This window comes from Mytilus trossulus, chromosome 5 (assembly GCF_036588685.1).
Source record: "Mytilus trossulus isolate FHL-02 chromosome 5, PNRI_Mtr1.1.1.hap1, whole genome shotgun sequence".
Classification (NCBI taxonomy): domain Eukaryota; kingdom Metazoa; phylum Mollusca; class Bivalvia; order Mytilida; family Mytilidae; genus Mytilus; species Mytilus trossulus.
Genome location: NC_086377.1, coordinates 47,753,993 through 48,042,350, shown reverse-complemented (window position 1 = coordinate 48,042,350; position 288,358 = coordinate 47,753,993).

The window sequence follows — 288,358 nt, the reverse complement described above, 5'->3', positions numbered from 1 at the left end:
TATAGCCTCCTCGAAACTGGTGAGGGGGAATGGAGCTGATTCGAAGCACTAAATAAAAACAATACCTTTTCATAAGATGTAATGTAAATAATTTTTATTTTATGCAAGTATTTATTTTAACATATATGTGCAGGAAAGCATTGTTATTATCTTTTATGTTATTTTCCCAAATTGTATGAATACACATATGCCAGTTATTTTAAAATTATTTCAATGCAGGAAAAGGATTTCCTCCTTTAATGTTTAATTTTATTTCTTGATGAAAGTAAACGCCTGTTATTTTAACCTGAAAAAATTCTACTGTTTTGGACTAGCTCAATTGTTCGTTTCAGAAAAAAAATCATGAACACTTAGATTTATTTTTATATTATGTAAAATAAGTTTTATTTTAAGATATATGTTCTTTTTTTTAATTGTATATACACACATTTGACACTAATGTAAGTTATTTTAATCCAGTAAAAGGATTTTTATGCTTTATTTCATTTTATTTCTTCATGAAGGTAAAGAAATGTCATTATTTAAATATTTAATTCATATACTAACCAGGGCATGATAAGGTAACGACATCTTCTCGTCATAGACCCTGTACTTCTTCAGTAACTTGAATTCCCCCAAGTTTATGGTGAACTTATTATCGTACTGCAGCTCTGTTATTCTTCCCCCTTCAGTAATTATATAGTTGACTTTGTATGAGCTCCTTGGCTCCTCTTCCAGGAGTGCATGTATTTTCATAACATCAAGGTCCTGAAACATTGAAAGACATAAATGTAATTGTTCATTAATTTTTAAAGTGCCAGCTGAAGTTTGGAAAAAAAAAATTTTAACTTTTAAGGTGCAAACAGAAGTTTGCCTATATATTTTTATTTTTATACGTGCGCAAAAGCAAAAATTGAAATGGTTTTGGTCGTATATTGGTATCACGATGTCGTTGTTGCGTTCGTTTTCAGATTTGGTTTTTGCACTCCAACTTTAGTAAAAGTCGATAGAAATTTATGAAATTTAAACAAAGTTTATGACCAGAAAAGGAAGGTTGGGGTTGATTTTGGGTGTTTTGGTATATATCTGTGCCCAACGGAGCATTGCTTTTTTTACTTTTATATATTTTTTTGATTTTAACAGAATTGAGGTATTTTATTTTTACTCTTGTTTGAAATTGTGTTTTTAAGCAACTCTTTTCAATTGTCATTTAGAATACTGTTTTGCTTTTACATTTGTAAATAACATTCACAAAAACATGCAATGAATGATGTATTTGATTTTGTATTTATTTATTTGGTGTTAAATTAGTTAAAATTGGCTCAGTGCTTGGAGCACTAAAATCAGACTTGAAAGTTTTTATTGACTTCAAGGTCTGGTTGCATTCTTGATATCGAGTTTGAATCAGCAATGGTATGAAAATTTCACAATGGTTATCATTTAACTATTCTCAAGTTGTGCCCTTTTATCAGAATTTGAAGTATACATTCTTGAACTTAAGTTTACCCCAATCGAACATTATGAAAGCTATACACAATACACAAAACTCAGATCAATTACAAATTTGGATAGGGTCATTTTTTATTATATGACCGCAAAAATTGAAAGTTTTGGGTCGTATATTGGTATTACGTTGGTGGCGTCATCGTCCGAAGCCATTTGGTTTTTGCACTCTGAACTTTACTAAAAATTAAAAAATAGAAATCTATGAAATTTTAACACGAGGTTTATGGCCATAAAAGGAAGGTTAGGATTGATTTTGGGTGTTTTGTCCCCAACAGTTTAGGAATAAGGAGCCCAAATAAGCATTTTTCTTGGTTTTTGAACTAAAACTGGGAGTTTTGGTCCCAACGCATTAGGGGCCGAAATTAAACTTGTTTAATTTCATCTAAAAATGGAATTATTGGGACTTTTTGATATTTCAAAAATTCAGAAACAAGAGGAGGGAACATCTATTTAGAAGATTAAGAAATAGAGACCATGAAATGACATTGAACACAAACAACATTAACACTATGTAGATTTAACTAATGGGATATCAAAACGTTTCTTGGATTTATGAATAATAAGGCAGGTTAAGAAGATTCTACATTCCAAAATGTGTTAGCCTTATTTGACACTTTCAAAAGAACTAAATTCTTAGATATAAGAAGATGTGGTCTGAGTGCCAATGAGACAACTCTCCATCCAAATAACAATTTATCAAATTAAACCTGTGAAATAGGTAACCCCTTCAGTATGGGCGAAAAATGATAGCCCATTGAGGCTTTTCTAGATTGGTTTATATCCTCTTTGAAATGTCAATTCAAATGAGAAGTAAACGTTTGCAATCTGGACAGTTTACAGAATGGTTGCTACTTGGAAAGTGGCGTAATTGGCACTCATGACACATCTCATTTATATACTATGAACTTAAGGTAGAACAAAGGATAAAACGAGGTCCGATATAATTCCGAATATAGTTTTTCACCGTTTTTCTTTTAAGTATGGCCAATATGCTTTTTAATTTTAGTTTCGGCAATTTCACCGTTATTTTTCTGTTTAAACCGGATTTTACGATTTTTCTGTCTATTAAAGAAAATCGAATTTTGGGACGGATAAACAGTTGAAAATTGTAGGATATAAGAAAATATGTTCACCACGGTTTAAAGTACCACAGAATATGGAAAACTGAAATCACTCTACATACAGCCGAAACTTGCAAAAATGTAAAGATAAATTTAAGTTCGAATATTTTTACAAAATGCAGTAGCGATATTTGAAGATTTGAAAGTTTAAAAGAAACATTTTAGAACAGTAATTACATTCTTTTGAATGAATTTTACACTAAATAAATTGTAAAAGACTTACTCGTTTTATTTTTTTTTCTGCTGGAGCGGCTTTAGCAAACGCGGCTATTCTTTTTGGAGGCATGGTCGCATGTGCTTTGAGGAGGGAAATTTTCTTTTTATAGTCCTACCGAAAATGGTTGAGAACAGGATTTCATGCTGATTTAGGGTTTTATTTCAGTAAAACATGGTCTCGAATGGGCGTAACAAAACTTATTGGGGTCTGTTGAGGTTTACTCTTTTATTTTTTTACCGTATCGGGTATTGCATTATGCAAACTTTGGTATTATAAAACGATGTAGATAAACAAATAGTTATATTGGAGATGTTCTTGTAATAAGTTGCACTTTTAAATGGTGAAAGAAAGGTTAAGGTCCCTGTATGTCGACATTTGGGTGTGCTCATTTTGTTTTTTTTCGGTGACGTGGCATTTCCGTTGGTAGTCTTGCAAAAAAGTTTGGCTCACCTGGCTCACCTGGAGAAAAATAATCCGATATCTTCCAACAGTATTTTGTTATCACTGCTGTAGCGGTGGTGCATCAAGTTTTACCCCTGGACGTCCGAAAATTATTTACCTACTAAAAAGATGTGGTATGATTGCCAACGAGACTACTCTCCACAAGATGCCCAATAACACAAAAAAAATAACAACCATTATTCACTGTACGCCCTTCAAGAATGAACAATTAGCCCATACTGCATAGTCTGTTTTAAAAGTGACCGAAATGATGAATGTAAAACAATTCAAACTCGAAAACTAACGCCTTATTTGCTATAAATATCAAGGATGAAGGAAGAACATCAAACAACCACTGAATTACAGTCGTCTGACTATGGGCAGGACCATACATACTATGTGTAGCAGGATTAAACATTTTATCGGAATCCCAACTGTAGGGGCAGGACCATACATAAAATATGTAGCAGGATTAAACATGTTATCGGGATCCTAACTGTCTCCTTAACCAGCGGCAATGGTAATACATTACAACATAAGAACTTTATTTGCCTCAACCAAATGATATGTAACTGATACAGTATGATAATTACAGCAAAACAGGTCATGAGTTGTGCCTCTTTTCAATTGGAAAAATGTTGAATGTGTTGTTTCTGTTTGACTTTAGCTTAAACCAAATGATAATTGGACTTGTACACAAAACTCAAATCGAGTGCAAATTTGGGAAGCGTCAGTTTGAGTCGTTCAACCATGTACCTTTATATATCAAATACAAGTTATTGATCTCACGTAATGCGGGTTTTTTTTATATGTAAAACTGACACTATTGTATTGGTTACGATCGACTTAAAATAAGACTTATGCCCCTTTCAAAATTAATGGGAAATTGACCCGTAAGCACTGTCAAGGGTACCGTGAGTTCTTGCAAGATTTTTAACAAAACTTATACTATAGGTTAATATCATTATCCCGGACAATTTTTAAAATAATGGACGATCGATTTTACGTTGGTTCATATCAATAAACAACTTTTGAAGGTTAGGTCCAATATAAGCAAATAATTTGTTTTTTTAAATGAACAATAAATAGGTGATTCATGATCTACTTAGGTGATGTTAGGTGAAATTTAATAAATGAAAAATTTAAAATTGATATTATAGGCTGGAATAGTATAAGTTAAATATGAGAATAACCTGAAGCCATATCAGGTCCTTTTCAAGATTTTTGATGTATAAAATATTGTGGGAAAAGGATGACCCAGACTTTTACCTTACGGGTATATTTGCAATAATAGTATTATTTGGGTCTCAAATCAAAATAAAGAAAAACAACAATCTGCTTAAGTTTGGTCAATTGAGCTTTTATGACCTATTAAGTCTTATATTAAAAGATAAATTTGTGTTTTAGAGCAAAATAGTTTACCTTATATCTTATGAAAAAAACAAAAAGTCAGAGCATCTGGCAAAAATTTGAAAACGTCCCCTAATTACATCGTTAACAATAAAACTCAGATTCAAGTTTCATGCTATAGAAGGATGAGTTACTACTGCAACATTGCATCTGATGTACTATTTGAATGAGAATGACAACACATGAGTGAACATTATTTTATCATTTAAGATGTTGTGTGGTATTTTGTTAAGTGATTAACTAAATCTTTTCCTTTACAACAGCATTTCATTTTGCAGTTACTACAGCATCTACACATCTCACATTTACATACATCACATTCATTCACATCACTTGCAGAAGATGTTGGGAGGTCTTCATCCATGCCATGCCATCCCGACTCGAGTCAGGAGGCTGCAATTCAGTGGTTGTCGTTTGTTGCTGTTACATATTTGTTTTATTGTACCTATATGAGGCCATTAGTTGACTTGTTTGTGTTATGTTACATTTGTCTTTTCCGGGTCTTAAATAGCAGTCTATGTGGTATGGACATTGCTCACTGTCAAAGGTCGTACAGTGACCATTAATGTTAATATATGTGTCATCTGGTCTCTTGTGGAGATTTGACTCATTGCCACTCGTATCTCATGTTCTTTTCATTACAAATATGTTCCGGAAGAAAAAAGTAGACACAGTAGGCTAATGTAAGTCTTGTATCAGAGGCCGTCCTGGATGAAGGAAGAAGAAATTTGAACTGCCAATCCAAGGGTCCCAGTAATTGGCAATACAATTGGATCTTACAAGGGACCCATCAAACAATAAAACAGGAAAAATCATTTGGCCAATGACGTTTATATACGTTTTAGCATATACGACTGAGATAAGCTCAGAAAACATTTTAAGAAGTCAAGAGAGGGCGGAAAATTTCGTACCACAGAGGTATTGCTCGAGAGTAAATGCTTTAACCTCCGAAACCAATCAAATACATCTGCAATAGACGTGGGTGAGTAGAGGAAAATTTCATGAATTTTAACTCGTGAAAATGCAAAGTAGTTGCTCAAGACCCTTATAATCAACATAAAAGAAATTTTAACTTAGGTAGCTTATGCCCCCGTATGAAAATGAACCAATGATACCATTAATGCTTCAAAAGGTAGACAATTTTACATCACAGTACTACCTTAATACACAAAGAAACCTTTCATTCTACACCTTCAACCTGAAGTTGCAATCAGAAAACCAGAAAAACATTAAGATAAAGACGGCTTAATGCAACTGTTGTTTGTTACTTTTTCAAGGAGCTGCAAACAGTCCCACTGTAACTTACCCCTTCACCAATCTGGAATATGGATGAAACACGAATCAATCTAGAACATCAGCCTGTTGGGGTATTAGCTCGAAGGGTTGGTATATAAGCTTTGGATTTCAAAAAATTTGGCCACGAGCATCGCTGAAGAGACATGTATTGTCGAAATGCGCATCTGGTGCAAGAAAATTGGTACCGTTAATTTTATTATACAATTCCTGGTCGTGTAGGGAATACACGCGGAAACATAACCCTCCTTCCATGAGTCAATGCAGGGTGGAAATGCCAACATTCATTGTGGCAAAATTAAAAAAAACTAATGTAATGTTACGTCCTGTTAACTAACTTATTCATGTTTTTGATTTATGCACCATTTTTATATAAATGTTGTTTTACTATTGTGTATGTATGTAAATAATAATTATCGTTAACTTGTTTACCTATAGGAAACGTAGGAAACAGGTTTACATTTGTTTCACATGATTGACTTTATGTTGCTGATTTATCTTGTATGAGTGTATTATGATATAACGGGACTGGTCAGTTCTATTGGTGTACCAGTTCAACCCTTGGTGAAGGCAGCCATGACAATTATAATTAAGTTATAATTAACTAGTAGACATTTGTTACAACCCATAATTTTGGTTAAAGATACCCAATTATTGTGGTTTATGATAACCAGGAACTGTGGTATACCTAACCAATAACTGTGCCGGTTAAAGTATCCCACTAAATATGGTTAAAGTATACCAACAGCTGAGGTTAAACTTTAACAAGAATTGTGGTTAAAACTATACCAAGAATCGTGTAAGAACTGACCAGTTTTTTTGCAATTGTATATTAACCGTAAGCGGTTTAGCTAAGGAAGTACTTCTTTAGCTCAGTCGGCTAGCGCGCTGCCTTTTACACAGAGGTCCCGGTAGAGACAAGAAATTCGTGCTCTCCGGTTGCAATTTAAAGTATTGAACAAAAGTCTGTGGTACTAACACTGGACTATTTTGTAGAACGTCTTTACTCCATACTCAAAGATATTAGTAAAGTCTGATATTTCTTCCCCGTAGCTAAGCTTTGTAACCACGGATGGCAAACTTCCTCTAACATTTCTGCCATTATGGAAAGATTCTTCAATAATCGTCTTTCTTTCGAAAGATTAATGGTAAATGGTTTAAATTGGATTACAGTGACCATATGGGATGTTATTATTGAGGATATTTGCCACATGCAATATACAGTTATAGATAACAGCCGTATCAAAACTTGTTTTGTTTTATTTAAAATATCAAGTAGTCCATTTTCAACAGAGTCTATAGAGAAATTTGTAATTTAAGAGTATTATGTGCGTAGCCCAGTATTTTCTTTATAAAATGGGCTACATTTGTTACTTATTTCACAATTAACATTAAAAAAATGCAAATTTTAATAATAAAACTTGATTCAAAATTGATATAAATGAATGTATTAATTCACAAAAGCGAATTTCTTAAATAATATCTCCTGTCCTTTTAAAACTAATTTTTTTCTTAATTATTTTTGCAGTACTTTAATTAGGATTTAAAAAATTTGAAAAGTATAGCACTTTGGCATTGGTTTACAAACTTGTAGATTAATGTTAAATTCACAAACAAAATAATCATCCTTATCCATCAATATCAACATATTTCAGTTTTTATACATCTTGGGCTTTCAAATATTCAGCTTTGAGCATTTCTTATGAAGTTAACTTTAGAAAAGCGCTTGCATTTATAACATGTTGTTTTGATCCATCCTGAAAATGTATGAAATATTTGCCACTGGAAGTTAAACTACCAACAATCAATCAATTCTCTTTTTATTCATTTATCAAATTATTATAAAATACGTAAAAAGGTAGTGCTAAGAAATTAAGTAAAGATTATTCAACTTTCTTTGGTGTCGAAACTTTTGGTTTCATTTTCATTTTGGTTGTTCCATCAAGAACACTATCTGGAAGAATTTCAGGAGACCGTTCATAAACATTGAAAACAGTTAGATTCTTTTCTGTTGAAATTCCATCACGCCTTAAAATAAGATATGTCATCCGTAAAATATACCTTATATCAGTTTCAGACATACAATGCCAAGCAGCTCTTTTTGCGAGTCAAATCATAGACCTCATCTAAAGTGTCTATCAAGGACCAGTGGTGTAACTGTTGCACCGAGCGATGCCCAGTCATTTACGGCACTAGCTCTGACAACCCATAAACAGCTGAGAAGTTAGACACGGTTGATAACATCCTTGTGAAGGAAAGAAACTGTATGCAGTTGCTCCGTCATCGCCTCTATCACCACCAGTCGCCAGCTAAATCAGCTTCATCATCTGACTCGCAACCAGATACACAGTTAACAATACGCAAAAGAAAAAAGGTGATTCGTGGTGCACCTTTAGTCAAAAGAATCAAACAACTAGCTGTTATTTTCAGCACGGGAGAGGGTCCAGCGACCCGTATCAGTACAGGTCGCCGTCAGCTTCGCCTGAACTTCCATCTCATTTTTCTGCTCCAACACCAGTGTGTAAAGCAGCTACGACGCAAACAACACCAACAAACAAGGACCCACCGTTTTTTTCACTACAACAGTGTCTTCAAGCTATTGAAAAACAGCTGCAACTCAGCAACACTAGAATAGCCGAAATGAAACGCCGTGTACTGATAAACTCATACAATTGATGAACAAGGCAATGTTATTAAAGAGCAAGCTTCAAAACAGAAAACTACCCATCTTACGCCGTTCAGTCCAACCAGACTACCCAATACACTAGCTACACCCACAACTCCGAATTCCTCAACCTCTACCAGATTTACCACCTGTATCATCGTCACCAGACTCGCCTCAACCTCATCCACTATGCATCTGTTCAACGACCTTCCCCAGCACATGCGTCTTAAAGCAGATGAATTGAGTAAGTATTCCAACAGCGGAACAAACCCGGGATCATTTGAGGTTTAATTGCTGAAGCACTTTTCGCCAGAATTATTCACATCAGATCACCTCCGTATCCATTTTTCGTATAGGGGCGGTGACATGCTCAGCAAGAGGACAATATAAAGAATGTGATTGAGAGGTAAGTCACTGCACTCAACTAGTCATAATTAGGTCTTAATTCGTAACACATTTTCAATAAAAAATCAAACTTGCTGTTGACAGTAACATTGACACTTATAGCGTGTTTGTCCTTAAGATTGTCTTTTTGAAATAAAAGTTTGACGGGCACAGAAATACATTGTCTTGCACCTTGTTCCTCCTTTAGGTTATGTTGATATTGTTCTCATATGTTGAACCTCTTCTTTGAAAGATGGAGGTGTTATGTTCATCCTCAGCACTATTATGATCTGACTTACCTTGGTCATCCTGATCACTGTCACTCCCTGAGTCATTAACACTTAATACAAATGTTAATATGGTAATATCTTTTTTTTTGCACAAAAATGCTTCCTCCTACTAGACATGAACATTTCAGAGTTTGATCAAGATGCGAACTGGCATACCTGGAAGATCTAAGGCATTGCTATGATCAGGTCATAAATTCTGCACATTTTTTTGAGAAGTGCAAATTTAACAAGGACTTATAAGGAAAATCAATAGCGGTATTACGCAGATATGTTCATCCTCGGATGGTTCCGTATCATACAAGTTTCTTAGGTGTCTTGGCAAGTTTATTATTCTTTGTGAAGTTGTCTAAGGGCACGTATAATAATAGTCCAGGGGTTAAAAATTCCACTAGCCCGACGCCCGGGACTGCAACATTTAGGCCTCGGGCAACCAAATTTGTAACCCAATATTCTCGACGGACTAGTGACAAAAAATTCTTGGCGTTTCTCAAATAGAACGGGGAAAATCCCCTCATCACTTTTCTATCTAAGCCAACCAGATTCAACTACGTCATCAGAATGTTAACTTATTTTGTACAAGTTTTACAATAGAACTCTGAATGGATCACAAAGAAACACATGAATAATAGATAACAAAAAGCATCAGGTTAAACTTGGTGCAATAATTTTTCATCAATCATGGTAATCTTCATTGATATTCAAATGAATTCGATTTTTAAAAGTCCTCAAGGGTGACTGAGGTATAGAAATATGGTCACTTAGTCTTCTCCCGACCGGCAGTAAAACGCTTGCCGAAGTGGGGCGTTCGTTTGGCTGTGCGGGATGTATCAAGTTCGCAGCCACGTCCGGGCAGAAGGGGGACGTTAAATCCGATGTCTCGTGTTTGGAGAGTGCCACGCTCTTTGCACATTAAGAACCTTTGAAACAACTCTTTGAGGGGTCCGTAGGTGGCTTGTTGCAAGGCAAAATTTCTGTTCCTATCCAATATACCCTCATTTTCCAGTAGCAGTCCAAGTGTTCCCGACCATTATCCCAGTTAGCCTTTATTATCTCAACCTACCTATTGTAATTATTGTGAACTTGTTCTCGTCCTGATTATTCATGAAATATTTGCCACTGGACGTTAAGCAACCAACAATCAATCAATCGATTTTTAAAGATATATATATCTGCTAATGCCAGTAATTGGATAGTTTTGAGTATCCAATTTGCACAAATCTACTGTAAAATGGATAAAAATTGTCAACTTTTTATAATTCTTTGTTTTTGCAGCAAACTCTGAATTTGTGAGGCATACTAGGGCTAGCGGGTCAGTTTTGCTGGACTAGTAGTTCTTCCAACAGGGCTAGTAAAATCATGCTACCAATTAGCCGTGGGCTAGTGAGCTAATAAAAAATTTCTTAACCCCTGAATACATTTCCTTTTTTTTTTCGTTATGCATCTTGTGTACGAAAAATTTGGTAAAATTCAGACGCTTTTCATTGCTAGTAGCATCCCTCTAAAATGCAATCATATGACATTGGTCATTTATTTAGGTTTAAACATAATTAACGACAATCATATAAAATCACAAACAAAGACATAAAAGATCACAATTACGACTTGGAAACCGTAGTTCGCTTTAAAAAAGCCAAAACAAAAGAAAAATGGGAGCGACATTTACCAAGATAGATTATTGTAGAATAATACATAATAAAAAGAGAGGTGTCGTTTCAAATTCGCTCGAGATCATCAACAGAATCGCACTTGTTCATCACCTGTTAAACTGAAAGAGATGGGATTATTTCAGAACGTCCTGGTGGTGTAAGATTTATCGTCAAGATAAAAAATGACATGAATGTAAAGCCTAGGAGACTGCCTGCTATTGTAATTACAAATGACTTCCAAAAGAAGAAGCCTCTCTGACAAGTCGCGTACGTCAATTCGCTCGAGATCATCAACAGAATCGAAACTCATCCATCACATGTTACACTACACAAGTTACAAAGAGATGGGATTATTTCAGAACGTCCTGGTGGTGTAAGATTTATCGTCGAGATAGAAAATGATATGAATGTTAAACCAAGGAGACTGCCTGCTATTGCAATTACAAATGACGTACAAAAGAAGAAGCCTCTCTGACAAGTCAAAGTCCAGTACGGCAAAAGGTATATTTTCAGATTATTCTTTTTGATGAGAGTGGGACGGCAAGATCATAAGTGAATTTGGGATTTAATCGTAACATTGGAATTTGGGAATTAACTGGAAATTGAAATTTGGAAATTAACTGGAGAGAGGAATATGGGAATTAACTGCAGAGTGGATTATACGAATTAACCAGTGGGAAAGCCAGTGACATTGAAGAGCTACTTCCGGTAGTCCCGCGGGAAAGGGGACATAATCTAAAAATTTTGAGGTGGCGCTGTAACCACCGTGTAAACAAAAACGTAGCCTGTGCTTCAGACAATAAATCTATTAAAACAACTTATCATCCATCAGTATTTGAGTTTAATTTTTCATTAGAATATATTTTGTCAGACGACTGCCAAATTCGGTATTCAAATAAGTGCTCCGTTACTGAAATATGATAAATCAAAAGACTACCTCCGTTGATTTCCAACAAACCGCGGGTAATCCCCACGACTACAAACAACTGACACAAATGCATCCTAAAGCATTTCATTGGTCGAGATATAAATAAATGTGACCTAGAAACATATGGGCACATGACTATGTACAGGATTCCCCGTCACTCTGAGTCTTGTTTACATAATAAATACTTCAACCGGAGGTCAAAATTCAACATTTTTCAGACGTTTTGGGAGTTATTTCGGTGCAAAATCAAGCAAATTATGTCAAATTTTACAGATTTTAAGCACAAAATTGATTGAGACAACGAAGGGTGATGATGTTCTCAGGATTTTAAATATATTTTACTTAAAATGTTGAGTGGTTGAAGGCTTTATACAACGTCATTTGTTGTTTACAAGTTGCTCAAACTCCTCGTATCACATTTTCTGTAGTTATTTAATTATGCTGCTGATGTATAACAGATTTATGGGCGAGATTTATGTAGTACATTGAAACTGGTTTAATCTATGAACGAATTTGTCCATATAAATAACTTCCACTGTCTGGAAGTAGACCTACCCCCCTTTTTTTCAACAAAAAAAAATCAGTTAGTCAAAAGTTGTTGTCTGAATAAGCATGCAAAAATGCAAAGTGTAAGCACTCAGCTAGTCTTTGTTTTTAGCCAGTAATGGTTACAGTCATTCTTTGATTCTGTAAATTATTATAAATCTGAAATGTTTCAACTTGTCAATTTTAAAAAGTACATGTACCAATCAACAAATATTGCCTGCCTAAACACTCACTCATGTTAATAAATGTCTGTCCTTATCATGCTTATCAAGCAACCTGATGTACACTGTGACCAACTATTCATGTTTGAGTGTTTCTGGGCCCTGGGGCATATTTAACTCTTGAGAACTTGGAGATTAAAATTCAATATGAATGCCCAATGCCTAGTACATCAAATTCTTAATACATGTTAGAGCTATATGACCATTTAAAGCATTAACAAAATGCTATGTCACTTCCAAGGTCTACTTTAAAAATGGTATATGAATGTCTCACTCTGATTTTGGTGATCCTGTTTTGTTGCATTGATATAACTGCTTGACCCACATTTTTATTTAACACCAGTTTACAAAAAAACAAATCTTGGACACAGGATCTATAGTTTATTAAGAATCATACTATTCCTATATCTGTGTGCTGATTTTTCTGCAATAGAATACCTTTTCACACACTTTACTCCATTCTAAAAGCACACAATTGCAATAATTTGCAAAATCATGTGTTAACATATCCAGGAAAAAGGTACATAGACATCTCATTCATAATACTACACAAGGAGCAGGATCTGCTTACTCTTCCAGAGCACCTGAGCTCAATTATATGTTGTGGGTTCAAGTTGATCAGTTTTCTTTTTTCTAATTTGTATATTAGTTTAAACTTTTCATCAAAAAGTCTGAAAAAAAATGTATGTATCTACTGAAAATGATTTATTTAGGTGTAGGGGTTACCACACTTTGAAATCTACATGCCATTGGAAGCAAAACAGTGAAAAGTCATGTCATGATAGGCTACTTGAGAGACCTCACTATGTCTAGGAGAAGTGAACAATTCTAGAAACTTTCCATTTAAGTCATTCAAACCTTATAAAGAATAAAAGACCATCATTTTGACTTTTAGATCTTTTATTTTTCTTATGTCTCAAATACTACAGTACATACATGTATATGTCTGACACCAGTGACCGATCAAGAACTTTTCTATTTGAGGGGGGGGGGGGTTTGCTGCTGCTGACTAATTTGGGAGGGGCCTGCTCCAGTGATTCCCTTTTCAATCAACCAATTTTTTTCCTATGAAAGGGGGCCCTATGAATATGCTAGCTTTGCATCAATGAATCTCAGGTTTTTCAATGACATTAAGTAATATTGTATTGCAACAGTTTAGTGTCTCATGTACATTTACCCCACGTTATCAATATAAAATGGTGGAGTGTTTCACATTGTATGTATATTTGAAAATATAAAAATGTTTAGAAATAAAAGTTTATTAAGTGATGAATAAATACAAAGTCATAAAAATAATGTTAAAATGAAAAATATGTAAAAAGTATTTTAAACAATTAAGGAGAACTATTGTTAAAATTAAAAAGTTTTTTAAAGTAAAATCAAGCCAAATAGTCCTCTGTCCCATACATGTAAATCCTCAATATAGAAATCCTGCTCTTCGTATTCCTATTGTTATCTGAAAATATATAATTTATGCAGATGATATTATCAAATAAATATAATTTCAAACTTTTCTAGAGTTGCTATATGATCGGTAAATTATAATATATTTTAATTGTCTACTGACAAAAACATGCTCTTCTGAGGTCCCATCACCATAATAACATATCAACCTCTTTAATAGATATAAGAGGCCCCTCATGGGGGGGGGGGGGGGGGGGTCCTAGTAATCACATAATCACCATTTTTTTTGCCAATATAATCACATAATCATTAAATATTTGCTTATCTTTAGTAATCAAATAATCATAAACTAAAAATACAGTCCTAGGTAATCAAATAATCATGAAATATTTGGCTTAAAAATCAAATAATCATTAACAAAAACGGCCAAGTAATCACATAATCACCATTTTTTTTGCCAATATAATCACATAATCATTAAATATTTGCTTATCTTTAGTAATCAAATAATCATAAACTAAAAATACAGTCCTAGGTAATCAAATAATCATGAAATATTTGGCTTAATAATCAAATAATCATTAAAAAAACGGCCAAGTAATCACATAATCAAAAACCCCATGAGGGCCCTCATATAAATAATGTTTAAATAAAGTATAACATAATATGCAACATTAAATTATCTTACAGGTATCTGTTATTTAAAAGATAACTTTTCATTCAATCATTCATATCTTTAATTCTTTATACCAGTAATTGATAATAAATGTATCCAATGCCAATAAAACCTGGCCACAACACCTAGCCAATACTGAAGGTGGCAATAAAATTCAACAATAAATCACATATTTTTTTTAGCATGGAAATAGGGACAGAATTTATACTTTCCTACTGGTGAATATTTCATATACCTGAAATCTTTAAAAGATACTAGAAAACACCCGTGATATCGCGGGACTGTGAATGAATTAAAGTATATAACTATGCGCGAGCCTTATTTTAGTATTAGTATTCAAGTTGTCATCTGAATGAAGTTGAATTCTTTGATTCGCTGTTTTATGTCATGCATGCCCACAAACAAATTGAAAACTGTACCTATACACCTTATTTTTAGTCCAGATTTGTTATCTTTGAAAGTCTTACTGATTAAAATACTACAATAGGTAACAATTTGAAAATTTAGTAGTGTCAACCCTGTGATTATGACCGTGTATATAGCATATTAATCCTGATTACACCGTTTGGTGGTGAGCCTGTCAGATGCGGAACATACAGATAAGGTAATAGGTAACAGGTGAATATACTATTGGTATCTGTATCGGACTCGAACCGGAACTTCTTAATTATTGGCAATATTAATTACGTCAAAAACAAAAGGGCCTGGAGTGGTGTAATTTTTAATCTACACTTTTGTACTATATTAGTTAAATATAAAGTTGAATTATTTGATTCGTCGTTTTTACGTGATGACGGCTGACAAATTGGACCTCGTAATTTTAGTATTATAGATTTTACATGCCCATATGCAATATTGAGCAAAAATAATAGTACTGTTGTTCACATAGACAAGGGTCTGGATGGGGTCTTCTGCATTTCTTTATCATTTAATCTTTTAGTTCATTGGTCTCTATTTTTTTTTATACTTCTTGTCCATAATTTTTCTTTCCTCAATATATAAATTAGCACATCAAAAGTTCAAAATGATTATGACCAGACCTCTGGCTTGCTGCTAGGAATATTTTGGTTTTTTTCTGGGATGCATAGAGAGGTGTCCCAGAAAAAAAGTAGTCTATGGTCCGCAAATAGTCAAAAAATAACATAAGGACCTAAGAGCTAGCATGTCATTTGCTCTTTTTTTTTACTTATTTTATGGTAAATTTTCTCTACTCTTGTTCCTTTAGTAACAATTCTCTAATTCTTTATACGTTTTAATAGTCAAAGTTCAAAGTGGCAGATCCAGGGATAGGGTTCCAGGGATTGGAATCTCCCTTTTTTGGGGACGATCAATGCATTTGAATGGGGACATATAGTTGGAAACCCCCTTTATCCTGGGGATAGTTATTTTTTTCCTATATTTCTATTTTGTTTGTTTTTTGTGTTTTTTGTCACACTTTTTGGGTTCAAAAATAAAAATATTAACCTTTTTACTATTCGAGACAACCAAACAAATCAGCACATATGCATTACACAACTGTAAAACTTTAATTAAAATTTAAATGCTAACATTGACCTGCCAAAATTGAAGTTTTATTCAAATTGAAGTCTCACTGTGGAAAAGGGGCGTTTATTTACATGTGGTCTACGGAAATTTACTGGATTTAAGAATCGAAAAGAGGCAAACATGTAGCCATAACCCGATCAGATCAATAAATCATGTTATGGATAGTATTAATATCTTTCTACTAACCATTAAAAGTAATAATACTAGGATTTCGTGAGCTCAGAAACCTTAATCTGTTGAAAAATGGCGTCGATTTGTGTGCTTCCTTTTCGCAGCCTCAGTTACAATTTGACACGGAGTGATGGGTATTTATGCAAATATTTACGGACTCCTATCATCATAGATACTATTTTTGGTCATTTTATATTAAAATAGCCAATAGGATGCAAATGTGTCAGTTATTTTCAGAAGGGGAAAACACCCGCCATATTTTTATCCCCAAATTAACAACGTCACTTGCCATTTTCAGATGTTCGTTTCTTGTAAAATAAAATCTTCTAAGAAGAAAAAATAGCATGGTCACCTGTAAAACTTACCTATATAACTAATTGATGATGAAATGACACAAGTTTAATTGTCTTTAATGATAAATTTCTCGAAAAATCACACGTACACGATGTAAACAAATTGCCGCGATAGTGCCGCCCTCTATGAAAAATCGCGATTGTCGCCCTTGATTTTCTGGCCGTTACGTCATATGGAAGGAGGCGCAGAATCGATCCGTGGCTTTCCCACTGAACTGGATATTCAATTTGGAAATTGACTATAAAAGTTACCTTCAAATTGATATATTGTACTAATCTAGAAAACGAATTTTAAATTAAAAAAAAATCTCTTCTAGATATGATAATGAAGATAAAGGCCTTGTGGTCGATATTCGACGCATGGTTGCATTTGCTGATGAAGGTAATTCTAAAATATTCGCAAAAGGATTGTAATGTATTTATCGTAGTTAATACAGCGACTTGGACGATTGACATCATGTTTATTAACGTTAGTTGTATTGTAGCGAAGTTTCGAAAGCCACTTTTTTAAAATGGCTCAATATCAACCATTCCGATTACACCTTGAACATTAGATGACAGAGAAAGGTCAAGAACTTTTTGATTCACATAAGATAAAATACCGTAAGCAAATGGATGGTTCGAGGGAAACAATAGAAAAGGAGTTGGTCCGGTAACGGCCAATTTTTCCCTCAAATTTCAGGTGCATCTGAAGAATAATTTCTTCATATCTCGACTTGCATCTAGAAATTGACAATGAGGGTCGGTTGAAGACAAAACTTTACGACAAATGAGATGATTTCAGCTTTCCAATTGTGAACTTTCCATTTCTAAGTAGCAACATTCCAGCAGCACCTGCATACGGGGTATATATCTCCCAATTGATACGATATTCCCGTGCTTGCGTTTCCTATCATGATTTTCTTGATAGAGGGTTACTGCTCACAAGGAAGCTATTAAACCAAGAGTTCCAAATGGTGAAGTTGAAATCATCCCTTCGTAAATTTTACGGACGCCATCACGAGTTGGTTGACCGTTATGGAATAACCCTTTCACAAATGATATCGGATATGTTCCTTACGTCGTAACTACAATCCCCTTCCCTTTCATGAATTTGACCTACCGAATTAGACTATTTACCGGATTTGTAATCTCATAAGCAACATGACGGGTGCCGCATGTGGAGCAGGACATGCTTACCCTTCCGGAGCACCTGAGATCACCCCTAGTTTTTGGTGGGGTTCGTGTTGTTTATTCTTTAGTTTTCTATATTGTGTCATGTGTACTATTGTTTTTCTGTTTGTCTTTTTCATTTTTAGCCATGGCGTTGTCAGTTTGTTTTAGATTTTCGAGTTTGACTGTCCCTTTGGCATCTTTCGTCCCTCTTTTGGTACACTTTTTAAACACTTAGTGTCTACTTCAGTGGATTCAATTACTTTGTGAAAAATATTTGAACTGGTTTAGTCATTTCAGATGCTCATATTCAAGCTTGAATATGAAAAATCTATCATTTATGGCTTAAAATGCCACTTTTCAGATAGTTTTTGTTAAAAATAAAAGTGGCCGCATCTGTGTTCACCGTCAACCTTAATATATGTTAAGTATCACGAATGCGGCCAATTCCATTTACGACGAAAGCCGTCTAAAAAATTTCTCGAATACTTAAATTGTGAAGATTTCCGTAATTTAGTAAGACTTAATGATGCTAGTACCCGATAAATGTGCATTGTATTGTCAAAAACAGCCCATATTTATTTAGCAGAAGTATTCTTCTTTCTAATAAAGAGCTAAAAATTACATTATAACAATTTTGTAAAACTGATATGATTTGGGGCCAAAAAGGGGTCTTACTGAACCTACTCCTTGAAAAAGTGAAGAATTTTTCAGATTGCTCGAAGAACCTAAAACCTTTATGCAAACTAGAGAAAATCATTTGAAGTCTCGAGAAAAAAACTGAAAACTCAAATTATTATATTGATTTCTTGATCAAGCACAGTAAAGACAGTAATGAAAAAGTATCTACTTTTGAAACAGATTTTAAAAGTGCACTGACATAATTGACAATGCAGTACAACACATTGAGACATTGAAATTAACAGCTGCCGAAACAATGTCAGTATCTCCTGTTCAGTCAGTCCGTAAGAACAAAAGTGGTAAAAGTGGCTCAATTTCCAGTTCAGGCTCGGTAGCGTGTTAATGCTGAAGTTGAACGAAAAAGGTAACGAATAATAAACAAAAATTGATTAAACAAAAAGAAAGATTCAGTGAATTAGAAACACAGTCTCAGAACGATAGAGGATAAATAAAGGCAACAGTAGTACACCGCTGTTCAAAACTCATAAATCCATGGACAAACAAAATAGGGGTAACAAACTAAATCCGAGGGAAACGCATTAAATACAAGAGGAGAACAACGACACAACACACACAGTAACGGACCTAGCATCAGACAAAACCCCAAGAGAATAACAAATTTAACATCAAAACCAAATAATTGTCGTTACAAGAAGACAACAGGCCTTTAGAAAAGTGAAAATGACACAAACAGAAAGGTATGATTGATTGATTGTTGTTTGATTAACGTCCAGTGGCAAATATTTCATGCATATTCAGGTCGAGAACAAGTTCACAATAAATACAATAGGTAGGTTGATGCAATAGAGGCCATCTGGGTCGGAGAAATTTGGACTACCACCGGAAAAGGAGGGTATATTGGATAGGGACAGAAATTTTGCCTTGCAACAGGCCACCTACGGACCCCTCAAAGAGTTGTTGCAAGGGTTCTTAACGTGCAAAGAGCGTGACACTCTCTTTCTGATCGGACGTGACTGCGAACTTGATACATCCCGCACAGCCAAACGGACGCCCCACTTCGGCAAGTGTTTTACTGCCGGTCGGGAGAAGACCAAGTGACCATATTTCTATACCCCAGTCACCCTTGGGGATTCTCGTTATAAGAGTTCAACTTCCAGGATCCTTCAGCACAATTTAACCAGACAGGGCCATGCCACCACAAATATTTATATTATAATTTCTTTAATTTTAACTTTAAAATGCAACATAATTGCTCTAGAACCTTGTAAAAGAGAGACGAAAGATACTAGAGGGACAGTCACACTCGTAAATCGAAAATAAACCGACTATGCCATGGCTAAAAATGAAAAGGACAGAAACAATACTAAACATGACACAACATAGAAAACTGAAGAATAAACAACACGAACCCCACAAAAAACTAAGGGTAATATTCATTTAGACCAGCGACCATTTTTGTATTTCACTATATAACAATTAAACCAATGAGAAAGCTACACATTTGAAAACTGTAAATCCTCAAATTGTTTTACTGAGAAGTGTGTTTAATGTATTGAAATCGTATTTCGGGTGATGACGTGTGATCTTTTTTTCAATATTAAAGTGGTCATTTGGTACATAATAGGTACGAGCTCGAGTGAAATAAAATAAAAATTGATTGATTGTTGGTTGCTTAACGTCAAGTGGCAACTATTTCATGCATATTCAGGACGAGAACAAGTTCACAAAAATACAATAGGTAGGTTGATATAATAGAGGCCATCTGGGATGATGGTCGGGGAAATTTGGACTGCCACTGAAAAATAAGGGTATATTGGATAGGGACAGAATTTTGCCTTGCAACAGGCCACTTACGGACCCCTCAAAGAGTTGTTGCAAGGGTTCTTAACGTGCATAGACCAAGGTGAGTGACATAGGCAAGAGCCTCTAGTTCTTTTCCTGTTTACAAGATTAAGTTGCTGTGTGACCACAAGTTAACAAAATATTATATGGAAACAAAGGAAAAAAGTGGTGCTCTGTCAATCAATGGCAAACTGTTCAATGTTACTGTGAGGATGATGACCGCTCAACCATCTATATATAATATAATGGAACCCCACCATGTACACCGTCAAATGATTCAACGTGCATATATTGCCCTAAAATGAAAAGAAATGTATATACTGGCTAACGTGTGAGGGTACTCTTTAAACATTTTTGACTGAACTTTAAGTAAACGATCAATCAATTCAACAATATGATAATGCATGCAACTTAATACTTTTTCCATATTGTGTAGTCTTCCAACTTAATGATACGTATCAAGATCATCAGTCCTATAGAAAAGAGGAAAGATCAGTTTCTGACCAATGTAATAAAAAATGTAAACAAAGAAATTAGACAAGAGTTCTTTCCAGACAAATCTCTTCAGAAACTGAAACAAAATTGCTTTTACGCAATAACAAATGCTAAACTCGGAAATGCGATAAACGTCAGCCAATACTCCAAGGTATATATATTAGTTACGCTTAAAACTTAAGAAGCCTCGATGGAATTAACCAACATTGTAAAGTTTAGCCTTGTGCCCAATAGTTAGTTGTTGATTACAACTATGCTGGAAAATTTCTGAGGTAAGGCTAAAAATTTTTAAAAAAAAGCAGCATACTTGAAAAAACATTTTAAGACACATCGTTTCAAATTTTTTTTAAGTTTTATTTGTGCTCTAATATTGTTTTCACGTCTTTTGTTGTCAGCCATAAAATGAAAAGATCCCTATCTACCCAACCCTAAAAGGCATGGGTAGGCAACATGAAACAAAAGAATTTGATGAGGGTGGCCTCAAATATCCTGGACTTGCAATATGAAAATCAATGGACCACCTAAAAATTAAAAGTAGAGTTCTTTAGAATTGTGCAGGTGAAATTTCTAAAAACAAAACATGTTAATATATTATACATGATATATAATTTGTACCATAACTTTTGATTTCGCAAATACATGTAACATGACGGCCTGTCTGTATTTTTACAATTTTCATTTCCCTTTGTTCTGCAGTAATAGCAATGCAATCAATGGTTAATGGAAAACATTTTAAATCAAATCTTTTGAAAAAAATTCCTACCCTGAACAAAATTTTACTATAGTGCTTTGGCATCTATAGCCTAAAATTAGGGCTTTAAGTGGCTAAAGGCACATACTGCTTTGAAGAAATTATGGACGCATTGTGAAAAATGTGTATTTAAAGGGGTACACATTTACTTTAGGCAATGGAAGGTCAAGGACCTTTGATGAAAAAGACTAAAAGGTCCTCCTTTATTCTTAGAAGGTCCAATTTAAATTGAACTTGAATTTTGAAATTTAATTTTGAAAAAACAGAAAATGCTTACCCTTCTAAAGCACTCATCAGGTCGTATTGTTTATAAGTATAATGTCTAGAAACCCAAAAAAGTTTCAGTTCTGTCCATTGAGGTTTGATTTGCTCCTTTTCATTATCAGAAAATATTTCACTAAACTCGTGCAAATTGATTTACCAGTTCTACTAACTGGTCAATTCCAAATTCAGCAAGTTCAAATCCCCTGCCAAGAGGCCACCGATGAAAATTAAATATCTGAACAAGTGAGAGGGGTTTTTCATTCAAAGACTTGAATCTTCAATGTACCCTGCCAAACTTGAGATGAATGATTGCTTGGTTCAGTCATATCATGTTCTCCCTGTTTATCAATTTTATCCATTATTTTTTTGTCTTGCAGGTTATGGGAAAAGACCTTTCTCCATCCACCAGTTGCATCAGTAGCAGAAGCTTAAGTCTCCCCTTCAATTGATTGATTGTTGGTTGCTTTACGCCGCATTAGCACAAAAAGGCTATATCGCGGCGAGAGCTAATTCGATTATTTTTACAATTTAAAGCATATTTTTAAAATAAGACCAAAAGTCCTTCAATATACTAAAATTCTTGACTAAAGCAAATTGAGTATATACAAATAAAAATCAACAGTAAAATAACGTGATAAAAATTAAAATCGATTTAAATATAATAACATTTTTATATTCTATAATAAATTCCAATTTCTTTTAAAAAAGCAACAATATTTGTAAATGGAACATTATTAAATAAATCATACATATTATTGACATTGAAATGCTTCTTACGAATATCAGCAAAATGAAAATCAGGTTTGTCAAGGCATAAGAGATTTGTTCACATGGAAAACCAACTAGGGTGTGGAGTATGCACAAAGACATACTAGTCTAAGAGATTCCCTGCGACGACGGTAAATCAGGTAATTATATGGTACAAACTCGTTAAGCAGTATCAAACATGAGTCGATTTTGTATAATTGTAATTTGTGTCATACAAATGTACCAGTGAAATGGAATTACATCATATAATAGTTCCATATACATGTACCAGTGAAATGGAATTACATCATATAATTGTTCCATACAAACATACCAGTGAAATGGAATTCCATCATATAATTGTTCCATAAAAATGCAGAATGAGATCGACAATGTTAATGAAAATATCGTTCTGAGTGCATCTGCGATATCTGCATCTATCTTTAACAACTGTTTATTCAAGTTCAATCTTTTATCAAATTTCAATAATGGTTTAAATTTTATTCAGTTCTTCGACTCTGGATTTTACCTTATTGTACAGAAACGAAAATACGCGATATACTATGTCATAAGTTAAAAAAGTAGGGATCTGTGGACAATTCCATTGTTTTTGTTATAGAACGACAGACAGATGACACACCAGGGAGTAGGAAAATTTCCATGTGATATCTGCAAAAAAGTGCACCACAGAAATGAAGACTTGCAAATACATCATTCCAGAAACTATCAGGTAATATTATGTACCTAACATCACTTGATGACATACAGTTCAATATAGTAGCAAACAAAAACCCGTTACTTTAGGTTTCACAGAATATGGCACTACTTTTACAGAAATGACTGAAAAAAGTCAGGAATATGACAGTTGTTATCCATTTGATTGATGTGTTTGAACTTTTGATTATTGCCATTTGATTTGGGACTTTCCTCTTTGAATTTTCCTTGGAGTACAGTAATTTTTTTGTAAGATTCTATTAGATAAATTGATTTACCAATACAAGACATTTTAATATAACAACTTATATTTCATTTGCATATGTATACAGGCTGGACCACCTTCACCAACCCAAGCACTCTCACCGGCACTGTCACCAACTCCAGGTTCACTTCAAGTTGTAGAATTTCAAGACATGCTAGTCATAGTAGTTATCAAAAGTACCAGGATTATAATTTCATACGCAAGACGCGCGTTTCGTCTACATAAGACTCATCAGTGACGCTCAGATCACAATAGTGAAAAAGCCAAAACATATACAAAGTTGAAAAGCATTGAGGACCAAAAATTCCAAAAAGTTGTGCCAAATACGGCTAAGGTAATCTACTCCTGGGGTAAGAAAATCCTTAGTTTTTCGAAAAGTTCAAAGTTTTGTAAACAGAAAATTTATAAAAATAACCATAGACAATTATCTAGATCTGATGCAAATTTAGTCAATTGTCTTTTTGTTATCATAACCTCCATGTTCATGCATGTACCAAAGTACCTTATAGAGTTTACCCACTACTCGTGTATATCATTTGTTGCTAGCTTGTGCCAAAAACATTCCAATTTTAACTTGATGTGAAGTTCAAGTAGAAATCTTTCAAGTTCCCCATACACCATTAAATTTGGCGTAGACGACCCCCCCCCCCCCCCCCCCCCAAAAAAAAATGCCCTTACAAAACTGTAGATATATTTTTTTCAGTATTATTTTTATTTTCCAACCCCCATATATCCGAGAAGTAGGTCAAAATAACCGCCAATGCATCAAATACAGTCTACCAACTTTTTTCGAGCTTAAGAGAAGTTTCCGATGTAATTACATAGCAGACCAAGATAAACATATGAATCTTTAATTTCAATAATGTCATTGATAAATTTAAATAATCTTTACTATTCAGTGATAACAAGCAGTTTTTTTTACATCTTAATATTTTATGATGTATTTAAATGAGTAGTAATTGTTGCAAACTCCATTAGAATATTTTAATTGAAATTAGTTTTGGAATAAGGGAAAGGGGGATGTGATTAAAAAATTGGGTTCAATTTTTCTCATTTGAAATTTCATAAATAAAAAGAAAATTTCTTCAAACATTTTTTTGAGAGGATTAATATTCAACAGCACAGTGAATTGCTCTAAGAGAAAACATTTTTTTTTAGTTCATTTGAATACATTCATTCTGTGTCAGAAACCTATGCTGTGTCAAATGTAGTTGAAGCATTTAATCAGGTAGTTAATAACTTTTTGAGAGACAGGAAAGTTTTTTCTTAAATCGTATAAACTGGATTTTAATGTGGTTGACGTCTTGAGAGTTTCTTTATTCTTGGATCAACTTTAGCCCTTAGTTTTGCAAAAGTGGCTGTGATTTTTGCCCCCTTTTCTATACTGTTTGACGGCCATTGAGGTGTTGCTCTTCTCTTCTCTAGCCTTCGTGGCCAGTTCTCTCTCTGCTCGCACACGTTTTAAAACTTCCTCATTTTCAGGCGAGGTAATATTGCTTCCACGGGATGTATAAAACCTGGATTAACCACATACATTCCGATGATACATGTTTCCATGCTGTCTTCAACTTTGTGCACTTTTTTAAGATGAGAACGACATACGGTTCTTCTTGGGAAAACCTTTCTACACTTTTTACACTTGTAGATTTGTCGCCTATGCTGATGTACATGTTATCCCCAAGGGTGACTGGGGTATAGATAGAACTCTGAATGGATCACAAAGAAACACATGAATAATAGATAACAAAAAGCATCAGGTTAAACTTGGTGCAATAATTTTTCATCAATCATGGTAATCTTCATTGATATTCAAATGAATTCGATTTTTAAAAGTCCTCAAGGGTGACTGAGGTATAGAAATATGGTCACTTGGTCTTCTCCCGACCGGCAGTAAAACGCTTGCCGAAGTGGGGCGTCCGTTTGGCTGTGCGGGATGTATCAAGTTCGCAGTCACGTCCGGTCAGATAGGGACGTTAAATCCGATGCCTCGTGTAAAGAGAGTGCCACGCTCTTTGCACGTTAAGAACCCTTGCAACAACTCTTTGAGGGGTCCGTAGGTGGCCTGTTGCAAGGCAAATCTTCTGTCTCTATCCAATATACCCTCATTTTCCAGTGGCAGTCCAAATTTCCCCGACCATCATCCTCGATTATAACAACCTACCTAGAGTATTTATTGTTAACTTGTTCTCGTCCTGAATATGCATGAAATATTTGCCACTGGACGTTAAGCAACCAACAATCCATCAATCAATGATGTACATGTTGCCAATGTGTCACTAGCTCCCTGAGATGGTAATAACGATACATAGACGAGCATCTTTTAACTGGACAAAATTGTCCGAGAGGATTAAAAACGGGTTGTATATGCCTGAAAATCTCATCATGGAACTGTTGCAGTTCGTATGAGTCAGGTTTAATGTCAAGGACGTCTACCATATCTGAAACTATACAAAAACAATGGTGAATATTCACAATCGCAACAATTGACTATATTAAACAATTCTTCTCAATTTTACTATGTTCACTGACATAATACTATTTTTTTTTTCTATAATACATTAACATATATGAAAACATTATGTTCAGATAATATTCTATAAGAGATTACTCTTTTTGTCAATTCAATAAACCATCATTAAAATTCCCCCATTGTTACCTATGTAAAGAGTCGTGTGCTAAGGTGTGTAAATATTACGAGGTTTTACTATTCTCCCTGTACGTGTCCTTACTGGTACCGGTGTACTAAATATAACTGGTGTAAAGTTTGTATCTTGTATTTGAGATGTGTTTTCATTGGTTTCATTTTGTGTTGATGTTTGTGTGTCAGTCAAATGAGATTGTTCTAATAACCAGTTATTAGGTGGGTTTTTACCTAAGTAAGGTTTTAAATGGTCTACATGTACCACTATTGGTTTTGCATGTTCTTCCTTTTGTATTTTGTAAGTAAGTTCAGATAGTTTTTCTAAAAGCAAATAAGGTCCAGTCCAGTCAAGACCTAGAGTTTGATTGATCTTTGGAGGGTACCACCTCCATACCCATGAATTTGTCTCATAAGATCTGGCTTTTAAACCTTTATCATGGTATCACTTTTGTCGTCTGGCTGCCTGTCCAGAATGTTCATAAACCAGATAAAAACCATCTCTAAGTGAATTCTTTACCCATTCGACATACCCGATGGGACAGAAATCATCACTTTTGGGTGGCATCCCAAACATGATGTCCACAGGACATCTGATTTCCCTTCCTAACATTAAAATATTAGGGGTACACTTAGTTGTAGAATGAACTGTGCTTCTATATGCCATCATGATATAGGGAATATGATTATCCCAATCATTCCTATGTGAATTTATAAATTTGACAACATCTGTTTTAGGGTCCTATTAAATATTTCAACCAAGCCTGAACTTTGGGGTTTGTAAGGAGTTGATCGAGTTTTTTGTACGCCTATTTTTTGACAAATATTCTGAAATAACCTTGATTCGAATTCCCTCCCTTGATCGCTATGTATTTGAAGGGGGCAACCAAATCTACATATAAATTCAGTGATTACTTTGTCTGCCACTGTCAAAGCGGTATGATCGGGTACTGGGTAGGCCTCTTTCCATTTGGAAAAATAATCTCCTAGGACAATGATGTACTCATTTCCATCTTGAGTAATTGGTAGAGGCCCAACAATATATATGCCAATTCTTTCCAAAGGGGCACAACTTCTGGATTGTCTTAAAGGGGATTTTCCTAAACCAGGCCCAGGCTTACATTGGGCACAGATATCACAGTCTAAACACCACTGTTTGATATCTTCAGTCATTCCTGGCCAATAAAACCTGTTCCTTATTGTGTTAAGAGTCCTATCTCTTCCAAAATGGCCAGCAATTTTATTGTGATGTAGTTGATGGAAAATTATCTCCCTTATCTGTTTAGGGGCAACTAATTGTAAAATTTCATTCCCATCATCCTTAGTAAAAACTTTGTACAAAATCTCCTTCTTCATTTGCAAAAATTCCCATAATCCCCAAAGGGCTTTGATTTCAGGATGTAAATTGGTTATATCCTGCTTAAGGGGTTTCATTTCACTACCTAACTTAAGTCTGATAATTTCCCCAATGATAGGGTCAGTCTGTTGTAAGACTTTTATTTCTTTTAGACTCCAAAAATCCAACCAATTAGGTTCTAAATTCTGTAAATGTAAATGGGAAGCTTCAGTGATTGTGCTAACAATGGTTTCTAAGAGTTCATTTTCCTCAGCCATAACTTCGGGACAGTGTCCTGAGCGAGCTTGATGCCAAACTCTGCATTCCACATTTTCCCCAGTCTGACTTCGGAAAGAGGGATGGAGTTTGGGGTAGCACTCTGAGCATTCTTCCCGTTTGCATTTACGAATAGGAATTCTGAATAATGCATCAGCATTAGTATGTAATGACCCTTTTCTATACTGAATCTCAAAATTGTAGTTGTCCAGGATACTAATCCATCTAGCAACCATGCCCTCAGGGTCTGAAATTCCTAAGCCAGGTTAAAGAAGCGTGATCAGTTCGTATAATGAACTTATGTCCCCACAAATAATGCCTAAATTGTCTCACGAATGTTACCACTGCCAGCAATTCTCTTTTTGTCGCACAATAATTTCTTTGACTTTTATTTAGGGTACGACTGGCGTAAGATATTACTTTTTCGCGACCGTCTTGTATTTGGGACAGAACTGCACCTATACCTGACAAATTTGCATCAGAGTCTAAAATAAAGGTGCCTTCATCATCGGGAAATGCCAAAAGGGGTGCTGAGGTTAACAAATCTTTAAATTGGTTAAAAGCTATACCACACTCTCCTGTCCAACTGAACTTTTGGTTTTTCCTAGTTAATTTTACTAAAGGGTTAGCAACTGTAGAAAATTGACCAACAATTTTCTAAAATACCCTGCAAATCCTAAAAAACTTTTTATTTCTGAAACATTGACAGGTTGAGGCCAGTTTTTAACACAATTGATTTTAGTAGGATCACACTGAATGCCATTTTCTGACACTAAATAGCCTAAGAATGACATTATATTAAGTAATATGTGCAAAATTTCCTATTTTAGCCATACAATAAAAGTATAGGCTTGAAAGTGTTTATAATTTAATTCTAAACAGATTTAAGGAAAAAAAAGAAAAAAAAACCAAAACAATTCGCTTAAACAATATTGAATGTAAATGTACAATTATAAGTTTCTTACAATTGTTAAAAATTGATAGTCTAAAAATCATGTAAAAAGTAAAATCACAAAATTACTGAACTCAGAGGAAAATCTATTAGGAAAGTCCATAATACATGACAAAATCAAATAACAAAACGCATCAAAAACGAATGGACAAGAACTGTCATATTCCTGACTTGGTACAGGCATTTTCAAATGTAGAAAATGGTGGATTAAACCTGGTTCTATAGCGCTAACCCTCTCAAATCACTGTCATCTTCATTGAAGTCTACAACATTTATATCATCTTCATCATAATCATCAACAAAATCAACATTTATAAGAACGTTTGCATCAAAGTCTGGTAAATCAAAATCATTTATCTCAACTACATCTTTATCCAATCCAACAATAGAAAAAAATATTGTTTGCACACTTTCTTCTACAATAATATGTTCATCAAACGATTTGATAAATTCCAACAATTTTGCTTCAATGAATAATTCTTCCTTCACTAGGCACGCTTTTCGTCCTTCTGTAGAATTATTCATTGAAGTAATGAGCAATGAATGTTGATGTCTGTACCATTTTATTTTGGAAACCATTTCTGCTTAAACGAGGCATTTCTCCTTTGCTCTGTCAATCATTGACTTCAACTGAATAGCCTGTCTTTTAACAGCTGATAAATTATCACCTACAAAAACACTACTACAGTAACTACAAAATATAAAATCTTACTTTTTTTATTGTCTGGTGTCAAAACACTAACTTCAGTTTAAGGTTTATCTTTTTTCTACAAAAATCTTGATTTATTTGCCACAAAGTCATCTTTTTCTTTCAAATGCAATGAAACAGTAAAAATAATGCTTTGCATCAAGTTTCCCCTTGTAATATGTACTAAATGGCCTATCTTTACTATTCATTATATCTGTAGTTTTAATACAAATGAGGTTTGAAAAATTAGTACAAAACTGGCTACAGAAGGGTACATAAACCTTAAGTGAATGGATCTCCATGACATTTTATAAAAAGGTTCAATATCTCAAAAGGAAGGTTGGGATTGATTTATGGGTTGATTAAAAAAAGAAAAAAATATGATAAAACTTTATAAAATGTCTTAATTTCACACTTTAACTGTACGCTTCAAATTCAGATAAAATTGCATTAAAACTGTGAATTCAAAGGTAGGTGATGTGTTATTTAAATTTATATAGTAGTAATCAAACATTTGTTCATTCAATCAATTCAAAATGGCTGTCCCCTCCTTAGTGGATTTGAAGGCAAATTTTAGCCAATGAAAAATATGGTTACATATACATCCAAATTGCTTTATGATTTATATTCTGATATTTTATGATGTATTAAAATGAGTGGTTATTGTAGAAAACTTTTAGAGGGGAATAATATTCAACAGCATAGTGTATTGCTCAAAAGTCAATTATTATTTTTTAGGTTCATTAGACCGTATTCATTCTGTTTCAACTATTTAATCACAATCCAAATTGAGAGTTGTATCAAGCCTGTATGTTGTGCCATACTTTCCAATACGGTTCATTGCGCAACCTCTGCGCTCGTATAAAGCTGTGCCTTGCAGAGCATCTGGTTTTAGGATAAATTTATACCTTTTTAATGGTTGAAAAATATTAGTACAATGACTTACAAATGACTAAAGGTAAACACTAAATAAAATCATGTCATGCATAACAATATTTGGTTCTGTTGTGGCTTTTATGATGAATAAAAGCAGGTGCTTGAGATATATGTATGGTCTACAACTTAGGTGTGAATGTTGGTGCCTCATATTGAAATGGCAAACACATGAAAAAACGCTAAATAATAAATGTGTGGTACATGCAATGTCAAACAAAATATATTACCTTAAATGTACAGGTTTCCATGGAAAAAGCTCCATCATTTTGTTGCCTCTTTAACGCTGCCACATCTGTCATCACACCTTCCAAGTTTTTTTCCAATTTCATTAATTTTTTTACTAAAAGATATTATTATTTAAAAATAAACTCAATACTGAAACAATGTGATTACAACACATGTTCATAACATGTTGTCCCTTGTAAACTTCCTATTTGTTTTATATATATTTCAGAAACAGTTATAAATGTATAAAATAAACCTAAAAGGTTCCAATTAATTAATATTCCCCCCTTTTAATTTATAAGGTAAGGGGGCATTAATGTAACCATTGACTGCCCTTCTGTTTATTATATATTTTAATACGCTAACTTAAGTTTGCCTCATACACACTTGCATCTTCACCTGAAAGGTAACACATAGTGTGTAAAATTTGTAAAATCTAGATGACAAGGAACACTTTTTCCTTCATTGGTAAAACAGTAATATTAAAAATCATCGAGTACAATTAATGTCAATAAGATGTAGTATATGCAGTGCCAATGAGACTAAAATCTCCATAACCCAAGTCACAATTAATGTATACAAAGTTAACAATTACAGGTCAAAGTACAGCCTTCAACATGAAGCTTTATATAGTGTGTTGAGCTCACACCAAAATCAAATTCTACTATTCTTAACCAGCTTGACTTAAAACTCTTAAACTGAAAAAAAATATTTTTAGATCTCAATATATTTATACATGCATAATAAGCAATATTAACTTAATTGAATTGCTTTACACTTTATTCATATATGTATGTTTCTTGTCACTATTTTTTGCATTTTAACCTGTTGTTTATGTTTTACGTTTGCAAAAAAGTAATTATTATATAATAAATACATTTGGTGTATTTTCTGTCTTTTGATTGGTTAAAAGTAATACTTAACTTTTATTAACAAGGTTGTCAATTTTTTTGGTGACACACCCACTCTGCCTTGTGTATTCATATGCCAACATTGTTATTGTTACAGTGGAATAAAAATAATATCAATAATACAAAAAAAAAATCGGAACCTTATGTTTTATAGAAATTTAATTAAAATGAGTGGCAATAATTTATGATTCATTAAATATCCTTATCACAAGTCAAACTTCATATTTCATTTCCAACATTTTGTGGAATTCCTTGTGCATTACTTCCAGGGTCTTGTGCAGATGACAAAGCCTCTGCAAATAAATCCCTTTGGCTCAAATCCCCCTCCTCCTGTGAATCCTGTGCAAAATAAATATATAAAATTATCTTCTTACCTCACCCATGTACAAATGTAGTCTTTCCCAAAAAGTTTTTCATAAAAATCATTCCCATGGTCCCATATTTTATTTAATTTGTTTTATTATCCCATACAAGAATATATAAGTTTTAGAGGTGGGGATCTGTACTGTTTACAAGAGGCCATATGTATTGACAATTGGTTTAGAAGTAAAATTGAACCAACCACAGCTTTATCTAAAAATTTCAACATCTTTTATTCAACTTAAACTATTTTTGAATATTCATTCGGAAGTTACCTTTATTGGTAATTTTTCCACATCTTACTGTCAATTTGACTTTTAGTTAACCTCTTTCTGATTTATTGTATAAATTGAGACCTTAAATCTAGGTGTGAGGGCCTCATAATACACCTCATCGACGTCGATTATTTCTTCAACTACTTCTTCATCATCGGCGGGGGTTACACTAGTAATGCGGCAATCGTCTTCTACTAATGCGTCTTCCGTAATACCTTGAATCGGACGAACATACTTATGCACGACCGCAGTTCCAGGTTCCTTGTACTGAGGGTTAATGACAGTCACGGCGACAACTGACTTTATCAGATTTTCTATGTTCCCACCCGTAATCCAATGCATAACTTTGATATGCCGCTTAAGGTCATTCCGTCTGGTGTCTGTTATCCCACACTTGGGCATGTATTTCCAATTCATGGTATCTCTTCCAGTGACGGACAAGCTGTCTGAAATTTAGTTTTCCTTTACTGCATGAAGCCACTGGACAAGGCATTCCACCAACTGGACAACCAGGTCTAAATGCTCTCGTGTTCATGTCTAAGCTATCCATTTCTCTCGAAGATACTGTGTAATCCATTGCTAAAATTGAACAACAATCATCAGTACTGACATATCGTTGTTGGGTTTTGGTGCTGGAATCTCTTTTATGTAAACATTAAATTCTTTAACAGGACTAATACCCGAGATAGAAAGAAACTTGTTCAACATGATGACAAAATGTATCGCCATTTCTGATAGGCAGTATTATTTGCTACATTTTGCAGATGATACATGATACATGCTGCAGATGATGTTGACTCAAGTAAAAGGGAATTTGACACAGAGGCTCTTGATGACTGTGACAACTGAGATACTGTTTCCTTGCTGACCTGAAATTCACTTTCAGTATCATCCAAAGCAGATGATGTAACCTACAAAATAATAATTTTAATAATTGTGGGCTTCTACATGAATTTCCTAATACTTTTAATATCTACTTTCACTAGTAGCACGATTTCAGTCTGAAACGGTCATTTTGGTCTGATCATATCTTAATTGACTGGATTTACCGCTAGAGGAAAACGTCACGACTTGTCAGATCGTTAAGTTACCCGTTCCGATCGATAGTCTCATTAGGTAAATCAGTCCGTTAAGGCATGTCAAGATAAATCAGACTGAATCTTCTAGCGAGCTGTTTAGATCCGTTACGACTGTGTCAGACCAAAACAGACCATGGATACAAAGTTACGTCAAGATGTTGTCAGACCGTGTCCAGTCGTGTTCAGATTTTAATAATTTGGACACAGAACGAGTTAAACTTTCCCGTTGGTTATCAGGGGTTGCTCCCCTTTTAAGAATAAAATTTTAAAAAAAATAGAAAGAAGACGGTTTATGTTAACTGAGAGTCTATCACGTCCCTTTAATCATGTTAATTAAATAAAAAAATACTCAATTTGAATTCTTACTTCTTCCTATTTAATAATTTAACAATTTTGTTTATATATTTTAAAAAGTAGCTCAGAGACATACTGCTGCACAAACCGCCGCGAATTGACTAAAAAAAATCAACAGATTGCCGAAATAACATTTATTTATTTAATAAAAGCACCTGAGCCTTTATATTTTATGGTTAACAAGTGATTGCAATACATGGTTATGCAATTACAGAGTGAGACTGAAGTGGTGAAAAATGTGTCATCTTGACGCAACAGATCATTTTTACACCTTTATTAAATAATTACGGATGTCGGCCGTGAACACTTGAAAACGTAATCTTAATATGTTTAATTAAATTTAAGATGTAACATTTTTTAATATTGTAAATGAATGCATTCTCATTTAACTTCTAATGTTAGCTATATAAATTGCATTTGAGTATAAAATTTGAGGCAGGGCCGGAAAACTATATCTTTTATCGTTTTCCGTTTATTGTCTGTTCATTTTTGCCAGACTCATGCGTTTGACTTTCCATCTTTACTTTTAATGTGTCTATAATTCGAGAGCCTCAATAAAAAAAATTATTACATTCCAGAAGACTGCGTTAAAAAATAAAGTTTGAATATTTATATAGCAGAAAAAGGCTTATGAAATCATTCAATTTACATATATTTGAAATAGGTTTGATAAATTATCAAAAAAATGTTTATACGTCAGTGTACCTGAAGTACATTTAAAGACCAGGTTATATATATTACATGAATACAGCATAATAAAGCTGGTTTAATTTGAATTACTATCCATTAGGGAAATTTTCCGACGATAATCAATCAAATCTGGCAAGTTTTATTAAAAACGGAAAATAATTCTACGCCCGTAAACGATTTAACGTTACCGTACCCTCTTTATTAAAATGCACTATTAAAATACCTCTCGCATGTCGGCAGTGTCTGTCAGCGCTTCAAATGGCAAACTTATTTTGCACAAAATCGTTGACATGGTAGATGGACACTGTATGCAGCACAATATTTATAGCTGATCTGGAAATTACAATTGGTGAGTAGAACATGCCTATCAGACATGAGAATAATCATTGATCCGGCCAAGAAATTGAACAGTTGAAGGGAAAATGTTTACATTTGTTACATTTGTGCATACAGGTATGAATCGACTTTCTAATACGCAACATTCTTGCACAGTAACTTGTTCAAAGGCAAAGTAAGAATTTGGGCTTGCTAAAGAATTCTTCCTGTGATTGGACCCCCTCCTTTTTTTGGATGATCAATGCATGATTTGAAAAGGGCTGGATCCACACCTGTTTATTGCCTAACATGTGGGGTATTCACAATGGTTTGGTTGTGCGGGATGGCCTATTACAAGACCTAACCCCCTGATCGAGTAACCCTACATATTTATAGAACAGAACAGAACAGAACATATTTTATTTCCAATTAAGGGCCCACAAGGCGCACACAGAGCATACATGAATACGGGGAAAAAAAGAATATTGATTTGCATAGATACAAACATTTTTTTGACATACAGATACAATACAATTACTAACTCCTATTCACTTTTATAAATTAACCAACAGCATTAAGGACCTGATTGTCTTCACAGTTTAATAAATAAATAAATTTATGCTGATTATCAAGTATAGAAAAATTTGGAATTCTTTGTATTGTGTCTCATAATGTATTGATAACTGTCACGTCCTAAAATTTGCATGAAATATTTGTCACTGGATTTTTTTATAACCCATAACCAACCAATCTTCACATGTTATGATGATGATGTACTTATTTATATAGCCACTGGTGGGTGATGTACACTAATTATAATTTATCACATATTTCATGTATTTGTAATGAATACCTTAAGTTTTGCATATGCAATAACCTCAAAATTGCATGGGGCAAAAAAAGAGTATATTAATATTGTGCCCTGATTCCAAATGATGTGACGTCATTGCCTCCTTAATGCCACATTTGTGATAAAATGTTTAAGTTTTACATTTTATGTTTCATTAAATTGTTAAAATTGACCTTTTTTTCTCTTTTCTGCAGAACTGAAATATGTGATAAACAGATTATAACATGTTTTTTCCATATTGGCCCGGGTATCATCCCTCGACCCATATCAGCCCTCGGCTAAAGCCTCGATGCCAATATGAGAGTCTTGGGATGATACCAGGGCCAATATGGAAAAGGGCATGTTATAATCTATACTAATTGCTTTGTCATGTTTGTAGTAATATTCAACAAATTCTATTTTAAAATAAAAAAGTATTATTAAAAGAATTTGTTGAATTATTATTTATACTACAATTGTGACAAATCAAATACATGTAGTTATATATGAAATAGTATTAATGCTATTGACTTATTTAATTTTAGATACATGTAATAAATACTTAATTCTTAATGTATATTTTTTTTGTAGATAAGATATCACATTGGTTTGAGCATGATTCCCAGCCAAATTATGAAGGGGCATATATCATGTATACATAGGAAATATATAGTGTCACTAAATTACTCAAATACGGTACCTCATTTGTACCTGTAGCTGTAAATTGTGAAATGGTGGATTCATTCATAATTTTGAGTTACTTATTGCGTTTAGAAATAAGGTTGATAAAGCTAACAGCATTATGCCATGATGTTGATGGGATGTTCTGATTGTACAAAAAGGAAATTGTGAATTGAACAAATAGCAAACTTACAATTCCTAGGAAAAAATGTAGGAAATTGGAATAATGGAAATTCATGGTTTCTGTGATTATCTTGCAATCATTGTCAATACTAAAAGTGCATCATCATGATCATACATGTAAATATCCGAATTCACCTTGGATAATTATTTATTTAAAATATTAAAGAATTTGGATATAATAAGAATTTCTATGCTGCCATTGCTACTGTTGGCTACATGTACCACCATGGTGTGTTAAACCTTCTTGACCTTCCATGAGGGTCTGTCACGGTCCGTCACTATTATTTAGTGTCGTATGCATGATGATGGAAGTTTCACCAACCTAGACAAGCTTTACAGCCCTGGTACAGTTGTTGGTTAGAGTCAAATGACAGCTTGCTGTATACATTTGTAGTTATAATAGTCTGAATGTACAATGATGTATCTTCATGTATTTTGATAATCTTCTAAATTACTGTTCATTCTAAAACTGGCATTTTATACTAGTACATGTACATGTAGTAGTCGAACATATTAAACAATACATGTACTTCAAAGTATCATTTTATTTTGTCTCGCCTTACACGAAAGTCATGAAAGTTGGTTGTATGCAAGAAATATGTATTACAGTCTTAGGGGGATGATGTAAGCTATTTTTATAGAGCTTTACATTTTAAAAGCTAAAAGAGCTGGATGTTTCTCGTCTTGTATTCAGATACATGTACTAGTAGCTAATATGTTATGATGTTTCAGTCTGTCATTATATCATCATGTCCATTGTACTTGACCACATTTTCATGATTCAGTGACTGCATGTAAAATATACTGTTATTTAATCAGTGAAGTGATCTCTTATACTTTACATTGTATTATATGTAATTGATACATTTTATTGTATATGAGTATCTTGCAAGGTCTACTTGTCTATCAGGTTAGGTTGACCTGACCTTGACTTTATTTCATGGATAATTTAAGTGATTAAGGTTATTTCAGTTTAATACAATGTTAACATGGTTAGTATATAAAAAAAGATGTGGTACTACAGTGGTACTATTGCCAATGAGACAACTATACACAAAAGACCAAACTGACACAAACATTTACAACTATAGATAACCGTACGGCCTTCAGCAATTAGCAAAGCCCATACCGCATAGTCGGCTATAAGAGGCCCCGATAAGACAATGTAAAACAATTCAAACCAGAAAACTAACGGCCTTATTTATGTAAAAAAAATGAACGAAAAAACAAATATGTAACACATAACAAACAACAACCACTGAATTACAGGCTCCTGGCTTGGGACAGGCACATACAAAAAAAATGTGGTGGGGTTAAACATGTTAGTGGATTAAAGGTTTGTTTCTCATATACTTTGTAATAAAATTAAGAGATTGGAAATGGAGAATGTGCCAACAAGACAACAACCCGACTACAGAGCAGACAACATCAGAAGGTCATGAATGTTTTGAATTGCTATTACATGTAACTACATTGTACATGTATAGGATCACTATTTTTGGCATATGGAACGAATGTAAGGTGAACATGTTTGACATTTTTTATTAGCTGATTTCATCTGACTATGACACCATTTTCATGTTTTTTATGTTTAGTCTGTTTCTCTGTTACCATGGTTTCTATAAACGGTTAACCATAAATTTGGGGTATGGAAGAACTGTAAAGTGTACATTATTTGTCATCTCTGTCTGGCATGGTTGTTTTGACTGGAATTTTTTTAATGGATTATTGATAATGCAAAGTATATGTGATATTTATAGACTAGTAAAATCTTCTTATTACAGAATTTCAATAAAAAAAAATATGAATAAGGCCACATTTTAAAGAATGTCTGTTTCCCATCCCCATGGTCTACCCTTGTAAACAGACCAGGAAGGTTTGAGGTTATTTTTTTTTAACTGGCTGTCATAGCATGGTTACATGAATGGATTGACTTGTCCAGTCAGCGCATCCTTTGAGTTGTTTGTACTGAATTTGAGTGTATTTTTTTAGATGATCAATCCTTTTGCCTTCAACACTTTTCAAAAATAGAAAAGATTATTTTCATGATTTTTGGGAACGAAAATAATTTCGATTGTTTATGGAACATAATTTTTTGACCTGGGTGGGGGGGAGGGGAAACAAACATAATTTTTATTTTGGCCTAAGGGAATATGGTATCAGGGGCTGATCCAGCCTTCTCAAAAAGGGGTTCCAAACCCAGGACAAAGTGGGGTCCAACTTAATGTGCCCATTCAAATGCATTGATCGTCCCAAAAAAGGGGGTGTTGCAACCCCCCGGAACCCTCCCCCTGGATCCGCCACTGGGTTTGAATTTTGATGAGACGACTATCATAACCATAACCCATAAACCATGTAGACCAAGTGATTTTCTTGTTAGCCACTATATAATAGGTCACTGCACACCCTTCAGCAATGACCAAAAACTTAAACTTCATAATGAGACCCTATAAAATGCTCGGCTTGGAAAGAGGCATCTAACAGAGTTAATGTAAAAATTCAGACGAGAAACCCAACATTGATGACAACTTGGTTTATATAATACTAGTATACAGGAGCTACAAACAATCAAATATATGACAAACCGCAATCAACAAAAACACTCAGACAAAATTAACGGGAGATTATTCAAACATGATTTATTTACTTATATTACTTTATATGTAAAGTAAATAAAATTAACTTGTACCCCTGACGTTCCGTGAATTTTTTTTTCAAAAACCTAATTTGTCCATAATTCTTTTATGTAATAAACTTTTTAAAATAAATTCAGACCTTCCCTTGTCTGATCACCAGCATGGCTAAAGGTATTACTCCCAAATGTATTGTGAGGTGACACGGCCAGGTATTCAAGCGATTTCCTGTCGGACTTCAAGTTCATGCATAGTTTCACATCTGAGCGTATCCATCAGTGTACACGACTGAAACTATCATTCAGGTGTATAATCATTTGATAAATATATACATCTCTGTCTTGCGTGGCTGATAGTGATATACTAGTCATTACTGTTTATAAATAACATTTCTGGTGTAAAGAATATTATTTATAAAAATCTAAATAATTCCAAAAAGAGATTTGATAAAATAAAAATCTGCTTACACATGCATTTTTTCCAATGGTAAATTTTGGGGACATGTAAGTACTCGTTGTCAAAAGTGAAGGACAGTTTGAAATTTACAAGAAATATTGATTTAACAAAAATATACGCACGTATCGACCATTCTTTTATACGCTTTGATAGAAAGTTACGGAACTATAGATAGTTGCAATTTAAAATTATATACATTATTACATTGAACATGCATAAGAAAGAAATGTATCTTGTAGGCCTTCTTCCACCTCCCGACTGTGAGCAGGGGACAACAGTTATATACATGTTATGATTGACAATTGGCTAATGGAAGAGGTCTATAATGTTAAATGAAAAATAACATGACTTGGATGGAGAGTTCTTCCATTGGCACTCATATTACATCTTCTTAATATATCTATTCACCTGTAATTTACCTATAAAAAAAATCGGCGCAAATGAAAGAAAATATCGGCGCAAATGAAGTGCAGATCGGCGCAAATGCAAAACGCCGGAATATTTTGCTGGAAAAGTATTGAGTATCAAAGTTTCAAATTAATTTCGGGAGTTATAGTTATATATAAAAAAAAGAAAATATGACATTAAATTGGTTCTGTCTTGTTTTTTTGTTTAATCGACAAGTTTGGTAAAGTTGGATTCTAATAAATGAATTGTTGAAATTGTATTAATATTTTTTTTCAGAATGAAGAAGTATTTTCTCAAGTGTAATTTTTTGGTAAATAATAAATTTCACACGGTCACTGGAGCAATATATCGAATGTTCATATTAATAAGTGACTAAAATATATATATATTTTTAAATATTTATTTCACATTTATATATATATTTTTTTAAGTACGTGTTGAAGTTTGGATTTGTTGCTTTTTTTTTTATTTATTAAACTCATCTTGAAATTGAGCTGTGAAAAGTCCGGTAGAACCGAAAATTGAATCTAATACTTCGTAACGTTTTTTGTCGTTGGAACCAATTTTATTTTTCAGGTGATCGGACAAATTATCTATAATGTGTATTGTACCCGTATCTCTATACTGTTTATTATTTCTTGCAAGCGTGCTTGAATGTGATGACAGGCGACGACGGACATGCGTTTGAAGAATAGACTGGTATGGAGCTGGAACACTTTAACCAGTTTGTTTCTTGTGGTGCACTTTTCATAATTTATTTTCATATATGAAGACATTAAAAATCGGGAAATTATTGTTATGCCCCACGTACGATAGTAGAGGGGAATTATGTTTTCCGGCCTGTGGGTCCGTTTGTTCGTCCGTCTGTTCGTTCGTTCGTCTGTCCATTCGTTCCGCTTCAGGTGAAAGTTTTTGGTCAAGGTAGTTTTTGATGAAGTCATAGCATAGCAATCTGACCACACTCTAACTTGTTAGTCATTTAGTTGGCGCAAATCAAAGTCGTGCACATGTGGCAAATAACTTTTTCGGGAAAGAAGTAAAACAAAAACAAAATGCCATGCTTTTGTATTTTAGAATTGAATTTAAAAATAAAAATTATAAATCTGTTTTAATCTCTATACATGGGGAAACATGAATCGTGCTTAAGATTCTTTCTAACTTTAATCCTATAACATCATGAAATTGACATCGTAATTATTATTATAAATATACTTTTCTTTTTCGGCGACGTAACCTTGATATGGGTGGATGTCGCCATTAGAAATATGTGCACTTACTCTGTTAAAAGTTGTTTTCATTCATTTGGTCAAATTTACTTCTCATGCTAATTATATAATACAATGTTGTTTCTCGTCTGCACAAAAATCTTTTATTTCAAATAATTTTTGGCAAACACCTTTGAGAGTCTTGTTAGATTTGTATTTTATGATCTCTTATATTTTTGATTGCTGGTGGGTTTTTTTTTTTGACGAATAGACTACGGAAAAATTCGAAAAACTTTTAATTTGTATTTGTTTTTAAATTTATATTTTTTCATCACTAGATAGCTGAAATTTATTGGGAAACTTGCATCTCGAATTAAGAGTTTATAAACTTTTTCAAATGTTGAATACGCAACCAAATCTCATATGTATTATTTATGTTTCTGGTAAAGGCGTTTGATTGGGTATTAGTTTGAGGTAGGCGTGTTTTCGGTAACATTCCTCCAATCAACTGACCTATTTGACATACATGTGTGCACTGATGCGTGTACACTGGCTATTGTAACGGCACGTGTGACTGTCTCACGTCGGAATCTGTCGTGCGTGACCAATGTTTATTGTAGAATTTCTTGTCATGTGGTCAAATTATCTGGCATACAAGTTTTAAAGGCTAAAACTTAAATTTGCATTTTGAAAGATTATTTCCAGAAATGGTCCCTATATACTATTCTAAAGTGTTAGAGAAAAACAAGACTTTTAAAGACCTTAAAAGAAAGATGCACATCAACAGAGAATATAATCTGAGAAAATTATACTAGTACTAGCATAGATATAAAACATGAATTATATGGCTCTGATATTAACTTTAACGTGTTTTGGAAGAAAAAAAATAAGGGTCCGATTATTTGAATTACCTGATAAGGGCATCTCGATCACTTTTAACAAAATATTATTGCATGAATTTTTAATCGATCGCTGATCTTTAATTTTAGAAGTGCCTTGTGACTGTTATAAACATGCAGAGACATTTCGACGCATTCTGGTTTAAGTTTAAGTATACAATGAACACACTGTAGTTATACACTTGCCTTTGAAATATCAAATTGACAATCACCTTTCGGACACACTTGCTTTTTTCTTTCTATTCGTAAAAATTATCATTCGTTCATTCAGAGACATAAATTACAAGTTATGTGTCTCTGGTTTATTATATTGGAACACTTCAAAAATGATTCAAAATACTGTAAGCCTGTATTGTTGTTACTAGTATTTATTTCAGGTTCAATGCCCCCTTAAAAACGTGAATTAATTGTATATTTAATTTGAAGAATTGTTTTAAACAAAATATCAATTAAGGTCAGTCAAACCCAATTTCAACAAAAATGAGTGTCATTCGCCGGTTTTATTTTCTTTTAGCGGATTTGATCTGAATTTTAATTGATTCAATAAACAATACTAAAATTTACTTTCAATATGCATATTTGAAATCTAAATAACACTTGGAAAATAATTTTGAACAACGAATTTGTCCCAATTATGCATTATAAAGAAATAAACTTGATCGTTTAAATCTAATCTGGATTAAACTACATGTAATTATTGAATTTGCATACTTATATGTCAGACGTTAAGCTACATATTTCGAATAGTCCGGAAATTGCTAGAAGACAGAAGAAAGTTCAGAAAGCTCAATGTGGTATATTCTTTACATAAAGAGACTGTCCTTAATTATTTCTGCGACTTAATGCTCCCTATTATTGGTGAAATTTAAATTATGATTTACGAATTATTAACAACTATGTAGCAGTTCCCCGCGTCATGATAGACATGATATAAATATAACCAAACACCTTTTCCCCCCATCTTCTTCTATTGAATGGGATTTAAACCCCGACATATGGAAATATAAAAGCAGCCACCCTTCTTCTGTGGTTGTAGTGTTAAAAAACTTTATATCATTCATTATTATTTCCGGGCCTTTTATAGCTTACTATGAGGTATTGCTCATTGTTGACGGCCGTACGGTGACCTATAGTTGGTAATTTCTGTGTCATTTTGGTCTTGTGGAGAGTTGTCTCTTTGGCAATTCTTCTTTTTTTATATCTATTGTACACATTTTGTTTTTGTCTCTGGTATAGTTACCTTAAAAGGGTTCCTTAAAATAATCTTAATTGTCAAAATGACTGGTTTTGTGCTTATTTTCATTTCAAATACCATAGATGAATGTAATAGGACAGACAAGGAACAACCAATGCAATGCATATGCAATGTATTTATTATTTAATAAATTTGACCAAGCAATTCTACAGGAAAGTTCAAAGTGATTGTACAGGAAGGCTCCGAATAATTGTACAGCTAACTTGCAAGCGATTGTACAGTCAATAAAAATATCCGACACGGAGAAAATGAATATATTTGGCACCTTTTTATTGTATATTGTAAAATAGTCATTTACTTTTTGCGTTATGGATCATTGATTTTGTTTCCTGTTGCCTCGGTTGATTACTAGCACGTGCCATTGAACTCAAGTATTTTAGCTAAAACAGAAATTTTTAATTTACGCCAAATATATAACAGGTGCGGATCCAGATTTTACTTTAGATTAATATAATACGAGTGATTTTTTTTCGGGGAGGGGAGCTCAGATCAACATTTCTATATATCTTTTATTTTTATACCATTTATCTTTATACTGAACATTTGCCTGCCTTAAATGCATCAAATATATATATACACTAATTATTTGAATGAAAATCTTTATACGATAGTACTCTATAGTTTAAACACTGTCTCGACGAAGACTGAATGCAGTATCATGATCAGCTTCATGGACGTTGGCGACCTTAGTGGTCTTTAGACGCACCGTTGTGTAAAATGAATAATTGTGTAATGATATGTTGTACAGTACAAAGCTATGATAATAGAAGCGATTCCGAGTTTAACAGAGTAATAAGGACGAACATAATAATATAAAAAACCCAGCTCCAACGGTAAAAGTAAAGTAGGACATATCAACAGAATACGAATTAAAACAAAAAATACGCATGTGTTAATTTTTATTGATTGTCTCGTTGGCAATTATACAACATCGCCTTTTTTTAGGTTATGTTTAAGATTTTTACGTTTCTGATTTTCAAATACAAATATGTTCTCAAAGGGTTCTCAACATTTTAAGGTTAAATGTATGGCAAACATGTTTATGTGTACCTATATAATTACCATGCGTCCTTGCAATTTATAGTTAATATAAATAAATAAACTAATATTTATTAAAAAATAAGCAACATATATAGACGAATTATTTATTAGTTCCTCCACAAGCTACAACAGTAATAAAGAATCAACAGAGAATTTAATCTTTAATTACTTTTTTTTCTATTTTATTCATACTTCAAATATATATATAATTAATCTAAAATGCACTTATCAAGCAGAAGGGGCGTAACTCGTGGTATCATACCGGGATACTGAACGGATCTAAACATGGTCTGACACTTTTGAACGTTAATTTTGAGATTTGATCTGTTTTGGTCTGATACGGTCTTAACGGATCTGAACAGCTCGCTAGAAGATTCAGTCTGATTTATCTTGACATGCCTTAACGGACTGATTTACCTAATGAGACTATCGATCGGAACGGGTAACTTAACGATCTGACAAGTCGTGACGTTTTCCTCTAGCGGTAAATCCAGTCAATTAAGATATGATCAGACCAAAATGACCGTTTCAGACTGAAATAGTGCTACTAGTGTTTATAACACAGGAATAGCTAGAAACATGTTATAATTATAATTTTCTTTATTTCCATAATAACATATATTTATCTGTGAATGGTTTTGATTTTTTTGCATGAAAACTCAATTTTAGCTTTAGTACACAGTAAAATGTTGCTCATTGTTGAAGGCCTTGTAGTGAACATTTGAAATACTTAATGGCTTTGCTACTTCAGAAATATATTAGTTAGCTGTATTTGGCAAAAATTCAAGGATTTTTTGGTCATTCACATGAATGTTTGTCTGATTATCTTATCAACTGTTTTTTTAGAGTTATAAAAATATGTACATTATAATCCATGTAACATTATAAACATAAATAATATACTTGATGTTTTCAATTGCTGCCTCTTTCTGAATTTTTTCCCACCTTTCATTTTGTCCAATCTTCTCCCCAGGTTAAGCTGATACTGGATATCTCCTAAAATGAATAAAAATAACAGTAGCAAATAATACTGCCTATCAGAAATGGCGATACATTTAGTCAAATAGGCCAACGCGAAAAAGCCTCAAAGTGAGAAAAAAAAAACGTTCACACCAGTGTCTTTGTCCTTGTTCAATTGAAGGAAATCAGTATAGAGTTTGAAAAGATAAGGTGGAATCTCTATAATATTAACGGTACCTTTTTTTTGGCACCTGATTTCCGCAATACATGTCGCTTCTAACTTGATAATTCTACCGTAAATAGTTATCAAAAGTACCAGGATTATAATTTTATACGCCAGACGCGCGTTCCGTCTACATTAGACTCATCAGTGACGCTCAGATCAAAATAGTTAAAAAGCCAAATAAATACAAAGTTGAAGAGCATTAAGGATCCAAAATTCCAAAAAGTTGTGCCAAATACGGTTAAGGTAATCTACTCCTGGGGTAAGAAAATCCTTAGTTTTTCGAAAAAAATCAAAGTTTTGTAAACAGAATATTTACAAAAATGACCATATAATTGATATTCATGTCAACACCGAAGTGCTGACTACTGGGCTGGTGATATCCACGGGGACGAAACGTCCACCAGCAGTGACATCGACCCAGTGGTGTTAATAGTTATCAAAAGTACCAGGATTATAATTTTATACGCCAGACGCGCGTTTCGTCTACACATATTACTTTCATTAAAATATAACAATCACTCAGGATTTCAAAGGTAGGCAAATGTTATTGGTATTCTTAAAATATAATAAAGTTGCTTTTAATTGAGAACGATATATTGAAGTTACTTTTGGTGTTTCGTACTACCTTTTTGTCAGCTGTGACCAGGCTGATGTTATAGGTCCAGCTTGTGTCTGTCCCCCTTTGACACTTATTCAACCAATCTAGTCATTTCTTTCCTGGAATTGTCACTCTTGAAGAGATGTAGGTAGTTCTGTTTGGTTGCACAAAAGGCTTTATCGCTAATTCGAATATTTATACAATTTAAAGCATATTTTTAAAATTAGACAAAAAGTCCTTCAATATACTTGATTCTTGACTAAAGAAAATGGATTATAAATAAATAAAAATCAACAGTATAATAGCGTGATATTAAAATAACTGGAGTGTTTTCAGGTTCAACTGCTCAGGCTGAACTGTTGTGCTTTCAAACTTAATTTACTGGTTCACAGGTAGAACTGATTGGCTCTCGCCAACAGCATGCACAGTATCAAATGCATCGACATTTCCAATATTTCTTATTATGTCCCCATTTATAACCTTTTTCAATTCTGGATCTGTAATTAATAATTCTGTACTCTTAATATATTAAAGCACAAGTTAAAAAGAATTTATACAATGTACATATAATAAAATAAAACAAAAATGCCTATATATCATGTATATGATTTTCAATAGTAATTAACCCCAATCAGTTTTTTGTGAAAACAGACAGATTGTTCTAGCAGATATGATCTACATGTTAATTCATATTTATATAGCTTTGATATAAAGCTGAGAAAGAAACTTACTTGTGAATTATATCAATTATTTTGTCTTTTAACATGTGCTTTCATGCGTTATTATGTGTGTTGATGCTGAAACTGGTCCACATTCCACAGATAAGATTATTAAAATAAAACAGAAGCAGTGAAATGAAATATAATCTCATGTCATAAAATATCACAGTCTGTTTATTTTAATTATCTGTCATATTTGTAGAACAAAATGGTACTATCTGCCAGATAGAACATTTTTGCACTTAAGTCAATGTTGATAAACCTTTTTGCCCAAATTAAATTTGACATTTGTAGATAAAATCTCTGAACATATTACTTTTTCGATCTTATTAGATACTATATGACTTCAATATTTTTACAGATAATAAATAGTATAATTTCACCTATATCTGCACTGAAAACTGAAAAATGATGGAAAATACAGATAGAACCTTTTTGCTCTGAACCCTTGATTTGTAAATGGAACTTTATTTAGGTTAATGAGCCCTTCTGAAGCCATTTTCGTACCAATTTTTCAAACTTCAATTGTATCAAAAACTTCAGATATAATGAATAATAGACCATTTTATCATTTAATACATGGACACTTGATGGATGACATATTATTAACTGTTTCATTGCGTTTACTAGAAAAAGAGTATTTTGTGACATTGATTGTTGGTTGCTTAACGTCCAGTGGCAAATATTTCATGCATATTCAGGACGAAAACAAGTTCACAATAAATACGATAGGTAGGTTAATAAAATAGAGGCCATCAGGGATGATGGTCGGAGAAATTTAGACTGCCACTGGAAAATAAAGGTATATTGGATAGGGACAGAAATTTTGCCTTGCAACAGGCCACCTACGGACCCCTCAAAGAGTTGTTACAAGGGTTCTTAACGTGCAAAGATCGTGGCATCGGATTTAACGTCCCCCTTCTGACCGGACGTGACTGCGAATTTGAAACATCCCGCACAGCCAAACGGACGCCCCACTTCGGCAAGCGTTTAACTGCCGGTCGGGAGAAGACCATATTTCTATTCCCCAGTCACCCTTGGGGAGTATTTTGTGACAAATAAACCAATATATTTTTTTAGAAAATTCAGCCTTTAATACAGAGATTTTCGTTATAAAGTTTTAAAAAATAGATTACACACTTAATTTTCCAAGATGTGCTTGTGTTCTTTTTCTACAATATGTTCTAACCTACCTGTAAATTTAACGGGAGGTCGGATAAACCCAGTTCGATCAATTGGCTGTTCATCTTCGAGTAGAAAAATAGGTTTTACTCCTGTCACTGTGTCATCAGAGATTTTTCGTTATAAAGTTTTAAAAAATAGATTACACACTTAATTTTCTAAGATGTGCTTGTGTTCTTTTTCTACAAAATGTTCTAACCTACCTGTAAATTTAACGGGAGGTCGGATAAACCCAGTTCGATCAATTGGCTGTTCATCTTCGAGTAGAAAAATAGGTTTTACTCCTGTCACTGTGTCATCACATGGTTGTGACATGTCACCTTTAGCTGCTTCGGCATATGAGGCAGCCATGTTTTGTTCTTTGTTTCCTTTTCTTGCTTTTATGTTCTTCGCTTTTCTCTTTGTTGAATGCAACAAAATCATCACTCGATATGAAGTACGGCATATCAGAGTGTCAGGGTCGATGATAATTCCTGACGTCTTCTGTATAGCAACTATTTTCTTATGCACTGGATACGTGTCAACGTGCTTTTCCAATATGATCACTGTGTGGCTAGCAAATGTTGTTTCCTTATGTGGTTGACCACATATTTGTAGGAGTTGATTACTGCTTTGCTGGTCTGGCACCTAATGCACCCCTTAGGCATTCCCCCTCTTTGAAACCGGTGCTTTAGCATTCAGGATATTTGAAGTCATCTGAAAAACATAAGAAGTTTAGATTAAGTAAAATTCACTTTTTCTAATACACTAAAAACTTTTAAAATATATACAAAATGTGCCATATTAGACCTTGGTATGATTTAAACCTTATACTTCTACATACAATCGGGAACCAGATCAACACTTTTGAAACTAGGACTGATCTCTGAATGACAAAAATTCCTCATTTTCATTTTAAAACACTGCTGAGTCAGCACATTTCAAATATCTGAAAAAAAAAACAGAATTTTCATTTTTATATTGCAGACAAGTTAGATATGATGTGGTTTGAATAATCATTAAAGAAATACTTTTATCTAATAATAATGACCAGACAAAATATCAATCCATGAAACAATTTTTTTCTTATGATATCATAACTGCTGACTTAGCTCTTTTTTGAAAATCAAATCATGATTTTGGGCAATTTTCAAAGGCCAACATTATTTTTTCCAACTCACAATTTTAAAATTCTTTAGGGTCTCCAGAATTATACCATTGAACTTCAAATAATAAAAAAATTGGAAGTGTGTAATTTTTTTACTTAAAAAAAATGAGTTCAAATATAGTGGTGATTGACAGGCGGGAAAAAGGATTATAACAAGATAATGAAATATTTACATCAGGTACATCAGAAAAATTATGTTTGAGGTATTTTTGGGCATAATTAATTAATATTGTTTCAACTAAATCGTGATGTTTTTCAAAAACTTTTATTTAAATTGTGAAAAAAATGCCGAGTCAGCTTATTTTAGCAACTATCTAAAAAAACATAAATTGTCATGTCCATCTTGCATATAAGCCAGATCATCTGGCTCCTATAGAAGCATATCATTTAAGTAATATTCTCCCATAGTTGAATATCTTGTAGACACAGAAGTTTCACTAGTCGCTTCGGTATTTTTCTCGACCACAGTTTTATTTGTTCGATCTGTAAAAAAATATCGATTAAAAACTGAAAGATCTACCTATTGAACAAATAAAAATATAGATTGCAGAAAACCAAAAATGAAACCTAGCTGTATAAATAATAGTAAAAACTGATCATGTCATAATGTTTATTTTTTCATCACATTTTATCAAGTTATATTGAACATTATTACCACACTTGACTTTTTATACTTATGTATGCAATTATGTTTGTGTTTTGTTTGATTTTTCATTATGAGGGCATCAGGGAAGATTAGTTATATAGCTTACTGTGTAACCCTCTTAAAATAAAGTATTGTTGCTGTTGTATCAATTTCAGCTTCCCTCGACTATTTGAATGCAGGGCTAGCCGTAGGTTGCCATTTAAAAAAAAATATTTACCTTAATAATTATTTTAAAATCATTTCGTAGTGCTCTTGTAATTGTTTTTTTGGAACAAGTGTCCACCCCTTAGAAAAAGTTATGTAATATTCTTTAATTGATTTACATAATATTCTTGCTGTAGTGGTCACGTCAAATATACGTTTACGATCGGAAGTTCTTTGTTTGAAGCGGCAGAATAAATCAATCAATGTAGTGTGTCTTTCGATGTTCATCATTTCTTTAAAAAGAACAATGTAAATGTCATGCCATAGTAAATTGTTATTTATCTGGGGAAGAATAAGTTGGAAAATACGTTAGTATGAAATGATTCAGTAATGTAGTTATGTTCGTTATTAATTTGAGCCTTATTTTGACTTTCTGAATGTAGTGTTAAGATAGCCGTTTTATATCAAATTAGCCGTTTTATATCAAATGAAATTTAATTAACATTTTATTTATATCTCGTAGTGCTCTGGATACTTTCGTTATTTTGAATTTGGCCGTTCCCGTAGAGGAAAGTATGTAATATACTCTCTGTACACGAGGCATCGGATTTTACGTCCCCCTTCTGACCGGACGTGACTGCGAACTTGATACATCCCGCACAGCCAAACGGACGCCCCACTTCGGCAAGCGTTTTACTGCCGGTCGGGAGAAGACCAAGTGACCATATTTCTATTCCCCAGTCACCCTTGGGGGTTCAATGTCAAAGAAAGCTTCAATGGTACCTGATGACATGTCAACCATGGACTTGTGGGGGTTCATTTCATCATCTGATACATCAAACTGAGGATCCTCACTTGTGAACAACTGCAAATTTTAAAAATAAAATATTTCTCTTATGTACACAAATCAAAATATTAGAACACAATATGCTCGCAAATTTAAAGCTCTAAAATTTGTAAAAGATAAAAAAAAAAGTATCTTCCTCACAAGTTGTCATTATATGGTATAGGAAATTGAAATCGTGATTTTGTCGTCCTATGTTTCACCAGATTATTGTATTTCATCAAAGAGATCAGACGTTAAATGCAAGAAATGTATGTGATATGTAACACAAATTTTACATAGTGACTAATTGCTACTATACAGATCACATCAAAAATATTTTATGATAAAAAGTTATTTGTTTGCGGGTTGAAATAAAAGCAGTCGAAATGTATGAAACATGGGATTCAAAATGTGCACGATCAAATTCAACTGCAGGCAGTAGCCAATTATTACAATGTAAAAGAAAGATTTAATCGGAAACGATTTTTAAATGAAAGCTATCAAATAAATAGTTATGTTCGTCACCGAATCTCCTTATATGGACATTCGCTTTGATAGTTGTATTTCTTTGTTTGATCTTCCTCGACTCTCTGAATGTAGTGTTCTGTTAACCTCTGAAGTGAATTTAATTTAATCGGCAGAAAAGATCATAACTCGGAAGCTTTCCAATCATTTAAATTGTTTTCAATTTTTCGAGGAAGTCTATGAATTAAATATAGGCACCTTAATGTTTTTAAGTATTTTGTCAATGTCTTTAAGGTTATGTCCAATAAGGTAAGGTTTCTGATAACTTGGCCCAGCAATCCATAAACTCTATAATTTTTTTTGTAATTCCAAGTAAAAAGCCATGCATGTAGTCAACTGTGCAGCTTTCATGAAAATCCACTGAATGGATATAAGGCTTTTTGTTATTCCAGAATGTTAAAATGTTTGTAATTTTCACATTAAAGTTTAAAATAATAATCGCATACGGAAATATTTATTTATTTGAAGTTTTTAAAAAAAGTATGAAAAGTTTACTATTTTATTATATAAATTTGATAAAAAAAAGACTTACCTCTAACTTTCAGCAATGGTACAACATGGTTCACTTGAACTGAAGTGGCTTTAAACTTTACCCATAAACATTTAAAGTTCCCCTTCTTGGCATGGACATGGGGGCAGGCAAATGTCATACTTATATCGCTTAATTTCAGAGTACTGCTGGATTGGCCTACCAAGTGCACCAGCCATAAACAGAATCTGTAGCAAACCTTCAGAAAAAAATAAGTATTCATTAAGGTACCATGGTCAAAATTACCAATAAATATTCGATTATATCAAAATATATGTCAATATTTAAGCTATACTATAAGATAAATACAGAATTTATATGCATCCTTGAATAGATCAGTGGAGAGGGATTTCAACTTTTATTTTCAACTTAATGGGATAACTCAATGGTGAGATTAAAATACTCAAAGATTTTGAATGACACTAAGATAATAACAGATTTTTTAAATATTCTATATTACAAACATAAATTACCAGTCTAGGTTTAATTTTGCGGTCTCCATAACCTCAGATTTAATGGTTTGCTCATCAATACTTCTTACTGTTGGCTAGTCTATTCTTAAATGTACTGCCTCATCCTGTTTTCAGTTCATTATTATGCTACCAAAAAGAGTGAATTAGATATTACATTGAGATTATTGGATTTACATTTTAAAATATTAGATAACTGTATGCATAACAGCTATATATATCTTACAAGTGAAAATACCATAAAAACAGATGAAATGCACTTTTAAAATATAATATAAAATTATTCCAATGAAAAAGAACAAAAATTGGTAAGAACAGAAATAAATGAATACACAGTATTACACTTACAGATTCAATCGTCTTCTTGCTAAAGTTTTCTGTTCCAAAAAACAGTTACCATCACCTATTGACTGGACCGGCCAGTATCCACTGGGAATTGATGAAGCCTTTACGTATCTGCGAAAAAGAAATCCAGACTTGCATAAAAAGATCTAAACTTTAAAAACAAAACCGTCTTTTCTGGCAAGACAATCTTCATTGCAATGTTGTGCTCCCTTGTTTCCTTGTCCTCTGTGGACATGTATGTAAGAGGGTGTTTTTTTATATACGCATTGTAATAAACCTTGTCGGGATCTGCTTCTTTTTGCAGCCATCGCTCAGCTGTCTTTTAACTTTGACTCGTTCCACTGTGTGATGTTATGTCAAATACTGTCTTTACTGAGTGGTTATTCATAATAAGTTCTTCCCGTGTTCATTAGCTACAATGAGCCTGTGTATTTTTTATTCAAAATATTAAGTCCAGTCTCGTGTATCTAAAAGAGCTTTGTAATCTTATTCCTTAATAATTTTCAACATCTTGTGGGTCGGTTTTTCTCGGACACTTGGAGTTGAAAAATGAGGAAGTTAAGATATCTTGCATTTGTAAAGATACAGTAAGAAAACATTCTTGAAGCAGCTGGAAATGTGTCCAATGCAATGGTTTATAGATAAAGTCTTGTATATTTTGGTAACATTGAAAACAATAATTGCAATCATCTGTTCTAATCTCTTGAAATGAATTGAAAAGCATTCACCAGGAATCAATTCTTTTGAAACAGATTCTTCTGAATTTGAGATTTTCCTAGTGAAATATTCATTACATAAATGAAAACGATGACAGGAGCTGTTATCAGTTTTTACAGGAGTATCTTTGGAGTGTTCCAGATGGCAAAATATTATCTTGGCAATATACAATGAATGTATGTAGTTTTTTGATTTTAGGATCGTTTTAGAGCTTTCAATTTTGTGTGAAGTTCAAACATCATGTCATTTTCATCAATTGGCTTTTTAACTGTTTTGATCTGAGCGTCACTGATGAGTCTTATGTAGACGAAACGCGCGTCTGGCGTATTAAATTATAATCCTGGTACCTTTGATAACTATTTACCTAATAATTCAAATGATTATTGGAAACGTATTCAAATTATTTTAACCTATTTCAAAACATTAACACGAGACACGTAAATCGAATGAAATGTGATAAACTCATCGATGGATTGTAGCCGTTGTAGTATACTATGGGAATACAATCAATATAATTACTTTATAAGACTCTGTTCCTTCGTTTGTTCGTTTTATTATCCGAAATCCGCGTGCAGGGCTAACAGTTATATCACATATTACTGAACTCTGAAGAAAATTCAGAAAGAAAAGTGCCTTATCAAAAGAAAAATATAAAACTCAAGCATATCAAACAAATGGAAAACAACTAACATATTCCTAAATTAGGCATTTCCTCACGTAGAAAATGGTGGATTGAAATTTTTTAAATACCTTTTTGGCAACAAGTTTCTTTTTATCATTCACGTGTCTGTCTGGCGCATGATGACAGTCCCACACTTCAGCCTCAAAAGGCAATATGGAATACCATCGAAGGGGATATGGATATTCCACCAAATTCTTTTCTTGTCCAAATTATCCGAGTCTACAAGAGAAACTGCACATGTTAGCACATGAAATATTGCCAGCACACGTTATATAATTTTAGACTTAATTACACCGTATGTAAGAATCCTTGGTTTTGATTGGTTGATAGTCAGTGTATTTGTCACCAATTTACTGTTATCAAATGACTATCGTTCATTTATTTAACGCCACCGAGGTATATGCAAAAAGGATAAGCCTTTTTTACCCTTTATGCCTCGCCTTGATAGAGTCAAAAAGCAAGATATAGGTATACTGTTTTCTGTGTCGGTGCCGTTTTCGTCAACGATGTGTTATTTTGTGATAAGGTCTATTGTCGTTGAAAATTTTACTTTAATAGTTTGTGATAAGGTCAGTTTATGTGGAAGCAATAGTGGTAGGTCAATGATGTATGGTATACAATTAGATAGGCATTGAGGTATCTCATTTCTATGGAGAATGTTTTGCTCAACTACCTTATTCATGTCTACTTAAGAACATTTTCCTTATTGCGTGTACCCTTGAGAGTTCACGCATATTTATTAGTTAGAAATATGGATATGGCGGAATATTCCGAAACTTTTTTATTGTTCTTTCGGAGAATTGTTCTTATGTATATTCGCTTCCTGCAATTAGAGCATCTCCATACGGAGTATTCGATATATTTAAAACCTGGCAATAAAGAACTTTACACTGATCGCTAAAACAATTATTTGCTATATGATAATAAATTAATTAGTTGAAAATCTATATAGAAAAAAATAGCTACCCATACGTATAATATTTAAACAGGAATGATAATGATTCAAAAGATGGACTTCCAAAAATTCATAAAATTAATTTAAATTAATTAATGCGGCATTGCGAACTAGTCAACACGTATGATTCAATGTACACAAACTAATGTTCCTTCCGACCGATCATCAATAGGTGTAGCTCTCCCACGAGATGGGTTGAGATAGAGAGATTAATTATCCTAACATAAAATAATTATTGTTACATATATAATGTATACTTGATAAATTTATTTATAAAAACAACTAAATAGTAAGTTAAAACACATTTTCGACAATGCACTAATTATAGTATATATAATAGCGCGTGATCCCTACCGAGACCACATCCAAAAGTATCGCGCACATGGTGGAAAATTCCCCTTTTTACCGTACATATATACACCTGGCTATTATCTCATTTAAGTTGCTTTTGTCATGTAAGATTACACATTCCGAAGCACTTATAACAAAAGTATGTTTTCATGTATATGATTTATATGGTAAACGGACAGGAAGTAACAGAACAGAAAGTCACTAATAAGTTGTTGACATATTTTTGAAGAAATGGACAGTTAAACTTTTCTGCTTTGGACAATTGGCGTTTGCTGGAATTATCCTTCCAACCACTGACCAACAGCAGACCTGAACTTTCCAAATAGGCTCAGTAAGTCCCTGTCTGACATGGAGCTCTAGCTGGGTATCTTCTGCAGTAAGATATCCAAAGTATAATATTATCTCTAAAGATTTGAATTGTTTGAATGTTGGTTACATAACGTCCAGTGGCAATTATTTCATGCATATTCAGGACGAGAACAAGTTAATAAAAAACAATAGGTAGGTTGTTGTAATAAAGGCCATCTAGGATTAAGGAGTCAATTGACCACTTTGACCAAGTGAACTTGTGTGTAACTCTTAATTTGCTGTACGTTATTGCTATTTACAGTTTATCTTTATTTATAATATTATTCAAGATTAAAACCAAAAGCATACAAGATGAGGTAATAAAAATATGTTAAAAAGTGTTCTGAGAGGCTACAAGTAAATGTTCAGTCACTACTGTTTAAAATTTCGTTTTACCGGAACACAATGCTATAACTTGTTACGATGTAAAAAAATATAACAAAATCTTCAAGCTTGATGAATAAGGTGTGAAAACTAATTATTTGAGTGAATTTTCAAGTCCAAGTACCATAACTCAAAATCATCACACTGGAACTAAAAACGATACTTGTGTACTGTGTAAGTACACCCCCCGCCCCTTTTTTGAAAGGTTGGAGGTTTATGCAACACCTACACACACACAATTCAACATTATTAAAAAAAAAACACCAACCACTTATTAAAACAGAATAAAACAAACAAAACAAACATATAAAACATTAAGCACCTGTGTAGTAAGGTTATCTCTTTAATAAGGTGTACTTTGCAGATGAGTGGCAAATTCTAATTTTTAAGTCTAGTATATCTTAGTTTAGGTGGAACCCAGTGCTTCTAACACTCGAAGTGAACATGTTAGCAAGATTTTGTGTACTTAATTATAGTAATAATGATGACAACTCTAATTTTATAAGTATGTGTTTTATATAAAATCTAGTGGATTATGCATTTCTCATTTACAAAAGTTTCACATGCTGTGCTCTACTGTTCTATTTGTATTTTTTTTTTATATTTATAGCTGGAGATGTTCAGTGAAATTTCGTCAACAAGTTCTATGATTACAAATATGATGACTGCTTCTGATGTGGATAAATCATCAACCTCTACAGCGGAAACCCTTACATCAGAGATGTCCACATCCTACTCGATTAATGGGAAGACTGAGAAGGTGGTTGTTCAGACGACTGTCCTCCCCAAATCCTCGGTTTGTTTTTCCTATTTGTTCTCATTTATCCTATAATTAAAAAAAAATAACTTTAAATTTTAAAATATTGTAACAACTTTAAGGTAAAACATAACATTAAATAACATTGAATAATTTTATTTAACTCCCAATCAAAAGCTGATAAAGAGTTTACAAATATTATACATTTAAGTATGATTGTATATTCTATTCAAATGTAATTTTAATAGTATTTACTGTTTTAATTTCAGGTGTCGTCTCAACCGTGGTCAGCATTGCAGGTACATCTAATTCATCAAATTCTAGGACAGTGATTTTGATAAGTGTTGCAACTGTTGCTAGCATTGTCTTTTTCACTTTATCATTTTGTTGGTTTTTTAGAAAAAAAAATAACTTTTTTAAAACTTTCAATAAAACTAAATACATACAAACCACCGAACCACAGGATCGAGAATTCGGACAGACACATAAAATTGTTTAATTATTTAATTTCTGAAATGACTCATTTGTAAAAATAAACTTTGAATTAAGAAAATACTTTGTTTTCATCGAAAGTAAGGTGAAACAAATCGTGAATTGCATTTCGAATTAATTGTTTTGTCTGTTTCTATCTAATGCATTTTATCTAATGCATAATTATATGAGGGAGGGTAGGGGGTCTGTTAACATGTTAACAACACCTCGATTTTGGCAAAAACAGTTAACAACAAATGTTAAATGCTGATAAGAGTAAACAGCAACTTTAATAACACATGGACAGACAATTGAACGGATGGAAAAACAGACGGAGTGATTGACTCCAAGAAAAAAGACTGTCTTGAATAATCGAAAATGCTTCAAACACCAAAAGGGAGGCTTCTTCTGGTTATGTATATTGTTGAGTAAATGTTTTGTGTCAATCAATCGTAGAAAACTTGGGTTATCGTCATGACGTAGGAAAGTGTAACAAACAGATAGAATGAGTGAAGACTATGGGCGCGAACATTTTTTTAATGGCGGGGGCTCTTATAAATTATAGTTACATCTCAGTCAGGGTATTCATACGACTCATTGCTTACATGATTTTATTAAAAGGAATTACGAAGGTTTACTGATTTTTATTCTAAATCCTCAAAACCAGTGTATAAATCAGAAAGTAACATGTAAGGTGTCACAAGTTGAAGCACTGTGTAATCTCCATCTGAGTTGATATAAAGAATCATTGGTCTATCTTTAGATTCATTCTGAATTTCTTAGACTAGCAAATTTGATTTCAATTTGAGAACCAATTCCTGTTGTTTTTCGGTCTCTTCTACCAGGCCACACTGTTCAGTTATTTTACGGATTGCAAATTGAAAAGGTACTTTATTTTTCACAATTCCGTCCAGGTACTCTGGGTCGATATCACTTATCACCATTCCATATACACGTGAATTATTTTCGTTATAGGACTGACCAGGGTTTTAGCTGGATAAGAAGTGGCCTTGCCTTTTAACGTTTTGGATACATTACAAATAGAAGCCATAAATAACTACATGGGTTAGACGTATAAAGAGGGGCATGAGATATCCCTAAACATGTTTAACACTGCCGCATTTGTTGCACCTGCATGATTCAACTTGAGTCTGTAACCTTTGCTATAAAGTCTTGTATTTATTTCATTTTTAAAATTTTGATTCATTTATATGTTTCAAGAATCAAACATTGAACTGCGACCCCCTTTTGTAGTTAATGTATTGCTCACTTAGGAGACAGCTTCAGGTATACCATACAAGTTTAGCTACGCATTATAGCCATGGTGAATTTTCTAAATATGAACGTTTTTGTACAATTGAATTGATTTTTAGATAGTTGAATAATAATATAGCCTTCCTAGTGGGTTTATATGAACATTTAGATTATTTTTAGCATGTTTTATAAGCCATTGTTCAGTTTGACCGTCCAAGCGTTCCTGACCGTACCGCCATTTATTTTGAAAATTTTGTATTGGTTTTTTTTTAACCAAGATTCGACGCTCGATCTTTTCAATTCAATTTCATGGGGAAAAACAGCAGAAATGCAAATGATTTGTTTACCTCTTGATAGATATATGCCTATGGTTTCAGGAAAGGTATCACTCTTATTGATTGAAATTTTCCTTTGGACCAAATTTTCAGATCTTTGTGACATGTTCAACCCCCTATTTTGCAATATTTGGTATCAAATAATTGCTCATTGTTGCCATAGTTACAACAACAAAAGAGATTATATTTCACCATAATAACTGTTGGAAATCGCATCTATGGACAATTCTCTTTCCATAAATATACACATGCATAACTCAAATATTAAGCCTTATTTTTTAGGAAGGAAGGGAAAGAGGAAAAAGGGTGTTTAAAAATTATGAGTGTCAATTCTTAGTTTTTTTCCTATCTGTGACTTGACACCCACCCTAGTGCATAATTTTCTCGCTACGTTGGGTTGTTTCTTCTATTTGGTCGGGCTTCTGTTTCTTTGACATTTTCTTCATTTCCATTCTCAATTTAATTAAGGATTTACTATACTAACTGAAGATTTTTTTAAAGACATATACAGTTACATATAATTATGCTGTTTATGTTACTACTTTGCGGAAGCAACGTTAAGTAAGAGATGGACAGCAAATTTTAATGTGATTCTTGTTAATAATAGTTAAGATCAGTTAACAGAGAAAATAATGTCAAAAACAGTGAACACTTTAAACATAAAGTAACAGATAACAAGAATCTCAATTTCAAATGAACAGTTAGCATCATTGCAAATTTTAACAAAACAAATTACAGACAGTGGGTCGAAAACAGTTAACAGTTTTTAAAATTTATCAGTCAAATAACAGTTTTAAACAAATTTAAACATTGAAAAGGACAAAACAGTTTAACATAAAAAGACCCCCCCCCCCCCCTTTAGATATTTGAACTTAATACTGTATTGTCTTTGAAAGGACGCGGTAAATAACTATTCTAAAATTAGCAAGTTGCCATACAGTTGAAACCAAGTTGCCATACAGTAAATTTATCAACACGAGCAAGTTGCCGTACCCTAGACTTTATTTTTTATGGTCTATATTCTTTAAAATGCATCTGTTTGACAACAAACTTCAGTAAATATGATGCCACACTATAATAATCTAAAATCGTGTCTGGAAAAATAATGAAAAACAGTTCAATATCTTGAGAATGGGACCACAGAGGACGATAGACCTCGAAATTTTCCGGTACTAAGTGGCAAGTTTTGGAGTATTACACAAAATCTTGTATTTATTTTGTACTTATCGGTCTAATAATTTAAAGAATTGTATATCAGAAAATCATTTCTTAAGCGACACCCTCATCAGATGAGTGGAAATGCTTTAAATTGAACGAATTCCTAACTTGTTTACTTTTTTTTCTGTTTCTCTCCGCTTCGTTAGTACCCAATTTCCGGTGGCGATGATACACAGTGGTTTCAAGAACTTTTTCATTTATAGCATTTTTAAGCCAAATATTTTAGACTGCTATACTTTGTATATTATGTATTATACAGTATAGCTTGAGGTATTATGTTATTCACTCAATTCTGTAATTATTTTATTTCTAATTTCAGACTTTCTCTAAACCAGAGTGTAGTATTTATGTGTTGCAGCCAACAGAGAAAAGTAACAAAAGGACCAAAAACTACCACTACAACTGAATTGTTTAAATCCGACATCCAAGTTTGCATTTGATGTACATGAATATTGCTTTATAGCTTTGTGTTACTAATTTGGTAATACAATTTCAGCGAAATGGGAAATAATTTTGATACATGTAATACAATTTTAGTGAATATAAAATGAATTTGGTATTAATACAATTTTAGTGAGCTTGTGATATAAAAATATGAATAAAAAATTGTATCTCAAAGGTTGAATATTTCACAATTGCTATAATATTATGTAATCAAATGACGGAGAAAAACAGTGTTTGTTTGTTTTCTTTAGAAAAATTAAGACCAAATTGAGGGACAGGTCCTGATATTGCAATCTCAGACTAAAGTTGTTTTGAAAAAAAAATAAGTTGTATGGCATTTATAAAAAAAATTGATGATATTGGTCGAGGGTGATACGGCATGTGATACGGATTTTGCCATGTATTATACGCTTTATCTTATATTTCAACAGAAGAGTATTATAGTATATCAACTGTTTTCTGATCCATAGCACTGGGTTACCTTCAGTTCTGCTTTTGTCTTGTTTCAAAGCCTTAAAATAACTGCTCAATTATTTATACGAAGCACCTGGGTTACCTTACAATCTGTTGTTTTGAAAATATTTTGTTTATTATTGTTTATATTTAAGTGTTTTGTATGTTTATAGTTGCATTTAGTGTGCCAAAAAATATGTTGTAAAAACGTAATGTTCGTGACGTCACATAAAATTTGAAAACTTAACGTTCGTGACGTTACATACCAAACAATGACGTCATTCAAAAAATTTACCTATTTTTTGGAAATTTTTTCTAAGCCAAAAAAAACAAAAAAACAGACTTGATGTATAAAAAAAAAAAAAAAAAAAAAAAAAAGGTATGCGAAGGTATACGGGTTTTACCATAAGATACGGGGTATGCGATACGGGTTTAGCCATGCGATACGGGGTATGCGATACAGGGTAGGTGATACAGACTGGAAAAAAGAACCTTTATTAGATATACAAAATAGCTGTATTTTGAACTAAATATATGATAAAAAAATTAAATGATATAAATGCCTATGAACATGATGAAACAACTTTTATGTCTGTTCTATGTTCGGTTCCGTGTCTCTTGGACACATTCACCATTTCCATTCTCAATTTTATCTTCATTTATATGACACAGAAATTAGCTACTTAAGGTATGGCCTTCAAAAATGAGAAAAAACAAAACCGCATAGTCTGCTATGCTTAAAAGCCCAGAAATGACAAATAATGCATGAAAAACAAATACGATGTACAGCAACAAAAGACAACTGCTAAAGTACAGGCTCCTGACTGAGAACAGTCACACAGAATTGTCAGGGTCAAACCTTCAACTCCCTTTATTTAAGGAATGACTGTTATATTTTTTTTTTTGTCTATGAAGAAATAACATTAAAAAATGTGGTGCACACCAAATAACACGTGTAATTTAAAGTGTGAAATGCCATTTAGAAAAGGCAGAAAATAATAATAGTCATTTCCTATAATTTAATTCGTCATTCAATTTTTAACCAGAGTAAATCATGAAAAGACGTTGATGACGATCAGTCACATGACATAACTATGTCTGCTAAATGGAAGTTTTTAATGACCTTGACTGGCTAAAAGGCCCTTGCATGGTCGGTAAATTATGTCTATGGGCTGATTAACAGAACGACATCAGCCAATTAGAAGACATGTTACATCCAAAATTAAATTATATAGAAATACAGTTGAAAATTTACGGCCACTTCTTTTTGGAGAAATCTTTTTTCAGAAGATACTATGTCATCCCGAGGGAAGAATACTAATTAATTGGTGTTTTTTATTTTTTAAATGCGAACAGAGTATTCTTCTAATTTATTATTTTTTCTGTGGGCGGTGGGGGTGTAAAATTAGTGTGGTCCCTGGTTGGGACATAGTTTTTTCTGAAGCACCCCTTAATAGGAATTAAAAATCAAATCGTGTTTGTATTCTGTGATTCTGGAACAGGCACAACCCTGTTTTCCAAACAAAAATTTCCCGTATTCTTATGCCTGAATATTTTATGATATATTCCACACTTTATACTGTAGAGTGGATTGTTAGTTGAAGATTTTTTTCATTTGAAATATGCAGAACATTACCTTTCCGTTGGTGATGCAGGTAAACTTGATGTTCAGGAATATATGAAGGTATGGCTGGAATAAGGTAGGTGTTTCTCCACAAATGATGGAAAACTAAGTCAAATATAAATATTTTTGTGAAATTAAGTCGATCAATTAAACTTTAAACACTGAAATTTAAACAAAATATGCTGGTGGAAAATTTCAAGGTGTCCTCTTCAAAAATCAATCTGGAAATAATATTCTACTCTACAAGGGGGCCGACGGTAGCAAGGGCCATATGTAGGAAAGTTTTAAAAGTGGGCAGTGAGAAATCAGGGACAATAGAATTTGTACATCTGAATATTCATTCTAAAATTTATCAACTTGATGCCTCTTATATCACAAAATCGGGTATATTTTACAAAGTATTAAAAGATAGCACCCCTAAAAGCGTACTTGGACTTGACAAAAAAAATATCTGATCACAAAAATATTTATTTTTTCAATTCTGGCAGTAGTAAAAGTTTAATACATCAAATAAATAACTAAAATAATATATAAACAATAAAAATAAATACAAATAACACATTGTATTAAAGGCGCAAAACTGTCCATCAATTCAAGTTTTCGCGGTATTTACACTTCTCTGGAAAATTGGATCTGTCCGCAAATGTTCAAGGTGTTCTCATACAACGTCATTCGAGCGATTGATAATGGCCCTGAAACGATACACAATAAAACTCGATTAATAATATTAAAAAGTCCAGCGTGTTCCCGGAGACAGAATGACTGGATTGTAACCATTCTGAAACGAGAAATGTCTCTTTTAACAGATAATTGCTATCCAAACACGTAAATATCTTGATATTAATGAAAACGAGTGGTGTAAACGGGACAAATCGTAAAAATATCCCTTTTTTCATCAGATTTACACCAGTTTTTACCTTTTGTCAGTATAGCTTAAACTTTGGATAGCATTTTTCAGAAAATATACATTCAGACGATTTCATTAATGCTTTATTTTATGTTGAAAGGTTCCAGCAACACGCTGGACTTTTGAGTTGAAAATGAAATAAACACCTTCAGTAGCTGCTCGGGTCACGGGACTACTTTCACTTTTGATATAAACAAACCGTGAAAAATTAAATTTAGATTCTAATGATTAACACTATTACTGCTGATAAGAAATTCTTTTCTGGCAATATTAAGTTAAAATTGTTTAAAATTAATATGTGTTTTAACGTATTTTTCTCGTAAAGTGCCTTAATGTCACTACATCTACCACTAAAACCCTCTGACACATAATTATTTAAGCCAGAAGGATTGATGCTCACTAAGTATTTTGCTTATTATGGTGTTGATAATCACCCGAAGTCTGAGCTGCAACCTCTAAGTTATTGGGTCTCTGCAAAAATACTTCAGTGAAGTCAATGATGTGACGGACATCAATATATTTTGTTTCTTTGAAACAGGGTGGTACATTTGTTTTTACAGCCTCTTTAGATGGGTTAAACACCAAAGCTCTGATAGTACTGGAAAAAAAGTAATCCATGTGGTGAAAATGTTTGAAGCATGGGTGGTAGAAATTCCGAATCGGTCAGCTAAATCTTCAAACAACAGGCCTAACCCTAATTACATATGGGTCATACAAACTCAAATTTTAGAGATAATTTTCTGTCTTTAAGTGGGTTGTATGTCCTTATGGACCTTTCCAATGTCTAATTTGCCTCACTTTTTGTTCCAATTCAACGAAAAAGTCTTTGAATGTATCAACCTTTGGAATGCCTGTATAGAATTTGCATTTTTTGTCATTTTGTAATATAACATTAATGTCAAATGTTGTTTTGCGTTTAGAATTGACCGATCTTGTAAAAGCAAATTTATACATGTTGAACTCTTTTTGCAGTTTCTGTACTTGTTCTCACAATAAAGTTACTTCACGGTTGTTATTACAGTCTGTGTCTTGCATGAACATGTAATCATGATAAGAAGTTATAAAACGAAATCAAAAGATCAATGAATGATTCATTTTCAATACTGACTATTTTCCTCACTAACGAAACAGTTAAATGCAGATATCCCTTGTGAGTAATGAGCCTTCTTGTACTCATTCTTTCTCCCACTTTCTTTTTTTTTCCTATTTCCAATCCAATCCTTTGACAAAAATCAAAGTGTTGGATAGCACATGTGGAAAGTTTGCAACGGTAGATTGTTATATTTCAAATAGATAGTGTGTAGATTGCAGGGTTAACTTTTTTTTCCAACTTAAAAAAGAAAAAAACTTTATCAAGAAATAATTGTAACAGGATGCTGCTACGAAGTCTCCTTACGATAACTATAAGATAACAAACAGTCACTGAGTTACTGTGAAAGGTACACTTATGACTGTTTGGAAGGCCAAAAACAAATAGATCACAGACAAATTTAATGCCTCTCAATTAATTTTCAAGTAGAAAAGACATATAAGTTTTAAATGTGTTTTAAATAACTTTATAGAAATTTACAGAAAAGCAATGAAAAGTTTTTATGTTACAGCAGAGTTCTCATTTTACACTCCTGCGGTTATGACTGTCTAAAATTGTCCTGCGTTTTGTGCAGCCCGTTTTGAGTCTCTAGTTTTCTATGTTCCATGTTTCTTTTGTTTTTTTGTGAACTTGCGTTTCCCTTGTCTTTCTGCAATGTCGTGGTCAGTTATTTGACTTGTTTTGAATGTCCCATTGTTATGTTTCAATCGTTTTATATAAAGATTAGTTTTTGTTCTTCTACAGGTGTAACTTTAAAAGACTTTACAAAATAAATTCTAGTTTATATTGTTGTTTTTCTTAGTTATAGCATTACATTTTCAAGTGGAAATCATACCACGTCTCCTTATTTTGTTTTCTTTCAGAAATGTTGATCGTCTTGTTGAAAATCATACCACATCTCCTTATTTTCATATTTTTTTTTTTCATTGACAATCATACCACATCTCCTTTTTTATACCTTCATTTTCAATATAGTGTGTATTTACAGTTTGTTCATACAAAATCATAATAAGCCCTCATTCATTTTTTTTTTACACAAGGGCTCAAACTCTAAATCCGAGTCATTGCCCTCTTCTGGAAGTTCTTTCAGAAAGTCTTGTATCTCAACAGATAAGGGCATCTGTTCGAAATCTTTGTTAATTTCTGATTTCTCTTCCCCTAACTGACATACTAGTAGTCTCTCCTGTAGGACTTTTCTTAAAGCTTCTGGTGCATTTTTAAGCTTCCCTCATCTCTTCCTTTACTTTCTTTTCTTTATCGAAATCACCTCCTTCTGCACATGTCTAAGCTTTCAAGTTTTATATGATTTGTCATCATTTCTTTCAGGTTCTTTCTTATGCAGTGATTTTCCTGGTGTTTAGGGGAAGGGTCATGTGGCCCATGCAATTGGGAAAAAAATTATGGTTTGGGAAAAATATGATTGGTCTGTACGACGTGTGCCCCTCGCTAGGGGGGTTTGGGGGCATGAAAAATTAGGTGCAAAATCCTGCATTCTGAGAACGATTAACTGCATGAATTGCCTACAAAATAAGCTATCTTTTTAAGGAAAAAGATTAAAAATAAAAGTTCAATGTGTCTGAGGACACATTTGCATGCACTCAAGCTTTGTAACTTTACTCTTGAAAGGTAATATTCAACCTATCCCTTCTGATTCTATTTATAATGATGAAAATCTATAGAAATTCTAAAAAGACACATTTGAAATCTGAATCATTTATTTTTTAGTTTTATTTAAAATTCAAGTTTTCGTTCATGTTTATTTTTAAACATGTCAACTAGTTGTTCCAGTTCTGTATCTGAGAGTCGGTCTTTTCCTTCTTTCGCTATCCTCATTATCAGTTACACTAGCTATAGGTTCATTGTCATCTTTACATGGTTGAAACTCAGAGACGGATTGATTGATTGATTGTTGGTTGCTTAACGTCCAGTGGCAAATATTTCATGCATATTCAGGACGAGCCAGGACTGCCACTGGAAAATGAGGGTATATTGGATAGGGACAGAAATTTAGCCTTGCAACAGGCTACCTACGGACCTCAGAGACGGATGGCGGAGATGGAACAGCTGAAATTTCACTTGTTTCAACAGAAGGAAGTAGAAACGACTTTTTGAATCCAAAAGCTTCCAGCTTCCGGCATTTACTACCGTCCGCCGCCTTTAGCTTCTTTGTGAAATATTTGGAATTATGAGACATGATCTACGTTCATTTTGTTTACATTATGTCTCATTTTTAGCTCACCTTGCCCGAAGGGCCAAGTGAGCTTTTCTCATCACTTGGCGTCCGTCGTCTGTCGTCGTCCGTCGTCGTCGTCCTACGTCCGGCGTTAACTTTTACAAAAATCTTCTCCTCTGAAACTACTGGGCCAAATTTAACCAAACTGGGCCACAATCATCATTGAGGTATCTAGTTTGAAAATTGTGTCCGGTGACCCTGCAAACCAACCAAGATGGCCGCCATGGCTAAAAATAGAACATAGGGGTAAAATGCAGTTTTTGGCTTATAACTCAAAAACCAAAGCATTTAGAGCAAATCTGACACGAGTAAAATTGTTTATCAGGATAAGATATATCTGCCTTGAAATTTTCAGATGAATCAGACATTCCGTTGTTCGGTTGCTGCCCCTGAATCGGTAATTTTAAGGAAATTTTGCTGTTTTTGGTTTTTATCTTGAATATTATTATAGATAGAGAAAAACTGTAAACAGCAATAATGTTCAGCAAAGTAAGATCTACAAATAAGTCAACATGACCAAAATGGTCAGTTGACCACTGTAGGAGTTATTGCCCTTTAAAGTCAATTTTTAACCATTTTTCGTAAATCTTAGTTATCTTTTAGAAAAATCTTCTCCTCTGAAACTACTGGGCCAAATTAATTGAAACTTGGCCACAATCATCTTTGGGGTATCTAGTATAAAATTGTGTCCGGTGACCCTGCAAACCAACCAAGATGGCCGCCATGGCTAAAAATAGAACATGGGGGTAAAATGCAGTTTTTGGCTTATAATCCAAAACACAAAGCATTAAGAGCAAATCTGACATAGGTAAAATTGTTGATCAGGTTAAGATTTATCTGCCTTGTTATTATCTTGAATATTATTATAGATAGAGATAAACTGCAAACAGCTGTAATGTACAATAAAGTAAGATCTAAAAATAAGTCAACATGACCAAAATAGTCAATTGACCCCCTGAGGAGTTATTGCCCTTCATAGTCATTTTTTAACAATTTTCACAAAATTTGTAGATTTTCACTAACATTTTCCACAGAAACTACTGTTATAGATAGAGATAATTGTAAGCAGCAAAAATGTTTAGTAAATTAAGATCTTCAAACACATCACCATCACCAAAACACAATTTTTTCATGAATTCATTTGTGTACAATGTTTAATATTAACATAGACCAAGGTGAGCGACACAGGCTCTTTAGAGCCTCTAGTTTTGCTTTGTCATTGAATTATTCATTCGGATGTTTCAAGCGGAAACGTGACCAAAATATCGTAGATTGCAATGCCATCCAAAAAAGATTGCAAACCAATCATCGTCGCAGCTACATTAAGGCCGTTTTCACACTACTTTCGACAAGGGCAGATAACACCGTTCAATTTCATTAAATATTCATGCGTCGTTGTACACGCCGCCATGATGGAGAAGAAAAATGTCCAGTTCACCATCTTTTCATGAAGCAGCGTTGCAGCAATCGTTGCCTTAGGATGCGGAATGGTCCAAGTCAGGGTAATTATAGAAAAATTGGAAAAAGTCATGGATAAATTATATGATTTAGGCGATTTTCTGTCGAGTATTAAGCCCCGCCCTCTACGAATATTTAGCCAATCAAAAAATACCTGCTCCATTTAGAAGCTTGCATCAATATTTTTCTCGAGCACCAGTAATGTGACGAAAAATAGGAAATATGGACAGAAATCTGGAATTTGTGTTAATCTAGATAGATATTTATTAAAAATTAACCCAACAACATCACAAAAAATGGAAACGGTACGTTTAAACGGAGTAGTCTGCAAATCTCAGGCCTCCGACTTGTGGTGTTGTGCCTCCGACAGTGTCGGGGGTATAACTAGCCTAATTTATGCATTCTCTCGGTTAAAAGAAGTTATTTGCACTGATCCATTCTATTGTTTTCACATTTTTGTTGATTTTAATGAATGTTTGATGCATTTCCTTTACAAATGAAGATATACACAAAAAGGGGGGCACATTTGTTACAAGATGGTGAAATTATACCCCCTTATCATGTTCATATAGTCTTCAAGCCAGGAAAGTGATATATTTATACCAGAGTTGTGCAGTTATGCAGACCATCTTGCTGAATGTGTGGTCAAGCCCTTTCAGTCATTCATTTTGTGATAGCTATGCAGCAATTAACTTAAAGCTGCTCTCAAAATTCTAAAAGTTATTGTTTAATAGGCCTAAACTATTGTTTGTACTTCTTATTGCCCTCATATCGTAGGAATAACGATACATAATGACAGATGTGGTTGCAAACGAACAATATAAATCATATTAGTGAATTGTGTGCACCGAAAAGTTTATAAATAACATTTGAAGCGAGGCGCCAGCATCCCGGCATTGTTTGGATTACACGTTTTGTTCAAGGACATACGATTCGCTATGTACCGGGAGTTATTTATGACTTGTTAACAATTTATATTCGAAAATCATTCTCATTTTTGAAGAAATCTTTTCATATATATATATTAATTATCAAAATGGCTGATAATGAAGCTGAAGTGGTCGCTGAGGCAATAATGTCTACGAAACGCATAATTAACATTAATCTGCCGTTTCCACAGAAATTGGATTTTCGAGGAAACATTGCTACAAATTGGAAACGCTTTAAACGAATGTGGACTAACTATAAAATTGCAACAGGATTAGAGAAGCAAGAGGGCAAAACAAGAACTGCTACGTCCTTAACGTGCATTGGCGCAGATGCACTAGAAATTTCTGACGGATTCGTGTTTGCTAACGAAGTTGAAACTAATGATATAGATGCCGTTATTGAGAAATTTGAGAACTTTTGCATTGGTAAAACAAACGAATTTTATGAGAGATATTGTTTCAACAAACGAGACCAAGAGCAAGGTGAAAACATTGATACATATGTTGCTGCATTACGCACATTAGTCAAAACATGTAATTATGGTACAATAGAGGAAAGCTTAATTCGAGACAGAATAGTAATTGGCCTACGTGAAAATTCAACAAGAAAGAAGTTGTTACAATATATACTAGTTCAGTGATAATGAACGCCATACTAATTTCCAAATTGTACACAAGAAACTAAAATTTAAATAATACAAGACTAACAAAGACCAGAGGCTTCTGACTTGGGACAGGCGCAAAAATGCGGCGGGGTTAAACATGTTTATGAGATCGAGGATAATACTTGTCCTGTGACTTTCTGTCCTACATTCTTACAAGACACCTTTCAAGAGCATGACATGATTTTAAAAACGTGTCACTAAACAATTCAAAATTTGGTGACTAGAAATAAAGGATACTACAGATGCAGTTAAGTCGGTTTCATATGTTGACTTACGTCTAGAAATTGACAATGAGGGTCGGTTGAAATAAAAATACATAACGGATGGTCTTGAAGTAAAGATTTTGCGTACTGACGTTGGTTATCATCTTAATAACGTGTTATAGTATTCTTTAATTTGTCTTTATTAATATTACTTGTACTGTTAAGTCAGTTTTTTTAGATATTCTTTTGAAGTGACTCTGTGATTATGTAAAAGATCATACTTTGAACGACAAAATTATTTCATGTACTAATATAACTTTTACGTATACGTATGGATCTTGACATACTATGAATGACAAAACTATTTTATACTACTTTTTCTGTTAATAGATATAGGAAGATGTGGTGTGAGTGCCAATGAGACAACTCTCCATCCAAATAACAATTTAAAAAGTAAACCATTATAGGTTAAAGTACGGCCTTCAACACGGAGACTTGGCTCACACCGAACAACAAGATATAAAGGGCCCCAAAATTACTATTATTAAACCATTCAAACGGGAAAACCAACGGTCTAATCTATATAAACAAAACGAGAAACGGAAACACGTATATATTACATAAACAAACGACAACTACTGTGCAGTAGATTCCTGACTTAGGACAGGTACAAACATTTGCAGCGGGATTAAACGTTTTAAACAGTCATCTCAGTACCAGAATCTATGACAAACGAGACGACTATAATTTTGAAATTATCAATTTCCCCCACCTTTAGTAGTAATATACCAACTTCACCTGCATATGGAATGGTAAACGGAAAAAAAGTCACAATATCCCTAGGAAAAAAAGTCACAGGAAAAAACGTCATAAGAAAAAAAGTCACAGGATAAAAAGTCACAATTTGTTAAAGTCTACTTATGTGTCCGAAATAATGTTGGAATGCATGTGAAAAGGTCACTATGTACATGGCAATAAATAATTTAACTGGAGTTTTTGAATCATTGAAAAATATAAAGGAATTATATATATATTAATAAAAGTGTATTGGAATAAATAATGCTCTTTTTTTTCAAAATTGACTTTTTAACAAACAGGGAAAACTGGTTGTATCTTTTTATTTGATATTGAGCATACGTTGTATTTCATTGATATGGCTTCCTACGAAGACAGGAAATGAAAGGTCTACAAAGGGGGGAGGTGCCATAAGAAGCCACACATCAATATCAACAGTCCCTAGATATATATGTATACAAATACTAAGCTATTATCAATGACAATGAGTTGTTTGTTTAACACTAAATTAAGGAATACTTATCTTTTAAAAGTAAAAAAAAACCATGTGGTCAAGTTATACACTGAACTTCTAACTTGTATTCAAATTGAATGAAATTGTTGCTGTTAAACTCACATCTCTTTAGAGATATAAAACAAAAATAATTTCAACAAATCCTTGAAAAACATGTATCAATCTAGTACACCAGCATGTACATGTTCCATTTAAATGATTTGCAATTTATATCTAAATTTCCAAAGCTAGTCGTATAAAATGAATTAAAAAATGTCTATTTCCAAACAAATATCTATTGGGAATGTTTCCCAATATATTTTCATATATATGTGCGGCCTTATGACCATTTCCATAAAAAAAATAGTTTAAACTACAAATTGGGAATGTTTCTCTTGTTAATACATGCATGTGCAGACCCTATGACTATTTCATGCAAAAAATATATATTGTGACTTTTTTTCCTGTGACCTTTTTTCCTGTGACTTTTTTTCCGTGACTTTTTTTCCTGTGACTTTTTTCCTACATTCATATGGAATATACATTTCCCAACTTATTAGGTATTCAAGAGCTTGCAGCTCATATTCAGATTTTGTAAAACGTCACTAGTGTCTGAGCAGAAAGTTGATGAACTAGGGGTATGTCAAAGAACGTCTCATCCTTTTTCTAAATAAGTTCATCGGAAGATACCCAGAACTCGTTGATAAATATTCCGTATCAACTTCACAAATAATACAAGATGGTCTTGAAATATAGATTTTGCGAATTGACGTTGGTAATCATCTTAATAACGTGTTATAGTATTATTTTATTAGTCCTTAATTATATTACTTGTACTGTTAAGTCAATTTTTGAGTTATTCTTTTGAATTGACTCTGTGGTTATATAAAAACATCAAACTTTGAATTTACTTAAATTACTCTTACTTATGGATCTGGACATACTATGAATGACAAAATTATGTTATTCAATAAAAATACTTTTTCTGTTAAGTCTGTTTTTTATGTTATACATTTGACGTGATACTGTACGTATGTATCCCGTCATACTTTGAACCACACATTATTGATTTATCATTATTAATTATTTTTATGTCTACCTGTGCGAATTTCAAACGCGCAATTTTACACCAGCAATGCAAACCTTCTATCCTTTACTTGTAGACTTTATATAGATAAATTAAGTGGTATTAGAACAGCAAAATGAGTATATGAAATTTGATGTATGCCTTTCTGTGCTTCTTCGTTACATTTGTTGTTTTATAGTGATGCAAGTATGTATGCCTTCATAATTTGAACGACAAAATTATTTTTATGTCTACCTGTACGAATTTCAAACGCCCATTTATACATCAGAAATGAACACCTTCTTTCCTTCACGGGTAGACTTTATGTACATAAATTCAGTGGTACAAGAAAAACAAAATGAGTATGTTAAATTTGATGTATGCCTTTTTGTGATTTTTCGTTACATATGTGGTTTTTATAGTGATATTAAGATGATAACACAATATTGACTGCTGTACCCCTAATTTTGACATTTGTACACTTTGAGTATGTTTGTTTTGTTCATACATCGTTGACAATGTAATGGAATTTGATGCGACTGTCATACAAGTGAGAGGTTTAGCTAGCTACAAAACCAGGTTCATTCCACCATTTTTCTACATTAGAAAATGCCTGTACAAAGTCAGGAATATGACAGTTGTTATCCATTCGTTTGATGAGCTTGGACTTGTGATTTTTGATTTTTCTTTTTGAATTTTCCTCGGAGTTCAGTATTTTTGTGTTTTTACTTTTTAATGGATCCAAACCTTCTCCCTTTTTCTGAAACAATAGCATAACATCACAACATAGAAAAACATACGATAAAATATCAATTGGCAGACTTAACACAATCAAATCAAAGCCTGAAAGGCTGTAAAAGCAATTGCTGCCATGTTTATGTTTTGGGGACTTTCTTTTCATCCACATATATTTAAGAATTAAACATGACAGGAGTGTTGTCTAGTGAGAATTAAGAAGGTTTTAACTTTATATCAATTAAAGACTTTAGCAGAAAGTCATTTTTAATATGTTTTATATTTCACAAGGAGACAACACGTTTGCCAGGCTAAAGTTGGGGTCAAATATACATGTGCTGAAACATATAACTCCAAGAGAAATTATTATGGATTATCCCCTAGTAGTGTTTGTAACTGGGCAATAATTTCCTTTATTGATTTAATTTTCATAATTAATTTAAATTTAACACTTCAGTTAAAACATTTCAACTTTCCAGACGCAAATGTTGAAAAACGGGAAAGAAACAAAATATTTTACAAGACATAAACATGTAAAAAATAAATATATATTTCAGCTGACTAAAAATATTTTCATAATGTTACTTTGTCATCATTTCTTAAAAACTAAGTCCCAAACAATATTGCTCAGTTGATATGTGTCATCCTCATGCGGTACGAGAGAACTATAATTCTCATGCAATCCCGAAAAGAGGGACCATCACAGACAAACATGACATTAAATCGTCATTATACGAACAAGAACAAACAGCTCTACATTGCTTTGATATTTATCCAATTTTCAGGAAACATTGTGAAAACGATCTTCAATATTTCGAAAACATGTGAAATAAAATTGCAAACACGGTGGACCGTCGAGGGTCAACAAACGTAGTAGACTCGTCCATTGGAAAGACGAGGATAATGGTTTCATCATTTGTCATGCATACCCAGTTTTGAATATGATATCCAAAAAGGATGTCCTTTTTTAGCTCACCTGACCTGAAAGGTCAAGTGAGCTTTTCTCATCACTTGGCGTCCGTCGTCCGTAAACTTTTACAAAAATCTTCTCCTCTGAAACTACTGGGCCAAATTTCACCAAACTTGGCGGCAATCATCCTAGGGGTATCTAGTTTAAAAATGTGTCCAATGACCTGGCCATCCAACCAAGATGGCCGCCATGGCTAAAAATAGAACACAGGGGTAAAATGTATATTTTGGCTTATATCTTTGAAACCAAAGCATTTAGAGCAAATCTGACATGAGGTAAAATTGTTGATCAGGTCAATCTCTATCTGCCCTGAAATTTTCAGACGAATCCAACAACCTTTTGTTGGGTTGCTGCCCCTGAATTGTTTTTTTTAATAAAATTTTGCAGTTTTTGGTTATTTTCTTGAAAACTATTATTGATAGAGATAAACTGTAAACAGCAATAATGCTCAGCAAAGTAAGACCTACAAATAAGTTAACATGATCAAAATTGTCAGTCAATCCCTTAAGGAGTTATTGCCCTTTATAGTGAATTTTTTACAACTTTTTGTCATTTTTTGTAACTTGTACAAATATCTTCTTCTCTGAAACTGCTTGGCCAAATTTAACCAAACTTAGCCACAATTATCATTGTGGTATACAGATTAAAAAATTTGTCCGATGACCCCGCCTACCAAACAAAATGGCCGACCTGGCTAAAATTAGAACATAGTGGTAAAATGCCGTTTTTGCTGGATATCTTTGAAACTAAGACATTTAGGGCAACTCTTTCAAGATTTAAATGTCCCTCAGAATAAGATCTATCCCCTCACATATTTTCAGATAAATCGGACAATCCGTTGTTGGATTGCTGCCCTAAAATTGGTAATTTTAAGGAAATTTTTCAGTTTCTGGTTATTATCTTGAATACTATTATAGATAGAGATAAACTGTAAACAGCAATTATGTTCAGCAAAGTAAGATCTACAAATAAGTCAACATGATGAAAGTTGTTAGAGGACCCCTTAAGGATTTATTGCCCTTTATAGTCAATATTGAACAACTTTTTGTCATTTTTGTAACTTTTACAAAAATCTTCTTTCTTAAACTTCTGGGCTAAATTTAACCAAACTCGTTCACAATCATTACTAGGGTATCTATTTACAAAGCTAATGACTCTGCCTACCAACTAAGATGGCCGACATCAGTAAATACAGTAACAGGTGAGCGACACAGGCTCTTGAGAGCCTCTAGTTTAATCTATGAAACTAAAACATTCCAAATTGTAAATATCTCTTCATCTGGACTTGGCATCTATCACGTTTGGACGGGTCCATTTCATTAGTAAGGTGATCGATAAATCTTACGGAGTTATGACAAAAAAGGAAAACAAACTTATTGTTATGTGGTTTTAACAAGGGTTTCGTTCCTCCAAATTATTTGCGCAAACAAATCAACAAAATAGGTCAGTAAACTTTGTCTATTTTTATATTACAGGTAATCATTTGACACTACGTATAACCTGATAACCTGTGTAGTGATTTTGATTTTACGATAAATTTATGAATGAACGACAATTTTATGAATGAACAAGAGCACCTGACCTCTTTCTTAAAAAAACACCAATTAAACATATAAAACCGTATATTATAAAAGATAATTCAGTCAAATTTTCAATACTAAATCAACAACTGAAATGATTCCATATTTTGTTGAAACATCGTACGAACGGAAAACGGAATCGCAGGTATAAAAATGCATTTTTTTCACTCGGACGTCTATGTTTTTTGATAGTCAAACGGTTGTCCCCCTAAATACAAAAATACATCTACAAGAACGTATGCTGAAACTTCTTAAATCCACTAACGTTTTTCAAAAGTTTCAAGCTATGTATTGCATTAGAAAACATACATAGGTGTTTAAGAATGACAGACCAGGAGCCTGTTTAACTAAATACTATGGCTTGATCTGGGCGGAGTCTCTGATCTGGGTCACAAAGATGGCCATACGCGACGGCATGAAAGCAATTGCTTTAAAAACGTATGATTACACAATGAAAAAAATTTGATGTTAAGTCTGTTTTTTATGATATACGTTTGACGTGAAACTGTACTTATGTATCCCTTCATACTTTGAACCACACTATTATTTTATTTATTATTATTACTTTTACTGTTATATCGGTTTTTGTTACATCTACTTTACGTGACTCTGCATGTATGCATGCCGTCATACTTTGAACGACAAAATTATTTTTATGTTTACCTGTGCGAATTTTAAACGCGCAATTTTACACCAGTACTTAAACCTTCTATCATTTGAAAATGCCTGTACCAAGTCAGGAATATGACAGTTCTTGTCCAATCGTTTTTGATGCGTTTTGTTTTTTGATTTTGCCATGTGATTATGGACTTTCCAAATTGATTTTCCTCTGAGTTCAGTATTTTTGTGATTTTACTTTTTCCTTACGGGTAGACTTTAAATACTTAAATTAAGTCGTATAAGAAAAACAAAATTAGTATGTTAAATTTGATGTATGCCTTTTTGTGCTTCTTCGTTACATTTGTTGTTGTTTTTACAGTGATATTAAGATCATAACACAATATTGACTGCTGTACCCTTATTTTTGACATTTTTACTCTTTGACTATGTTTGTTTTGTCCATTCATCGTTGACAATGTGATCGAATTTGATGCCACTGTCATAAAAGTGAGAGGTTTAGCTAGCTGCAAAACCAGGTTTAATCCACCAGTTTCTACATTATGTCAGGAATATGACAGTTGTTATCCATTTGTTTGATGTGTTTAGACTTTTGAATTTGATTTTCCTTTCTGAATTTTCCTCGGAGTTAAGTATTTTTGTGTTTTTACTTTTTTTGAAAACAAAACTTAACGACAAAAGAGATGATTTCAGCTTTCCAATTGTGAACTTTCCATTTCTAAGTAGCAACATTCCAGCAGCACCTTCATACGGGGTATACATCTCCCAATTGATATTATATTCCCGTGCTTGCTTTTCCTATCATGATTTTCTCGATAGAGGATTGCTGCTCACAAGGAAGCTATTGAAAACAAGAGTTCCAAATGGTGAAGTTGAAATCATCCCTTCGCAAATTTAACGGACGCCATCACGAGTTGGTTGACCGTTATGGAATAACCGTTTCACAAATGATATTGGATATGTTCCTTACGTCGTTACTTCAATCACCTTTCATGAATGTGACCTACCGAATTATTAACCCGATTTGTAATCACTTAAGCAACACGACGGTGCCACATGTGGAGCAGGATCTGCTTACAGTTCCGGAGCACCTGAGATTACCCCGAGTTATTGGTGGGGTTCGTGTTGTTTATTCTTTAGTTTTCTATGATGTGTCGTGTGTACTATTTTATTTTTTTTTTGTTTCATTTTTAGCCATGTCGTTGTCAGTTTGTTTTAGATTTATGAGTTTGAATGTCCCTTACGTATCTTTTGTCCCTCTTTTATGTAGTAGTAGCTACAAACATATCTTATTCAACATCAATAAATATGTTACACTTTTCCTCAAATCTTGTATAGATTAAGCTACAAAAATGTGTTTTGTCATACATCCGATTTCACCTCGTGAGATGCACACACCTGATGAAGATAATTTGTTTAGCGTATTTCTATTTAAAATCTAACAGAACTTTTAAATGTATTTATTAGCGTGTTTAAGTTATATTTTTAGACATTTATATAGACATTTATATAATTTTAATTCATTAACTGTATTGTCCTATGAAATTTTGTACCACAAGACAGTAATTCATAACTATGTATCATAAAATATTGTCCTCGTCTATGTAAAAATGTCGAGAGAAGGACAAATTTGCACAATGGAATTGTGTCTGTATATAGACAATATTTAACAGATAAATACTACGAAATTGTGTCTGTTAAAGGGATGTTATATTTTGGTTGTATTTTGTGAGTATTGAGACAATATTTCACAGGCGATTGTCACGGAATTTTGTCTCATGAAGGGGAGGTTATCAACATATATTCACAACTCACACAATCGTCCTTAATGTCAATCAAGGCATCTGTCGCATCATTCACAGCACGAGAAACTGTTCCTTTGTCATACCCAATGTATCTCCGATAACTTGCAAGAATGAGCCGGATGCATAGTAACGCAGTGCAATACATACTTGCTGTTCAACAGTCAGTGCTGTTGCTTTATTAGTTGGCCTTCTGAGTCTGTCTTGTAGAAGATTACAAAGGTAAGCAATTGAGTCCTTGCCAAAATCTATACCTCTTTCTTAGTTTATCGTCATTTAAAATTTGTTAAATGTGAAATAGTTCCTCTAAAAACTCTTTCTTTCTGGGTCTTAGTGGTGGCATTAACAAAGCAGCAATGTTCTAATTAATACTCTTTGCAGGTGACCAGTTGCAAGGCGAAATGTCTGTCCATATCCAATATACCCTCATTTTCCAGGGGCAGTCCAAATATTCCCGACCATTATCCAAATGACCTCTTTTACGACAATACCTACCAATTAATCAATCAATCTAATTATATCTTGGTTGAATGGTTTAACGCTGCTACCTGCCATCGTTAAATTTCACTCATATCTTTTTATTAATTGTACAAGTAGTACCACAGGCTGTGCATTTGAACAATTTGTATACCTGAACCTGGATTTCAGAAGTCCAAAGGCTCTCTAAATTACATTCCTGGTACTTTTATGACATCTGTTGTATTTTTCTTCTCCATTTGATGATGGATTTAAGAAGGATGTCAACAGCCATGGGTTAAGGGGATACCCTGAATCACCCAAAAGCCAGCCATCTACCTGCTTGTTCTCGAATTTTTCACTTAAAGAGCAATTCTGCATACTGAAGCTGTCATGTGTGTTTCCAGGCCATTTTGCAACTACATTGATAAATCTGAAATAAGAAGGCCATATGACATACTTATTCTTAAAACAAGCTAATCAAAGTATTAATATGCATTCATTAGAACATTAGCTGTTAATCAATAAAAATCAGCTGATTAAATAGCAATCATGTGTCATGTTTGCTTTTGATTATTAAAAGGCACTGGCTGCAGTTATTTGGAAATGTAACAATAATAAAATTATAAGTGCACAAATCCGATAATGACTCATGTTATGTTGCAGAATATCTGAAAAAATTAAAGTCATTTAATCACCAATATAATGGGCTATGTATTCAGCCCAATATTCAATGTAATTGTTTTCAAATTTTTGGAGCTGTCGAAAATCTATATCTTACTTTTATTTAATGTGAAAAATATTTTTGATGTTCATAACCAGTGTCCTTATTTGCTTCAAAATAACCATTCATGGGCGGATCTGGCCATTTAATAAAAAGGGGGGGGGGGGGGTCGATACAGGGGCGGATCCAGCCATTTTATAAGGGGTGGGTCCCAACCCAGGACAAAAAAGGGTGCGTGTTCCAATCATATGTCCCCATTCAAATGCAGTGATCGGCTAAAAAAAGGGGAGGTTCATATCGCGGACCCCCCTTTTGGATCCGCCAATGCCGATACCAGGTCAAATTGAGTAGAATAATTTTGGTGTGTATATTATTTACAAGAACAACCTTAACACACTTATGTGTTTGGACTGTTGATTTTGATTTTTGAATTTTCCTCGGAGTTCATTACTTTTGTGTTTTTACTTTTTATCCGCTTTGTAATTTTTTTGTCGAGCCGGCAACTTTTATAGCAGAAAGCTCGACATAGGGATAGTGAGTTTCTTTATTGTTATTAAATCAAATAAGTGTCTATTGTTATAGTTAATTATTTTTTGTTACCTGAATGACCTCCGAAGTATTAATTACTAATGCAGTTAATCCTTAGAATACCGGTAACAAAGATCGATATTTGTCACAGGTGTTAAAACTTCTTGTAAATGTTACGGTTGATAAATTATGAAATTGATCGGACCTTTGATGTACTAATTAGGTTATATAATTATCAATAGGAATTTACTTCTCTTATGTAATTTGACACTAATTAATTAGGGTGAAATACCGGACAAAGTACTTTACACACTTAAATTATTTGACACTATTTAATATAATAAGGGTATAGTTCAGAATTCTCAGCCGGTATTATTTTCTTAGGTTTAAAGAAATTTAAGATACTCATCTTCGGACTTACATAAACAACTGATATTTTTACATGTGTGAAAAAGAAACTCAGTTTAATTAGAACTCACGACGTCATTTTATGAAATACATGTATGTACAATGCCTTTTGGCATTTATAATGTTAAACTAAAATATTCCGTTATTGACCTTCCGACTGGAAAAAAAATAGTTCTCACTTTAGCTTTGAGAAAGTACCGAACGTATGCATAACAATTCGCGGAATTTATTTTCGCGATTTTCATTTATCCGCCAAAATAAGCGAAAATAAACACCCCGCGAAAATAACCCGCTATACGGTAACACCTAGTCTCTATTTCCTTTTTTTCTTTTGTTTTTGAGTTGTTTTTTCAAGCACTAACTTTTCAATCTAACTATTTAAATTAGTGAAGTAATGTCCAGAGACAGATGAAGTTGTCTCTTGCCGTGTTTGAGGTGAATTTGTTAAAATGCAAACTTACAACACAACATCTGTTATACCACGACCCACGATTATAAATCTTACCCCCATCGTACAAGAAATTACCTCGACGACGATCAATCTTGTCTCGTATAAAAAAGGTCATCAAATCAGTAAAGAAGATTAACACGATTCTTCTAATGCATCATTGTTAGTACCATCAATCCAAAAACAGCAAACATATGTTCGGTATCGTCATTATAATCAATAGCTTGTACTGACCTTTTGTCTTTGAAATTGACCTTGCAGCACCTCGAATGAAGTGGTCTCCATCAATATGATTGAGACAATTGGTATGCTCTTAACTTTTAAAAGCTTTTCTTTTGTCATTTCTAATGATCTTATTCTAAAAACATATCTGATTAAGTTCATTAGGGCAAAAGAATGTATGTTTACTGTCACATACTTCAAAAAAAGATCGATATGAAGATTTAAAAAAAAAAACATTAATTTAAATTGAAGTTAAAAACAACTCAACACAACCCAAATTTCTATTTTACAAAATTATTACTGCAGATAAAAACACAAAACATTACATGTTAACACTGTCAACAACATAAAATTGGTAGATTGGTAAAAGATCATTTATTAGAGTCCAAAATAAATATGTGCGAAAAAGGTTGTGTTTTGTTTAGGCCAAAGTGTCATTTATTAATAAATAGTTTCCTTATTGTATATAAAAAATTAGTGCTAACAATAAACAAAAAAAAGAAATTGTTTCTTAAATGCATTTTAATTGTAAAAGAGGGACGAAAGATACCAAAGGGACAGTCACTCATAAAATCTAAAACAAACTGACAACGCCACGGCTAAAAATGAAAAAAAAGACAAACAGAAAAACAATAGTACACATGACACAACATAGAAAAATAAAGAATAAATTACACGAACCCCAAGCTCGGGGTGATCTCGGGTGCTCCGGAAGGGTAAATAGATCCCGCTCCACATGTGGCACCCGTCGTGTTGCTTATGTGATTACAAATCCGGTAATTTAGACTAATTTAAAAATAAATTAACTTTATAACTCTCTTATAGCTAGCCTTAAACCTTCATGTCGATAAATAACTTTGCTTATTTATATTTTTAGAACGCATCAGGAAAACAAGAACTGGGGAAAAATCAGGAGATGTTAGAGACGTCACTCCAAAAATGTTTGCAACCTTACAGTGACTATTGTCTAGCTTAATTGTTTAAGATGTGTTTCAAAACGTCTAGAAGACCTCAGGAGTGACCCAGAGTCAAGATTTTATCTACGGCCCTTGCCCAAACCTGATAAAGATGGTGTTTGTTACTATCGTCACCCGTAAGGAAAGAACAAGCTAGGTATGATGATGAAAACAATGGCTGATACCGCTGAACTTTACGGTAGAACAATTAATCGTTCAACCCGGAAAACATTTGCCACTACCTTGCTTCAATCTGAGCGTCCAGTAACAGAGGTAGCACAATTAGGAGGCTGGAAAAGCAGACATACTTTCCAATGACTGATGTCTTTTATATTATATGAGCGACTCAGAATCTGTTATGCAAGGCTTCAAACTATAAACGGTACGGAATATTCTAAATCAGCATTGATCAGTTTAAGGGCTGCATTATCTCGACATCTCACCTGTCAAATAAACAAACTGGAAATTAACTTAATGAAGGATAGAGAGTTTATGACCTCAAATCACATCTATGAAAATAATAAAAAAAAGGAAAGGAAGGGATGTCACGATACACTCTGAAGATGGCATTGAGAAACTATACTCAAGCGAGGTCTTCAACTTAGACCTCCCCAAGGGTGACTGGGGCATAGAAATATGGTTACTTGGTCTTCTCCCGACCGGCAGTAAAACACTTGCTGAAGTGGGGCGTCCGTTTGGCTGTGCGGGATGTATCAAGTTCGCAGTCACGTCCGGTCAGAAGGGGGACGTTGAATCCGATGCCTCGTGTAAAGAGAGTGCCACGCTCTTTGCACGTTAGGAAAAGAGGGACGAAAGATACCAAAGGGACAGTCAAACTCATAAATCTAAAACAAACTGACAACGCCATGGCTAAAAATGAAAAAGACAAACAGAAAAACAATAGTACACATGACACAACATAGAAAACTAAAGAATAAACAACACGAACCCTTGTTAAGAACCCTTGCAACAACTCTTTGAGGGGTCCGTAGGTGGCCTGTTGCAAGGCTAAATTTCTGTCCCTATCCAATATACCCTCCTTTTCCGGTGGCAGTCCAAATTTCTCCGACCATCATCCCAGATGGCCTCTATTGTATCAACCTACCTATTGTATTTATTGTGAACTTGTTCTCGTCCTGAATATGCATGAAATATTTGCCACTGGACGTTAATCAACCAACAATCAATCAATCAACTTAGACAGTCCCGAAACACTTTAAAATAAGGTGTTTTTGGAATGTTATATATTCAATGGTCAAGAAGGTGTACATGCTCTAAAATAATATTCCTATGAAAAATTTACTGATGATGCATCATAAAATTGATAAAGAAAATGAGCAAGACCAACGAATGTATGGCAATAACAAGGACACATGAACTGTGATAAGTTTAGATATATACCTAACAAAGTTTAGCCAGAAGTGTGACGCTTTATTTCACCAACCGTTACAACATCCAAAACAAGCCGGATGGTATACCCAGTCTATGGAAGGTGCGATACGTTAAAAACTTTTCTTATATCAATGAGCGATATTGTCTTATATCAACGAGTTGCATTGTGGGAAATTTCAGACGAATTTTAGCATTTGTACGAAGAAAGGCAGATTTCTCGGTATAAACTAATGACTCTTTTCTTAAAACAGGGTATCTTTTAACACGACGTCTGGTGTATCATTTCATGAGTTATTTTATGTAATAACAAGCAAGGTGTATTTAAACGAGAAAATTGAATTATTGAATAAATGAAACATAAATGCACGATTTATCGTTTGTAAATGTCCACATTCTATAAATATCATGTCGCAAATTCAATGGAATGCAATTGAGATGAATTCAATTGTTTGCTACGCCAAAATCACCTATAAGTCATTGATACTGCTATATTTTAAAATATCAATGCGATATTTGTCTTTGTATCAAAGCGATGATATTGGCAGGAAATTAGTTTTTCTTATACGATTTTTTTTTCTTACACTTATTTAATTTCTCCAATAACAATGTGGGGACGTGGGGTATGTGAGCGTGCTCACTAAGGTTCTTTAATTTATGTATGTACCTGTCCGAAGTCAGGAGCCGGTTGTCGTTTGTTTATGTGTTACATATTTGTTTTTCGTTCATTTTTTTGTTGTTGTTTAAGTAAGGCCGTTAGTTTTTCTCGTTTGAATTGTTTTACATTGTCTTATCGGGCATTTTATAGCTGACTATGAGGTATGGGCTTTGCTTATTGTTGAAAGCCGTACGGTGACCTATAGTTGTTAATGTCTGTGTTATTTTGGTCACTTGTGTACAGTTGTCTTATTGGCAATCATATCGCATCTTATTTTTATAATTCTATTTGAAGTTATGATCCAATGGCGGAATTTAAATGCGGTTGCAAATACGTCTACATACTATTAGATTATAATATACTGGTCACACTGCTATAGCCTATCCACCTTGGTAATATCGAAACATGGAAAAAGATATTGAGAAGGAAAACAGTCCTTTTTTTTTCTCTCAAATATCTCAGAATGCCTCCTCAAATCAAATGGTTCGTACCTAAGACTTTAAATCTTTCTGGAGCTTATACTGACTGTGGATCATTATTCAACTTTGTTATTTATAAAATAGGCTGGGGCATTTGGGGTTAAACATGTTTTCGCAAGTAAATAATATTGTGGAACTTTTTTTTCATGAGAGTGTAATAGTCTATACTGTAGAGTTATTACTTTTACTTTCTGTTTGTTGGAATAGTGACATAGAAGTCAATACTTTCTTGCTCAATCCTGTGTCGCTTTGAATTTATCCTGATTATCATAAAATTATCAGCCTAGTAAGCAATGTGTATTACGGTAATTTGAATTTCAAAATGACCGAGTGCCTTTTTTTAAACGCACTGGTCAACTCCACCATAGCAAATCACATGTAATGATAATCAGTAAATTCCAGCGAAAAATATCTTTATAGGTTAACAATTATCGTATAAAGATTAAATAATCGGAAAATGGCAAAGTTCACGAAGCCAGTCTAGTCTGATTAATCATTTTTACCAACAAAAAAAAAGTCCGAGCAAATGGGGAAAGGGGGGGGGGGGGGGGGGGGGGCGTAGAGGGCGTACGCCCCCTCTGAATCCGCCACTGTTTAGATCGTTCAGTTGGAGGACTGGAAAGCAGTTATTTATAAAGGGAAATTTTAAAGATTTATAGATATAAGAAGATGGTGCATGAGTTCGATTGAGACAACTTTCCATCAAAGTAATTATTTGTTTAGGGTAAACCATTATAGATCAAAGTAGGTCCTTAAATACGGAGACTTGGCCCACAGCAAACACCACGCTATATAGGAACACAACATTACTAGTGTTAAACCAATCAAACAGGAAAACCAACGGTCTAATTTGTGAAAAAAAAGGAGATTCAAAAGTACAGGTCAGATTTTGTCGAATCAATCTGAACGAGGACAGTATGATTCATCTTTGTCACAAGTTAGATTCATTGTTATCCAATGAAAGTCTTCCATACGTGCGTTGCGAGCATATCGGATATATATTATTTCGGTGCGTTCATTATGAAATTTTCTAAATGTTATCTATGTGAACAATCACTTTGATAGTTAGCTATTTGATTACGGCATTGTTTATGAAACTCTTATTGATTAGTTTTGCTTCCAAAACTTATTGAGAAATTTGTAAGACGTTACCAAAAACAATTTGAATTTAAGCAATGCTCTTAAAACTGCTAATTTACATACAATACTACTAAGAAGTAAAATCACAAAAAATACTGAACTCCGATCCGAGGAAAATTCAAAGCAGAAAGTCCCTTATTAAATGGTAAAATATAATGATAAAACACACCAAACGAATAAATAAAAACTGTCATATTTCTGAATCATTACTGGCATTTTCAAGTTTTGAAAATGGTGGATTGAACCTGGTTTTATAGCGCTTAACCTCTCATGTGTATGACAGTCCAATCAAATTCTGTCATATTTACAACTATGCGTGAACAGAACAGGCATACTAGGTAAATTTGTCAAAATATGGGTACAACAGTCTAATATTTATACTAATCGGTACTAATATTGATATAACAAAAACACCGCTATGATATTTTAAAAGTATCGCATTGATATTTTAAAAGAATCGCATTGTTTATTTATGTATATAAGAAAAACACAGCACTTCAAATTTTACACGGACATAAACTTTAGCTTCTAACTAATTTCTGAATGTATATTTAGACTCAATTGTTATTTATATTTGAACAATAAGTTTTAAAGTTGGCCAACTTATCCTGGATGGTGACCAAAAATCCCTAAATCAGGGTTAATATTTGTTTTATAAATTCTCAGAATGTGCTGGACTTGGGTGTAATGTAGTCAAAACCGAAGCCATATGGATTGGGTTTAAAAAGAGTAGTATGGAAAAACTTTTGCCAGAAAAAAATATTGTTTGGAACCATTCCCCAATATTAGCTATATGTTTCGAGATTGCGATTATCATGTTACTATATTACTATTAAGGGTATAAAGATAATTTCCATTATTGCATTCTAGGATTCTGTTTCTGGAATAAACATACATGTAACGATGTTACATGTAACTATGTATAATCAAACACTATTAATCATTATTGTTATACTGTCAGTGATCAGAAGATTATCTGATTTGTGTTTGAAAATGATAGTGATTGAATGATATTAAGTTTGTGTTAGATTAGTGCATATATAAATATGTATGTAATAATACTGAATATTTATTTGTAGGGTATTGAAGAAATGTAATTCTTTTTCTAATATTTATTTGATACAGTTAAGGACAGACCAGCTGCATATGTTGACAACAATATTTTAATTCCCTCGGGAAATCGTTGTTCATTACTGTGCCCCTCTTCTTGCTGACTTGTTTCTTTATTATGAGGCTGACTTCATGCAGGAACTTCTTAGGAAGAAAGATAAGAAGTTAGCAATATCCTTTAACTCTACTTTCCGCTATATAGATGACGTTCTATCACTAAACAATTCAATATTTGGTGACTATGTGGATCGCATCTATCCCATCGAATTGGAGATGAAGGATACTACAGATACAGTTAAGTCGGCTTCATATCTTGACTTACATCTAGAAATTGACAATGAGGGTCGGTTGAAGACAAAACTTTACGACAAAAAAGATGATTTCAGCTTTCCAATTGTGAACTTCCAATTTCTACGTAGCAACATTCCAACAGCACCTGCATACGGGGTATATATCTCCCAATTGATACGATATTCCCGTGCTTGCGTTTCCTATCATGATTTTCATGATAGAGGGTAACTGCTCACAAGGGATAACATGAAAAAGGAAATTAATCCATGTGGTCACATAACGATGATAAAAAGGAGGGTCCAGTAAAATTCAGTTAATGCAAATGTATGATATCCATACTTTACATCACTGAATAAAATACAAGTTATATATTTTTTTTTATCTAGAATTATTGAAATTGACAAGGTAATCCAAAACATGGAATTAAAACATTTGATAAATATACTAGGTTTTAGAAAAACCATCAAAGAAGTGTTGGACACTATTAGTGAGTTAAAATGTGGAAAGATAGTGGGTTAACATGGCATCCCAAATGATGTATTGGAGAGCGGTGCTAGTATTTTGGTTCCATTATTTAAAACAAAAGCAAGTATTTCCTAAAGGAATATATAAAAAACAAAATGGTCACCAGCGTATAGTTTTTTCCAATTCTAAAAGCGGCCTCAAAACCTGAAAACTACAAAGGTATTGTAATGCATATGTGTAGAGGAAACTATTCAATTCAATTAATGCGAACATAAATTTTACATCTTACATTCTTTAAAATCGCGAGGACGGATTCAGCCAATTTTAGGAGGAAGTGAATAAGGTATACCTAGAAATACCAACAAACTGGTGGGATTGTTTCCAGGGTCATGGAATGCGAGTAAGTGGTAGAAAGTACATTAAAATATTGAAATTTGGTTGTTTGGTTCTCATTACGTTTTACACCCACCAGACGAGAACCGGCCCGTGGTGTAGTGCATCGTACTACTAACACAAAGGTTCGTGGTTCGATTCCCGTTTGGGATAAAAAATTCAGGAACTCAATTTTCGGCTCTCCCTTGACACCATCTGCGAGTATGGTCTTGAGGAAACTATGATAGTCCGTCGGAAAGGGACGAGCAATGGCTGACCCGTGTTAAAAGAGAGCCATATCTTTTGCACGTTTCAACAGTTTCCATTTGTTCCTGAATATACTTTTGTTTATCTGCACTATTTCCTTAGTTCTATTTCATTTGTTCACACATTTCCCCTACTGAATTTACTTTCTCTATCACATGATTAGTTTCTGTAGTAAGGTTGTAAATTTTTTCAGTGTTGTATGTTGGTTCCCTATTCTGTATTAGTGTTACTATTGTGGTCTTCATGTCCCTGACATTCTTCTCTAAACTTTCTGTCTTTTTATATCTTATTATTATTACCTTTAAAAAGAAATACATTTGTTATCTTCCATTTTGTCATATTTTCTAGGAGCTTATTGTTTTATTGTCTATTTATGTTTATACATGTTATTTCAGAATTTACAAAGGAACTCCCAGATTTCTGATTGGAGTGGTTGTAGTGAAGATGCTCTGTTATAAGTTAATGTGGTAATGGAGTCAATCAATGTGCACCCTTTACGTTCTACACTTTAAAAAGATGCTAAAGATGTTTAAGATTTATCAATCAGGTATTTCAAGCAAGAAGCAAATGAATCGATTCATTGTTGATTTTTATGGCTCCGAAGCAAGAAAAGTTATTTCAGATGAAGTTTTACCTAAAACACTGTTCCATGATCCAGTCATCTGCAAATCAATGGTGTTTTGAATTAAGTTAGCGATTATGAGAATTGTTAAATACATAAAAGACATGGTCTTTGGGTTCCTTGGATTGATTGATTGATTGATTGATTGTTGGTTGCTTTACGCCGCATTAGCACAAAAAGGCTATATCGCGGCGAGAGCTAAATCGAATATTTTTACAATTTAAAGCATATTTTTAAAACAAGACAAAAAGTCCTTCAATATACTAAAATTCTTGACTAAAGCAAATTGAGTATATACAAATAAAAATCAACAGTAAAATAAAGTGATAAAAATTAAAATCGATTTAAATATAATAACATTTTTATATTCTTTAATAAATTCCAATTTCTTTTTAAAAAGCAACAATATTTGTAAATGGAACATTATTAAATAAATCATACATATTGTTGACATTGAAATGCTTCTTACGAATATCAGCAAAGTCAATACAAGTAATTAAAACATGTTTAATAGTATACTTGCAGTTGCAAGGAACACATTGTTGTTCATCTTCATTTTTGAAAGATACTCGTGTGTTATTCTAGTATGACCAATACGACATCTAGTAATAACATACTAATCTTTGCTGCACATAATATTATTAAAAGGTTTGCCTAAATTAGGTTTAATTTCATGCAATTTATTATCATCTTTTTTAGTCTATTTATTTTTCAATATATTAAAAACATATTCTCCAATATTAGATTTGAATCCCTTGGAATACTGCCTACTGTTGATAATTCATTGTCCATTAGTAAGGGTTTAGAATTTGAAAGAAAGTCTGACAGGTTGACATTGGTAGATGTGTCTATACAAATACTAGTAGTTCGTTTAGTTTAATGGTTTTTTATGTGGCGTCACCGAATGAACCTCGATCGGTGACGCAGTCGATGTGTCAATGAAATTAACGGTACCAATTTTCTTGCACCAGATGCGCATTTCGATAATACATGTATCTTCAGTGATGCTCGTGGCCAAAATATTTGAAATCCAAAGCTTATATAAGAGATAAAGAGCTATAATCAAAAAGTATAGCCAAATGTGTGTTTAGCACTGATGTAGATAGGAGTAACGGAAACTCCTCGAAAGAGTCCAGTGAGGGCGAGATTGCTTCGGTTGGCACTAATATGACTTTGAACAAAGTTGCAAAATGATTTGCAGTAATATAATTTGATGGGCCATGAAGCGATGATCATGTCCACATTACAGTTCCAAAGTCATTTTCATCTTCGGAATTGCAGTGTCATCCATGTAAAAGTCAGCACAGGAAATTTAAAACAATAGGTTATAATAATTTAGGGATATGAAGCCATAAAGGTATGACACAATATAGATCTTCAATAAAGGAAGGGTAATAGAAAGTGACACATGCTTATAGTGTACAAATGAATTGTTCTAAATATAACATGGAATGATGACAAATTGTACAAAAAAAATATACAAATGCAGATTTATTTATTTAAAATAATTACTGCACACAACTCCTTCTGAGAAACACATTTAATATGTCAAAATAAATAATAAAAACAATAAACTTACTGGCCATTAGCAGGTACCACTTGAAATTTAACAAAATTTTGTCAATATTATTTAACAAAAATATTTGTTGATTGATTAAAAACAACTAGCTGATGCACAATTTCTGCTTAAATTGCGTGCAGTCTTAAATATAAACCATGTTTATTTTCTTTGGTTACATCTTCTGACTTCTCTTGAACTGAATTTTAATGTACGTATTGTTATGCGCTTACTTTTCTACATTGGTTAGAGATATAGGGGGAGGGTTGAGATCTCATACACATGTTTAATCCAGCCTCATTTTTGCGCCTGTCCCAAGTCAGGAGACTCTGGCCTTTGTTAGTCGTGTATTATTTTAATTTTAGTTTCTTGTGTACAATTTGGAAATAAATATGGCGTTCGTTATCACTGAACTAGTATACAATTGTTTAGGGGTCAGCTGAAGAACGCCTCCGGGTGCGGGAATTTCTCGCTACATTGAAGACCTGTTGGTGACCTTCTGCTTTTGGTTTTTGTCTCTTTGTAACATTCCCCATTTCCATTCTCAATTTTATTAAGTGAAATAATCTTATCACTGTGCTTTCAGAAAGACAGACTAAGGCCCTATGCAAACTAGACAAAGTCTTTGGAATGAAAATACATGTGTATATTATGAAAATTATTACAAGAAAGCTTATTGTTGAGGATTAACTGAAGGTCTCGACATGACCAGCCGATTGATCAAACTCGGTCCATCCGACCTCCCGTTTAGATGATATCGAAGCCAAAGCAGCTTATTGAACTATAATCTCGTCCGTCCGGGTATTTTCTGTCCATGAGGAGTCTGGCTATAGCCCTCATCCACAAGGATCTCGTCAACCACCGACACGGGTAGCAACCCACGACAAACGGGTTAGAGAGCATATTTTATTCAAAACATCGGGCATCTCACGATGTTCGGATCACTTTAGTCTGGTCTCTACCCTTCGACATGTCCAGCATGGGTAACCCTACCAGGAGACAAAGCTCCAGCTGGCATAGCTCTTGGGGTCACTGAGACACACAAGCCCTCCGACCAGGCAAGGATAGCGATCCACCGGAGTGATTTTGACCCCAAGAAAAACATACAAATGGAAATATATAAATTCCGTTGCTATAAACAATTAGATGGTCAATCATTAAACGAGTTTGTAACCGAATTACGGAAGTTATCCAAAAAAATTGCAAATTTGCCAACATAGACAGTGAAATTCTCACACAATAAAATTGAGAATGGAAATGGGGAATGTGTCAAAGAGACAACAACCCGACCAAAATAAAAAAAACACAACAGCAGAAGGTCACCAACAGGTCTTCAATGTAGCGAGAAATTCCCGCACCCGGAGGCGTCCTTCAGCTGGCCCCTAAACAAATATATACTAGTTCAGTGATAATGAACGCCATACTAATTTCCAAATTGTACACAAGAAACTAAAATTTAAATAATACAAGACTAACAAAGGCCAGAGGCTCCTGACTTGGGACAGGCGCAAAAATGCGGCGGGGTTAAACATGTTTGTGAGATCTCAACCCTCCCCCTATACCTCTAACCAGTGTAGAAAAGTAAAAGCATAACAATACGCACATTAAAATTCAGTTCAAGAGAAGTCCGAGTCTGATGTCAGAAGATGTAACCAAAGAAAATAAACAAAATGACAATAATACATAAATAACAACAGACTACTAGCAGTTAACTGACATGCCAACTCCAGACTTCAATTAAACTGACTGAAAGATTATGATTTCATCATATGAACATCAGACACAATCCTTCCCGTAAGGGGTTTAGTATCATAACATCATAACATATATGAGAAGAACATAACCCGTGTCATGCCAACAACTGTTTTTAGAATAAATGTGTTTAGTTCCGACGCAAAGACCTTATCAGTGACTCAATATTAACGCCAAAATATGCAATCTTTAATGACTTGACAACAGTATCGTAATTATATCCCTTCTTAATAAGTCTATTCAAAGGTTTTGTAAGTTTATGAGGTGAATACTGACACCTTTGTGCTTTATAAAGAATATTTCCATAAAAAAGTCTTTCAAAACTGCAAATCAAAGTCTCAGACGAAGATCACAGACAGAACATGATAAAGCGTTAGATGCTACATTCAAGAGGTTACTTGACAATGGACTAACTTTAAATCTTGAAAAGTGTGAGTTCAATAAAGATCAAGTAGTGTCTTTGGGGTTACATTTTTGAAAGAAGGCAATTTTATAAATGTAATATATATATATCGCTTAAATCTAGCTTGTTTGATTTTCAATATTTATAGGTTAATATATATTTGATACACTATGAGGTTTGAACTCCCATTGGATACCTTAAATTCAGCTTTCATACCTGAACAGGTATTACTTTCCCAATTAACTATAAATGTATAATCAAAAAGGGCTTTACAATGAAAGAAAGGGAAACTCTTTTTGCTATGTTTTTAATTATATACATGCAGTATCAAATGTTAAAAATTGTATTCTTCCTGTGTACGGAATATGAGGTTCGTCTTACCACACGTTAACCTTACAATCAGGAATAACATTTTGGAAATTGAAGGAATACCTCACACATATGATGCACCGGATGTCTTTTCTGTTCTGCACAATCAACCATTGCATCGTTGAATACTTTCTGAGGAAAGCCTACGCTAATTAAATGGAATCAGTTACCAGTCAGACATAGACATGTAATATTCTAGATTGGAACCAGAAAACAAAACTGAAATACCCCCTCTTAGATCTTCAAGAATAGAAGCCTCACCCAAGCATGATTATATTACAGAAATTTTCTTTGATATAGAAGCTACAGGGCTAAGTGTTTTATTATAAAACACATTTTTTCAATACATTTATTGTCCACGCCACAAGGTGATGGATGGACATTTAAAGTGATGCTCCATGTCTGTCGGTCATTCAAATCTTGCAAAGCTGTTTGCCACCATGTGCACTTGATCCTTTTGCAACTGCCATTTATAGTTATGATTTAACAAAATGAATTGGAGATATACGACCCTGATGTTTTGACAATTCTACACTATACTAAAACACTTTGTAAATGCAACTCCTCAATGAGTTATGGAACTTGGTTTTTTAGCTTTCAAGATCTACACTATATATGAACACATGTTCCTTGCAACACATGCAACGAATATGTTTGGCAAGTGGATTTCTTGTGTAAAACTTGTACATTATGTGAACTAAATGGTATCACTATTCATTGCTATAAGTTTTGTGGTGAAATGGGTAAACTTTTTTTAATTTTTAATTGTAATTTACTAAGAATGCTTGGCAAATGTTTGTTTTCAGAATTCTAGTGCTACATTGCAAAGTCTGCTGATCCAAGAAATTCTGATGATGACTTTGTGTTCGGCCATCGAGTATTGTGTGTATGGTAATGGTAAGTTTATTTGTAAGTTACATTATAATATTATTTCAAGAGAAATTATGTGTAAAAAAACAACAGAATTGAGGCAGTAAACATGTTTTAAGTATTACTTTTGTAACCTTTGAGATTTGAAACTAGTTAAATTTTCATCAGTAGATTCGCAGTCTTCAGTATCAGTGGGATAATTAACACAGTTTATTTCTTCACGTTAACGACTTTGAGGCGGACTCCTTTTTCTGGCACCTATGGATAAACGCCCGGAGGAGCGTGGTCTATGACCCCCGGGTTCGACTGGTTTCCCGGATTACTATGACGGTAACACTGAAAAGCACCATGACCGAATTTCTGACAAAGTTGACACTGCGTAGTTGGACCTATTTCACCGTGACCATTCCAGTTGCAATTTGCTCGATAATGACCAGGAGCCTGACAATTAAAGCATGTTTTTGGTCGGTTATTTCCTGCCTGACTTGAAAAGTTATTGTTGTAACGAGGGTTGTTGTAACGAGGTTTTTGATATTTTGGAGGCATTTCTGGTTTGATATCGGTACTTTGTGATTTTAATTCTGATAATGCTTTTGTGAGCTCTTTAACTTGGTATTGTAAATCTTAAAAGTGGGCAGAATGGATACAGTAGAATTTTTGCCCGGTGCCCACTCTTTTGGATATATTTTCTTGCCAGTTACTGCCAGTTAACTTTGCTCCCTGATGTAGTTGATTTAACTTCGTCTAGGAACGTATCCTGGTCAAAAGTGTAGGACGTAAAATTGCCATGGTGTTTTTTGGGTATATTTTTTCCTTCTTGTTCTTTTTGTACCCTATTCAACATAGAGGTTTCTGCCTCCTCGTGACTTATATGGTATGCAGAAAGTCTGTCCCTGTCATACTGATTGTATGATTTACCCGAGTGTAAAAAATTCTTGACATCAGCATCATTTGCAGCTATTTGGTTCATGATTTTAGTGTTGTTTTCTTTATTGCATGTGGTTTCTATTTTTCTTTTTACCAAATAACTCTTTTTTGGTGTTAATTTCATTATCTTTGATTATTGTATAAAAATAATATTTTTTACCCCAAAGTTCACTCTTAAACACACCAGTTTCTGGTTTTTCTTTGTAACATTGACAAACAGTCTCTTTACATTTCTGTCCATGTTACATGCATGTACAAAACTGATAACGATCAAACAAACTAATGCTCGCTTAGCTCCATAAAGAGATTATTAATAATTCAAAAATAAGATGTGGTATGATTGCCAATGAGAAAACTCTCCACCAGAGACCAAATGACAAAGATGTTAACCAGACATATGGTGATTTCCCTGTAAGCCAGTCAGCTGGTGATGTCCCTGTCAGTCAGGCAGATGATGTTCCCGTTAGCCAGACTGTTTGTGATGTTCATATCAATCAGTCGGATGGTGATGTCCCTGTAGGCCAGTCAAATGGTGATGTGCTTATCGGTCAATCGGATGGTGATGTCCCTGCTAGCCAGCCAGATCTTGATGTATCTTTTAGACAGTTGGATGAGGCCCCTATCAGTGAGTCGGGTGGTGATGGCTCTCTTTGCCAGTCAGATAGTTGTCTATGTCAGAAAGAAAACCAGATGATGATGATGATAACTGTGCAGTTAAAAAGCAATGTTCCAGTTGACCAGGAGATGTGTAAGCTTGTTATCCTATTTCTTATAATAATTGATAATTTAACATTACAAACAAATTTAACTTCTTTTTTCAAGTAGTCACAGAACCATGAAAATGAGGTCAAGGACATTGGACATGTGACTGACGGAAACTTTGTAACATGAGGCATCTATATACAAAGTATGAAGCATCCAGGTCTTCCACCCTCTAAAAATTAAGCTTTAAAGTAGTAAGCTAACGCCGCCGACGCATGATCACTATCCCTATGTCAAGTTTTCTGCGACTTTAGTCGCCAGTTCGACATAAATCATCATTGCAGCTAGCACTACAACCGTTTGTGTCATCGGTGCTTTAGAACGTGCAATTTGATAGTCTTTAGAGGAGAAGAACGAATGATACAATTTCAGAAATGTTTCAAATAGAATATATCAATGTAACAGAAAATTAGAATAAATCATTAAACGTATGCCACCAATGAAAAATCTAACGCCAAGCCTACTTTAAATCAAACTTCCAGCAATTTTCCTTTAATAAAGGCATCAGTACTATACTGCTGTTCAAAACTCATATATCCATGGACAAAAAACAAAATCGGAGTAACAAACTTAAACCAAGGGAAACGCATGAAATATTAGAGGAGAACAAAGACAACACCGAAACGGACCAAGCACCAGACAAAAATCCCACGAGAAAAACAAATATAACATCTAAACCAAATACATGAATTTGGGATAAACAAGTACTGTGCCACGTCTTATTCTAATATCTCAAAAATAAGAGAAAAACGAACGACACAACATTAAAATTCAATGAACCTGGTTTTGTGGCATCCCAAACCTCGCACTTTAATGGCAATGTTAAATATAACATTGAAATGACAACATAACATTACAGGACTACAATACAAAAAATAGGAGAACATTTAAGACAAAGAAACACATGAATAATAGATTACAAAAAGAATCAGGTTTAAAATTCAATACGTCAAAAGCGCGACTCGTCAACACAAGACTCACCAGTGACGCCCAGATATAAAAGATCGAAAGTGAAAAAGAGTACAAAGTTGTTCAGCACTGAAGATCAAAAGTTGAAAAAGGTTATGCCAAATACGGCGTAGTTTTTATGCTTGGGATAAGAACATCCTTATTATTTAGAACAATTGATGCTATGAGTGATGTTTTCGTATTGTACTTTGCACGACCTTTCGATTGATATAAGTCAAGCGTACCTTCTGAAACTTTTCGCTTTGTACACTTGATTACCCCATCCGCTCATATTTTCGCAATTGGAAATATGATATATGTAATGTAGACTTTAAGACCTTAATTTCATTTGATATGCGACAACACGATGTTCTGGAATGTTTGACTCATGTTTGGAGGAAAGGAGTTTGATATTTGAAATGTAAAGGATAAGACCTTTCATGTGATATACAACAACCTTATCTTAAATAAACATTGATGTTTTGCACTCAATGACCCCACCAAACCCATTTTTTAGGGACGTTATTTTGATATTTAAAATGTACGCTTTTATATCTGGGAGTCACTGGTGAGTCTTGTGTAGACGAGGCGCGTTTTTTAGCCTATCGAAATTTGAACCTGATGCTCTATGTTATGTATTAATTATGTTTTTCTTTGTTATTAATTGATTGTTGGTTGCTTAACGTCCAGTGGCAAATATTTCATGCATATTCAGGACGAGAACAAGTTCACAATAAATACAATAGGTAGGTTGATACAATAGAGGCCATCTGGGATGATGGTCGGGGAATTTGGACTGCCACTGGAAAATGAGGGTATATTGGATAGGGACAGAAGTTTTGCCTTGCAACAGGCCACCTACGGACCCCTCGAAGAGTTGTTGCAAGGGTTCTTAACGTAAAAAGAGCGTGGCAATCTCTTTACACGAGGCATCGGATTTAGCGTCCCCCTTCTGACCGGACGTGACTGCTAACTTGATACATCCCGCACAGCCAAACGGACGCCCCACTTCGGCAAGCGTCTTACTGCTGGTCGGGAGAAGACCAAGTGACCATATTTCTATACCCCAGTCACCCTTGGGGGTTCTTTGTTATTAAAGTGCGAGGTTTGGCATGCCACAAAACCAAGTTCAACCTAAAAAAAAATCCGTTAAAAATGTCTTGTACCAAGTCAGGAATATGGCCATTGTTATATTATTGTTCGTTTTTGTGTGTTACATTTTAACGTTGCGTCGTTTATTTTCTCTTATTTTTCAGTGTAAATTCACATTGGTCACGGTACTTGTCTATCCCAAATTCGTGTATTTGGTTTGAATGTTAGATTGTTATTCTCGTGGGATTTTGTTTGATGCTTGGTCCGTTTCTGTGTGTGTTACATTTTAGTGTTGTGTCGTTGTTCTCTTATGTTAAATGCTTTTCCCATGGATTTATAAGTTTTGAACAGCGGTAAACTACTGTTGCCTTTATTTCCCACTGGGAAGAACAAGGGGTTTTTACAATTTTCATTTTGAGTATGACTCAGTTCGACATCCAAGATATATAAAATAATCCCATTCGGCAAAGTGTCAAAATGATGCAATATCAATTATATAGAAAAAACTTATGAAACTTACAAAGTCAATGCAAATAGTTATCAAAAGTACCAGGATTATAATTTTATACGCCAGACGCGCGTTTCGTCTACATAAGACTCATCAGTGACGCTCAGATCAAAATAGTTAAAAAGCCAAATAAATACAAAGTTGAAGAGCATTGAGGATCCAAAATTCCAAAAAGTTGTGCCAAATACGGCTAAGGTAATCTACTCCTGGGATAAGAAAATCCTTAGTTTTTCGAAAAATTCAATGTTTTGTAAACAGAAAATTTATAAAAATGACCATATGATTGATATTCATGTCAACACCGAAGTGCTGACTACTGGGCTGGTGATACCCTCGGGGACGAAACGTCCACCAGCAGTGGCATCGACCCAGTGGTGTAAATAGTTATCAAAAGTACCAGGATTATAATTTTATACGCCAGACGCGCGTTTCGTCTACATAAGACTCATCAGTGACGCTCAGATCAAATTAGTTAAAAAGCCAAATAAAAACAAAGTTGAAGAGCATTGAGGATCCAAAATCCCAAAAAGTTGTGCCAAATACGGCTAAGGTAATCTACTCCTGGGGTAAGAAAATCCTTAGTTTTTCGAAAAATTCAATGTTTTGTAAACAGAAAATTTATAAAAATGACCATATGATAAACATGAAAATTTTGAATTAATTTTTTTAATATATTTTTCGTTAAATATTTTTGGTATTTGAATAACTATATAACCATGTTTAACTATTCCAACATAAGATTTTAGGTGGTAAGCTGTTGTTGATTCAGAAATACATGACTCCGCTCGCCAAATTTATAGAGGGAAACTTTTTTCTGTTGTAATATTGTTTACCATCCAGTTTTGATGGGGATATGTGATCCATCAATCGCAACTCAAACACCAGAAAAACCATGGTGTTGAAAAAACATGTCAACTGCCTCTTGCACTTTCATTCCAGAAGGCTATTTGAATAATGTAGGAAGCAAATCTGAACAAATATTTGAAGATGTTCGAAGTAAAATAGTATGAACGGATGCTTCACATACACCAAACCTGTTTTTCGAAAAATTCAAAGTTTTGTAAGCAGAAAATTATACAAATTACCACATTATTGATATTTATGTCGGCACCGATGTGTTCAATACTGGGCTAGTGATACCCATCAGTGGCATCTACCCAGTGGTGATCAAACATATAACCATGTTAAACTCTTCAAACATAAAATTTTAGCTGTTGTTGATTAAGAAATACATGCCTCCGCTCGCCAAATTTTTTGTTTATAGAAGGAAACTATTGTCTGTTATATTGTTTACGATCCATCAATCACACCTAATAATGACCACATAATTGATATTCATGTCAAAACCGAAGTGTTCACTACTGGGCTGGTGAAACCCTCGGGGAAGAAACGTCCACCAGCAGTGGCATCGACTCAAAGGTACCAGGATTATAAATAAGTACGCCAGATGCGAGTTTCGTCTACATGGGACTCATCAGTGACGATTATAATTATAATTAATTATGGTTTAAGTATACCAAGTATGGTTAAAGGTTTTCACTATTTCACTATTAAAAGTATACAAATAACTAAACCAATAATTATGGTTAAAGTTTTTCACTATTTATGGTTAAAGTATACCAATATCCGAGGTTAAAACTATACCAAGAATTGTGGTGAAAACTAACCAGATCTTATTCAGACAAGAACACGTTCATGCTCTCCTTCCAAAAAATCAAGTTCAGTTCACAGTACGTCTAAAACCTTTGTAAGACCACTGTCTCCAGACGGCACGCCCGTTTCTACAGACTAGTCTACTAGGGAACGTCGTTTTGGAGCCACCAAAACAGTCATTTGTGTCATATTCACTTGATTTTTCAGATAACACGGCCAACTATAGAAAGAACAGAACACCAATAGATAACATCAACAATGTAATGCTCGATTTAACAACATTCTTTGTCAGTTCTGCTACCGAATCCAACAACAAACTAGCACAGACAAGTGAAGATCTTAATTAATTTAGTGATTTACGAAAAAAAATCAATTTGATAGTAGATAACAGGATAACTTTTAAATGCAGGAGGACACGTTTCAAAACTTCTAAGGTAACTCTTCGACATTACTCTGCTTCCGTTCTAGCTATCATGTGTAATGCTAGATATGGTTATAATAGTGAGAAGGAAATTTTTAGAGACCCGAAACATTTTTATCCATTCTTTCATTACTCCGTCATGAAGGACGATATGACATCCAAACATTACCACAAAATAAAGAAGAACTTCTAGAACTTTCCCGTAGTGCAGTTGATTTTGAGATTATGATTAGAAAGAAGGTAGACAATTTGTAAACTATAATAATGTGTTAAATTTGATTGTTTCATAACTTATGTTTGTGTTTGCTTAATATAATGTACTGAATAAGTTTAATAAATTAAGGGTACCAATTTTTCTTGCACCAGATGCGCATTTCGACAATACATGTCTCTTCGGTGATGCTCGTGGCCAAAATATTTGAAATCCAAAGCTTATATAAAAGATGAAGAGCTATAATCCAAAAGGTCAAACAAAGTATAGCCAAATCCGTGAAAGGAATCAGAGCTTTGCATGAGGGAGATACATTCCTTAATTTATAATAATTTCTAATATTTTGTAACAGCAAATTTTAATAGCACAAAAAATCCGTATGTTCATACTATACATTAAACATGCAGTGAAATCCATCTCTCTTATTTCTTTATTCTGATCATATTCCTTCTGTTTGATTGATTAATTGTTGGTTGCTGTACGCCGCATTAACACAAAAAGGCTGTTTGAGGACAAACGCCAGCTAAGAGGGGGCAATGTTACTTCCTAATTATTCATTTATTCATGTTATTATTGTTTCTATTATTTCATCATGTTTATTGTGTTGTTCTACTATTGTGTATATTAATTTTTAAAAAAACTCTTTGAGGGGTCCGTGGGTGGCCTGTTGCTAGGCAAAATTTCTGTCCCAATCCATTATACCCTCATTTTTCAGTGGCAGTCCAAATTTCACTGACCATCCCAGATGGCCTCTATCGTACCAACCTACCTATTGTATTTATTGTGAATTTTTTCTCGTCCTGAATATGCATGAAATATTTGCCACTGAACGTGAAGCAACCAACAATCAATCAATCCAAATGTGGCACCCGTCATGTTGCTTATGTTATGTAAAGGTTTTATATCCGCTTTGTTTTAATTTATTTTAGTAAAAAAAAAATAGCGGAGATAAATGGTATATGTATAGCCACTTCTTTTGACTTCAGTATTACATATGTCTGAATAATTTTTGGGACAAACAGGAAAACCTATTAGAGATGACGTCCTGTATACCTTCGTAGTATTCTCAATTTCCTCGCAAAAGTTGAGGCACGCTTCATTGTTGAGTTCTTTGATATACGTCAGAAAGCTGGTTTATCAAATTGGGTATGTCGGTACCAGGCACCTAGTGGGCGTTGGGTAAATCATGTAAAATGAAGGAAGCTGTCAAACATACCTAAATAATGGCCAAATTAATATAAAGTCAACCTGGTCTGAAGGAGTTGAAACCTTTATAGTGATCAACATACCTAAAATAAGAGCCAAATTCATGTAAAGTCAACTTTGCCTGAAGGAGTTCAAACCTTTCTATGGATACATTATTTAGTCCCTCTATTAAAATAACACTATTCACGTATATTGTTTCTGATAAATGTCTAAATCATTACAGGAATCAACTGTTTCTGATTCTTAAAAAGTCCAAAATACCCCAATTTGTGAGTGCATCTACAGGATGGATTATTTATGATTAGGCAGACAGAAAGTTCAAGCAAGTAAGAAGTTACACAACACAACAACAGGATCTGCTTACCCTTCCGGAGCACCTGAGATCACCCCTAGTTTTTGGTGGGGTTCGTGTTGTTTATTCTTTAGTTTTCTATGTTGTGTCATGTGTACTATTGTTTTTCTGTTTGTCTTTTTCATTTTTAGCCATGGCGTTGTCAGTTTGTTTTAGATTTACGAGTTTGACTGTCCCTGTGGTGTCTTTCGTCCCTCTTTTGCCAAGCACTGATTTGACTATTCGATCAAGTTCAAATTATGAGGAAACTCTTAAAATGATGGAAAATCTTTACTTTCAAAAAGTTATCAGTGCAGTACAGGAAGATGTATGCATACATTTAAATAACAATGAAATATTGGTATTTACATAATATTGGTTGTTCAGAAATAGATCAAAAGAATCGAAGCTCTTTGTTCGAGAAGCGCAAATTTGCGATGGGTTTAAACATGTTTATGAAATATCAACCAACCCCTATACCTCTAACCAATGTATAAAAGAAAACATATTTATCTGTGACTGCCTTTTTATTCCATTCAAAACATTTCTTTGATATTTTCTAAAAGTCATATAAATCATATTATTAAAACATGTCACGTTACAGAGGAATTTGAAAAAAAAACTTACTTAGACCTCAATTTTTGCATCATGTTTGAAGATTTTGATATTATATCTAATTAGGAACATTACATAAGTCTTTCATAAATTTTGCCATACATGTATGTTAACAGTAAATCAAAGTTAAAAAGGTATTGATTTGACAGAATTTTAGACTACTATTGTATATTTACAATCTCTGAAAAAGATATTTATTTAGCTAATGAAGAGAATGATGGATGCCCAAACTGAGATTTTGATGAAGACCTTGACGGATCAAGGGAAAGAATTACATGAATTGTTACAGAGGGTGATTTAAATGCAAGAGCTCGGAAAAAAGGAAATACAAGAGCTGTCCATATTCCTGCTCATTTAATGAATGGCTATTATTTATTTTGAATTTATTGAACCATAAAACTAATTTTAGACTTTTCACATTGAATAATCCGCGAAGACATCTAAACAACCAGCTCGTATTTATAGATGGGCGATGCGTTTATAGCCTTATAAGTTTAAGGATAAGTACAGAACCAGGACCTCAAAATGCAGCAGACTGCCTTTCGAGATTGTCGCAAGTTCAAGATAAGACTACAGGTAGAAATATTGCAGAGGAGTATGCTTATTTCGTAGCACAAAATGAAGTACCGAGCGATGCGTTTACAATCATTAAAGTTTCAGCACATTTCGATCAAGACATTACACATATTTTAAATAGTAAACTTCAAAATCAAACAATCTCTTTCGTTTCGAGAAGAATTATCAGTTATTGATGGTGTACTATTAAAGGGATCACGAATCGTTATACCTGAAAGGTTAATTGTCAAACAGTTAGCACCCAAGGATCACCTTAACTTGATTGAACAGTGGAAGTTCAGTTTTTCAAAAGGAGAATACTATAAAATGATCGTTTACATAGTGAATGAACTAGCATTATACGGTGCTTTGTAGTTAGTCGATCATTTGAATGTACTAATGACAACAAAATTATTTCATTTACCTGTGTTTCTACACTATTCAATCGATTCCACAGTCTTAGGATTGTAAATGCTTTACGATCTCAGAAATTTTCAGTATTCAACTACTGTGGATTCATTTATTTTCGTGGGTACAAGTTTTCGTGGTTTGATAAAAATTTACATATTCGTGGATATTTAATTTCGTGGTTTTGGCAAAGTCTATACTCATTCCCTTAGAAAATTTGTTATTCGTTGAACATTTGAATTCGTGGTTCTCCTGTACCCACGAAATCCACGTGACCCGGATACATATCCGCAGGTTTAAACGGACATCTCCAAATGAAGATAGCCAAAGGACTTCATCCCAAAGCCGCACCATATTTTAATTCACGAATTCATGGCGATGCAAGCGGCAGTCGCACATGCGCGTATCTGCGCTGAGTGAAATTGGGTTGGACAGGACTGCTCATCCAATACATGTCTTATGTTCTAATATAATTAAATTCTACCATTAGAGCACTTACAATCAAACAATTGACGGAAACTTGATTTGAGTTCGTTTTAACGTCAATAAATGGCGGTGCAACAACCTATTAAGGCATTTTTTTTTAGGATATTTGTCTTTGAAGTCATAAAAATGACCAAATTAACATTAATGTAGAAAGTACACATACTAACATTTTTCCATTTTTTTTAGATTCTAAAATCTGTAATCCCAAATTTCATATTCCCGTTTGAAAGATTTGCCCTTGTTTTAATCCCAAATTTGATATTCCCGTTTGAAAGATTTGCCCTTGTTTGTTTATTTGACACATCAATGTAAATATAACGGAATTTGACAAGAATGTCATTTAAGTGAGAGGGTTAGCGCTGTAAAACCAGGTTGAGTTCACCATTTTTTACATTTAAAAATGCCTGTACCAAGTCAGGAATATCACAGTTCTTTTCCATTCGTTTATGATGCGTTTTGTTATTTGATTTTGCAATGTGATTATGGACTTACCGAAATGATTTTCCTCTAAGTTATTGCTGAGAAAATAGTCGTTCTAAAAGACTACGACTCAAACTATGAACCACAATCTGTCAGATCAATGCAAAGCAGCATTTCAAGATACCATTTTTTAACATAATAGTATATACAAGTCTAAATCAAATATTGTTTTACTCAAACAAATGTTTTAAATTCATTTGCAGGAAATCTCTTGTTAGAATGTTTCACACTGCCCGGAAGAGCATAAAACTTTAAGATGGGGAGACATTCAAATGAAGGCTACTACTAATGGTCTGTAGTATCTAGAACATACTGAAAAAATATCAAAAACAAGAATGATGCTAACTTGGATACACGTGCCTTTCAAGCCAAGATATTTGCTGACGCAGGTAATGTTTCACACCATCTGAAATTAAACAGGAGGCTGTCACAACGACAGCAAACCAGATTTATTAGCATTTATTTGTGTCCTTGCAATATCACAAGACTGATTGATTGATGGTTGCTTAACGTCCAGTGGCAAATATTTCATGTATATACAGGACGAGAACAATTTCACAATAAATACAATAGATAGGTTGCTACAATAGAGGCCATCTGGGATGATGGTCGGGGAAATTTGGACTGCCACTGGAAAATTAGGGTACTAGTATATTGGATAGGGACATACATTTGGCCTTGCAACAGGGCACCTACGGACCCCTCAAAGAGTTCTTAACGTGCAAAGAGCGTGGCACTCTCTTTAAACGAGGCATCGGATTTAAAGTCCCCTTCTGATCGGACGTGACTGTGAACTTGATACATCCCGCACAGACAAACGGACGTCCTACTTCGGCAAGCGTTTTACTGCCGGTCGGGAGAAGACCAAGTGACCATATTTCTATATCCCAGTCATCCTTGGGGTCAATATCACAAGAACCATTACTGATGATTGGTGAAAGTGAAAATCGTCAATATCAAATTTGACCTCTATTTTGTCATTAGTATCAAGATATTAAAATTTGAAAAGCTTAGATTGAACAGTTCATGCATAAATGCACGGACACGCCTGGAAACACCATTTTACGATCTTTCAAGAACCATAACTACTGAACGGTAAAAGTCAAAATCATCATTATTAAACTCGACCTCTATTTTGTCATCAGTAACAACATATTATAATTTGAAAAGCTTTGGTTGATTGGTTCATGAGAAAATGCACGGACACGACTGGAAACATCATTTTTCAATCTTTCAAGAACCATAAATCCTGAACGGTAAAAGTCAAAATCGTCATTATTGAACTTGACCTTCATTTAGTTGTCAGTAACAACATATTGAAATTTTAAAAGCTTTGGTAGAACAGTTCATGCGTAAATGCACGGACACGACTGGGAACGCCATTTTTCAATCTTTCAAGAACCACAACTCCTGAACGGTAAAAGTCAAAATCGCCATTATTGAACTTGACCTTCATTTAGTTGTCAGTAACAACATATTGAAATTTTAAAAGCTTTGGTTGAACGGTTCATGAGTTAATGCACGGACAACATTTAATTGCCTATTTTAACTTAATAAAAACCAATTCAGAGTGGAAAGATAATGTTATAAATGACATGCTTAAACTTTAAATAATACTAAACCCAACATCTCACAGTCAAATTAAAAATACAGTTGCCTTTATAAAGCAGTCATTAGAACTGAGGATGGGAGACCAAAAACAGTAATTTGATCTGATACATTTTGTATTCTAATATTGTATTGTTGTTGTGTTTGTCACAGATCATGTTTTTGATTTATATGGCAATGAAATTATTTGATTTGATTTAAACCGTTGGCAAATGTTGTGTTACAGTCTATACAGCTATCCTTGGAATGTGGTCAATTTAAGGAAACATCAGAATGTTTTATCATCAAAGGGGTAAAATTTACGGGAAAATATATTATTTTTAATAAAAATTAAGCTGTTCAAGTTTACAGCAGATACAATTGTCAATACTCATTATAAGATTATCCTGACCAAATGACCGATTTAAGGTAACAACTAATACAATTATCCAAAAAGTTGTCAAATTTACAGTAAAATGTAGAAAAATTATTACTAGTAGTAAAACCGTTGGCAAGTTTAGTGTTACAGTCTTATACAGCTATCCTTGGAATGTGGTCGATTTAAGGAAACATCAGAATGTATGATCATAAAGGGGGTAAAATTTACTGAAAAATATAATATTTTTAATAAAAATCGAAGCTGGGTCAAGTTTACAGCAGATGCAATTGTCAATTCACATTATAAAATTACCTTGACCAAATGACCGATTTAAGGTAACATATAATACAATTATCAAAAAGTTGTCAATTTTACAGTAAAATAATTAAAAATCATTTCTAGTAATAAAACCGTTGGCAGGTTTTGTGTAACATTCTATACAGCTATCCTTGGAATGTGGTCGATTTAAGGAAATTGAAAAGACCAGACCAGTTTGTGCACAGCTTTGTCAATTGTGAATCCTATTATCTTCTTTTTAACATCAAACAGTAAATTAGATTAATAGCGTTGTTTATTTTATCAATGATGTGTGTGGTGTTTTTTTTTTACTTAATTGTGTTTCTAACATTCTGCTATAGAATATTTTGTTCATGTCCATTTTGTTTCAGTTGAAGAGTGTGGAAGATTTCTATTCCAAAGACTTGTTTCTTTCCAAACATGGAGATTGGTTAGTTGACCAAGGAATATCGAATGATTGGAGCTTCAAACTAAACGATAAAGATGCATTATCAAACAGCTCATTTATTATTGGTATTACTATTACTACTAACTACTACCAATTAGATTAGATTGATTGATCATTAACCCCTAATTAGAATAGTGGTAAAATGTTACCAATATAATTCCAAAGATACGAAGTGGCAACAGGAATGTGAACTGTAATGAATTGAACATTAACAACTAGAATTTCAAATACAAAGCATAGTATTTTTCGTTAAGTCAGTCTTATAAGTTTTCTTCTTTCGTCGACGATCTTCAAATCGTAGTTTCCCTGGTGACAGTGTAATTTAACTAAAATGGACCTTTGTCAAAGTTAAAACACGGCACTGTGTCAATAATGAGTTCATGTTACACAATGAACTTATAGTAACATGAACCAAAAGAACCAAACATCAATGCAACGAAACACTTGGGTGCGTGTGTCAATAATGAGTTCATGTTGCACAATGAACTTAGAGTAACATGAACCAAAAGAACCAAACATCAACGCAACGAAACACTTGTAGTGCGGTCAATTCCCTCCAGTATGGTAAGCGTCTTCTATGAAAGTTTGCATATAAAATACATCTATTCGATTAAATTACTTCTTGTTATTGAAAAAAAACCTATTTACCGTAAATATTAAATTGCTCTAAATCAGAACAACAGTTGTAAATGTGAATGCAGAAATAAATAATCATTAATAGGATAAAAACAACAATATTTGCAACCTTTTTAAACGGTTGTTTGCTGGGTTTAGGTTTATTATTTTACCATTTGAAAAGGGACTTTCCGTTTTGAATTTTCTTCTGAGTTCAGTATTGTTGTAGTTTAACTTTGTTCAACAAAGTGACAAAACGTATCGAACAACAGACATTCTGTTAGCTGACATTGACCTTTGTCAAAAAGAAAAGTGTTCAATTAACAAATTGTGTATACATGCCATGTGTAAGGCCGTGTTCACATTGACCTAAACTCGGTATTGTGTTAGTGTAACTCACACATAAACTAAACACAATTACGTTCCCATTGATAAAACTTAAAGTTTACATGTAGTTTTGTCTACATGCAGTCGATAGTCGATGTAGGCCTTGAGCAGGTTCAGTGTACACAAAACATTCCGAACTGTAATTTTTTTCCATTTATATGTAAAATAGAAACGATTTTTATATAAAATTGATGCTTATAACACTTATTAATTAAGTTCTTTACAGAAATATTTGTCTATTCTTGATATAAAACACTCTACGTAGCCTTTTTAACCCCTTTTCAAAACTCATCCATCATCATTGCCGAAACATTATTCTTTAGAAAAGGTCTTCCCGAATCGACTGGACGTACACACTGACAGAAATATGTACTACTGTTCTTTACTAAAACAACAATTCACTCATAAATGCATTACTGAAAAAGGGGAGGTTAATTGTTAGTTTGTGTAGAATTTCAGATCCGTTAAAATACAATTAGAAATAAAACAAAATATCACCCTCTCCATTTGCCAAAAAAAAATATAAGCACGCTGATGCAGCTCACAATTATAATTCGTAGTCGAGACATCTTTTAACTACTGCAAATGATCCAAAATGACTTTCTTAAAGAAGCAAACACTCTACTTTGAAAAAAAGGGGTGTGTCTGAGTCCGAATTTTTTCTCGCGCGAAAGTTAATATTAATTTTTTTTCGATGGTATCAATTCAATTTTTTAACACTATAATATATGGGGAAACTTTGGATTCAGACTATTTTTCCATTCTAATCATCTGTATGACCCGATTTTTTTTCAATCAAATTTTCGAAAGATGTGGACAGATCTTATGTGAAACTAGTGTAGTTTACATTTAACCAAATGTAAACATGTTTACTGTACACTGCGTTTAGTGTGAACACGGCCTAAGTTATTAAAACTCAGATTTGACTAGTGATGTGAAAGGTTTGTGAAAGTAATAGTTATATTTCTATCTTTTGTCTAGGCAAAATTTCTGTCCCTATCCACATACCCTCATTTTCTAGTGGCAGTTCAAATTTCCTTGACCATCATCCCAGATGGCCTCTTTTGTATCTACCTACCTATTGTATTTATTGTGAACTTGTTCTCGTCCTGAATATGCATGAAATATTTGCCACTGGACGTTAAGCAACCAACAATCAATCAATCTATCTTTTGTCAATTGTCATCAGAAGCATAATTTGTATCAAATGAACCTGACATATCCAAAAGCATTTTAATTTGAATAATTATATTTATAATAAAATTGTCATAGATGGTTTTTTTTTTTATCAGTAGGTGCTTAGCAGAAGCAAGTTCGTTTTTAGAGAGCGTAAGGTCGGTTTATGGAGTTTTTAAATGTACAAGTAAACACCCTCTTGCTTTCAAGGCATTATTTTGTGAAGATTGCCAATAAACGACATTGCAGTCACTGTCAACAATATGTAGTGTGAACTGGAGTGGATGGCACCAACTTCAAATATTGTGAGGAAGTTACAATATATGCTTGGGAATTGTTTTTACAAGCAGTTCAAGGTAATATTTTGTTGTTGTTGTTGGGGAGGGGGCCTGGCAGATATATTTTAGATTGAAGTTCTTCATTTTACTGTAAATTTGACAACTATTTTGAAATCGACCATATTTTATAGATATTTGTCTAAAATGTTCTCCAAACCTGCCATCAGTTTATTGATAATTTTCCACGGTTTAATGACATTTTAACAATTTTTTGAATAATTTTGTTTTACCTTAAATCGGTCATTTAATCAAGATCATGTTCTGATGTGTACTTTCAGTTGGATCAGATATAAACAATAACAAACCACAGCTTTATTCAAATTTTACATTTCTCAGTTCATTTAACTTTTTTTTTTATAATTGTTTCAGGAAAAACGTTCAATCGATTATATTCTAAAATTAATTGAATAGACTAACGCCAAAACCTGCCGTCGTTTTAATACTATTTTTTGTTTACATTTGACTCAATTTTGACTATTTTGATATTTTTTAGAAAAAATAAGATTGCAGACAAAATTGCTAGTTCAATAGAATACCCAAAATGTTTTGAATACACCCCATCTGATCATTTAAACCGACAATGGACTCTGAAAACCATGCATGGAATGCAACAAGTCATTTATTTCTTAAATTGTTATTATTTAGAGGCAAATAACCTTAGGGATATTTTCAGGGTTTTTAAATTTTGAAGCATTCACAATACTTTATAATGATATTTAATATTTGTAATTCTTTTTTCTTCTTCAAAATCAACAAAATCATTCAAATTCAAATAAAATATTGGTCCAAGAATAAATTACATAATGTCATGCCAGAGTCACAGGTGAAGAGTTATCAATCTGAAAATTATATGGAGTTTATTCAAATATTGCAATTGAAGCTAGGACAAATCCTCGTATTTTTCAATACTTGGGAAGTAATTTCTTTTTTGTATCACTCAAACATGTTAAATTAATTGATTGTTGGTTGCTTAAGGTCCAGTGGCAAATATTTTATGCATATTCAGGACGAGAACAAGTTAACAATAAATACAATAGGTAGGTTGTTGTAATAGAGGCCATCTAGGATGATGGTCGGGGAAATTCCGACTGTTAAATTAAAATTAGTTTTGAAATTTCGTGTTCATATTAGAAGAGTGTAACTTATCTTTGTAATACATTTCCCCTTTTTGTTTTTGAGGCTTCTTAGAAATTTAAAGTCACACTGAGCTAGGATATATATGTATTTTGAGATTAAAGACTCTTTACATATCTAATTGGTTATAAATGAACATGTATTGAGGCCATGATAACCTTTGCAACCTCATGTTTGTTAGTTTAAGATTAAACAAAAATAGTGTTTTTATTTTCAATTCAATATTGATTCAAAGCTCCATAATTTTTTTATTTTTTTTTATTATATTATACAAGTAGATACTGTCTATTAATTTGGTTTAAGATATGTAATAAGTTTCTGTAAAGTAAAAAGTAAAAGATTAGACACGAGTTTTCCACGCTTACACTATCATCAGAACTTTGATCATGAACAATTTTAAAAACTTTAACAATGAGCCATAAAAATAACTTCGGAACCATAAAAATTACTTCGGGCAAATTAGAAAGGTTCTTACAAATAAATCAAACGAATCATGATAATGATCGAGTTTGTAGAGTAGAAGATTAATAAATGGAATTTGAATATCAATGCAATCTGAATTTTAAATTCTGTTTTAGTTTATGACCTACAATTTAGCTGCTTAGTGTTTGAGAGGACTACTTGGACATTAACAGGAACAAATCCTTTTCCAACTGATTACTGTGCTTAGTCGACTGGTTAAACCAACCTTCATGAAAGATGAAATACCATCATTGGTAGCAGACACTCATCTTGCTGTGACATTGCTTGAAATGACTCACTTTTCAGGTAAAATAGCGTTACAGATTTAAAATATTGACCAACCCTTGTAACATGGGTAAAAATAGTATAAAGGGTGAAAACAACGTGAAATGAAAGAGTAGTAATCAAGTTTTACGAAGGCCAAACTTAACGTTATCTCCACTCTTATCAGTCTTAATTATTGTGACAAATGAATTGCATCTTAATTTTAAATTGATAGTCTCAGAAACCACCATGTAAATATCAACCTTTGCCTAAATCATTCTTGGAGTATTTAGGTCAGGAAATGTGTATAATATATAAAAGAAGATGTTGTATGATTGCCAATCAGACAACTCTCAACAAGAGACCAAATGTCACAGAAATTTACAACGAAGGCCTTCAGCAATAAGCAAAGCCCATACTAAATAGTCAGCTATGAAAGGCCACTTAATGACAAATGTAAAACAATTCAATTTAGAAAACTAAGGGCATAATTTATGTACAAAATATGAATAGAATAAATAAGCTTTGAAAAATTATCAATAGACCAGCTAGTCCTCGACCACTAACTCCATGTAATTACACACCTATTTTACTATCCGATAGTAAAGGAAGTTATTTAAAAGAATACATTGGAAATACAGTCGTTGGCAGGAAAGTAATATTTTTGTGCAGAAATGGTTCAACTGTCGAAAAATCTTACAACTGGCTCAAGGCTAACATTGACAATCAAATATTACTACACAGTCGACTCGGGATATATGTTTGGTTGGGAACCTGATATATTGCAACACAAGAAGGGAATTTTATATCCTTAACCTCAGAAGATAATCAAGCTGTGCTAAATATTACACACTATTTTCAATACTTTTCAACACTTATCCAAAAGTATCCTGAATGTAAATTAACTTTCTTAGAAACACCAGTTTTCTCTATTGAAGCCTTCAACAAATCACGAAATCACGTAGATCCAAATATTTACAAAAGCCAGAACATTAATAGTTATCACAGGTACCTGAATTATAATTTAATACGCCAAGATCAAATATATAAGCTCAACTCCTTTATTCGCTATACAAACACAACCATAAATTCACGGTCTCCAAAATTTCCAAGTGATCAATACCGTCGATCAAATTACAGACAAGGACACAGCCACAACAATTTATAACTTCTCTCTTTACCAAGACGGTATACATTCAGAAAGAAGTTTTGCTCCGCAAAATACTGAAGCAAATGAAAACTGACTGCTGGAAATAAAGCACAGCGATACCAACTCGTATGTAATTCAAAATACATTGTAGTACAGCTAACCAACTCAAGTTCGGTTTTGGACCAAGTCAGTATGGGTTTTTCTACGCTTAACTTGGTTGGCAGTTGGACGTGATTATATTTTGATAATATTTTTCCCATAATGATATCATCAGAGCTCTGTTGAACCAAGTCAGTGTGGGTTTTTCTACGATATACTTGGTTGGCAGTAGCAACACTTTAGGGAAAATAACAACTCGACTATCCGCCTAAATAACCTGCCACAATTACAACTTCAAAGCATTAACCAAGGCTACGGTGTTTTTACTAAACAAGAGTTTAAGAAAGGGGAGTTGGAGTAAAAAGGAAGATTGCTGGAAGTAATTGACGATGAGTTGGACAATGGGTTCGCTTTTTTATTTTCTGCATAAAAACAAGACTTTCGATTTAAAAAAAACTACAGGCTCTGTGTCGCTCACCTTGGTATATGTGAAACAAAGGAAGCAGACAGTTCATGACAAAATTGTGTTTAGGTGATTGTGATGTGTTTGTACATCTTACTTTACTGACCATTCTTGCTGCTTACAATTATCTCTATCTATAATGAACTTGTCCGTGTAGTTTCAGTGGAAAATGTAAGTAAAAATTTACAAATTTTATGAAAATTGTTAAATAATAATAATTCTATACGCCAGACGCGCGTTTCGTCTTCATAAGACTCATGAGTGACGCTCAGATCAAAATAGTTAAAAAGCCAAACAAAGACAAAGTTGAAGAGCATTGAGGACCCAAAATTCCAAATAGTTGTGCCAAATACGGCTAAGGTAATCTACTCCTGGGGTAAGAAAATCCTTAGTTTTTCGAAAAATTCCAAGTTTTGTAAACAGAAAATTTATAAAAATGACCATATAATTGATATTCATGTCAACACCGAAGTGATGACTACTGGGTTGGTGATACCCTCGGGGACGAAACGTCCACCAGCAGGTTAAAAATTGATTATAAAGGACAATAACTTCTTAGGGGGTCAATTGACCATTTGACTTACTTTTTAGTCTTAAATTGCTGTACCTTATTGCTGTTTACAGTTTATCTCTATCTATAATAATATTCAAGATAATGACCCAAAACAGCAAAATTCCCTTAAAATTACCAATTTAGGGGCAGCTACCTAACAACGAGTTGTCCGATTCATCTCAAAACTTAATGGCAGATAGATCTTGACCAAATACACATTTTAACCCCTCGTCAGATTTGTTCTAAATGCTTTGGTTTTTGAGTTATAAGCCAAAAAAACGCATTTTACCCCTATTTTCTATTTTTAGCCGTAGCGGCCATCTTGGTTGGTTTGCCCGGTCACAAAACACAATTTTTAAACTAGATAGCCTAATAATGATTCTGGCTATGTTTGGTAAAATTTGGCCCAGTAGTTTCAGAGGGGATTTTTTTTTGTAAAAGTAAAACTAAGATTTACGAAAAATAGTTAAAAATTGACTATGTGAAAAAAAATCAAGTAATATTCACGCATTAGCTCCTTTAAGTTGTAATTTTTGTGAGTGAAATAATTATGGTGCAGTTCTTTTATAGGTCCACATCTCCACTGATGAAGTGATATAGTGATATAGGAATTATATTTTGTCATTGAGGCATGTTAGGTAGTATTTGCATTGCATAAAAAGAGAGGATTGTTTCAGCTTTATTGTTAACATTTGTTTGGGTCATTGACTAAAATTAATTTATACATGAGGGACACCTGCTACTATTTTATTGTTATCTTTTTTGCCCTGCTTTTTACAGGTTGAAAAGGCTGTTTCAGATATCCAGGAGTGGAAAATGCACTTAATCCGATCCCGAAACCAGAATAGAGCAAGAACCAATATTCTTTCGGACATGGATGATAATGAGTGCCTTATTATTGCTGATTGGGCTCTAAAATTTCTGCCACGGAGGTATAGAGAAGGACAAACTGATTGGTTTGCCAAGCGTGGCTTAAATTGGCATATAAGTGTTGCTCATATATGAAAGGTGAAGACAAGTACAACACATGTGCATATTTTTGATACACCTGCTTCACAGGATTCAGCTACAACATCAGCAGTGTTAGAAGATGTAGCCAAAGATTTGCTTGCTGAATTACATCCTAAAGCTATCAAGTTTCATTTCTGGTCTGATAATGCTGCCTGCTACAAGAGCAGCAATGCAATACACCTAATCGCTATTTATTCCATTCCGGATAAGTTCTAAAATTACCTGGGAAACTGTTTAAACAATTCACCATGCATGATACTTTTTAATGTGACCTGTTTAAACTACTGTAAATACTTGAGACAAAGTATTTTTTTCCTTCAATTTTAATTTCGAAACAAGTGAATCATACTATATCAAAGTTTTTTGATGATCACTTTCTAAAGTTTTTTCTCCCTCAGCTCCATTCTGATGACCTCCATTTTTCGGCCGGTGACCTAAACAGGAAGTTGTATAAATGACTGTTTTCCCTGGAATGGACTAAATAGCGATAAGGTGTATTATAACACTGCATCAACAGCTCGGAAATGGTTTAATTTCCTATGATTTTAGTGAATCCCAGGATGGAAAAAGGGCCATGAGACCGCAAATCATCACACATAAAATCATAAATAAAGCGGTATAAAAATGAAGGGAATGATGATCTTAGTGCCACCGATTTCCTATAGATTTTGAGGTAAAACCCCGAGAATCTCACCTCCTTGAAATTTAAAGAGCCAACATGTTCGAAAATATGTTATACATTTTCCTTTCAATCGTACACAAAACCTACAAATTATTTTTATTGACGTCACACAGGTAGCTGAAAAATACATTTATCATACGTAGTGTGAAATATTTCAATCTTGGTACTCGAATGGCTTATATAAAGGGAAGGGCATCAGGTGGTATAGCAGTATACTGCAAACCGCATATCAGAAAGGGAGTAAAAGAGATGAAAAGATCAAAATTTTCACTTTGGTTAAAGCTGGATAAGCAAATACTTGGAATACCTTATACAGTTTATTTGTGTTTTTGTTACATAAAACCATATCTGAATAAAGATGATTCAGAATTGATATTTACACAGCTTCAAAATGAAATCATGCAGTTTAAACATCAGGGAGAAATTCTAATCTGTGGTGATTTTAATGCCCGAACAGGAGGACTGCACACAGGCACTTGTTTCTATCCATTGGAAGAACCACTATCAACGTATATTTACGAGAAGGTACCCAACTACTTTTTTTCACATCTCCGCTTAAAACCCTTATTTCTCGGTAAATTCAGTCTCAAATTTTTTGTAACATACACCATTCGATTCATGAAAAGTTTATCTTTCAGATGATATGCATTGTATTTGCCCTTAGAGTACCCCTTACCCCCAGTACACAAGATTTGTCAATAAATTTTCATGTGATCGTTTTAAGTCCTACATAATACAACTATTTCCGTTTTAGATAATTTGCATAAAACAGTAAAGGATAAGTCTAAAGAGTCACAAATGATTAATGTAAAGTCTAGAGAGTGAATGACCCTATGAACTATGAACCGACCAATCACAAGCGGTTTTAAATCTTTCTGCTTTAAACCGGTTGTTGTTGTATTTTGTAGGAGGACTAAAATGAGAATATGAAAATTGACAAATCTTGTGTACTGGGGATAAGGGGTACTCTTAGGGTAAATACAATGCATATCATCTGAAAGATAAACTTTTCATGAATCGAATGGTGTATGTTACAAAACAATTAAGACTGGATTGACAGAGAAATAAGGGTTTTAAGCGGAGAGGTGAAAAAAGTAGTTGGGTACCTTCTCGTAAATATACATTGATAGTGGTTCTTTCAATGAATAGAAACAAGTGCCTGTGGGACTGCAGGACTACATTCAAAATGATGATAAAAATGAAAATTTCATTGATTGTCCTGTCCCTATTAATTACTCCCCTGATATTCCCTTAGTAAGACGTCAAATGGATAGAGAGAAAAATATACATGGCACTCTTCTTGTGTCCCTTTGTAAAGATTTACAGTTGAGACTTCTTAATGGGAGATTTCTAGGCGATTCCTTAGGATTTTTTTACTTTTTATAATTCTAATGGCCAAAGCACAGTTGATTATATGTTAACAACACCTAATTTATTCTATTGTGTACAGCATTTTATTGTTAGATCTCCAGTGGAATTGTCTGACCACTGTTTATTATCTGTATGCTTTAAATCATGTACTCAAAGAGAGACAACTCTTGAGTCTCATTCTGATGTTGGTAAATTTCAATGGGAACATTCCATGTCAGACAATTATCATGATGCTTTATTGCATAAAGAGTCTGTAAATGATATATTAGATCTAATGAACAATATTGATGATGAAAACTGTGATGATATTGATTTTCTTGTCTCATCAGTTAATAAAATTTATGTTAATGCAGCATCACAAACTTTAGTATTAAAAAAGAAAAGTTCTCGTCCATCTAATAAGAGAAAAAGAGCTAAACCCAAAAAAGCATGGATGTCCAATGATTGTCTTTTGTTGAGGAAAGAAGTAAGGTATATTGGTAAAAGACTCCAAAAGGATAAAAATAATGCTAACCTTCGCCAAACATATTCTAATTGTGTAAAACATTATAATAAACAAAAAAAGAGCTTAAAAGCGGAGTTTTATAGGACATTTATTAGTAAATTGAATAGCCTAGAACACAAAGACTCTAAGTCCTTTTGGAAATCTATTAACGATCTAAAAAATAACCACCAACAGGCACCCAGTCCATTATCAAAGCAGGAATGGGTAGAACATTACAAATCCTTATTAAACTCTGATTCAGAACTTAATTTTCCTGATGATCTTGAGACATCAAAGGACAATCATTGCTCTCTGGATTACCCATTTACTTGTAATGAAGTTAAAAAGGGTATCACTAGACTTAAATCTGGTAAGTCTGGTGGTCCTGATTTGATATTGAATGAGTTTATTAAATGTAGTGCCTCATCCATGGTACTAGTTTTGGTAAAACTTTTTAATAAAATACTTCAATGTGGAAAATTTCCAAAATCATGGAATCTGTCATATATTTCTTCAATTTTTAAATCAGGTGATCCTAGTGATTGCAATAACTATAGAGGTATATGTGTCTCTAGCTGTTTAGGTAAATTATTTACTTCATTACTGCAAAACAGATTAACCGTGTTCATAGAGTCTAAAGACTTGTTGAGTGCCAATCAGGGTGGCTTTCGTGAAGGATATAGAACAAGTGACCATATATTCATAATGAAAACTTTAATTAATAAATATCTAAATAAGTGTAAGAAAAATCTTAACATTTGTTTTGTGGACTTTAAACAGGCATTCGACAGTGTTGTAAGAAAGGCATTACTACATAAATTGCTCAAAAAGGGAATAGGTGGGAAATTTTATGACTTTTTTAAAACATATGTATAGTAATACATTATATTGTTGTAAAACAGATGGATTTATTAGTGAATCATTCCATGCTAATTTAGGGGTGAAACAGGGGGACAGTCTTAGCCCCACCCTTTTTAATATTTTTGTCGATGACATAGATTCCTATTTCAACCCTGTTTTGTCTGATCCAGTTAATTTAAATCAGAATAACTTTAGTCATCTTCTTTATGCAGATGATTGTATCTTAATTTCAGAAACACCTAATGGCTTGCAACACTGTGTGGATGCCTTACAATCCTTTTGTATTGATTGGGGCCTAAATGTGAACACCAAGAAAACACAAACTATGATTTAATCATTTAGTAAAAATAGATCTTTATTAGATAAACATTATTTTTATTTTGGTCCCCAACCATTAGAATCTGCTACGGAATATAAATACTTAGGTATAGTCTTCAACAATAGAGGTAAACTTAATATAGCAGCTGAAAATCTTGCTGATAAAGCACGTAAGGCATATTTCGCCTTGAAATCAAAATTACCATATTCTAATTGTATTGCAGTGGAAAAATGGGTAAGACTTTTCAACTCATTAATTTCACCAATTATGACTTATGGGTCTGAAATTTGGATCTCAGATTTTAATATAAATCTTGACACTGCTGATTAACTCACTATTTGAAAAGGTTCAGAATATGATTATGAAAAATGTTCTTGGTGTTCATGGTAAGGCTTCCAATTTAGCTTTACGTACAGAACTTGAGCTATATCCAGTGTGTTTTATATCATATAAACTAATGTTTAAATACTATGCTAGATTAACTGACATTGAAGTTGGAAACAACCCAAAATTTGAACTATTAAAATCTGCATTCATTGAAAATAAAAAATTGTATACACAAAAGAGCGCTTGCTGGGTACAGTCCTTACATAAACTAAAAAAGTTAATCAACTTTGATTCACTTCAAATATCACATAATATGTTTGAGGACTCACTGAAAAACTTTTATAAATGCAAGATTTTGGGTCAACTTGAGAATATTAAATCTAATAACACAGGTAAACTAAGATTTTATAGTAAAATGTGCTCATCATTTGACTTGAAAGCTTACTTAAGATTTGATATTAAAAAATATGATAGGTCACTGCTTACAAAAATTAGAATAAGTGCACATTCACTTGCAATTGAAACTGGGAGGTATAGCAAACCAAAAATTTTAGCAAGTGAAAGATACTGCAAACTTTGTAAAGATAAAGTGGAAGATGAAATTCATTTTCTTTTACATTGTCCTCTATATAAAGACCTTCGAGAGAAGTTTGATATTTTCAAAAACCTTAATAATAATGATGATGATATTAAATCAACGATCTATTTACTTAATCCAGTAAATCTAGTTAACACCAGACAAATATGTAGTTATTTAAGTCAAGCTTTTGAAGCTCGTAATAATAATCTAATGTCAGTTGGTCTACCATAAGTATAATACTATGTAATACTGTGATATTACATATATAATTGGTACTTCAAATGTTTTCTTTATGTTGTATTTGCATAAATTGTCATGTTTAATGTGTTTATATCTTGGAATACGCATTGTATCATATGTGCTTTGTCAAATAAAATATTTGAATTTGAATATAACCCCGCCACGCGGGTATGTTAATGCTGTATTTTCGAAAAAAATGAAAAAATGATACTTAAATTTCGACTTTTAATAAAAAGACTTTTTGACTCATTTATAGTGTAATTTGTTGTATTTTTTAGTTTTGCTAGTAAGTTGACAATATAAATTTTCGTTTTCAAAAATAACATTCTCAAATTATCACGTGGTTATCACGTGACACTCAAAATCTATTTATAAACGTGAAAACAGTAAACTCAAAAGTGCTAGCGTGTAGACAGTCTTGTTTTTCTAAATATTGTTATCTGTGGATAGCTTATATACCAAAGTATTAGAAAAGTGCTACTCGCCTCCTTTGAATAAAAAGATTAAATACATAAACGGAGATTTTCGACTGAAATGTGCCAAAAATACTTTGACCTTCAGATATTACAACGTCTAACACTTAAACGGTATTAACAACATGAACCGAGTAGCAGTTTTCGAAAAATATTAATATTCAGCTTTCTGTACGTTAACTTGGATTAAAAATTCATCATTTCTACACGCTAGCACTTTTGAGTCAAAGTTAACGTGTTTCACAATTTTTTGTGTCCGACATTGTTTACAAACGCACAAGTGACTTTCAAAGGGAAGTAATTCTGTAAACAGAAATAAAAATTTCAGTCATCGGGAAATTATTGCTGATCTTTATTTAAATGTACTTTTTGTTGCATCTTCTCCATAACCAAATATTTAATAAAAGAAACAAACTATTTAAATATATATATTTTACTCGGAGAATAGATCAGAATGATTATAATTACACATCGGCTTGGGGTATGAAGCCCCCTTTTCTTTCTGTTTGGTATTTTTTGGCCAAAAAGTTATGTATTGAATTTTTCTACGGACACTGTAGCTTTATCTACCAATAAATCATGACCTCCGTTTATTCGCACAACAGTGTGGGAAGTGTCGTTAAACACCATTCAATCAATCAGATAGCTCTTTGAATTCTATTTTGTCAGGTGAGGTGCCTCTCATGTTTGGGTTTTGCCACTTGTAACAGTGTAAACTTTTAGAAAATTTAGAGTGTACAATAAAATCATGAATCTTGCTCATTCTTCATAAATCATACAGACCCATACACTGTACATCATTCTGTCGTTGGTCACAGTGGCAATCACACCATATATAATGACAGCTTGAAATATATTTTCAATGTACTGCTTTTTCTCTCTCTCAATAAATTTAATTACCACATGCTGATAGAAAACATACTTTAAGAAAAATAGATGATGATTTCATAACAAAAAAACTTATGGTGCCATGGTCAGTAAGTATGGGACTATTAAATCAATTTATACCAAATATGATAGTGCAAGAGCTAATGGAAATTTAATTATATTTCAAATCCTGCAACATTTTTTTCACACATACCCTTTATACACCATGTACACATTCAATGAATATTCTGTGTCTCATTCAAGCATACTTAAAACTCCAAAATATGTATTTATTCTATGTATGTATATATGTACCATTATCTCTTTAAATTATAAATTTGCAGAATATTTTCTTTTACAGCTAATTTCCTAAAGCTTGTAGAGTAAAACTTTGGTTGACTTGCTTGTCTTGTTTGTATAAATATTTACCCAAGCTTAGAGCTTAAAGCACTTAAGATTGTCATCTTCAAACAATAAATATAGGCAAACTTAAACCTGTAAATATTATAGTGAAATTCAATTGGATGTTATCTAAATTATTATTGTACAATATACAAACAAAGCAAGCAAGGTAACCTAAGTCTTGCTCTACATGCTTTAGGAAATTAGCTGTAATCCCTTTTTAAGGTACAGGAAACAAAAATATAGGTATATATACTATAGGGTGTAAAGTTTATTTAAAGAATATATAATAATAATTTTGCAGGGTAAAGAAAAGATGCTATTTGAATAAAAATAATAGAGAAAATTTCATTCTCATAGCAACTAATTGACAACCCCCCTCACCCCCCAGTTCAGACCCCAATTAATGAATCTGTGGCCTTAATCTGTATAAATTAGAAAAATCATGAACTTGGACAACTGTTTTGATTATCTATATTTTATTAATATCAATATAATATATTATCTTTTATAATTGCAATGCTAACCATCAATGAGGTGTTTATTTTTAAGGATAAAGCAGCATAAAACTAGCAGACATCAGTTTAAATCATGTTGAACTGAATAAGAAAAGTTATTATAATATTTATCATCTTTTAAAGCTTCATGTAATTAGATAATTGAATTAATATTGATAATTGCTCCTCAATAAGCATTATTTGGTACTTTATGAAAAGGGGGTGTGAATGTTTTTGTAAGGGAATATATGATCAGTGTCTGACAGAAAACCTCAAAGTTTTTTTATTTAACCCAAGTAATTTAAAATATACATTCACTGATTGATTGATTTGAAATTGTGTATTAAATGCAGCTAACATGACTTATTTTACTTCATGTGGTATGTTTTTCAATGTGTCACAACTTACCATCATAACCAAATAACATAGATTTTTTTTTGTTTTTGTTATAAAACATGTTTCACAATCATTGAAATTAGGGAATGAGTGTTCCTATTAATGAATCTATATGCTAATTTGTATGTGAAAACATTTCATCACACTTTTGCTTTTGTTTCACATTATTATTAATAAACACTATTAATGATTTTGATTTTAATATTCCATGGAGCACAGCTAAGTATAATTTATCCACTGAATGAAATCACAATTTGTACACAGTGACACATTTATGAAGTAAAAGTTCTGTGAAACATCCTCTCCTCAGTGATCATAATTAGGACACAATATCACATATGTATTCCACTTTCTTATATTTTTTTCCTTTGTTTGATCATGAACTAACACATGTTCCAGAATCATTGCAGTTAGTTATTCATTCATTTCAACATATTTCCTTTTGCTGAACCTGCTTTTTCATACAGTAAATTTTTTTCTCACTTTTTTTTGATACAGTCAATTAACTTCTAATTTGTATTCCTTTTAGCACAGTTAAAACAGTCTTGATTCTATTAATTTTGTCACACATATGTATAAGTAAAGAGTTGTCTTTTCAGGAAAATGAATTTTCTCTTTATATCTCATGTACAGGAATCTGATATGAAAATAATATCCTTGTTTGGGTATCATTTGTTGATCTTCCTTAGAATGAAAAGTGCAGTCCTTGTGTCTTATTCATTTTATCAATTGTGCTATTGTATTGGAAGTAGCCATTGTTTCTCATTCATCTTAAAATCCTGCAAAAAAAAATGATATTATTTATATACACAATATAATTAATTTATAAGCCCCATTGCTATATATATGCATAATATTTATTACTTCAATCATTGTACTTGATTTATATAATAATATGCTCTTAATGTTCCCTGTTATGATTATTTTGAACATAACAATTATCTTATTTATATTCTTATTCTGATACAAAAAGAGAACTTCAATATAATCAAATTTTAGTAAGCTTAATAGCTATAGCCCTTAGTATCAGCAGTGGTTGGTAAAACTAATAGTAAACTTACATGTTTGTAATAAAAATAATTGCCATGCTTGTTTACTTTCTTAACACATAAATATAATAGACAGAGTAATCTAAACTAATAAGCAATTAATCTTTAAATAGCTTTCATATCACTTCATGTGACTAAAAAATATTAAAGTGTCAGTAACAATAATATAATATTTGAATGCTTACATCATAATGCAGACTTCCTACATGTCAACTCACTTGGAAGCAGTAAAAAAACCAGTGAATACAAATTCTGCAAAAGACAAATATAAAATTGCATAATCAAAACTTTAAAAGCAATAAACACACCAAAAGTTTTTTGTTAAACATGTAGGAAATAGGCAATAAAGGAGATACTTAAAAAAACTGTTAGGTATTTAATCTGTATGTCAGACAGATATTGAAATATTTACATCAATGTAGATTGACACCTTTTAAAGTCACTTATTTGGATTAGCAAATCCTACAAGTAATCAATAGTCTAGCTTTATGTCAATTGAATGAAAGTGGTGATCAATTAAAAATGTGCATGTCTATTACTAAAAATTAAATTGGATAATATATTAACTGAGATGAGCAAATTCTCTCATTTTGTAAAATCTCAGTAGCCTGATAACTGAAATATAACTTTAATAATAGTACATTTTATTTGTTTGAACATGCATTTATAAATTCTGGTATTTTTTTTATAAACTTAGAAATGACAATGGATATATAAATACTATTTGTGAAACAAATCCATGTTTTATTTTAATAAAATTTATGCTTAAATCACAATGAAAAAAAATTAATTCTGAATTGAAACAATGTCATTCTCTGTTTAAAATGTAAAAACACCAACACTGTTCATTTGCGTGGGTGGTGTATAAAAGTATAAACTAAGATTAAGGATAGATAGACTGGGTAAGATAATATAGGGGGTGCACCCCTTACTACCAAAGTAAAAATGAATAGTTTTAATTTATTGCATACACTAAACCAAGAGGGAATTAGGGGGGGGGTGTAATTATTATTTAACAGTTAGCTTGGGAAAAATCAAGTCTAATATAACTAATATTAAAACAATCTTTCTCCGAGCATTGTTTCCATTTAGCTAATTTTATTGATTCGTTGATTGATTCATTTGGTCGTCGGTTATCCTAATAAATGACGAATTATAAATGTTTTGATTCACTTCAACAAATTCAATAAGAAGAAATGGGTACCGGTGATAAAGAGTTACAATTTACAACGTATTTACCTCAAAATGTATGCAAAATCCACATTTCCATTGTGATTTCCATGTGCCGACTTCTGTGACAAGGTGCTCAACAGCTGATAATAATGACTGTGACGTGACAAGCTAAACATTGACGTTGATGAATCTTAGTTTTTGGCGATTTTCTTACTTAAAACTGTAAGTGTTCAAGGGAACAATGGTCATGTATGAAGATATTGTTAATGTCGCAATGCCGTTGTCAAAAAACAACAAGTTGATAAATCTTTGACCTCGGTGAAGCCAAAAAATCACCACTCTATAGCAAATTCTCCCAACGTCCGATTTAGCCAATCAAAATTCGTATAGTTTCGAAAATGACGTAATAGATGAGATTTCGATGCAATCACCAAAAATTGTAAAAAAATATTTGAAACCGCATTAACCTACCCGCGCACATTATTTATGTATGTGCCTGTCCCAAGTCAGGAGCCCGTAATTCATCTTCTCACCATAGTGCTCGTCCTGAATATGCATGAAATATTTGCCACTGGACGTTAAGCAATCAATCAATCAACTTATAAGTTTAGAAGCATCGTTATTCATTGAAACGGTTTTCAAAGTTTGCCTACGATCTAAAACAAACGACAACTAAACATTCATTTTTTAGTTAGTAGAACCTATGGCAGAAATCTTATTAACCACATATTGATTGTTATTATTAACACTTTATAATTTTGTCAGATCTAATATTCTTGCTACTGTCCCAGTCATTTGGGCGACTTATGTTTTTTGGGCGATAAAGCTGCACTTAGTGTGGCATAGGACTTATTCATGCTTTCTTTGATGGTCTTTCTTACTTCTGACACATCTACTGGTTTATATATCTTCGTAACCTTGTTGATGACTATTTGTCTGCAATTATCAGGAGTATTGATAGAGTATAATGTCAGATTGTCATTTGACATTTTTGTCATTATGGGATTATTGAGTTCTGCTGTATATTTAGAAATTATTCAGTGAATTTATAATTGCGTATTTGCCTTTTCAGACTACAACATGGAAGTATAACATGTATAAGCTATTGCGATTATTATCCTTCTGCATATTTTCAAATTATTGAAATTGTTATCAATTTGATATATACAGTATGCATAACTTAACTATTATAATACAAATATAGTTTTTTTTTTTTTTTTTTTTTTTTGGGGGGGGGGGGGGGGGGGGGGGAGAAAGTGAAAAGGTTAACTCACAGATTAACATGAAGATCTGTCTGAAGGGGGCGATTAGAATTGCTGTATGAAAGTTATGAGAACGGTAGTTATACATGACTATATTTAGGTGTGTATATACCCAAATATGTACATACAGCTTTGGAATGAAATCCTGGATATGGATGCTTTTAATTGTTAACTGCCAGCACAGTTAATGCATCTAAATCAAAGACCAGACAATTGATATTATTATTTGAAGGTTATTGCTTTTTTATTTTATAAAGATATATATATATATACATATTAAAAACCTCCCACATTGTAGACTAGCACGCCAACCTTAATTGGGACAAGTAATATTCCTACCATACCAAAAAATATTAACTCAAATCATTGATACAAGTCAATATATAATTATGATCGTCATACAACCGATAAAAATGAAAACATAACGTTAAAAGTAACGACCGAAGCGCTTTTCTTGTTCGACCTTCTTAGGGAACGCTCAAAGCTGAATATTTAGGGCCAACACCTTACAAAGAACAGATTTAAAAAAAAACGTTTAAGATGATCGTTCATAGTGTACATGAAATTATCTATTCTTTAGCCAACATGATTGCAGAAAGTAAAAAGTCGTAGAGCAAAAAAGAAAAATTTGAAATCAAAAGAGATAATACAGTCTGTATTGAGCCTTTTTATTGCTTAGAGTTCAGTAGAAAATATATATACATGCTCAACCTAACCATACTGTTTGACATAATGCCAGTTGTTCAGTTTTTACTGTTACTCTTGTTTCTCCTAAAATATGGGTGCTAGAAAAACCAATCTAATTAAAATATTGATCTCTGATTACGTTATACTTCATATGTAGTATAAATCCCCAAGGGTGACTGGGGTATAGAAATATGGTCACTTGGTCTTCTCCCGACCGGCAGTAAAACGCTTGCCGAAGTGGGGCGTCCGTTTGGCTGTGCGGGATGTATCAAGTTTGCAGTCACGTCCGGTCAGAAGGGGGACGTTAAATCCGATGCCTCGTGTAAAGAGAGTACCACGCTCTTTGCACGTTAAGAACCCTTGCAACAACTCTTTGAGGGGTCCGTAGGTGGCCTGTTGCAAGGCAAAATTTCTGTACCTATCCAATATACCCCCCTTTTCCGGTGGCAGTCCAAATTTCTCCGACCATCATCCCTGATGGCCTCTATTGTATCAACCTACCTATTGTATTTATTGTGAACTTGTTCTCGTCCTGAATATGCATGAAATATTTGCCACTGGACGTTAAGCAACCAACAATCAATCAATCATATGTAGTATAACGTAATCAGAGATCAATATTTTAATTAGATTGTAGAAAAACCAGCAAGTAAAATGGTCAATACCAGAGCCGTACGTCCGGTTCTTAAATGAATCCTCTTCTTTTGAGAAATATTTATTTTGTCTTCCAATTTTTTAACTCTTTTTTTTTAATTTTATATTATTATTCTATTCAAATAATGTTTGAACAAGATGAATAAAATTGTATTCAGCACAGATCCTAAATTTGCAAATAACAATTTCACATTGTAACTATAAATATGGGGGAAAGTGGTGTTTTATTGAGATTATTAAAGAGGCTTCATGATTGTTAGTTGGGAAACATTGTAATTGGTAAATGACTTCTAGTTTTCAAAATAAAGCAGCATCAAACAACAATGTGTCTAGAAAATTCACACAATAATTTGATTTTAATTCAATTTAATAATGACTTTTTGAAAAGTATGTTTAGTAAAATTTATTTAATCCTCTCAATGCTTTGAGCTGGGACTTTTTTATACTAGTATAATAGTCCCAGCTTTGATTGATGCCTTTTTGTATCAATTTATCCCAGAAGTAATTTCAAACTTCCATAATATAAACTATTACCTGTTCCAACTGGTATAACTGTCGCAAAGAATTCTTTTATACATTATAACTATCATCTGCTTCAAAGAGATCCACCTTTCCAGTTCTCAAGATGCCAAAAATTATGGCATTTAGATCTGTCTTTGCCTTTGGTGTCCTGTCCATGATATACCATGAACTGTTTTAAGGTGGGAGCAAACTGTATCATTTCCTGCTGAGTCATCAAAACTACTGACGGATGGCTTTAAATTCCTCATATTCCACATTTCCAGCAAATAATACAATAATGTCAGTCTTTTACATTTATAAATAATCCTCTGACATTCCCGTACAGAATTTGTAACTGCCTTTCTTAAACCAATGTGTCTAGGAATAGATCACCCGTACATGTATGCAACAATCTCTTGATGAGGGAAATAAGTTTCCCCAACACCACAAAGTTTATACTTTTGTTAAATCGTATCAAAATTGTCAAATATGTATAAAAATATGCAGCAGAAGTTCATTTTACCAAACAGCTGATTACAACCTTTATCGGTTTTTAAATTGAAGAGCATTACTTTTGGTTTGTTTAAACACCAAAAAGTCGAAAACAAACTGCTGTTTCCCGACAGTTTACTGCATTAGAACATTTACATATCAACAGATACCAGAGATGTTATTATCATTTCCTGTTGTATTTATGGTCATCTTTAAGAATATATATCAATTGTTATATTGTAGGCTGTTTTTGTTGAGAAATTGATACCCCTACTTCCCTATATAAGCAGTCAAATTTACTGTAAAATCAAATTCATTTTTTTTTATACATAATAACCCAATATGACTTTTAAAAATGTCATTTCCCAACAAAATAAGGTGCATACAATACAAAAACACATTTATCTCAAAATGGCTGTTGAACAAAATTTCTAAGTTCTGCCTGGTTTTCTCTGGCATTGCCTCTTAAAAGCATTTGATATTTTAAAAGTTGTCGGATGTACTGACTGGGGTGCTGACCGCAACATTTTACTTAATTTATATAGATCGATTTAAGGTAACATCTAATACAACTATCAATACATATTAGAAAATTATCTTGGTCAAATGACTGATTTTAGTTATTATCAAATACAGTTATCAATAAAATTGTCAAATTTACAGTAAAATGCATGAAAATGATCAATAAACCAGAAACAGGTTTGCTGTTATATTATATACAATCATTCTAAGAATATGGTCAATTTAAGGTAACATCTTAATGAATTATCAAAAAAGTGGTAAAATTTACTAAAACAGTATTATAATTCTATAATGAAGGTTTGGTTTTGTTCAAATTGACTTCAAATTTATTTGTCAAAACATATTAGATAGTATCTTGGTCAAATGACCGATTTAAGGTAACATCAATTACAGTAATAAAAAAAATTGTCAAATTTACAGTAAAATGTCGAAAAATGATAAATACACCTATAGCAGGTTTGCTGTTGTATTACATACAATTACAAGAATATGGTCAATTAAAGGTAACATCTGAATAAATTATCTAAAAAGTGGTAAAATTTATTGAAAATTTATACAATTTTATAGTAAAGGTTTGGTTGGTTCAATCTAACTTCCAATACAATTATCAATACATATTAGAAAGTTGTCTCGGTCAAATGACCGATTTAAGGTAACACCCAATACAATTATCGATACATATTAGAAAATTGTCTTGGTCAATTAACCAATTTAAGGTTACATCAAATACAATTATAAAAAAATGTCAAATTTAAAGTAAAATGTCGAGAAATAAACAATATACCAATAACAGGTTTGCTGTTATATTATATACAATTATTCTAAGAATAAAATCAATTTAAAGTAACATCTGAATAAATTATCCATAAAGTGGTTAAATTTACTGAAAAATATAACAATTATATAATAAAGGTTTGGTTGGTTTAAATTGACTTCAAATACATTTGTCAATATATATTAGAAAGTATCTCGGTCAAATAATCGATTTAGGGTAACATCAAATACTATTTTCAATACATATCAGAAAGTTGTCTTGGTCAAATGACCGATGTAAGGTGACAACAATTAAAATTTACCAAAAAAATGTAAAATTTACAGAAAAATGTCAAAAAATGACCAATATACCCATAACAGGTTTGCTGTTGTATCAATTACAATTATCCTAAGAATATGGTCAATTTAAGATAATATCTAAATAAATTATTCTAAAAGTGGTAAAATTTATTAAAATTTTTTACAATTTTATAGTAAAGGTTTGGTTGGTTCAAGTTGACTTCTAATACAATTATCAATACATATTAGAAAGTTGTCTTGGTCAAATAACCGATTTAAGGTAACATCAAATACAATTATCAATGCATATTAGAAAATTGTCTTGGTCAAATAACCGATTTAAGGTAAAATTAAATACAATTATAGAAAATGTAAAATTTACAGTAAAATGTCGAGAAATAAACAAATAAAAATATCAATAAAATTTGTTTGTGCTACCTTCGTGAATCCTTATCCCAGAGATAGTAGTGGTAGCTTCAACATACTAAGGCTAAATTAGCCTACTTGCAAAAACAAACATTTCCTCAGTTTTAAACTCTGTGTAGAAGCATGTTGTGTTGTTATGGAAACACTGATTAAGGGATGACGGAGTAACCTGACTCACCAATCAACACCAGGGATTTTACTTTGAGACATAAATAGCATTCACACATAGGAAGTGCATGTAGTAGATGGATAATCTCTGAGTACACATACTGGAATTTTAATTGATATTCGGCACTGTGAAAAGGATAATTACAATTCTTTAATAATTGTGTGTTTAATTACATGAAATAATGAAGTGATAGTTCTATTTGTTGATGGGTGATTTCAGGATAAAAATGCTTGTTAAGTTTTGTTATTTCCGCTTTTGATTAAACATGAAATTTCATTTAAATGTTCTGGCTTTCTATTCACTTTTGACTTTGTTGGCCACTGGAAATCTGGCGGAGATTCCAAATCCACCTGTTAATTTAAATGTTGTGGATGTTGGTCCTTGCTTTGTTAAACTATCATGGACACCAGTGCCGGGGGACAACATAGATTTCTACAAACTACAATATAGACAAAAGGAGGATATTAGCAGTATATTTTCGGAGAAGAGAATGCGTGAACCCTCTCACGAGGTCCGTAGATTGACACCTTTTACCAATTATGAATTTCAAGTGATTGCAGTTAATTCTGTAGGTGACAGTCGACCAACTGATATCGTAGAAAAAAGAACCAGTTCATTAGGTTTGTATATATGTGGTGCTTATAAGAGTCATTCTACTAAACATTGTGTAGCATATTCATTCTTTCTCGCCATTTTTTAAGGGGACAATATTCAAATAATATCTTTTGGCTTGTTTGTTTCAAGTTTTTTAAATAAATAATCTCAAACCTGCTTCAATATTAGATTCAAGTACGATAAATGTTAATGTTTTGTTTCTGAGAGTTTGATCCTTTGTCTGTATTTCTTATTTTCTTCTGACTTTTAATTTGTTTTCCAAGTATATTACTATTGGTTGGATTATTGTGTTGAAGTTCATGTTTACTTGAATAGTTGACCACATGTTGCCAAAACAAAACAGAAGAAATTCTTGAGTTTTGACGTCTGTTGTGCATAATTCATGAACGTTTTACACTAATCATACATGTAAGTAAAATAATTCATAAAAAAATTAATAAAATCTTCTTTGTAATAACAAATATTCCTGATATTTTAAGTTGAATTCATTTTCTATACCTTTATTATTGAAAAGGAGGAGGAAATTGTTAGAATACCTCTTAGGATTGGAAATACTCACTTCTCTTAAGCTTCAAATATTGTCTGATATTTATAACGCAATAATATCAGAACTAATAAACATTGCACTCTTAACCTGACAATATTTATTAGTCAATTTATTTCATAAAGTATATGTAAAACTCATTTCTTGTGTTTGGTGAGTGAATTGTTTTTATTCCACTAATATATATTTTTTTATTTATAAAAAGAAATAAATCAGTTACAAAAAGAATTTATAATCGCTGTGTATAATTGTAAGTTATTTGTATTAAAAGTAGCTGCAGTTAATTCAATTGCACTTCATATTTAGAAACGATGCATGCATTATTAATTAAACTTTGAATCTCTCGCAAACGTCTGAAATTGAAATTTGAAATTTCTCACATGAAAGTTGTTTTACTGCAATGAACATCCTGTTGAAAGATAGATATCAGAAATTAGAAAAAAAAATGTAAATATTGAATTAGTTTATATATGTTACAGTGAATTTGTATAATGATGCATTAATATTGGGTTGAGATCCCGCTAACATGTTTAACCGCGCCACATTATTTATGTATGTGTCTGTCCCAAGTCAGGAACCTGTAATTAAGTGGTTGTCGTTTGTTTATGTGTTACATATTTGTGTTTCGTTCATTTTTTTACATAGATAAGGCCGTTAGTTTTCTCGTATGAATTGTTTTACATTGTCTTATCGGGGCCTTTTATAGCTGACTTTTCGGTATGGACTTGAAGACCGTACGGTGAACGATAGTTGCTAATGTTTGTGTCATTTTTGTCTATTATGGAAAGTTGTCTCATTGGCAATCATACCACATCTTTTTTATTTTATGTAGAATCGCAATAATTTTTAGGGATTGTTTATAATCACTGATTAGTTTAGGGATTATATATTATCACTCTTTCACGGACTATGTATAATCACTAAGAGAAAAACGTCATTGATTTTACAGAATAACTGAAATGATATTAAAATATATAACATATTGCGATATACTAAAAGTTAACCGTAATATATCCAAATAATAACCTTTATATGCATAATATATTGATATGACAGACAGACAAATATTGAAATGTTAGACACAATATAATTAAATGATAAGCACAATATAATTAAATGATAAGCAAAATATGTTTTAAGAATAATTGATTTTGTTTATCAGTTATAATATCAAGCGAGCCCTTTTTGATACTGATTTGATCAGTATTAATAATATCAAGCAAGCCCACAAGGGTGGGTTGATGAAGTCAATATGAAAATATTATATGGCATAATGATTATTCTTTTGATCGGATTGTTTAGCAATTGTTTTTAGGATGATAATATGAAATAAAATGAAATTGTCATTTAACTATTTTTATGCGTACAATACTTTTGATAAATTATCGCCTATTGTATGAATGAAGTCAAATGCACAATATATTTTAAAAAAAAACTTTATTAACAAACTAAATTTGAATGGCATCGACTATTACACATTTGCCCTGTTTTTCCTCAGGCATATCTATCAAATTCACATCTGTTAATTTTTACCACAATATCAACATTTAAAAAAAAACACTTATTCTCCATATTGAATCAGATTGTATGGCACGTTTCAGAGAAATAGAGTTTTCAGCAGAAACATCTGAAGGTACCAATGAAAGGAAATCAGCAACCTCAAACTGTTTTTTTTTTTGTATAAAAGATCCGAGCAGGATTCCTTGCTATATGGCAAGACGATATCCTTCTTCAGTCTTTTCGTAAATAATGACCTTTATGTTTTTTTATATCTCCCTTTTCAAGAACCACTAATGGAATTGGTATGGGCATAGAAGTAATATTGAAAGGAATAACATCAATGCCAGTTCAAAGGTTCAATCTGCGTTACCGCCTGACTTTCGAATTCTCGTTAACCAATTTACGATATGGAATGGTAGTTGATTTTCCGCGTGTGATCGATCAAATCACGGGAAATTACGAACAGACAAGTTGTTGTCGTATATACGTGCGTAACCCGAATAATTCACTCGTCACTTTCCGCTGATGTACGCTGCCGTTACAGTATTCGTTCAATGTTCAATGTTGATTTAGTCTAATTTTCCTACTTCTGTTTATTTTTATCTTAATAGTTTATGCCGACAGCTAGCATATATGAAATTGGAGAAAATGGGTGGATCGTTTTCAATTTTAATAATTACAAACAGTTAATGTCGTATCTAACACTACAGGGAGATAACTCTGTAAAAGCAGCTAAGCGTTTAATCATGTTGTGTTGTTAAGGGAATATTAAGCTTCTAAATGATCAAAAATAGTGTTCGTCAAACTGCTATATAACCAGTGTAATTGTATCTGATAAATTGGTTGGTTCAATTTTAAAAAAAAATATATTTTTGTCAAAGGGTCAAAGTAAATACTTTGTCAAAGTTTCATGAAAATTAAACGAGCCAAATTAATTTTAGTGAAAGTGTTAGGTACCACTTTAAAACGCCATTTAAAAAAAAATTAAGAATATGATTGTACAACAAAAATGTTTGGACCCCCTTTCATTAAATATGAATAATCCAAATCGTATAAATGAATTTGCGTTTAAGCAGATAGGATCAAGCTCATTTTGTCTGTTTGTTTTTATTTTTGCTGTAGCGTGTTATATTAACTGTTTTAAAACATTTTTTTAAAACATATATTTACGAACTTATTATCCCGATTTTAGTTGTTCAGTTTCAATAATGTAACCAATGACATTTATTACATATACATCAATTTAAAATACTTGAAAGAAAATATCTTTTTTAAATCTCTACAAACTTTGCACATTTCAACAGTAAAAAAATATAAATCTTTATTTGTCTTCATTATTTTGTTAAACATCATGGGAAACCTGATCGCTTCGTCGGTATTATCTGTTTAATTCGGGATCCGCGTTCAATCGGAAAATACTTTTAGATCAGATTTAAACGAACGGTAAGAAGCAAAAAATACATGATATCATTTTCCATGATTAACTGATGTAGTGTAAACAATTCTTATCCGTTTTTCAAGTGTTTTTTTACATCATTCGATTTCTGTTTCAGGCGATATCCCTTTTCAGACGTTTGATGAACAATTACCGTTATGTTTTTTGGGGTTTCCATTTCCTTTTTTACACTGTGAAATTACTATGAGAATATTACACTAAATGCCAGCTTCATCTAAGATTTTGTTCTAATAGTCAATTCTTTGTTTTTCCATACATTTTGATGCGTTAGTTCTCTGTTTGAATTTCTTGTTCATTTGAACAAAAATTAAAAAAAAAAAAATTTAGATGTTCCATAATGATCTTCACCATTTGTTTTACATGTTCCATAAATAACATGTTTTGTAGATTTACAAATAGGACATGACTATACATTTGACGCTGGCTTTTTAAAATAAACAACAATATATGTTAAGTTATCGCTGTAATAAACTTGATATTATTAATTATTTTGAAGTTTTCAACTTTATCTGAAACCCCTGTGTTTATTTATTTATTTTTTATCCCATCAGCTTGGTTAAATACAACAAAAAAATAAAGATCTCATCAATAATTCTCTTGATTCAATCTTATTCATTTAACAGGCAAAAACACCAAGGAACTGTTTCAATATTAACACAGGATACATGGCAAAATATTTAACAGAATTTATTCTATATCACTAATTAAAAAAAAAAATTCTGAATTTTGATAAATGAAAGTAAGATTTGTCAGTATGTGATTCCAACAGCTATAGCTCAGGGAACATGTGCCCTTCACACTGAAAAAAAAATTACTCGTTTTTTTTTTTATATCTCTAAAGTTGGGTTTTTGTTGGACAAAGGGGAAATCATTGATTTACCTTTAAAAAATCCAGACTGGGAAATCAGATTGGGAACGATTGAAAGTACTTAAAATATCAAAGACTTTGAAATATAATTTTGATGGCCTTAAAGTACTTCTATCTTTACAAATCTATGATGACCTCCCCTGCATGTCAATAGGTGTTAATTAACATAATCTGCATATATCCAATGAATAATGGAATATTAAAACATTGTCAATTTTTCATTAAGATAAGTGTTAGGAGGAAACAGATTATAGCTATTATATGATGACATTCTCTCCATAGGCACAATAGGGTACTGTATTATTTCATAAATATCTTGATTAATTGAAGCAGACTTGACAGAGGTAATTGTTTACCTGTAGATAAGAGGAGGTCTAAATATCAGAGTGATAAACACTAATAATGAAGGGTCATAACTTTCTGTAAAGTGAGAGGAGGTCGTGATCAGGGTTGTCTAGATGTTGAAGTGATAGAATGATATTGGGAACTTCCGGTATCATGGCGACCCCCATGTCCCAAATGTGGCAGAAGACTAAAAAGGCTTAAAAACGAGAAATATGGCTGAAACACACACAAAAAGTAAATTTTATGAACTAACTCAAAACACGTGTTTTATATTTTATATATATATATTCAACCCTAGACGTCACAATGGCATCACATTCACCTGAAGCAAAGGTCCAGCAAAAGCCCCATACATCAAATTGTAAGGGGGAAATCACGCAACTTTGAAGCTTAACAAGGACACTTTACTACTCTGGCGACGAGCACTGCTTATCCGATACTTTAAAATATTGGGTGACAATCCAAATTACGATGTAAAATGGAAAGATTTTGACATTAAATCAAAATCAATTAACATTAACGATGAACAAAAGCCCTTCCAGTGGAAATCACCAACAGATTTGCTGTACAAATCAGCTGTTGAAATATCATTCAATAATAAAAAGTTGTTAGTAGTTACTCTCTTTTACACCACGACAAATGCAATGATTCAGGGTAAAACTATTGACAGATGGTTAGAAAATGAATACAAAGAGATATGGTTGGTAAATGACAATTTGGTTAGCCAACGGACAAAGAGAGATAATCCGAATGTGGATGAGCTATTTGCAAAGGTAACACTTTATGAACCTTTCAAGGACGAAGAACAAAATAATACCACAAACAAGGTGACAGTAAATGTTGATCTAGGCATGCAATCTGATGAACAACACGAAGAAACTAGTTATTCAAAAACAGTGTCTGAAAACCTAGAAAAAGACAAAAAAAACTTCAGAAACAATGTCTGATAAAGAACAAATAATCATAGTGTCTGAAAACCTAGAGATAGACAAAAAAAACTTCAGAAACAATGTCTGATAAAGAACAAATAAATGTCCAAGCTCGAGATGAATCTAAAGAAAAAGAGAAAAGTGATATAAAACAAGTTTTGCACTCGATCGAACGTAAATTAATAGAGAACGATTCTAAAACAAATGAGGTCCTTAAAGTATGTAATGAAATGAATGAAAAATTCTCAGAAATTACAAAACTTAAATCTGACGTAGAAAAATTAGAAAAAGTTGTACATAATTTAAATACCAACATAAATAGTGAAACTATGTCATCAGTAGCCAGGCAGTTAGCATGGTTAGGAGAAAATATTAAGATGGATTTAGACAGATGTGAAAATTCACAGAAAATATATCAAGATTCATTGGTTGTTCTCAACAGAATAGAAGTAACTCACAAACTACAGTTGGTTGCAGACCAAGCATTACATAAAGTAAACGCAAGTTAACGCCGCGTGCACATATTTCGTTAGTTAACTTCAAATTTCCCGTTTACTAGTAAACGCCCTTTTACTATTATTACGTTAACGCGGCCAAAATGGAAATTTCTAATGTCTACCCGAGTAAACGGGCGTTTACTTTTTGTCCGTTTAGTCAGTAGTAAACGGGCGTTTACTTCAGAATTCATTAAATTTATTTTTACGTGCACTTAAAAGTAAACGGGCGTTTACTACAGATTTTTAAAAGTGTATTATTACGTGCACTTGAAAGTAAACGCGCGTTTACTTTTCGCGTTAACTGATTGGCTAAATTTAAAAATAAACTTCAAGTTCATTTGTTCATTTATTTTATAAAAACGACCTTTAGTCGTTGTATTTTACGTATATGTGTTTTATACCAGAACAATTCAAAAACTCTTTTAATTCGAATATTAATTTTATTCAATCACACACAATCAGTTCCATTAAGTCCATTTTTTTTACTTAGCATATTTTCTATATTTTCTTTTCAAAAGTTACGTGTACAAATATCGATACGGAAAAAAAGGTTATCCGAGAAATCGGAAACATATTTTTATCGGAGTGGCTATTTGTCCGGCTAGCCGGACGAATAGTGTCAGGGCTATTTGTCCGGCCATTGTAATGCGCATGTCATATAATGTGTGTTCGGAAGTGCGTGTTATATTATCTTCAGTTGCACCAAAGGGGCGCGTGTAATCTGATCACTGATTTTCAATTTTAAGATCATGGCAGAAGACATCAATATTTGTGATAAAGTTTTCGGAATTTGACAATGGAACACGATATTATGAACTTCCAAGAATGATATAATCTTATAAAGGGGACTCTAAAAAATTAAAATCACAAGGAAAATGGGAAATAAAACATAATTGATCGGAGAACCATTGTTTTACAAAATTATTCGACTCGCTACAGCTGTGTAAATGGTGAAAAAGATGCTCAAAGCAAGAGTAGCTGGGAAAGGCCTTTACCATTGCATGTCTAACTGAATGAAATCTAGCTCAGTTATATTCCAAAAACGAATCTTGCAAGTATCCATCGACGTGGTATATAGGGGGGGGGGGGGGGGGGTGATTGAGGCTACAAACTTGAAGCGGAGATGTTAGAAATAGGATTATAAAAAGTGGGGTCTCTCACCTTTCACTAAAAATATGGATAACTTTATGTCAAGAGGTTGAGCAAGGCAAAATCCTTTACGTATACATGGTTAACATAAAATGCACGAGTCAATCACTACCCAAGTTTGTTTTACAAAATATTTCTTCTCTCTTCTCAGTATATAACATGAACAAAAAATATGGGATATATATGATTTTTTTTTTAATTATTCGTTATCCACATTGGACTATATATATACTTGTATGAAGAAAACAACAATTTCAATTACCAGTAACAAGATTAGGCCCTAACACTAAAGATTACAAACATGTGCTACCGCCTGGTACTGCTGAAGATACTATTACACGCACACACAAATATTATAATGAGATGCGCATTATATTGGCCGGACAAATAGTTCTGGTACTATTCGTCCGGCTAGCCGGACAAATAGCAACTGCCTATTTTTATATAATGGGATATAAACATCCTGGTTTACGTTGTTTCTTTCTCCATTGTTAATTGTCTCTTCGAATTCCTAACTATAACTCGGTGCATTTAATACATAATTTTTAATCGAAATTCCCCTCGTTTGTCTTGGATTAACATGATTTAAGCTTCTGTTTTGACAAATTATCAAACGTAAATTGTGCAGGGATAGTTATAAAGTGTAACATAAGTATGTACTTCATTTGTACCATTTCGTCAATTTAAAATTTCAAATATTGCGATCCTGTGCATGGATTTATAAGCTAAACATTTATAACTGATTTACTATTCAGCTATATAGAGTGCTAATATGGTCTATGTTGGCTGTTCCGGACAAATAATTTTATTATATGAGTCAGTCGTATGAAAACTACTGAAATTTGTTTCAATTCAATATTTTGAATAACAAAAGGACATGGTCATGATGGTGGAACTCTAAATTGACATGATTGATGCCAACCAATTTTCTTAGTCATACTAATAAAAAATTGGTACCTTTCAGTTTTATATAATACAATTAATCAATAAATTAAAATATAACTCATTTGCTATGCAGCTATATAGATTTACATAAAAAAAAAGTGCTAATATGGTCAGTTATGGTTGTTGGGGACAAATAATTTTATTATATGAATCAGTCTGAGGTATGAAAACTACTGAATTTTGTTTACGATTCAATATTTTGAATAAAAAAAGTACATTGTGGCACTCTAAATTGATGCGAACCAATTTTTTTACTCATACTGTTCCAATATTGCTACCGTTTAATTTATACAAATCATGCAACCTTTGCATGAAAATATAACTCTTTAACATCGCCACTATATAGATTTACATAATAAAATGCTTATATGGTCAGTTTTGGTTGTTGCGGACAAATAATTTTATAATACAAGTCAGTCTGAGGTATGAAAACTACTGAAATAGGTTTACGAATCAATAATTTGTAAAAAAAACAAAGTACATGCTGGCACTCTTAATTGATGCGAACCAATTTTTTTAGTCATCATATTCAAATATTGCAACCTTTAATATAATACAATCAATCCTTATATGAAAATATAACTCATTTGCTATGTGACTATATAGATTTACATAATCAAATGCTAATATGGTCAGTTTTTGTTGTTCCCAAACAAATAGATTGATAATACGAGTCAGTCTGAGGTATGAAAACTACTTAAATTGGTTAAGGATTCAATAATTTGTATAAAAAAGTACATGCTGGCACTCTAAATTGATGCGAACCAATTTTTTTTAGTCATTATATTCAAATATTGCTACCTTTTTTATAATACAATCAATCCTTACATGAAAATATAACTCATTTACTATGTGACTATATAGATTTACATAATAAAGTGCTTATATGGTCAGTTTTGGTTGTTGCGGACAAATAATTTTATAATACAAGTCAGTCTGAGGTATGAAAACTACTGAAATTGGTTTACGATTCAATAATTTGTATAAAAAAGTACATGCTGGCACTCTTAATTCATGTGAACCAATTTTTTTTAGTCATAATATTCAAATATTGCTACCTTTAATATAATACAATCAATCCTTACATGAAAATATAACTCTTTTACTCCGCCACTATATAGATTTACATAATAAAGTGCTATTATGGTCAGTTTTGGTTGTTGCGGAAAAATTATTTTATAATACGAGTCAGTCTGAGGTATGAAAACTACTTAAATTGGTTTACGAATCAATAATTTGTATAAAAAAAGTATATGCTGGCACTCTTAATTGATGGGAACCAATTTTTTTTAGTCATAATATTCAAATATTGCTACCTTTTGTATAATTCAATCAATTCTTACATAAAAATATAACTCATTTACCATATGGCTATATAGACTTATATAATAAAGTGCTTATATGGTAAATTTTGGTTGTTGCGGACAAATATTTTTTTGTATATGAATCTGTCTGTGGTACGAAAACTACTTAAATTGGTTAAGGATTCAATAATTTGTATAAAAAAGTACATGCTGGCACTCTAAATTGATGTGAACCAATTTTTGTTAGTCATAGTATTCAAATATTGCTACCTTTTATATAATACAATCAATCCTTACATGAAAATATAACTCATTTTCTATGTGACTATATAGATTTACATAATAAAATGCTATTATGGTCAGTTTTGGTTGTTGCGGACAAATAATTTTATAATACGAGTCAGTCTGAGGTATGAAAACTACTTAAATTGGTTTACGATTCAATAATTTGTATAAAAAAAGTACATGATGGCACTCTAAATTGATGCGAACCAATTTTTTTAAAATAAAGTGCTTATATGGTAAATTTTGGTTGTTGCGGACAAATGATTTTTTTATATCAGTCTGTCTGTGGTATAAAAACTACTCAAATTGGTAAACAAATCAAAGTTGTATAAAAAAGTACATGCTGGCACTCTTAATTGATGTGAACCAATTTTTTTTAGTCATAATATTTAAATATTGCTACCTTTAATATAATACAATCAATCGTTACATGAAAATATAACTCATTTACTATGCGGCTATATAGATTAAAATGCTTATATGGTCAGTTTTTGTTGTTGTGGACAAATAATTTTATTATATGAGTCAGTCTGAGATATGAAAACTATTGAACTTTGATAACGACTCAATATTTTGAATAAAAAAAGGACATGCTGGCACTATAAATTGATGCGTACAAAATTTTTTAGTCATAATATTCAAATATTGCTACCTATTTTATTATACAATCAATCCTTACATGAAAATATAACTCTTTTACTATGGGGCTATATAGATTTACATAATAAAATGCTTATATGGTCAGTTTTGGTTGTTGCGGACAATTTTTTTTATTATTTTGGTCAGTCTGAGGTATGAAAACTACTGAAATTTGTTAACGATTCAAAATATTGAATAAAAAAAAGGCATGCTAACACTCTAAATGGATGCGAGTAAAATTTTTTAGTCATAATATTCAAATATTGCTTCCTTATTTATTATACAATCAATCTTTATATCAAAATATAACTCATTTACTATGCGGGCAATATAGATTTACATGATAAATTGCTTATATGGTCAGTTTTGGTTGTTGCGAACAAATAATTATATATTACCAGTTAGTCTGATATATGAAAACTACTTAATTTTGTTTACTATTCAATATTTAAAAAAAATATGGTACAAAAATTGTTGTCTATTGTATTATATGGTCAATTATGGCATAAACATATAACTGAATTACTTCTATATAGAATAACACAAAATGTTATTAGGGTAAATATTGTCAGTTTTGGTTAATGATTTCAAATAATTTTGTTGTAGAGTCTGTCTGTCTAAGATGAGAAAACTGTTTGATTTTGGTTAGGATTAAATTACATGTATTTGAATAAACATACTTTAACTATTATAATTATTTGCGAGGAACAAGAAATTTACTATAATTATTGTTCAATTAAATACAAATGTGTGACATTTTCAAATAACTGTAATCGTCAATATGTCAAGCGGAAATGACCAGTTGGTCAATTAATTTATAAATTGATGTTCCTTATCATTTCATATTTTAGGTCAGTGTATCCAAGTTACGATGACAATGTGCGTTAACGGGCGTTTACTACAAACAGTAAACGCGCGTTTACTTATTACGAAAATAGAAGACGCGCATTTTCCCACGTTAACGCGGAGGTAAACGGGAAAGTAAACGCCCGTTTACTCTTTACAAAATTAGAAGACGCGCCGTTTTTGCGTTAACGCGGAGGTAAACGCGAAAGTAAACGCCCGTTTACTTTTAATGTCTACTGTAATTTCGGAGTTAACGCACAGTTAACGCGGCGTTTACATCAAGTGCACGCGAGTAAACGCCGCGTTAACTTTTTCGGCCCGTCTACATGTAATGCTTGGTCTGCACCCAACTGTATTAGCACAGACTGCAAATGCCGTGAACATGAACCGCGTTGTTGAAGAGTTAAGAGTAAATCAGGCAGAAACAAGAGAAACTAACAAAAAAATAGACAAAATTGATTCAGATTTAAGGAAAAACCAAATGTGTAAGTCACATGACACACCAGTATCTCACAATGATCAATCGCAAGATTTTAGAAATGATGAAAGTGAAATGGATCATGACAAGCTTGAAAATTCTGATGAAAAAGAAGAAAGTGTACAAAATTCAACAAATGAAAATACTCCCAAAGCTAATCTTTGGATAATAGGTTCATCTATAGTTAAAGACTTGAATGGCAGAAGGATATATAGAAACAAAAATACACGAATTAATACACTGAGAGACAAAACAGTATTTGGCGCTACACAATTTATCAAATTAGAAAAAGTGAGTACAGAAAATGTACTTTTTCAGATAGGATCAAATGATCTTGAAGGAAAACAAGCTGATTGTGTACTAAAAGAAGTAGAAGACCTAGTAGCAACAACACGAAGAATACTACCAGCAACTAAGATCATTCTCGCAGAAATTCTACCTCGTTATTTAAGAGACCGAGATCAGTCTAAAGAATTTGAAGAGAAACGACGTCAGTTTTATACTTTACTTAAAGATTACTGTTTTGACGAAAACATACAACTTGTAGAATATAGTAATATGAGAACAACAGACTATACAGATGGAATTCATCTTAATGAGGTAGTAGTAGGAATCATGGTGAAATGTATCAAGAAAATTACTAACCCATTACTTGGTATTGTAACAGATACAAAGCAGAGAAGTCCAGACAACCAATATAGAAACCAAAACTATCGAAACAGACCATATCAAAACACAGCAAATAATGTAGGGTACAAACATAGCTTTTACAATAGAAATACAAATGATTATAATACACAAAATAAAAATATGAGTTATAACAAGCAAACTTGGCAAAATAACAACAATAGGTAAAACCAAAATATAAATCAAAATTGGCAGAATCAGTACCAAAATGTAAACCGTCAACAATACAGCGACAGTACAGACAGCTTGCTTCCAATGATAGAATTAATGCTGCAAGAAATGAAAAATGTTAGGAAATAAGTGTATCTTATTCTTCATTTTATACAGTCTTTAGATAAATCTTGTGTTCAATGTTGATTTTAAAACGCAGCTGAGAAATAAGCATGGCTTAATGACTGATTAAGATGTAGTTTCGGGGTGTTTAAAAATTGGTTTTTTTTATAAATAATCTTTAGTTTAATAGAAGTATACCATAAAAAGAATGTGGTGATTGATAGATTATTATAAGCTAGAAATTAATTTTTGCAATACTGTAAAACAGAAAAATCTTGACATAGTCTGACATTATAACAAAATATAGTGATATGTTATCACAGTAAAACAAAGAACGAGAAATAATGCATTATTGTTTTTTATACTCATTTTATTTCTCAAAGATTCATGTTTCTCTATATAAATTTTACTTCAATTATAATAAAAATATACATGTACATGTATATTAAATACTATAGTAAAACTTTATTGTCAAGAAACTTTCTGTATATTTATCTTAAAGTTTTCTCCCATTTAACATGTAAATGGGTACTAAATTCGTATTATATTTAGTTATATTCTTCATCATTGTATATTATATTCATGCATCCATAAATCATTTTTCTAATATATAATAACAACCAGTAAAGATAATGTTTTATACACAATTAGAAATAAAGATTTTAAGTTTTTTTTTCTTTCTGAAATACAATAAAAAACCTGAAGGAAAAGAAATGAAAAGGGTTATTCTGTAACAGTATTATCTTTCTCAAAGATCTGGAATAAAAAAAAAATTTAGATAGAGTTATCCCTCTTTTTATGGTACTTAGCTTAAATAAGTTGAATGCCGTTTTATTTTTAATGCATACTTTCAAACAGATGTATGATACTACTATGTGTTTATAAATGTAGACTTACACATGATTATAATAATGTTATAGATATATCACTATGCTTTAAAGCTGGTTTTCAGCCATATATTTCAATTTTGGATTTATAATGAATCAGAACTCATTAATTAAGCAACTAACTATATCTTCATGGAATATACATGGTCTTGGTGACAAATCAAATGATGATTTTTTTCTTAACAGTATAAAAAATGACATAAATATCTTATTAGAAACCTGGAAAGGAGAATGTAAAGAATATAATATTCCTGGCTTTAACAGCTTTTCTAAAATAAGAAAAAAGAAGAAGAAAGCAAAAAGACATAGTGGTGGGATACTAGTATACTATAAAAAAAAATATACTCCAAAGGGATTTCCCATATTCAAGAAGGTACAAATTCACAAAACAGGCTATGGCTTTAATTAGACAAAAATTGCTTTGGCCTTACACATGACTTATACTTGTGTGCTGTTTATATCCCCCCTGTAAATTCCACTCATTATGAAAATGACTATACCCAGTTAGAAAAAGAAATAAGTACACATTCAAACAAAGGACAAATTGTCTTAATAGGAGATTTTAACTCCCGCACTAGCAGTCATCCAGATTTTATAGAAAATGATGACCCAGATCTATTTAATATACATTTTCAAAATATATTACCTCAAAATTATGATGTGGATCAATTTTTAAAAAGAAATAACCAAGATAAAATACTAAATGCACAGGGTAACAATCTTTTAGAATTATGCTTGTTATCAAGACTACGTATACTTAACGGCAGATACATTGGTGATTCTTTGGGATGTTTTACATGTTTCACGCCCAATGGCTTGAGTACAGTAGATTATGCTATTGTAAGTAAGAGTCTCCTGACCTCAGTAATATACTTTAAAACTAATGAAATCAACTACCTTTCAGATCATGCACAAATTGAAATATTTCTTAAATGTAATATAAGTGAAAAACAGTATCTGTTTCCAGAAGACAAATGGAAAACAATGAAATCTTATAAGTGGAACGATAACTCCAAAAATATATTAATTCAAACTATATCTTCTGAAAATTTTATAAATGAAATCATAAACTTTGAAACAAAGAAATATAGTGAAAATCAAAATGGGATAGATCAGGCAGCTAGTGAGCTTGATTTAATTTTATGCAACTTAACAGAAAAATCTTGTACATTAAGACATGTAAGAGGTATACCAAACTTTAAAAGAAACAAAAAAAGGAACAAAAATGGTCAGATAATGAATTATATGAATATAAAAAGTCAATAAATTCAGTCGGAAAAGAATTAAGTCAAAATCCCTTTAACTGTTCACTGAAACATAAATATTTTTGTTTACTCAAATCATTTAGAAAGTTAATAAAACAGAAAAAAATAGAATATAAAAAAAAAATCTTTGATAAACTTTCAGATTCGATGAATAAAAATCCTCAGGAATACTGGAAAATACTAAAATCACTAGAAAACAAAAATATAAATGGAGATGATTATTTAAAAGAAATGTTAAAGGACAGTGAGATCACAATTAAACATTTCCAAAATCAAGGAAAGTTTTCAAAAATAAATAATGATTTTCAAACCAAAATTGAGCAAAAGCTGAAAAATATTGAAGATACTATTTCTTATAACCCTGAAACAGACAGGCCTATTACTTGCTCTGAAATTAATTGTATTTTAAAAAACTTAAAAAATGGAAAAGCAAGTGGTCCAGATAGTGTGTTAAACGAGGTAATTAAATTTAGTAGTCCAGTAACTACCAAAGCATATGCTAAATTATTTAATCTTATGTTAAAAACAGGTCACTATCCAACTTCATGGAATTCTGCATACATAACTTTAGTACATAAATCTGGTGACAAATGTAACCCAAGCAACTACAGAGGAATTTCTTTAATCAACTGTATATCCAAATTATTTAGTAGTATTTAAATCAAAGAATGATTAAAACTATGGGAAAAAAATTAACTAATGCCCAATTTGGATTTAGAGTTAATCATAGAACTGCAGACAGTGTATTTATCCTTAAAACTTTGATTTATAAATATATTCATAAAAATAAAAGAAAACTTTTTGTCTGTTTTGTAGATCTTAAAAAGGCTTTTGGTTCCCTTTGGAGAATTGGAATGCTTTATAAATTAGCTAAAATGGGTGTAGGGAAACATAGGTTTGAAATAATAAAACAACAGTTTATTCATACTGAAGCATCTTTAAAATATAATGATAAACATTCTAGATTATTTCCCATTGACCGAGGAGGTAAAACAAGGGGACAGTATTAGTCCCACACTCTTCAATTTATTTATTAATGATATAGTTGAAAATTTTGACCATAAAGGTTCAACACCCTTGATAATATTAAATTATGATATAGGAAGTCTTTTGTTTGCCGATGACCTTATAATTTTATCGAAAAGTAAAGAAGGTCTTCAAAATAGCTTAAATAACTTATCAAATTACTGTGAAAAATGGCAATTATGTCTAAATACTAATAAAACAAAAACAATGATCATTGAACAAAGAACTACAAAACTGAAACCATACATTGTAAGGTTCAATAATGAAAAAAATGATAACGTTACTGAATATAAATTTCTGGGCACTCTGATAAAAAATAATGGAAATTTAAATGCAAGTTTAACAGATTTAGCCAAAAAAGCTAGGAAAGCTCTGTTTTCATTAAAAACATATGCAGCCTTTTTGGGAAATTTCCCTGTTAATGTATCCTGTAGTCTTTTTGATTCTCTTATAAAACCAATTTTAACATATTATGCTGAAATATCATACATGGATACATATCAATCTTATTATAGAGCAAAAGTCAGATTAAAATCTCAAAACAAAGATATAGATAATTTCCAATATTTGGATAAGACTCCCTTTGAAAAGGTTCATGTTAATTTCTGTAAATATATTCTAGGTACTAAAAAAACATCTGCTAATTTAGGTGTTAAAGCTGAACTTGGTAGACAACCAATAGAAAAATATATAAAAATACAAGCAATTCTTTATTGGGCTAGATTAAATACTGAAAACATAAACCCGTTACTAAAAGAAAGTTATACACTAAGTAAACACCTTGATTCACAAGGAGTTTATACTTGGTCCACTTTTATAAAAGATTCAACACAAGAAATGAATATTGATATACAAAAAGTAATGTCCTGTCAAAACATGGAACAAGTTAACAAATTAAAGTCTTGGATTAAGAATATTACAAGTAAGTTTTATTCAGAACTACTGGAAAATAAAATAAATAGTTTGAACGAAAATAACAAACTTTTTCTTTACAAAAATATTAAAGTCAAACAAGACCAATAATTTTATCTTAAATATCAAAATTTTGAAACTAGACGTTTATTTAAAAAATTAGAATTAGTGACCATAATTTGCTCATTGAGAAGGGCAGATATCTAAAAATACCTCGAGACAATAGAACATGTCCAACTTGTAAAACCTTAGAAGATGAAAATCACTTTCTCCTCCACTGTCAAATTAATAACGTTTTACGCATAAAACTTTTTAATGACATGGCAATAGATAATCCTATGTTTCCAAATCTATCTGATACACAAAAACTAGTAATCCTACTAAATCCTTCTAATATAAACCAAGTGAAAAAAACAGGTTCCTTTATAAAACAGTCTTTAGAGCTGAGGACAGGGGACTCTTAGTTAGTTTTACTTGTATATATATATAGATATGTGTGTGTTAACTCAGTTATTTTATTGTTGTTGTTACTTTTGTTTATGTCACAAGTATAATGTTACTTATATGACAAATAAAGATTATTATATTAATTTGACTCCCTGCTGAGGACTTTCTTTTAATCTGTAGTTTTGGATCCTGTTGTTATTTGCATGCATCATTGATCATGCTGGTTATTATGGGAAATTTCTTTTTCTTTTTGATATCACAACCACCTCCAAAGTTTTCATTTCATGTTGGTCATACAGAACTTGGAACCTTAGGCGTTACTGTTTGACGTGAACTTGACTGTTCGGGGACAGATGTTTGACTGATCGATGAGTGATTGGGGATCGGGGACTCATGGGATCCGTCGTATAAGTCAAATAACCTTTGAGAGAGTTAACCTGACAATAGTCACCGATCGATCAGTTAATTAACTTTATGTACGGATCGGACGGATACGTAAATATTTAAAATTTTTATGTAAACCGAACTCGACAGTGTTTACAATCGATGAACGCGGACCTCTACGAAGACATCTTAATTTACACGTTAATTTGTAATCTGTAATCTGTTAACGTAGTTCTGCCAATCAAGCACATCTCCATTCACATAGAGGAAAAATGTTAATACACAATATATCACAATACAACGCGCATCACTTTATATTATAAAATATAAAAAATTTCCGCCACCTCAAGAATTTTAGTTACATGCACAAATAAAGCATAAGAAAATTCTTTGATAGAAATAAAATTAAATGTTCTTTGATTACAATAACAATTCATTCTGGGACCATGTGTGCCCGTTATGTACTTGCAAGGCCAACCTTTCTATACTTCACTATTAAGCATTTAGAAGATACATTTTCTACTGCCTTGCCTATCTATATAAGCTAATAAATCAAATCAAATCAAATCAAATATTTTATTGTCATATAAACTTTACAGTTTGTGACCAACATATATTAACACAATAAACACAATAAACATATATACATACATATCAAACACACAAAATATGAACAGCATTAAAATTTATAACAACAAACAAGTTGTTAAGAGTCCCCTGCCCTCAGTTCTAATGACTTTTTCAAGAAGGATCCTAACTTATTTGTTTGTAAAGGCGATGATGGATTTAGTATATAATGATTTTTTTCTTCTTCATTTAAATTATTAAAGTTATTATTTTCTGCACATATGTGATGAAAAAAGTCATTTCTTAGAGTTTTATTATACTCACAATATAGTAAAAAATGTTTCTCATCCTCTAGTATTTTACATTTATTGCAAAGACGTTCCTCTCTTGGGATTTTAAAATATCTCCCCTTTTCAATCAAGTGATCACTTATTCTAGATAAAGCATAGCGTTTGTTTTGCAAATTATAAGACAAAGCTTTGTTTGTATTGAGTTTTGAGACAGCTCTTTTTATCTCTTCAGTAGAATTTCCTGCTGAATATATGTATCTTTACATTTGTTAATTATATGGGTTTCAATTGAATTTATATAAATAGTGTCAAAAGAGTTATTGTTGGATTTTTTGGCAAGGTTACCAAAATGTTTATGCCAGCCCTTCATAACATTTTTCGGAGATTGGAAAATTTCTTCATCAACAGTTAGTTCCTCAATAAAGCGTGAAAGTCTACCTCTTTGTTTATTTTATATGGCTATAAAAAGTTCCGGATCGTTATACCCTGCGTCAATGATTTTCTGTCGTTCTTGTATTCCCTGGCTGCCGTTTCATAAAACGATCGTTAGCGTACGTTTGAACGTTAACCAAACGTAACGCTAAAATTCCGTTCCATAAAACAATCGTACTTTGCGATGGTCGTACATTGCGTGTGAATCGGACGCTATTTACGTGAGGTTAAACCTGACGCAAAGCGATCGTTAAATAAAAGATGGCCGTCGCCCTACATACTTCGAGGTACAACCGACGCCGAATCTTTAGACGACAAAGGGTTTTCAGGGAAGGATTGAAATTATGGACAATTTAAATGACACAAATGCATATCTCGCTACCGTCTTGGTAGACAGAGCATATTTAAGTTTGCAGATACGCTTTTACCACGCCTTGAAAAGACGACTTTGATAAATTTCTCTACAAGCTTTGACCTCCTTTCACACTGACTTTCGAGTTGAGTAAAAGAGAATTTGCGTGCTATGTACTTACAATTCATATGTATAACAAGTTATTTCAACAGAACACTCAGAAATATTTGAATCCAAGCCATTTGTTTGTGATTTATAAACAAAAACATCGACAAATTACATTTGATACCAAATGTTTACTGATGACGCTACTTAAAGGTGTCTTCTGTCACGTCCGCATTTTGGCAGGCAGTGCTTGTTTGTCCAATCATAATAACTCCGGTTGAAATATTTAATAATATTTTTATTTCAATTTTGACTACGAGGGCATTTGAAACTATCGAAATCTATAGCTGTTAGTAGAAATAAAACAGAAAAAGATATGAAAATGGTATAATAATATAAAAAAATTGTTAGATATTTTTTATACTGGTATTTGACCTTCTTAATGATAGAAACAAATGGCTGGGATGTACTGTACGCGGTTACTTTTGTTTGTTACCTACACAACAGACGATAAATATACATAAATTGTCATTTTAACAATTAAATTTTGGGTATGCAACAGGAGAAAACGGTACTTACTCACTTTAAAAGGATTTCAATTATAATTAAAAAATAATAGAAAATAGCTTTTGCTAATTTTTTTTGATTTCTTTTTTCTTATTCAAAAGTTTTTATCCGGAAACAATTCGTCTTCGGGCGACGCTGACGACGACGGACGTGATACTAATATACGACAATTTTTAATTTTTGGGGTCGTATGAAAGTGATATGGTACGATGGCCAAACGAAAACGCACCGGAACATAATCCTTAGTGCATTAAACAAAGAGAAAAGAAGCATATACTACTTGAAAGAAAGCCATTATAGTATAATTTATTTTTAGTTTGAAGTTTTAAAGTACCGTAAAACATATCTTTTTACAAATTATGACTGGGATGGAGTTTTGTCTCATTGGCACTCATACCACATCTTGTTATATATATTTTGCTGAAATGTAATGTCACCATAAACAGCAAGTAAAGCTCAAATTATATTGCATATGTATTTCTATAATTGATAAAAAAATATAGTATTTCTCTCGCTTCATTATGAAAATGGCACTACAAATTGTGAAAATATAGTCAGGCGATAGCCATGTAAAAGGGGGTCGTAATGGGGTACCTTAATTCATGACGAATGAAGGTTTACGGAGTGGATCCAACAATTTTAAAAAGGGGGCGTCCAAACATAGGATAAAGGTGGTGTTGGTTCCAACTATATATATATATATAACCCCATTTAAACGCATTGATCAGCCACAAAAGGGGGGTTCCAACCACCGGAACCCCCCTGGATCCGTCACTGGGTTTTAAAAAATTTGCCAAATGACATGAATTTTAATGCTTGACGATAAAATGTACATTAATTTTCTTAATGACGACACAAAAAACGACTGCTTTTGACGAATAACATAATTTTTTTCTCTCCAATGAATAACGGTAACAATTGATAATCATTTGAGATCTCTGAATCTCGATAATACAGTGGCTGAATGCAGCTATGAAAGAAGGAGATAACGACATTTTGTATCTTGTAGAAACGACATACATTTATAGTATCCTGAGGTAAAGATATAATATCTTGATGGAACGACATAATGTCTTGAGGGAACGAACTATCATCTTGAGGGAACGAAATAGCATCCTGAGGGAACGAAATGAATATCTTTTGGAAATGACATAATATCCCGAGGGAACGATATACCTATCTTGTGTAAACGACATGTTATCGTTAGGGACCGAATTATCATCATTAGGGAACGAGATAACTATCTTGTGGAAACGACATATAATCTTGAGGGAACAACATAGCATCTTGAAAGAACGAAATAACCATCTTGTGAAAAATATATCACATCTTGAGGGAACGATAGGTTTTGCAGGAACGGTATTACATCTTGAGGGAATGACAAAGTATCTTGAGGGAACATGCCGGGTTTAAAAATATATAACCTATATAAAAAGACAAAGACCATTTTTTAATGATGATATTTCAAATTAGGTTTTATCTGTTCATTTCTTTTCATTTCAATTCATAAAACTTTGCTAAACAATTAATAAACAAAATGTATCATTGAACGTTCGATTTTCACGAGTCGCCATTTTGATTTAATTAAACGAAACTAAGATTCCGTAATTTGTATTAGTTTATCATGTGACGTATTAAAGTTCAATCCGTCATCAAGGTCGATCGGTACTATCAGTCCAATCAGTCAGTTACTTTTACTATAAGTCTGACGGATCGCTGACGTGAGTTTGACGCGAACTTGACTGATCGGTGACGGATCGATGACCGCTGATTGATCGCTGAAATAGTAATGCCTAAGGTTGCAAGTACTGTAGCACTGTGAAATCCAGGAAAGTTTTGGTCAGTAGGTCAGAAAATTTGTCAAAACACTTTTATAAAGAGTTTAAAAAAAAGATAAAAAAAGAAAACAAAAACATTTTAACATATGAAAGCCAAGATTTTGTCTGTGTAGAGAATGCTGTATCTGACAAATTTTGTAGTTTTGTCATTTTACATCACCTTACAGAATCAAGCTTCTTTGTTATTAAAAATAGTTATGAGAGAACAACTATGTTTTATAGTTTCAGTTTGAGTTGATCTGTGCTTTTAGTAAGAAAAAAAAACCTGCAACAACAACACCTATATTGTTTTGGATACAACATATGTCAGGCAAATGATTGAAGGAAATGGTGGTTTGATAGAACTAGATATTTGGTCATGCAGACTTCATGTCTTTTATTCTGATCTTTCTAATGGGTTTTTAGTCAGATTCTTTGATAAACTTATTTTGTTTTGAGAAAATTGTATCTGTTTTATTTGAATTTTATTGAATTATCTGATTGTGTTCTCTTAGAAATGATGTGTTTACCTCAAACTCGTAGGCTAAAATATGTCTTATATCTGTAATGTATATGCTTTCAATGGAAGACCTTTCTTCAAGTAATTAGTTATGTCGAAGAGGTGTCATTGGATAGTGTTTCTGCATGTTACACAGTGCAGGATTTGATCACCGGTATATGCACACTGGATTGAGCATTGGTTAGTCCTAACTGATGAAGGGTATCCGTGAAGCATGTCATGTTCTCTTCCAGATGGTTCCTTTGCACTATTGTTTTTAGGGGGAAAAAAGTTCTGTCCGGTTGTATTATAAACAGGAAATCAAAGTTCTATTTCTATTAATTGACATTGTAATCACAAATTACATTTGTTTCATTATTTTCATAATTTGCATGATAAAGTTTACAAACAATGTAGGTTGACACCAACACCCTTATATATTGCCTGTCTCCTCCAACTCATCATTGAATTCACAGTTCTTACGAACTTGAAAGAGTGGTGTTGTAAAATGTATACTTAGTTTCTACTTGATATACTATTTGTTAGAGTCTGCATATAATGTAGCTATGATTTATTAATCACACATTATAGATCATGGTCATTTTCCTTAAGTTATTAATTTTGAGTCATAAGGTTGCCAATTATGAGTCAGTTTTAATTATCAACCATCTAGGTAATAGTTATGATACACTTTTTATACGACCGATTTTTTTTTTGCGATCGTGTATTGGTATCACGTCGTCGTCCGAAGACATGATTTGGTGTTCGCACAATTACTTTAGTATAAGTAAATAGAAATCTATGAAATTTTTAAACACAAGGATTATGACCACAAAATGAAGGTTGGTGTTGATTTTGGGAGTTTTTGTCACAACAGTTTAGAAATAAAAGGCAAACAGGGTCCAACATTGAACTTTTTTTGTTTGATTTTATCAAAAATTGAATTATTCGGGTTCTTTGATATGCCGAATCTACTTTTTTTTTTATTATGGACCAAGTTTTCAAGTTGGTCCAAATTGGGGTCCAAAATTAAACTTTGTTTGATTTCAACAAAAAAATAATTCATGTGGTTCTTTGATATGCTGAATTTTACCATGTATTTAAATTTGGATATTGGACCATAATAGGTAAATGTCCAATTTAAAATTTTTAAGATCACATTTACTCTGTGTCAGAAACCTATGCTGTGTCAACTATTTAATCACAATCCGAATTCAGAGCTGTATCAAGCTTGAATGTTGTATCCATACTTACCCCAACTATTCAGGGTACGACCTCTGCGGTCGTATCAAGCTGTGCCATGCGGAACATTTTATTAATACTATGATGGGTGTCTGCTATGAAATGTGATCAGACAACAATTTGTTTATATTCAATGGATAGCAGGCAGATGGTAGAAAGTTATGTTTACAATGGTCTCAATTGCAGAAGTAACAAAGAAAAGATTTATAACCTTGTAACCATTACGCATATTTCACTAGAAAGAATATCTAGTACACTATTTTTGTTGATACAGATTTGGTTGGATTGGGGACATTTTTTATTGTTGATATATATATTAGTATGTGGTTTTTGCCTAAGTCTGTTTAGTCTAGTTTGAATAGCAAATTGATTAACATTTTCTTTTACAGTTTTCTTATAATATACAAATTCAGAATTATTGTACAATATGTTTTGGGGTATCTGTTCACCTCAGCCATACCTTTACCACAAACCTGAGTCAGTTTACATTAAGATTCATATCAATATATCTGATAGTTTCAAGCATCTATGAGACCTCCTGTTGTGATTCTGACATCATTTGTATGTTTTGATGTTCTATCTTTTGATGCCATAGATAAATCAGGGCCCATTAGTTTTGCCAAATTATCTGCTTTACATCTTAAATTATTAAGTACTACAGGGTTTGACTACTTGTTTCTCTGAGTAGTTAATTTGATGGCAATTTATTTTTCTAATTTGGTTTGAAGTAAATCTATGATTGATGTCTTCAAGTATAAACATAATATATCTGGTAATTTGTTTGTAAATGCACTTGCTAAATCATGCCTGTTAAATTGTTAAATGAACTTTTTAGATAAACAAAAATTTCATTTGTGATTATGCACAGCATTCTTTAAGGCAAACCAAAGATTTTTAACTCTTCAAAATATATGATGTCTTCAAATCAAAATGGCAGTTACAGACACAATATGATGTTTACATTTTTTTGGGGATCAAACATTAATCCTTAATATGATGGAAGCCCAGCAAGTAAGTTACTACTGAGTTGAATTGAACCTGCAAGAAATAAACCCTCTGGAAAATTATTATTTTTACAAAAAGTTCGTACTTTTTTGGCTTTATAAATATTTTGATATGAACGTCACTGAAGAGTCTAGTGTAGACGAAACGCGCGTCTGGCGTAATATAATCCTGGTACCTTTGATAACTAATTAAACATCATATGAATTCCAATTGTGTGATTTCAAGCCATTGACTTTGATAACTATTTACACCACTGGGTCGATGCCACTGCTGGTGGACGTTTCGTCCCCAAGGGTATCACCAGCCCAGTAGTCAGCACTTCGGTGTTGACATGAACATCAAGTATGTGGTCATTTTTATAAATTTGCTGTTTACAAACCTTGGAAATTATCGAAAAACTAAGGATTTTCTTATTCCAGGAAAAAGATTACCTTAGCCGTATTTGGCACAACTTTTTTTGGAATTTTGGCCCCTCAATGTTCTTCAACTTCGTACTGGTTTGGTTTTATAAATATTTTGATATGAGTCTCACTGAAGAGTCTTATGTAGACGAAATGGGCGTCTGGCGTACTATATTATAATCCTGGTAAATCTATGATTGATGTCTTCAAGTATAAAAATAATATATCTGGTAATTTTACCTTTGATAACTAATTAAAAATCATATGAATTCCAATTGTGTGATTTCAATCCATTGACTTTGCTAAGGTAGGAAGTTGTGTGGGATGTTAGATTTCAATGAAAATCAAGCTGACCACTAGATCAGTTAATGAGCCAGTATTAATAATTCAATTTGACTTACATTTAAAAAATTACAATGAGAGTCAGTTGACAACTAAACTTTATTTCATTTATATGCAGCAACTTTCAAGCAGCGCCTGCATATATGTTATATACCTCAGAACAGGTCGCATGACCCAGCAAGTCCTTAAATGGACAGTCAGACTGCAGATCAATCCATTACTAAAAGTCGTATTGTAATTTTGTGTTGCCTGGTTTAAACGTCTTGATAATTTATCATTTTAGCACGTGGAACACCTCCAAAGAATGTGCGAGCTGTAGCCCTCAGTCCTCTTACAGTACTGGTAAAGTGGGATGAACCAGCTAAACCAAATGGAATCATTCAGGTTTGACATAGACTTGATCAAAATGTATTGCAGATTATGCCATGGTACTTAATCTGTAGGAAACCTGAAAGGAAAATATTTAAGAAATAATTCATGGGGGCTTGATTATATCGTGATTTTACCACGGGTTGGCACTTTATGCCTACTATTTTACCCTGAGTGATAGCCCCATGAATTATTTCGATTCTAATAGGACAAATACGGCAATTCTTTTGGATTGAAGCGCTCTAGGCGAAGGCAAATATTTGCCTTCCCATGAACAAACACACTATTCAATTGACGTAAAAGCACGGAACAAACTGAATTGGTGACATGATCAAACTATTTACAATAATATATTATTACGTCGTCGTTCTGTGACGTCGGGTAGGTCATTCATAAAAAAAGGCATATGACGTGGAAGTACGATCGGAACAGCCCAAATCATACATTAATATTTTATCACGGGTGTGTACTCAAAGCGTTTGAAGGACGTTATGTTAGAAAGAAACTTAACCTACATACAACAATATATAAAACAAAAAGAACTCAAAATTATTACTGAAACTTGACATACAGATAACAATATAAAACATGAAGAACTCGAAAAAAATAATAAATAGTAAACACATAATTAATGTGAAAAAAGTACCATGAAGAAATGACATTAAAGACAATGTCGACATGTTTTTTTTTTTTGTCTTATTGTCTTACTTGATTTGAAATGGTAAACAAAGACTTATAAAGACAGAAAGATGTCAACTTGTATTAAAGATGAACCATCATAGAATTAAAAATGATATATTAGTAACAGTAGTCGGTGCTTTTCATTGAACATCAGACATATGGAAATCAAAAACCAAGGAAAAAAACGTCATCTTAAACACAACAAAGGTTGAATATAATTTTATATACATACATGTTTATCAAGAATAAAAAAGACAATGATACAGCAACCAAATGACACAAATAACTAAAACAAATTTACAAAATCTACAAACAGTCTTCAACATATAGACAGGTGTCTATAATACGTAAAGCTCTATTTCACCCCAAATATGACAAATATGTATTAAAGAGAAACAGTTTAAAAATATCTGCCACTGACACCGCTATAGTCTGTAGTTACATTTATATTAATAAAAATATTTCTATTGTAAGAAAATGAAGTTTGTTATTTATAGGGTTACAGGATAGTTTATACATTAGAACCACACCTACCTATAACACTTTGGACAACCCTTGATGTACCACTACCTTATGCCAACCACTGTCAGGCTACAATCACAGAACTAAAGCCTAACACGGTCTACAGCCTGTGTGTACTGGCCTACTCAACGTTAGGAGAAGGACCAATATCAAAAATGGAACACGTGATGACCAACACTGGAGGTATACATTGTTAGAATGGCCTCTGTTTCAGTTGTGAAATGTCAAATTAACTGAATTGTAGAAAGCATAATTAGCAAGTAGAACACAGAAATGAATGCTGGCATGAGCTTAACCATGTTTTATATTCAACATAATCTAATATTAACTTTGACTTACTAACTGTCTTCTCAGTCTTCAGTTTTTGTGGGAAAACTATTTTCACAAAAATTTTTTTTTTAAAAAGTAATAGAATTTTGCAAAAAAGTAAATAAAACTTGGTTTTTTATTGTAGCTCATGTAGTCCTAATACACCACAAACAATAATCGCAATAACATGCATGTTAAAATCATTTGTATCGTCCACCGTAGATTTTCATATCTACTTGTTATAAACTGAAATCTTTCCTAAGTGACAGAAAGCATGACAAAGAAAGAGTTATTCATGGGAAGGAATGTCATTCAGGTATCAAGAGAAATATGTAAAGGGGAGGACACATTCTATCGGAAGGAATTTTTCATAATTTAAGAACTAAATATATTAATGCATTCAAGATGTGCATGCGTTTGAATATTTTTGTGTAATATGTATAAAACTTCAATTTCAATGAATTAAATATTGAATGTGTAAACAAATATCCTGTGCGTTAATGTGACTGATTTGTAAGGCTCCAGACGTTTTCTCCACGGAACACAATGCTTCATCTTCGTTGTTCCCACGGCATCACCAAACTTGCATTGATATATGAACATAAATGAAAATATTTTTATATTTGACAGCGCCTAGTCTTTTAGAAAATTTTAACAAATGAAAAGAAACCTTTAACAATAAACGAGAAAAATGAAACTTCCTATTTTTCTTTTTCATATTTTTGTAAATTAATTTCTTGTTGATAAACGGTTGTATAGTAAAATTTAAGAATGAGAATCAATATTCCTCCTAAATAAACTTAATTCTGTATATACATACAACTGAATGACTTGTGGAGTCTTGAACAAATGTATTGTGGTAATGCTGTATGTGAAAATTGTGTAATTTACAGTATCTTATTCGGGTAAATAAGTACACAGGTATAGCTCACTAATTTACAGAAAAAGGTGAAAATATATATCTGCTAAGCTGGCAATTTTTTCTATGTGAAAGAAATTAACAGATTGTGCTACGTTAAAAATAATACGAAAAAAACAAAACATAAATATGCTAGATATGATAAAAGGTCACTTCTTATTCATAATGTATTGCTCTATTTATTTAAAGATTTGTTAGTTTAAATAAAAGCGTTATAATAAAATCTGCTGTTGTTTTTTCTATGGTCGGGTTGTTGTCTCTTTGACACATTCTCAATTTAATTTGAAACATTTTCCCAAAAAAGTGTCCCTGATGCGTAATCTGACAAATAAGGTTATGAAACTTGACAAAGTGTTGTCACTGAATTGATAATAGTAATATGATTTTATTTATGACAAAAAACACTGAAAGCATGCTACATGTCAGCATCTGACAGCCAAACAAAATGTACATTCTGATTTTATTTAAAACAGCCGTTTTTAGAGTGGAATGAACATTTTCTCTGATCACTTGCTTACTTAAACCTTTTTGGAAACAAAATGATAATTTTACTTATGAATATTGATGAAGGTTTACATCTCTCCAAACTGTCTACTAAAATGTATTTAATTAAAAAAAAAAAAAAATTCCTACTGCTTCGATGAGATGCTTTGTAAAATTGATAAGTAAAAGTATCTTTTTTTAAATTTCTCTGTCATTAATTCTCGTATATTGTCAGCTTAGGAGATTTTAAATAAGTGACAATTCGAAGTAAGTGTTCTAAAATATATTTTTTTTACCTTTTCTTTAAGTTAAAAACCTGAAAACTCTTAAAATAAATGTCCTTTGTGTTGAAATTATTATGTGTACTGATGCAACATTAAGCTAGTAGTCATCAATTATTTCCTAGTCATCAAGTTAATTAGATTTAAGATTTGGAATCACTGGAGAAGAAAAATGCTGAATTCTTTAGATATATCAAACTGGTTGCATGCTTTGTATGTTAATTTGAAAAATGGTAAGATATATTTCTACAGATATAAGAGTTATTTACCTCGATTGCCAAAAAAAGTGTCTGACAAAGTTATTTCAATGTTCAAGTCCATTGTGATGATACTCATCTAAGGAAGTTTAGCATTCATCAGACCCAGATTTGAAAAAAATTGTCACAAGACCAAAAAGCAGTTTTAGAAATAAAATGAAGTTTTTTGAATGACCTGTACATCTAAATTAAGATTACAAAAATGGAGAAAAATATATCACATTGTGCATGAAAGTTATATCAATTAAAGGAAAAAAGGATAAATCTGAAAAAAAACTCTTTGTTTCTCTCTTTTCCTGAAGGTAGGACGTATATAATTAAATACATATTTGTTTTGAAATTAACTAAATACATGCAGGTCTTTACTGTCAAAATTGAAATTTAATATTTATATTACATGTGAAAGTTTTGAAATTGTTTGCTATGTTTGTAAGAGTAAGATATAATGATGAGCCAGTACCAGTAACAATCCTTTGTTTACAAACTAATTCCTATAATTCAGATGGATGCCTATGATCAAAACCAATATTTGCATGAGTTTTCTTGTAACAGTTTTTTCTGATTTGATAGAAATTCCAAACATACCTTGGCGGTTTTTGAATAGATATTATCAAAATTGAAGACCTTGCCATTACTATAGATGTAGAGATAAATATTTACTGTAACATAGGACATATCTATGGCTTTTCTATCTTTTAAAAATTCTCAATTACAGTCAAACCTGCTATAAAGGTCACCATTATAAAGTGAAGCCTGTCTTTTCAGTTAACACATCTCTGGTTCTACTGTTGTTACATGTCACATCCCTAATAAGTTTGATTCTCTCTGGTCCCAAGGGTGACATTTATAGGCAGGTTTGACTGTATTTTTAATAATATATATTTTTTTTTAAATTTTCCCGTCTTCAAAGAAACTGCCATCTTACAGTTCAGAATTATAATTTTGATTGTTAAATGAATTTAGTGATCAAAATAGCAATCAGTGTGTTGCTGATTTTTTAACACACTGCAACAAAGGCATCTTTGGTGAAAGTTGTTTCAAAATTTGTTTTTAGGTATGTCATATTATCCGGATATTATCTTGATATTTAATATAATAAATTGTTGTTTGTGACCAAGATGAAAATTTATTGCGGCTGCTTGTATCATAGAGAAGGGCAAAAGTGATTTGTTGATCATGCCAAGCAGCGTCTTATGCAGCGGCAAGCAATCTGCGATGGTAAAGCCAGACACCAGTAAATTAAGAATTTCATTTTTTCCTAGGAATTTTTTCCTAGGAATTGAACAGGTTTTGTGAATCTTACCTTGATGAATTTGTTTTCTTACCTTAATGTATAGTGCTAATATTTTCATCAATTTCTTCTCTTATTAAATATTAAAGGATAATATCAATGACAAAGTTTGTATTGACTGTACTTTGTTTCTAATTAAGTGACACAATGTTTTTCAGTTCCTAGTCAACCAAGAAATGTACACGCTAATGAGAAGGGGCCTAATAGAATTGAAGTGATATGGTCCCCGCCAGACGACTATCATCATATACAGAGCTATGTTCTTTACTACAATTATTCCACAGCCAAACAGGCAGCTCATGTTGTCATTCAGCCACCAACTAACAACTATTTACTAGAAGAACTCATTCCAGATACTATTTATCACATGCAGGTGTCAGCTACTTCATTGACCGGTGAGGGACCAAAATCTACTATAATTCAGATGAAAACTCCTCAGTTTGGTATGTTTCAATTTGATGTTTGTAAAACGAGTAATCTTCAAAATTTTGCTTAAATTTTTCCGTAGTATTGTATCGTCAAGATGTTATATTATTATTTTGAATGGAAGTTTTTTCTTTAATCAAATTTTAAAGAGAAAATTGATTGATGCTTAGATTGGAAAAGCATCCATTAACAGCAGTCTTCATAATAAGCCTAAAGCCCAAAGGCCCAGACAGTAAAAATGTTGTCAGTTCAGAAAACAAATTCTCCAAAAAGAATTCTGACAAGCAATATAAATTTTAAAAAAATCTATGAAACATATGTCTAGCTTACACATAAAACAATTACTTTGAAAACAAGTAAACTTTAATTGAAAAAAATGGTTAATAAAATAAAGTTATGTAGAATTTTCAGTAACTCCCCTTGATACTTCCTGTTCAGTAAGATATTCCATTCTTTGTGACTTTCAATATGACCTTTGTATATAACTGCTTAAAGTGTAGTGACAGTTGTTGGCAAGTGTTTCTCTTTCACAAATCCTTAGTTAAATGTTGTCATTGATTTACAAAGTGAGGTACTATATTTATAAACACTGTCCTTTTAGGAATGTTCTTCAGTGTATGACCTTGAAAAATAAGCTTTACAGAATTTTTAAATTCATGTTTCTTATCACAGTATGACAGACGTCACAAAATGTTGCTCTATAAAGCTTCTTTCTCTTAGTATATATGTATTCTTTTTTATTCTTATTATTATGCTTGTAACATATTCTTATTAAAATTTTGGAATGTTTTGTTGATATATTTTGTAATTTTTCGTAAAATAAACATGTAAATAAAAAATGGATTAATGATCGAGCAGGAAGTAAGTAAATGTCGCATGTTTCTTATATTGAATGAAAAGTTTTGAATATCCACAAGTTAAATGTCGTGCACAAAAACACTCGATTTTTTTAGAAAATTAAAATTTAATCTTCAACACATTTATTTTTTTACAATTTTCTTTCAAACAATTTGTGTTTAAGATTGACATTTGAAAACTGAATGTAGATGAAATAGTTTTTGAAGAATTTATACAGGGACCTTTCATTCAAAAAAAATCTAGTTGGGGTTGGTTATTTTAATTATAATGTTTGTTAAGTTATATTTTGGTCTAAGTGTTTTATTTTCGTTTATTTCATGATCAAAATTACTGACTGATATAAAAGGTTTTATCCCAGAAATGACCTTACCGAATTCATATTTTTTGCAACTGTTCAATTAAATTATATCTACAGCTATTAAAATTCGATTGTTGTTCAAACTTTTCTGCTCCGTAGGAACTTTGGTAAAACTTAGAAGGCTAATTAACCTGATCAACAAGTAACAATTTTTTTGAATAGCTCTTGATAGAATTCAACTGGTTTGAGCAGTAGCAAGATGATATGGAAAAGTTTTACATGTTTGGCAAGAAATACATAATTTTCTTTTGCAATGCAATATTTTTTGTTACTGAACAGTTTATTTTAATTTGTGCAAGCTTTTTTATCATCTGCTTATTTATTATTATTTTTAACATTATATATAATTTAAAGTGTTTTAAGATTTAATTTATTCACTAAAGAAAAAAGATCATCTGATACATCAATTATTTTATTTTTTCATATCGTTTGTAATATATAGCTGCATTGTGAAAATCATAACATGCAAAAAATAAAAAATTACAAAGTAACATAGCTGTTTTACGTTGTAGAAGATAGCACTTTTAATTGTAATTGCAGCTTCCTTTGTAATGAGCCTTCAGATTAGATACGAGTAAATGTAAAAAATAAATTATAACTCTGTATCAAATGGAAATTTAACAAATGTGATTCTACTTTTGAAAATTTGAAACAGTAATTGTTTGTACATTTTATAATATTATTAAAAAATTGAATGCTTCTTTTTGTAAATATATTGGGGTGTAAAAGCGTTGACCGAAGTACATTTTGTAAGAAGCGCGGAAGCGCTTCGTTCTAAAAATGTACGCACGGTCAACGCTTTTACAACCCTATAAAGTTACAAAAAGAAGCATTCAATACTTATAATTACATTTTTTAGCTAGGATTTTAAAAACAAGATTTTCATGAAGTTAATTTTTAGCTCACCTGGCCCAAAGGGCCAAGTGAGCTTTTCTCATCACTTGGCGTCCTGCGTCCGTCGTCGTCGTCGTCCGTCGTCGTCGTCCTGCGTCCGGCGTTAACTTTTACAAAAATCTTCTTCTCTGAAACTACTGGTCCAAATTTAACCAAACTTGGCCACAATCATCATTGGGGTATCTAGTTCAAAAAACCTTCCACTGTTGTTTTATCTTTGGTCGGGTTGTTGTCTCTTTGATACATTCCCCATTTCCATTCTCAATTTTATTATATTATTTCATATTTTGTTTGTTATCGTCCATTAATGTTAGTTTGATAATTACTTAATATTTAAAAAAAGGCTTTTGAAATACACATTTAGTCAATAAACTGACATTATGCGGTATTCTCTGACCTATTCAAATAGAAAAAGATGTAAAAGCTATATTTGAAGCAAATTCTGTACCGAGACAATCTGAGAACTTTATACAAAACAATGTCAGAGACTGATACAAATACCGAAACTTATGTTGAATTGAATGGTCATGATTCAGCCGACAAGAATGAACAAACTATTGGGTTAGAAACAGGACCAATCATTATGGTACTTGAATTAATTCAAGTGATGTTAGCATGGCTAATAAAGCAAAGGGGGGCATGACCACTGTGTATCATCGCCACCGGGAATTAGGTACTAACGAAGCGGAGAGAAAGGACAAAATAAATAAATAAGTCTAGAATTCCTTTAATTAAATTCATTTCTAGCCGTTTGGTGACGGTATTGCGTCTAAAACGATTTACTGATAAATAAAGCTTTACTTTTTAAACCAACAAGTAGCAAATAAATACATTTTTTTGTGTTATTCTCCAAAATGGTGTACCAGAATATTTTGAGGACAATCGTCGTCCGTTCCACCATGCTACTGTTCACATATTCACAGCAGGGCAACTTGTTTTCCAGCTGTCAACTTGGTAGTTGTATTATATGAGTATGCCGTTCTATTTAAGACTTATAACATTAATATTTGAAAAGGACCACATATACTTGTAATAAAACTAACAAGTTAAATAATTTAATTATAAAACAAATATAAATATAACTCGCCTAACAGCATTGTAGATCATGGTACACGTATCATACACAATGTTTTGATGGTTTCAACCATATTCCCTTGTATTCTCCTACATGTTAGTATAGATAAGCCTAGTTGTTTTAGTCTCTCTGGATAACTCGTGTCTCTGAGACCTGGTAGTTGTTTTGTTACCCTTTCTTGGACTCATTTTATTTTATCAATATTGTTGTTCTTGTATGGGGAGTATACTGAACTAACATAGTCAAAAGGAGTTCTTACCATGGTTTTATACAATGGTCTAAAAGTCTCAGTACCCAAGTATTTAAAAGTACTTTTGCGAACTTCAAAAATTTAGTTCGCCTTATTCAATCGTTTTCTCTTTAACCTTTGCTATTGTATGATTAAGTAGACTGTGATTTGTTGAGTGGTAAGTGTTATTTAGTTTCTTACATATTTTCAAGTATTTACATTTTTCAGGGTAAAATTTTAGTGGCCATTTGTCAATTTTCTTCTTTTGCTTTTGATTATTGTTCTTTGTCATTAAATAAATTTCAATCTTCCATGTATATTCTGCTTTATCATAATTTTAAAATTTTGTACAAGTTAAAATAATTTTGAAGTTTTTTAATAATTTGTACATGTTGTAACATGTACCAGGTACTTTTGTTCATGTTATAACTTGTATTTTAGCATTGTACATGTTATAACCTGTACAAAATTGCAACTTGTACACGACATATATATTTCCTTTAGTTTATGCTGGCTTCATAATCTGGTGGGGAATCATACTCATTGACCAATGTTAATTTTACAAATTAAATATACATTATTTTATATAGATTAGACCGTTGGTTTTCCCGTTTGAATGGTTTTACACTAGTAATTTTGGGGCCCTTAATAGCTTGTTATTCGGTGTGAGCCAAGGCTCCGTGTTGAAGGCCGTACATTGACCTATAATGGTTTACTTATTTTAAAATTGTTATTTGGATGGAGAGTTGTCTCATTGGCACTCACACCACATCTTCCTTTATCTATTAAGAATACATTTACTAAATCTAAACTTATATCAAGAATATTCTACAAGACAACATATTTTATATTAATTTAATTTTAGTTATTTACCCATGTTTATGTCGATTACTCAATACTTAGATAAATTGTAAAATCAAGATTTTTAACAAATATTCAAAATACATGAACCAGAATAAAACTATCATGACTATGTCCTGTTGTTTCAATTTTCTTTAATTTTCAATCACAACTTTTAATTATGAAATCAACCATAATTTGAAGAGGATATTTAAAATTTGTGAACATCATTATAAAATCTTCAATACTCTTGACAGTTTAATATACATTCCTCAAGGCAATACACTGTTGCGTCTAAACCTGTTTATTAAAAATGCATAATATATGAAGTACTGATTATTACCTTTTCAGTGTTAACCATTATGATTATTACCTATTCTTAATCAATATCACATTAACACATGCAGTCATGGTCATAAATTCATGTTCAGGAAATATATTTTTATAATTGTTTATTTTGAAGCTGAATTTTAAGGTTGTTTTTTTTAACTTAAATTAATTCTGACACATACCATGTAATTAGCTTAGTCAATTTTGTGACATGCCTACAGATCTATTCCTTGTATTTGTTTGTATTGGTTAAACCCACATACTGAATGGTAAACATAAATTGTATATATAAATAAAATTATTATCATTTGGAAAGAAAAAAAAACTGCATTCAGATGTGAATGAGCATGATGAAAGGAGATGTGGGATATTTATCAATGATACAGCAACCCAACAATAAAATAACCAAAACACAATTTAGCACATGTAGAAAATATTCCTGATGAATAGAAAGTCCTTTAATGGTGGGATAAATTTAAAAAAAACCCACTTAAATGTTAAAACTAAACAATGCTAGATAACATATGTGTTGATGTGGATGGCCATTCATGCCAATTCCAAAACATGATTAAAAGGAGATGTGGGGTATATAATATGCCAAGAGACATCATCCCAAAAACCAAAACCAGTAAAAAGTCATAAATGAATTCGGACTAACCTTGCTAAAAGGGCACAATTTATAAAAATCATATAAGTTCACATGAAAATATATAGTTTTATGGGCCATTTCAATTTTATTAGTAGTTCTTTGGATTGATAATATATGACACATCTCAGTGTGTGCCATGTGCAGACTCCTCCCTCTACTATATGAGAATAACATGATGAAATGTTTATAGATCTATAATTTAGTCATGGTTATAATTCTTCTTAGAACAGATGCAACCTCCATAACACTTATTCAATATGAATTCCTTAGGGACATGAAACAATTGAATAATTTTGTTTAAACAACTGATCTTAAATGGCAACTGTTATTACTCTGTGCATTTGTTCAGGAACATTAGTTTAATAAAATTGTTAATCTTATAAAATATATTCATGTTTTGTTGTCCATAACTCATTAATTAATTGAAAAAAAGATTTTAAAAATGCATTCTTCATTAATAAGGCAATTTATCTTTTACAATATTTTTTTTTATGAGTATTAGTCCATATAATTATGACGTCTTGAAGGGCTATTTTGTATTTGGCACAACTTTTTGGAATTCTGGGTCCTCAATGCTCTTCAACTTTGTATTTGTTTGGCTTTTTAACTATTTTGATCTGAGCGTCACTGATGAGTCTTATGTAGACGAAACGCGCGTCTGGCGAATAAAATTATAATCCTGGTACTTTTGATAACTATTTTCCTTTGACGCCGTCGATGTAAGGCGTTAAAGAATAAAAGGATAATAGTCTTTCAAGACGTCATGTTTATTTGGACTATATAAATTTTTGCTTTGTAGTAAAATCATAACCCAAATAATTATGACACTTGCATGGCTATTTTAATTTTTTTTCTTGGACGCCTTCCTACGACAAAGAACAGAGAGAAAAAATTGACGTAGTAAGGCGTCCCAGAATTTTTATTCAAAATAGCCTTGCAAAGACGTCATAATTATTTGGACTAGTAAAGTGGAACCGCTGCCGACATGAATGCAACAAAAATAAGGAGGGTACGGTAAAATCGTTCAAGGGTGAAGAATAATTTTCCGTTTTTAATAAAACTTGACGGATTTGAATAATTATCATGGGAAAATGCTGAATAGATGTAATATATGTAACTTAGTAATATTCTTTAAATTTACTTCATGTACAACGACTTAACATTTTCATAATAATTTATCAAACCTATAAAATAAAAATGTAGTTGAATGAATCCACCATCACCAGCTATCTTCTTCAATACTATTTAAACTTTGGGAAACAAGTTATAGGCTCTTAAATAGACAGTGTCACACAATAAAAAAATAAGATGGAAAGTCAAACGCACAAGTCCGGCAAAAAAGAACGGACAATGCCATGACAATAACTGAACGGAAAACGACATGTTTACGATATACAACGATCGCAAAATAATTAAATTAAAAAACAACAGATGATAATTAATTTAATTATGGGTAATTTCACAACTGTATAATCAACACGTGACACTTTAATCAAATAAATTTATACATTCATCTTGTATAAAGTCTTAGTTAAGAAAGTGCACGCGACGCGAAACGTGTAATTTTTTTTTTAAATTCGCAACTGTTACGCTAATATTTTGTATAATAAACATTAACCGACTGTATCAACCTATAAAATGTTTGTTTAAAACATTTAACGACTGTGACAACCTTTTATAAGTTGTTATAAACATTAAATGACTGTGGCAACCTTTAGAAAGTTGTAACAAACATTTAACGACTGTCCCAACTCTAAAAACGTTGTGGGAAACAAATGCAACAACGTCTGAAAAGTTGACACAAACAAATTTTAACTGTCCCAACATTTAAAAGGTTTGGACAGACATTCTACAACTGTCACTACTATTGGAAAGACTGTAATGAATATATTTTGACTGTGACAACGCCGTAAACCACTCCGTCAGTTCTGAAATGACTGTTGGTGGCATTTTTTTACTTTCACAAACCGTAAAAAGTTGGGACAGACATAAACGAATTGTTGCAACGAAATATAACAGATTTGACAGTCATCACCAGTCTTTAACAGACTAAAACAGTCGTACAACGACTGTTACTGGTATGGACAGTTGTTTTTTTCGTCCAGTAGTGATACATGTTGGTAGTTAAAGAGGGACGAAAGATAACAAAGGGACAGTCAAACTCTAAAAACAACTGACAACGCCATGGCTAAAAATGAAAAAGACAAACAATATTACACATGACACAACATAGAAAACTAAAGAATAAACAACACGAACTCCACCAAAAACTAGGTGTGATCTCAGGTGCTCCGGAAGGGTAAGCAGATCCTGCTCCACATGTGGCACCGGTCGTGTTGCCTTTGTGATAACACATCCGGTAAATAGTCTAATTCGGTAGGTCACATTCATGAAAGGGAAGTTTTTTCCCAATGAGCATTTAGGATGTCTTTTAGTTTTTTATTTTGTTTTTTGAACCTCATACATGTTGGTAGTAAGATTCTTCCCAATGAGCATTTAGGATGTCTTTAAGATTTTTTTAATTGTGTTTGTTGAACCTCATCAATTTTGTAGTAAGAACCCTCAAAGTGCTGTGGCACGCAACATACAAATGAAAATACATAATTCTACAGTTAAGTCCATAAAGTTTGTTTTGTTTAATTTAATTCAAATGTCTGGCATAACTTTAATTGGAAGGTCATATAGGATGAAAGTAATTACTAGCTAACATAGAAGACACAAATAACTTATTTTATTTGACGATATCAATCACATAATACATGTATATAAAAAAAAAGGTCAAAGATAACTGACCAAGTTACTTGGCTTTCACATGACAACCCACTCCTTTTCCAGAAGGCTAGCCATTACAGAAGCTGCATATTTTTTTTTTCTATAGAAAATATATGGAAAAGTCGTTAAGAGCTGCTATGTCAAAATTTGGTATGACAGGAAAGCTAATATACTAGGATATATTACATAAGTTCAATTTGTTAACCAGTATTGAAGTCTACGTAACATAGATTAGGCAAATATTTTGGTTTGGCCAACTGGTAGAACTGACTAGAATGGAACCTACTTTTTAATTTGTTCCTTATGTTTTGTTATTATCTTTCCTTCTAACTCTGCCTCTTTAAGATTGCCATCTTCATATATGAATGTATCTTATGGAAAATAAATGGTAAAATATTGTAACAACTGCTAAATCAATTAAAACAAAATATCTCAGGAAGTAACCTGGGAAGATATTGACTCAGTGGTTTTACTTTGGGTCTGATTGATTAACCAATTTGACTCCCATCATGGGGAGCTTTGTTTTTCATTTCACCATATTGGAAAAATACTGCTTAACCATTGGAAACAAAATATTTTGTGATTTCCCATTGAAGTATTGAAGGTGTGTTTTTAAGTTAGTGCCAATTGGTATACCAATGCTGCCACTAACAGTTATTTTATTTTCATATTGTATTAAGGTAGCAAATATATACTTGTACTTCCAAGGAACTGTCAAAATGGCCACTTGTTCATGATTTTATCAATAATTTGATCCCAGTTTGAAAATTGTGAAACTGCAATGTAATCTTGGACATTTTGGTAATACCTTAAGAAGGGTTAATATATGTTCTATGAATAATATGCTTGTAAAGTTGTAGGGTTCAATACTCAAACACGACTCAATCTAACTATATTTAAATGGTAGCTAGTCTGTTGATATATAAATCTTATATGTTGTCTATTTATGAACTTCAGTCCCAGGGGAACCTAAAGGTGTTAAAGTCGATATTGTCAACTCAACCACCTTATTTGTGGAATGGAAATCTCCTGTATCACGGAGAAGGAATGGAATTATCCGAGGATATTATGTTTATTTCATACAATTGGACGATAATGATAATCCTAAAGGTCAGGAGAAATATTATGATACAAAAGATGGCAGCATTGTGGAGGCTGTGATCACTGAACTGGATCCTAATACATTCTACAGGATAACAGTCGCTGGTTATACACGAAAGGGAGATGGTGTAAGGAGTGAAGATAGGAAAATAAAAACATCTGGACCAGGTGTGTAGAACATTCGTCTTTCCCTACAAAAAACCCAAATGAGATGATGATAACTGGTTAATGAGTAAAAAATATACATATGTTAACAAAATAAGGATATATGTTAGTAAGACAGCAGCCCACCAACAGGAAAAAACATACCACATATTGATGTCACATACAGCCTTCATAATAGTCAAATATCGATTTATGTATAATATATAGGTCAAGTTCTAAGTTACTCAGTCTTTAAAAAATGCCAGAGGGCATTGGTTCACTTTCAGCTCTCTTGCTTCCTCTACCAATAAAAACTGATCGCTACGATATCGCCAAAAGTGCATGACATACCAACAATTGATAGTAGTTATCAAGGTACCAGATTACAATTTTGTACGCCAGACGGGCGTTTCGTCTACATAAGACTCAAAAGTACAAGCTCTTATCAAAATATTTATAAAGCCAAACAAATAGATTTAGCTGACTGTAAAATTTCGGCAACTATCACCGAATTCAATGAAATATTAAAACATACACAAAGACTTAAGAGGTGCATGACTTGGTCAAGTGGCTGAGGTAACTTTGTTATTTTAGCAACAACTCCACAATAAATGTTGTTAATGGCTAACTAAAAACCGAATATGATTAAAGAAATGATTACTGGTGTCCATTACAGTTCCATCAGAGCCAAGAAATTTTGATGTAGAATTAGTCAATGCAGAGAATCCTTCCGTAAACATGAGTTGGCAAAAACCACTACATGTGCCAGGTGCACTGAAGCACTTCAAAGTGTCGTGGGGACGTAAAGGAGAACTCATGTATGCTGAAGTATTAACCTATAGTAGATACAGTTTTGCTATAAACAAACTAGGTATGTAGGTTTAAGTAAAGGGTTGTCCTACAGACAAACTAGGTATATAGGTTTTAGTAAAAGGTTTGTCCTCCGGACAAACTCGGTATGTAGGTTTTAGTAAAGGGTTTGTCCTACGGACAAACTAGGTATGTAGGTTTTAGTAAAGAGTTGTCATACAGACAAACTAAGTATGTAGGTTTTAGTAAGGATTTGTCCTTCAACCAAACTAGGTATGTAGGTTTTAGTAAAGGGTTGTCCTACAGACAAACTAGGTATGTAGGTATGTAGGTATAAGTAAGGGATTTTTCCTACAGACAAATTAGGTATGTAGGTTTTAGTAAATGGGTTTGTACTACAGACAAACTAGGTATGTATGTTTTAGTAAAGGGTTTGTCCTACAGACAAACTACAGTACTTGCAACTTTAGGCGTTACTCTTTGACGTGAACTTGACTGATCGGTGAATGATCGGTGACGAATGTTTGACTGATCGATTGAGTGATCGGTGATCGGTGACCCATAGGAACTGTCAGATAAGTCAAATAACCTATGTGAGAGTTACCGTGAGAACGGTCATCGATCAATCAGTAAATCAAATTTATGCACGGATCTGACGGATACGTATATATTTCAAAATTTTATGTAAACCGAACTCTACAGTGTTTACAATCCATGAACGCGGACCTCGACGAAGACACCATAATTTACACGTTAATTTGTAATAAAATTGGTTGCACTAAAAAAGTAAAAATAGTATAACAGTAGAAGATGCTTAATTAAAGCGTTAATTGTTTGCGTTGATTAATAGTTGTGTATTAAATACTGTAAACATCAGAGACATATATGATACATAATTGTATTACATGTGTCAGTTAACTTGAACTTTTTTCCTACGAAAATGCCGGTAATTTTCCGTCATTGGAATTTTGTACTTTTTATAGTTTAGAAAAGGCCGTTTTTCATAAAATTAAAGGGAAACTTCGCAAAAAAAATCAAAAATTGATAGTATGTTCATTCTGTATAAAAATGCTCAAATTCATAGATATTAAAGTTTTATTCCGCTAGATAAGCGATCACCATCGATTTTAAATTTAGGGTATCAATTATCTGCGTTCGGCCATTTTGTCTTCTTTCCCGATTTATAACACCGATATGTCTATAAACCACAAAGGAACAAAACTATAGTAACCGATGTAGTGGTAATTGCGTGTCGATATCTTGTCAATCATACGGTAGTATTATCCGACTAACTAACTTGATACGGAACATATTCTTATTTTTTTTTAAATTACAGTGGTCTGTTGTTTTTAAACTGTGAACATTGGAATTAGGTAAAAAGTCAAAGTTGAAATCATAAATAAATGTTCCGTGAAAATTGTTTTCGAAAATCTAATTTGTTCATAATTCTTTGAAGTAATAAACTTTTTTCAAATAAATTCTGATCTTCCCTCATCTGATCACCAGCATGACTAAAGGTATTACTTTCAAAGGTATTGTGAGGGGTGTGAGGTGACACGTCCAGGTATTCAAGCAATTTCCTGCCGGGCTTGCAAGTTCATGCATCGATTCACTTCTGCAGGTATTGATCAGTGTACACGGCCGATAACTTATAACTTTCCATTTTGAATTATCAGATGTTTAATATACAACTGTCTTACTTGTCATTACTTAACTCATACGCTTGTTTATAAATAAAATATCTGGTGTAAAGAATATTATTCATAACAATAAAAAAATACCCAAAAAATAAGATTTGATGAAATTAAAATCTCTTTAAATATTTTTTCCAAGGGTGAATTTTGGAAAAATGTAAAATATACTCATTGTCAAATGTGAAGGACATATTGGAACATACAAGAAAAAATTATTTAGAAAAATGTACGCACTTTTCTACGACGATTCGTTTATACGACTGAGTAGAAAGTTACGGAAATATCGTCCATGTACATTTACGCCAAGCATTTATCATTTTAAAATGAAAAATAAAATTTCAAATTGCTCTGCAAATTTTAAAGGTAGTTGGTTTGAAAAATGTAACAAAAATTGATTGAAATCACTTTCGAAAAACCATTTTCTCAATTAGATTTGAAATTTGTTATTTTCATGAAATTGTATTTTTGATTTTACGAAGATATTGAAACAAATAACAATAAGTTTGTGTTAAAAATAATTTTATTTTGTCAAAAGTATAAATATGTTTAAACATTTGGATTTGCTTGCTTTAGAAAACAAAACATATTTCAATCTAATTCTTAAAAACAAATATTGAAAATACTGACCTTTATCATTTTTCAATTTAGTTTACAATATTGAAAAATGAAAAATGCTCTAACGTGGAGCATTACGTGACAATGTATAAGAATTATGGAACTTTAACCACGGTAGGGTAAAATCAACTGTTACATACTAAATACTTTCCCTGACTTATGAATAAAAAAAAAACTTTCCTTTCTGTTCTCATGATAGGAAAGAGAATTGGACAAAGAGACAACAACCCAACCAAAAAGCAAAAACAGCCTAAGGTCACTAGTGGGTTTTCAATACAGCGAAAGATTCCGAAACAGGGAGTCGTGCTCCAGATGAATCTTTTACACAAATGTGTACTAGTTCATCGAAAATGGACTTCACATGAAATTCCGAAACATATTTCTAAACGTAAATAAAAAAAAGTATATGAAAAAACGAACTAAGGCTACCAGCTTCTTCTTTTGTTTTCTTTTATAATACTTAACTTTTTATAAGTAGTTTGTGCAAGCGAATGTACTTCCAGTGTGACTTTCAAAAATAACTTATTAGTTGCTTAAGGTATAATATGTTTTATCATACTTTTCAAACGATTCGGAAGTTGACAAAATATATGAATAGAGACCCATGTCTCCTGTAGTACAATATAAGTGCTTTCAAAGATACTTTCGGTTACGTGTTTAGTTGGGTTGCTATTTCGCTGCCTTGTAAGCGACATCTTTTTCTGTTCATATCAGTATATATCAAATCGTCGTGTTTTGATGTTATAGAAAAAAGGTATGAAGAGAATAATAAAGTCATAGTTTCAATAGAAATCTGCTGAGAATTCTAACTTACAGAAAAAACATTGATAAAAAATTAACTGTCGATATATTTGATACATAATTGATTTATTATCCTAACAGGTGTCGATAATAAAATTATAGTATTCATTTTTGTCAAAATCCATTGCAATTCTACTGACTGGTTTTGTAGGCTCGGACACATGATGGTTTGTAGGTTGTTATTCGCTATGAACTAACTATCACAAACTTCCAGCACGCTTGTGTCTGTACTATGTCTTTAGTCTTTTTTATAATTTGTTTCGTGGTTTTTATACGCCCGTCTAAAATGGGACATATTATTGTAAACCGTTGTCCGTCTGACCGTCGTCCACACTTCAGACAATTAATGAAAAAAAACCCGCTTTGTTTATAACTATTGACGTAAGCTCCCTTTCGATTTCAAATTTTTTGTTTCAATGTTATGAAATTTATCCTTAAAAAGGGGTGATTTTCCAGTTTTTCGGGCAATAATTCAAAAATGCTTCCATTAACTTTAATCAAACGTTGAAGAATTGTTTATATCTATTGACGTACATATGTATGCTCCCTTTCGATTTTTTTAAATTTTAGATTTTACGTTTCCGTGTCATGAATTTGTATGCTTAAAAAAAGTTTTTTTTTCCAGTTTTCAGACAATCACTCATACAGTGGAGATCAGTTCTAACCTCTCATTAAATCTGTCAGAATCTGTCAGGATAACTGTTCTAGGACAGTACGTAGAACTGTCAGCCTGACACCTTTTAGTCAGTTCTAGGTTAGAACTGTTCTAGCTAGAACTGATTTGGTCAGTTCTAGCTAGAACTGATTTGGACAGTTCTACATAGTACTGATCCTGACAATTCTACCCTAGAACAGTCTTAGACAGTTCTACCTGTTTGGTCAGTTCTACTTCTAGAACAGTTCTGCGGTTAGAATTGATTACAAATTCTACGGCTAGAATTGATTTATAAATTCTACGTCTAGAATTGATTTATAAATTATACGGCTAGAATTGATTTATAAATCCTACGGCTAAAATGGATTTATAAATTCTACGGCTAGAATTGATTTATAAGTTTTAACTCTTTGACTAAATATAAAGGCTTCAACAAAATAGCGATTAATATTATGGCGCCTAATATTATAAAGAGTTTTGCTATTTTGCCGGTTTTATTTCAAATTTTTCGTCGGCAAAAGAACATATGTTTAACCCCGCCATATTCTGCATGTATGTGACTGTTCCAAGTCAGGAGCCTGTTATTCAGTGATTTTCTTTTGTTGATGTGTTACATAAATTATTTGTTTTTCTTTCATTTTTTTAAACATAAATTAGGCCGTTAATATGGGGGGGGGGGGCATTATTATTTCATTTTTTTTACATTTGTCATTCCGGGAGTCAGGATGGCTCGTTTTACATAACAAAAGTATCTGACCTTAATGTAATACGTTTTTCCGGCGGACCCAGCAGTTTTAAAGGGGGTCCAACTATATGTCCTATTTCAAATGCATTGATCATCCAAAAAAGGGGTTCCCCCTCTGGATCTGCCATTGATCCACTATAAACTTAAACTGACCATATTTGATTTCATCATATAAATCTATATACATTTAGCTGCACACTGCAGGAATCCAGTTTTATTTTTAGGCAAGGATACCAATTATATTGGAAAACATTAATGATTTCAAAATTTTATTTGCACTCAATTTATAGTACTAGCATGTCCTCTTTTAATTTGAAATATTGAATCGTAAACAAATGTGATATCTGTTTACAAGTAGTTTTCATACCTCGGATGGACCTGTTATACAAAAATCTTTTGAACGCATCAATCTAAACTGACCTTATTTGCTCTTTCTTCCTGCAAATCTTTATAGCTGCACAGTAATTCAGTTATAATTTTAGGTCAAGAGGGACTGTAATATACAAGTTACAGCAATATTGGAAAACAATGACCTCAAAATTTTGTTCGCATGAATTTTAAGTGCCAGCATGTCCTCTTTTTATTCAAAGTATTGAATCGTAAACAAATATCAGTAGTTTTCGTACTTCAGACTGAGTCGTGTAATAAAATCTTTTGACCGCATCAATATAAACTGACCTTATTTGCTCTTTCTTTCTGCAAATCTATATAGCTGCACAGTAATTCAGTTAAAAGTTTAGGTCAAGAGGGACTGTAATATACAAGTTACAGCAATATTGGAAAACAATGACCTCAAAATTTTGTTCGCATGAATTTATAGTGCCAGCATGTCCTCTTTTTATTCAATGTATTGAATTGCTAACAAATTTCAGTAGTTTTGATATATCAGACTGAGTTGTTTTTATAACAACATTATTTGACCGCATCAACCAAAACTGAACATATATACTTTATCATGTAAATATATACATGGCCTCATTGTAAACCAATAATATTTCTATGTCAGGACATATATTGCATGATAAAGACAATACCAAATTACTACATCGATTTAGCGCACTATTATTTCCTCTCTTCTCTGTATCGACAATAGTATTATTTAAGGAATGACTGTAATATTTTTTCTGTCTATGAAGAAATAACATAAAAAAATTGGTGCACACTGAATAACGTGAGTAGCGGGTTTGTTAACAGTGTGCATGCACCACATTTTTTTATGTTATTTCGAATAGACAGAAAAAAATATTACAGTCATTTCTTATAATTTAATTCTCAATTCCATTTTAAACCTTGGTAAACCATAAAAAAACGTTGATGACGATACGGTCACATGACTAACTTTTTTCTATGGGCTGATAACAAAATAACGTCAGCCAATCAGAAGACCCGTTACATCCAAAATTAAATTATTAAATAATGAATCGTCACAAAAGTGACTTTTTAAGTCAGTATAGTTCATGATGTTGTGTTTTTTAAACAAAACTATTTAACGGCATCAACCAACACTCACATGACTCATGTTTCATATACTTTATTTTAAAAGGAAAAGTACATGTATGAGAAGTTCTCTTCTTGGAATAATGTGAAGGAGGAAAACGATTGGTTTTGTTTGTAGCCTAACGTCCAGTGGCATTTGTTTAGTTCATGTTCAGATGGAGTATATTTTTTTGACGTTCCAGATTCCCAGATTATCTACGAGATAATCAGATAATGCAAATGTAGCCTACATAGTTTTTTTACGTTTAACAACACTTTTTTCATTAATATCCATTAATTCATCCACTGTACAATTTTCGTTTGAACATTTGTCAAAACAGAATCTTAAATCATGAATTTAAATCCAAGGCAAACAAGGTAAATTAAGATTAAAATTCCATGAATTTAATGCAGAGTTATATTTTAGGAAGAGACTGTTAAAAACGGGGAACGAAGAAACGTAAACAATGATGTTTCCGTATATGCAATCTAATATATCTCCGATGAGTTGGATAACCTCCTATCCACTTCGATATTTAAACATGTAACTGTTGAACAGTAAATAATACAGAAAAATAATATTATATATAGTAAAGTAATTGGAACGGATTTTTTTCTTATAAATTCTAAAGTGCCCTTTCTACAGTGACGTCCTTTAGAACTGTTCTACAGTCCTGACTGATTTAGTCAGTTCTGCTGACAGGTCTACGGTTAAAACTGATTTGGACAGTTCTACCTAGAACAGTTTTTGACAGTTCTACCCTAGAACTGATTTAGTCAGTTCTACCTAGAACTGATCCTGACAGTTCTACCTAGAACAGTTCTAGCTAGAACTGTTCTAGGACAGGTTAGAACAGTTCTATGACAGATTATTCTGACAGTTCTAATGAGAGGTTAGGAGTGATCTCCACTGTAAACACTTTTACAAAATTGTATGAAACGTTAGCGAATTGTTAATATTTGTTGACTTACATGTAAGCTACCTTTCAAAATTTAAAGAATTATTTATATCTATTGACGTATGCACCCTTTCGATTTTTTTAAATTTCAGATTTTACGTGCCGTGTCATGAATGTTATGCTTTAAAATAAAAAAATTTCCAGTTTTCGGACAATTACTCATCAATATAGATTCCATCACTGCATCGAGTGTAATACGATATATATCCAATCGAGACAGTTAAATTTTCAAATTTAAAACGCGAGGCACGCCGAGCGTTTTAAATATTTAAAATTGAACTGTCGAGAGTGGATAAATATCGTATTACACGAGATTTGGTGGTGGAATTTGTTTCTCTAATGGTTTTCAAACAAGCAAACTTATCCCTTCCTTGCGACTGATCTGCAAAAAGGTGTGTTCTTTACATGTGACGTCATCAGGCATGTTGGCTTTTTTCATGCCGTCACAATAGGAAATTCAGAGAAACACACGAACATTCAACGTCATAATCGGATTTTAACCAATGAAGAACTGAGATCAAACGATCCACACGTTGATTAATTTTTTTTACTACTACAAAACAATGGGTGCAGAAAGGGATAATTTGACGCAGAATTAGAGAAACACTTTTACAAAATTTTATGAAACTTTAGTGAATTGTTTATATCTTACATGTTGACTTACTTGTAAGCTACCTTTCATGTTTTTCAGTTATTACACAAAGTACCCTTTTGTTTTTTATATAATTTCTGTTTTGGTATTGTACAGTTGTGGAATTTTTCTTCTGAAAAAATTTCGAAAACGGCCAAGGAAATGTATTCGTTGAAAAAATTAATTTCAAGCATTTAGGCAAGGGGAGTATAATGGGCTTACAGCGCAGTTCTTTATTTTTTTTTATTTAATGAGTCAAGCCTGTTCAACTGATTTTACAAGAAGTTTTATAATATGCTGTTTATCACTGTTCAATGTTCAGGGAATGGCTGTGCACCTAAAACGAGTTTAATCACTAAGAGTTTAATATGTAAGCCGTAAATTAATTTTTTTCTCAAATGAATTGAATGATTTAAATTTTTCATTTTGGAATCTTTTGTAGCTTGTTGTGAGGTATTGGTTTTCCTCAATGTTGAAGACTGTTCTATGAATCATTCTTGCTAACTTCATTATCATTTAATGTCTGGTGGGGAAAACATGTTTTTATGGCAACCATACCACATCCTTTTTTTTATGAAATTATGAATAAAACAAACACTTAGTCTAGTATTTGTCAATTCAGTTACAAAGCACGCCACTCACGAATTGAGTAAATGAATTCACGGAGAGCGCGCGGCAGCGTTATATATTTTCATGTGCCATATATAATATGATTTTTTATAAATGTACATGTATCAATTGATGATGCTTATTGTACTTGCTATAGGGGAAACTGAGGAAAAAGAAGATAGCAACGCGTCTTCGGTAACGATTATGTTTATTGATTGCGTAACGATCAATAACAATAAATGAAATAACTGAACCATTAGAGATATATATTTCACGATTATTAAAAAATGTATTCTGACACGATGAAAGCAGGAAACGTACAGTACCAAAAATATAAGACGAGAACCAGTTGCTCATTTTGAACAATAGGAAAGGTAGAGAAACAAGGGGCATGTTTTGTGCCCAAATCACATTAGACCACTACTGCACCACTCTCACCGCGATCTTAAAGGTGAGGTCACGGTACGAGCAGGATGAAAGCTTAGATTTTCATTGTTTTCATGATGTTACTACATCCTCATTACGATTCTACAACGATCCCGCTACGGGTCACGCTCTCGTTACGCTTGTTCTGCGACTTCAATACGATAATCACGATCTTATTACGCTAATCACATTTTCATAACGACAATACATGCACGATTTATTCGATTGCAACACGATCTTACACGCTTCTTCTGCGATTATAGAACGCTCTTACATCGATTAGTCTAAGACCTTTCCAATTTCATACCTTTATCTAACTACGCTCTCGTCAAAATCGCCAACATCATGTTCCGTATAAATTCTTTTAACAAATACTGTTCCATTTAGTTCCTTCTAATTGTCATTAAAAATACGTAGAATTCTCGAAAACAACACAGGCATATCAACAAAATGTATCAGAAATAGGGGGCGTGATGGTATGATAGAGGTATTTCTGATCTGATCCAGTAAACATGCCGGATCAACCAATCCAACCTGCATGAGTCACAACGCGTTGCTGGTCCATCGAGATCAAATGACGATATTTTATTGATCAATACAGGCAATGATATAGATATGTCAAATCTGGTTGTGGTTATCAGACCTTGACCAAATTTCATGGTTAAGTGGTCAAAGTTATTTTTTCATATCTTTTTCTAACACTATATGGAAAATGTCATCTTTATTTGGTGTATGGGAATATTTTATGGTGTGCATGTCAGTCTGGAAGTTTTATTTGGCCTTGACCTCATTTTCACTGTTCATTGCTCAGTGTTCATTTTTTTTTGTTTTGGTCTGATTTTCTTAAACTATAAGCAATTATAGGTTAACTACATTTGCTGTTTGGAAGAATTGTAAGCTGTACACTTCTGCCTGCCATGGTTCAGATCCTTGACCTTAATTTCATGGTTCGTGTGCTTAGTTTTCTCGGTTATGTCTGTTTCTTAAAAACTATAAGAAAAAGATCAATTATACTTAGTGATTTATTGTAAGGTGTACATGTTTTTCTTGTTTTGTTTACATGACCTTGGCCTAATTTTCTTGGGCCATTTTAAGTTAATGTGATCGCTGTAGTAAAGCTTTATATTTAGGACTATCAACATAGAGGGTGGGCAGAACTTTTTTCGGGACCTCGGTATTTCGTGTTTTTACGTCCACGATTCGGAATCAGGACTCCTACGATTCCCCTCAACATAATATCAAGGATAAGTAAAGAAGTGGAGACATTTCAGCGTGTCCACTCTTGTAATTTGAGAAATAAAAAAAAAAATGATTAAAATATTTATCGATATTGCCGCTTTGTTGACACTATTATATTTTTTTGTAGTTCGTCCGCTCCCATGTTATATTCGTTATTATAACAGAAAGTCACAACTATTTTTTTTTTTTACAGAGATCACGAAACGATTCCATATCAGACTGATAATTTTGGGCATAAAACCCATCTTGATAAAAATGAATCTTATAAGTAGCCCTCGAAGTGGGATATAGAGAGGGGGTGATGTTGAGGTTACAAAAATGGGATGTTGGATATAGGATTATACAAATTGGGTAATGAAATCAAGGGAAAAACAAAGGTGGGATCTGGAGAACAAAACAAAGTAATTTAGGAAAAGGAACACACCGTGTCACTACGACATCATTCACGCGAATGAAATAAAATTCCAAATGTAATGTCGGAATACGATTTTAGTGTCGTTTCCTTTTTTTTGGAAGGGGAGAAGGGGCGGCCATTATGGGAAGATCTCCAATCTCTGACTCAAAGTATGGATAGTCAAGGGTTTTATATTCTCCCTTATATAATAATTTTGTACCTTCTATTCTTTTAAATGGACATTACCCTTTTCTAAGATTGAGAATGGAAATGGAGAATGTGTCAAAGAGACAACAGCCCGACCATAGGACAGACAATAGCATAAGGTCACCAATAGGTCTGCAATGCCGCGCGAAACTCCCGCACCCGGAGGCGTCCTTCAGCTTACCCCCAAACAAATATATATCTACTAGTTCAGTGATAATGGACGTCATACTAAACAATCTTCCTATATCTATAAACACAAAAAACTAAAATTAAAAATAAAACAAAACTTACAAAGGTCAGAGGCTCCTGACTTGGGACAGGTTCAAAAAATGCGGTGGGGTTAAACATGTTTTTGAGATCTCAACCCTCCTCCTATACCTCTGGCCAAAGTAGAAAAGTAAACGAATAACAATACTATATATAAAAAAGAAGATGTGGTATAATTGATGATGTGACAAATATCCACAAAAAAACAAAATGACACAGACATTAACAACTATAGATCACCGTACGGCCTTCAACAATGAGCAAAGACCATACCGCATAGTCAGCTTTAAGATGCCCCAATTAGACAATGTAAAGCAATACAAACGAGAAAACTAAGTTAACGGCCTCATTTATGTAAAAAAAAAATGTACGAAAAACAAGTATGTAATACATAAACAAACGACAACTACTGAATTACAGGCTCCTGACTTGGGACAGACACATACATAAATAATGTGGCGGGGTTAAACATGTTAGCGGGATCCAAACTCTCCACCTAACCTGGGACAGTGGTATAACAGTACGACATAAGAACAAACTATAAAAATCAGTTGGAAAAGGCTTAATAACTCATCAGATGGACAAAAATACAAGTGGAAGTGCCACAGTAAATCAACAGAATTCCGAGCCCGATGTCAGAAAACAAAAGAGAATAAACAAAAGGACAATAAAACACACAACCAACAGTTTACTAGCAGTTACTGACATGCCAGCTCCAAATCTCAATTAAATTTATTGAACGATTACGTCTTCATCATAGGAATTTCAGGCAATTCTCGTTAGGGGTTTAGTATTATACAATCATAAGTATTTAAGAGAAGAATATAACCCGTGGCATGCGAACAACAATTTTTTAAATACATCTGTTTAATTCCGATGGAAAGACCCTATAAGTGAATCAATATTAAAGCCAAGATATGCAATCTTTAATGACCTGACAACAGTATCGTAACTATAACCCTTCTTAATATGTCAGTTTAAAGGTTTTGTTATCTGCTAATGTTAATTGCATGTCATTTGTTGATGTGATTCGTGAGTGCCTTTCGTTCTGTATATGGATTATACCGTTGTTTTTCCCGTTTGAAAAGTTTTACACTAGTCATTTTGGGGACACTTTATAGATTACTGTTTGGTGTGAACCAATACTCTGTGTAGAGACCGTATTTTGACCTATAATGCTTTTTTATTTTTTTTTAAATTAGGACTTAGAAGAAAAGCTGTCTCTTGGCGCTCATGCCACATCTTCTTATATCTAGAGAAACGTAAATTATATAGCTTCACATTTGAAGTTCATTTTTAACTGAAATTCCACCTCACATTCATTCTAAAAACTAGTAATAGAAAATCTGTCTCAAAATGAGCAAAGTAATTAGCAATATCAGTCTTGACAACATCAAACCTATTTTGACTATACATTTACCAAATAAACCATACTATAAAACCAAAGATCACAGGAACAATTATACACCTAAGTTTTCAAACTTGTTTCCTAAAGACAGTCGTATCTTTAGTCGACTTCATTCCTGATTAGTTATCCCAAAACAATGTATTTCAGTAAAAAACAGGGTAAAAAAATCAACACACTGCTCGCGGGACCAAAATGTAGCATGAATAATTCTGAACAGCTAAAACGATGGATGCCAAATGTTAAAGCGCTGTTGGTATCTGAACAGCTTAGTAAATAAATGTAATCAAAAATAGTGAAAAAAATCATTTTATCTAGTAAAAAAATGACTTCCAAAAATAAGCCGTATTTAGAAGGAATATGGCATATTCATCAACTTTATACCATGGAGACTGGGAAAAGAACAGCTTTCATATGTGTTGTTTTTATCTTTTACACCTTTTCTAGGTTGTTAACGAGGGTATTACCAAACCTGTAACCAGTGCGTGAAAGTACAAAATTTTATTTGTTTCAAAGTCCATGTTACATTTTTTTCGTTTATTTCTTACATAAATAAGGCCGTTAGTTTTCTTGTTTGAATTCTTTTATATTGTCTTATCGGGGCCTTTATAGCTTACTATGCGGTATAGACTTTGCTCATTGTTGAAGGCCTTACGGTTACCTACAGTTGTTAATGTTTGTGTCACTTTAGTTTTTTGTGGATAGTTGTCTCATTGGCAATAATACCACATCTTCTTTTTTATATTTGTATAATCCTTTAAAATTTACCTCTACTAATACATGCTTTCAAATCAGGCATAGTTATACCTTGATCATAACACTGATACATGGCTCAGATCTTATATTAAATGTTTATTAACTTTTGAAAAAATACTAAACTTGAGAGTAAAATAAAATAGCTTTATCAATTAATTCAACATACCAATATATATTTGATTTAATATATATAGAGAGAATATTTAGTTAACCGGAATGTTATTAACAAAATAGGAAGGGAAATAAAGACTGCATGATATGCCTGCGCCACCTTAAAAACGTGTTGGTGCGTTGCTGTTCTCCTATCTTTTCGCGGTTAGGTAATAAATGTGTATTTACGGGTTCCCACATACACACATGTGTATTATATCTAAAGCATAAAAGAAAAATTTCTGAAGTGTTAACAATGAATGAAAACATAATTTGATTATCTATTTTTCAATATCTTTGAAAATTTTCTAAAAATGAAAATTCAATCAATATGGGACATTTTTCTTTTTTCAATATTTCATGGCAAATTGAAAAATGCTCCACGTAGGAGCATTTTTCATTTTTCAATTTTGAAAGACAATTTGAAAAATGCTCCACGATGGAGCATTTTTCATTTTTCAATTTTTACAGGCAAATTGAAAAAACGTGGAGCATTTTTCATTTTTCAATTTGTTAAGGCAAAATAAAAAAGGCTTAAGGTAAGCAATTTCAATATTTTGATCTTAGGAAGGAGATTGAAATTTGTTTTTTTCCAAAACAATCAAATTCAAATGTTTTAAATTATTCAAACTGTTGATAAGATTAAATCTTTTAAAAACAAACTTATCATTACTTTTTATATTGTCCTTGTGAAATTGAATATTGTAATTTCATGAAAATTACAAATTTCAAATCTCATAACGAAAATGATTTTTCAGAAATGAATTCAACAGTTTTTTGATACATTTATCAAACCATCAAACTTTAAAATTTGTAGAGTATTTTGCAAAATCTATTTTTACAGCTTAAAATGAAAAATGTTTGGCGGAAATATACACGGTCTAAATATGACATTAAATTGGTTCTGTCTTTTTTTTAAACATCGTTAAAAAGTTGTGTGTGTAAGGTGAACGCAACAAGAACCCTGTTATACTAGTACGAGAGTATAGCATGTAAACATTCCTTCTCAATAATATGGTTGTATTGGAAATCTGTTTATACATATTGACAACTCATGGTCAGATATGCATGACATGAGATTTGCCACATGACGCCCATAGTTCTTTCTACCATCATCATCTTATTCTTTGATATTGCTGTAAACATCGATGGTTCACACCCACACAAAATGGGAGTAATTTACCTTCAGAGCTTCTCCGTGTTATACACTTGTGAAACTTAATATATAGACGGAATTTCTGTATTGAAATGATTTTACATCTCACAAACACGATTTTCAAATAACTATTTTGAGTAATTTTCTTACAAACCAATATAAACGTATGGCACGATATAACCATGAAGGAAATCAGTTTTTGTCAGACGCAAGAGCTCATCACTATCATAAACGTATAATTATATATATATATGCATGCAGTTTCAAATATCAAGAACAAGCGGTCGATGTCGATAGTCCGTTTTCTAACTGTTCAGAGATAACCATGTCACTTGTTCCGTCTTGGAAGCCTACATACTCCCCGTCCAACGATTGGAACTCTTTCTGGTTGGGTTGACTATAAATGCTTGTATGGTAATTCTGTCGTTTATCTATACAAGTGGTTGCATTTCCTCTCCTTTCCTATCAAACAAACTAACGAAACGCTACTAGTCTGCTTTCTCTTGAGCTCATCCTCAATGGCGTTTATACGTCAGGAAACTTACATATATACTAATAATGATTGTTTCAAGAACAACGATGTAGGGACGAACTATTCTAAATTCGTCAATATCAGTTATGCATGTCTAAAATATTAGTTTTATTACAACCACTGTAGTACTTATTTGGATTTATGACGGCTATCATGTTCAACAATGCACAAATATTACCATAGAATTTTAAAAAAAATGTACAAAAATCCTCAAAAAAAAATAATGCCTTAGCTTAAGATTTGAATGCAAGTTAAGAAATTCCGGTAAAGTCAATGATATCAAACAGATGTGCAATGGTATATCAAATTGGGTAATATTGCATTCAGTTTAATTAAAGATTAAAACTACTATTTTTTACTTCATATTTGAATCTTTACGCCAATTGCCGCCAAGAAAGTGATCAAAAATTGTTTCCTGTTATTTCTATACACTTTCGGAATTACGAATCTGAATTTTATTTTCAATTAATTTACACAATTTAATTATTGTATCTTTATTCTCATCCTGTATTAAATCTTAGTGGATTACCACAGCATACTCTTTCTACTCCTTTCTGCTTATACTTTCAAAATAACAACATGCATACCTGTATACGCTTGAACTCACACCTGCGGCTAAATAGAAACAAGGTAAACGAATTGACCTCAAGCCGAGAAATACACAGTGACCTTTACAAAATAATATACACACTCTGCTCACACATTAGTTGCATTAAAATGATTATTAAAACAATAACGGTAAATAGAACTGAAATATTTTCAGTTCAATATCAGTGAAAATGTTCTATAAATATTTTATTAAAAAAATCTCAACAATAATTAATGAAATTTATTCGAAAACATTTTCTAGAGATAATTTTATAGGAGTTTAATTCAATCAATACAAAACGGTATATGCATATTCATTTTCGTTCATTCTTATGTTGTGGTTAATAACTACGACCATTCGTCAGCTGTTCGCTTTTAATTACGTATATTGTCGATAAGCTATAAGAGTTAAAGGGATAATTCGCGAATTTTTACTTATCAGCTAATTATGTTCATAATACCATAAAAAAACATGTTCACCAAGTATTATCTGGATATGAACAGCAATAAAGGAGAACATTAAGAATTATTAATTTTATTTCTTCTAACTTCCTGACTTATGTGACGTAGTTTAAGTCTTTAAGCATGCCGGGAGTGAAAATAATCTCATTTTCAATCTTAATCGTTAATCTCCTTATAACGCTATTTAAAGCGCATCGACGACGTTTGGTATAGCTATAAACCAACTAATAATAAAGATGGAACAGCGCTCATCTTGAAATTAGAATGTACGATTTATATTTTAATATTTTCTAAAATGATTATAGTGATACAAGTAAATCATATAAAATATTTTTTTATATTTTCCGACGAATATTTTGTACAAACATATATAACTGATAGTGTTTTAAAAATGCATGTTTGTACTTTTTACCTTTTATGTCAGTCTAGTAAATATGTGCTGCTAGTACATTTGTAGTGTGCAAATACGGCCCCGCAAATACAATGTGTATTGTGCATACATATAGTTACTACCTGTTGAATGCGTGGTTAAATTCAAGTTAATTAAAAGATTAACATTTTGCATGTTTTGATCTTTACTCGGTAAATGTAAGCCGTCACGGTTCACTTTTCAAGGTGTGAACAACATTTCGTATGAATGATAAACGGGGGAATCTTAATATTTTCCATGTGCTCAGTTTGATTAAATATATTATTAACTCTGAATATTTCTGGTTTAAACAAATAAAAAATACTGAATTAATTTAATTGAATAAATTTATGAATAATGATGTCCTTATAAACACGAGTAAATAAATAAAAAAAATTGAATAAGAATATCGGTGACCTTGAATTGTTGAAATAGATAGTAATTACCAATTGCAGTTATATAATTGGAGCGTTCAACATTGTTCAAAGCGATCTTCTTTTTTTTTTTAAATATTCAGGAAGAAACATCCTTATCAAAATAATTTAATTATCACCGCGTACTAATTCTTCAGCTATTTGAACGAAAATATCAAAAATGTTGACAGAAAATTTAAAGGTCAACTTTGTCTTACTTGAATGAAATTGAATAAGAACGATTTTTTTTTTATTCTTTGCAACGTGCTGTCTATTTTATTTCAATCAGTGTATGGTTTCAACCCCGAGGACTTCAAAATCTAACATGAATACCCAGAGATTTGTTTGGATAACCTGGAATTTAAATAATGGAATCACCATTGTTATAAATACACAAGATAATCTAACTTTTAACTTCTACCTAATATTCAGACAAGATCAAAAGACGTCGAATCAACTTGATTAATTAACTTTTTTCTCAATTCCTTGTTTTCTAATGATTGGAGCGTGGTTGGTTTTGTAAAAATAAAAAAATGGTTTGATATAAAGGCCTTTAAATAAATCTATACTATAAGCTAAAATGTCTCGTTCAGAGAGTGAAAGTTCTGATAGTGTATCCAGCTCCCAAAGTTAGACAAATTTTGATGAGTGTGGTCAATTTGGGTACACTAGCTAAAGAAGAACTCCAAGAAATTGAAGCTGAAGAAACTTCTAGACAACAGGATATTATAAATAATCCTCGCAAGTTTGACACCAATTGGTAAAATTGAGAATGGAAATGGGGAATGTGTCAAAGAGACAACAACTCGACCAAATAAAAAATCAACAGCATAAGGTCACCAACAGGTCTTCAATGTAGCGAGAAATTCCCGCACCCGGAGGCGTCCTTCAGCTGGCCCCTAAACAAATATATACTAGTTCAGTGATAATGAACGCCATACTAATTTCCAAATTGTACACAAGAAACTAAAATTAAAATAATACAAGACTAACAAAGGCCAGAGGCTCCTGACTTGGGACAGGTGCAAAAATGCGGCGGGGTTAAACATGTTTGTGAGATCTCAACTCTCCCCCTATACATCTAACCAATGTAGAAAAGTAAAAGCATAACAATACGCACATTAAAATTCAGTTCAAGAGAAGTCCGAGTCGTTCAAGTACAAACTGTATAGTCATGCCATTGCCGGCGAAATGTTTCTGCTGCCACGAATTTATGCTACTTGATGAAAAAATGAATTTGGGTGAATGTGTCACTAAAAATACAGATTTAAGAATAGTTTGTCTAAACCCAGTTGTTCTTGAAACAAGCTACATAAGTTTCCTGAGATACAAGCGCCATAGAGGGAGAGCTCCAGACGTACTTACTAACAGACACAGCAGGCTTATGGCTAATCGTCAGTTTGTGTGTTGGTTCAGGAAAGGTCAACCACTTGGCAAGAAACACAGAATAATCCTACCGGCTTGTGTAGTTAACATAATTAGAAAAGAGTTTCCATCGTTGGATGGGGTATACAGTGTGAAGTTGTTGTAGATTGGCATATCAGATAATTTTATATATATACAATTTGACTTATTATATACCAAATAAAGATCAATAAAAGCTTATTATAAAAAAAAAAAAATGGCTAAAATCAGCATTATTAAATATCAACAAATTCTATTCAAAGACTGAGATTACTTATGGGACTGATTTTCGACATAAAACTATACATTTTTATTGAAATCTGAGAATTGGTGTTGATAACACTGTGTAGGTTTAAGTCTTCACCGGTTTCCATAGCAACACAATAAATTGGGTTATCTGAACTACCAATTCATTAAAAACACTCAATACAAACCGTTTAATGTGGTTTTCAACCTAATTAGTGATTTTGACACTTTCCATATTTTTGACAAAATGCTTGGTACCTGGTGACATTCTCTCTTAAAATATTTATTATTTAATTAGATTATTATCTAATTTTGACATTTGTCGTAACCACCAATCAAGCCAATAATCATGTCATTTAAGTTTTCACACTTTAGAAATCAAATCCATGTAATTGAATTAACTTATATAATCAGTTGACTATTAGAATCCAATCAAAGATTACAGTGAATTGAAAAGAATACAAAACATGCAAAACTGACTCTCTTTTTTTTTTTAGATAAAACTAGATAGCTGACCTGGATTTAATCAAAGTGAGACCACCAATTTTCTTGTATCTAATCAACAACAATTAATGTATTGCAATATGACCTTTAACATTGAAGGAGTAAAACTGTATCGTGTTCAGATCCTTTATAATAGAAAATACACACAGTTACTTTAGTGTAATACTGCACTGTCAGTAACTAGTCTGTCACTACTGTGGATTCATTAATATTCATTGGATACCAATTTTCGTGGATTTCGAGGGTTCCTGGGAATCACGAATTTAAATGTTCAACGAATTACAAATTCTCTACAGGAATGAATGCCGACTTTGCCAAAACCACGAAATGAAATATCTACGAACATGTACATTTTTCTCAAACCACGAACATTGGTATCCACGAAAACATGAATCGACAGTATATTTTCATTCAGTCATAAAAAAAATCACTTTATAGTCTTTCAGTTTCTCTTCGAAAGCATACGAAGTTTGATTACTATAGATTTCGTTTCTATTGTATCCAGGGGCTTAACTATATATTCTTTTAAAAGTGCGGCAAAATATATTCGCCATTAGGTGAGGGGTCTGGCTGCCGTTCAAGACCCCCAGAAGCTCTATAAAAAATTACATACAATCGTGCACCCCAAGAGTTTCTCGGACTCCTAGCAGGCTCAATCTCCAAAAACACAAAAACACCAGTCAAGTTAAAGACATCAGCCAAGTTGAAAACACCAGCCAAGTTAAAAACACCTTCAAAACAGAAGGCTGTATCAACACCGAAATCTACTAAGATTGAGGTGTGCTGATAATGACAGTCAAGATCATCAGATACTTCTTACTGACAGTCCCCCTTCCGTGAATAAAGCAAAACTTGACAAGATTTCTGGGTTTAATGAAAAAAAAGAGATTTTAACATTTGTGTCGATCCCGTTAAACATGTTAAAGGGAAACTTCGCAAAAAAATCAAAAATTGATATTATGTCCATTCCGTATAAAAATGCTCAAATTTATAAATATTAAAGTTTTATTCCGCTAGATAAGAGATCACCATCGATTTTAAATTTTGAGTATCAGTTATCTGCCTTCCGCCATTTTGTTATCTTGTCCAAATAAAAATCACGATATGTCTATAAACCACAAAGAAACAAAACTACAGTAACCGATGTAGTCATAATTACGTGTCGATATCTTGTCAATCGTACGGTTGTTTTATCTGACTAACTAACTTGATACGGAAAATGTTCTTATTTTTTTAATAACCATATCGTCTGTTATTTTTAAACTTTTAATATTGGAATTAGTTAAAAAGTCAAAGTTCAAATCATAAATAAGTGTTCCGTGAAAATTGTTTTCGAAAATCTAATTCGTTCATAATTCTTTAAAGTAATATACTTTATAAAAATAAATTAGGATCTTCGCTCCACTGATCACCCGTATGGCTTAAGGTATTACTCCCAAAGGTATTTTTAGGGGTGTAAGGTGACACGTCCAGGTATTCAAGCGATTTCCTGTCGGGCTTGCAAGTTCATGCATCGTTTCACTTCTGTAGGTATTGATCAGTGTACACGGCCGATAACTTATAACTTTCCATTTTGAACTACATGTATCAGGTGCATGTATAATATACATCTCTGTCTTGCGTGTCCGAAAGTGATATAATATACTAGTCATTACTAAACTCATACGCTTGTTTATAAATAAAATTTCTGGTGTAAAGAATATAATTTAAAAAATAAAAATGGAAGATATACAAATACACGTATTTTTTCCAAGGGTTATTTTGGGAAAATCAGAGAGATATAATTGTATTATATGTCTCTGGGAAAATGTAATATTTATACACTAAATCTAAAAAAACTATATTTTTTGCCTAATAAAGACAAACGAAAATACTTTGGTAAAGCTATTTATAATTTCTAAGTTCTCCTTTTTATTAGACATCAATCAAGGACAAAAGGTGTAAATCATTTCAGTCGAACATATGAGTTAAGTTTCCCGTCTTTAACCGAAAATTGTGTATTTCTTAGTAAATTAACTTATTTTAATTCAAATAAATAATAGCACCAAACATAATTAAATAATTCCACGGCGATCAATTTTTATTTGTCACCAACTTGAATATATATTTTAAATATGTGTTTTGAATGCTCCCTTGTCTTAAAATTCACTGATCCGAATAGACAGTCATACCTGGCAAGGTGTGCCCGAGAGGCGTGGTTAAATACCGAAGTGCAAATAACAATTTACCTTTCAACAAGCCATCTACGAGTATTGCCACAGAACCGTGAATACACACATCGTATCAACCAAGTCATAGCAGAGATAGTAAAAGGTCAATAAGAGTACACCAACATATTGTCTTTACAGATTAGTGTACTTTACTTTGTTCACCTTATCAGTCCGAAAATATATTAATTAAAAATAAATTTATAACTTTTTGTGTTGTATACAAAAAAAATTCGAATATATACGTTTAACATAGCAAATTTATCTCATGAATATGTACAATTGAACGTCTGTGCGTTTTATCTTCTTATTATCGGATGGTTATTCAGATAAAGCATAAGTCATCGGCGCGCTTACGATTACGTTAAAATATGATTAAAAACCAAGACTTTTAATGATTGTTTTTTTAAATCCCGGCATGCAAAAACCAGGAGAAAACGTCACGACCTACCGGAAGTAGTTAATATTTTTTCATTAAATATTGAATTTCTCCTTTTTTACTGCACATATAGCGATAAAACTTTGTGAATATATATATTATGTCATAATGAACATATTTAAACCATAAGTAAAAAATCGTGAATTTTCTCTTTAATATACTAAAAACCAGAGACATAAAATACAGCTATAGACTCTATTAGAGTTGCGAATCTCTTGTATCATATGTCTCTGTTAAAGATCGTTGAACGGCATACATCGGCGAATGTGAATTCAGTCGGGTCAACTTTATTTTGAAGAAAAACATTTTTTTTTCAAGAAAGTTTATATTTTCATTTTATACATTTAGTGATGTCGCAGATTTCTCAGTTTCATGACTTAAATATTGTTAATCCTTAAAAAAAATAGTAACATATACATGCATAATTAACGTGTACATCGGCGAATGTGAACACTGTCCGGTCAATTTTTTGGCAGAAAAACATTTTTGTTTATCATGAAGTTTATATTTCCGTATGTTATATTTATCAATCTCATAGAGACCTGAATTTCATGGACGAATATTGTAAAACAAAAAAGATATTTAAACTTGTGTTGATCATTTCAATATATTTAAAGCATATATCGGCGAACGTGAATACCGTCCGGACAACTTTTTCAGCAGAAAAACATTTTTTTTTACTATAAATTTATATTTTCGTATTATTTATTTACAAATTGCACTGGTTCCTGAATTTCTTGGACAAATATTGTAAAACAAAAGAGATATTAACACTTGTTGTCGAGGAGTTTAATATACGTATAGTGTGTAACGGCGAGCGTGAATACCGTCCGGTCAACTTTATTTACTCCAAAATATTTTTTTCCACTTTTTTTATTTGATTTTCATAAAATATATCTTAATATCTTTAAGGTCTACAAATATTAAACAAATCTACCGAAAAACAAAAAAGTTATGAATATTTATATCTCGTCCGGTAATCGTCCTATCACTATCCTGGCAATCGTCCTGTCATTAGTGTAACCCAAAATATATTACCTAAATAAAACGAAAAAGACCATGCTTTAATAAAGATATTTTAATTCAGGTTTTATCTGTACATTTCTTTTCATTTCAATTCATAAAACTTTGCTAATTAATTAATAAACAAAATGTATCATTGAACGTTCCATTTTCACGACCCCTAAGGGTGACTGGGGTATAGAAATATGGTCACACTTGGTCTTCTCCCGACCGACAGTAAAACGCTTGCCGAAGTGGGGCGTCCGTTTGGCTGTGCGGGGTGTATCAAGTTCGCAGTCACGTCCGGTCAGAAGGGGGACGTTAAATCCGATGCCTCGTGTAAAGAGAGTGCCACGTTCTTTGCACGTTAAGAACCCTTGCAACAACTTTTTTGAGGGGTCCGTAGGTGGCCTGTTGCAAGGCAAAATTTCTGTCCCTATCCAAGATACCCTCATTTTCCAGTGGCAGACCAAATGTCCCCGACCATCATCCAAGATGGCTTCTATCGTATCAACCTACCTATTGTATTTATTGTGAACTTGTTCTCGTCCTGAATATGCATGAAATATTTGCCACTGGACGTTAAGCAACCAACAATCAATCAATCAATCAATCAATCAATCCATTTTCACGAGTCTCCATTTTAATTAAATTAAAGGAAACTAAGATTCCGTAATTTTTAATAGTTTATCATGTGACGTATTCAAGTTCAATCCGTCATCAAGGTCGATCGGTACTATCAGTCCGATCAGTCAATTACTTTTCCTATAAGTCCGACGGATTGCTGACGTGAGTTTGAAGCGAAATTGACTAATCGGTGACTGATCGATGACCGCTGATTGATCGCTGAAATAGTAACGCCTAAGGTTGCAGGTACTGTAGGTATGTAGGTTTTAGTAAAGGGTTGTTCTACAGACAAACTAGGTATGTAGGTTTTAGTTAAGGGTTGTCCTACAGAGAAACTAGGTATGTAGGTTTTAGTAAAGGGTTAGTCCTACAGACAAACTAGGTATGAAGGTTTTATGAAAATAAGAAACTGTGTATGCACCGAAATTAATGTGCAGTTTTTATATAATTCCAACTTTACATTAGATAGTGCATATTATTTTGCGTAATTTGTCTATAAATATATTATTATTACTTTTTAATCACATAATGAAAATTTATGGACTGTTTAGATAGCGATTTTTTTTCTCATAAATTGAAAAATGTAGAAATTATTTAATGCATTGTAAATTTTCATATTTTAAGAAAAATGCCTCACCTTTGTTTTTCAGACAAAGGTGCAACATATGAATTCCGTGTACAAGCTGTGAATGAAAATGGTGTCGGACATCGTGCTGTTAAAACCCTGGACATCCCTGATGGAGGTAATTAAAACATTATTATACCAAACTTCATTATTTTTCAAATGAACTTATGTGTGACTCAGATAAATAAAAAATCAAGTTCTATTTTGTTAATTGATACAAATGTGTAAATCTTCCCTTAACTGTCTGTTTTTGTCTTGACTTTGGCTTTCTTTGTAAAGGCAGGACGTATGGTGATCCTAGATTAAATTTTTGTCATCCATCTCGTCTACATTAAGTTCAAGTCTCCAGTGAAAGTTTTTTATAGACATCACAAACCTGTAAAAACTTGATGGAATTTTATGAAACTTGGACAAACCTATCCATGATCCACAGCAAACTTTTAAAGAAATGAAAATTTTCTTTTCTCATATTTCATTGACAAATGGACTTTTTTGAAGTTAACACGCATATGGAAACTAATTTTAAAATATTTGAAACAACAATTAGTTTTTTCCTCCTAAATGTAAACTTCGGAAATCCGTACGGAATCCTTGTTATGATAAAGGGATACCATCCAGACTTAATTGTTGATTAAAGATAGAGAAAAATAAAATAGTAATTTGTCCCTTATGTGTTGTTATTATCTTTCTTTCTCACTCTGCCTCTTTAAGATGGCCATTTTCATATATGAATGTATCTTATGGAAAATAAATGGTAAAATATTGTGACAACTGCTAAATAAATTAAAACAAAATATCTCAGGAAGTAACCTGGGAAGATATTGACCAAGAGGTTTTACATTGGGTCTGATTGGTTAACTCATTTGACTTCCATCATGGGGAGCTTTGTTTTTCATTTGAACATATTGGAAAAATACTGCTTAACCATTGGAAACAAAATATTTTGTGATTTCACATTAGGGTATTGAAGGTGTTTTTGTAAGTTAGTGCCAATTGGTATACCAATGCTGCCACCAACAGTTAACATATTTTCATATTGTATTAAGGTAGCAAATATATACTTGTACTCCCAAGGAACTGTCAAAATGGCCACTTATTCAAGATTTCATCAAAAATTTGATCCCAGTTGGAAAATTGTGAAACTGCAATGAAATCATGGGCATTTTGGTAATACCTTAAGAAGGGTTAATATATTTTCTATGAATACTATGCTTGTAAAGTTGTAGGGTTCAATACTCAAACACCACTCAATCTAACTATATTTAAATGTAGCTAGTCTGTTGATATATTAATCTTATATGTTGTCTATTTATGAACATCAGTCCCAGGGGAACCTAAAAGTGTTAAAGTCGATATTGTCAACTCAACCACCTTATTTGTGGAATGGAAATCTCCTGTATCACGGAGAAGGAATGGAACTATCCGAGGATATTATGTTTATTTCATACAATTGGACGATAATGATAATCCTAAAGGCCAGGAGAAATATTATGATACAAAAGATGGCAGCATTGTGGAGGCTGTGATCACTGAACTGGATCCTAATGCATTCTACAGGATATCAGTCGCTGGTTATACACGAAAGGGAAATGGTGAAAGGAGTGAAGAGAGGATAATAAAAACATCTGGACCAGGTGTGTAGAACATTCATCTTTCCCTCCAAAGAAAAAAAACCAAATGTGATGATGATAAATGGTTAATGAGTAAAAAATATACATATGTTAACAAAATAAGGATATATGTTAGTGAGACAGCAGACCACCATCAGGAAGAAACATACCATATATTGATGTCACAAACAGCCTTCATAATAGTCAAATATCGATTTATGTATAATATGTAGGTCAAGTTCTAAGTTAATCAGTCTTTAGAAAATGCCAGAGGGTATTGGTTCACTTTCGGCTCCCTTGCTTTCTCCACCAATAAAAACTGATCGCTACGATATCGCCAAAAGTGCATGAAATACCAACAAATGATAGTAGTTATCAAAGGTACCAGGATTACAATTTAGTACGTCAGACGCGCGTCTCGTCTCTATAAGACTCATCAGTACACGCTCTTAACAAAATATTTATAAAGCCAAACAAATAGATTTATCTGACTACAAAATTTCTGCAACTATCACCGAATTCACTGAAGAACTTAAACATACCCAAACCCTAAAGAGGTCAAGTGGCTGAGGTCACTTTGTTATTTTAGCAACAACTCCACAATAACTGTTGTTAAATACATACATATGGTTGATGACTAACGAAAAACAGAATTTGATTAAAGAAATGATTACTGGTGTCCATTACAGTTCCTTCAGAGCCAAGAAATGTTAATGTAGAATTAGTCAATGCAGAGAATCCTTACGTGACCATGAGTTGGCAAAAACCACTACATGTTTCAGGTGCACTGAAGCACTTCAAAGTGTCGTGGGGACGTAAAGGAGAACTCATGTATGCTGAAGTATTATCCTATAGAAAATACAGTTTTGCTATATACAAACTAGGTATGTAGGTTTTAGTAAAGGGTTGTCCTACACACAAACTAGGTATGTAGGCTTTAGTAAAGGATTTGTCCGATAGACAAACTAGGTATGTAGGTTTTTGTAAAGGATTTGTCCTTCAGACAAACTAGGTATGTAGGTTTTAGTTAAGGGTTGTCCTACAGACAAACTAGATATGTAGATTTTAGTAAAGGGTTTGTCTTACAGACAAACTAGGTATGTAGGTTATAGGGGGAGGGTTAAGATCCACAAATATGTTTAACCCCGCCGCATTTTTGCGCCCGTCCCATATCAGGATCCTCTAGCCTTTGTTGGTCTTGTATTATTTTAATTTTGGTTTCTTGTGTGCAATTTGAAAATTAGTATGGCGTTCATTATCACTGAATTAGTATATATTTGTTTTGGGGCCAGATGAAGGACGCCTCCGGATGCGGGAATTTCTCGCTACATTGCAGACCTGTTGGTGACCTTCTGCTAATATTTTTCTATATTTTCTTTGGTCGGGTTGTTGTCTCTTGGACACATTCCCCATTTCCATTCTCAATTTTATTTAGTAAAGGGTTGTTCTACAGACAAACTAGGTATGTAGGTTTTGTTTAAGTAAAGGTTTTGTCCTACAGACAAACTAGGTATGAAGGTTTTATGAAAATAGGAAACTGTGTTTGCACCGCAATTAATGTGCAGATTTTATATAGTTCCAACTTTGATTAGATAGTGCGTATAATTTTGTGTAATTTGTCTATAAATACATAATAATTACTTTTTAATCACATAACGAAAATGCATGGACTTTTTAGATAGCGAATTTATTCCTCATAAATTGAAAAAATGAAAAATTATTTAATGCATTGTAAATTTTCATATTTTAAGAAAATGCCTCACCTTTGTTTTTCAGACAAAGGTGCAACATATGAATTCCGTGTACAAGCTGTGAATGAAAATGGTGTCGGACATCGTGCTGTTAAAACCCTGGACATCCCTGATGGAGGTAATTAAGACATTATTATACCAAACTTCATTATTTGTCAAATGAACTTATTTGTGGCTCAGATAAAAAAAAATAGATCTAGCCGCTCGAAGCAAGTTCTATTTTGTTAATTGATACAAATGAGTAAGTCTTCCCTTAACTGTCTGTTTTTGTCTTGACTTTGGCTTTCTTTGTAAAGGCAGGACGTATGGTGATCCTAGATTAATTTGTTGTCATCCATCACGTCTACATTAAGTTCAAGTCTCCAGTGAAAGTTTTTTTATAGACATCACAAACCTGTAAAAACTTGATGGAATTTTACGAAACTTGGACAAGCCTTTCCATGATCCACAGGAAATTTTTAAAGAAATGAAAATTTTCTTTTCTCATATTTTATTGACAAATGGACGTTTTTGAAGTTAACACTACTATGGAAACTAATTTTAAAATATTTGAAACAACAATTAGTTTTTTTCCTCCTAAATGTAAACTTCGGAAATCCTTACGGAATCCTTGTTATAATAAAGGATACCATCCAGACTTAATTGTTGATTAAAGATAGAGAAAAATAAAGTAGTAAAATATGATCTATTTGTTATTATTGAAGTTATGAAAGTGAAAGACAGCCCTTGGCGAAAAAAAAGTTGCATAGTTAATTAATCTCACAGATTTATATTTATGATTCTTGTATACTTTTGTCTGTTTTAATGTCCCATCTACAATATTAACGGACACTATTTTGTTCCAGTCTAGGCATATGTCTCTCAATTAGCCTGTTAGTCACTTAGCCATGTTAGCTGGGGAAAGTTATGTTTTCAGTTAGTTTTATACCATAAAGTATTGGTCTTATTAACTTTAACCTTGGTGTACATCCTCATAATGATGTGAGCGTTTACGAACTTATTCGGTCCTGTCTCCTTAATCATTTGCATTTGACATTGAGACTTTTGGATAGTTTATTATTTTTAATTATTGTATTTTTATGTTATGCTTTATTTGTGTTTTTTTTTTATTATCACAACTTGTGTTGTATTATTATTTAGTACCTGCTGGAGCCCCTCGAAATTTTACCGCAACGGGTGTTAGTGAAACAGCTGTTAAATTAGAATGGGAGCTACCCGTCAAACATCTGCAAAATGGTGAAATTGTCAGGTACCAGATGATTTATCGTGAACTTGCTGAAACCAATGCGACAGATGTTAATATGACGTCTACAGAATACACAATCCGAGGACTAGATTGGAACACCGACTATGTGTTTCAGATTAGAGCACTTACCAGAAAAGGTGCTGGTCCTTGGAGCTCAAAGTTGATCTTCAAAATTGAAGGGAGTAAGCCTTTATTTTAAACTTTGGAATGAAATTATAATACTAACAAAAATGTTACGACAAACTAATTTCCCAAGCTACGAGCAAGATGTTAGAAAATGAGGAAGTATTGTACTTATTGTACTAACATCACAAGATTATACACGCACGACATTATATGTAGTGTGAACACAGTCTATGCATCTTTGTACCTGCACATTCTTCTGTATTTGGTGTGAGTTTTAAACCAACATGGCAGTTTTTATTAATTTCCAGCAAGAAGTATAAAAAGTAGCAGATTTCAGTTAACAAGAGTTTGTGCTTTCTTGTAATGCACTATTTATTTATAAATATCTTTGTTTTCAAACATTGCCATAGTTTTGAAGAAATAACGGAGTCAGTCTACTCAATAATCAAAATGTTTTTAAACCTTCTTATAAAGAGTTTGCATATCAAACAAAAAATCAGTTGTTTCTATGTATGATTGGTATTGATATAATTGATAGCCAATTCATCAGTAAAAGAAAATAACACTTAATAAATGTATATGAATCTGAAGCGCTTTTCTGGGATTACCTTCAATTGGAAACCTCAAAGCCAAAATTGAAAGACCATGTATGTATTACTTAATTATCTTGTAAATATTTAATTTAACTGTTAATGCGTTCAGTACAATAAAATGTCAAGTTTGGCAAAACATGTTTTTGTAACAAGCCAAAGATGTGACTTAAGGGGAATAATCTATAATTTTAAAATGCATGTTTAAGATAATATTCATTATCAAAAGATCAAGAATGAATACTGGTCTAATTATAAATTATTATACTTTCTGTAAAAATGTTGTTTGAAAAGCTATTTTTGTATTGTGGGAACATTGTTTCATCATCTGATAGGCAAAACCTATTGCAATTCTATTCAGCATCTTAATGGGCTGTTTAAACTCAAATTAAAACTAAAATATACAAACCTATATCACCTAAATCAAGTAATTTACAAGATATACATTTTTTTTAATATGTTAGTCAGTACAAAGTTTATAGCCTAACAAATGCATTCTTATGGTAAAAAATATAATAATGTTCAATAAGTTTATATAAGAAATATGGTTTATAACCATAGACATTGTTACATGTCGCTTGAGGGTGTGAATGCAATATGATAAAACTGCCTAACAATATTCATTAATATTAGTGTGTGAACCTATTGTAATATTGTACCTGATATTTTTGCAATCCGAATTGAAATCATATTAAACACTGCATGCATAGCTCTTTCAGTGGTTCACAAGGCTTTAAGAAATCAACTGGACATTTGGTCAGTAAACACTTTCTTAACTAGACCTTTTTTAGACTCTTTTTACAGGACATTTACACATATGATTTAGACAAAATCAAAATTGTAACTGGTCATTTGATCCAATAATGAATATCACTTAACTGGACCAAAACAATTTATACTGGCCTTTGTCCAATGCCTATTGACATTAGGAATGACTGCTTTTTCAAAATGCATTGCAGGAACTCTTTATTGATTAACAGATGTTGAAAACGAGAGACAAAGTTTTTTTCAACATATACTATTTATTTATAATTCTAGAGATGATTAAAGGTGTAATTTTGAGGTACTGGTAATGAGTAAACATCCCATTTACTGAGTGCATAAGTGGATAAGTAGATAAGTAAAATATATGCAAGTTAGTTCTCAGTGGAAAGCATAAGAGATAAGATCATATATTCCGTGTTATTCTACAGTATCTAACTAATCAATATATAAAAAAGAAGATGTGGTATGATTGTCAATGAGACAACTATCCACAAAAAACCAAAATGACACAAACATTAACAATTATAGGTCACCGTACGGCTTCAACAATGAGCAAAGCCCATACCGCATATAGTTAGCCATAAAAGGCCCCAATAAGACAATGTAAAACAATTGTAAAACATTGTACATGGTATCTTTTTTTTGTGAAGAAAATCAGGATCTTACAACATATATTATTTATAGATGGTTACAACTACAATTGTAGTATATTAATAAAAGAAAACAAAAAATGTTCTTTTGTTCTATGATTATCCATTTCAATTTAGGTTCAGTTTTTACAAAATTTAGAAAAAAGATTTTAAAGATTCTAACTTTCTGTAATACAACCTTAATCTTGTGTTTCAGTACTCCCTGCACCCCAACAGGTTGTGGTTCGTAGAACCAGTTGGAAGACCATACAGGTCACATGGAATGAACCCAAATTCCCTGTATCTGGCTATCGGATCTCTTATAACAAGTTTTACGTAGAGAATTTTGAAAGCTGGCCGTCTTTTGACATTGGTCCTTACACAGTGGCAGAAATTACAGGATTGGAGAAAAAGCCGTATGCCATCAGAGTGTCAGCTAAATCATTAGATGGAAAGTGTGGAAATGCTTCTGCTGCTGTTATGGCAAATGTACCTACAAGTAAGTTAAAAAGGAGGAATCGTTCCAGTTTAGCTTGAACATTAGATTATCTTCAATAAAAGCAGTGAAAATGTTTGATGCAATTGGTAGTTTATATGAAACAGCTGAAAGTAATTGAAACGATTTTAGTTTGTTTTAAAATGGAAGAAAATAAGTCTTATTTTTTATTTCTTTTATTACCTGAATTCAGTCGAAATGAATTAGGAATTCTATCTAGGTAAAGACTTTTAACACACAAGAAATATTTTTTTCTCAGGTGGACTGATATTTAAAATGGACCATACTTGGGTTGAACTTTCACAAATTGATTCTTAAATGCAGCAATAATGACTAAATTAAGTATAAGTAGCAACATTCCAGCAGCACCTGCATACGTGGTATATATATTCCCAATTGATACGATATTCCCTTGCTTGCATTTCCTATCATGATTTTCTTGATAGAGGGTTACTGCTCACAAGGAAGCTATTAAACCAAGAGTTCCAAATAGTGGAGATGAAATCATGCCTTCGTAAATTTTACGGACGCCATCACGAGTTGGTTGACCGTTATGGAATAACCGTTTCACAAATTATATCGGATATGTTCCTTGCGTCGTAACTACAATCCCCTTCCCTTTCATGAATTTGACCTACCGAATTAGAGTATTTACCGGATTTGTAATCACATAAGCAACACGACGGGTGCCGCATGTGGAGCAGGATCTGCTTACCCTTCCGGAGCACCTGAGATCACCCCTAGTTTTTGGTGGGGTTCGTGTTGTTTTTTCTTTAGTTTTCTATGTTGTGTCATGTGTACTATTGTTTTTCTGTTTGTCTTTTTCAGCCATGGCGTTGTCAGTTTGTTTTGGATTTACGAGTCCCTTTGGTATATTTCGTCCCTCTTTTAAAGAAGTAAATTTACACATAATTTATAGATAATTAAGAAGTTTTAATATCTGTTGCAGGACCTGAAAGATATGACATTGTGACAATTTTCCGTGTGACACTCAGAACATCAACAACTATTAACCTGGCATGGGAGCCACCTAAACAGATCGGTATCAAAAACTACTTAGTAAGTATCATAAAAATTGATTTAATGTAGTTAAATGTTTTACAAACGTTGGGTAGGGTATAGTGTTTTTCACCCGTCCGTCCAGTTCTTGTCATCACAACTCTTCTGAATCCACACAACAGAATTTCATGAAAACTTATAGATGTGCATCTTGACAGAAATTTATCAAGTAAAAAGGATCAGAAGTATAAGTCTCGGATCACAGCTTTTATTAAATAGATACATTTCCATACGACCGCAATGAATTTTGTGGTCATTTATTGGTATCACGTCGTCGTCGTCCGCATATATTTGGTTTTCGGGCAATAATTTTACTATTAGAAATTTATGAAATTTAAACACAAGGTTTATAACCACAAAAGGTAGGTTTTTGATTGATGTTGAGATTTATGGTCCAAACAGTTTAGAGATTAGACAAAATAAGCATTTCTTCTAGTTTCATGACAATAACTTGTGGAACGATGTATGGATCTCCCTGAAATTATACCACAAGTTTCAATACCACAAAGGGATGCTAATGATTGGTTTTGGGGGGTTATAGCTCAAACCGTTTAGGAATTAAGGGCAAAAAAGTGAGTAAAAACAAGAGTGCCCTGGTTAATGGACAATTACTTAACTACAATGTTGTGTTGAATTACCTCCCTTACACTACTTTTAAATTATGTATAAAGAAATGTTGTATTGTCTTGAGGTGATTAGCTGTCAATAGTTGACTATATCTTGAGGGAAAGAATTTTTTGGGGAAAAGGGGGAGGTTAAACGAATTGGGGAGGGGGGGACTGGTGGGGGACAATTTTTTCTCCTCGGGAATGAAGAATACATAATGAAAAAAAAAATTAAATCTGTTTTACAGTTGGTGATTGTAGGAATGAAGTTTCAACGTTTAAGAGGTAGGATAAGTCAACAGAACTTATCTCCCATTCAACCAATCAATATTCCTGGTCAGTCAACAACATTCGTAGTAACTAATCTGGTCCCCAAGGCTAGATACAAGTTAGTCATAACTTCCTTATTTAGAGATGGAAAAAGAGGACCAGAACAATATTTAATGGGAGAAACCAGAATTGAAGGTAAATTTCTATAAATTTAGAGTATTTCTATTTGCAGAATTCTATGCTCTTCAACTTCGTACCTTATTTTGGCATTTTTAACTTTTTTTTAATCGAGTGTCACTGAGGAGTCTTTTTTTACGCGTCTGGCGTATATACTTAATTTAGTCCTGGTATCTATGATGAGTTTATTTATACATTAGAATAGATGAATGTTATTTTAAAAATCAAAATTTCAATGATAACACAATGTACAAAAGTCGTCAATTTGCATTCAAACTTGGCTTTTTAATTTTGTGTATTTCATTGTAGATGTATATTGAACTGGTTCCTTTTTGTTTTACAGCACCTAGAAAAGTTCAGAGACCAGAAATAGAAAAGATTGAGAAAGGGTATATAAAATTAAGGCTAACTGCAGCATCTGAGGAGAATGGCACAATAAGTCATTACTATCTTATTGTTGTTCCAATACTTAACAGCACAATTCTCATAAGACCTCAGGATTACCAGATTGATGAGGTATTTACCATAATCAAATATCATAATCTTATTTTAGACTTTTTTTATACCCCTTGCCAAATGAGGAGGATACATAAGTTTACCTCTGTCCGTCTGTCACATAAAAGTTTTGTTGGATTTTCCATAGAATCTTCAAATAGAACTTCCTAAATGTTGGTATGAAGCATCGTTTGGCATGAGTTATGTATTTTGTCAGCCGTCCCATGTATATTTCCTGTTTACCAAATACCTATGATGTGTTTTCTCATCCGTCCTTCATCTACTTCCTGTTTACTAAATACCTAAATTTTCATTCACACATTGACCATGTATGACATTTTTGTGGCTCACTAATTTACAAATACATATAAAGGGCACATTAGTGGAAAACAATGGTTTTATAAATTGATCTTCACCGACTGGTTAAAGGTAAAATAACAAAAATACCGAACTCCAAGGAAAATTCAAAATAGAAAGTCCCTTATCAAATGACAAAATCAAAAGCTAAAGAACATCAAACGAATGGAAAATAGGCATTCATTATATAGAAAAGCATAGATACGAAAATATGTTTGTTGACTTGGTAATTTTTGGCTTCAGTATTTTGTAACTTCTGTAATAGATTGATATATGTGTTAACACTCAAATTAGTTTCTGAAAAGAAGAAAAGAAACATCTGATTTTGGACATCAATAATATAAAAATGAGTAGGATTTCCAATGAGATCACTATCCTTCAGAGGCCAAACGAAGTGGATGAAACCATAATAATTTTTCAAAATCAATATTACAGGACTTTGTTATTATGATTTGATTACCTTTGGCCTATATAATATTGATCTTGTTATGATTTATTTTAAGTTTGATGGCTCACCACATCCATCTGTCTTTGCACGTAAACCTTACATAGCTGCCAAGTTCTCCTCCCTCCGACTGCCTTGGCTATTTACATTAGGAGCAGGTGATGAGTATGAAGGATTTACCAACCGACCTCTGAACAAGGACTGGCGCTATAGAGTGTTCCTTAGAGCACATACTGTAGAGCAGGTAAACAGTCTTCTATGATGGGTTAATCTCTAAACATAATTACACTTAACATAAACTAAATGTATATACTGAACTTTCAGATGCAGATTTGAGATTGTCTCAGATTATGTTTAAGAACACTTCAGAATTATGGTGAATTGTGAAAAATAAAATATATCCAGGTACACTTCTGGATAAACTTGAATGTGGACCCATTCTGATCAGGTGCACTTCTTAGTTGAAGACTACGTTTATGGTTTTTTTTAGATATCTATGTGAACACTGTGTTAATCTAAGCCATATTCAAGGGTCATCTTCTGAATTAACTGAACATTATATATGATTGAAATTTTTTCCAGCAGATGTAACATATTCATAGCAATTACTTTCCTTTCTTTGTACAAAAATGTCAGCTGAAAAAGTTACATATATAGGAGTATAATTTAGGTACATACGAACTTAGCAACTTGAACTAAAAGTATTACAACAACACTTTTATAATTCAGCACTTCACAACTTACACAATACATATGTAAAAATAAAATTACATCTTAAACGATACATAAGTATGAACAATACTTTACATCTTAAACTTTAAATATGTATTAACAGTACATTACAACTTAAACCATACATATGTATAAGCATACACAACTGAATTCGGTAGCTCTACTTGAAGTGAAATTGAACAGACCTGTTACAAGAAATTGGTTAATAGATGTGTGGCTTTGGGATTGTTATAGTTTGGATAAGGTTACTCAAACTCTGCTGTTTTTATTGTTTTTTTTGTTTATAAGTATACAATTTATATAACGGTTTAAGTTGTAATGAACTGTTTATACATATGTAAGGTTTAAGTTGTATCATAGATACCAGGATTGTAATTTTATATTAACGCCAGACGCGCGTTTCGTCTACAAAAAACTCTTCAGTGACGCTCGAATCAAAACATATGAAAAAGGTCAAATGAAGTACGAAGTTGGCGAGCATTTAGGACCAAAAAGTTCTTAAAGATTTGCCAAATACAGCTAATGCAATCTATTCCTGAGGTAGAAAACCCTTAGTATTTCAAAAATTCAAAAAATTGTTAATAGTTGATTTATAATTATAAACATATCAATGATAACTCCAGTCAACACATAAGTGCTGACTACAGTACTTGCAACCTTAGACGTTACTGTTTGACGTGAACTTGAATGATCGGTGACGGATGTTTGACTGATCGATGAGTGATTGGTGTTCGGTGACCAATAGGACCTGTCAGATAAGTCAAATAACCTATGTGAGTGTTACCGTGAAAACGGTCAGAGATCAATCAGTAAATTAAATTCATGCACGGATCGGATGGATACGTGTTTTTTTTAAATTCTTATGTAGACCGAACCCGACAGTGTTTACAATCAATGAACGCTGACCTCTACGAAGACACTTTAATTCACACGTTCATTTGTAATAAATTTAGTTGCAATAAAAAGTGAAAATAGTATAACAGTATAAGATGTTTAAAGCGTTAAATATTTTTTGTTGATTAATCATTTTTTATTAAATATTATAAATATCAGAGACATATAATACATAATTGTATCATGCATTGTAGATCAGGATTGGACGTTCTTCTTAAATATGCTTACTTTAAAGAAAAGGATATTGAATTTTTGTATAGGTTGCCTAGAATGCTAATATTTCTTCATGTTACTGAAAATTATTGACCGCCATTGGATTTTTTTAATTTTTTATAGTTAAGAATAAGCTTTTTTCAAAGAATTAAAAGAATGTCAGAAAATTCATACTAAAATTTTGTTGGCATTGTTTAAAACTACCAAAACTATTCTTGATTCAATTAAAAATGATACTATTTTACTTGAAATCAGTTATTTTTAAGAGGCTGTGCCAATATAAGCATAGAGCTTCAGGTGGAAAGTGAAATAAAAAATCATCAAACCTTGCTTAAAATAAACATTTTAGTCATACGACAAACAATAACGATCATTTGTGAAGAAAAAACACTTTTTTGACAGTTATATAATGGTTACCATAGAAACTAGTGAATCTGAGACACTATTTGAGGTAAAAAAACAGGATATTCCGACATGAAATATAATATCAGAATAAAGAATAGTGGTTATTGGAAGTACATATTTTAGTTATATAACCGTAAAACTATCAGCTAAAAAAAATCTTTTCTTAAAAAAATGTTTATTTATGGTTGCTATGGTAACAGGAAAATCAAAGGGTTCAATTTTATAAATTTTACACAAAAATACGCAATTTTGGGGTCAAAATTGTAAAAAATCCAGGTGTATATAATATAAAACATGGTACTGATAAAAATGAATGACTTTCATATAATTCAAAGAAAAAATAAAATTGGGTAGACTATTGAATTTTAACTGGTGGCAGCTACCCAACATTTTGCTGTTTCGGAAGCAATTTTGAACAAAAAACTACAAATTTTGTCACCTAATAGGGTTCACTATCATAAAAAATGCACATATGATTTAATTTGTACTGACAAGTGTCACATAAAAGTGTATTCAATTGAGTAAAAAAATATATACATACAATTTCCATGGCAACCATCTATTTTGCATAGCAACCTTCTGAGGCTGAAAATATTGAATGATGATTTTTAACACAAATGTACAAAATAAGTCACTTGAAGCCTTCTGGTGACCAAATAAAACACAATAACAGTCAAATTGTGCGTTAAGAGATGCGAAACTCTCCTTAGCAACACGTATTCATGACATAAAGCCTAGTAACCAACTGATACTTGAAAATACCCACGCTCAATTCATGGATAACAAGCACAATTTAAAAGTATTAATACCTGAAAAAATATAAACTAACATAAAAGATCAATAATGCATCATGTGCATAATGATCTTTTATTTAAAAAAAATATCTTATGTAACACTATTTATTGCATAGCAACCAGCATAAGTAGTGTAAAAGAGGGACGAAATATACCAGAGGGACATTCAAACTCATAATCAAAAATAAACTAACGATGCCATGGCTTTAAACGAAAATAACAAACATGCAATAGTTTATAAAAAACAATACAGAAATTAAAGATTAAGCAACCATAACCCCACAAAAAACTTTGGGGTGATCTCAGGTGCTCCAGAAGAGAATGCTGATCCTACTCCACATGTGGCACCCGTAATTAAATTATATTATATCATGATAATTCAACAAGAATCAACTTTGTTCGATGATTTAATGCATTCAATCTTTCTTTAAAACAGCAATAATCGAATAATTGAATAGGCTATGTGAGAAGTTGTGACTGGACCATGGTCCAAGTGTAATGACATACGATATAGTTACAGGGGAGGTAACATTTATTTGACGCTGTTGAAGTAAAATATTGATTTTGCGACGTCAAACTGGGACATATCGGAAAAAGATGTTTAATTTGACTGATTTTTATCATTCAAACTAATAACGTTTGTTTTATATGTATGAAGATTATTTGTATCAAGTTTCAAGAAAGTTTCAATAATGCATATTTTAATAAATAAACAGGAAAAAAATGCGTTTTTTCTCCATTCACGAATACTAGTATTTGATAAATATGAGTTATTTATAAAAGAATTCATGAATTTAAAGATTTTTTTTATAAAACAGAAATTACAGATAATTTAATGAAAAAACATCTTGCTTTTATCACTTAAAATACAAACTAGAGGCTCTCAAGAACCTGTGTCGCTCACCTTGGTCTATGTATATATTAAACATTGCGCACAGATAAATTCATAACAAAATTATGTTTTTGATGATGGTGATGTGTTTGTATATCTTACTTTACTGAACTTTCTTGTTGCTACAATCATCTCCATCTATAATGAACTTGGCCCAGTAATTTCAGTGGATAATATTTTCTAAAAATCTACAAAAATTTATGAAAAATGTAAAAAATTGACTATAAAGGGCAATAACACATAAAGGGGTCAACTGAACATATCAGTCGTGTTGACATATTTGTAAATCTTACTTGGCTGAACATTATTGCTGTTTACTGTTAATCTCTATCTATAATATTATTCAAGATAATAACCAAAAACAGCGAAAATTCCTAAAAATTACCAATTCAGGGGCAGCAACCCAACAACAGGTTGTCCGATTCATCTGAAATTTTCAGGGCAGATAGATCTTGACCTGATAAACAATTTAACTCACGCCAGATTTGTTCTAAATGCTTTAGTTTTTGAGTTATAAGCCAAAAACTGCATTTTACGCCTATGTTCTATTATTAGCCATGGCGGTCATCTTGGTTGTTTGCCCGGGTCACCGGACACAGTTTTTAAACTATATCCCCAAATGATGATTTTGGCCAAGTTTGCTTCAATTTAGCTCAGTAGTTTTAGAGGAAAAGATTTTTGTAAAAGATTACTAAGATTTACGAAAAATGAATAAAAATTGACTATAAAGGGCAATAACTCCTAAAGGGGTCAACTGACCATTTCGGTCGTGTTGACTTATTTGTAAATCTTATTTTACTGAACATTATTGCTGTTTACTGTTTATCTCTATCTATAATATTATTCAAGATAATAACCAAAAACAGCAAAATTTCCTTAAAATTACCAATTCAAGTGCAGCAACACAACAACGGGTTGTTCGTTCATCTGAAGAATTCAGGGCAGATAGATCTTGACCTGGAAAACAATTTAACCTCAAGTCAGATTTGCTCTAAATGCTTTGGTTTTTGAGTTATAAGCCAAAAATTGCATTTTATCCCTATGTTCTATTTTTAGCCATGGTGGCCATCTTGGTTGGTTGACCGGGTCACCGGACACAATTTTTTAAACTACATACCCTAATGATGATTGTGGTCAGGTTTGGTTAACTTTGGCCCAGTAGTTTTAGAGGAGAAGATTTTTTGTAAAAAATAACAACGACGGACGACAGACGACGACGGACGCAAAGTGATGGGAAAAGCTCACTTGGCCCTTCGGACCAGGTGAGCTAAAAAAGTACTTCTTTGAATGGAAAATTAAGTCCGCAAATCCAAATTGTGTGCAAACATCTGAAATTTCGACCTCCTTTTACTCCAAAAGTAGCACATGAAGGTATATGTTTTATTACATATTTGATTTAATCAGGACTGGTATTAATAAAGATGCAAATTTCATCAAAATTTCAATATGGGATCAACACTGTATTGTATGCCCTAAAAACACTACTATTTGATTTCTAAAATAAAGTCATAATACAAGTAAGATTTAAAGATAAGTCAACATAACCAAAATTGACCAAGGAGATATGGCCTTTCAAATTACATAGACAAACCGTTGTTGATTTACAGCCGCTCAATTGCTTATATTGTTATTGATAAATAAAAACCAAAAATGTGTAGCAAGGTACATGTAGTATCTACAAATAAGTCACCATGATCAAAATTACCATTGACCCATAAAGAGTTATTGGCCTTTGTAGAAAGTTTGTCAACTCTTTTAGTAAATTTTGTAATTTTTATACAAAATAGCTTCTGCTAAACATCTGGGCCAGATAAAACCAAATTGGTTTAAAATTCAATGTATAATATCCTGTTGATTTATCAATAAAGTTATCATACTTTTGATAGACTTCAATAATTTTACTTTCATGTTTTTCTACAATTTCATGGTTTTAATAATGGCTTGAATGCTACCTCCCTGTGTCAGATAAGATTGTCAACAATAATACTCAATTGACTTTATTGTAGGGTTGTCATTTCAAGTAGAAATTAAAGAGAATATTAAAAGTTTGGTCTTTTTATCTTCTGCTTTAAACTTTTGGGATTTAATCTTTACAGAGCCGCGTAGCTGGCATGTAAATATAAATATTTAGTTTGCTGTAGATTTAATCAGGTGCGCACCAGTTTGAAAATTCGTGTGCATGACTTTAAAACTGGTGCACAGGACTTTTTAAAGCATGTGCATGACTTCGAACGTTATGCGAACAAATTTAAATTGTGCACATAAGTTTCAAAAATTTGTGTGCATAACTTTCAAAAATATTTCGCACGACTTTCAAACTCCTTATTGAATCAATCAACTTTGTTTAAAAGTCGTGGTCACTAGTTTTTAAAGGACCGCAAACATTTCTTGGTGTCGTATATTGGTATGACAATTACTTTTATCTAATTGATTGGATATCTCTGTTATTCTAGCACAAGGCACTATACTGTAAATAGAAAGTTTGGGGGTAATAACTCATAGAAGGGTTAAAGGGGGATGGGTCATATATTTTTGTTTTTTCACATTGATAATTTCTGATTTATATATAAAAAATAACAAGTTTTGCGTAATAGTCAGAAAACTTCAATTGCAGAGGACTGCGCAATATTGAGAAATAATTCAATTGCACAGTATTGCGCAATATCACAGTGTTGCACAATATCAATAAATCTTCAGTTGTACTGTGCAATAGCAAAAAATCTTCAATATTACAGTATTGCGCAATAAAACTTCAATTGCACATAATTTCGCCATAGTAAAATTGCCAAATAACAGAAAATCCTCAATTGCACAAGTTGTTGCATTAGCAAGAACTGTTCAATTCCACAGTATTGCGCAATAAGCAAAAAAATATATATCATCGCAAAGTATTTTGCAATAGCACCTAATCTTTATTTTTTTCTTTATTATTGATAATTAAACAAAATAGTTGATATAAAAGAAAGAAAAAAAAGCAGATGTGGTATGATTGCCAATGACACAGCTCTCCACATGAGACCAAAGTGACACAGAAATTAACAACTAAATGCCATTGTACGGTCTTCAACAATAAGCAAAGCCAATTCTGCATAGTCAGCTATAAGAGGCCCTGAAAAGACAATGTAAAACGATTCAAAAGAGAAAACTAACGGCCTCATTTATGTAAAAAAAAAATACGAAATACAAATATGTAACACATTAACAAACGACAATCACTAAATTACAGCCAGCTCCTGACTTGGAACAGGCTCATTCATACATAATGTGGTGGCGTTAAACATGTAAGCTTGATTTTGCCTATTTCAAATTTTTAAGATCTTTCGCCACATTTATTATGTGTCAAAAACCTATATTATGTCAAAAACTTGATCACAATCCATTCAAACTGTATCAAACTTCAATAGTGTGTCCAAAAATGCACTAACTGTTCAGTTATTTACCTCAGCGGTCGTATAAGGCTGCTATCGGTGAAGTATTTTTTTTTAAAGTTGTGCACGAGTATAAATTCGGCACGATTTTTCAAACTGGTCTGCATCACATTTAAAACCTCAGGCAAAAAGATAATATCTATTTTATTTCACTAAAGGGACTCCATAAATGATTGACAATCTCTTCATATTTGTAATTTATTTGGTGATCAATCTCTGCATTACCTTATCCCGCAAAATTAATCAATGGTCTTTCGAATTGGCATTGATGAAAAGGGGTACAACTGCAATGTAAAGTTTGTATTCTCCGCAAATATATTTTAATAAGAGTTTTTTTAAAGCTTATTCATAAGAAATTAGAGACATCACATGAATAGAAAAGAATGTATGATATTGGAATAAATTTGACCAAACAATATTGTATTCAAAACCGTCCCTTATGGGGGAAACCCTGAGGAGATATGACCTTCAAAGGGACTTTGGGTCTAGTTTGGGTTCGGGAGTGATTAAGCCCGGGATTGCCGGATTTACCCTTTGGGGATAAGGGAATCAGTTTTTCTAATTTCGCCATTTTGGGATTTAAATTTATTTAAAGTTGGGAACTCAGGATTTGTGTTTTTAAGCCAGGGATTTCGGAATGAGGACCCCTTCTTCCCCTCTTTATACTATTACAATATATACAACATTAATGAAGTTTAAGTTAAAGTTTTAGGTATATTCTTTCCATGGATATATATCAGTTATAAAATGAGAGAAGAGTCAGTAAAATAACAGATTTTTTTTTGCATCTGATGAACTCAAATAAGGAGTTGTGGTATAATTGCCAATAAGACAAATACTCACAAACTACCTAAAACTGATGTGTCTGCTATTGGTCTTCTTACAACCTTCTACATTGAGCAAACCCCATACTCTATAGCAAGCTATATACAATGATAAAAAACAGCAGCATGGACAAATATTTAAAGCACATAAATTAGAAAACCCATGCATGAGTTAGGTTTTTAAACTATACACAAAGAAATAATATTTATGGCAGACTTTGAAAATTGAGTATGAAAATGGGGTATAAGGTTGGAATGAATGAACTTGATATTTTAAAAAAATCAAAATCATTTAGGGACCGGTCAAAATTTATCGTCACATAGGACCGGTGCAAAAAAAATAAAAACATTTAATAAAAGTTACAACCCTATGGCTTTCTGACTGAAAAAAATGATGTCCTATGCCAACTTAGTAATAAAAAAGTTTGTGTCCTATCCTACTTTTCCAATGTATTGTAAATAAAAGTATACTTAATAGAGGCATTTAACATATATTGTCTTTATGATATGATCAAAAGCAACAGTTACATGTTTTATTTTGTTGATTCACATACAATTACAGGCATGGCAGTATCATAAATTATACTACAAATGTATAAATAAAGCATTAAAAAAAATAAAGACATTGCATAATGCAATCAAACCACAAATAGGTGTTTGTTCAACTGAAAAATTAATGAAGCTGCATGTATCTTAATATATAGAATTTTATCAATACCGTTAAATATTAATTATAAAAACAAGCTCCAGGAGAAACATGAAACTGAATAGCATTTGGTTTAACTCTCTATATATATTTTAACCTGAAGACCCATAGGTTGCCTTGGAATGTGTTTTTTTATAAGAAATGGTAATAATTGCTTCAACATTTTCCCATTTACAGAAAATGTACCTGATGTGAGTCACTGACCCCCAAATGAAATTTGCTACTTTGTTGGTTGATGTAATGTACATGATATACATGATGTATACATGTTTGTTGCTCTTCACCATATAAATGAAATTAAATTTTACAGCAAAACAACATACTAAATAGCATTGGATTCAGTAAGCTTGATATACATGTATATATAAGATAGCAGCATAGTTTGATGAAAATCCAAGTTAAATTTAAAAAGTTATAAAAAAAATTAAAGTGTACTATCTCTATTTTGTTTGAACTGCAAATTCTAGCTTTTTCGACCTAGATTAATTTAATTCTTAAATTTGACAGCAATACAACAAAAAACAAAATGACCTGGGTTTTAGTAAGCTAAAGGTATATCTAAGATAGCTGCATAGTTTGATGAAAATCCAAGTTGATTTGAAAAAGTTATAAAAAAAATTAAAGTGTACTATCTCTATTTTGTTCGGATTGCAAATCCTAGCTTTTTTTTTTACCAAGATTACTTTAATTCTTAAATTTTACAGTAATACAACAAAAAACTAAATGAAATGGGATCCTGTAAGCTTGATATATACATAAGATAGCTGCATAGTTTGATGAAAATCCAAGTTGATTTGAAAAAGTTCTAAAAAAAAATTAGAGATGCCTTTCTGAATTTTTATATATTGATTTTTATTTTTAAAAAAAATTTCAGTCATCGTTTGAAAAAAAAAATTGTGTCCTATGAATATTATTTGTAAAAAAAAGTGATGTCCCAACAAAAGCGAATCCGGAAAAAAGTATCTGTCCTACTGCACTTTGCACCGGTCCTATGTGACGATAAATTTTGACCGGTCCCGTATGTAATCCAGGACTTAGTATTACATGAGAGGGGCATAACCATGGTTGGTGAAATAAAACAGGGTTAACATTGTGAACTTTAGATGCCCATTAATATGGTAACATTTATATCATGAAATAAAACAGTGTAATAAAGTTAGTAGATTAGCAAAAGGGTGACGTCAGGTCATCTCAAGTCTTCAACCCATATCTTGCACACTTCAGAAAACCCAGAAAAAATCGGAAAATAGGCATTTTTGAAACCGTCAGCAAAAAAAATCTCTTAAGAGTCTACCCAATTTTATTTATTTGATTAACGGTATAGATAGTTAATATTAGGATTACATAATACATCATATCACTGTTAGTCCAGAAATTTGTATTTATATGATACAAATCAGGTCGTTTTCGTTAATATTTCCAATTTAAATTCCTTTGCATTTTCCTGTTGCCATAGCAACGTATTACAAAAACATCATCACTGATAAAAATGTTTTATACGATTTGCAGTGGTAACCTCACTTTGTACTTTCAACAACATACACACTCATAGTCACACTTTTGCTCTAGGTAGCCTGCAAATGTGTTGATTTTTGTCTAATTTTGGTAGGCTTTTTGGACTCGTAACTCAGGAAACATTTTCCTTAGAAACGAGATGTAATGATGTGATCGAAAAAAATAAAAAATTTCTAACAAGTTTTTTATGGTATAACAAATCATTTAAGAGCACTTTAAACAAAATCTAAATTTTTGCACATTCCATGTTTGTACAGTATGAAGCTCTATGCTTATTGGCACGGCCTCTTAACATCTCAAGACAATAAAGTCTTTTAATTAGAGTTGAGATATTATAAGAATTAAGATACTTTACTTTCATTTTTGCGGAATAAAAATGCAGTTATTGCTTTATTTTGATACAAATTGTTAACCGCCATACGAATTCAGTACTTTTTGTTTATCAGGATTGGTTGTTTCTCATAAAATATGTTCACTTAAGGAAAACGATACTAAATTTTTGTACGCGTTCCCTTAAAGTCAAATATTCTTCTCAAATTGGAAAATATTGTAACTTCAATTGTAATCAGTTGTTATAAATGCTTTTTTATGACTAATTTTGTTTAAAATGTGAATATTTGAAGGATAGGTGTGAGTCTATTTTTGATCTTGTTGAACCAGAATGCAATCAGTTCTTCATTTGAATGGAAATAATTGACCACCATTTGATTTTTGTTCTTTAAATAGTTTTGAATAGATTGTTTTTTTCTTTATAAAATTCAAAGAATGTCAGAGAAATCATACTAAAGTTGTATTCGCATTGTTTTAAATAACCAAAATTATTCTTCTTTTTATAAAAAAATAAAATAATACATTTTATTTGAAATCGGTTATTTTAACCATCTTGAGACAATTCTTCTGATTAGAATTGAGATATAATGAGAATTAAAATACTTTTATTCTTTAGGAATAAAATGCAGTTATTGCTTTATTTCAAATTTGACACAAATTATTTCAGTATTTTTATTCATCAGGATTGGTTGCTCTTTATAGATTATTTTTACTTTAATGAAAAATATATTAAATTTTTGTACACGTTACCTTAAATGCAAATATTTCTTCTCATATTGGAAAATAATGTAACTTCAATTTCGATCAGTTGTTATAGATGCGTTTTATATGTTTTTTTTGTAGAAAATGTGAATTACCTTATTTCTTTATTGAAGGATATAGAACCTTTATTTGGACTCCGGAATCGGGTGTTTTTAAGCTCGGGATTTCGGGATTGACCATTATTTTTTTGGGATTTTGGGATGTCGGGATTAAACTAATTTAAATTCGAGACCTTGGGATTTGGTGTTTTCAAGCCCGGTATTTCGGGATCAGGATCCCTCCCATACCCCCTCTTTAGTTTCATGGAATATATTGACCACCATTGGCTTTTTATACTTTTTATAGTTTAGGAGTGTTTTTTTTATTAAGGTTAAAAAGACTATCAGAAAGATATAATGTTATGTTATTTGCATTGTTTAAAATAATTCATATTTTTTTTTTTAAAAACATCATTATTTTTGTAATTTTTTATTTTGAATGCTTCGATTGTGACGGGAATTTAGAAAGTCAGTGATTGTGATAAGTTTTTTTTTTAAAGAATTTAATGTTGATAAGGATACAAAAAATTAAATTATTGAAAATAGAAGTCTAAAATTTTCAATAACTGATCCTTTCATTTTGTTTTCCAGAGTATTTTTGGAAAATGATAAAATCAAAATTGCGATATAGACACCGTTTTAAAACTCGGCGGGTTTGAAAATATATAACCTTAATAAAAACGAAAAAGACCATTCTTATTTTAATGGAGGTTTTATCTGTACATTGCTTTTCATTTCAATTCATAAAACTTTGATAAATAATTAATAAAAAATGTATCAGTTGTACTTGAAAGTTCGAATTTCACGGGTCGCCATTTTAATTAAATTAAACGAAACTAAGATTCCGTAATTTGTATTAATTTATAATGTGAAGTACTAAAGTTCAATCCGTCAGCAAGGTCGATCGGTACTAGAAGTCGTATGGATTGCTGACGTGAGTTTTGCGCGAACCTTACTGATCGGAGACTGATCGATGACCGCTAATTGATCGCGAAAACAGTAACGCCCAAGGTTGCAAGTACTATACTGGGCTGGTGGTCCCATTGAGGAAATAAATCTCCAGCAGCAGTGGCATCGACTAAGTGGTTGTAAATAAACTCATCATAGATACCTGGTTTGAAATTTGATATTTACGCCCGACGCGCGTTTCGTCTACAAAAGAACACTCGAATCAAACAATATAAAGACGGCCAAATAAAGTACGAAGTTGTAGAGTATTGAGGACCAAAAATGTATTCCTGAAGTAGAAAAGACTTAGTATTTCAAAAATAAAAATTTTTGTTAACAGTTAATTTATAATTATGTGTGTTTTTATTTTTTGTTGTTTTCATGTTAATATTTTTGTCATTCCTTTGCTTTTTAAGGACCTATACACAACCAGTTACTACTCAGCACCGATTACTTTAAGTCCATACATACGTCGGTTATCTCGTCCTATCGCACCCAGTCCAGGAGACACGGACACCGTAGACCAAGCATCACCAAATGTCCCCAATTCCAAAAGCGTGATGATAATTGTGAGTGTGGTCCCTGTCTGTGCAGGTGTCGCTCTAATCATAATTGGCTGCATTCTGCTTATTTGGTACATGAGGTAAACATCAGCATGTCAGGCTTAAATACTAAAAACTTATTAATGTTTAAAAACCAGTATGATGGTGATTTTGTACTAGTAAAGTTAGTGACCAACCCATTAATGTTTACATATATTTTAAACATGTTGATATGGTCATTCATTAAAATGTATTCATACATTTTGCTTTCTAAAGATCTAGGGTTAGTAGCAGTGAAAAAACTGACACCTGTTAAAGACTGTTTTTATGATTTTTATTGATGGTGACCATTTTGAAATCAAATTAAGACTTGATATACTGGTAATCAATTTTTAAGCTGAAACCCCAGAACTTAAGACAACAACATAGATTGTATAGTTAATACATCTGCCTTATATGCAGACAATTTTCATATCAAGAACCTTGCCAGTAGAATCTTCTTGTAATCAATTAAGAATATGATTGATAATAATATTTATTGAAATTTCAATTTGGAGCACCTGTCAAAGCAGTCAGATCATTATATATGTATGTGTGCCTTGATCATCCTAGGGTTATTATCGGATGAATGAACTTCCCCTTGTTTGTCATATTATTGTATTATTTTGTTGTGTAATATATCTATGCTGATTTGATGTCAGATTTCTTTAAGAGAATTTTAAAAAGATTGTTTAATGACAAAAACTTTGAACTTGCATGTTTTGCACTATCAATTTATAAAGTTGTAGAAAAAGTAATAATAGTAATAAAATTGTAGTAATTCATAAATTTCTAGAATATTTATAAATAGATAAAGCATTTTTTATAAACTTTCTTTACGTATAAAAGGTATATTTTTTGTAGTGTCATGTAGGGTTAAGGCATCATTTGAACATTATCATGTATATATTTCAGACGTAAATCTCATCGTAAGAGTAAAACCCCAGTGCAAATTCCTGGTAAAGTGTGTGTAGACGTACCCCCTCATCCTAAAGATCCAATAGAATAACGACGCCAACATTACCAAACAGGTATAATACACAAATGAATAAAACTTTACACAATTGTAAAAATCTATCTCAGGATGTGTGTGCATAAAATGATATATAATCAATGTCCAACATCATTTTCTTACTTCAATATATTAATAGTATAGCTGGGCAGAGGATATCCAATTGTATGTTAACTCTTAGTTCTAATTTGGTTTCATTTATAAGTAAATGTTGTTCGTTTTTCTTTCAATTTATTTAAAAATAAAGCAAGTGACGATCCGCATTTTGAATGAATAAAAAAAGAAGATGTGGTATGATTGCCAATGAGACAACCTTGCACCTTTGATCATTTTGAAAATTGAGAATCTAAACAGCATTTAATTCTTATCTTTATTGATCTTTTAAATAAGATAATAAATATGTTATTAACATTGTATCTTGACCTGTCAACACAAAGATGAAAACAGTGACAATGTAGATGTTAATAAATCTAGTCTTGGGTGGTTTATACAAACACAACATGTAACACAATCATGTGATTCTTCTTGTAGCCAATAAAAGAACGGTATCTCTTTGAATTGAGCTGTAAATATTGAATGATAAAATGTGTGTTTTTTTATAGGTTTTGATCAGCTATCCCCCTATACCTGTTCATATGTTAGCTGACCACATTGACAACTTAAAGTCCAGTGATAATACGAGACTCTCCCAGGAGTATGAATCTATTTACATCATTGGACTGTGTTGTTTAAATTTTATTATTACTATGATTATGTTGGAGCTGCTCGCCCTGTGTTGTTATAAAAAAGTTCATTGGAAAAATATAAAAAAAAATGAAAATTTAATTTCTTAAGATTTTTTTATTTATTTTTTAAATTAGATTGTTACAACTTCTTAGTCAGAAACCAGAAAAAAAATACTTTTTTAATGTAATTCCCACCATAAAAAAAAGAATGTGTTTAATAAAACATTCCAAGCGTATTATGTGGTCCTAATTTTAACCTGCACAGCTATTTTCTCTATATCTCAAAACCATTGAACTATTCAAAGTAATAAAAACATTTGAGAATTTTTCATTGAACCTGTGTGTAAGTGTTATTTTGTACAATACTTGTACTTCAAAAGTACACTCTATGTATAGTTGGGACGGCTTACATATCCAGAAGATGTGCAGAAAGTTCAGTGAATTTAAGTCGAAAAATACGGGGAATTATCAAATTTTTTTGCATAAACATTAGAAATTATTATCAAATTGTTATCAGTCCTTTTTGAGAAAACTGAAGTTTTTATGTATTTTATGTTAAGTGGTACGAATGAAATCAATTCAAAATGATTTTGAGGAACAATTTATTTAAGCAAACATTATACTTGCAAAGGGGGGTCTAATGAAGCGTACAATTATTGTTCGAAAAGTTCACATTTTTCACCCAGTTCAACTTAATTTATGATGAAGGTAAATTACAAAATGTGAGTTAATAATGGCGGTTAAAAGGAAGAAAATGTAGAGATGTTTTAAAGGGAGATGACTCAGATATTTGGAATTATCTATATAATGATACAATGTTGTGAAATATTACATATACTAATGTCACACTGCAATATCATTATGTCCTCATTCAAATTTATGTGTTCTCTAAAGTTTACACATTGTGTGTTCTCTAAAGTTTACACATTGTGTGTTCTCTTAAGTCAACACATTATATCGTGTTCATCTTTGATTTTGATCTTTGCAATCAATGATATGTTTCTTATCATGCTTCCTTTGTTCAATCTAAGTTGTTGTAAGTAGATTGAAAAACTTTTTGTATATGTAATTAGAGTTGATCTTCCAGGATTATATTTTGTAATTGACTATCCATATTGTCTATTGAAACACAATCATATAGTATTATAGTATTTTAAGAAAATTCAAAGCGCTTTCTTGTTTAATTAAATTTTATATAGATTTAAGGAGAATCTCTTAAACAAAAAAGGTGTTTTTTTTGTTTTCTTGGATCTTAGGAGATATTTTTTCATACCTAAATAGAAGTTTCATATTTCATAAGCAAGTATTTGCTAATGTACAAAAGCTTACTGTATATACAATATGTAAACTTAATGGTGAGTTCAGCATTTGATAGAAATTTGCCTAAAACCAAGTGTTATTTTTTCAATGAAGTATTTAGAGAGGTAGCTAAAATATATAAAAGTTGTACGAGAAAAGTCTGTCATGAGCCTTGAATATATCCGTTTATCTTGCTTTCAATTCGAGTAGCATGATGCCTATTGTATTCGAGCCAAGTTGCAGAAAGCTCGACATATGGATAGTGATCAGGCGGCAGCGGCGGCGTCAGCTTACTACTCAAAAGCTTTACATTTTAGAGGGTGGAAGACCTAGATGCTTCATACTTTGTATATAGATGCCTCATGTTACGAACTTTCCGTCGGTCAATGTCCCTGACCTCATTTTCATGGTTCAGTGACTACTTGAAAAAGTGTTAAGATTTTTTTGTAATGTTAAATTCTCTCTTATAATAAGTAAAATGATAACTATATTTGATGTGTGCGTACCTTGCAAGGTCCTCATGCTCGTCATACAGTTTTCACTTGACCTCGACCTCATTTCATGGATCAGTGAACATGGTTAAGTTTTGGTGGTCAAGTCCATATCTCAGATACTATAGCAATAGGTCTTGTATATTTGGTGAATGGAACATGTGTACATGTCCAACTGGCAGGTGTCATCTGACCTTGACCTCATTTTCATGGTTCAGTGGTTATAGTAAAGTTTTTGTGTTTTGATCTGTTTTTCTTATACTATATGCATTAGGTCTACTATATTTGGTGTATGGAATGATTGTAAAGTGTACTTGTCTTGCTGACAGTTGTCATTTTCATGGTTCAGTGGTCAAAAGTAAGTTTTTGAGCTTTGGTCTATTTTTCTAATATTATATGCAATAGGTTTACTATATTTGGAAATATTTTATGATCTAAATGTCAGTGGCCCTGGTTATATTTGACCTTGACCTTAGTTTCATGGTTCATTGCTAAGTGTTAAGTATTTGTGGTTTGGTCTGTTTCTCTTAATTTATAAGCAATAGATCAACTATATTTGTTGTATGGAAGAATTGTTAGCTGAACATGTCTGATTGGCATGGTTCCTCTGACCTTGACCTCATTTCCATGGTTCATTGATCAATGTTTAGTTTTGTTGGTTGATGTTGAGTTTATGTGACAGTTGTAATGAAGGATTATCAACATAATATCAATGATTAGTAAAGAATGCGAGACATTCCAGTGTGTGCACTCTGTTTATCTTAATATGTCAAAATTGTTTCAGATCTTCAAAAAAAAACCTTTCCTCTTATAAATATTATCCAATAACCATTTCCACAAAAATATTTAACAGATTGTTCAGCTATAAAAGTTATAGTGGTTTTTGTCAAATGCTCATGCTCATTATAATATGATGACAATTCTAGACCATTATAATAGTTGTACTAAATCGGTACTGTTTTTTTTATTGTGAAAGTAAGCCAGAAACATTTTATTATTGACATAAAAAAAGTATTTTAATCATTTAGTTGTCATCATTAATTTTGTGATATGTTTGTATTAGATTCATTTTAAACAATTAGTTCACAAACATGGAAACAAATTTTTCCAAAGTCTTTTTTATTATTTTGTTCATCATTTTATTGAAGAAAAATCTGTTCAGTTTATTATTGTACCACTGATTCATACCATTACTGTAATTTCAATAGAATCAGTGGTCCACATATGTTGTAGGTCAATTACTGCTTACAGTGTTCCCGTCAACAAGGAAACTTAAAAAATGGGTATTTGAATTAACATGGTCATTCTAAACGTAGGATCATTAATGTACCAAGAACAAATTTTGGACAAAAACAATCCCTAGATAATACTTGAATTGTGTAAGCTTTAGAAAATAATTATGTCACAAAAAATTCTTTCATTCATTGAAAGAGTTAGAATTCGTATGACTACAGAATTATTTTATAAAGAAAAACAATCACAGTTAAGTTTAACAGTTTTTACTGAAATTGGTTATTTACAGATAATATTAATATTTTTATGGTCGCTAGTAGAAACTAAAAAAGAATTATAACTAGTATGTTTCCACAACTCATGTTATGGTTGAAAAGAATATCTGACTATTTTGATATTTGTTAGATTAAAAAATGATAAGAAAACGAAATCTTTTATGCCATTATGTTATAACAATTATTTTATTTATTTCTACATAAGTAAATGTTAGAAGAATTCAGTTGTAAGCTTTAATATCATTTTTTGTTTCATTTCATTTACTGGAGTATAATGTTCTTCATAGATCATAAAATCGTACTTTAATAAATGTCATAGTAATGTAGTGTTTGTTATTGACTTCTATTATTTAACTAGACATTTTACTTCCATGAATAGGTCAGCACTGTTATGTGCTGTAATCAGCTGTTCATCAAAATTATCTCGTTATGCCTCTACCTCTGAACACACAATCATTATATTTGTTCAAGACACTTATTAAGGTTTATGTACCCTTCTGTAGCCATTTTTGTACAAATTTTGCAAACCTCAATTGTATCAACACTACAGATATAATGAATAATAGAGATAGGCCATTTAGTACATATTCCAAGGGGAAACTTAATGCAAAGCACTATATTTTACTGTTTCATTGCATTTAATAGAAAAAGAGGACTTTGTGCCAAATAAATCAAGATTTATTTGGAAAATCCACTGCCTTTAATACCGAGATTTTTGTTTTAAAATTTGAAAAATAAATTTCTCACTTGATTAATATGATGTGCTAGTGTTTATTTTTCACAAAAAGTTCTAAGCAACCTGTAAATTCCAAAACACCTCGTGCTGATTCACTCAAGTCGAGCGCACCCGAAAAGGTACACTTGATTTTAACCATATTTATATTTGTTTTCACCAATAAATACCTTTATAAACTTGTTTTAAGGAAATCAATACTAGCACTGCATGCAATAGTCCTATATCTATCAGTCATCAAATTGCCAAATTTGAGAGTACAAGGATAAAGGCTGTGGATTTTCTATAAACATCTTGATTTATTTGCCACAAAGTCCTCTTTTTCTATTAAATGCAATGAAACAGTAAAAAAAATAATGCTTTGCATCAAGTTTCCCCTTGGAATATGTACAAAATGGTATATCTCTATTATTCATTATATCTGTAGTTTTGATACAATTGAAGTTTGAAAAGTTCGTACAAAAATGGCTACAGAAGGGTACATAAACCTTAATGGTTTTGACGTTTCTAAAAACTGATACTGTTTAATATGAAAGCAGATAAGACGATGCTAGTGCCCGAGTGTTTTTTTTAAGCTTAGTTCACTGCTAGGTCATTTGAAGTGCTGGGCCCCTGTTAATTGCAAGGCTGGCTGAAATGAAATTTTATAGCCAGAAATTGCAGACAATAGAAGTTCAGTCATGTTCAAAGTCAAGGATCAAAGTCACATCCCTACTTTGGAAATTTAAGCATCTTTACAGCTTTATTCTTGTATCCTTCATTATTAGGACAAGGTGAACTTTGAACTACACAAATAGACGAAGCTTTATTTAACAGTCTGCCAATTCATCTGCTGGTATGATGTGTACTTAGCAGAGATGTAGACAATATTCAAGTCTGCTAGTCCTGGTCAGGGATAAAAACCACAAACTTCAGCACTTGATATGAGCAAGATGGTTGATTGCAGCTTGCAGGTTCAAACACTGAGAATCATTGAACAGTTTGCTAACCAGTCTGTTCTTATGCTGTGTACTCAGAAGAAAATCAGCAAATAACAATTATCAAGTATCGGTTAATCCTGGTCAGGGAAGGAACCAAAAAACATTCAGCGCAGGTACATATGCTGCACATGTTCACTTTTTTGCAAGCCAATTTAGAAGCAGCTATGTATTTATATTTATGGCTCTCTGTCCTCAAAAGCATGTATCAATTAATGGTGTATGGTAATTGTAAAAAGAGAAAACATCACTTTAGTCTGACTTCAGAAATTCAACAAGACTTTTACCAAAATTTGAGTTTGAAATCTATGAAGAAGATATTTCTTAGTTAGATTTCTATAGTTTCTTTGGAGAAGAAACTTGAAAATTCACTATATAATTAGGAAAAGCCAACAACCAACAACGTTTAACTGGAAATATTATTTATACATGACTTACAAATATTATGTTTGGAAGAATTACATGCAGCTTGTAATTTTAGAAAAGATGAGAAAATGTAAGAATGAATTATTTGTTGATGCACAACAAACTGGACTGTAGGCAAACTTGACCATATATACCTTGAAGGTATAAACAGTGGGGTCAATAAATGCTTATTATTCAGACGAAGACTTTTATGTGTCTGTTTCAAAGCATCTAATATAGTGGTTTTTATTTTTCTTGTTTATTTGCTATAACATAATAATAGTCTTCGATTTGGTTTTGTCTGTTCCGTGAGTTTCTCTTTATTTGTCCCCTACCGACGACATTTTAGTTTTGCACTTCGTCTGTCTATCCGTCTTTTTGGCAAATCAGTTTTCCATACTTTTTTCTTCGTGCTTACAAATACTGCTTTGATATTTGGTATATTGTTTTATCATGACAAGTTACAGATCAAGTTCGACTTTTGGTTCTGTCTGATGAGTTTTAAAATTCACTAAAATAATCAGTTTTCCACACTTTTGTTCGTCATGCTTGAAGATACTGATATGATAATTGGTATATAGTTTTATCATGACAAGTTACAGATCAAGTAGGAAGTTTTTTTTTAGATCTGATGATTTTGTGCAGATATTTGTTATATAGTTTACACTATGACAAGTTATAGATCAAGTTAGCCTTTTTATATAACAATGATTTTTTAAACGGTAGGGGACTATGTATTGCCATGCAATACTCTAAGAATGCTTTTTGATTTTGATTTTGATTTTTGGTGTTTTCACTCCACTTTTAAGCAGCTTTTGGGCTATTTTGTGCTGCCAGTTTTTATTGGTGGAGGAAGCCGGAATGCCCAGAGAAAACTTTCGATATGAAAACTGACAATCCTAGTTAATCAACACCCGCATCTTTAAAATCTTTCTCAGGTTGTGAATATCTCTTAAATAGTAACCGATCTAGACAGGGCTCTTTATCCAGTCGCGGTTGTTAAACCAAGGATGTTTATAGTACTATACATATCCTTGGTTAAACACATCATCCATCATCATAAATAGCAAAAATATTCAGCACAATAAAATTGGCCAGTAGAGTTTTCAATTAAACAACCGACTTTTTAAGTTATATATAGTTTTTCACTAGAATGTAATGGTATATAAATAAGTCCCTAGCTTAGGCTTCTACATTATTATACTTCATAAATGTTATAAATAACAGAGACATTTGTTGACCTTCCTCGGGACACACTGTTCTAAATTTTGTTTTTTTTATATTTATTGGTTATCATTATTCATCTATAATAAAATTGAATATTAAGAAAATATTTTTAATTCATAATGTAATCATAATACAGTATATACAGGGTATTCACTTATCTAGTATATACGTCCTTATCAGAATTAGTTCAAGTACTGACGTACTGCTTACTCCGATTACCACAATATCTGATGGCTGGCGAATAAACATACAGATTTCAATCTCCATGTAGTGTCAAACATTTCAATCACATATAAGACGAATACTAGTATTAAAACTGACGACTGCTGTCCCCTGGCTTTTATACTTAGGATCAAGGATATCGATCAGATTTGAGACATATTTATCAGTCTAGCTAGTAGAGTTATTCAATTGGCCAGGCGCTGTCGACACAGTGGGTCGACAGGGACATCAGAAAAAAACAAGTTTGATGTGTTTTGTACTGTCTGAAGACTGGATAATGCATTTAATGAATTTCAATCAGACGTGATAGTATATATAACAGTCACCCCTCTCGAATATGAGGTACGATATACGTCAAGTTTTAAAGACTTTGATTATATACTCATATGACCCTTGCTTGGGTTAACAGTATGCGTCTTTTCCTTAAAACTTCACAGCGAAGACCCTTTGATTAATTTTAAAAGCAAAACATCATCTAATTCCATGAACCCACCAATACCGAACCCATGTAATTATAGATATGAGCGTCACTGATGAGTCTTATGTAGACGAAACGCGTGTCTGACGTGCTAGATTGCAATCCTGGTACATTTGATAATTATTGACACCACTGGGTCGATGCCTTTGCTGGTAGACGTTTCGTCCCCGAGTGTATCACCAGCCCAGTAGTCAGCTCTGCGGTTTTGACATGAATATCAATTATGTGGTAATTTTTATAAATTTCCTGTTTACAAAACTTTGAATTTTTCGAAAAACTTAGGATTTTCTTATCCCAGGCATAGATTACCTTAGCCGTATTTGGCACAATCTTTTGGCATTTGGGATCTTCAATGCTCTTCAACTTTATATTTGTTTGGTTTATAACTATTTTGATATGAGCGTCACTGATGAGTCTTATGTAGACGAAACGCGCGTCTGGCGTACAGGAAATTTATAAAAATGACCACATAATTGATATTCATGTCAACACCGAAGTGCTATCTACTGGGCTAGTGATACCCTCGGGGACGAAACGTCCACCAGCAGAGGCATCAGGCATAAATTAACTTAGCCGTATTTGGCACAATTTTTTTGGAATTTTAGATCCTTAATGCTCTTCAACTTTGTATTTGTTTGGTTTATAACTATTTTGATATCATCTAATTCCATGAACCCACCAATACCGAACCCATGTAATTATAGATATGAGCGTCACTGATGAGTATTATGTAGACGAAACGCGCGTCCAGCGTGCTGCTAGATTGCAATCCTGGTACCTTTAATAATGTTTATAATTTCAATTGTCTTACTTTTCTTGATGAATTGTCCAAACGATAGTAAATAACAGAAGTCTATTTGGGTTCGATCAATTGATCAATGGCATATTAAGGAGGGGAATGGTAATATGTTAATAAGGGAAGGAGGAACGGACCAAATCTGATATTATATTTATACATATTTAGATGACGATTTTACTTTTCTGTATGTGCTGATTTCACTTTCCTGTACAAGTCGATTTAACTTTCCTGTACATGCCGATTAAAGTTTCCTGTAATAACCGATTTAATTTTCCTGTACATGCCGATTTAACTTTTCTGTGCATGCCGTTTTAACTTTCCTGTACATGCAGATTATTTTTCCTGTACATGCCGATTAATTTTCCTGTACATGCCGATATACCTTACCTGTACATACTAATTTAAATTTCCTGTACGTGCTGATTTAGCTTTCCTGTAATACCGAATTAATTTTTTCTGTACATGCCGATTTAAATTTCCTGTGCATACCGATTAATTTTTCTGTACGTACAGATTTAACTTTCCTGTAGATGACGATTTGACTTTTCTGCATGCGCTGATTGAACTGCCCTGTACATGCCGATTAAACTTTCCTGTACATGTCGATTAAACTTTTCTGTGTATACTAATTTAACTGTCCTGTACATGTTAATTTAACTTTAATTTACATATCAATTTAACTTTCCTGTACATGCCGATTTAACTTTCCCTTACATGCCAATTAAACTTTTCTATACACGTCGATTTAACTTTCCTTTACATGCCGATTTAACTTTCCTTAACATGCCGATTTAACTTTCCTGTACATGCCGATTTAACTTTTCTTTACATGCCGATTTGCTTCTTATAAATCTGCAGGTTTGATTTTTCTATATGTGCCGATATGACTATCCTATATGTGCTGATTTGACTTTTCTATATGTGCCGAAATGACTTTTCTTCATATGCCGATTTGACTCTTCTACATGTTTATGTGCTGATTTGACTTTTCTATATATATACCGATTTGACTTTTCTATATGTGCCGATTTGACTTTTCTGTATGTGCTGATTTGACTATTCTATATGTGCCAATTTGACTTTTCTGTATATGTCGATTTGACTTTTCTTCATGTGCCTATTTAACTTTTCTACATGTAAATGTGCTGATTAAGCTTTTCTATATATGCCGATTTATCTTTTCTGTATGTGCCGATTTGACTTTTCTATATGTGCCGATTTGACTTTTATATATGTGCCAATTTGACTTTTCTATTGGTGTCCAGAAGACTGTTCTGTATGTGCCGATTAGAATTTTCTATATGTGCCAATTTAACTTTTCTATATGTGCCAATTTAACTTTTCCGTATATGCAGATTTGACTTTTCAATATTTGCCGATATGACTTTTCTATTTGTGTCGATTTGACATTTCTACATGTCTTGATTTGACTTCTCTATATTTGCCCATTTATCTTTTCTATATATGCCGATTTGAATTTTCTGTATGTGCCGATTTGAATTTTCTGTATATGCCGATTTAACTTTCCTTTTCACGTCGATTTGACCCTTCTATATTTGCCGGTTTGCATTTCTATATGTGCTGATCTGATGTTTTTATATGTGCCGATTTGACTTTTTTATGAGCTGATTTGACGTTTCTCTATGTGCCGATTAGACTCTTCTCCATGTGCAGATTTGACTTTCCTACATAAATATGTGCCGATTTGACTTTTCTATATAGGCCGATTTGACTTTTCTATATGTGTCAATTCACTTTTCTGTTGGTGTCTAATTGACTGTTCTGTATGTGTCGATTTGACTTTTCTATGCATGTCGTTTTCACGTGCACTTAAAAGTAAACGGGCGTTTTTTTTTAATTTAGAAATAAACATAAAGTTGATTTGTATATTTATTCTATAAAGACGACCTTTAGTCTTTATATTTTACGTATATAATTATATGTGTTTTAAACCAGAACAATTCAAAAACTCTTTTAATTTGAAATATTAATTTTATTAAATTACACACAATCAATTCCATTACGTCCATTATTTTAACTGATTAGCAGATTTTCTATATTTTCTTTTCAAAAGTCACATGTACAAATATCAATACGGAACGAATGGTTATCCGAGACGTCGGAAAAATATTTTCATATGATGGGATATAAACATCATGGTTTACGTTGTTTCTTTCCCCCATTTTTAATTTCTCTTCGAATCCCTAACTATAACTCGGTGCATTTAATACATGATTTTTAATCGAAATTCACCTCGTTTGTCTTGGATTAACATGATTTAAGCTTCTGTTTTGACAAATGATCAAACGTAAATTGTACAGGGATATTTATCAAGTGTAACATTAGTATAGACATTTGTGCCATCCCGTCAATTTGTTCAAATATCGATATCCTTTACATGGATATATAATTCATTTACTATTCAGCTATATAGAGTGCTGGTCTGTGTTGGTTGTTGCGGACAAATAATTTTATAATACCAGTCAGTCGTATGCAAACTATTGAAATATATTCAATTCAATATTTTGAATAAAAAAGGACATGGTGGAACTCTCAATTGACATGATTGTTTAGTCATAATATTCAATATTGCTACCTTTTATATAACACAATCAATCCTTAAATGAAAATATAACTCATTTACTATATGGCTATATAAATTTATATAATAAAGTGCTTATATGGTCATTTTTGGTTGTTGCGGACAAATAATTTTATTATACGAGTCAGTCTGAGGTATGAACACTACTGAAAATTGTTTCAATTCAATATTTTGAATAAAAAAGGACATGGTGGCACTCTTAATTGATGCGAAAAATTTCTTTTATTCATACTGTTCCAATATTGCTATCCTTTGTATTATACAATCTATCCTTACATGAAAAAATATAACTCATTTACTATGCAGCTATATATAGATTTACATAATAAAGTGATAATATGGTCAGTTTTGGTTGTTGCGGATAAATAATTTTATAAAATTAGTAAGGCTGAGGTATGATAACTACTTAAATTGGTTTACGATTCAATAATTTGTATAAAAAAGTACACGCTGACACTCTAAATTGATGTGAACCAATTTTTTAATTCATACTGATCCAATATTGCTACCTTTTATATAATACAATCCATCCTTACATGAAAACATATAACTCATTTACTATGCAGCTATAAACATGATAAACATTTACATAATAAAGTGTTAATATGGTCAGTTTTTTTTTTTTTAGTCATAATATTCAAATATTGCTACCTTTTTAATTATACAATCAATCCTTACATATAAATACAACTCATTTACTATATGGCTATATAGATTTACATAATAAAGTGCTAACATGGTCAGTTTTGGTTGTTGTGGACTAATAATTTTATTATACATGTCAGTCTGAGGTATGAAAACTTACAGATTTTTGGTTAGGATTTAATATTTTTAATAAAAAAAAAGGACATGATGGCACTGTAAATTGATGGATTTTTTTTTTCATTATCATAATATTAAAATATTGCTACCTTTTATATTATACAATCAATTCTAACATGAAAATATAACTCATTAACTATGTGACTATATAGATTTACATAATAAAATGCTAATATGGTCAGTTTTGGTTGTTGCGAACAAATAATTTAATAATACGAGTCAGTCTGAGGTATGAAAACTACTTAAATTGGTCAACGATTCAATAATTTGTATAAAAAAGTACATGCTGGCACTCTAAATTGATGCGAACCAATTTGTTTTAGTCATTATATTGAAATATTGCTACCTTTTATATAATACAATCAATTCTTACATGAAAATATAACTCATTTACTACATGTACTATATGGCTATATAGACTTATATAATAAAGTGCTTATATGGGTAATTTTGATTGTTGCGGACAAATAATTTTATTATATGAGTCTGTCTGAGGTATGAAAACTACTGAATTTTGTTTACGATTCAATATTTTGTAAAAAAAGGACATGGTGGCACTCTTAATTGATGCGAACAATTTCTTTTATTCATACTGTTCCAATATTGCTATCCTTTGTATTATGCAATCTATCCTTACATGAAAAAATATAACTCCTTTACTATGCAGCTTTATATAGATTAACATAATAAAGTGCTAATATGGTCAGTTTTGGTTGTTGCGGATAAATAATTTTATAAGATTAGTAAGTCTGAGGTATGAAAACTACTAATATTGGTTTACGATTCAATAATTTGTATAAAAAAGTACATGCTGGCACTCTAAATTGATGCGAACAAAATTTTCTTTAGTCATAATATTCAAATATTGCTACCTTTTTAATTATATAATCAATCCTTACATATAAATACAACTCATTAACTATATGGCTTTACAGATTGACATAATAAAGTGCTAAAATGGTCAGTTTTTGTTGTTGTGGACTAATAATTTTATTATACATGTCAGTCTGAGGTAAGAAAACTTACAGATTTTTGGTAAGGATTTAATATTTTTGATAAAAAAAGGACATGCTGGCACTGTAAATTGATGCAAATGGTTTTTTCTTTATCATAATATTCAAATATTGCTGCCTTTTTTATTATACAATCAATTCTAACATGAAAATATAACTCATTAAATATGTGACTTTATAGATTTACATAATAAAATGCTAATATGGTCAGTTTTGGTTGTTGCGAACAAATAATTTAATAATATGAGTCAGTCTGAGGTATGAAAACTACTAAAATTGGTTAACGTTTCAATAATTTGTATAAAAAAATACATGCTGGCACTCTAAATTGATGTGAACAAAATATTTTAGTCATAATATTCCAATATTGCTACCTTTTTAATTATACAATCAATCCTTACATGAAAATATAACTCATTTACTAAACAAATATACAGATTTACATAATAAAGTGCTTATATGGTCAATTTTTTAATGTTGTGGACATATAATTTTATAATACGAGTCAGTCTGAGGTATGAAAACTACTGAAATTGGTTTACGATTCAATAATTTGTTTAAAAAAAGGACATGCTGGCACTCTAAATTGATGCGAACAAAATTTTTCAGTCATAATATTCAAATATTGCTAATTTTTATATAATACAATCAATTCTTACATGAAAATATAACTTATTAACTATGTGACTATATAGATTTACATAATAAAATGCTTATATGATCAGTTTTGGTTGTTGTGGACAAATAATTTTATAATCAAAGTCAGTTTGGGGTGTGAAAGCTACTGAAATTTGTTTCAATTCAATATTTTAAATAAAAAAAAGGACATGTTGGCACTCTAAATTGATGGGAACAACATTTGTTAGTCATAATATTCAATAATGAAAACTACTGAAATTTGTTTACGATTCAATATTTTAAATAAAAGAGGTCATGCTGGTTAAAAAATTGCTTTCAATTGTATTATATGGTCCATTATGACATAAAAATATAACTGAATTATTACTAAATAGATAACTTGATAAAAGGTAAATATGGACCGTTTTGGTTAATGAGATCAAATATTTTTTGTTATGAGTCCGACTGTCTAAGATGAGAAAACTGTTTGATTATGGCGATACTTAAACTATTTATTTGCGAAGAACAAGAAATTTACTTTAATTATTTTTCAATTACATACAGATGTGTGATAACAATTTGAACTAACTGTCATCGTCAATATGTCAATCGGAAATGACCAGTTGGTCATTTAATTTTGATGTACCTTATCATTTCATATTTTAGGTCAGTGTATCCAGGATACGATGACAATCTGCGTTAACGCGCATTTACTACAAACAGTAAACGTGCGTTTACTTTTTACTAAAATGGAAGACGCGCATCTTATCACGTTAACGTGGATGTAAACGGGAAAGTAAACGGCCGTTTATTCTTTACAAAATTAGAAGACGCGCCGTTTTTGCGTTAACGCGGAGGTAAACGCGAAAGTAAACGCCCGTTTACTTTTAATGTCTACTGCAATTTCGGAGTTAACGCACAGTTAACGCGGCGTTTACATGAAGTGCACGCGAGTAAACGCCGCGTTAACTTTTTCGGCCCGTCTACATGTAATGCTTGGATTGCACCCAACTGTATGCCGATTTGACTTTTTTTATGTGTCAATTTAACTTTTCTGTTGGTGTCGAATCGATTGTTTTGTATGTGCCGATTTGAATTTTCTGAATGTACCGATTTGACTTTTCTAAAGGTGTAAAACCACCAAATCACGAAAGTAGGCCAAAAAGATATTCCCTTGAATTTGACAGTTGTATTAAATTAATCATACATTTCAATGCACTTGAACTATTCTGAGTCATATGTTTGCTGGGTGTCTGAAAGCATCATTCTATTTTTATTTGATGGTCTTTTAAAATATTTTGAAACATTAAGGTTACATAGTTACCAAAGTAAATAACAGTGTAAAAAATTGGTTGTTTACTTCCAGTGATGGTTACTTTCTTATATGTAATGAAATGTAGTATGAAATTTCACTGTAGCACTGGAAAAGATTACACTTTATACATGCAAAGTATTAATTCGTTTAAAATAAAGGTAAATACTGAACATTTTTTGTGCCAATTTAACAAAGACTAATAAGGAAAAATCAATGGTTATATAACACCTATAAGTGCCAATTTGACTTTTCTGTTTATGCAGATTTGACTTTGCAATTTGTGCCGATTTGACTTTTCTATATGTACTGATTTGATTTTTCTATATTTGCCGATTTGAATTTTCTATATATGCCGATTTGGCTTATCTATATTTGCTGATTTGACTTTTCTATATATGACGATTTGACTTTTCTTTATTTGCCGATTTAACTTCTTTATATATGCCGATTTGACTTTATATCCAAATTTGCCGATTTGACTGTTCTGTAGATGACGATTTGACCTTTCTGTACATGCCGATTTAAATTTCCTAGACATGCCGATTTGACTCTTTTATATTTGCCGGTTTGACTTTATCATATTTGCCGATAAGACTTTCCTATAAGTGCTGATTTGACTTCTCTACGTGTATCTGTGCTGATTTAACTTTTCTTTATGTGTCAATTTTACTTTTCTATTGTCGTCTAATTGACTATTCTGTATGTGCCGATTTGAATTTTCTATACATGCCGATTTGACTCTTCTATATTTGCCGATTTGACTTTTCTAAATGTGCCGATTTTACTTTTATATATGTGCTGATTAGACGTTGCTATATGTGCCAATTTGACTTTACTACTTGTTTATATGCTGATTTGACTTTTCTATATATGCCGATTTGACTTTTTTATATGTGCCAATTTGACTTTTCTGTATATGCAGATTTGACTTTGCAATATTGCCGATTTGACATTGCTATTTGTGCCCATTTGACTTGTCTATATGTTCTGATTTGATTTTTCTATATTTTCTGCTTTTTATATATGCCGATTTAGCTTATCTATATTTGCCGATTTGACTTTTCTATTTATGACAATTTGATTTTTCTCTATTTGCCGATTTGACTTTTCTATATATGCCGATTTGACTTTATATCTATAATTGCCGATTTGTCTTTTCTGTAGATGACGATATAGCTTTCCAGTACATGCCGATTTGACTTTTCTGTACATGCAACTTTAACTTTCCTAAACATGCCGAATTGATTCTTTTATATTTGCCGGTTTGCCAATATTACATGTGCCGATATGACGTTCCTAAAAGTGCCGATTTGACTTTTCTGTATGTGACGATTTTACTTTTCTTCATATGCCGATTCGACTTTTCCATATATGCCGATATGACATATCTATATTTGCCGATTTGACTTAAATATATTTGCCGATTTGACTTTTCTATATCTGCCGATTTGACTTAATGTCTATATATGCCGATTTGAATTTTCTGTACATTTCGTGTTAGCTTTCCTGTATATGCAGAGTTGACTTCTCTGTACATGCCGATTTGACTTTCCTATACATGCCAATTTGACTCTTCTTTATTTGCCGGTTTGACATTTCTATATATGCCGATATGACTTTCCTATATGTTCCGATTTGACTTTCTATATATGCTGATTTGACGTTTCTTTATTTGCCGATTAGACTTTTCTTCATGTGCCAATTTGACTTTTCTACGTCTATAAGTGCTGATTTTACTTTTCTATATAGGTCAATTTAACTTTTCTATATGTGTCCATTTGACTTTTTTGTATGTGCCGATTTGAATTTTCTGTATGACTTTTCTATATGTGCCGATCTATATGTGCCGCTTTGACTTTTCTCCATTTTCTGATTTGACTTTTCTCTATAAGCCGATTTGACTTATCTAAATTCGCCGATTTGACTTTTCTATATATGCCGATTTGACTTAATATCTATATTTGCCGATTTGACTTTTCTGAACATGCCGTGTTAGCTTTCCTGTACATGCCGATTTGAGTTCTCTGTACATGCTGATTTAACTTTCCTATACATGCCGATTTGAATTTTCTATATTTGCCGGTTAGACATTTTTATATGTGCCGATATGACTTTCCTATATGTGCCGATTTGACTTTTTTTATATATGCTGATTTGACGTTTCTTTATTTGCCGATTAGACTGTTCTTGATGTGTCAATTTGACATTTCTACGTGTATAAGTGCTGATTTAACCTTTCTTTATATGTTAATTTAACTTTTCTATATGTGTCAATTTGACTTTTCTGTTGATGTCTAATTGACTGTTCTGTATGTGCCGATTTGAATTTTCTGTATGAATATTCTATATGTGCCGATTTATCTTTTCTATATGTGCCAATTTGACTTTTTTATCTGTGTCAATTTTACTTGTCTGTTGGTGTCTAATTGACTGTTCTGTATGTGTCGATTTGAATTTTCTATACATGCTGATACGATGTTTCTATTTGTTTCTAATGAGAAGTTTCTATGTGTGCCGATTTGACTTTTCTACATGTATATGTACTGATTTGACTTTTCTATATACGCTGATTTGACTTTTTTTATATTTGTCAATTCTACTTTTCTGTTGGTGTCGAATTGATTGTTCTGTATGTGCCGATTTGAATTTTCTGAATGTGCCGATTTGACTTTTTATAGGTGTAAAACCACCAAATCACGAAAGTAGGCCTTTAAGATATTCCATTGAATTTGACAGTTGTAGAAAATGAACCATACATTTCAATGTAATTGAACTTTTCTGAGTCAGAAACATGTTTATTGGGTGTCTGAAAGCGTCATTCTGTTTATATTTGATGGTCGTTTTAAATATTTGAAACATTAAGGTTACATAGCTACCAAAGCAGGTAACCAGTAAATAACAGTGTAAAAATTGGGTTGTTTACTTTCGGTGATGGTTACTTTCTTATATGCAATGAAATGTAGTATGAAATTTTCACTAAAGCACTGGAAAGGATTAAACTTTAAACATGCAAAGTATTAATTTGTTTAAAATAAAGGTAAAAAATGTACATTTTTTTTAAAGTGCCAATTAAACAAAGACTAATAGGGAAAAATCAATGGTTGTATAACACCTATATGTGCCACTTCGACTTTTCTGTATATGCAGATTTGACTTTGCAATTTTTGCCGATTTGCCTTTGCCATTTGTGCCGATTTGACTTTTATATATGTACTGATTTGATTTTTCTATATTTTCCGATTTGACTTTCCGATAAGTGCCGATTTGACTTTCCTATAAGTGCCGATTTGACTTTTCTACGTGTATCTGTGTTGATTTCACTTTTCTATCTGTGTCAATTTTACTTTTCTTTTGGCGTCTAATTGACTATTCTGTATGTGCCGATTTGAATTTTCTATACATGCCGATTTGAGACTTCTATATTCGCCGGTTTGACATTTCTATATGTGCCGATATGACTTTCCTAAATGTGCCGATTTGACTTTTCTATATGTGCTGATTAAACGTTTCTATATGTGCCGATTTGACTTTTCTACTTGTATATATGCTGATTTGACTTTTCTATATATGCCGATTTGACTTTTTTATATGTGCCGATTTGACATTTCTATATATGCCGATTCGACATTTTTATATGTGTCAATTTAACTTTTTTGTTGGTGTCGAATTGATTGTTCTGTATGTGCCGATTTGAATTTTCTGAATGTGCCGATTTGACTTTTCAATAGGTGTAAAATCCACCAAATCACAAAAAGGTCTAAATGTTTTCCCTTGAATTTGTCATAAACATGTATGCTGGGTGTCTGAAAGCATTATTTTTTATGATATTATAAAATATTTTGGAACGTTAAGGTTACATAGTCACCAAAGCAGGTAACCAGTAAATAACAGTGTAAAAATTGGGTTGTTTACTTCCGGTGATGGTTACTGTCTTATATGCAATGAAATGTAGTGTGAAATTTGCACTGTAGCACTGGAAAGGATTAAACTTATACATGCAAAGTATTTCTTTGGTTAAAACAAAGGTAAATACTGGACATTTTTTTTAAAGTGCCAATTTAAAAAAAGACTAATAGAATAAAATCAATGGTTGTATTACACCTATATGTGCCAATTTGACTTTTCTGTATATGCAGATTTGACTTTGCAATATTGCCGACTTGACATTGCTATTTGTGCCGATTTGACTTTTCTATATGTACTGATTTGATTTTTCTATATTTGCTGATTTGACTTTTCTATATATGCCGATTCAGCTTATCTATATTTGCCGATTTGACTGTCCTATATATGCCGATTTGACTTTTCTGTAGATGACGATATAGCTTTCCTCTGTACATGCCGATTTGACTTTTCTGTACATGCAACTTTAACTTTCCTAAACTTGCCGATTTGACTCTTTTATATTTGCCAGTTTGACAATATTATATGTGCCGATATGACTTTCCTATAAGTGCCGATTTGACTTTCCTATATGTGCTGATTTGACGTGTCTATATGTGCCGATTTGACTTTTCTTGATATGCCGATTTGACTTTTATCTATATGCCGATGTGACTTATCTATATTTGCCGATTTGACTTTTCTATATATGCCGATTTGACTTACCTATATTTGCCGATTTGACTTTTCTATATATGCTGATTTGACTTAATATCTTTATTTGCCGATTTGACTTTTCTGTACATGCTGTGTCAGCTTTCCAGTATGTGCTGATTTGATTTTTCTGTACATGCAACTTCAACTTTCCTAAACTTGCCGATTTGACTCTTTCATATTTGCCGGTTTGACAATATTATATGTGCCGATATGACTTTCCTATAAGTGCCGATTTGACATTTCTATATGTGCTGATTTGACGTGTCTAAATGTGCCAATTTGACTTTTCGTCATATGCCGATTTGACTTTTCTGTATATGCCGATTTGACTTATCTATATTTGACGATTTGACTTTTTTATATATGCCGATTTGACTTATCTATATTTGCCGATTTGACTTTTCTATATATGCCGATTTGACTTATTTGTATTTGCCGATTTGACTTTTCTTTATTTGCCGATTTGACTTTTCTGTACATGCCTTGTTAGCTTTCCTGTATATGGCGATTAGACTTCTCTGTACATGCCGATTTAACTTTCCTATACATGCCAATTTGACTCTTCTATATTTGCCGGTTTGACATTTCTATATACGCCGATTTGACTTAAAATCTATATTTGACGATTTGACTTTTCTGTTCATGCCTTGTTAGCTTTCCTGCATATGCCGATTTGACTTCTCTGTACATGCCGATTTAACTTTCCTATACATGCCAATTTGACTCTTCTATATTTGCCGGTTTGACATTTCTATATATGCCGATTTGACTTAAAATCTATATTTGCCGATTTGACTTCTCTGTACATGCTGATTTAACTTTCCTATACATGCCGGTTTGACTTTTCTATATTTGCCGGTTTGACTTTTCTATATATGCTGATTTGACGTTTTTTTTTATTTGCCGATTAGACTTTTCTTCATCTACCAATTTGACTTTTCTACGTGTATACGTGCTGATTTAACCTTTCTTTATATGCCAATTTAACTTTTCTATATGTGTCAATTGGACTTTTCTGTTGGTGTCTAATTCACTGGTCTGTATGTGCCGATTTGAATTTTCTGTATGACTTTTCTATATGTGCCGATTTAAGTTTTCTGTATTCCAATTTGACTGTACTGTATTTGCCGATTTGAATTTTCTGTATGTACTGATTTGACTTTCTATATTTGCCGATCTGATTTTTCTATATATTCCGATTTGACTTATCTATATTTGCCGATTTGACGTTTCTATATATGCCGATATGACTTTTCTATATTTGCCGATTTGACTTAATATCTAGATTTGCTGATTTGTCTTTTCTATATATATGCCAATTTGGTTTTTCTATATTTTCCAATTTTACTTTTTTTTTGGGGGTCTAATTGACTGTTCTGTATATGCTGATTTGAATTTTCTGTATGTGCCGATTTGACTTTTCTATACATTTTGTAGGTGCCCATTTGACTTTTCTTTATGTGCTGATTTGACTTTTCTATATGTGCTGATTTGTCTTTTCTATATGTGCCGATTTGACTTTTCTACATTTATATGTGCTGATTTGACTTTTCTATAAATGCCAATTTGACTTTTTTATATTTCTAATTTTACTTTTCTGTTGGTGTCTAATTGGCTGTTCTGTATATGCTGATTTGAAATATTCTGTATGTGCCGATTTGACTTTTCTATATTATCCGATTTGACTTTTCTATATTATCCAATTTGACTTTTCTATATGTGCCAACTTGACTTTTCTGTTGGTGTCTAATTAACTGTTCTGTATATGCCAATTTGAATTTTCTGTATTTGCCGATTTGAATTTTCTGTATGTGCCAATTTGACTATTCTGTTGGTGTCGAATTGACTGTTCTGTATATGCTGATTTGAAATATTCTGTATGTGCCGATTTGACTTTTCTATATTATCTGATTTGACTTTTCTATATTATCCAATTTGACTTTTCTATATGTGCCAACTTGACTTTTCTGTTGGTGTCTAATTAACTGTTCTGTATATGCCAATTTGAATTTTCTGTATGTGCCAATTTGACTTTCTTATATATGCCGATTTGACTTCTCTGTATGTGCCAATTTGACTATTCTTTTGGTGTCGAATTGACTGTTCTCTATGTGCTAATTTGAATTTTCTGTATGTGCCAATTTGACTTTTCTGTATGTGCCAATTTGACTTTTCTGTATATGCCGATTTGACTTTTCTGTATATGCCGGTTTGACTTTTTTATATGTGCCAATTTGACTTTTCTATATTATCCGATTTGACTTTTCTATATTATCCAATTTGACTTTTCTATATGTGCCAACTTGACTTTTCTGTTGGTGTCTAATTAACTGTTTTGTATATGCCAATTTGAATTTTCTGTATGTGCCAATTTGACTTTCTTATATATGCCGATTTGACTTCTCTGTATGTGCCAATTTGACTATTCTTTTGGTGTCGAATTGACTGTTCTCTATGTGCTAATTTGAATTTTCTGTATGTGCCAATTTGACTTTTCTGTATGTGCCAATTTGACTTTTCTGTATATGCCGATTTGACTTTTCTGTATATGCCGGTTTGACTTTTCTGTATGTGCCAATTTGACTTTTCTTTATTTACTGATTTTACTTTTCTTTATGTACTGATTTGACTTTAAATCTATATTTGCCGATTTGACTTTTCTACGTGTATAAGTGCTGATTTAACCTTTCTTTATATGCCAATTTTACTTTTCCATATGTGTCAATTGGACTTTTTTGTTGGTGTCTAATTCACTGGTCTGTATGTGCAGATTTGAATATTCTGTTTGACTTTTCTATATGTGCCGATTTAAATTTTCTGTATGTGCCAATTTGACTGTACTGTATTTGCCGATTTGAATTTTCTGTATGTAGTGATTTGACTTTTGTATATGTGCCAATTTGACTTTTGTATATGTGCCAATTTGACTTTTCTGCATATGCCGATTTGACTTTTCTAAATTTGCCGATATTACTTTTCTATATGTGCCAATTCGACTTTTCTTTGTGTACTGATTTGACTTTTCTATATTTGTCGATTTGACTTTTCTGTCATGCCGAATTAGCTTTCTTGTGAATGCCGATTTGACTTCTCTGTACATGCCGATGTTACTTTCTTTTACATGCCGATTTGTCGATTTGACTTTTCTATATATGTCGATTTGACTTATCTATATTTGCGATTTGACTTTTCTGTACATGCCGATTTAGCTTTCGTGTACATGCCAATTTGACTTCTCTGTACATGCCGATGTATGTCTCCTATACATACCAATTTGACTTCTCTGTACATGCCGATGTAGCTCTCCTTTTTATGCCGATTTGAGTCTTCTATGTTTGGCGGTTTGACATTTCTGTATGTGCCGATATGACTTTTCTATATGAACCGATTTAACTTTTCTATATGTGCTCATCTGACATTTATTTATTTGCCGATTTGATTTTTCTTTATGTTCCAATTTGACTTTTCTTTATGTTCCAATTTGACTTTTCTTTATTTACTGATTTGACTTTTCGATATTTGTCGACTTGACTTTTCTATATTTGTCGATTTGACTTTTCTGTCATTCCGAATTAGCTTTCTTGTACATGCCGATTTGACTTCTCTGAACATGCCGATGTTACATTCTTTTACATGCCGATTTGACTTTTCTATATTTGCCGATTTGACTTTTCTTTAAGTGTCAATTTGACTTTTATTTATGTACTGATTTGATTTTACTATATTTGTCGATTTGACTTTTCTATATATGCCGATTTGACTTATCTATATTTGCGATTTGACTTTACTATATGTACCGATTTGACTTTTCTATATGTGCAAACTTGATTTTTCTGTTGTTGTCTAATTAACTATTCTGTATGTGCCAATTTGAATTTTCTGTTTTTGTCAATTTGACTTTTTTATATGTGCCGATTTGACATTTCTTTTTGTGTCAATTTGACTTTTATGTTTGTGTCTAATTGGCTGTTCTGTACATGCTGATTTGAATTTTCTGTATCTGCCGATTTGACTTTTCTATATATGTCGATTTGATTTTTCTATATGTACCGATTAGACTTTTATATATGTGCTGATTTGATTTTTCCATATGTACCGATTAGACTTTTATATATGTGCCGATTTGATTTTTCCATATGTACCGATAAGACTTTTCTATATGTACCGATTTTACTTTTCTATATGTGCCGATTTGATTTTTCCATACGTACCGATTAGACTTTTATATATGTGCTGATTTGATTTTTCCATATGTAACGATTAGACTTTTCTATATGTGCTGATTTGATTTTTCCATATGTACCGATTGGACTTTTCTATATGTGCCAATTTGATTTTTCCATATGTGCCGATTTCACTTTTCTATATGTGCAGATTAGACTTTTCTATATGTACCGATTTTACTTTTCTATATGTGCAGATTTGAATTTTCTGTATGTACCGATTAGACTTTTCTATATTTGCCGATTTGATTTTTCCATATGTACCGATTAGACTTTTCTATATGTGCTGATTTGATTTTTCCATATGTACCGATTTGACTGTTCTATATGTGCCGATATGATGTACCGATTTGACATTTCTATATGTACCGATTTGACTTTCCTATATGTACCGATTTGTTTTTTCTATATGTGCAGATTAGACTTTACTATATGTACCGATTTGACTTTTCTATATGTGCAAACTTGACTTTTCTGTTGGTGTCTAATTAACTGTTCCGTATGTGCTAATTTGAAATTTCTGTTTTTGCCAATTTGACTATTTTATATGTGCCGATTTGACATTTCTTTATGTGTCAATTTGACTTTTATGTAAGTGTCTAATTGACTGTTCTGTATGTGCCTATTTGAAATTTTTTGTATGTGCCGATTTGACTTTTCTATTTGTACTTATTTGACTTTTTTGTTTATGCCGATTTGACTTTTCTATATTTGCCGATTTGACTTTTCTGTACATGCCGATATAGCTTTCCTGTACATGCCAATTTTACTTCTCTGTACATGCCGATGTGAGTCTCCTATTCATGCCGATTTGACTCTTCTATATTTGCCTGTTTGACGTTTCTGTATGTGCCGATATGACTTTCTATATGAACCGATTGAACTTTTTTATATGTGTTGATTTGACATTTATTTATTTGCCGATTTGACTTTTCTATATGTTCCAATTTGACTTTTCTTTATGGATTGATTTGACTTTTCTATATATGCCGATTTGAGTTTTCTGTTGGTGTCTAATTGACTGTTCTGTATGTGCCAATTTCAATTTTTTGTATGTGCCGATTTGACTTTTCTATATGTGCCAATTTGACTTTTCTATATGTGCCAATTTGACTTTTCTGAATATGCCGATTTGACTTTTCTATATTTGCCGATTTGACTTTTCTATATGTGCCAATTTGACTTTTCTTTGTGTACTGATTTGGCTTTTCTATATTTGTCGATTTGACTTTTCTGTCATACCGAATTAGCTTTCTTGTGAATGCCGATTTGACTTCTCTGTAAATGCCGATGTTACTTTCTTTTACATGCCGATTTGTCGTTTGGACTTTTCTATATATGTCGATTTGACTTATCTATATTTGCGATTTGACTTTTCTGTACATGCCGATTTAGCTTTCGTGTACATGCCAATTTGACTTCTCTGTACATGCCGATGTATGTCTCCTATACATGCCGATTTGAGTCTTCTATGTTTGGCGGTTTGACATTTCTGTATGTGCCGATATGACTTTTCTATATGAACCGATTTAACTTTTCTATATGTGCTGATCTGACATTTATTTATTTGCCGATTTGATTTTTCTTTATGTTCCAATTTGACTTTTCTTTATGTTCCAATTTGACTTTTCTTTATTTACTGATTTGACTTTTCGATATTTGTCGACTTGACTTTTCTATATTTGTCGATTTGACTTTTCTATCATTCCGAATAAGCTTTCTTGTACATGCCGATTTGACCTTTCTGTACATGCCGATGTTACATTCTTTTACATGCCGATTTGACTTTTCTATATTTGCCGATTTGACTTTTCTTTAAGTGTCAATTTGACTTTTATTTATGTACTGATTTGATTTTACTATGTTTGTCGATTTGACTTTTCTATATATGCCGATTTGACTTATCCATATTTGCGATTTGACTTTTCTATATATGCCGATTTGACTTATCTATATTTGCGATTTGACTTTTCTTTATATGCCGATTTGTCTTAATATCTATATTTGCCGACTTGATTTTTCTGTACATGCCGATTTAGCTTTCCTGTACATGCCAATTTTACTTCTCTGTACATGCCGATGTAGCTCTCCTATTCATGCCGATTTGAGTCTTTTATATTTGCCGGTTTGACATTTCTCATGTGCCGATCTGACTTTTCTATATGAACCGATTCAACTTTTCTATATGTGTTGATCTGACATTTATTTATGTGCCCATTTGACTTTTCTTTATGGATTGATTTGACTTTTCGATATTTGTCGACTTGACTTTTCTATGTATGCCGATTTGACTTCTGTTGGTGTCTAATTGACTGTTCTGTATGTGCTTATTTGAATTTTCTGTATTTGCCAATTGGACTTTTCTATATGTGCCGATTCGACTTTTCTATATGTGCCAATTTAACTTTTCTTGATGTACTGATTTGACTTTTCTATAATTGTCGATTTGACTTTTCTATAATTGTCGATTTGACCTTTCTATATATGACGATTTGACTTATCTATATTTGCCGATTTGGCCTTTCTATTTATACCGATTTGACTTTATATCTATATTTGCCGATTTGACTTTTCTGTCATGCATATTTAGCTTTCTTGTAAATGCCGATTTGACTTCTCTGTACACGCCGATGTTACTTTCTTTTACATGCCGATTTTACTCTTCTATATTGGCCGGTTTGACATTTCTATATGTGCCAAATTTACTTTTCTATATGTGCCAATTTTACTTTTCTAAGGTGTCTAATTGATTTTTCTGTATGTGCCAATTTTACTTTTCTATATATATGCCGATTTGTCTTATTATCTATATTTGCCGATGCTACTTTCTTTTACATGTCGATTTGACTCTTCTATATTGGCCGGTTTGACATTTCTATATGTGCCAATTTAACTTTTCTAAGGTGTCTAATTGACTTTTCTGTATGTGCCAATTTGAATTATTTGTATGTGCCGATTTGACTTTTCTATATGTGCCAATTAGACTATTCTGTATGTGCCGATTTGACTTTTCTATATTTGCCGATTTGACTGTTCTATATGTGCCAATTTGACTTATAAATCATACATATTATTGACATTGAAATGCTTCTTACGAATATCATCAAAGTCAATACAATTAATAAAACATGTTTAATAGTATACTTGCAGTTGCAAGGAACACATTGTGGTTCATCTTCATTTTTTAAAAGATACTCGTGTGTTATTCTAGTATGACCAATACGACATCTAGTAATAACACACTGATCTTTTCTGCACATAATATTATTAAAAGGTTTGCCTAAATTAGGTTTAACTTCATGAAAGTTATTATCATATTTTTTACTCCATTTATTTTTCAATATATTAAAAACATATTCTCTAATATTAGATTTAAAATCAGTATATGGTATATCACAGTTAGATAGAGGGTCACCCAGGGCATTCTTTGCCTCAAGGTCTACAGCTGTGTTTCCAAGGATTCCAACATGACTCGGAACCCATAGAAATATTATTTATTTCCTTCAGAAGAATTCTTAAATTCCTCATTACATATAAAATTTTGAGAATTGTTGGGTTTTTAATTTTAGTATTTCGTATAGCTTGTAAGCATGAAAGTGAATCCGAACATATAATGAATTTGGATTTATCTGAAGAAGGAATAAATTTCAAAGCCAAAATTATTGCTTCTGCTTCAGCAGTAAAGATGGATGCATCAGATGGCAAACGGAGAGTTATTTGAATGTATTGAAAGTTCTGTTTTATACTAATATGAGACTGTATTTTAAAACAGCCCCTAAAATTAAAAATTTTTTGATCGTATAATTGTATCACGTTGGCGTCGTCATCGTCCAAAGACATTTGGTTTTCGCACTATAACTGTAGTTTTAAGTAAATAGAAATCTATGAAATTTTTACACAAGGACCACAAAAGGAAGTTTGGGATTGATTTTGGGAGTTTGGTTCCAACTGTGATACCCTCGGGAAAATAAATCTCCACCAGCAGTGCCATCGACTAAAGATGTATCATTGAGTCAACTACAGCTTAATCAAAACATTTTACATACTTTGGTAATTTTTTACAAGTTTTTATATATAAAGGCATTAGAAATAACAATAAATTGGCTATATTTCATAGATTATTGTATAAGATGTAATATTCCATCACTTCACTGTGACCCTATTTTTAAATAATTATAATAGATGTTATCTTAAAAAGGTCACTTACATTATTAATAATTTAAATTTAGTAAACAATGAATTATAATTTTTCATAGGTACTTGTAAAAGATTTATTATTGAGCAAATTACACATTTATCAAAAGTTTTTACATATTACTTAATACATTTTTACTATTTTTTATCAATAAATGCATTAGAAATAATACAAGAAAATGTATCATTGACCCAACTACATCTTTCAGTAGTATTTACAAATTGGTCTATAAAAGTAGATGTAACATTAAATTGGCAAAACTTCAAATATAAATGTATAAGCTGTCATATTTTTTTAAATATTTCACTGTAATCCTTACCTTTTTTCTAATATTATATTAGATGTCAACTTAAGGTAGCACAATATAAAGATTTTTTAACTTCCAATCACTAACTTTTGAAAAGCTGTAACTTTCTTATGAATGCATAGAATATAATGAAAGAGGTATATATAGATAGATAAAAGATTGATCTTTTAAATGAATGCAATATTTTTATTATGCAATCATTATATAATCAATTGTTATGTAATTAGTGGCAAAATCTGGGTAAGTTCACTTGAATGAATTTAGCTCTATCATCTCTTTAACTATACAGAAAATTTTAACGAAATCTTAATCAACACATCATGGGCTTCAAAAGGGTGTCTCAGATTGTCTCTATGGTATTCCATTCTCTCATAAATCTCTAATTAGTGTAAACATCTTAACCACATAAACGAAGATAATGTTTAATTAGGTGTAACATTTGTTCTATACATTCTATCTGAAATCGGAGACACCCTTTTGTAGATAATGGCCATAGGAACAACATATAATAAAATCAACCCTCTAGGGATACCTATGCAGAAGCTAATTTCATTTGAAAGTGGAAATTTGGTGAAAAATATTTAAGACACAGTTAACATTATAATTGGTTACATAATACTTGCATAATACTAACATTGCATTACTTTGAAAGAGTGATCTGTTAGATATCCAAAACTACCACTTTTATACATTTTCAAGCATTATTAAGAAAGTTACAGCATTTTAAAACTTGGGAGTTGGAGTTATACAATCTTTGTATTGTGCTACCTTAAATCGTTATGCAGATATATTTAATGAATCCTTTAAAGGTAAATGACAAAGAAACTCCAGCGCCTTGGGTTAGCTGCAATTGATCACCACCCTTCCACAAATCTAGGGTGGTTGCATAATGCAGCTTTACTGCATAAAAATGACTGGTATAGTTGTCAAACTGCTGCCTATAGAGAGTTGGTAAAAAATGGCATCTGCAACTATGTGTTTGGCTGCTTTTTTCTTTGTTTACCTCTATTTCTGTCAGTACAAATCTTGTGGTGTTGTTGTCTAGGCTGATCAGGCCATTGATGGAGTCGCGTAAGATTGTTGGCACCATGGTGATAGACCGAATAATCTGTCTTTTGTGTGGATATGTTCCAGACCATATGAGTATTTGGACCGTACACATACGGTCCGGACCGTATACATATACTCGTACGGTCCGACCATACGCGTATGAGTATAAGCGTATGGTCTAGTACGAGCTGTTATGTTATTGGATCATATTGGTTAAATTTAAACAAACATTTATCACAATCTTTATTGTTAGTTTTACAAATTGTTGCTATTACAATTACTAGAAGATGGATAAAATGAACAAACGAACAATTGAAATTAAATATTTGTTTAATGGTATATATCTGAACCCAATTTTGGTACTCTCGCCCAAGGTGACATTTGCTACCACAAGTAACGTATCACTAATATTTTTTTACGTTTACATGTTTGCAGTTCATGCATGTTCCTTTGCATTTGCATTTTTTTTGTAAAGTTGCTAAATATTCTAAAACAATTGTCCTTCCACTTAATGTTAACTTTCGATATCTTCGATTCCAGTGATCATTATTCAATTAATGTATTACTGATCGATATGCTATAAGCAAGAGAGTAACAGATTTAATTAGCGTGAATTTTTAAAAAAAGTTAAAATATAAAGTTTTTATTTCAGTTACTATACATTTTTTTATATTAATTTGAGAGTTAAGTTATGTTGATCTTTAATATGCATATCTAATAATCTTGACCAATTTCCTAATATCAGTCAATGCGTACGGTCCGACCGTATGAGTATTTAAAAAAAGTACACATACGGTCCAAATACTCATACGGTCTGGAACATATACATTTGTCATTTCATATTTTCTTTTCATCTTTTGGCCATTTAATTATTTTTTTGTGTCCACATGGAGACAGAACGTACTACTATCAACAAGTAGTAGAAAGCCTACAATTTGTATGCAGTGGATTTTCAGGGTTTTGTTGCTTCACGAGTGTTGGAAACACCTACCGATCGTTTGTTTATTGATTATTCCACATATCCGACTATGTCTTGATGTTTATTCTCCCTCAGAATAGCCCCTATTATCATATTTGTTCAGCTCTGATTCACTCCACTTAAATATCAATGGATTCCATTCATAAATATTCAGAACAATCAAAATCACTTTCTTATTTTAGTGAGAAGGGAGATAACTCTGACCTATTGTCATGTGATCTCTAAAAAAAGAACAAGCACTTAATATGCAATACTTGTAAGAAGTAATTGAAACATACAAATTTGGTATCAGAATAAAAAATGAACAAAAACAATGCATTCAGCATCTGCTAAATGACCAAAATGTCTTTGCAATGCTTCCTACAGGATTTCGAAAAAAATCTAATATATACATTTTTTGTCTTAATGAAGTCAAAGGTAATTTTAAATTGAAACTAAATTGCTACAATTTGTAATTTATTATTTTAAAAAAAAATCATAAATATAGGTGGGAAAAGGGCTAAAATTTATCCCAACTTTATCTCATTTAATTTATCACATAACCACTACTTTTTCTAAAATTGAAAATAAAAAATGTCATGACTTAGAAAATGTTTGTTTCAATTTTTATCACATTTATTTGATGTAAAAATGTAGCTTTAATTATTTTGAGATATTGATTTAATATATTTATAAAATATCTCAAAAATTGATATTTGAAACAAATTAGGTAGAAAACAAAAAGATGACAAACTAGTAATCCCCCCCTCAAAGCCCTTCTGAGGGATCAAGTCAGGGCACTGGAATCGAAGAAGATAAGAGGAGCTGCAATCATGAAAGGAGATATAATAATATTATAATTTGCCTTCCTTTCTAAATTATAAAGTACTCAATCATATGACAGATGGCTAGATAATGCTAGATACTATATTACCCTCCCTCTCAGTAGTGTTACATACAGTGGCGGGTACAGAATTTTGTTTTAGGGGGTGGGGTGTCACTGCACTAGAGGTGACCCGCTTCATTGATTCTCTATATAATCAGCCATTTTTTTTTCTCTTAAAAGAGGGGTCGGGGATGCATGTCTTCAGCACACACACACTTAATACGTCTCTGTCACATGGCCCAGACTGAAAGCAAACAATGTGAATAGAACAGACACAATTTTAAAAGCCTAGAGACAAGTTTATAGAACGAGACTTTTAATACCTTAAATACCTTTTCAACAATCCTAGACAATATAATAAATACTATGTATATCTGTTGCAGCAATGAAAGATGGCAATGTGGACATAATATTTGCATCACCAGAAATCCAGAAAGGGAAAACACTAGATGATTTACGGTTACCGGTGAGCCAGATTTGCCCACTGGTTTTTGATGAATGCCATTGTATTTCAAAATGGTTTTTTTATTCTTTTTTAAAAACATCGATTAAAGATTTCCGTACAAGTGTTCCATGTATATGATTTACTGTATTCTGAAATTCTTTCAGATATAGACGGGTTTATCTACAACTGACCTAGAAAACATGGGCGCATCCATTAACCTCTCACGTGACCGGTCAGCCATTACAACCGTGAAAAATAAAGCACGTGCATTGATCAAAACATTATCGATTTTCTGTTTACATTTGTATTTCTTTCATTTATTAATTTATTTTACTATGGATAGCGCCGAAAGTTATAAAAAAGGTGGAGGCAATTCCTGTGCAGTCAATAGTTTTACAAATAATCGTAGAAAACTCCAGATGTGGAAAAAATCAATGTGTGAATTACACAACGAGTTGCACAATGACTGTCCTTGTTTTATCCCATACAAGTTTCATTTGATGCCTTCTGACGAATTAACAAAACTCGAGTGGATAAAAGCTATTAACAGAAAAACTTTGCCAAAACATGTTTATGTATGTTCTGAACATTGTTTTGATGGAGCGCAGTCAAAAAGAAATCCGTTTCCAAAATTAAAACTTGGTTATGACAGTAAAGTTACACCCGGCAGACGCAAGTTAGCACGTCATGAAACGGCTGTGAAAAAGCTAAAATTAAGTTATGAGAATGATTCTGGTGACGATAATGTGTCGGACTCTACTGGTTTTGAAGCTCTAGACATTTCTGTAAATAATGACAATGAAACGTATCCCGAGGCTACATGTAGTTTTAATGTAGCTTATCCTGAAACTGTAACTAAATCTACCCAGTATGATGAGACGGACTTTCTTATTCATGACGACCATCCCTATGCTGAAAAATGGTCAGACATGTAGACAACATCAACTCAGACAAAACTTTTATTGACAGAGGAGAAAGGTGTTCAGAGTAAAATAGAAGGGGGACCATGTCAGCAAATACGAACATTGTGACTGACAGTGACGCCTTATCATATACTGGTGTAACCAAGGAAGTTTTTTTTTACTTTAGTGGAATTATTACGTGCAGACAATCAATTCAATTTTCAACTAGATATTGCAGATCAGCTTTTGCTTGTACTTCATTTGATATTTGATGATTTAGGACGTCGCTTTGGTATTTCAAAAAGGTTTGGCATGTAAATTATTGAATTCTTGGATGCCAGTTCTTGCTGAACAACTTAAAGGCTTGGTTGTTTGGCTTCCAAGAGAAACAATTCGAGCTTGTATTCCCGAATCTTTTCGGGAAAATTATCCTCGTACAACTGTGATAATTGATTGTGCTGAGACATTTATACAGAGACCAACAAATCTTAAGAGTAGGTCAGAGACTTATAGTAACTACAAGTCACATAATTCTGCAAAATATCTTGTTGGCATTGCACCTCATGGACATATAATGTTTATATCTCGGGCTTTTGGAGGTAGGGCAAGTGATAAATTCATAGTAGAAAAATGTGGCTTTTGTTAGTATCTTTTACCAGGAGACGAGGTGATGGCAGATATGGGTTTCACAATTGATGATTTACTTTTCCCACTCAGAGTCAAACTGAATATTCCAGCCTTTACAAAATGTAAACCACAACTTAGTAATGAGGATTTAACAACAACCAGGCGTATAGCAAGAGTAAGAATTCATGTGGAGCGTGCGATTCGTAGACTTAAAGTTTTCAAAATTCTAAGTAGTACTGTTCCAGTGTCCTCCTTAAAAAACTTTGATGACATTCTTCTTGTATGTTCAACCCTTGTGAACTTAAGATCAGACTAAATAAGAGAACCTGATGAATTTGCTGAAATTTAAGTTCTTTATTCAGATAGTTTATTTTGACTTGGTCTCATGTGTACAATTCTGTTATTAACCTTTCACCTTATAGTTCAATTGATATTTGCCACTGGACATGAAAAATCAATCAATCATCATTATGTGACATACCAGTCGGATACATGTGTACATTTATATATACAAATGTAGGCATACTATTTACTAAACTAAATAGTGCATGAATGAGTTTCTCTTTCATTAAATATATATATATATATATATATATGAATAAAGTTAAAAAAGGGGGAGGCCAAAAGCATGGTTCATGTATGCTTTCTCTGGATCAATCTTTGTGAACTATTTGTGCACACATATACATTTATGTATCAGCACCGGCTTCTTTCACCATTGTTTTAAAAAAAAAGATTTGATGCCAGATTTATCAAATACCTATGTTAGTTGTATAATGCGGGACAATTCATCAGTTTATACAACATGTAGCTTTAAGTAAAATTATTTTTCAAATATGCTTTTCTGGGGGGGGGGGGCTCATTATTGAAGACTGTTTATCTAGGTTACATACATTTGTACATGTTAATTTGTTATCATTGTTGTTTGCTTTTTTGTTGATACTTATAATTGAAGTTTTCTTATTGGCAATCACACCACACCTGTACATAAGGGGGGCTCACTGTTGAAAACTGGTGACATACATTTGTACATGTATATTAGTTAACATTGTTGTTTTGCTTTTTTTGTTGATACTTATTGAAGTTGTCTTTATTGGCAACCACACCTGTACATATACATGCACTACAACTGATTACAGTAAAAAAATAAAATAAAAATAAAACATAATTTTATTCTTCTTTACATTTGTTTGAAATTGTTTAATGATTCAAATGTACATACATAAATCGGTTCTTATTGACTCCAAAATGTATCCAATGTTATTCCGTTTTATGTTTGTATTTGCCATATTTTAAAAAAGGAAGTTTCACTACTTAAAATGAACATGTGAAAGGTTTAACCTAAGTTAAATTAAACGAAAGAATAGAAATAATTTGATCAGCTTGTGCAATTTTAATTATTTCATAAAATTTCTAAATATTTAGTACAAGACGATCATTGTCAATCATATCGACTATTCTGTTTAGCATTTTATTAGAATAGAACGTCCTTAATCTGCGAATTAGTTGCTGAATATAATCTTCATCAAAAGCTATATCTATAAGAATGTTGTCATCTGGACTTCTCCAAATAAAAATTTTAGCTTTATGTAACCCGGTACAAAACATTGTTAATTGTATTTGCATAAAGTAGGCTCTGCTCCCTTTTTTCTTCAATACATAAATCCCCTCACTATTTTTTTTCTACATCATATTTTGTATTCGCAATTAGTTCGTCTAAACAATTCCATTTGTTGGCAATAGGAAATGGGCATTTCACTTCCAGTAAAGTGTCCCCATTCATTATGCCATCCGGACTAGCTGATAGCCAATTTTCTGTCAACGACTCATACATCCCGTGATCAATAACGTTATGGCCCTCAGACTGTAAATATTTTTTCGCAATAGTTTCTTGCTCATTACCATATCGTGTAAACTTATTCCCTGTAAACTTAGGGTACAAATGTTCTCTGATAAATGCAGAGCAATCTGTGGTTTCCTTTATTGGAACTTTGCTAGCACTGCTAGCTGGCATTTTTCACAACACACTTCCACTCTGTCCTTTGGTGTTCATATGTAACTCTCGGACCTTAGCAGGAGTGAGAGAAATGTACTTAATTACGAAGTTAGAACACTTTCCGCATGAGTCTAAGGCTGTATGATCGCCATGATCTTCTTGAATTATATCCTTAGTGAAAGGTTTACATGTAAAACTTTTACTTGCCGTCGTTCCTTTGATGCTGAATAAAGTAAGTAGTTTAGAACTGCTAACTGCTTCCTTAAACTCTGTATCCAATGTATACATGGGTGTATCCCGACTACCTGGTATGTTATTATCTTCGTCGTTTGGCTCCACATTTCTCGTTGTTCCACGATTCCATTTTGCATTTTCATCCGTGCATGCTACACCTGTCAAATTGTTTCGAACTGCATGTTCAATTTTCAACAAAACAGCCCCAACATGACTACATGTATGGCCTTGACCAGCCATACACGAACACCACCCGTTTACTATTGAGCCATCTTCATTACAAAGTACAAATACCTCATTTGTTCTTGAGACTGTTTGTGACGATCTTACTTCTCCTTTAAACATAATTGTCTTATTATTGTTAATATAATGCGTTGTAACACCCACGTTTCCACTTTGAAAATAGTTAAAGTTTTGAAGGCTTTTTAGAGTTTTTCATTTGTTGACCATCAACTGCTTTTGACTCCACAAGAAAGTTGTTAATATCTCCGTACATCATATTTGGCCATACACGCATGTCGTAAATCCATGTTTTGACTTTATCAACACCCGGAGGTTTCCATTCTTTTGCTACTGATGACATTATGTTGATTCTCTTCGTTAAAATCGATTGACAATAAAGGCTTGTTTACAATTTTTTCACGGTTATAATGGCGGCGCTGTTACGACGGCACCTAGGAGTCGCGTCTCTAACTAAGGGGGATAATCGAAAAAACCTGTCTATATCTCTTCTTTTTTCCTTTACCATTTCTTTTTAATAAATATTCTATAAAGATTTTTCTAATAGACGATGCTTACCTTAACATTAATTGATTGTTCTATTTAAGGATTATACATGTTGTGTCAATATAAAAATAAAAAATCAACAGTAAAATAACGTGAAAAAATTTATTTTTCAATATTTTAAAAACATATTCTCTAATATTAGATTTAAAATCAGAATATGGTATATCAGTTAGATAGATGGATGCATCAGATAGCAAACGGAGGGTTGCAGCTCTGTCCCTGAAGACAGCAGCAGATGCAACTCTGTCACCGTCTTTTGATCCATTAGTATAGACAGTTGAAAAATCTAGATAATCGGCTTTAATTTCAGCATAGTGTTGCTGAATTAAAAGAGGATTTGTTTTATTTTTATTGTGTTCACGGAGATCAAATATCATTTTTGGTTTGGGAAGTTCCCATGGAGGACATTTGCAAGTTTTAACTTGAGCAACAGATTTTAAATCAAAAGAAGCTAAATGTGGTTTTAAACGTATAACTAACGGAGGAATTTTAGTTTCATTTTTTGTAAAAATATCTTCATAAATAGGATTAAAAACACAGCTGTATGCAGGATTATCTGAATAGGCTTTTAGTTTGACAGCATATGTAAGTCCAAGCTTCAAACGTCTGTCAGAGAGTGAGTGCTCATCAGCCTCTTCATACAGACTCTCAACTGGTGAGATTTTAAATGCGCCAAGACAGAGACGCAAACCTTGGTGATGCACATCATCGAGGATCTGTATGTAGGACTTCCTTGCAGTGCCATACACTATAGAGACATAATCTAGTTTAGATCTAACAAGAGATATATATAAATCAAGTAAAATGTTGCGATCAGCACCCCAGTCAGTGCTGCCGACAACTTTTAAAATATCTAAAGCTTTTAAACATCTCGATTTTAACATTTTGATATGGGGTAGAAAGGTTAACTTTTTATCGAAAATTAACTCAAGAAATTTGGTTTCATCAACCATTTTAATTGGGTTGCCGTACAAAGTGAGTTCTAGTACTCTCTGTTGGGCAGAATCTAAAAGATGTTCAAGTACTATTGGAAAATTATCACTTCCACATAGATCATCATGAACACGCCATGAATAATCCAGAAGCAGAGATACAAATGCACACGTATAAACATTGCGGTTTGTCTAAGTGTCGAGGACACAGGCTCCAGACTCACAAGGGACTCATCAGATGATGAAATAATCAGTAGATATGGACGCAAAATAAACCAACCGTTGCGTTTCAAAGATGGACAATAAATATTGTGAAAAAATTCTTATTGAGAACTGTCTGTTGATAAAGAAAAGGGGGAATAGTGTAATGATCTTACCTTTGGCATTATGAGTCTTGCTTCCCCATAATGGATTGTGAGCATTGAAGTCGCCCATAAGTATAAATGGTGAGGATAATTGATCAGTAAGGTTTTTGAGTTTTGCTTTATCGATAATTGATAATTACCGACGATGAACCTGACAGTTTAGTTTGGTGTAGTCAAATTTACATAGACTAAGTTCAAAGTTCCAACGTTCTTTAAGACAGGACAATTTTAGTTAAATTTAACACACATGAGGCTAATGTTCCAGATATTATAACAACATTCTAAGATGAAGTATGCGAGGAACAAGAAGACATCGGTGATTTTGTATTGACATATTCTAAGGGCAATTAAATACTAGACAATAGGTAATACATAACAAAATTCTGTATATCTTCTTTTTTTGTTTTTTCCATTTGTATTTGTAATAAAAAAAATAAGAATAAAAAGAAGAATTATTGCATTGTAGACAATGTAGGGATATAATAACCTGGACCGATACCAAATGAAGGTGGAAGATCACTATACTTCTTGTAAGAGAAAATGTTACAATGCTCTGTAGTTTTATATCTTGTCTTTTGTCATCGCGGATTAAAATAATAGGAAGAGAACCTATGGTCCAGATTGTCAATAAAATAAGCAAACTATTTTATAAATAATTTGTATTTTCATTTCAAAGTATCAATCTATAAGTATTAACTTAGAAGTAGTGATATTTTAACAGGCGAAGTTTAATAAGGCCGGATTTTTTTTTTAGTTAAAATTGGCATTTTGAGAAGAGATAACTTAGAAATCAGCTTTTTCTGGAGGAATCTAATAATGAAATTTTGCCTTTTTTGTATTTTCATCTAGAAAAGACATACGGTGACAAAGTAAGAACAGCTTCTATCATTTGTAATTTGATATAGTCTAATTCCACATTCACATGTTTTTTTCACAAATAAACAGTATGGGTAACCGAGTTATTTTTAAAGTGTGCACAGAAGCCAGCTATGACATAAAATTAACAAATACAATATGAGACAGATTTAATAATATGCAACTTTAAAATACATTTATATTAATATGAAAAAAATATGTATCATATATACTAATGGCAGCTGAAACAAAATGGAGTACATATCATATATATATGCCATGGTTTTAAACATTTAGATGATTTTGAAAACATTTTCTTGAATTCATTTATAACGTGTATCACGTCTTCATTTTTCAGGATATTACAGTGATATGCAGTGAAGTTTAGCATTTGATCGTTCATTGATAACATTCTGGCGTATCATAAACAAACAACTTGTAACGTCTCATTTCATTGGCCGAAAGATTTAAATACAACAACAATGTAGTCAGTCTAGTCAGCGTGCACGTGAATTGACACAGGTGACCGACAATGGAATTTACTATGTTACTACGAACGTAAAAACAATGATTTGTATAGTTTACAAACCTTTGGCCAAAAGATTTAAATAAATGTTTTGCTAACTTCTTCAAATAGTGGGGTCGAAAAAGTATACTGATATTCCCCCCGATAGGTTATAATCCTTACAATGTCGTAGTCACTTATAAAGTATTTCATAATACTGATCCTGCTATACAATAATTAATGATGGGTTGCACTGACATTCCTCCTTTATTATTTTCATGCAAAAAACATACACACAGTAGCTACCATAAAAGGAGGAAGTTGTTCCCCAAAGATAGAAACAAAATAACTAATCGTATCATTTGTGCACCTGAATGAATTCAGTGAAGATTATTTCTTTCGCATGTTTGGAACTAAATAAATATTAATATTTGTGAGAAATGTCGTAGTTTATAAGGAACAACTCCCGTTTGAATTGTTTTTACATTGTCATTTCGGGGCCTTTTATAGCTGACTATGCGGTATGGGCTTTGCTCATTATTGAAAGCCGTACGGTGACCTTTAGTTGTTAATTTCTGTGTCATTGTGGTCTCTTGTGGAGAGTTCTGGCATTGGCAATCATACCACATCTCCTTTATTACATATAAATGTACTGTTTTCGATTATGAATGGGTGAATATTTATTTTTTAAATTTATACTGTAACAATAGAGTTGCATAACATTGTTGAACAATCCGCTAAAGTATATGAAGTATGTATTCTTATTTCAAATAAAATACAAAACGAAACGTGTATGGTAAACTGATACTCTCACTGAACAACAAGCTATAAAGGGCCCCAAAATTACTAGTGTAAAACCATTCAAACGGGAAACCAACGGTTTAATATTTACAATATATAATGTACATTCTTTTTTTCAACCGAGAATAGCAAAACCTCATGAATTATATCGTTTGTATAAACTTCATTTAATTATCCGCTGTGCCATGATTGGCCATCTCCGTTTTTTCTTAACAAAGCGTGTTACATGTAATGAATTTACTTACAATTTCGGAATTTATTTTTTTCCTTCAAGTTAATGGAATCAGAAAAAAAATCACTATTCTATGAAGAATAACTAAAACTTGGCAAACAATATGAAAAGTGTTTGTAGTAAAGTATACAGTTTAATTTTTCAAGTACAACGTTAATGCATCGAGTCCATTGAGTAAAAGAGAAGGCAGGATAAGCAACTTGGGTGTGTCAATGAAAAAAATTATGTGAATTGAGTTTTTTTTTATCCTACATTAAACTTTTGATGTCGTCCCTTGATTTAGAGGAGATATTTAAATTGAATATTTTAACTGTTAAGATATTAAAGTTTAAACTTTACTACCAGTTAATTGCAGAAAATTATAACACAAATGAATTTCACATGCACATTAAGCTAGAATTGTGATTAGAATCATGTATGTGAATACGACGATGGAAGCTTTAGACGACCTTGACCAGCTACGTGAATATTAATCAGTCCATTCAACGTTAAAGTACGTGTGTTCTATTTTTGCAGGTGTGAAGTCGAAGGTTTGAATTGACCAATGAAAACGATCGTTCCTTAGAGAGTTAATCTAATAAAGTTTGTTTGTCTGATTATGTCGCACGACCTATCGCGAAGCTTGGCCGCAGTTGGGTATAAATTGGACCAACTGTAGAAAACTTAATATTCAAGATAGCTGAAATGATATAATGTTTATTGCTAAAGAGGGCCCACGGGTTAAAATTTTTGCGCCAACTGCGCATAGTAAGGGTATCCAAGACAATAACCGGCCAGTTGTCACAACAAACAGTATTCTTTAGCGTATTAAATATAGTTTTGAACCAATTAAACAATTGTTTTTAATACAATAGCTTACATTACGTTTATTTCTATTTAATTTTATCTCCTGACTTATATTGTTATTAAATTTTGCACTTTCGGTTTCATAAGTATGTAACCAAGAAGGTCAAAAACGAAAGTTGTTGATGTAGTTTTTACTATTGAGGCGGTTATTGTAGACCAAGAAAGGTAAACGAAAACGACTGAATCCGATGTACATTTCGGTGTTTTTAAGTGTCTTTTTTATGCTGGTTAACATACGAAATGAACCAGCCAAAGTCGTGTGCACCTGAAAGAAATGGTAAGTAAAATCGTTAATTTTATTGTAACCAGAATATCGTCTGCTGTAAAAGTATGTCTACGTGGTCTGTAGAAAGAAATGAGCGAGGGAAGTTGCAAAATCAAGAAAAATACAGAAAACTAAAAGAGTAGAAAACTTGGTTTACAACCGATAGAATTGTGTCGCCACAAACTGTTAAAGATGATATACATATTGTCCCTGATGTTTCCTTATGGCAAAAAAACCACAACTACTAACTGTTTTATCCTGTTTTCAAAAAGAAAATTGTTATAGATTTGCCAGAAAAGATTACAATGTAGATTTTGACTTCACAAACATTCCATCAGATCTTGTTGATTTCAGTTATTGCCGTTTTGTAGTAGAACTTGATGTCTTTGCCAAACAATTACAACAATACACTAAGTTGTAATCCTTTGCACCTGCATAACTCACTTGGAGTCGGCCCTCTTGGCTTGTCAGGAATTTTATTTGTTCAGTGTACTGAATGTGGAAATGTTGACCGAATCCAATTGGGCCGAATCCAATTGGGCAAAACTCACTATCGTAGTGAAGTGAAATCCACCACAATCTTGTTATTCATTCATTCCCTCGTCGCTCATTATTCTTTTCTGTAAGAGCTTTTCGATAAATTATCCATTAAAAGACAAACAAATAAATATATTACAGGCTTTACATCTTGGAAATGATCGTATAAGCATTCTACCGACTGGATACTGGAAAAAAATAATGCTCCTATGTGTCCTTATGAAAGAGGAAACTGGGATCTTAATTGTTATTTGTCCACAGACTTCAAATTTTCAACTTAAAAAAGGTTAACTCTAGTTGCCTTCGTCCATGCTTGCATGGACTAAGCCTGTTGTATTAATCCATGCAAGTATCTTGTTCAATAAATACTAGTAAAACTTACTTTCTATATACATGTTTGACTTCCTAAATAACACTAGGAAATAAAATTTGTCACAATTTCGCTTTTGTCGTCTGCCCAAGTTAGTTTAATTTGCACATGAGATACTTGTCACTGAATGTTGAACAAACAGTAACTATCCACCAATCCATCATTGATTGCGATACTTCTGTTACATACCAGTCATTTTGTCACATGTTTGATACTATTCTATGAACAAAGTCCGTGCTGTAAGCCGAATTTGTGCTACATTTTAATTGTTCTTGTCAAGTAATACATACATTGAGGGACATTTTGAATTTATTCTTTGGCAGTGACACTCAAATTTACGACGTTAATAGGAAAGAGGTTAATGTTAGAAACAAGGATATTTTAAAGAAAGAAGTTTAAAATGTTTGATATGGCTGCCTGGAATTTGGACATATAGGTAGACTTTGTATCTACGGGTTGTGCTTTGTGATGTCGTCAGTTAAGACCTGATGGACAAAAGGGAAATCTGACATTATTGGCGTATATTATGGTGCCTGAGGTTGTGGTCAGAAGATATATATGGTTAGAATTTAACCATTTTTTGGTACTGTGAAGTGGCAAAGCGGGAAAAGGCTTTGTCTTGTATATATGTCCAATAGAAATAGACGATTTTTCAGCACGTCAGATGTATTTAAGGAGTCATGCGAGGACGCATGGTTTTAGAGGCGTGGGTAATGTCGCGAAAATACCTGTTTTGTTTTGGTACACAATAATTCCGGGGAGTGAAAAGGGTTAAAGCATGCCAATCTGTTCATTTGTCATATTTAGTTCCTCCTAAATTAGGAGCACACTTTGTTAAGTACTTAAACATCCCTGTTATTGATAATAGACTACTTGTTAAGTCATGTGATAAGTAAACCTTCTTGACAACCCTGAAATTGGAACTTGGACTCGTCCATTTAGGTAGTATATAAGACCGCACAGGGAGCAGTTCAGTGACAGTGTATAGGCCATTCTGAGCGGTTAAAATAAATTTCTATATAGTGTGAATAGTGTCCTTCATAGAGGGGATTGATTGATTGATTGATTGATTGATTGTTGGTTGCTTTACGCCGCATTAGCACAAAAAGGCTATATCGCGGCGAGAGCTAATTCGAATATTTTTACAATCTAAAGCATATTTTTAAAATAAGACAAAAGGTCCTTCAATACACTATACTTCATAGAGGGGAAGGCGGCCACTTGTGTGTAAATAAAAATCCCTCGTTTTTGAATAGGACTGATGTTCAACATGTCCAAAGTGATTGTGTAGATGTAGATTTTAATGATACAATTAAAATTAATTCGATTATTCCAGATAATGTGCAAGGAATTAAAATAAAAGGAAAAATTTCATGCGAGACGCAACCTTGTTAATTGACACCAGGAGCAGTTGTTTCTTTAGTCAACAAAAATATGGTGCCAAATATTGAATTTTTAAATTTTAAACCGAATTATAAACACATTGTTTCGGCAACTGGCCAGCCTCTTAATATTACTGGATTTCTTGAATGTGAGATTAGTGTTAATTCGAAAGTGTCTGTGCACAATATGTGTATAGTCGAGAATTTGCTATATGATGCCATTATGGGAACTGATATTATGAAACGAATTGGAATAGTTATTGATATGAAAGATGAAGCTGCTTACTGGTATAATATGTTTGTACGATCACGGAAAATAATTGAATTAAATTGGATTAAAAAATTACAGACAGTTTACCCTCTCGGTCTAAATGATAATATCATGGGAATTGGTAATATATCTAGAACCAATTCCGTTAACATTTTGGATATTGTTTCTAAAACTGTTCGTAAAAACCGTTCTCACGGTTGTAGAACAAATCGCAATCAAAGAAAATTTCGGGCCAATCATACCAATATTTCGGACTTAATTTCTATTTCAAAAAACAACGGCAGACATTATCTGTTAACAAAACTCTGTTCGTTACCGGTTAATAAGTTAAATAAAATTTTGGAGGATTGCAACACAATTTCATATAGCAGTCCTAAGTATGAAATTGTTCAAATTATTATGGCATATTGTTATTCTAAATTATTTCCCAAAATTGATCGCCCTGAAGATCATAAAAAACATTTTATTAAAATTAAGTATGTCAATAAAGGCTTTGATTTTGTAAATATTGCCGGTATATTTAACGACCATTCTGTTAAAAAACAAATTCCTGGATATTTTGACAATACTGAGCTACCTCTTATTTGTTATATTTACAAGAAATCTACCCGGAAATTTGTGTTTAATTATAGTCAATTGTGTAAAGATGTTAATATCAGTGAAAATACACCTACTTCATGTAATTGCAGTAATTCCGAATATATTTATGGACCCATTTCCCATGTTATAACAGGAGATCTTAACATCGTTCAAGACCGAGAGTTAAAATCATTTCTCAGTAAAGGACCTAAATATCGTCCCCCGTCAATTATTAATTGGAATGAGTGTCGTAATATCATCCACGACTCACTCCATACTTACTGTATGAAATGGATAAAACGGAAAAAAGCTGACAAAAAATCTTTGGACTCTTTTTTTAATTCAGTAATGAAGATAGTTGATATACGTATTCAACATTTTAAAGAACATTTTACTATTAACAATAACCACAATAAACCTATTTCTCGTATCAAACATAAACTAAAAGAACTAGCCAAGGAATTTGTTTTTGTCCCGGCCGATAAAGCTGCTAATAATATTATTATTGTTTGACGTAAATTTTACATCGAGGTTCTGAAAAAGGAAATCACCAATTCACCAACATTCCAACTGACTCCATTTTCAGAAAACGAAATCTGTAACAAACATAAACTTTTAGCCACCGCTTTACAAGCAGAGCCAAATACAATGAAAGTTCCAATTATGTATTGGCTTCCGAAGCTACACAAAACCCCTTACAAATATAGATTTATTTCGTCTTCAAGCCATTGTTCAACTACTAAATTGTCTATTATTCTTACCAGCACACTTGGTACAATTAAAAACCTTATAATAAATTGTTCAAATAAGGCCTTCGAAAATAGTGGAATAAATTACTTTTGGAGTGTCAAGAACTCGTTGGAAGTACTTGATAAATTGCATGCTTATATTGGTGATTTTGAATCTGTTCAAAGTTTTGATTTTTCTACCCTGTATACCACATTGCCTCACATTCTCATTAAGAAAAAATTCACACACCTAATTAAATGGGCATTCAAAAAATCAGAATGTGAATATATATGTTCAAACTCTTTTAGGTCATTTTTTAGTAGCAATAAACAAAAAAACTATGTTAATTGGACATGCTTTGATACTATATATGCCCTTGAATTTTTACTAGATAACATTTTTGTTCGCTTTGGGGATTCCGTATATCGTCAGATTATCGGAATTCCAATGGGGACTAACTGTGCACCACTTATTGCGGACCTCTTTTTGTATTGTTACGAGTTACAATTTATGACAAAAATAAGCAAAGACCCATCAAAACAACATCTGATAAACAAATTTAATAATACTTTTAGATATTTGGATGATATTTTGGCTCTCAATAATGACGACTTCAGTATGTATATTAATGAAATTTATCCTGGTGAACTCACTTTAAATAAAGCTAATACTAACAATGACCACTGCCCTTTCCTCGATCTTGATATCTATATCACTAACGGAAAGCTGAATACTAAAATTTATGATAAAAGGGATGATTTTTCATTTCCTATCGTTAATTATCCGTTTTTAGATGGTGACGTTCCCTTGTCACCATCTTACGGTGTTTATATATCTCAACTTGTACGATTCGCTCGTGTATGTAACAATGTTTTAGATTTTAACGAGAGAAATTTATGTATTACTGAAAAATTATTACACCAGGGTTTTCGATATCACAAACTAGTCAAAACATTTACTAAATTTTATCATCGGTATAAAGACATCATTCGTAAATATAGCTCAACATGCAGACTTTTTATACGTTCAGGTATTTCACATCCAATTTTTTATGGAAATATTCTTTATAAAGCACAAAGGTGTCAGTATTCACCTCATAAACTTACAAAACCTTTGAATAGACTTATTAAGAAGGGATATAATTACGATACTGTTGTCAAGTCATTAAAGATTGCATATTTTGGCGTTAATATTGAGTCACTGATAAGGTCTTTGCGTCGGAACTAAACACATTTATTCTAAAAACAGTTGTTGGCATGACACGGGTTATGTTCTTCTCATATATGTTATGATGGTATGATACTAAACCCCTTACGGGAAGGATTGTGCCTGATGTTCATATGATGAAATCATAATCTTTCAGTCAGTTTAATTGAAGTCTGGAGCTGGCATGTCAGTTAACTGCTAGTAGTCTGTTGTTATTTATGTATTATTGTCATTTTGTTTATTTTCTTTGGTTACATCTTCTGACATCAGACTCGGACTTCTCTTGAACTGAATTTTAATGTGCGTATTGTTATGCTTTTACTTTTCTACACTGGTTAGAGGTATAGGGGGAGGGTTGAGATCTCACAAACATGTTTAACCCCGCCGCATTTTTGCGCCTGTCCCAAGTCAGGAGCCTCTGGCCTTTGTTAGTCTTGTATTATTTAAATTTTAGTTTCTTGTGTACAATTTGGAAATTAGTATGGCGTTCATTATCACTGAACTAGTATATATTTGTTTAGGGGCCAGCTGAAGGACGCCTCCGGATGCGGGAATTTCTCGCTACATTGAAGACCTGTTGGTGACCTTCTGCTGTTGTGTTTTTTTTTATTTTGGTCGGGTTGTTGTCTCTTTGACACATTCCCCATTTCCATTCTCAATTTTATTGTAGAGTTCATAGAAAGTAGTGATCAAAATAGTGTCGCATCAAGTGCTTTGTACGGGGTGAATTTAATTCAAACAGTTGATATTCCAGCTAGATCAGAAATGATTTGTTTTGGAAGAGTAAACGGAGATGTAAATGGGATGATTGGGATAGTTGAACCTAAGAGTCAATTAACTTCAAAAAACAGTGTTATACCGGCAAGTGTTTTAACTAAAGTTTGTGACAAAGATATTGTGTTTAAAGTGTTGAATTTAACTTCAAAACAAGTTACTAAACTATTCAAGGACACAAACATTGGTACATTTGAGGACATTGATTAGTTTTCTGATGAGGAACCATTACCGGAAGACCCTTTTACAACATATTTTACATATTGATGTTTTGGACAATGAACTTTTAATAGATGAAGAGGAACATTTAGATAATTTGGACAAAACGTTTTGTGATATCTTAAATGACTTCCAGCTTGTTGAGGATAGTGCCAATATATCTGAAGACAAAGAAGACAACACTTGTGATTACATTATTTCTATATCAGATACTTTGACATTTGGTGATATGAATAGTTCTTCTCATGTTTTTATAGAATAATATATTATATTCAATTAACACAAAGAGACTTTATTTAAATAGGATTAAAGAAACAGTACATGGAAGCCATATCCAATATTTAAACAGATTGAATTCAGAAGAAATATACTTTTCCACCTTGGCAGCTTGTACCGTGAGTGAAGTAAATGAACATTCAAAAAAAATTAAAACAAAAGATTTACAAGTGCAGACAATTTATAATGGTGTTTATGCTGGATTACATTTGAACAATTAATTTGTTTTATTACTTAAGTTTTATTTTGTCCCTGTAGACATTATAAAAGTAGAGTTCGATGACTGAGGTCAGTCATCAATTAGAGGGGAAGGAATGTACAAGTGTTATTTTGTCCACTGTAATTGTCATATTTACGTTTTGATTATCATCTGCTAGTCATTTATTTCATTCTTTTACATTTTATTTTTGTATCATAGCTAGTATAGTTATCAGTAGTTAGTAATGTATCTGATTCCATAAAGGTCATAGCCTTTTAGCATGTGTTAGTTTAAGTAGTACTTTATTATATATAAATAGGTTGGTGCATATTTGGTGGCAATTTAGGTCAGATAAACAAGTAGAATTTAGGTCAAATTATTGGTGCACAGTTGGTGCATTTTTGGTGGCAATTTGTATATAAGGGCCCTCTGTCTCAGTTTTAAAAAAACAGAATTGAAAGTGGGAAAGGATCTATACATTATGAAACGTGAAAAGGATTTTATTATTCTGGGCAGTTTTTAGTCGATTTATTTTGGAGAACATATAGATTCATAGAAAGATGTGTCATTACTTTTCGACTGTATGTATTTTTGATATTTTGTCCTCTAGGACTGTTGCGTAGTTTTGGACACTATGCGTATGGCGTTTTTCTGTGGTGTGCACAGTATTGGACACTGTTGCCGATGTTGATGCGGAATTGGAATGAAATCCATTTGTGATGTGTCGAAGTAATGTGCCAATGAATATATGAACTATGCATTTTGTAAACTGTATGTTATGTAAATAGTGTCCTGGAATTTAATTTTATTAAATAGATTAGTGAATTTACTTGTAAATTTCTTTGACAACAAGACTACACATTATTGGATTATTTTGTTCTTGAATTCTCTGTGATTTCAATATACCCGGCCGGACCAACAAGTTTAATGTTACTCGACCGCCATGGCACAAAGTTAACTTTTCACATGATTTTGCTGAGAAACAATCCGACTTTGAGAGTTGGACAGACTGACAAGAAATGGACTTGGTGAGTATGATATTTCAGTCTCTTCCATACTATTATTTACCGTGCAAATTCATTATCAAACACTAATAACCTGGGTTAGGGTTGTAGAAATGATCTATCTATTTGATAACTTTTTCGCTGTACATTTTTTAGTAGGCTACTGCCCGATGTCGAACAACCAATCTTCTCAACCCGAGCGCGAAGCCCTTGCTGTCGTATGGGGATGTGAACGTTTTCATTTGTACTTAAATGGGAAGGCATTTATTTTCGTGACCGACCATAAACCGTTAGAGGTTACCCATTCCCCAAGATCTATTCAACCATCTCGTATTTAAAGATGGGTGATGCGTTTATAGCCTTATAAGTTTAAAGTTAAGTACAAACCAGTACCGCAAAATGCTTCATACTGCCTTTTGAGTTTGTCGTAAGTTCAAGATAAAACTACAGGTAGAAATACTGCAGAGGAGTATATATAGAGATTAATAATAGTTTAAAATAAGGATGCAGGATTTTGTCCTTACTTGGATGATTTTGAGGTTTAAGTTTAGCAATAACTATATATTGAAATGTGATTTTTTTCTCATTTTTTCATAGACAAACTTATTGCAGTTTGAATTTTGTATATATATTTCTTGTAGGTGTAGATACCAGTTGGAGTCATGTAGAAGTTCTATTTGATAGTCTGATGAAAAATGGCACAATAAATGATTTCATCAAATCTTTACCAACTCATGAAAAGGATCCAACGTGATTTGGGAAAGGAGGTACCATTAGATGATTCATATTTGTCCCCATTGGATTATTCATTGTCTGTTGTATATGGTTATTTATAAAAAAGTCAATAAATGCACCATGTTCACTTGAGTGTATTGATTACAAATTTGATTTCCTACACTTTTACAGATGAATAAGAAAATAAGAGTAAAAAAGTTTCAATAAAAATAACAAAGTCCAATGTATAGCCAGTCATTAAAAAATAAAGTAAATGTTGTTTGTATAACAACGCAGAATTGTCATTATATATTTAGAAAACTGCTGGGGTATATACGACATTTGTATCCCTAATTGGAACCTCAAAAACGTTATCATAACAACGGTTGACGTAGTCAAAAGCTGTACAGAACGCTAAGGAATGTCAGAGCCTCACAGAGGCAAAATAATGACGTGCTTCAGTCACTAATACATTTTTAATACAACATCACTTAATTTACACTTTTAATACTTAAATTTAATGTTAAAAGTGTTATTATAAATTATTACATAATCGATAAAAAAAAATTCACAGCAGATTTGAAAATCCTTCACGTAAGCCAAACATATAAGGTTGGGTTTTTCAATATATGTGTTGTCAAAAAATAAAGCAACACACACATACAAACACAAAATAGGATATCTAAAAATTTTATTGAAACTATTTTTTAACGGGAAAACATTTATTAAGATATAAAAGGTGCATTTAAATGGATTACTCAAAATATTAAAGAAACAATAAACATGTAATGCATGTACATGTTGAATTGTAAATGTTCAACAAATACCTACACTCGAAAATAACAGGCCAGGGGTAAACCGTAATATATGTGTAATTCAGGTCTCAGACAGGGTATATACTGTGACATTTCCGGCTTCGGGCTTATATCCCCTTCGCATTCGTCTCAGGGGATATAAACTCTAAGCCGGGAATGTCACAGTATATTCCCTGTTTGAGACCTGAATAACATATACTATTCAGGAATTTTAAGGAAAATGTTTAAGACCTTCGTCAGTGATTATTACATTTTCTGTTATATTTCCGATTAAATCTTTCTCATAATTTCCACGGACAACAAAATGAAAACAAATCTGGTCGTGAAGTACATGTAATAATGGACCGTCCCAAAAAGACATGTCAACTATTTATCATAGTTAGAGGTACAAATAAATAAAATGTATACTTATTGACTGGGTATGAGTAAATAGTAAGTTTATTGTCACAAGGAGCAACTATTGTCCTGAGGCGTAGCCGAGGGGAATAGTTGTATTCGAGGGACAATAAACTCACTATTTCACGAATATCCAGTCAGTAAGGGTTTTATTATATCGAAAAAGACAACAGACAATAAATGGTAGTGATAAATCAACTATCGTAATATAAAAAAGCAGAAACCCAACCATAACGTTAACTTCATAAATGTGTTCAAATGCTAAGGCTACGTCTTGCACTGACGTTAACCCTAGGTACAATAGGTAAAACATGACGCCGTTACTCCCGCGGTATTTTCAAAATCCTCCAATTGTGTACCTGCATCGAAAATTCCGCGAAATAAAATGGCACCTGTGGTCAAATAGTTTTATACAGGTCCAATAGTTGGAAACGATTGACCGGTCCAATAGTTCAACGCTTACAATTTGAAAAAAAAAGCATTGTGTATTTATTTTCTATAGAAAATAATAACTTGGGCCTAATAAATTAATGTTCAAACTGTATATTTTCGGTCAATAATTTATTATGATTTGTTTTGTCCTATGAACTGAATGAAATGCAATTTTTTTCGAACTACTAGTTCATTGAGATAAAAAGAAAATATAAAATTCATGTCGCTAAGATTTTTTTTACTAGACTCCATATGAGATTAAAGTAAGCAGCAATATGTAACCTTACGAACTTCTACTATGAGCAAAACGCATACTCTATAGTGTGTAATAAATGACTATAAATATCTCTGACATACCTCCCTTTGAAAGTGTCGAATCACTGTGATTACGCTGGTTTGTGCTAGTGAGTTGTATCACAGTCCTTTCTAACTCTTCTAAAATAAACTAAAGTATTCTAGTACACAAGAAACAGTTAAATAATTATGCTACTTTTTAAAAAGTGATTGGGGTTTTCAAAATAACGGCGTATGTCATCTGATAAAGAATTAAACATAATAGTAATGATGTCATTTAAAAAAAAAGGTGACGATAATATTCATTGGACGAACGGATCAACAGAAGGAACGACAAGGTTATTTAAATACAACGCTCAAGTATTATTTTCATCATGATATTTACATATTTATAATTTGTGAAGATGATGTCAAGTTCACGTGAGATTTATGTAAATACTATTTTTTTTTAGCTCACCTGCCTAAAAGGCCAAGTGAGCTTTTCTCATCACTTAGCGTCCGTCGTCGTCCGTCGTCTTTAACTATTACAAAAATCTTCTCCTCTGAAACTACAGAGTCAAATTTAACCAAACTTGGCCAAAATCATCATTTGGGTATGTAGTTTAAAAAATGTGTCCGGTGACTCGGCCAACCGACCATGATGGCCGCCACGGCTAAAAATAGAACATAGGGGTAAAATGCAGTTTTTGGCTTATAACTAAAAAACCAAAGCATTTAAAGCAAATCTGACATCGGGTTAAATTGTTTATCAGGTTAAGATCTATCTGCCCTGAAATTTTCAGATGAATCGGACAACCTGTTGTTTGGTTGCTGCCCCTGAATTGGTAATTTTTAGAAAATTTTGCTGTTTTGGGTTATTATCTTGAATATTATTATAGATAGAGATAAACTGTTAACAGCAATAATGTTCAGCAACGTAAGATTTACAAATAAGTCAACATGACCGAAATTGTTCAGTTGACCCCTTTAGGAGTTATTGCCCTTTATAGTCAATTTTTTACCATTTTCATAAACTTTGTAAATTTTTAGTAACATTTTCCACTGAAACTACTGGGCCAAGTTCATTATAGATAGAGATAATTGAAGGCAGCAATTATATTCAATACAAACACATCACCATCACCAAAACACAACTTTGTCATGTTACTATCTGCGCCCTATGTTTTTTAATATTCACATAGACCAATAGTCATAATTTTTGGTAATTTTTTGTAAATTTTTAGAGAATATTTTCTACTGTAATTACTGGGCCAAGTTCATTATAGATACAGGTAATTGTAGCAACAAGAATGTTCAATAAAGTAAGATCTACAAACACATCACCATCACCAAAACACAATTTTGTCATGAATTTATCTGTGTTTATTGTTTGATATGTACATAAACCCAAGGTGAGTGACACAGGCTCTTGAGAGCCTCTACTTTTTAAAATATTTGAAAGTGTTTGAGATAATATCAAGTGTAAAAAACGTTCTTAGACGCAACTCCCAGCATATGTTGGGCCTGTACAAAGTCAGGCTATGTACACCATGTGTTTGTTGGTGTTTTACCTAAATATTTTTAAAATTTGTGCATGATTTTGCCTTTTAACCTTTTAATCGAGCCGCTGATGATTTGTTTGTAAACGAAACACACAATGGCGTACACAATGATAAGCCTATGACTTGTTTTTCTGTGTTGGACGTCTGTTTTTTATTAAAGAGAAGACGAGTTTTTAAATTCAAAATGGCATTATTTATTGTCAGTTTTACAAAATGTAACTTTTCATTTCATCACCAATATCAATATTTGTATAGTTATTCATTTTCTTCAACTTATTCGTTTAATCATGTATCAGCTATTTTTATTGGTACTGTGTGAACATGTGAATGTTTATATATTCTATAACATTGTCAGAAAAGGTGCTGCATCAGTTATACTAATCCCATGATAATAATTTCATACATACTATGTTTCTTGTATTTAATCATTCCAAACGTGTAAATAAAAGTCCTTTGCCAGATTTAGTGACTTTATCTTGAAAAATTGAGAATTACAAATTTAACATGGCATGATACCATTGTGTTTTCTTTGTTTTTTATTAGATAATTTTAGCACTATTTGTTTAATTAATGTCTTCTACTTGTCTATATCTGTATGCACTTTTGATGAGTAATTATGTAAAAAAACAAAACAAAAAATGTTCTTGTTCTAATTTATTGGCAAAAAAATCAAAGCAACATCAACACGTTAGACCTGACAGGTTAACCTATCACAGCAACATCGACACGTTGAACCTGAAAGGCCAACATATCACAGCAACATCGACACGTTGAACCTGCCAGACCAACTATCACAGTAACATCGACACGTTGAACCTGACAGGCCAACCAATCACAACAACATTGACACGTTGAACCTGACAGGCAAACCTATCACCGCAACATCGACACATTGAACCTGACAGGCCAACCAATCACAGCAACATCGACACGTTGAACCTGACAGGCCAACCTATCACAGCAACATCGACACGTTGAACCTGACAGGCCAACCAATCACAACAACATTGACACGTTGAACCTGACAGGCCAACCTATCACAGCAACATCGACACAAAAAAGCAGCATATTCGTACATATAAAATAATGAGTAAAATGTAAAATAACATACATGCCGAACTGAAAGGAAAATTCGAATCGGAAAGTTCCTTATCAAACGCAAAATCCAAAGCTCAAGCACTTAAAACGATGGAAAACAACTATCATATATTCGTACTTGGTACATGCATTTCCTTATGTAAAAATGGTGGATTAAACCTGGCTTTATAGGTAGCTAAAACTTTCACTTGTTTGAATTACGCATAAAATTCCATTATATTGACAACAATGTGTGAACAAAACAAACAGATATAATAGGTAAAATGTCAAAAATAGGGGTACAGCAGTCCACAATGTGTTATATTCTTATTCACCTTAAAAACAAAAGATGTCAAAAACGAAAAAAAAAAAAAACAATTTCTTTGCAAATGATCGATTTCAAGTAATACATAGGTGAAAGATACCAAAGACATAATCAAACTCATAAAGTCGGAGACAATCTGACAAAGACATGGCCAAAAAAAATGACAAAAAGTCAAACAACAGTATACAAAACACAACATAGAAAACAAGACTGAGCAGCACAAAGCCTACCGAATACAGTGAAGGAATGCACTTTGATTGAATATCTCTCTTTTTATATGTAAGGTTAAATTGCATTGTTATGCCCCCGCCGTAGATGAATGGGCATTAAGTTTTACCCTTGTCCATCCGTACGTTCGTACGTCCCAAAGTTGGTTTCCCTTCTCTTACTTTAGTTTGCCTCTACCAAATGTTATGAAACTTATACACAATGTTCATTACCACAAAACACAGATCAAGTTTGAATTTCTGTGGCGCCACTTTCATAACGGTTCTATGGTTATACCCCTTTAAAAATGAAAGAATTGCTGAATTTTTATACGCCCGTTTACGAGACGTATTATGGTAAACCGTTGTCCTTCTGTCCGTCCGTCGTCAACATATCATGTCGGACATTAACTCATAAACGCTTTAACCAATTTGCATAAAACTTTAGTGAATTGTTTATATCTTTTGACGTGAGCTCCCTATCGTTTTTTAGCTCACCTGGCCCGAAGGGCCAAGTGAGCTTTTCCCATCACTTGGCGTCCGTCGTCGTCGTCCGTCGTCGTCCGTTAGCTTTTAGAAAAATCTTCTCCTCTGAAACTACTGGGCCAAATTAAACCAAACTTGGCCACAATCATAATTGGAGTATCTAGTTTAAAAAATGTGTGGCGTGACCCGGTCAACAAACCAAGATGGCCGCCACGGCTAAAAATAGAACATATGGGTAAAATGCAGTTTTTGGCTTATAACTCAAAAACCAAAGCATTTAGAGCAAATCTGACAAGAGGTTTAATTGTTTATGAGGTCAAGATCTATCTGCCCTGAAATTTTCAGACGAATCAGACAACCCTTTGTTGGGTTGCTGCCCCTGAATTGGTAATTTTAAGGAAATTTTGCTGTTTTTGGTTATTATCTTGAATATTATTATAGATAGAGATAAACTGTAAACAGCAATAATGATCATCAAAGTAAGATTAACAAATAAGTCAACATGACCGAAATGGTCAGTTGACCCCTTTAGGAGTTATTGCCCTTTATAGTCAATTTTTTACCATTTTTCGTAAATCTTAAGTTATCTTTTACAAAAATCTTCTCCTCTGAAACTTTTGAGCCAAATTAATCCAAACTTGGCCACAATCATTATTGGGGTATCTAGTTTACAAAATGTGTGGCGTGAATCGGTCAACCAACCAAGATGGCCGCCATGGCTAAAAATAGAACATAGGGGTAAAATGCAGTTTTTGGCTTATAACTCAAAAACCAAAACATTTAGAGCAAATCTGACAGGGGTTTAATTGTTTATCAGGTCAAGATCTATCTGCCATGATATTTTCAGACGAATCGGACAACCCTTTGTTGGGTTGCTGCCCCTGAATTGGTAATTTTAAGGAAATTTTGCTGTTTTTTGTTATTATCTTGAATATTATTATAGATAGAGATAAACTGTAAACATCAATAATGATTTGATCTTTATTGTTATTTTTTTTAAATAATCTACTGTAACTTTGACATTTTTTGGATAATTGTATACGATGTTACCTATAATCGGTCATTTGATGAAGACAATTTTCTACTATGTATTGACAAATGTATCAGAAGTAAAATTGAAACAACCACAGGTTTATTTTAAAATTGCAGTTTTCTCAGTAACATTTTTTTCGGTAAATTTTCATTTTTATAGATATTCATTCCGATATGACCTTTAATGATAATTTTTTCAACATTTTACTGTAAATTTTACATTTTTTATGATAATTGTATTCGATGTTACCTTAAATCGGTCATTTGAAGACATTTTTTTTTTTATGTATTGACAAATGTATTAGAAGTAAAATTGAAACAACCACCTCTTTATTTTAAAATTACACCATTTTCTCAGTAACATTTTTTCAGAAATATTTTCTGCTTTTTGATATTCATTCAGATTTTACCTTTAATGGTAATTTTTCAACATTTTACTGTTAATTTGACATTTTTTTTGGATAATTGTATACAATGTTACTTTAAATCGGTCATTTCATCAAGATGATTTTCTAAAATGTATTGACAAATGTATTAGAAGTAAATTGAATCAACTACAGCTTTATTTAAAAATGACACCATTTTCTCAGTATTATTTATTCAGTAAATTTATCTACTTTTTTTATATTCATTCAGATTTGACCTTTATGGTGGATTGCACCCAACATCAGAAAAAAATATATGTTTGAAATATGTGCGCATTGTTCTGGCTTTGGTATTCTGTTATTTAGGAATACTATTCTGAACTCGTTCCTCATTAGCTTTAGTACGAAAAGGGGTCTTTCAAGTGTAATCTTGTATTATTATTAATGAATACAAAAGAATTGGAGAGGGGTAATTTGAAAATAATATATGTTGCAAAAAGGAATATAAATTACTGACCTCCTAACATTAAGTTCCTCTATTTTGTTGTCGAAAACAATATTCCTGAACCTTGATGGTCCTTGCGTATTAAGTAAGTCTACACTATCTACTAAAGTGCACATTAACTCTTTATCTGACGCAGACGATATATCCTCATAAATCGGCCTTTTTAAAAGAGTATATTTTCATAGTCCGATGCCATTGTGTCACAATTTTTGATGAACTGTTTTTACTCAAACTCATACTTTTAAACATTTTCCTTTAAGGGGCTAGTTCAAAACTTTTTAAATTATAATTATCATTACAAAGCGATGGCTATATTATTACATAGTGATTAACATATAACCGTTTTCAAATATATTTTTGATTTATGATGATTATTTGTTTCTTAAAGTTTGTTTTTGTTATTCGTGTATTTATTTGATTCAAACAATAAAACTAATTTGGGAACATTTTTTTTGTTATTTGACCTTTGAAATAATCCATCCATGGAAGAACACAAATCACTTCGAATAGTGAATCACTTTATTTGAAAAAATATATTGAGATTTTGTGATTCGTAAGGGATACGTTTTGTAAGGTTCCGAGTAAAAAAAAATATCAAAATAAAATTGAGAATGGAAATGGGGAATGTGTCAAAGAGACAACAACCCGACCAAAATAAAAAACAACAGCAGAAGGTCACCAACAGGTCTTCAATGTAGCGAGAAATTCCCGCACCCGGAGGCGTCCTTCAGCTGGCCCCTAAACAAATATATACTAGTTCAGTGATAATGAACGCCATACTAATTTCCAAATTGTACACAAGAAACTAATATAAACATAATACAAGACTAACAAAGGCCAGAGGCTCCTGACTTGGCACAGGCGCAAAAATGCGGCGGGGTTAAACATGTTTGTGAGATCTCAACCCCCCCCTATACCTCTAACCAATGTAGAAAAATAAACGCATAACAATACGCACATTAAAATTCAGTTCAAGAGAAGTCCCGAGTCTGATGTCAGAAGATGTAACCAAAGAAAATAAACAAAATGACAATAATACATAAATAACAACAGACTACTAGCAGTTAACGGACATGCCAGCTCCAGACTTCAATTAAACTGACTGAAAGATTATGATTTCATCATATGAACCTCAGGCACAATCCTTCCCGTTAGGGGTTTAGTATCATACCATCATAACATATATGAGAAGAACATAACCTGTGCCATGCCAACAACTGTTTTTAGAATAAATGTCTTTCGTTCCGACGCAAAGACCTTATCAGTGACTCAATATTAACGCCAAAATATGCTTTAATGACTTGACAACAGTATCGTAATTATATCCCTTCTTAATCAGTCTATTTAAAGGTTTTGTAAGTTTCTGAGGTGAATACTGACACCTTTGTGCTTTATAAAGAATATTTCCATAAAAAATTGGATGTGAAATACCTGAAAAGTCTGCATGTTGAGCTATAGTTACGAATGATGTCTTTATACCGATGATAAAATTTAGTAAAAGTTTTGACTAGTTTGTGATATCGAAAACCCTGGTGTAATAATTTTTCAGTAATACATAAATTTCTCTCGTTAAAATCTAAAACATTGTTACAAACACGAGCGAATCGTACAAGTTGAGATATATAAACACCGTAAGATGGTGACAAGGGAACGTCACCATCTAAAAACGGATAATTAACGATAGGAAATGAAAAATCATCCCTTGTATCATAACTTTTAGTATTCAGCTTTCCGTTAGTGATATAGATATCAAGATCGAGGAAAGGGCAGTGGTCATTATTAGTATTAGCTTTATTTAAAGTAAGTTCAGCAGGATAAATTTCATTAATATGCATACTGAAGTCGTCATTATTGAGAGCCAAAATATCATCCAAATATCTAAAAGTATTATTAAATTTGTTTATCAAATGTTGTTTTGATGGGTCTTTGCTTATCTTATTTTTGTCATAAACTGTAACTCATAACAATACAAAAAGAGGTCCGCAATAAGTGGTGCTCAGTTAGTTCCCATTGGAATTCCGATAATCTGACGATATACGGAATCCCCAAAGCGAACAAAATGTTATCTAGTAAAAATTCAAGGGCATATATAGTATCAAAGCATGTCCAATTAACATAGTTTTTTTGTTTATTGCTACTAAAAAATGACATAAAAGAGTTTGAACATCTATATTCAAATTCTGATTTTTTGAATTCTTTCATTCTAACATGACGTCCTTCAAACGCTTTGAGTACACACCCGTGGTAAAATATGAATATATTGCATTGGCTGTTCCGATCGTACTCCCACGTCATATGTATTTTTATGAATGAAGTACCCGACGTCATAGAATGATGAAGTTATAATTTAAGCATTTTACGGGAAAATAAACGCTTCTGATACCGAAAATCATCACAACAAGGAAACGTAAACAAACGATGCTAAAATTGTGGTATAAGCCTATTTTTTACACATAGAAGACATATAAACAAATTATCAATAAAATGTATCCAAATCTATCTAAATAGTTTGAGCATGTCACTTATTCTGTTTGCTCTGTTCTTTTACGCCAATCTAAAAGTGCGTAAATTTATGGGAACGGCAAATAATGGCCTCCACCTAGAGCGCTTCGATCCAAAAAAATTGCCGTATTTGTCCTATTAGAATCGAAATAATTCATGGGGGCTTGAATATATCTAGATTTTACCACGGGTTGTCCCTTTATGCCGATATTTTACCCCTCGCTATCGCTCAGGGTAAAATATTTGTCATAAAGGGCCAACCCGTGGTAAAATAACGATATAATCAAGCCCCCATGAATTATTTCTTAATTTAAGATAACATAGTGTACGCCATCACTTGGCTCTGTTGCCTTTCATTAAATATTTTAAAGTTCTTCTTAAACCAGTCAGCCAAGTGCAGTACTCGTCATTTGGTTTCTTGTTTACAAATCGACATGTCTGCATTACAATATCAAGAACATAGTATTAAAGCAAGCAGAATATTTTTGCTCTAGATTACTTCGTGTATCTGCCCATCAACCAAGAACCAAGCTACTGCTTTTGGAAAATCTGATAAGATTTTTTTTTACATTCACTGAATGCTTCAAATTTGTTGTGATATTGCTCTAATGCATGTCTGGTTGAATGATTTCCTTATAATTGGATAATTTTTGATAAAGCTATGGTTGGTTCAAGTTTACATCTAATATAACTGTCAATACATAATAGAAATTATATTGATCAAATGACCGATTTAAGGTAACGTCAAATTCGATTATCGAAAAAAATTGTCAATTTACAGTAAAATCTGGAAAAAAATTATCAGTATACAAATGGCAGTTTAGATGTTACATACGATACAATTATTAAACACAATTATCCAAAAAGTGGAAAAAACTGTAATTATAAATGTTTAATTTTTAATAAAGCTTAAGTTGGTTCAAGTTAACATCTAATACAACTGTCAATACATATTAGATGACCGATTTAAGGTAACATCAAATACAATTATCAGAAAAGGTTGTCAAATTTAAATTAAAATTTGAAAAAAAATATCAGTATACCGATGATAGGTAAGATGTTACATTCGATACAATAATTCAATACGTGAAAAATATACTAAAAAAATGTATAATTTTTAATAAAGCTGTGGTTGGTTAAAGTTAACATCTAAAACAAATGTCAGTACATCTGAGAAAATTATCTTTATAAAATGACCGATTTAAGGTAACATCCAATGGAAGTATCTAAAAAAAATTGTCAAATTTACAGTAAACACTGGTAAAGTGTGAAAAAAATAGTAAGGTTAAACTTCACTCAAAATTATGTGTAGAATAATAAAATACAGTATCATAGGCCTTCTCAAGGTCGAAAAAGACCGACACCACATGTTCATTTTTTCGCAAAACCATTACGGACACATGATTCGAATCGAACAAGATGATCAAGAGTACTGCGGCCCTGTCGGAATCAACACTGGATATTGGCTAATAGTCCATTGGATTCCAGGAACCAAACAAGGCGATCATTGACCATCCGTTCGAGTGTTTTACAGACACAACTGGTAAGAGCAATTGGTCGATAATTAATAGGATCCGTATGATCTTTACGAATTTGGCTATACTTTTTGGACCATTTGGATTATAGCTCTTCATCTTTTATATATGCTTTGGATTTTAAATATTTTGGCCACGAGCATCACTGAAGAGACATGTTTTGTCGAAATGCGCATCTGGTGCAACAAAATTGGTACCGTTGATTTTATTACTTGGTTTTGGAATAGGCACGACGGTTGCAAGCTTCCAGATTGATGGTAAATCACCAGATTCCCAGATGTTATTCATGAGCTGCAAGAGAGCTTCTAGCGAGGAATTTGGCAAGTGTTTTAAGAGTTGGTAGTGAATATTATCAGGCCCACAAGCTTTATCATGGGCTTTTGACAGAGATGTTTTAAGTTCTTCAAGAGAAAATAGTTTATTATAATTTTCACCATTTTTTTATTTAAAGTTTAATTTAATTTTTTCTTTTTGTTTTTTTTAACTTTTTTAAAGTCTTCCCTGTAGTTGTTACAAGAAGAAGACTTCGCAAAAGTTTCACCAAGTTTGTTGGCAATGTCCTTTTCAGATGTTAATAAATCATTGCCGTCTTTCAAATGTTTTACAGTGGCTTTAGAATTTTTACCTTTTATTTTATTTACCATATTCCAAACTTTTGTCATCGGAGAGCGAGATGTAATCCCCGAGACAAATTTTTTCCAGGATGTTCGTCGGGCTTGCCTACAAGTCCGCCGTGCCTTAGCGCGAAAAATACGGAAATTACTCAAGTTTTCCGTCGTTGGTTGTTGATTGAACCGTCTTTCAGATTTTTTACGGTCACCTATGGCTTGATCACAAGCGTCATCAAACCATGTTTTACTGGGATGTTTTGGATTTGCCGAGGTCTTAGGAAAAGTTCTGTCAGCAATTGACGTTAGAACTGTATTAAAAGTTAAAATTGGATCTTGCACAGTCTCAAACATCTTTGACTGAAGTTCCGCTCGACAGAGATTCTCAAACAAGGACCAGTCCGCCTTGTCAAGTTTCCAACGTGGTACTCTCTGTTGGGCAGAAGTAAAAAGATGTTCAAGTACTATTGGAAAATGATCACTTCCTCATAAATCATCATGAACACGCCATGAATGATCCAGAAGCAGAGAGGGATTATACGTTATTGGGAAGAAAATTGTAATTTTAATTGTTTCTATTAACTTTTAAATTGTTTGTCACTATAGTAAACATTACAGTACACATTTATCGCCTCCTCTAACAACGAGCTTCGATTCTTTTGTTCTATTTCAATCGGGTTTCCGACTGGAAGTAACACCAACAGAACCCCCAAGGGTGACTGGGGTATAGAAATATGGTCACTTGGTCTTCTCCCGACCGGCAGTAAAACGCTTGCCGAAGAGGGGCGTCCGTTTGGTTTTTGGTTGTGCGGGATGTATCAAGTTCACAGTCACGTCCGGTCAGATGGGGAACGTTTAATCCGATGCATCGTTTAAAGAGAGTGCCACGCTCTTTGCACGTTAAGAACCCTTGCGACAACTCTTTGAGGGGTCCGTAGGTGGACAGTTGCAAGGCTAAATTCCGTCCCTATCCAATTTACTCTCATTTCCAGTGGCAGTCCAAATTTCCCCGACCATCATCCTAGATGGCCTCTATTACAACAACATACCAATTGTATTTATCGTTAACTTGTTCTCGTCCTGAATATGCATGAAATATTTGCCACTGGACGTTAAGCAACCAACAATCAATCAATCAATTAACACCAACAGAGGTTGGTTTAATTTTGGATAGCTATCCGAAAAATAGCAGCAATTGTGTTGCTATTCAGCCGATGTTAGACGGCAAGTTCATCTAAATCCACTAGCTGCCAGGAATTTGTATGAAACCGGGAAATTTGAAAAAGTCAAAAAAAGGCATGTCCGACCAGAAAAAAACGGCCATGGAGGAAGGTTTTGTCACCACCAGTGAAGATATGAAAAAAGATGAGGAGGACATTAAATCTAAAAACAAACGTTACCAAACAAAGGACCGCCATAGTGAGAAATCTAAGAAAGAAGAAGTATTTGAAAATATTGGCACACCTTTCACTAAAACACATGTTGAAAAAAATAGGTAGCCTTAATTATATCAGTATATTTTTGCTTATCTGTTATAATAGCTATTCGTCTAATGCTTGATTTTATGAATTTACAAATATGATGAGATATGAACCACAAAAAAAACTACGAGTACACACACTTGTGGACATTCAAGAGATTTACATTCAGCGCCATCTGCAGTTGATTGTTCTGAAGTGTTTTCATTGGTCAAACATTATTCCAAAGATCTTTAAGAGTACAATCAATCTAACTCTCTTTCATCTTGCAACAGTATTAAAACATTTGACTTTTCTACTCTTTACACAAGTATTCCTTATTCCAAACTAAAAGACAAATTAAAAGAGTAGGTATTACCTTGCTTCTTAAAAAAGAATGGCCAACGTAGATACAAGTATCTTGTCTTATGGAGGGATAAATCCTACTTTGTAAAGAATCACTCCGATTCAAACAAATAATTTTCTGAAACTTGATATTATCAAGAAGCTTGATTTCTTGATTGACAACATATTTGCTACGTTCGGAGGACGTGTTTTTCAACAGACTGTCGGCATTCCAATAGGAACAAACTGTGCCCCCCTACCCGCCGACTTCTTTCTTTAATGTTATGTATACAGGCAACAGTAGTATACCGCTGTTTAAAACTCATAAATCCATGGACAAAAAACAACATCGGGGTAACAAACTTAAACCGAGAGAACAACGACACAACACCGAAACGGACCAAGCAACAGACAAAACACCACGAGAATAACAAATATAACATCAAAACCAAATACATGAATTTGGGAAAGACAAGTACCGTACCACGTCTTATCTCAATACCTCAAAAATAAGAGAAAACACAAACGACTCAAAGTTAAAATGCAACACACACAGAAACGAACAATATTTTAACAATGGCCATCTTCCCGACTTGGTACAGGACACTTTTAAAGGGGAATAAAAGTGGTGGGTTGAACCTGGTTCAATATGTGGCGGACTTCATGCTGGAACTTAGGAAGAAAGATAAGAAGTTAGCAATATCCTTTAACTCTACTTTCCGCTATATAGATGATGTTCTTTCACTAAACAAGTTAACATTTAGTGAGTATGTGGAACGCATCTATCCCATCGAACTGGAGATAAAAGATACTACAGATACAGTCAAGTCGGCTTCATATCTTGACTTACATCTAGAAACTGACAATGAGGGTCGGTTAAAACAAAACTTTACGACATAAGAGATGATTTCAGCTTTCCAATTGAAAACTTTTCATTTCTAATAAGCAACATTCCAGCAGCACCTGTAAACGGGGTATATATCTCCCAATTGATACGATATTCCCGTGCTTGCATTTCCTATCATGGTTTACTTGAAAGAGGGTTACTGCTCACATAAAAAGCTATTAAACCAAGTGTTCCAAATGGTGGAGTTGAAATCATCCCTTCGTAAATTTTACGGACGCCATCACGAGTTGGTTGACCGTTATGGAATAACCGTTTCACCAATGATATCGGATATGTTCTTAACGTCGTCACTACAATCCTCTTCCCTTTCATGAATGTGACCTACCGAATTAGGCTTTTTACCGAATTTGTAATCACATAATCAACACGACGGGTGCCATATGTGGAGCAGGATCTGAGATCACCCCTAGTTTTTGGTGTGGTTCGTGTTGTTTATTCTTTAGTTTTCTATGTTGTGTCATATGTACTATTGTTTTTTCTGTTTGTCTTTTTCGTTCTTTCAGTACAAAAAAACAACCAGAAAATGCTTTTTGCCTTTCATTGAAAAAATGCGTCATCCATGTTTATGAGATCTCAACCCTCTAGACAATGTATACGTGTATCCAAAATAAATTTAATCATATTAATATTTCTTTCTTTTAAATATAGCAAATGCAGATGAGGATTTATTGCAAGCTATAGAACTAGTAGAGTCACAAAATGAAACAAACCAAGAACCTGAATTGGAAGATGTTAATTTTTAATATTAAAAAATCATTTTTGATATTAGAAAATCACTTTTGATATTAGAAAATTATTTTAAAATATATAATATGGTCTTTTGTCCGCTTTATTGTAAAGCGTCTGAATGAAAAATTTTACTTGGATAATAAAAATAGTTTCTCCCTTCTAACTTCCAGCGTTTCATGACATCATTAGATATCCTTAGTGCACTGCTAATAATATGTAATCCTCAGAGTTGTTCGGGAAGCCACATCAGTCCTTTATACAAGCAGTAGTAACGAACCAGCAACAAAAATGGCAGAAAAACTTCGTGAGATCGACATCTCAAATTCTTCAAAGACCAGTCAACACAGGTTATAAATATACAGCAGAATCTTATACTGATTGCCACAAACCACATGCCCGTACTATTTTCGTACAGTAATTCAAAAACGAACTGTGGCAGCACAACTCAAATAAAAATATCATCCACTATAAAAAAAAAAAAAAAAAAAAAAAGTAAAAACGTACATATGGTTAACGCCGATACAAAATAATCAACTGTTTTCACGATAAACTCTAAAATCAACAACCCGGGAACTCATTTTGACGAAAATTTTAGTTGGGTTCTGTTTAAGCTCCAAGGCAGCAATTATGAAAGTATCGAGTTTGATCACCCAGCCTTTCCAAGATGCAGAAGTGCAGGACTTTATTGGTTGTGGATCATTACCAAAATCAGTTAAATTCTGTTCATTATTTTTTGGTTGAATGCGTTTATTTCAGCATAGCAAATCTATCTTTACTATAATGCTAATTTAAGTAACAACTAGTCTATAGCATACATGTGCTTTTGTATTTTGATATCTTAATGGCAGATTTAACTGCGTGTCTCTACATGTGTATATAGCATACTGTCAGATATGAACTCTTGTGTGTAATTTGTGTCTGCACGACTTGATATTTACTGAACCTGGCCAAAAGTATTCATCACTTGCATTTTTTTTTGGCTAAATCTTTCATATAAAAACATTTTTTTTCAAATATTTTGATGGCATTTATGGTTGGATTTTTATCAACAAAACCTCAGCAGGCATAATACAAAAAGATTTTTTTTTTAATTCCAATCACTAACCTTTGAATTGCTATAACTTTCTTGAATGCATAGAAAACAGAGATATATGAATAGATAACAGATTAATCTTTTAAATGAATGCAATAATATTATTATGTAATCAATAGTTATGTAATGAGCGACATCATCTCGGTAACTTCATTTGAATGAAATTAGCTCCATAATCTCTGCAACAATACAGAAAATGTTAACGAAATCTTAATCAACACATCATGGACTTCAAAAGGTTGTCTCTATGGTATTCCATTATCTCCCAAATCTCTTATTAGTGTAAACATCCTAATCACATTCAAAAAGATAATGTTTAATTAGGTGTAATATTTGTTCTAAACATTCCATCTTAAATCTGAGACACCCTTTTGTAGATAATGGCCATAGGAACAACATATAATCAAACCTTTTTGAGATAAGACGTGGCACGGTACTTGTCTATCCCAATTCACGTATTTGGTTTTGATGTTATATTTGTTATTCTCGTGGTGTTTTGTCTGTTGCTTGGTCCGTTTCGGTGTTGTGTCGTTGTTCTCTAATATTTAATGCATTTCCCCGATTTTGTTTTTTGTCCATGGATTTATGAGTTTTGAAAAGCGGTATACTACTGTTGCCTTTATCTACCCTCTGGGGATACCTATGCAGAAGTTAATTTTAAAGTGGAAATTAGTGGAAGTTAACATTATAATTGGTTACATAATTGTTGCGTAATACTAACAAATATTAATTTGAAGGAGTTATCTGTTAGCTATCCAAAACTACCACTTTTATAAATTTTCATAAGAAAGTTACAGCATTTTTAAACATGGCATTTTTTTTAAATCTTAGTATTGTGCTACCTTAATGTGAACATATACAATACATTTTTATAATTTGATTTGGTTGAATGTAAAGCGAATTTATGAACAGAAAATACTATTTTTGTTTATCTTGTGAAAAAAATAAAACAATAAACCCAATAAATCTGTCAATTCTGCTTCTATTGATACTAGAACATTTGGTGTGCTGGAGAATTTTGGGAGTCTCAGGGAGTTTCTATATTCGAACAAAACATTAAACAGAGACACCTTTTAGAGTTTGTTCAGTTATTGTGTATGAGAGGCAGGGAGCAATGACCACCAAACTGAGACGGCAATTTTGTCTTTGTGGCGTGGCATATTTTCCATACTAATTAAAGACATATGAAAATTTTAAAACCGTAAAAACAATTGAGCATTACTAACTGCGTCACATAAAAATTGTCGTCGGTAACAGCTACTTTCAGACAGAATTTGCACCTCAATCAAATGTGGACAAGTCTTGTATTCAACAAAGCAGTTCTGTCAGTCATTTGAACAGGTCTGCTTTGTAATCCTGTCAGACCACTGTCTGCAAGACCGACAGCTCAAAATCCACCTTCCTTCTCTCCAATCATCAAAGTGTCCGACATGGACATTATTTTTGACAAAGGATAAATCGGGAAAATCATGTGCGGACATAATTTGTCGTCAGATTGTCAGCAGTCTGGTTAACTAAAACAATAACCGTGCTAATACATTTACTATTCATTAAATTATTAACTCATTCTTCAAGTGTCACTTGAATCGTTCCCTATTGTCAGTACTGGTAATATGTTGTTTCCAGTACCTACTGGTACACAAAACCAGTTGAAATCCAGGATGTTCTGTGATGCTTAGTGTAATATTACTTTGCAGGTGGGCTGTTGACATTGTGAATCCATGATTTTCAAGAACTAAAAAGAATGACAAACAAAATGAAGGAATCACATCACCTACACTTCAAAATATAAGAAAATGAATATAGCGAAATGTATTTCACTAAGAACGCCTAAACAACTAGAGTAATATGTCGCTATAAAAATGCAAAAACATAAATATTTGGAATATATATGATATGAACGTAAATGTGAAATCAATTTGCAAGTCTAACATGTTGGGATTTTAATGCCAGAGAATTACATGTAGCTAGATATGTGACGCTTGATAATTGGTTTTTTAACCAGTTTTATTGTATTTTGAAAGATAAAGAAGATTAGATGTATGACTTGAACAGATACAGTCTGAATCATTGATTTAAAAACATTTATGTTTTAAAACAAAAATTCACAGCCTTTAATTGTATTTAATTTAAATAGAGGGTTGCAAATAAATAACACATCTGTAAGTTGAAAAGGAAAGTAAATTTATGAGTTAAAAGTTATTATTCAAGTACATTATAAAACAAGCATAACATTGAGACTACAATGATGAAATGTGTAAACATCAAATATAAATCCTGTG